The following is a 288,358-nucleotide window of genomic DNA, read 5'->3' as shown; positions in this document are numbered from 1 at the left end:
ATATATGGTGATTGTAGAGGAGGAAAGAGACGCCTACTTCTGCAGCCCTTAAGGGAGCACAGCGCAGAACGCGCGTTTGTTCTCCGCCGTGCGTTCACTCCCCGTGAAAGCGCGCGTCCCTCGGCGCCCTTTCACTCGCACATACAGCGTTCGGCGGCGCGCGGCGACGATTTCATCTCCATTGACGTCATACGGAACCTCACGGCGACGGCGACGGCGAACGGCGACGCCGATGGCCGAAATCTGCTTTTGAGTGTCCATATAATTGCTATCGCAATAAAATCAAAGCATATCCACGGGGTGAATGATGATGAGTGGGCGAAGCTCCGGAGGGAATCATCGGATCTCCCGCTTAAGGGGACGCTAGCACAAACGCGTTAGAAACGTGCAGTACTCTCTAGTAAGGGGGAGCGGCCACAGCGTCTTACGCAGCCATTTACACATGCCGGAACGTGCACCGCGTTTGCCGACGCCATCACATGACTGCTGAGAGAGTATACCCCCCCCCCCCGTATTCATAAACGCTCCTCGACTTGAACTTGACTTGCCACCGCCTTGGGCAGCGCGTTCGAAACGCGTTGAAGGAAAGGCGGAGAGGCCACAGCGTCTTACACCAGCTTCTTACACGGGCCGTAACGCGCTAGCACAAACGCGTTAGAAACGCGCTAGAAACGCGGCCTTTCGTTAATGTTGGGTTATTTATTGCCATCGTGGTGCGTGTGTCTATGTGCGCTTCGTGGCGTAGTGGTTAGCGCCGCGCGTTCGGAAGCAAGGGGTCCCTGCTTCGATTCCGCGCTACGGACACAACTTTCGGAATTTTTTTTTCATAAAACGCCGGAAGCGTTCTCCGGAAGCCGGTAGCTGGCTTCCGGAACCGGAAGTCGGCTTCCGGTTATACTATACGTATACATATATATGTATATATTATAGTGAACTAGAAGTCTTCTAGTTCACTATAGTATATATGGTATACATACATATACGGACACACAACGCCATCTATTGAGCAATTCATAAAACTAGACGTGGCTACCTACTACGACGGGGACGAACGGGTGCCGCTATAAGGAGCTTCGCCCCTAAAACTGCTCTACGCCGGCCGCAACACTACATTTGCTAGTAGGCACCGCGTTTGACCGCTGGCGCCACGCTGCGCCGCTCGCACGTACCGCGTTTCTAGGTGGTTTCTTTCGCCGAGGGCGCTCGAACGCAATCATATGGTTCGCATGAATGCAACCCTTGGAAGCGTTGCTCTATGGCTCAGTGGCTACGGCGCTCGCTTTGGGATCATGCGTACGCTGGTTCGAATCGCGCCCGGGCTAGAATTTTTTTTCTTAATATCACGCTTTTCTTTTCTTTTCCTCTCTGTTTGCCAGCGTGGTCGTTTGAACCCCGGTGCCACGGCGGCAGCCGTGGTACCGGGCGCCGACGCGAAGCGGCGGTCGTTGGGGTGTTGCGGAGCGCAGCGTAGCAACACCCCAAATAAAAAAATACTGCTCCAGTCAGGTAGACTGCTCCCTCCCTGATAGTGAGATTATATTTGGATCATCAAAACAGTGATGCGTTTATAATACCACCGATCCCAACAGCAGGCTAGTCACCACCAGCCCAGCGTTTTCTCCGTCAACGCCTCCTCCGTTCCAACGGCGGCGGCTACAAACATGGTACGCGCGAGCGGCGCAGCGTGGCGCCAGCGGTCAAACGCTGTACCTACTAGCAATTGTAAATACGCTACCCGGCCCGGCCCACGGACCGGGCCAGGCCCGGGCTTTCGAGTAAGCCCGAGCCCGTGGAGTGCTCTAGGCGGCATACGGAAACATCGCGAAACATCGCCTAACTTTGGCTTACAAGCAGGCCTCGCAAGGCCTTCCAAAAATTTGGTTTTGGTGTATAACTCTTTTGCACCCTGTAACCTGGACTAAAAAGATGGATTGATCTGGTTCCCGTTGCCCATATTAAGTGCGCTGATTTGTTTTATGTGAGATAGCAATACACAAGCTTTCAAGAAAAACAAACTCAAAATAAAATTACAATTTCGTCAAAGCAATTGTCCATAACATATAACTGTTATTTAGAATTCTTGCTATATTATTTTGCTTGTCAACAAAGTGTTAATTGAGTTATTGAGATATCAGCTCCCGCCACCATCGCGCAGCCGACACATTTGACGGGGAAGGGGGCCAGCGGGGGAGGAGGAGCCTGCCGCCGCTTTCCTCCTCTCACTCGACTTGGCGACTGCGAGAGGTAGCGACAACTACCGCGGCCGCGACATAAAAAAAGGTGCGGCCTGCTGCGTGGCGCCGAAACGGCGTCTCCGGTTTAGTTGAAGTAGTTCTCCTCGCGCCCGCTTTGGCGCCACTGCTCTGGTAGAGCCGTTTACGGAGAAGCGCTTCCACAGCCGCGTTGGTACGCGCGACAGTGACTTTAATCAGGCCGTAAATAACGCGTTTTATAGTTGAACATTACAGGTTGAATATTGAAGTCGTTATTAGTAGTTCCGATTAGAGCACTGCACGGGCTCGGGCTTACCCGAAAGCCCGGGCCCGGCCCGGCCCGTGGGCCGGGCCGGGCCGGGTAGAGGAGTTTTTTCACGGGCTCGGGCCGGGCTCGGGCACGGCGTGTGCTTTTTGACGCGGGCCCGGGCCGGGCTCGGGTTTTTTGACGCGGGCCCGGGCCGGGCTCGGGCTTTCTGCGAGTTATTCTCGGGCTTCTCAACTCTGAAAAACATGTATTTTTCGGTCTCGGGCCGGGTTCGGGCCGGCTTCGAGTCGGGCTCGGGCCGTGCTCGGGCTTAAGGTAAAGGGGTGGCGGGCCGAGCCGGGCGGGTAACGTAGATTATTTCCGGGCCCGGGCCGGGCCCGGGTCTTGCCATAAATGTTTTGATCGGGCTCGGGCGGGCCGCCCAATGTAAAAACGGGCCCGGGGCGGGCCCGGGCCGCAAAAATCGGCCCGTGCAGTGCCATTGCCGCCTCGCTTCGCTTGGGGCCGCTGTGTGCGCGCGCATTCACGGTGTAGGTATCTGCTAGCGTGCTGGATCACGGCTGGATTAACGACTTATCATCGACGCTAACGAACTCACCGTGAATGCGTGCGCACACTGGAACAAAAAAGTTGTCGCAGTTTCACCTAAAAGGCGAAGCATCAATTGCGATAGCAAATTTGTAGAGAGCTATACGGAGTAATGATAGTAGCTTTATCAGCTGTATAAACTTGGACATGCAGCAGCACCGGCAACACGCAGAACTGTTGTTTACGCCGTCGGCGTTTTTCCCGCGTTCGCACAAAATGCGTGCGGCGTTGGTGACTGTTGCCGGAGCCTCTGATATAAATAGGCACTTGGTGCCGCAGCTAAACGTCGCCTCCCTTCCCTCCCCCTCCCCCCACTGCTTTTCGCGCGTCGGAAGAAGGCGCGTTTGCTCTACATATATGGTGATTCTAAAGGAGGAAAGAGACGCCTACTTCTGCAGCCCGGGAGCACGGCGCAGAACGCGCGTTTGTTCTCCGCCGTGGGTTCACTCCCCGTGAAAGCGCGCGTCCCTCGCCCCCTTTCACTCGCACATACAGCGTTCGGCGGCGCGCGGCGACGATTTCATCTCCATTGACGTCATACGGAACCTCACGGCGACGGCGACGCCGACGGCAGAAATCTGCTTTGGAGTGTCCATATAATTGCTATCGCAATAAAACGTAACCGAAACGTTATATAATTTTGTTTCGGAGTGACACCGAAAAATTTGTAGCGGTTCAAGGGGAAAGTCAGCATTAGCGCATGTAGTGATAGTACGAGCGATAGCTGGTCGAGGGCTACGCTAATCTAAGTCTGCCCCTCAGTGCACTATAGACCTTTTCACAAACCGACGTTTGAGCAGCGCCATTTGCCGACGCGGGCGACGTCTAGCGTCAGAACATGTTATGCCGCCGGTTTGGACTGTGCGCCTTACGAGAGAGCAGGCCGGCTGCACTTCGGTTGTGTGATCTTCGCCGCGCATTATTTCGATTGTTTTCTTCCGTTTCGCTTGTCTTGTGCGGCTTGACTTGTTACATGTTTCACGTGCTCGCGTGAGCGCTCAGTGTGGTGTGCCATGGCAACAGCAACCCAGCCAGTGCCAGTGGATGTGGTGTTTCGTCGTCGGTAGCGGCGGCAGCCGCGTCTGCTTCGTCGAGACCTGGCGTGATAATCAGCGGTATATTTCATTGTTATTGCTGGGCACATGTGACCGTATTGTCGATTGAATCTGATCACCATTAGGTTTCGCGGTTGAGGGTTGCCTCATTTGCGAAAGCAGGCGCGTACGTAGCTGTCGGGCAAGAACCAGGCGCCGGCGGCCCGACGACGCATGTCAGTGGTTGGTAGATATGCGTTGGTTACTCCATACGCTTCCGACGCAACTGAACAGCTCAATCATGCAAAATTTATTGGATCTGGTGCGGTGCAGTGTGCTTATAACCAAATGTCAAAACATAAGCGTGGCGATCGAGCAGCGCGGTACCTGCAGTGAACCGACGCGCGACAGTGATCACAGATGCCAGCGCAACTGATACAGTCATACAGCCCAGGTGCTAGATTCTTATTTTTAGTATTTAGTAGTTATTTATTTATACATACTGTCAATCTCAATATGGATTATAACAGGACTTGTTATAAAGAGATATTTGTTTACCTATTTTTTTACGTTTGTTTACCTGGAATGGCTTTTCTTTCGAATGTCTAAATTTGGAACAGGCTTCGCTCACGGTGAACCTTAACGTAGATCGTGCGCGAAGTTTGTATTGAAGATACGGCGTACGGAAGGAATTGTTCATGTGCGCTATTTCTGAATCGAAATAAGCCAATAATATTGCAGGGTTAGGGCCATCTCTGCTCTTTCTCTAGTTTCTGTGCAATGTTCATAATAAAGTAATGTCGAGTCTCAACAATTGTCGAATAAATACATATGCATATGAGTGTAAACCACTACTGACCGTGAGTGAAAAGCGCTTAGTGGTCAGCGAAGCGGTCACTGCACGCACGTAAGTATTTCACTTGATCGACTGTGCGAATAATTTATTTTTTTCGTTACTGTTATTCTTGCAAGCATGATGCTATTGTCCGCGCGTACCCATGCGAATACCATTTTTTACGTTCTAACTTGCGCGGGCTCATTTAGCGCATTTCTACGCCATGCACAGTTAGCGCATTACGGTTCCCGAACTCTAGCACTGGTGCTAGGCCGCGTTGATGAGGTTGACACGTTCGTTTTTGCATTCTCTTGCTGCCCAAGCACATAGACAACGCTCAAAGATGGGTGAGCTCGATGCAGCACCACACTGTTGAAGTTATTAACTTTATGGGCAGGGCCGCGCAGGGTGCGTGTGAACGCAGAGACAATGTTTTTGTAGACACAGGGTCTGCATACATCTTCCATAGGACACGATTTTTCCAGATAGTTGCGAAGTGTATTTACCGACTAGTTCTCTCGCAGAGTGCTTCAATTTGTCCTATACCGGTGTCACACGGACACTTTTGATAGCGATCGAGAACGATCTGGATCGGAATGTTCGACCGCGATTGGCTCCCTTCCGCAGATTGAGCAAAGAAGCCAATCGCGACCAAGAAATTTGACCCAGATCGGCCTCGATCACGATCAAAAGTGCGCCGTGTGGCCCCCGTATTAAGCACTGGAATGAAGTCGTGTTTGAAAGAATAACAAATGTATCCTCTGCCACTACATACGAGAAAATATCGCATCGAAGGCTACAGGCCAGCACTGTGCAGTTTATGGGTGGACAAACAACCAGCGGAAAATAACGATTTGGGGAACTAAGTGTGTCCACAACACTGCACTCCGCGAGACCACTGCCACGATGTGGTATGTTCACGCTTCGCCGGTTTCCTGCGTCACCTGAGGACTTGGCATTTCAGTCTAATGTGAACCAATGCACACATCAGTAAAATAACGCATTTTGCTAAACTCGTTTCGGCACATTTCCCAACAGGTTGCGAGAATTGTCAGCTCTTCGATGCAATATTTTCTCGTATGTAGTGGTAGAGGCTACATTTGTTATTCTTTCAAACACGACTTCATTCCAGTGCCTAATACGGGGGTCACACGGCGCACTTTTGATCGTGATCGAGCCCGATATGGGTCGCATTTCTTGGTCGCGATTGGCTTCTTTGCTCAATCTGCGGAAGGGAGCCAATCGCGGTCGAACATTCCGATCCAGATCGGTCTCGATCGCTATCAAAAGTGGCCGTGTGACACCGGTATAAGACAAATTGGAGCACTCTGTGAGAGAACTGATCGGTAAATACACTTCGCAACGATCTGGAAAAATCGTGTCCTATGGAAGATGTATGCAGACCCTGTGTCCACCAAAACATTGTCTCTGCATTCACACGCACCCTACGCGGCCCTGCCGAAAAGGTAATTAACTTCAACAGTGTGGTGCTGCATCGAGCTCACCCATCTTTGAGCGTTGTCTATGTGCTTGGGCAGCAAGAGAATGCAAAAACGAACGTCTCAACCTTATCAGTGCGGCCTAGCGCCAGTGTTAGAGTTCGGGAACCGTAATGCGCTAACTGTGCGTGGCGTAGAAACGCGCTAAATGAGCCCGCGCAAGTAAGAAAGTAAAAAAAAAAACGGTATTCGCATGAGTACGCGGACAATAGCATCATGCTTGCAAGAATAACAGTAACGAAAAAAATAAATTCGCACAGTCGATCAAGTGAAATACTTACGTGCGTGCAGAGACTGCTTCGCTGACCACTAAGCGCTTTCCACTCACGGTCAGTAGTGGTTTACTGTCATATGTATATGTATTTATTCGACAATTGTTAAGACTCGACATTACTTTATTATGAACATAGCACAGTGAGACGGTGTAAGGGAAACAAGAGAAAGAGCAGAGATGGCTCTAACGCTGCAATAGTATTGGCTTATTTCGCTTCAGAGATAGCGCACACGAACAATTCTTGCCGTACGCGATATCTTCAATACAAACTTCGCGCACGATCTACGTTAAGGTTCACCGTGAGCGAAGCTTGTTCCAAATTGAGACATTCGAAAGAAAAGCCATTCCAGGTAAACAAACGTAAAAAATAGGTAAACAAATATATCTTTATAACAAGTCCTGTTATAATCCCTATTGGGATTGACAGTATGTATAAATAAATAAATACTAAAAATAAAAATCTAGCACCTGGGCTGTATCAGTCGTGCTGGCATCTGTGATCACTGCCGCGCGTCGGTTCGCTGCAGGTAGCGCGCTGCTCGATCGCCACGCTTTATGCTTTGACATTTGGTTATAAGCACCCTGCACCGCACCAGATCCAATAAATTTTGCATGATTGAGCTGTTCAGTTGCGTCGGAAGCGTATGAAGTAACCACCGCATATCTATATACCATGCAACCACTGACACGCGTCGTCGGGCCGCCGGCGCCTGGTTCTAAAAGCATTGCCCGACAGCTACGTACGCGCCTGCTTTCGCTAAATGAGGCAACCCTCCATCGCGAAACGTAATGGTGATCAGACTCAGTCAACGATACGGTCACGTGTGCCCAGCAATAACAATGAAATATACCGCTGATTAGCACGCCAGGTCTCGACGAAGCAGACGCGGCTGCCGCAGCTACCGACGAAGAAACACCACACCCACTGGCTGGGCTTGCTGTTGCCATGGCACACTACACTGAGCGCTCACTCGAGCACGTGAAACATGTAACAAGTCAAGCGGCACAAGACAAGCGAAGCGGAAGAAAACAATCGAAATAATGCGCGGCGAAGATCACACAACCGAAGTGCGGCCGGCCTGCTCTCGCTAGGCGCACAGTCCAAAATGGCGGCGACGCTAGACGTCGCTCGTGTCGGCCAATGGCGCTGCTCAAACGTCGGTTTGTGAAAAGGTCTATAGACGGTTTCATCCAGCGCCACCGTGCTCTGGCAACGCTGTGCGCCGGCATCCGGCGCCCCTAGGAAACTTCCGGTAGCCGTTCCTTTTGCTCGTCTTTGCTGGTATTGGTTCGCTCGCGCGCTCGTCCTGCGCATATTCTGTTATTTTTCGGGTATATCAATATAAGTGCGACTTGTGGCATTCAGTGTGTTGTGTGACGGCGAGTAGCTCTTGGAGCATCGACTGTTTTCATTACGTTTACTCGTCAACGGTGTTTTTCAAATCTGGGAGCCTACCAAGAGCTCCCAGATATGCTCTGCTCACTTCATCCAAGGTACGTTACTACGTGGAGTAGCCGGTCTGCTATAATGCTGAATAATAAAAGTGCTACTGCACGATTGTTCTGACCGTATGTCGTGTAACTCATGCGAGAGCAACTCGACTCTCGCCCCGAGTTTGCCCGCTCGTCAAGTTTCTTGCCTCGGCGTGGATCGCCATGCCACGAACATGAGTTAAAGTTATTGTTTAGCGGATGCCATGCTGCCGCCGTTTTCTTTTAATGTTTTTCGTATCTGGGGCACAAGTGCACTTCTGCAGCTTTACTAACTAGGTACATGTGCGCATTGGTTTATCATATTGAACGTCCTAAAGCGACTCCGGCTATGACGGACGCCGCAGTGGATAATTTCGACCACCTGTGGTTCTTTAACGTGCACTGACATGGCACAGTACGCGGACCTCTAGCATTTCGCCTCGATCGAAATGCAACAGCCGGGGCCCAAACGGAGTCTTTCAGGTCATCAACCGGGCACGGTAACCGCTCAGCCACCGCGGCGGCATGTGAGCATTCGTATTGATATCGCAGAGCAGAATCGCATAAAAGTTAGCGATTTCCAAGCATGCATGTAGGAAGTTTCGGCCACATTCTAAAAGCATTCACGAATTAGCGGAGGCCAATTATGGATTGCAATCGCGCCCAACACTACAGGTTTCATTTTGTTAGAAGTGTGGTAAATTCGTGAGCATTTAAGTTAGTCCCGTTTCAGTCGACCTAGGCTTCTTGCCCTAAATGACTTTTGAGAATGTACAGTTATGTGTAAATGCATATTGAAAAGCAGAAACAAGGCATATGACGCAGAAAACATGTGCATGTACACATGCACAGCTTACCACTTCATCCTCCATCTTGCAGCAATAAAAGTGCCATTGCGAAATGCAAAAACGCCCGTGTGCTTGTGTTGTAGGGCACGTTAAAGAACACCAGGTGGTCAAAATTAATCCGGAACCCTCCACTACGGCGAGCCTCATAATCAGAACTGGTTTTGGCACGTAAAACCCCAGAAAGAAGAAAAAAGTGCCATTAAATGTTTTTCTAGTTTTCGGCAGTCCCATTACCTGCCTTGAAGACAACAGTCTGCGTTCATTGCATGTCCTCACTAATAAGATGCTCTGCTTGTTGCTCCGGGGTTGTAACTGAGGGAAGGTGTTTGGAGACCGGCGAAAACGAAAATCGCATGACATCATCGTCCAGCGGATCGGGCAGCTCTCTGCCTCTAAACATCAGCTTTTGGCGATACCGATTTCTTGCTTCGGTGCTAAGCGCCTTAAAGTAGTCGCTCGTCATCTCGACAATATTCACGATGTAGAATCAGCTCATCACAGATTCCACCAAGCAGTGCAACATCGACACGCCGGCCTCACGTCGCGCATGCCTTCAAACAACATAGCCGGGAGTGCTTCTAGCTCTCCTACCGGAAGTTCCTATGGGGCAACCAATCAGCGGCAAGCGAGGTTTGTTTGTAAACACTGAAACCGTCTATAGCAGATCGGCATCGTAGCAAAACGCGCAGCTTGGTGTGCGCGCTGAAGAACTGATCGCTTCGTGTCCTACGGGTACAATGCTTTGTTACCGAAGCTTTAAGGCCCAACCACAAGGAACCGATTTTCGACGGATTTTCGGCGCTGGCCGGCGGCACGCGGCGTGGACGCTCAACGAGGTTTATTGACGGCTCTCAACCACAAGAGACTCTCGGCTTCGATGTATTTCAAGCGTGGCGCAATGTGGCCAGATCCTTGGCCCCAATTTAGCCGGTCAGTTTTGCAATATGTTGCGCTAACAGAACAATTGTTTTTACTTTTTAAGGACTTCTTGTAGTTTTAAAACTTGATAAAACATGTCCGTAGCTCTAGTGCAGACGTATACAGTGTTTTGCTGGTTGTCTGTACTGAAAAATGCAGCACCATTGACATAGCATGGATAGCATCACCAGCAGCTTCTGTTCCTAGCAAAATACCGTCCGCTAGATAACGTGACGCGTAAATTGTATATTGTGTGAAAAAATGTCACAGTTTCGCCCTAAGGGCGAAGCAATGAATGCGATAGCAACACAGCAATGTCATACGAAGTAAGGTGAGCGGCTTTGGTAGCAATATGAATTGTAATAAACATGAGCTGATTAAGTAAGCAGGTGTGCTGCGGCGTAAGTAGACCGACATGAAGAGAGACTCGATGACCACGAGAAGGCGCCTATGAGTGAAACGGTGGTGTTCATGAGAAGCGCTTCCCGTGGGCAGCGCGTGCGAAGGGACACACCTGTAGCGCTGCACTGCCGATCCGGGCAGCATTGCATGTGTAGCGTGCGTTGGAAAATGTGGCCCGACTATTACTAACTGTGGTGTGAGCGCGCACAAACAAACATGAATAAATCACACTGAATGACTGCAGACAACGACTGTCAAAACGCTGGCAGCAAGCGCATATACGCCGCAGCGGGCGAAGGTACGTGCGGTCTATCGCTTCAACGGAAACTGAGCGGCGAATGCCCAGCGCATAAAGGTCAGAGCCGTGTGGAGATAAGAGACGGTGCGAGCGAGCGACGAGCGCGGTTGTTGGCAGAGTAGAAATGCGCCCCCCCCCCCCCCGCTCCCTCCGGCGCTCGCTTCCCGCTTCCTTGCTTGCGCGTGGAAGATTGAGTGCGTTCGCTCTCCGTGACAGCGTGCGTCCCCGCACGCTTCCGCTCGAGCATACGGCGCGCGGCGAAGAAAGATTTTTCTATACGGAACTTCACGGCGACGGCGACGGCAGAAATCCGGTGGAAGTGTCCATATAATTGCTATCGCAATAAAATGTGGCCCGACTATTACTAACTGTGGTGTAATTCAGATCACACTGAATGACTGCAGACAACGACTGTCAAAACGCTGGCAGCAAGCGCATATACACCGCAGCGGGCGAAGGTACGTGCGGTCTATCGCTTCAACGGAAACTGAGCGGCGAATGCACAGCGCATAAAGGTCAGAGCCGTGTGGAGATAAGAGACGGCGTGAGCGAGCGACGAGCGCGGTTGTTGGCAGAGTAGAAGTGCGCCCCCCCCCCCCCCCGCTCCCTCCGGCGCTCGCTTCCCGCTTCCTTGCTTGCGCGTGGAAGATTGAGTGCGTTCGCTCTCCGTGACAGCGTGCGTCCCCGCACGCTTCCACTCGGGCATACGGCGCGCGGCGAAGATTTTATCTATACGGAACCTCACGGCAACGGCGACGACGACGGCGACGCCGACGGCAGAAATCCGGTGGAAGTATCCATATAATTGCTATCGCAATAAAACGATATCCACTGTCGAACGTTAAACACGAACGAGAGCTGCGATACTTGTCAAGATGCAGTGCACGGCTACTGTCGGCAGACGATGGTTGTGCCCGCATCGCAGCCGACGGCGCCGCTAATATCAGCGCATTTTCTTCTTTGTGTATAATGATTGCGAAGAGCGACAACAACGCTGAGAAAATATTGCGGCTTGTGAGCGTCCGTCATTCATTCCGAAGCGCCGTCAGCTTTAGCTTTCGAGAGAGCCGGAGAAGGCCTATATCGACGATATCGGCACCGCCGAACGATCGGCGGCGGTGAGGCTGCCGTCGGTGCCAGAGTGACCACTCCTCGGTCACTGATTGGCCACTTCGCTGTACGGCTGCCACATAAATGGGTCCCGGTCCCATCCTGACTACGGCAAGTTAATCTCGCCACTCGCGAACGAAACCGCCGTCGTACAGCGGCCCGCGAACGGCAAACGGCATGCGGCAAGTTGCCGTGCCGGCAACGTGGAAGGGCCTTAAGTGTGCACTTCGGCGTTCCTTGCATGTCCCTGTCGGGAAAGAGTACATCACTATCAATGATGCCGTACAAAGCTGCACCATTTTTATTTGCAATGGCCGGAGCACGCGCGAGCGATCGGCTGCTTAGGACGCGGACGAGACACTCGTGGACAGCAACGCCGGAAGCTCGCTTTGTAAATCGCCTCCGAGCTCGCTCACATTGCGCGTCGTGCCGTCTCGTAGGCCATTGTTTGTTTGCCTCTTGCGTCTACCGCCACTTCCGCTGTCGGCGCTGAAGTCTGGACTGCTCTAAAATCCCTTGATGTAGGAAAGTACCACCACTCTTTGTACTCTGCCGCCGGCGCGCGACCTCCTCGCCTCCTCCTCGCCCCTCACGAGTCCCCTCCGCGGCAGACGGCTTGCGCCCGTTTTCCTGCACGATGATTGGTCCCCCTGCCGTTGCCCTTGGAAACGAGCGGAGCTTGCGTTTTGCTTGTGTTTTGCTTTTTCGTTCGCGCCATTTTGCGCCTCAGCTCGGCTGGCTCGGCGTATAGAGAACGTCGCACGCTAACATTGCACGCTGTTTCGTGCACTCTGCTGACGCTATGCCGTGCTGCTGCGCATATAACTGCAGCAAGAAGCATGATGATGGCTATGCAGTTTTTACGATACCGCAAGGAAAGCGTGATGGCTTGCGCAAGAAGCAGTGGCTGCACAACATTGGCCGGAAGAACTTTGTTCCGACAAGGAACAGTGTTGTTTGCGAGGTAAGGCGCCTTTCTTATTGCTCGTATCAAAGCATCCCCTAATGCTGCATTTTTTTTAATTCTTCCGGCCTGCTCATTAGCGTTTTTGCGGCGGCAATTTGTACGTTGCATAAAAATGGGGTTCTCCTCATAATGCTGAATATTCCGCTGGGACTCCATCACCTCGCACGTCGTCAACTCTTATTCAATCGGAAATGGCATATTTGTACACTAGCATTGTTTCTCATTTTGAATATTATTGATACTCTCCTACGTTATCTGTATCTTGTCAAATAACGTTTTTTGCGCGTGCACGAAAATAAAGCATCTTACTGACCATTCTTTTTGTGTGATAAATAATTTGTGATAAATGATTTTTGTGTGATAAATGTTTTTCTGATGTCTAATCAAAATCATAATTTTAACTATCCGCCTACTGTACAATTTAACGGTATTTTGGTGTGAACTATCAAAATACCTTTTCCAGAGGCGTTTCTTTTGCCGAAAAATATAGAATGCCTTCTCCCATAGGCATACCGAGTCTTTGTTAGGCTTCATTGACACCGACGCCTAAATAATAATCTGTAAATACCTTTCGTCAGCTTCTGTTATTGTGGGCGAGGAGTGGTGGCCGGCACCGCTTCATCGCACTGAAATTGCGCAACCGTCCTATTCAATGCAGAAACCACAGCGCAAAAGCTACTTTGACATTGAGACAAACACATGGACGGACGATGCACTCGCCAGTAATTCATTATAAGAAAGCACCTGCGGTGCACATGTGCGCACATGCAAGAAAAAACTGCCAACACAGAGCGATTTGCCACAAGCAATACTAGATCAGATGCACAAAGTAAAGCAGCGTATCATGTGGCAGAAAAAATAACCGGAGTATAGAACTCGCCTCAAAGCTCCTTTTACATCAGTGTGTGTCATTCATACGGCTTTAAGACGAAACCAACCTCCTCATAAATGTTGCCTTCAGCATTCTCCATGCTGTTATCACCATTTTTCAAAATTTTCTACGCCACTGGGGCGCGCAACTGGGGCAAAATCATGCGCCTCCGTCGAATTCTGCGGCCCGTCCGCGGGAGCCCAGGCGCAATAGCGTGCCGTGCGCAGCGCGCGCAGCCGGCGGACGAGGATAATCGAGGAGGAAAGCGCGGCGGGGAGGAGAGTGTCGCGACTTTCAAATTATCAAGGGCTTTTAGACTGATCTAGAGTTACTGTATATATTGACCTTTTTCCCGGCGCTCCCGTGGGCGCTGCCATGTTTGATCACGTGGTGACGCGTCCATTGCTTGCCTCAGCTGCCGCCGTTGCCTCCGTGTTTACAATGCAAGCGCGTGACGCCGGTGCGGCGCAGAAAACCTCCGTTTCGACGCATATCGTAGACGGTGACTGTGTGGACGACACGAAGCTTTGGCCACAGCTTTAGAGGACATGAAGTGCTTTCATAGCTCATTACGCCTTGTCCAAACGGCGCGAGCAGCGTATACGGCGCTTGTACTAAAAGCGAGGCTAGAAATGTATTCCAAGCTGTCCAAACTTCCCGCTTATGAATTAAATCAGGATAACTGTTCTCGTTCTTTATTTGGCAAACATTTTGAAGCAGTGGCTTGTCATGTTTCTGACTCAGTAATACTAAGTTCATCGGTGAGGCTACTATCTGATTGTTTATTTTCAGCCTAATCGCGCTCGCGGGTGTGCTCTGCTGCGATAGATTTGTTCTTGCGGCGCACAAAGCTTGGAATGTAAATGTTCTGTACTTTGTGGTATGGCTTGTAGCAAAGACGTATTATCGCTAGTCCGTCGCTTACTCTGTGGGCCGTCACGAAACGTTCAGTTTCCAACATTCGTGTCTTGCAATGGTGTAGTCGCCGTCACTCACGCTTCGGCACATTGATTCAAGTGTGCGCACATTCACTTATTATTGATACGTTGGCGATAGGGTGCGTGTAAGTTTGCGTGCGAGTAGGGATGAATGTGTGTAGATAACGTGCGAGAAACTTACTATGCCAGTAAGTGGCATTACTTCCTTTTGTAACGAGCGGTACTCATTCTTAAGTGCCGACGTTGCGGAGTTGAAGTCCTTTCTTTGGAGGTTAGCTATACAGCGCTGGCGGATGAATTATCCTTTTTTATCCTCAAGGAAAACCGTGCATCGCGAAGGGCCGACAACACAGGCAATCCTTATGTAGCAGTGGCGACACAGGTTGATTCCATTCCTTAATATGCGAATCTATTTTTGCAGCTAACTACCGCACACGTCTTCTCTTTATCGTTACACATTTTGCAGCATGAATTGGACACAGTGCATTAGCTAACACCCACTTGCATTTCCGACAGCTGATCGCATAGTAGCAGGGCAGAAACAGTAGGGGTTTCGTATTCGTGCGCATTCGCTGAGGCAACGTATGGCGCGCCACGGAAAGCGCCATCTCGTTCCTCTAGAGCAAAGTGCTCCGCGAAAAGGGTCAACTCTAGACTGCTCGGTCTTGCGGCGCCGAGCGAGCGTGAACCGGCGGCGCATTGTTCTCAATGTCGCTGGCCGCCGCCGAGTGACGCCGGTTGGCGCCGACGCCGAAAATCCGTCGAAGTTTTCTCCCATGTGGTTGCGCCTTTATCCTTCGTTTGTGTTCGTTTTATCGGAACAGCAATCTCGAATTTCGCTGAGTAAGCTCGATGACGGGCTGCTTCTCATGCTCAGATCATGCTCAGTGCCTTGGATGCTCAATGCCTTGAGTCAAGACAGTACTCTTTTGCGCGATGTCGTGTCTAAAGTCGTGTCCATGTGGTTGCTCCACGCCGCGAGACGCGACAACGCGACATGGTGTGCCCATGTGGTTGCCGCTTTGGAAACATGGTTAGAAGGTATTCAGAGCCGCGAGAGACGCGCAGCGCGTTTTGCTGCAAAAGCGACGAAGTGAAATGGACGCACCGTCGGGCTTCGCTCAATCGGCTCGGCAGCAGAGCCAGGACAGCGTTCGAGATTCATCCTTCAATATACTTTGGTTCTGCCTTCCGCTGCTTCTTGCATTATCGTTGTGAACACGCACACCACACCGGGGTGCTTGCACTGGTTTGAGCGGAGCCGACTGTAAACGTCCAGTTAAAAAAATTACACCATCTTCCCGTAGGGGAACCCTGAGTAGTATGCGAAGCAGCCATGGGGTCGACTCAAGGTAGTTTTATCAGCTGTACAAACTTGGACTTGCAGCAGCACCAGCAACGCGCAGAACTGTTGTCAACGCCGTCGGCGTTTTGCCCGCGTTCGCACCGGACGCGCGCGGCGTTGGTGACGTACTGTTGCCGGTGCCTCTGGGGCGCCTGCCGTCGGGCCTCTAACCTAAGCTTCGCGTTATCGCGCGCGGAGCCGCAGGCTAGCCACCATACCGTAGGTGTTGCCGATTCGTTGCGCAATCCGGAGAGGAGGAATTCCGTGAGGAGAGGAGGGGAGGAGGATGCGCATGCGCAGTACGGGTGTGGACAACGCACGGTGGAGGGAGGGAGAGAGTGACATAGCCCCTGTCAATCCGTGAAGATGGTCGAACAGCAAAACTGCATGTGTTAGTTAAGCCGAGTGTTACACCACTTAAATGAAACTTCGCAAGCAGTCCATGTTGTAAATCTTTTGTTTCACCATTCTTTCACCTCATTTTCGCTTTTGCGTGCCTCGCGTGGTGACCATGCTTTAGCAGTGCTTTTTTTGCGGTTCTCTCAGTGTTTTCTTTTTTTCGCGTGCAAGTTGCGCCGCCCTTTAGTGCGCACATAATGAGAGCAAGCGACCAGCCCGTTTACGAGCCAACTCTCGCTGATGCTCGCGGCAGGCAGCTTCTTCCTCAGGAATACGTACTACTCGTGGTCTTCCCATAGTTGTAGCTGGGATGGAATGTGCGGAACCACTAGTCCAAAGCCACAACACAACCAATATACAACCAACACTAGCGCGAACTTCTCTCACACGCCACTCTTCCGTTGACCTACTTTTTATTGCGATAGCAATTATATGGACACTCAAAAGCAGATTTCTGCCGTCGGCGTCGCCGTCGCCGTCGCCGTCGCCGTGAGGTTCCGTATGACGTCATTTGGAGATGAAATCGTCGCCGCGCGCCGAACGCTGTATGTGCGAGTGAAAGGGCGCGAGGGGCGCGTCTTTCACGGGGAGTGAACGCACGGCGGAGAACAAACGCGCGTTCTGCGCCGTGCTCGCTTAAGGGCTGCAGAAGTAGGCGTCTCTTTTCTCCTTTACAATCACCATATATGTAGAGCAAACGCGCCTTCTTCGGACGCGCGAGAGGCCGTGGGGGAGGGGGAGGGAAGGGAGGCGACGTTTAGCTGCGGCACCAAGTGCCTATTTATATCAGAGGCTCCAGCAACAGTCACCAACGCCGCACGCATTTTGAGCTAACGCGGGCAAAACGCCGATGGCGTCGACAACAGTTCTGCGTGTTGTTGCTACCAAAGCCGCTCACCTTACTTCGTATGACATTGCTGTGTTGCTATCGCATTCATTGCTTCGCCCTTAGGGCGAAACTGTGACATTTTGTAGCGTTAGCTACACTGGCCTAGCCAAGCCCGTTTCGCGCGGCACATCAAGAGCCGTGCTGCGCATGCGCAAGGATCAGTGATGTCACACGGCTTGCGCACCGGAGCCACCGGAGCCGGCACCTCTCGCGCACTCCGCCGCCGCCGGTCTGCGCATTCCAGAGGAGTGACGTCGTAGCCGTGGTAGACGCACTGGCGCCAGCGCGCGCTCGCTGTGCAGTCGCCGTCTGACACTGCGCTGGAACCGCTGCGCTTCTGACTGGCGTTTGCCAGTGTGGTATAGCCATGGAGAAGGAGAGCGCAAATGCTGCTCAACAGCGCAGAAGAACGGAGAAGCTTGACTCATCGGATCCCGAAGTAGTTGCCTGGCAATTAGCGGTTGAGCGTAGGAGACAACCAGGAAAGCTAAGAATAATCAGCTGAATCTTTGCTAACGCTACGTATATCCTGGCATAGCCGAGCTAAGCCACTGCAACTTTTTCGTACACCGCCATTGGTTGGCGCGTCTCATGCTCTCCGCGAATATTAGACGGCGTGACTTACGTCAACCCCCTCCCCATTCTCCTCTTCATCTATACACTCTCTAGCCGCGTTTACATGTGCATCGCATTCGTGTAAACAGTGACAATGCGCTAGGAAGGCGCATCGCATTAATGCGCGAAGTGATGGTATAGATTTACGGGCGAGGGTCAACTCACACTCACGCATGTTGCGCTATGTTCTCGGAGAGTTAATGCGCTACATGTAAACGGCGTCGCATCGCCTTTCCCAAGTACGCTTGGAAATGTGATGCGCTACTGTCGCATTGATGTAAACGCGGCTTCTGACAGCATTCTGTGTGGAGGAAAGGGGTCACTCAATCCCCTTTCCCCTGTTGAGCTCTTCTTTTCCTCTTCTCACCCACTGGGTCAAGTGGCCTCCTTTTAGCGAAGTCCGACAACGACGGCACAGAGTCCGCATAAACAGCTTCGCTGTGAAACTGCACGATATAGCTTTCTGTTCCTCAATACGTGCTACATAAAAGTGTTTTTCCGATCGTGAAAAAAGCCCACCAATACACTCAAAGTGCCTCGAGTGGCAAGTCGCGCGGTATTTAAGAACGCGTTCTTAAATGCGTTATTTTCGTTATTAAATACTCGTGCAAGCCACCCCGGTTAGCTCACACGGTAGAGCGACCGCCCCGGATAGGCGCTGGTACCGGGTGAGATCGCCGGTCCAGGACGAAATTTGATTCCGCTGTGAAGCTTCACTTCGAAGAAATCTGTTATGGATCTCTTTGTATATAGCTTCGAGCCACAGTCGGGTGGATGACAATTTTACCCTTTCAAGAACTTCCTCCCCCTCGCGGGCTTCCGAAGAACTGATTGGCCACATCATGTTATCTATTGATGTACTAATGTATTTCATAATATTGATAGTCTACGAATGAAACCGTCTTCCTACTCGCATTGCTAATGCCGCGATCTTGCTTTCTACACATTTATTGCGATAGCAATTATATGGGCACTCCAAGCGTAGTTCTGCCGTCGTCATTGCCGTCGCCGTGAGGTTCCGTATAAAGCCCAAGAGCGATAAAATCGTCGCCGCGCGCCGTATGCTGTATTTGCTAGCGAAAGCGCGCGAGGGACACGTCAACGAGAGCGAACGCGACGTCTTGTCGTGCGAAAGGCCGTGGTGGGGGGGGGGGGGGGGGCGGCGTTTTGCTGCGGCACCAACTGGGTATCTTGCGACCAGGCGTAAGGCGAACTGGCGACTCACTCGCACAGGCGAAAGAAGGAGAGCGGGAAGGCAGGGTGGTAGGGTGTGCGGTTTATACTGATATAATCTCGACCGGGTGAGGTGGGTCGTCACCGCAGGAATCAGGATACGACGATGAAGGCGGGCATCGTGATGATGAAAAATAGAAAAGATTGTATTCACTTCATTGGTACATGGTTTTGACTCTATCCGAGTCTCGAGCGGTTCTGATTAACACGGGGGCCAGGACGGCCTTAAATCCCCTCGTGGTGGCCGATGTTTCCTTCGGGGAAGTCCTCTCTCCGGTGGTCAAGTTGACGACCTCCTCTCCCTCGGGTCCTCCTTCTTGGTAGCTCACCGTTTTCGTCTGCTCCGTAGAGGTGAGACGCTCTCTCGGGGATGAAGGGGATTATCTCGTCACGGGAAAAGCGCTGGGGCTTGCTTCCCACATCGGAGAGATACAGATTCCAGGAAGATCATAACCTGCCGATGACTCCTTCGGGGAACTTGTGGAAGTGTCAGACCGCTGTCGGGCGGTCAAGTTGACGATCTCCTCTCCCTCGGGTCCTCCTTCTTGGTAGCTCGCCGTTTTCGTCTGCTCCGTAGAGGTCAGACGCTCTCTCGGGGATGAAAGAGGATTATCTCGTCACGGGAAAGGCGCTCGAGCTTGATTCCCACATTTGACAGGTGCAGTTCCAAGCCGATCATAACTGCCCGTCCACCGCCACAGGAGGTCTCGAAGGGGTTGCAGCATCCAAGCACCTCGAAGAGACCATAGACCCCGTGCCTCTGCTTTGTTTCGCCGTTCGTTCCAAGGCAGGCCAGGTGACACCCTCTGGAAATAGACCACGCCAAGCCCAAGGCACAACAAACAGAGAGCACCCAACTAACCATGAGAACTGCCAGGTTCACACATTCTTCACACAAAACCTTATCAGAATTAAACCTGCAGCCCTCGTTCGAGCTTCCCCGAAAATTAACAAAAGGAAAAAAACTAGACTTAAGTGCATATTTCAAATAACCTAATACCTAACGTTTTTGTTTCTCCTGCCCGGGAAAGCCACATTTATTGAGAGACTGAGAGTGCATTGAAAATGATCAGACGGATAAATGCTGCGCAATGAGTTAGTTACTCGTTGGGTCAATAGTATCTGCCAGTACCAGCGCTTCTAAGGCAAAATGTACTGCGCTCTGATGACCGCTTGAACTCCTAATTAAGCTGATTCATAAAGTGGAATTTAAAGCCAGAAAACCAAAAGCCATACTCTATCTGCAATGGTAGCCGATAAACGCACCTACCCTGTAAGCATTGAATTACCAAAAATGGTTTGTTTCTACAAACCTCCAATGTCAATGCCTATCTACAAAAACAGCGCGTTCACGAGCCACCACCGTCGCAAAACCTGCTTCGCAGTTTTATTCGCGTAACTGGCGCGCATAACAATCATCACAACGAATCACCGAGATTAACGCGGAACCTTTGAAATTAAAAGAAAATAAGGTCTTAATAACTAACAAATGAAAAAAAAATGCAACGTGCTCTATTTACAAATTTACAAACGGGAACCTTATGGAGGCGCCCAATTCGACAATTACTACCTCCTAATGCGCACTCGATTAGGTCGCAATCTGAAAGTCATTGGGCCTTGCCATGAGCAATAAAGGGTGCCAGACATACACTGCCCCCTCCCGTCACCTGTCAATTCGTGTGGCCGCAGCTTTCTTTCGCGTCTCAGAGAGGGAGGCCGTAAACGCGAGGAGAATCGCCATTCTTCCTTTGTCCTCGCTCTCGCGTTGCATTCCCCCTCATTGACTGTTTGACTGGCCCTGTGCGTGCGCGCGTACCTCAGCCAGGCTGCCCCTTTCAGCCGCAGTCCTACTCGCGGAGACGCGCCCTTTTCTGATGTCATCCGCCTTAGACGTCTCCGTTTTCTCAACCAACATAACGAGCCCTTTGACGTTCTGACATATGATGGCCTGTTCCCTTTGCTTACGGGCTGCAATGTGGCGTCTTTCTAGAATTTGCGCTGCGCTAAATACTTCGCTCGTTTGCGCCGTCTGAAAATTTTTTTCCTCGCCAGGCGGTCACTGAATGTGCCTCTGCTATCCCCGAGTGTCATGTTCCTGCTCTGCTTGGCCGCCATGTCAGTCTCCTCTCCTTTGGACGATTCCGGACCGTCGTTCAAATGCGGAGGTACAAGGGAGTTTTTCAGCGCCTCCTTGAACTTTTTAGGGCTGCTGAAACAAGCCTTGTCTCCGCAAGGAACGGCCTCCGGAAGAGCCACTGTTTCCACTTTCGTGGCGCAATCGTTCTCTTCTACCGCGATTTCCTGAGCCGTGTTACGCGGGAGAGCTTGGACCGTAGGGTCGCCAAAACTCAAGCCCTTTTTCTTTAGCAGCATCTCCGAGCGATTTGAAAATAAGTAGGGGTATTGCTTGGACAGATTTTGTGATACTGCGGCTTCAGTCAGCAATATTCCATATGGCCCCTCGATCTTTACGCTAGCTATGGGCAAACAAACACTATTCTCCTCAACTACCTGCCGGATCCACGCATGTTCCCCGGTGAAATCCTCAGGTTGCGCATACGCAGGGTGGACGATGTCCATTGTCACAGCCGAGTCCCTAAGTACCCTACATGGCGTTCCGTTCACTCTGAGGTCGCGAAGGTAGGGTTCTAGGAGCGCTAAGTTGTCGTCATTCACGCAAGAAAAAACAATTCTAGGCCTCCGACAGCCGATTCGCAAGGTGTCCAGGCTCCTGGCAACGGAAACAGACGACCGGTTTTCTAGCCTCGAATGCCTTTTCTGTTTTTCTTTCGTCTTTCGCTGCGCTGTTACTCTGGCCTAAATTATCTGTCGGCATGTCTTTGGTCTCACTTCCAGCTTTCTCTTTGTGAAAGGGGCTCCTGTTTTCCTCTTTGCCGAATTTAGTCAACGGCCTGACGCGCTTTTTCTCGGATTCGCGACGTGCGGCGAATTCATCTGCTAGCACTGCAGCACGTTCTAAGCCCTTCTCGCCCGACCTATCTTGAATCCACATGTGCATCTCTTCGCTCAAGGACCCATAGAACTGCTCCATGCAGATTAGCTCAACAACCTTGTCGTGACAACCGAACGCATCTTCTTCTTTTAGCCACTCAATTAAATTGGCTTTCAGTTTGTAACTGAAATCCTGAAAAGACTCGCCCGGTGTCCTAGCTGCCTCCCGAAAACGGCGGCGGAAAGCCTCCGCTGAGAGCCGATATTTCCTTAGCAACGCAGCTTTTACTTTCTGATAATCCTCTGACTCGTCCTTCGTTAGCCTTGCAATTATTTCGGTTGCTTCGCCAGGAAGAACGGTCAGAATCTGTTGCGGCCAACTCTCTAGTGCCAGCCCGTTTCTCTCGCAGGTTCGTTCAAAAATAACGAGAAACAATCCCATGTCATCGTTAACCTTGTACGACGGCATGAGATCCCTTATTTTCACTCTTGCTTCACCTGAATGCCTTTCATCTATTGAGAGGTTATTTGCTGATTGCCTGGCCAGATCCCGCTGCACGTCTAGTTCTTTTAGCTTTAGTTCGTGAGCTCTCTGTTCCTCGCGTTCCTTTCTTTCTGCAGCTTCCTTTTGATCAGCTCTCTGCCTTTCCCTCTCTTCTGCAGCGTTTTGCTCAGCTTTCTGAGCTCTTTGCCTTTCTTTCTCTTCTGCAGCGTTTTCCTCAGCTTTCTCAGCTCGTTTCTCTATATCTTCCCATGCTTCTGAAATTTAGTCCTCAAGAGCCCCGCACTTCTCAATCGCCTCAATAAGCTGTGGCTTTCTCTGATTTTTCCCGACCTCAATTCCCAGCTCTTCACAAAGTAATAACAACTCTGGCTTTTTCCGTTTGCCCAAATCCATGGTCAATCCCGAACGAGGACTTTCTTACTCTGCTGTGACGTGAGGAAGCTTTCAACAGGAGCCTGCACGTACAGAAACTAATTCGCCGTTTTAGAAAACACACAAGCTAAAACCTGGCAAATTCTCAAAGAAAGTCAAGCGCTCACCATTCTGCTGAAGCCAGGACGAAGGGTGGAGTATCCCACCGCTGCCAACCAGCTGATATAATCTCGACCGGGTGAGGTGGGTCGTCACCGCAGGAATCAGGAGACGACGATGAAGGCGGGCATCGTGATGATGAAAAATAGAAAAGATTGTATTCACTTCATTGGTACATGGTTTTGACTCTATCCGAGTCTCGAGCGGTTCTGATTAACACGGGGGCCAGGACGGCCTTAAATCCCCTCGTGGTGGCCGATGTTTCCTTCGGGGAAGTCCTCTCTCCGGTGGTCAAGTTGACGACCTCCTCTCCCTCGGGTCCTCCTTCTTAGTAGCTCGCCGTTTTCGTCTGCTCCGTGGAGGTGAGACGCTCTCTCGGGGATGAAGGGGATTATCTCGTCACGGGAAAAGCGCTGGGGCTTGCTTCCCACATTGGAGAGATACAGATTCCAGGAAGATCATAACCTGCCGATGATTCCTTCGGGGAACTTGTGGAAGTGTTAGACCTCTGTCGGGCGGTCAAGTTGACGACCTCCTCTCCCTCGGGTCCTCCTTCTTGGTAGCTCGCCGTTTTCGTCTGCTCCGTAGAGGTGTGACGCTTTCTCAGGGATTAAAGAGGATTATCTCGTCACGGGAACGTGCGCGGGTTTGGTTTCCCACAACTGAGATGCGGAGTTCCAAGCCGATCATAACAATACTTTGCCAGCAACTGCGTACTTGTACTTTGCGCGGCTGAGGGCGGTCGCGCGCACCGTATCTTGAAAGCGATCTGCGCACGGCTCCTACCTTTGTATGCGCTGTGCTTTCGCCGCTCAGTTTCCGTTAAAGCGATAGACAACACGATCCTTCGCTCACTGCTGCTGCCGCGTTTGCTAACGCCAGCGTTTTGACACCGGTTGTCTGCGGTCATCGAGTGTGATCTATTCATATTTGCTTGCGTGCGCTGGCACCATGCTTGTTAATTCAGTTAGTAAGCAAATATGTCCAAGTTTATACAAGCGATAAAACTACTAGTCTTACTCCGTATAGCGTTCTACTAATTTGCTATTTTAATTGATGCTTCGCCTTTGGAGCGAAACTGCGACTTAACTAGAAACTAGACAACTAGAAACTAGACAAAAACTAGAACCCGAGCGGCCAAGATTTGTGAAGACGTGAGTCTCTCTGCCCTGGCCAAGTCTGTCAAAGCAGCAGGAAATTTGTGCATTTCGGTGTTCTTTTCCGTGAAAACCCACAAAGAAGATAATCCTTTCCGAGCCATAGTCTCGGAGCGTGGTACTTGACAAGCACAACTTTTCTATAGTGTTACTTAATTGAATTGATGCCTTATGTTTACTGTATCGATCTACCAGCCTGTTATACTTCGGTGGCACAGGCGAGGCTTTTCTTTTATTTTTTAATGCCTCACCATAATCTTTGTATCGATCTACCAAAGTGTTATCGTATAGAAGTAATATAATATATTCATTTGTTACTGTATTCAATACTCCTATCCAGGTTCAATACTGGACGGACAGTGTCTTCAAATAAATAATTAAATGTTTCCTCCCTAAGCTATACGCATTTTAAAGCGATTGCAAGGTATAATGTTGCGATCTTGCTCCTCGCACGGTGTCCTAACAATACGAGAAGGCAGCATGGCGCGACAACTGCTGCTGCGCAATGGAAACCGCGCCCTAACCAAGGAGGATTAAAAAAAATGAAATTTTTTAATCCTCCTTGGCCCTAACCGCTACCAGGCGTCTCACAACGCTGGAGCAACGAGGGACGCCGACAGCAGCGTTACCGGCGTCCCACATCGATGGCGGACGAGACGAGACCGACGGTATGAGCCGCCGGCGTTCCTGGGGCGAGTCATGTTCATGACTATGACTTCTACCATCATACTTAGTGTTTCCTTCACTTAGTGCCCACGTCCGAATCCATTCCAGCGGTAATGGATTGTTAATCTTTTATTGCTTAGTCGTCATTTTTTGCAGAGGAATGGTCATTGTTGAGTCATTATTGTATTCCAGTATCATTATCGTTACTATCATAATCACACTTGCACCCATTACCATCATTAATTCTCAACTCTCTTTCCGAAAAAGGTCGCCCAGCGTGTAAACGTCAAAGTTGTGTTCTTTGCCCCGGAAAAATTAGGCAGCGTATGCAATCGCAGCATATAGGCAATATTACATCGCACAGACGGTCCGATGCGTAAATGAAAGGCTGAAGGGACACACGTACAACGTCGACCGCGCAAAACAGGCATGGCTTTGTACCTATTGCTGCACATGTCGATGCGGACCAAGATTCAAAAAGTGCTGTATCATCGCAAAACACCGATGTCATCTCACGCGTAAGATCACGCGTAAGCCGGAGAAACTCTACGTTTAAAGGATGATTGCGTCAGTACCACCTCTGTCAATCTCAGTGACAAGGAGATCAGATACCTCGGGCTATCACTACGTTGAATAATGTGTGGATTTGTCGTGGCGTTGCGCGCGTATCGGCTGGTGTGCTATTGTGTCACTATATAACTAGCGATGCTTTCTGAAAATAAATAATAACTGTGGGAGTCAGCGCTCTCTTCTGTCCCCTCTGGCGTCCTTGCTCTGTTAACCGAACTTTAATGGGGAAAGAATGGCGCACACGCGTCCCCGTCCAATGCTCGTAAAACTAAGCTCATTAACACGTTGTTCAGTAGCAAAATGATAAATCTATAATTCGAAATAACAATGTTACGTTACGTAAGCTTAATTCAAAGAAATTGCAATATCACGTCGAGTTTGTTTTTTATTCAACGCGTGTGTATTGCTATCTCACATAAAAGAAACCAGTACACTTTGTATGGGCAGCGGGAGCCAGATCAATCCATCCCATTACGTGAGGTTGCATTGTGCATAATCAAAACATACATCCTATCACTTATGCACATGTGCATAAATTTTTCGAAGGCCTTGCCGTTGGCGAGGCCTGCTTATAAACCAAAATGAGAGGAAGTCTCGCCAACTTGCTGTATGCGCGCATTCACTTGAATATGTGAGCGCGCTGGAACTAACTACGCGTCCTAGGCATTGGAGAGAGAGAGAGAAAATGACTTTATTGACATTAATCCGGCATGTAGGGGTGGATCAGGCCACGTAGGGCTCCATCAACCCCCTATCTCACTAGACCTCAGCGCGGACCGGTCCGGCGCTAGCTACTAGGAGTTGCCTCCGTTCGCTTTTGCCGGGCCAGGGCCGCGTCGAGCCGCTGGATGGCTTGGAGTTGCGCCTGATGGTCAGGCGAACTGATGTAGTGTTCCATGTCCGGTGGCAGAGAGTCCCGCACGGTTCCCCCCGCACACGCGTCACACCCCCACAGCACGTGGGCTAAGGTTGCCAGTTCTCGCGCACACACACTGCACGTAGCACTTTCAAACAGTCCGGGACACACGTGCCGGGCTAGGGCCGGCGTGAGTACTGTTCCAGTCTGTAGCTGTCGTAAGAGGACCCCCTCACGTCGCCCTAGTCTCGGGTGAGGCCCAGGCAACGCTCGGCGGCCCTCTCGGTACCAAACGAGGATTCCTCCGTAGTCCAGTAGCGGGTCCGGGTCCAGGAAGTCAGCCTCGTCCGCTTCCGAGGGGCGGGGGGGCGCCGCACGGTACGCGAGCTCACGCGCGACGACGTCCGCCTCCTCGTTTCGGTTGGCCGCTCCTCCTGGGATGACTCCGACGTGAGCCGGGAACCATCGTAGATGGGTTGTGGTTGACTTGGTCCTCGGCAACAGGCTCGCCGCCGGCGTCCCGACGCTCCCGCGGCCAAAGTTGGCGATGGCCGTGCGGGAGTCGCTCAGGATCGTGGTCGCCTCCGGTATGCCGCTCAGCGCCAGGGCGATGGCGGCTTCCTCCGCTTGCTCCGCAGACGTCGCTCGGACGCTGCAGGCGTTGAGTACTTTCCCGTCCGTGGCCCGGACAACCGCTGCCACGTACGTTTTCGGCTTGCGTTGGTGTTTGGCTGCGTCCACGTACACCGCCTTTGCGTCGTCGGCGTATGTTTCTGCCAGCGCTCTCGCCCTGGCCACCCTTCGCTCCTTGTTGCGGTCCGGGTGCACGTTGCGCGGGAGCGGCAGGACCACCAGGCGCCTTGCTACTTGCTTGCTCACCTCCTCCCGCTTCGGGGCTTCCTCACAATAGGATTCGGCCCTTGGCGGGCGCAGGCCGACCCTCTGTAGGATCGCTCTTCCGGCTTTGGTTGTTGCGAGGCGAGTCAGCTGCGTCGTGCGCTGGGCCTCGCTCACCTCCTCCAGGGTATTATGCACTCCTAGTCGAGCCAGGGCATCGTTGCTCGTACTGGCGAGGAGGCCCAGCGCCGTCTTGTGGGCCTTCCTTATTGCAGCGTTGATTTTCTCCCGCTCGTGCCGCAGCCATCCGTGGAACGCGCCGACGTACGAGACGTGGCTCGTCACGAACGACTGCAGCAGTCGCAGGAGATTCGTCTCTCGCATCCCATGTCGTTTGGTGGAGATCTGCTTGACCAGGCGGGTCGCCACTCCCACCTTCGTTAGCAGCCGGCTCAGAGCGGTGTGGTTGCCGTTTCCCGCGTCGAAGTGCATGCCGAGTACTCTGATTCCTCGGACGTGCGGGATGGTGGTGCCGTCTTCGGTCCAAAGCGTGATGTTAGCCGCCTCCTTCTCCGTTGACTTGCGCCAGTGACCAGGAGGTGGCAATACCAGTAGCTCCGACTTCTGCGGAGAGCATCGGAGGCCTGTCCCCCGCAGGCAGTCTTCTATCTGCCAGATTGCCTCTTGCAGTGACTCCTCTATGTGGCCGGTCGTGCCTCCCGTCATCCACAATGTGATGTCATCTGCATATATTGTGTGCTGGACCTGCGGCAATCGGGCAAGGCGCTCGGCCACTGGTATCATGACAATATTAAAAAGAAAGGGGGAGATGACGGCCCCTTGCGGTGTGCCGACGCTGCCCAACCTTCGCTCCTCCAGCTGCAGGTGACCGACGTGGAGGCACGCCGTCCGATTCGAGAGAAAGGCCCGGATGTAATCGTACGTTCGCCGTCCCAGCCCGAGCCTCTCGACCTGTGCCAGGATTGCGGAGTGTAGCACGTTGTCAAAGGCACTTTTGAGGTCGAGGCCTAGGATCGCCCTGCAGTCGGTCTTGCTGGGGGACTCGAGCAGGTCGTGCTGGATCAGTAGCATTGCGTCCTGAGTGCTCAGCCGGGCCCGAAAGCCCAGCATCGCCGCAGGGTACGCGTCGTGCTCTTCCATGTAACTCTGCCAACGGTTCTTTAGCACGTGCTCCAGCACCTTGCCCGCGCATGACGTCAGGGAGATCGGGCGGAGATTCTCAATGCTGGGCGGCTTGTTGGGTTTAGGGATCAATATCGTTCGGGCGGTCCGCCACTGCTTGGGCAGCGTGCCGGAGCGCCAACTAGGCATTGGACTAGGCTCCCTACATTGGACGGTTGCCGTGAAAGTGCTTGTAAACAGCTGGAAAGAAATTGCGGAGCTCCTCCACGGGAAGGAGATTTGAATAGACAGTCTACCTAATTTACGCAGAACACACGCCGCTTTGCAATGTTTGCGTGAATATATGTTTAGCTTGGTGATCGCAGTTCTGATTTGATTTTGCGAGCGTTAAAGCCGTCGCCCTGCTGTCACATATCCACGGCGCATGTGTGCGGTTTTCGAACGACGGCAACGAGCGACAGGTTTTGCCGTCACGGAGGGCGTCCGTCACTGTCGCGTCGCCGGTTTTTGGACAGCCAGAAAATTTTGCTTGTCGCCCGGAAGTCCACGCGGCGACTTCCGCCGGGGACACCGTGGTTGCGCAACAACATGGAAGCGACAACTCTGCCCAATTTGATCTGAACTTGCTGTTGCAAATTGCTCTCTGCCGTGACAGCAAAAATCGCCTCCCCTTCCACTCCGTGAAGATGGTTGAACAGCGAAGCTGTGAACGGCGCTACTAGCGGGGCATGGGACGCGTCGGCGTCCACGGGTGACGGCGTTGCTAGCGTGTTCTATACGCTTTTCTACGAAGTTCCCAGACAAGAGTCCTTGACTAAAACTCCGCAACGTTACCCAGCAACAACCAAGCCACAGCTGCGCACCACCTGGACCGACATCGCCTAGCCGCGCATGCGCCGGAGCACTAGCGATGACGTCACCTCGCCTTGCCTAGTAACCGCCGGCGCAGGTGCGCGCTCGCTTCGCCCGACACGCAAGATGAGTGCCTCCATGCAGAGACGCGGCAACGCACGCAAGGCAACAGATGCTGCGTAGCAGAAACAGTCCCCTGACAGGCGTCTCAGAATGCTGACGCGAGGAAGAGCGCCACCACTGGCGTTGCGGGTGCCGCACTTCGACAGCGCACGAGACGAAACGGAATAAAAAAAGTAGTGTTTTTGTAGCTCGAGGCCTTGAATTGTAATGTGAGTTCCGCTCAGACGACTGTACAAACCACGGTGTGTTATACGCCCACGGCTGCACAATACGCTAAACTGTTGTGCTCACAACGCGCATGCCGGCATCGAAAGGCAGCACGCCATGCATTTCCATGGCTCCTGTGCAGAGCCGATCGATTGAGCGTATGGGCGTCTTGCGCTGGAGTTTGAGGTATAGTAGCGGCGGCTGGTGGCGGCGAGAAAAGGTATCTTGGTAGTACCAGCTTAGGTATTGACCCTTTTCGCGGCGATCCCGTGGGCGCTGCCATGTTTGATCACGTGGTGACGCGTTCATTGCTTGCGTCAACTGCCTCCGTTGCCTCCTTGTTTACAATGGAAGTGTATGACGCCGGCGCGGCTTAGAAAACCTCTGTTTTCGGAGATATCGTAGACGGTGACTAGGTGGACGACACGAAGCTTTGATCACAGCTTCAGAGAACATGCAAAAGCGCTTTCGGAGCTGATTAAGCTATGTCCAAACGGCGTAAGCAGCGTATATAGCGTATATGGTGCGTGTTCTAAAAGCGGGGCTAAATATGTATTCCAAGCTATCCCAGCTTTCCGACTATGAATTCAGTCAGGATTAGTGTGTTTTGCTCTTTGTTCTTTATTCGGCAAATATTTTGAAGTGGCTTGTTGACAGTGGCTTGTCAGTTTCTGACTCAGTGAAGTTCCTCGGTGTGGCCACTATCTGATTATTTTCTGCCTAATCGCTCGCGGGTGTGCTCAGTTCCGATAGATGTGTTCTTGCTGCGCACAATGCTTGAAACGTAGCTGTTTTGTACATTGTAATACCTTGTAGCAAATACATATTACAGCTAGTAACTCGCTTACTCTTGTGGACCGTCAGGAAACATTCAGCTTCGACCATTCGTGCGCCATAGGTGTAGTCTGTCATTTATTGTGCTTATACAGTACGTATATATTCAAGTGTGCACCCATTCACTTATTCTTGATACGTCGGCGATAGAGTGGGCGTAAGTTTTCCTGCCATTTGGGACAGATGTGTATAGATAACGTGCGCGAAACTTACTATGACAGGAAGCGGCGCTACTCCCTTTGTCATTGTTTAACGAGTGGTACTCACTCTTGCCGACGTTCTGGGGATGAAGCCCTTTCTTTGAAGGTTAGCAATACAAGGCTGGCGGATGAGCAAATTTCTGTATCCTCGAGGAAAGCCGTACATCACGAAGTGCCGGTAACACATTCGGACAGTTGCAGCAGTGGTCCGCGAACTTGGCCACACAGATTCATTCTATTCCTTAACCTGCCAGTCGCTATTTTTGCAGCCAACTACTGCACACGTCTTCCATCGGCGACATTCTTTAGGTTGGCTAGATAGATAGAGTGGCTCACAATCTAAAGAATGTCGCCACAAGACACAATATCCCAGTAGTGTTTTCTGCTCCTCAGAAATTGTCAATGTTGTGCAGCCGTATTTCAAAAACAAGTAAGAAACCAGATTGTGAAAAGAACCACGCGAAGATTGTAGATTGTAGCGTTGGTGTAGTATATAAGATTCCGTTGTCATGTGGCAAAGTGTACGTAGGGCAGTCAGGCCGCTGTGTTAACGAGTGCATTAGAGAACACGAGCGATCTATACCGACAGGCACAGGATCCCATTTAGCTCAACATTGCAAAATATGCAAGTGCAAAGCTATTGTTTCATGACACTACGATTTTGAAAAAGAGCCGTGACACCACCGCCCGAGAATTGTCAGAAGCTTTTTTCATACAGTCACTGGGTTCGCAGTGCATTAGTGCGCCTTCCTTAAGCTTGTACAGCGCTGAATATGGTTTTTTGGATTATGTGTCATGAGTGCACTCTGGCGATCAGATGTTGTGGTGGTTGCCGCGCATGGTGCTCAATGCGCATGTTCTTCTTGTTTGTGCTCTATATAAAGGAGGGATGCAATAAAATGATGTCAGTTGAGAGTAGCGCCTTGTCCTGTCGTCTTTCACGTGCCCGTTGTTTTTGCGCTAATCAAGTAATTATGAAAATGTAAAATGAATTACGAACCTTTACAATTTCCAACTGCATTCTTTTCGTATTAAGACATTGATCCATGTCCTAACTTAAGTCCAAGGCATGCCCATTTATGTACAGCCAGGGGACGTTCAAAACAGGATATCCCCCGGACATCCCGATGGAATATTCTCAGGACATCCGAACGGGATATGAACATTTCTTGTACGTCCTATGGACGTCCGTGATGGATATTTAGAAAGATGGACGTTCGGACTTGTGGCGGACGTCCCACGGATATCCGCGGTTGCTTGGGCTGCCGTCGCGGCGCGTACCGTCGTGCGCTCTAATAGTTCCGTACACATCATGTCTGCTTATCGCTGCTGTGAATTCATTTATAGCAAGCATTTCCTCGCGTTTATCCGCCTGAATCTAGCAGCGTGCAAACCTTACCTGAAGTTCAACTTCGTACGCGATTCGCATCACTTGCGATTGACTCCGCGCTTAAACTTAGCCGCTTATTTCTTGAACGGCGTACACGTATTCGGCGTTGCATGATCTCTTATCTTTACGCAGCGTGCCACCCCTGAAAAAATCTTCGGCGCCCGATATTCGCTGCCGGCCGTGGTACAACACAACCGAAAGTGGCGGGTCCATATCTTGTAAACGTGCTGTCCGAAGCAGACGGCCGAGCTTGGTACTACCGAACCTCCTTGGGTACTACCCAGTTCAGGATAGAGGGAGCTATTTAGCATCATTTTCGCAGCGCCCCCTGGGCAAAACAAGAGCCCCATAGACTGCATACACTGATCTTGATATATTTCCTCGTCTTGTATGTGCACTCTGTTAATCCGGTTAGGTAAGAGATCGCGCTAATTAAAGAGTATTCACACGGCAGCTACTGGTCAAAGGAATCAGTTTAGGGATACCGTAGCTGAGAATATGCACCACTGAAGTCTTCTCGGCCGCTAATTGTTACTCGGTTGTATGAATAGCATTGCGGTGCTCAGACAAGAGAGTCCCTATTTAACACGGGGAGCTCTACATTACTGCACCGCCTATACACCTGGTGTAACATTGCTGCCGTCACGTGCAGGCGTCCTCCGCGTGGATCGCCCTCCCCGCATGGCTTTTGAACTAGCGCCTCTGTTTGTTTTCGATTCAGTCTAATCTCGGAGCTCCAAGAATATGCATGAATGTTACGACGTCACCCAGCTGTTTTGTTAATGAGTATCTTTTGGCTGAATGGAAGCCCGTTACTACCACAAATGCATCCTTGGAGCATACTTAGTCACTAAGGATGAACGTTACCCTAAGCAACACATTTAGAGTGTCTTTGGAACTGGAACTGATGCACTGATGAACTGGAACTAAAGCATATAATGTTAGGCGTCAAAGAAGTTTGATAAGAAGCTAATAAGGATCCCGCGACCCACCGGTGTAACGCAAGATATAAACGTTAATAGACAGCAATACGGGGTATTTATTAGACGGATAGTGTAGTGGATATTCTACTCGAGATTAAGAGAAATAAAAGTTAGGCAGGCCATGTAATGCAGATAACCAGGCGGTCTAGGATAGTAATAGACTAGGTGGCCAAGGCAAAGTAAAGGGTACTCGAGGAACTTATGTATATACAAAGTGTGGTGAGAATAGGATATTTGGAGGAATATATGTCTGCAACAGAGTCGGCTAGCACAAGACGCGTAATTGAAGATCTCTAGGAGAGTCCTTCGTCCTATAACTAGCATAAAATGAGATGATAATGAGGCTATGTGGCTAAGGCAAAGGAAAATACACTCGAGGAATGTAAGACCTTTAGGTATATATATATATATATATATATATATATATATATATATATATATATATATATAGTGGGGTGAGAATAGGAAATTTGGAGGCATATATTTGTCTCCAGATATGCAAGAGAACGGAAGTGTAGTCGAGGACGGCTGAAAACTATAGGTGGGGGGATGAAGTTAAGGAATTTGCAGGCGCAAGTTGGAATCAGCTAGCGCAAGACAAGGGTTCTTTGGAGATCACAGGGAGAGGCCTTCGTCCTGCAGTGGACATAAAGTAGGCTGCTGCTGCTGATGATGATTATATGTCTGCAACAGAGTCGGTTATCACAAGACGCGTAATTGAAGATCGCTGAGAGAGGCCTTCGTCTTATAGCTAGCATAACATGAGATGATGATAATAATTATGATGATTCTGACACCCGGCCTTGATGCTCGCGCAGAAATCCTTGCTGAAGAGCGGCAGCGGCGGCGACGACTTCGGCTGCGAAGGCCTCGCCGACCGGGGCGAGGCCGGCGAGTACTCGTTCGAGATGAGCCTCCGTGAACGCGTCGTCGAGGTGTTCGAGCACCCGCGCTACGACCTCGTCCAGTGTTCGGTCACCATTAGCGCAGCCGCTTGCCTCGCAGGCATTCTGCTTCTGCCCATGTACGACCACCCGCTCGGACTACTGGCGATCGGCCTGCAGACCGCCTACCTGGCCGCGTTCGCCACGGAGATGTCTATCATGGTGAGAAGGTTCGTCTATACATCATCAGCACGGCGCGACCGCGCCAACAGACCGCGCCGTGTACCATATAGTTATTGTCCACGAAATCGTTCGTTCTTTCGTGCTGGACGTGTAGATATTTCACGACAACAGAAATGCCTGCTTTTTGAACTGCGGCTGCTGCATTTAGAAGCCTCGCGACCCTTCTTTCTGAAGGTTGTTTCACAAGAATCAGCAGGTATGTGCAACTGGGCATGGCTGTGACCGTCGAGCTTTTTTTTTTTTTTTTTTTTTTTTGAAAAGGTCCGCAGATCAAACATACACGGGGAGTTCGGTAGACAACGCGTTGAGTCCCATTTATTTGCGGTCATAATGCACCGCGGTGGGATTCATCACACCCGTAAGCAGATGGTGTGGCGTGGATTAGATTGGACGCCCTATCTTGTTTACTATAGGCGCCGCGCAGTCATCCTCCCGCCGGTATAGTGTCGAGGCGTGACGAATCCTGGCTGCTCGCAGCACACGCACAAACAAGCTGTCCCGAGCGCGCTTACATTCTCGCTTTGCCAAACGTGTGTTTGGCCAAGTTAGCACGAAAATAACACTTCTTTCGACGACACGGCGTTCCCATTTGTCAACGTAGACGCACCAGACCGGGCACATTGCGTCGGTGTGCGCGACCCTTTGTCGAGAATAGCTCATATCTATATACTAGCACATACTATATACTAGCTCGAGAGATCAGATAGAATTCGCTGAACTGTCAAAACTGATTAAAAAGAAGAAAGTAAGAGATATTCGAAATTATAACGTGGAAAATATTGAGGAAGCAGTAAAATATGGACGCAGCATGAAATCAGTGAGAAGGAAACTTGGCATAGGACAAGGCAAGATGTAATAACTGAAAGATAAGCAAGAGGATGTCATCAGCAATTTCGATGACATAGTAAAAGCAGCGGAAGAATTCTATACTGACCTGTAGAGATCCCAGAGCAGCCAAGCTAGTTTATTCGAAGTAGTGATGAACAGGATACAGAGTCTCCTTCTATAACTAGCGATGAAGTTAGAAGGGCCTTGCAAGGCATGACCAGGGGAAAAGCTGCTGGAGAAGATGGAATAACAGTCGATTTAAGCAAAGTTGGAGGCGATATCATGCTTGAAAAGCTTGCGGCCCATCATACGCAATGCCTCACGACTTTAAATGTACAAGAGAGCTGGAAGAACGCCAACATTATAGTAATCCATAAGAAGGGAGACGTTAAAGAATTGAAGAATTATAGACCCATTAGCTTGCTTTCAGTATTGTATAAATATTCACCAAGATGATTTCCAATAGAACCAGGGCAACACTCGACTTCAGTCAACCAAGAGAAAAGGCTGGCTTCAGGAGGGGATATTCTACGATAGATCATATGCATGTTATCAATCAGATAATCGAGAAATCTGCAGAGTATAATCAACCTCGCTATATGGCTTTTATATATTATGAAAAGGCATTTGATTCAGTAGAGATACCAGCAGTCATAGAGGCATTGCGTAATCAATGAGTACAGGAGGCATACGTGAATATCTTAGCAAACATCTACAAGGATTCCACAGCTACCTTGGTTCTCCACGAGAAAAGTAGAAAGTTACCTATCAAGAAAGGGGACAGGCAAGGAGACACAATCTCTCCAATGCTATTCACTGCATGCTTAGAAGTATTCAAGCTCTTAGACTGGGAAGGCTTAGGAGTGAGGATCGACGGCGAATATCTCAGCAACCTTCGGTTTGCAGATGACATTGTCCTATAAAGCAACAATGGGGATGAATTACAGCAAATGATTGAGGACCTTAACCGAGAAAGTGTAAGAGTGGGCAAGGCTTCAGAACGGCGCAACAAGGAAGACAAAAGACGAAAGAACACACGAACACAAGCGCTTGTGTTCGTGTGTTCTTTCGTCTTTTGTCTTCCTTGTTGCGCCGTTCTGAAGCTATGCATCCGTACCAACTCGCCCAATTGTCAGTGCTACTCAATGTAAGAGTGGGGTTGAAGATTAATATGCAGAAGACAAAGATAATGTTCAATAACCTGGCAAGGGAAAAAGAATTCAGGATCGCCAGTCAGCCTCTAGAGTCTGTAAAAGAGTACGTTTATCTATGTCAATTACTCATAGGAAACCCTGATCATTAGAAATAAATTTATAGAAAAATAAAATTGGGCTGGAGTGCATACGGCAGGCATTACCAAATCCTGACTGGGAAATTACCAGTGTCGTTGAAAAGAAAAGTGTACAATCATTGCATTCTACCGGTGCTAACATATGGGGCAGAAACTTGGACGTTAATAAACAATCTCGAGAACAAGTTAAGGACCGCACAAAGAGCGACGGAACGAAAAATCTTAGGACTAACGTTAAGAGACAGGAAGAGAGCGGTGTGGATTAGAGAACAAACGGGGATGGCCGATATTCTAGTTGACATTAAGCGGAAGAAATGGAGCTGGGCAGGCCATGTAATGCGTAGGATGGATAACCAGTGGACCATTAGGGTTACAGAATGTATACCGAGAGCAGGGAAGCGCAGTCGAGGACTGCAGAAAACTAGGTCGGGTGATGAAGTTAGGAAATTTGCAGGCGCAAATTGGAATCAGCTAGCGCAAGACGGGTAATTGGAGATCGCAAGGAGAGGCCTTCGTCCTCCACTAGACATAAATATAGGCTGCTGCTGCTGCTGATGATGATGACGATGATGATATGCTAGCACGTTCGCCTTAGTTCAGTTTCAGGTCGGTACTCGTACAGAACGGCCCGCGCTAAGGCAAACTTTGCATCGTACCTCCCCTGCTTGTGAACCAATTGATCCTGTGAACTCGTTATGCACGAAGCTCGCGCCGCGTGAACTGACGTGCACAAGCCACAATATGCTGCACCGTCGAACGAATAGCGGAGAGCGCAGCACCTCCTGAACTGCTCAAAAAAAAAACGTTTACACTCTTTGGGGTGTATCTTGCCGCAAAACGATAATTGCGTTTCCTTTCTCTGAAAACTCTGCATCCGAGCTGCTTTCCTATCAATAATGATATGTCACCAATATCACGCTGATAATGCGCATGCCGTTCGTGACCTGGAAGTATACCGGGCTCACAGCGTTGAAGAAGACCAAAAGCACTCAAGATGATTATTGTTTCGGGACAAGATACGCCCCAAAAGGTGTGAACTTTTCTTGGAGTGTAAAGTACGTGTGAATCGAACGAGATACAACCTAGCTCTAATATATTCAAGTTAGACTGGATAGATCGAATTATTCTCTATATCGTACACGCGAAACTTACTGATAGATACTCATGGAAAGTAACTCACTCATGGAAAAGAAGTCGAGGCGTCCGCCGCCAGCACCATAAAGCCGCTCGCAGAGTCCGGGTGAGTTATTTTTAGTGTTTTTGGTCATGCTATTTTTGGTGCACTTTGTGCGATATGTGTTGCACCGGTTCTGTGCCAGCGTAAATGAAAGTGGGCTGCAGTATAGTCCCACTCACTCTCGCATCCAGAACGCCATTCTTCAAGGCACGAATAAATATCACCTGTACTACGCGTAGTTATGTTTCCAATAAATGAATTGCTCTCTTGCTTCTTTTCTCCGCGGGAGATAGCAAATTCGTATATGCCGAACACATCGCAAAAGTTGGTTTTAAGTTCTCTACATACAGACGACTATGGGTGTATCGAATTATCTGATATATCGAACTAATTTTAGCGCCTGTTCGTTATAACCGGGTTCGACTTCATTTCGTGTATTGTGTATACTCCTTGTCGCAGGTGTTCGTGTACGGCCAGCGTTTCGTGCGCATTGAGCAGTACAACCTGCTGGACTTGTTGCTGGTCGTGGTGTGCGCCGGGCTGTACGGCCTCCAGGTGATGCTGAAGGTGGTCAACGGGCGCCTCAGCGAGGGCACCGTGGGCATGGCGCTGGCGACGCTCTTCCTGTGCGCCATGCTCATGCGCCTCGTGCACTTGACGCCGTACGCTGAGGTGAGACGACGCGTGGTATATGCGGCCTCGCGTTTATCGCGATGGCGGTAATTTAGGGCAGCGCCGTATTGGTCGCGTGAAGTATTTGCCATACCCTGGCATTAAAATTGCACTTGTGCAACATACATGGGCATGTGGGCTATATCAAACGTTTGTACTGCAGCTTCCGGTTTATACGATAGCCCCTACGGGTTTATAAGATAACCCCTTCGGCGGTGGCTTCTTCGCTTGACGCGAAGTCATGTTGGCGGAATATGAGCCATGAAACTGTTTGGCTATGAGAGCACGACTGGTAAAAAAAAATCACAGACGATACGATACTCCCTCATACGAAATTTGAGTGCGCTCGATACGTGTTTTCACTGCGTGATATATTGGCTGCCGCGGACAATCTGTCTCGCCCGGCACGTTGCAAGTGGGGCGAAGTGTGGCGCGACTGCCTCGCTAATCGGGAGATCGCGAGAGGCAGCGCGTGGGTAACGCGTGGGCGCGATTCACAGCAGCCGCCGCAGACAGATCTGCGCTCATGCAGCTCTTTCTTTCCATACAGACGACGCGCGCTACTCTGGCCGGCGCCATCTTGTCGCCGCAGAGCCCGTCTTGCGCGGCACTGCGCTTTTCTTCTCACGCTTTCGTCGTACCCTCCTCCTCTACTTTCCTCCTTGCCCTCTCTTTGCTATTGCAGTCTTTCATCTCCCGCTGCGCTCCGCGTTTGCTCTTTCATCATTCGCTGTGCTTGTTCGCTCGGTTACGCCGAGGGCGCCAGCGTTCGCCGCAGGAATTAACGGGCGCCTATAAGAGCTGCGCTCTACCACAATCGACGCACGTCCAGCGCGCTCGCACGTGTGTGCGGAAGTGCAGCATACATCCTCATTCTTCTAGGCCGTCCACCAATCGCAACTGCCTTGTTGAACTAAGTTAAAAATAAATTGCGTCAGAAAATGGGCAAAGTACAACTTACACACAATCTGCAGACATGATAGCCTCGGACTGTAATACGAATATACGACAAAACATCATTCTATTGCGCGGAAACTGAAAGACCAAGTCCTTTTGCAGCTGGCATTTGAGGTCCGTTCTCAGTTCTTGTAGGCTCTCCGCCTGGTGCAAGTGTGTTAATGAACTAATTGAATTTCTCAAAGTAAAATGTTTTAGAAAATTCGTCAAGTATGACTTACGCACAACCTACAGGCATGATAGCATCGGAATGTTTTCCAGTTGCCACGAAAAATTCCCACCAACTAGAGACCAACAGCTTCGCTGTAAAACTTTTGACTTTTGAAGCACAGCCGCGTGAGAAGAGCCCAGGAGCCAGCCGCTCTCGCGGTCGCACAGTCCAGTGACAGTTCGCCGAGAGAGCAACAACGGCTCGGGCCCCTGTTCCGCAAGACATAACGACGCATAGCACCATCTTCGTTGTTGGGGGTTTCACTGCTCCGTATCCTACATGGTGTTGCCGCAAAGATACCTTCAAGGGGCGAAGCCTGTGGGCGGATGCGCAGCAGATGGGTCTCGCTTTAATGACCGACCCCCAACAACCCAAGCGCACGGGTAAGATCGTGTGCGTGGATACAACGCCCGATCTCACACTCACAAAAAATGCACAGGAACCACAGAGGGTTGACACACAAGAAAGTTTGGGCAGTGACAGTTTTATTATATCCACTACACTACACACAGGACCAACTAAAAAGCAGGGGCGAAAGCTTGCAATGGAAGAGTGGGACACTTAGAGGCAGACACAACATGACGAGGATGACACTCACACAGACTCCACCATCATCGACATCGATGAGTGGACCTCAAAATACATAGAGCCGTCAAGGAAGCCACTAAGGAGATCCCCGAGGAAGCGCGTCTAGAGGCAGACGACAGCAAACTCCTCGATCTGCATGTGCGAAGCGCGTAGCAGCCTGCAGGAACGGTGGAGGAAGCAACGGCATAACCGCAATTTGAGACGTCAAATTGCGAGGCTCGATAGGGACATCGAGGACCACGCCAATGGCTTATCCCGGCAACAGTTGGAATCCACTTGCAGTAGCATGGAGGTCCAAATGGGGCTAAGACGTGGAATCTCTTTCGATGTCTCTTTGACTGGGCAGTGCAGAGACAAAACCTTGCCAAAATCGTACATGGATACCCAAGAACCACCGGGCAAATGTTAAACGAAATTAAAAATCGATATATTGGCAACATACAGAAAGAGACACAGAAAGATTACATAGATAAAGCGAACCCCTGTTGAGATGAGGACACAGAGGCTGAACTGAGGGCGGAGGTTATGCAGTTACGCACGAAATTGGCGCCAGAGCCAAATGGCATCACTAACAAAATTCTACGAAATTTTAACGATGAATCGATCACGGTCATCACTAAATATATGAATAAGTGCTGGGCAGAGGAATCAATGCCGCAGCAGTGAAAAACTGAACACGTGGTGATGATCCTGAAACCTGGCAAGAAATTCCAAATTGAAAATCTCCGGCCTATTTTTTTTTTTTTTTTTTTTTTTTTACATCGTGTGTCGGGAAGCTAATTGAGCACGTCGTCCTTACGCGTCTCCAAAATTACATCGAAGACCGCTGGCGGTACCCTCTCTCTATGATTGGGTTCATGCCGTACCTCTCAACGCAGGACGCCCTGCTCCAAATTAAACATCAGATCTTCAGCGCTAGGGGCCGGGGTACAGGACTTAAATCAATTTTGGGCTTGGACGTCACGAAAGCATTTGATAACATAAAACACTGTGAGGTTCTGGAGAATCTCTGGGATTTGTAGGCCCACAAGGCCTACACCTACATTCGGGACTTTATCGCGAACCGCACTGCCAAAATCACCCTCGGGGATCTTCGATCAGAAAATATAGAGTTAGGAAGTAGGGGTGCACCGCAGAGCTCGGTCTTGTCCCCTTTTCTGTTTAACGTCGCAATGACCGGCTTGTCAAAAATTCTAAGTAAGATCAGGGGCCTCAGTCACGGTTTCTGTGCCGACGACGTCACTTTTTGGGTGACGGGCGGCAGCGAGGTGGAGTTTGAGGACACATTACTACTCGCAGTGAAGGCAGTCGAGAGCTATGCTACAGAAAGGGGATTTAACTGCTCGCCGCAGAAGTCTGAGCTACTGCTGGTGTACCCCACCACACAAAAAGCAAAAACAGTATGGAGGACAACCCAACCCAACATAACACTCATCGAGAACGGGGGCCCCATACGCATAGTAGAGCAACACAAGGTACTTGGACTCTGGGTGCATGCGGAGAGAAGGAATAGGGAGACCCTCAAAACTCTAGAGAACAGCACACACAAAACAACAAGAATAATTAAGAGAATAGCCAACGGATGGTATGGCATGAGGGAGGCCAACCTGGTTCGCCTGGGGCAGACCTTCGTCAGGCAGACCTTACCTAACATTTGGAGCCGCAGAAAATAAAAAGCTTGAAGCCCTCATTAAGAGGGCATATAAGCAAGCGATCGGCGTGCCTCTCACTACCCCCAATGACAAACTGTTATAGTTAGGTATACACAACACTTTAGACGAATTAATAGAGGCGCACACAATGTCTCAATATAACAGGCTGACCCCAAGCCCTACGGGACCACACATACTTAGCAAACTACACATACACTACGAATGGCATCATGATGTCATTCTTAGCACGGAGCTAAGAATGATATCCCTAATCAAATAAGGAGGGCTCTCCGTGTCCCCCCAATACCAAAAACATGCACCCGGAGCATCATAAAGAGCGCCGGGAGGCTAGGGCTCGTTATATCGAGCACAAGTATCAGGCCGTGGAGGGCGCGTGGTCTATGTGGACGCCGCAGAATATAGGAATCAGGTGGATATGTCTATGGTGGTGGTAAACACGGAAGGAGAGCAACTCGTCAGCGGGAACCTCACCACAGACAGCCCTGAAACAGCAGAGGAGGCAGCGATCGCATTGAAAATTGCATCGAAAACATCAAAATTCATTACCAGTGACTCAAAGATCGCTGTCTTCAACTTCGCCAGAGGTTGCATCTCCACGGAAGCGCTCAAATCTTTAAAATCATGTAGTGACCAGCGACGACGCTGGACGATCCATGTCATTTGGGCACCCGCGCACTCCTCGCTTCCGGGTAACGATCGAGGCGGCTCACACCGTAGCTCGAGGACTTACTCGCCGAGCAAATGAACCAGCCCAGCCAGGATCCAGAGAAGATCGCATAGTCACACATAAAGAAATTACTCATCACTATTGGCTTGGACGGGCCCGGTATGCCCCGGCTCACCCTGAATTAACTAAGAAACAGGCAGTGGTGTGGAGGCTCCTCCAGACCAACATGCATCCGGGCCCAATCTCCCGCAGCCGGCTTTATCCCGGAAATTATACAGAATTGTGTAACATACAATAGAACAGACCTGCCGCCCATCTTGTGGGCGTGACCCCAGGCAGAACCCTTCGAGGGCCGCCAAATAAAAGACCAACGGAAATGGGCAGCAGTCAGCTCAGACCACCACGAGCAAGATTGGGCTACCCGATTGGCCGAGAGAGTCGCCGAGATACAAAGTATCTCGGCCGTCTGCTAGGTGACGGAGGTAGGAGCGGCTTCGACGCTATCCCGATGTTTTCATACGACGCCACAAGGTGGCGCGACGCGTCTGAAATTGTTAGGGAGCCTACATGCAAACGCTGTTTTAAAACAGCGCTTGCATGTAGGCTCCCTAGAAATTGTTGATCTACGACCTTGCCGAAGCGGCGGCTGCCACCTATGGGGCCCGGACTAAGGGCTCCACCTTCGAGGCACAACTGGTCTCCACGACATTTTAATAAAGTTTATTCTCTCTACTTCCGGTCTGTTGCCAGACGCGATCTCCTCGAACCTAGCCTATAGCAGCTTCGCTGTAATAAAGTTATTTTCGCTCTCTCTCTCTCTCTCTCTCCAGTGAGAGGTGCGAAGCGGCAGTGGGTTCCAGCTTCCCCGCTGGACCCGTTGCCCGTCAAATGTGTCGGCTGCGCGACGTACGGTGGCGGAAGCTGTTACCAATGGGGGGGGGGGGGGGGGGGGAATGTTGCGCAGGCGTCTCTCTCCGTCCGGTGCTCGAAAGACGAAGCTCATTAAACACTTTGTTCACCCGCAAAATAATACAGCTAAAATTCTAAATAACAGTTATGTGTTATGGAAGCTCACTTTGGCGACATTGTCATTTTTTACCTCGACTTTTTTTATTCAACGCTTGTGTATTGCTATCTCACGTAAACTAAACCAGTACACTTGGCATGGGAAGCGGGAGCCGGATGAATTCCATCCCGTTGGTAATCGTTGTATTGTGCATAAATATTTAACAATGTTAACAAGCGGGGGAGAACCTGTTTTATTGAGTTAACGCGCCCGAGTTCGATACCACAGACAGTGGTATCTGTTTACACGTTCTCTGCTTGGTCTGCCAGCTCTTCTCCGTGGTCCGAAAAGGCCAGGGTGCATTCTGATGTTTCTTATGTATTAACAGCGGAGCTGTTTAAGCCGGGCGTAATGTGTCTGCTAGAGAGCCTACTGCAACGCTCCATAGTGTCTGCTGAATCAAAAAAAAAAAAAAGCCCTCGGCGAGCGATGAGTCACCTTGGTTGCCTACCAACCCCCTCGCAGAGCGGCGTGTGCTTCACCTCTTCTCCGTGAAGTGCACATGTTGCCTTGACAAGGCACGTTAAGGCGAGGGAAAGAGAGAGAAAAAAGTTGGCCGCATATCTGCTTGCTTCGCTGCAAATGACATCGAAAGACGATAGTCTTCTGCCACCCCTGATAAGTAACACCCTCTCTTGTCCACCCTCCCACCCCTCACGCTCTTCCCCTCCCCTCTCACTCCTCCCATGATGGATGCAATGGAGATTTTGCTGAATTCAATTCAAATTTACCGCGTTCGCCCTGCTCTCGCGCCATCTGTTGGGACCTTTTATTACCGTTGACTTAAAGCCGGCTGCAGAGCCGCGGCTTCAGTCGGCTTCTTTTAACGCGTAGCGTTTCCTACACCATTTCTAACGCATTGATTTTTCATTTACTAACGCAAAAACCAGTACAATATGTATTCCTAATTAAATGAACGCTACGGATTACGGTTATGTGCCTCCAAACTCTGTACTGCTAAATTAGCCATCCTATACTCCGTTTCATACATCAGCCAGGTGCAACGCTGTAAAAGCTGCGCAAGAAGTACGGCCATTAAAATGTATTACTCCGTGCGTTGGTGGCGGCACACGCACATTGAACGCAAAGTAGCGCTTGCAGACGCTTCCGGCGTCACGCCACGAAGCAGCTCGGCGAGCGCCCAGCAGATCCACAGCAAATTGTATTTCCTATAATTCCTAATGCGCTGTAATCGCGTTTACATGCATTGCGAAAGTCGACTTACGCGTCTCAATCCACCCCTGCCTGACGCATTAATGCGACGCGCTTTCCTAGCGCATTATCCCCGTTTACATGGATGCGATGCACTAGAAAATTAATGTGATGCGATGTGATGCACCAGTTGTCGCGTTCATGTAAACGCGGCTTATGCTTCGCTGCGCGCCAGCGGCGTTTGCTCGCGCGAGCTTGCACGTGAGGCTGCAGCGACGGGCTGCAAATAAAACGCGCATAGCATGGCGTTTTCAGCGCAGCTTAAGAAACTAGGGTCTTTAGAGTTACGTATCTATGTATTTTCTATTAAAGGAACACACCTCCTAATACTTACCTAGTGATGTTGCGCCTCAGATATGCGTAATATTTACTTTGTGATCGATAACGTTCACAAGTATGAACAGCCGTACCAGTTTAAGTAGTGTGGGCGGTAAGCAAGTGGTCCAATTTTGGCCGGGTGGCTGAATCGGGTGACAGACAGACAAACAGACAGACAGACAGACCAAATTTGCAGCGTTTAAGTTCCCCAAGAAAGACTATCGTCTTTAAAATAGAAAATGAGAGAGAGAAATTGTAGCAGCACCAACGAGGCAACGCGCAGAGCTGCTGTCGATGCCGTTCACGTTTCCCCGCGTTCGCGCCGAACGCGCGCGGTGTCCGTGACTGTAGCAGGCGCCTCTGGCGTCGGCTCGGCAGGTTTCGACCAGCCATGCCCCGGCAAGTGCGGAGGCGCAGCTTGGTCGTGACGTCACCGGGGAGATAAAACTCGGAGCCACCGCGACGGCGGCAGAACTCTAGTTGACTCTGTGGCGAGTACATATACCCTTGACATAGGACGACCAAAGAAGTTCCGGACACCCGAAGAAGAAGCCGCTCATCTTGAAGCACGTCGCGCGGCCAAGCGAGGTTCTGCGCGTCGGCGGCGAGCCGATTCGCAGCACTTAGCATTTCCTAGCAAAACTTAGCCAAGCCTAGTAACACCTGGAAGAAAAGCTAGGTCGATCACCAGCTGCGCTGTTTACTCCAGCCTTGCACCGCCACTAGAGCAAGCTGCCCACGTTTTTTTTTTTTTTTTTTTTTTTTTTTTTTTTTTAGCGAAACTGTAACATACACACGAAACATTGAAATGCACCCTGGCCTTTCCCGACCACGCAGAAGAGCTGGCGTAAAATATACAAGATATGTCGGCATGCTGCAATAATTATTAAGTCTGCAATGACGAAGCGCGATAATGAGCATGAGAGGGTTTAGAGCAAGCACCTCCGTAAGACCGCGTCTATAGTGCTACACGCGGTGACTGCAGCTGCCTCTGCATGCTCCCAGACTGGCGCGATTAGTGTCGGTGACCTCTGCGCACAATGCCTCGTCAAGCACACTGTTGCAATGCAATTAATGTGTTGTTCACAAAATTCAGCTTGCGAGTTCTTTCTGATGCCTTCTCTCCCTCCACGGGTACTTCGGATTAGGTACTTCACAGAAATATCAGGGAAGGGGGACTATCGCAGTATCTCTTCTCCATTGTCTCCGTGACAAGCAAGATGCGGGCTGCGGCCGCTACATACACTATAAATATCGTATTGGCTCGGCAGCTCTCTCCTCCTCCAACTGTTCCGCTCCGGTAGGAGAGGAGCGAGATAAGGTTTACCTTTATCGGCTTTCAATCTCTTTATCCACCTCCCAACGTCACGCCTTCGCAGACTCAGCCCGGCGAAGGCGTTGTCGTCACGAGGTGCGCTCTCCATGTCTCGCAGGATCACGTAGCATCGTTTATTTTCTGCACTTGCGGGCGCTTGGGAAAAGGGTATCGCCTCGACACCAGTGGAGACAGCAACATGCCATGTATTATACCAAGCCCGGTGCGCTTTTTCTGGCGTGTCAACGTGCAGGACCTGGTGGAGTGGGTGATCAGCTTGATCCACCAGTACATGGACTCGATCATCTACGCGGCCTACGAGACCGGCCTGGCGCTCATCAAGGGCGAGGAGGACGTGCGCGAGAACATCTGGAAGACGGTCGACGAGTTCATGGCAGACCAGATACGGTGCCACGCGGGCGAGAACCGCCTCGAAGTACGAACACACTGGTGGCCGGGAGCAACACGTTGCGGCAGGAAGCACCTGTTGGCTGAAAGCTATAGCAGCCGATTGTGGATCGATATCGTCGTCATCGTTATCATCATAGCTTTATTGCGCTTCACTTAGTTTTGCCAGCTCGTTCAGGCGCCATGCTGCTCGAGTGGGCTGGTAAAATTAACTTTCAGGGACATCGCTTTCAGCGGACGTTGATTGGCTAAGCCGGCGGGTGGAACACCGGACCCCAGTAGACTGACGGGCACCCTACCATTGCAGACGATATTAATATTGTGACGTCAAAATTATTTTCGTGTTTGGCGCGCCATTCGCCATACTGCTACTTATACGTTGCATTCATATCCACTGGCTTAGCACGTCAACGTGAGCTGAAAGTGGTATAATCCTCGTGAGTGATAGATCGATAATACGAACTGACGTTAGGTGCAGCCTAACTTGTATATCGTATAGTGTGTTGTGTCACGAGAGGGATAATTGTCCCCCACGCGAAAGTTGTGTATATGCCAATATATACGAAGAAACTTGTTCGTATTCCTCAGAAAAAAATGGGAGGACGCGTAAGCTTCGCTTTTAAGAGTGGAACGCGATAGCGTTCAAAGATCCCTGGCTGGTACTCATGGTTCCCGACGACTGCATCTTATGCAGCTGTAATGGTTATTGGCAAACACTGGCGGCGAACGCTATGCACGTAGGCGAGCTTTCTGGTGGAAACGCGGCCTCTTGCGTATGCCGATCCCGGAGATAGTGCACAACCGCGCCAAAGAAATTATATCATTTTCAGGTTTCCGTATTTGTTTCGCACTTTTAATATTTCAGTCTGATAAGATTTAACATAAAAGGCATGCGCTGTGGGTGTTTTGTTTCATGGCATTTGTTTCTGGATTGTCATTCTCAAAATTCCGAGGAATAGCTTTGCCAAGAATGCAAGACAAGGTATGAGCAACATTAATGATAGAATGGTGTGGCATACCTAAACGTGGTTGTGGATGATTTTCTCGGCTGCGGGCACCAATGCCGACGCCGGATTTTCTGCGACACGCGGCCCTGAATGCTATATCGCGTTAAAACTCCTCGGATGGGTTTCGACCAAGGGTCTTGGCACGAGGCATTGATTTATCCGCTCTTGCGTTACGGATAAAAACCAGTGAACGCGCTGGTGCAAGTGTAACGTCAGGTGTTTCACGGTGCCTTTACCATATTAGGACTGTACATTTATTCGTAGTTACTGCTGCTGTCTCTTACTCAGACAAAGCTTCTAAACAGGTGTTCAGACTAAATCATTTCTCTCTTTCATAGCTTGCATGAAGCTGCCGTGGAGCTGGATATCTTAGTACATGCAGTCTTCGAAGCTATCGCGTGTACTGCACATCACACGTGGGAAAAATATATTGTCTTCGCGGTGTGGCCACTTAGCGTGTAGTTCACGAGTGGAGCTTTCACGTTTGAACATTGATTTCAAACACGGCAGTAATTCACGGAGTGAATGCAGGGCGAATCTATAGCACGTCGAAATGAAATACTGTCTTGAAAAAAATGTCGCAGTTTCACCCGAAAGGCGAATCATCAATTGCGATAGCAAATTAGTAGAGAGCTATACGGAGTAAGGATAGTAGTTTTATCATCTGTATAAACTAGGACATGCAGCAGCACCAGCAACGCAAAGAACTGTTCACGTCGTCGCCGTTTTGCCCGCGTTCGCACCGAACGCGCGTGGCGTTGGTGACTGTTGCCAGGGCCTCTGGGGGCGGCTCGGAGGTTTTCGACGAGATCAGAACTGGAACTCGTCAAGCAGCGTCGGAAGTCTTTACCAGCTCCTCGCCTCGCAACGTTTTAAATGCGAATGCATTTCTTAGTCGGGGCATGTCAGGCGTCTGTCGGTGTCCGCGCGCCGGCAGGTGCTATCTCTCCGCTCTCACTCCCTCTCCCATAGCAACAGCTGCGGGCGCGTGCGCTTATCCTCGCCCATAGCAACCTGGAGCATGTGGTGCGGGCGGAGTAGCGGAGAGTGAGTGGAGAGGAGGAGCGCGCTCTGGCGTGTGAGGGCGCTCGCATCGCAGGAACTCTTAAGGAACTCGGCGGAGCTCCCGCGTGTTTTAAAGAACAGGAACTGTCTCGAGTGTGCGAAGGCGGCTCCAGAGAGTTTACGCTCGCGCTCCTCAACGTTCGCTCTCTCTCCGCCCACGCGCTGGACGTTGCGAGAGACCGTGTGCTCGGCAAAGTTGACCTCCTGTGTCTCACCGAGACTTGGAATAACGGCACTGCTGCCGGTAGTGGTTGTGAGGACGTTGTGGTTCGCGGGTACGACGCTGCTGCGTGCGCGCGCGCCGTTGCCACTCGCCGAGCGGGCGGTGTGGACGTGTTCCTCAAGCGATACCTGCCCTTCAGCGAAGAACTGCGACAGCAACGGCAGTCCTCGCTTCTCGTCCTCGATCGCCGCGTCTGCCCTAGTGTCAGTGGTGGTCTATGTGACGATGGTGCCGACGACGCCGTCAACGAGTACTACTTTGCTCAAAGCGGCAAGGACGGCGAATACTGCGGCGTTAATCTCGTTGCTAACGTGTATGGGAACCTCATATCGCATGCCGTTGCCACATCGCCCGTTCGAGACACGTCTCCGTACAAAGACTTCTACACCCTTGCCTACACCGGAGACGGAGTCTTTGTGGTGACCGTGTACCTCGCGCCCAACCTCGCTCGTGACGCCGTTGCCGCGCAACTGGACGCGGCTATGGAAAGTGTGTGTGTGCGCTCCAAAGTATCTGACCCCGTCGTCTTGATTGGTGACTTTAACGTGGACGTGAGAAAGAAGAGCGGCGAGTGGTTGGTGGAGTACATGCGGACAAAGTACTCTATGCAGTGTGCCTCCGCCGAGTCCGACAAGTGTCCGACTACCATTCACGGAAGTTGCATTGATCTCGCCTTTACCCGAAACTGTGACGTGCGCATGCTTCTCAAAGACCCTTTGACTGTACACTTTAGCGACCACAAGGCTGTGATTATGGCCGTCAGGTACAATGACAACACAAACAGGTGCTGATGAATGTGTAAATAAATAGTTACGGTACAAATCCTCGTCTCGTCATTAATTTACGCCATTAAAATTACTACGCCGTGTACTCTCGGCGCAAGAAATGCATTCGCATTTCCTCACGATTCCCTTCGGGGAGGTGGGGAAAATTTTTTTATATAAATACGCATTTGGTGCCGAAGCTAAACGTCGCCTCCCCTCCCTCCCTCCCGTCCCCCATGGCCTTTCGCGCGACGGAAGAAGTCGCGTTTGATCTATGTATATATATATATATATGGTGATTGTAAAGAAGGTAAGAGACGCTTAATTCTGCAGCCCTTCAGGGAGCACGGCGCAGGACGCGCGTTTGTTCTCCGCCGTGCGTTCGCTCCCCGTGAAAGCGCGCGTCCCTCGCGCCCTTTCACTCGTACATACAGCGTCCGGCGCGTGGCGAAGATTTCATCGCCATTGACGTCATACGGAACCTCACGGCGACGGCGACGCCGACAGCAGAAATCCTCTTTGAGTGTCCATATAATTGCTATCGCAATAAAACGAATGGCCATATGACTCCTTGCTATAGACCAGTTGGTGCAGTCTTCCGTACATTCTTTTCGCATGGTGCGAAGCAGGTAGCACACAGAGAACAGGACGCGCACAAAGCGCTCGTGGGTGTTTCGTTATCTGTGTGTTTTGTTTACTTCGCGCCCTTGAAAACAGAATAGAAAATGTAGTTTTTACGTTCGCCATTGTTTGAGACGCAGGAGTGACTTCATTCGCAAACGCTTTACTCGCGTTTCCTGGAGCGCATTTAGCGCCAGCTTAACCGCAATCACGTCTCAATTTCGAGTAGAATTCAGCGTAAACATGTGTCGCACGGTTTATCCGTTCTCGCCCCATTCCGGCCGTGATAGCGTACACCTTTACAAGCCATCCAGCAGTCGCAAGAACGCGTCAGTTTGCGGCGCAGGTCCTTCGACAGGTGGTGGAAGTGCACAGCAAGTACCCGGGCGTGGCGGTGGCCTTCAAGAGCCGCCAGGCCTGTCAGAGCATCCTGAACGACGTGCGACGCCACATCGACGATCTCCTCCACAACGGCGCCATGGACACCGCCGAGCACCGCAAGATGATCACGGCACGGGCTTTTGCTATAATATGCGCGAGCACACGTTATTGAGCTACACTGTTAAAATAAAAGTTTGCACCCTTGGGGGCTTATCTTATCCCACAACAATAATCGTCATCTGCTTTGTTTGTGTTTTCTTTCTTGAAAACTCGTCGCTCGCTACTTTCCTGTATCAAATGCTATGTCACGCTGATGACGCGCATGCCGTTTCTGACCTGGAAGTGCCGGGCGCGCAGCGTGAAATAATGGGAATGCGCGCATGAGAGATGTCGGTTATTGTTGTGGGACAAGATAAGCCCCAAAGGCTGCAATCGCTAAAAAAATTATGGGGTTTTACGTGCCAAAACCACCATCTGATTATTATGAGGCACGCCGTATAGTGCCTCATAATCCGGAATAATTTGGACCACCTGGAATAATCCGGAATAATTTGGACCACCTGGGGTTCTTTAACGTGCACCTAAATCTAAGTACACGGGTGTTTTCGCATTTCGCCCCTATCGAAATGCGACCGGCGAGGCAGGGATTTGATACCACGACCTCGTGCTTAGCAGCCCAACACCATATATAGCCACCAAGCAACCGCGGTGGGTGGTACAACCTTTTTTTTTTTTTTTTAAGAGTGTACAGTAGAATGGGGTTACGATGCACAGGCTTGTGCGCTAGAAGTAGTTTAATATGACATATATAATTCGATATATCCACACTTCGCCCAGGTAACCAATTTTAACGAAGTTTTTTTTTATTGCGTTCGTTATATATACATGAATTTCTTATCTCCCCGCGAGATAAGAAGGAAGAATGGAATCTATTTATTGAAAAAATACGCGTAGTAAGCAGTAATTTTTTGCCTGCGCTTTGAATATTTCTCGGCGTCACTAAGAATGGCTTTCTCGATGCGCGAGATTGTTCGGGCCTATACTCCAATCCATTAATGCCGGCACAGAGCATGCGCATCACGTCCCCCTCAGAAAGTGCGTCCTGGGCCGCTATTTTGTAGCGATGCCATTAAAGTAATAATGCCTTTTCGCGCTTATCGCGCTTTGTCAGTGGTCAGAGCGACAGTCCGCTCGCGTTATCAACGGGATCTGCCGGCCGTAAGCGGTGGGTGATAAGACTAGTATAGAATAAGTCATAAGGCATCGCTACAAAATCGCGGCCCAGATCGCCAGTGCTTAGCACTAAAGCCTATATATATATATATATATATATATATATATATATATAGGGGCGTTACTTAGCACGAGTGTGAGCCGTTCGGGCAAACCAGCTGTTCCTGCTCTGCGTCACCTGACTTCTCGGTCAGGAACAGACGCTGCCGCTGTATACTGCCGCGGTATACTGCAGCAGCCGTATACAAACTCCTAGCTGACTTCGATAACGCGACGAGGGAAACAAAGATTACGCATTACTGGTTAAAAGAAAACCGCGCGAATAGTCTATTGTCCATTCGAATGACGTATACGCAAGATAACTTTATAATGATTGATCATTACGTTTCAAAAAGGAAATCGGGGCTCCGATCCACGTTGCGTTGTACTTACATTTGATTTGGACCACGCCGTCGCACGCCGGCCTTCGCCGCACGAGAACCGTCGCGGACTGCATGACGCGGGCGGGAGTGTATACTATAGAGGAACAGCTCTTAACATCTTCTTCGTAAAATTGAGAATCGCCGATGCAGCGCGTCCAGCTGCCAGGCGCACATTGCCGCTGGTGTACGTGAGGCAGAGGTGGGCAGCGGCGGGGGTGGCAGACGAAGTTTCTTTCGTCGTACTATGGCAAGGACGAAGCCAGAGGTGACTCGAGGACGATGGCGTAACGGCAAAGGACGAAAGCTCTGCGGGCGCTGTACTATATAAAGACACGCCACTGGCTGCGCGAGCGTTGTGAAGACTCCAAATATCAGACATAAACAGAGCCTGTATAGCGCTGGAAAAACACGTCGAAGTATATGCGCTGTATACACTGAAGACACGCCACTGGCTATACGAGCGTTTAAAGGATCCAAGTATCCGACATAAACGGAGTCTGTATAGCGCCGAAACACACGTTGAAGTAAGATGGCTTGTCAGCATGCAGCAGTGACGTCGGTTAGCACTACCTCAAGGCAAGGTTACCTATATATTATATGAACATGTTCTTTTTTTACTGTCAAACGTTTCGGCTGGCCCACCAGCCGAAACGTTTGAACGTAAAAAAAAAAACGTGTTTCACCGTACGTCGTGTTTATTATTTTATGATATATATATATATATATATATATATATATATATATATATAGTTTCGGTCGGTCCACCGAGCGAAACTGTTGGGAAAATAATAAACCTAAGATAACCGCGAAGTTGTGCTTCTGATTTTCCTATATATATATATATATATATATATATATATATATATATATATATACTGTATATATATTATATATATATATGCATTTGTTGAAAATTTATGCGTGCAACGCAGCGTATTTTTTTTTGCAGATAATATATTAAGTACAGTATTTTACTTCCTTCAGGAAGTGCAATATAGTGCGACCGCTTTCTATATTTTATTTGTTTGGTTCTTTTAACAGTTCTCGATAGCATGCTCTCAAGAATAACGCCAATTGTTTGCAAGCCAACCCCTTACTCTGTCCTGTGTTCTAGCAACGTGCAAGTTCTTCAATAAATGGCGTGCCAAACTAGCCCAAATTGCAACTGTACTCAATACATAAGTCACCTGTAGAAATATTCCTCGTGCTCACTAAATTTTCAACGCATGCTTCGCTACTAGCACATTCTGGCCACCTCGGGATAGCAACGTTTGGCGCCCGGCAGTCTATCGACCGAGCGACATACTGCTGAACGCAGCTTGGCCACCGTGTATACTCCATAATGCTCTGACGCGAGAGGAAGCCGTAATATGGCGAAAACTCCAAACAAACACTTATCCACATTTGAGTCTTTACCACGCCATACACCCTGCGCTATTTTCCTATAGATGTCCACACTGTGATCAATGTGCAACACTTTACCACATGGTATGGGCTTGCACAAACACACCACAGCTCAAACCCATAACACACCCCACCACACGGCAATGGGAGGCAGCGCTGTCCAGCTCCGACTCGACGGACCAGCTCAACCTGGTTAATCGAGCGAGAAGGGCAGCTAAGGCCGCTGGACTCCTGGACTGAGGGGACCACCCACTGCAGAGCGGAGGAGCTACCTACGCTCGCGTGCTCTTTGGATTAAAGTTTATTCTCTCTCTCTCTCTCTCCTTGAAAAATTGGAGGACGCTTAAGCTTCGTCTTTAAGAGTGGAACATGATAGCTTTATCGGGCCCCGTTCACATCGCATTTTTCTTTATGAGTAGGCTTCACTGCAACACTTAACGTGGGAAAGCCAGCTTGCAAAGACCAAGCTTACACTGATCCCCTTAAAGTCGGTTTCACTTTTAAACAGAAATGCATTGCTGGGAAAACGTTTTTCCAGGGGCAATATAAGTCGTCTTATATTGAAATGTGAAGACCCTAGGACCTTTTTTTTATTATTTTATTAATTGTTTGCTATTGCCCTGACGCGCGCGCGTCCAGTACGCCTTAGGCTGACTAAGTCCCAATTTGACCTGCCGAGGATGCGAGCTACATCTGGATAGGATTTTCGCAAGTAACCTACCCGAGCGCGCCGCTGTTTGTACGGTATAAATTCAGGAAAAATGGTTTGTGTTTGAGTTTCCTCGTAACAGATTACGTTTTCTCGTACATTCAAATTACAATCCGACGCCACCATGGCTGTAGGTTGTGGTTAAGTCGTATTTTACCATTTTTCTTGCGGATTTTACTGTGAGCAATTCAATTTTTGTTCACTAACACCTTGCGCCACGCGGAGGGTTCGGGATGATTTTCTTCGCCACGGACGCCGGCGTTTACGCCGACACCGACGCCGGATTTTCTGCGACACGGGGCCCTTAACGCTATCGCGTTAATATGGCCAAAAAGTACCTGCACGAGCAAATTATTTATTCGTTTATTTATTTACTTTATGACACAGCCGTGCAACGTGCAGAATTTTTGTGAGGGTAGTGCATTGTTCGAACACGCTTTTCTGTCAGCGTTTTCTGTCTAACTGTGGTCCACAAACTTGATTATCCCCGTCTGTTCATCTAGTGTACCGGCATTGTGGCCTTTCGGAATTAGTAAAGAAGTGCTTTGCGCATATACGTTCTAGTGACACAGAAGGTGATATGACTGCATACCGCCAGTTTCCTTTTTTTTTTTTTTCGTTTGAGCAGATTAAAATATGTACATGGCAGACAGCGCTGTGCAGTCTTTTCAGGCGTAAATATGGAAGAGACGGACTTTAAATGTGCGCGAAATCCCAATGTCCACGGAGCTAATTAAAAAATAGTCGCTACTTAACTTTTTAATTTCTATTCGCTTTAGGGCACATGTGTTCCAATAGGGAAATTGAAGTCCAGCAGTGGTGAAATCACGTTTTCTTAACTTCATTAAATTTTAAAGCTATTACCACTTTCGAGATATCCCGCCTCGATTGTGTGCTATGAAATTCATCGGCATTCCGGCTGACATTTTCCCAAAATCATGCGTCAAGACAGGAGAGGACCTTAACTGTGACACCGATGCACTTTTTAGAGGATTTTGGAGACATGTATCTTGAGTATCTGCTAAGCTGGCATAACTTCACTACTACTCGGCTTGAATTTCTGAACTGGAGCGTGTGTCCGCGAGTGAATAATTAAAAATTAATTAGGCGTGCTTTTTAAACTTTTATGTATTCATCTGGACATTACGATTTGTCCCGCTATATTAACGGCCGCCTCTTCCGGTAATCCACCTCATCAGGCAGAGTTGCGCGATGGGCTCCAGGCGATTATTTTTAACAAATGGTTAGAAATAAACAACAAAAAAAGCGTTTGCACAGTGACGAAGCATAATGACGCATTGAAGCGCGACGCATGCAGGCCGCCGAGGAATCGATGCAGCAGGTGATGTCCGCGCCGTACAGCTTTCCCAGCAGCTACAAGCCCATCTCGGTGCTACGCGCCGTGCCATGGATGGGCACCGACAAGCTCAGACAGTTCCTCGCGGTATACGTCTCGTCTACTTTCTCTGAGGCCGCGTGTATAGTAGCGTCACGAACGATCGAAGTTCGCGCAAACGCCGGTAAACGGCTTTGTCTTTCTTTATTGGCGTGTCTTTCTTTATTGTCTCTTTAATGGCTGAGCCGTGCCTCATCTCACGGTATACCTTCTTTTTGTACGCGTGTGCATATTTTTGTATTGTAGAAGCGTAATTTACTAATACCAGTCAAATTATTTTAGAATTACTTTTTTAGCGACGTGTCGACTGTTATTTTTGGGGTGCAATGCCGAAAAACCAGCTGCGCAGTTTTTCAAACAGGTCGCTACCGCTGATTCTGGTCGCTGCGATACACTTTAGCCCTATTGCGCTTCTTTCCCAGATGACCATCCGACCGGTGTCCTACGAGCCCGGTGTGGAGATCATACACGAGAACGAGGACACTTCCATCGTCGTAGCGACCTCGGGTATTGTAAAGGTCCGTACGCATTCACGCATGTTATATGCGCCAATTCCTTGCACTGACTGCTGCTTATCATGGTGCTACCGTTCCGGTCAGCGGGTATTTTAGCGTGAACGGAAATCTGCACTTTCGAATCTGCCTTGGAAGGCTGCACCGTTGTTGTTCATCATCATCGTCGTCATTTACTAAAATATAAAAACAGAAAATAGGCGTGTCGCTGCAGTGCAGTAGTAGCCAGAAGAATGCAACACTGAACTCATTTAAACTGGAAGAATACAATTTAACGCAACCACAAAAGAGCTCCACAAGCCACAAATTGCCAACTGAGTGAACTGCAACCAATTCAAGCAACACAAAGAGGAGATGGTAGAGACGTATCCTACACAGTAACGTAAAGTTGTGTATAGTAGTGCTTTCGAAGAGGGCGTAGCTGCGTGGTGACACAAGTTCCGCGCTGACAGACCGCAAGGCGGCGCTGATGTTCTTGACAGAGTACAGAGCTTTTCTTCAGGGTGTTCGGCGACGCAGGTGTCCGGCGAGGTGACGGAGAACGTGGACGGCGCGCTGCCCAACACGGCCTCGTTCCTGTACTTCTACAGTGACGGATACTTCGAAGATTACATCCTGGCAGCCCGACATCATCGGCACGCTGAGCATCGTCTCGGACGAGCCCTGCGTCACCACGGTCACCGCCGAGACCGCGGTCAACGTAAGGGGCCTCGGGCACATATATATATTTATATATAGACGGCGCCGCGGTAGCTCACTTGGTAAGAGCATCGATGCGTAATGCGAACACCTGGGCTCGTATCACACCTGCGGCTAGTTGTTTTTTCATCCACTTTCATTTACATTTATTTATCAATTATTTAATTCAATTAAGAGCTACGAATAATTTCCCATATATGCTGTACTGGTGTCATTGCTCGTTAGCTTCCTATGACATGACTATGTAATATATATATATATATATATATATATATATATATATATATATATATCTGGGTGCATCGGTTAGCCTGGTGCATCGCGGTCATCTGGTTAGCCTGGGTGCATCGCGGTCCGCGATGCACCCAGGCTAACTTGATCGTTAACAAAACACAAGAACCAATGAGTTCTATGGCCAAACCAATTCTATGGCCATAAGTCCAGGTTCAGTTTTTCAGATTTTCTTTAATTTGTTCATTAAAGAACTCTGATTCAGCTTATGACACAAACTAGCTTTCAAGCCCGAAAAAGCGCACGTGGTTACCAATTCCTCTGTAACGCTATTTCCGTCATCATTTAAGCCTGATACGTCCACTCGTTTATATAGCTTTCTCGGTAAGTAATATATATTCCCACTCGATCGTTTCTTCGTCTTTTTGAATACACGGCTAGCTGCCTAGCGTATCTTGAAGCACAGCCATTCTAAAATTATCATGCCTCTTCCTGCTACAATGCTTTATGCTACAATGCTGCAACCCTTGGTTTACCTATGCCTGCAAAGCACCTGAATATAGCTCACCTTGAGAACCACTGGTGCTCACGCGTACGCGCTTGCAGGCATACCTGATCCCCAAGGAACGGCTGCTGGAGGCGCTGGAAGTGTTCACCGCGTGGCCCAGCTTCCGCTACCAGCTGTGGTACTTCATCTGCTCCACGCTGAGCACGCCTCTGCTGCAGTCGCAGCCGCAGTACCAGGTGCAGCATTCTTTCCGCATACGTGTACATACAACCAATCACGCAGTAATATGCTGTACGCACCGTTGGTGACGGCGCCGCAAGTGCCTGAAAACCAGAGCCCTGAGAGAATTTACAGCTGAGATTCAGAAGAGGTGACGTCGGTTGAACGAAACGCAATGCCTTGCTTCGTCGTTCAGCAGAACACACACATGAGTTCATTATGCGTATCTACCCTGTTTCACAATAATGTCGCAGTGGAAGGAAATGTACAGCTACGGTGTCAGCCAATCAAGGGCTCTGTCATGCAAATGCACGTGTCCCTACGTCGCGCTCTCCTGCGCGTCACTGTGTCGTGTTGCCAATCTCAAGCTCAGTCTCCAGCGCCGTATGTAGCACAGCCCGTTGCATTCGCTGCCCTACATTATTTCGAAAAGGTGGTCTAGGCACTACCCGTGCTTGCTACGCCAGCGGCGAATATGGACCTCATCTCTTAGCTTCTTTTTATTGTTAGAGCTGAACGTTTAAAGGCCGCACCTGGGGCACAGATTTTTTTTATACATATATACAATGGATGTCACATAAGCTGTGGGATACCTATATGGACCATCTTAAGAAACTACATTTCGAGTTCAACGTGTATCAGATATTATAGAGGGCTGGAGCTTCTCTGCATTTCACCCTTATTCGAATATTGTGGTCATGCCCTAGAATAGAACTCACGCCCTCATGATAAGCCCTAGAATTCTTTACCAGCCGGGACACCAAAGCAGGTGCCTTGGCTCTGGCTACCTATAAGGAAGTGCGTAACAAAAGTCAGGAACGAAATACAGACGATGCCGTATAAATAACTGCGTCAGGAGGGCAACTTCTATGCTTCAATCCCATTAGGTGCGTAATGTGACCTCTTTCAGCGTGATTTTGAAGTTTTGCAGCCACGATCCGTATTACAAATGATTGATGTGTGAATCACAACATGATCTGATTGACACTGAACATTGATCTAGCGGGAAAAGACAAAGACTATACACGCTAGACAGTATCGCGCTAAACTTGAAAGATGGTTGAAAGTCTAGCGTTTGTCCAGTCGTCGTCTTCCACTCGTCCGTGCATTTTTACTAGAATTATATTTAGCCTCTAACACTATAGCCCACCATTAAACTCTTACAGTCTCCTGTCGTGGCAAGTTAACCAATTAGAACAGGATTCTTGGCCGACGTGTGACTTCAATACTTCTCAATGGAGCAGGGACTAGCCACTTAAGAACCACCCTTCGGGCTTGAAGAAAAAACACAGTCCGCGGACAGCATACACTGCTGGGAACATCTCAGCCAAATTTTGCAGTCGTGTGCGGCGCGTGGAGCTCGCAAGCGGAGCGCGAAGTCACCTTTCTCTCAAACGCTCTCTTTTCAACAGAAACCTGCTCCTCACTCTGTTCTGGATGCTTTATTTCGTCACAGAGCATCCAGAAAACGCAGCTGCTATTAGCCAATAGCTGACGTCAACCAAGAAGGGTGTTTGGTTCAGTGCGCTCCTTCCTACTGTTACAGCGTATATTTATTGACAAAGTTTAATGAACAGGTTGAAGTAAGCGAAAATGTGCTTTCCGAATTTCGATAATTACGTACTTCAGGAAGAAGGCAACTATCGTCTGCTCACGCCCAGCCGCGGCCGCCCGCGTAGGAATTAAATTTTGGCCACCCTGCTTATCGGTGTCGTAGCCACCGGGTCTCGCTAATTTCGACTACATTTGAACCCTCAAGTAGCCGCGAACCACGCGAATCTTAAGGTCAGACCACACGTACGCTTGTCATCGCGCGCTCCCTCCTGGCCGCTCCTGGATAGACGCCTTGGCAGACTTCGCTTCGTATTGATAGCGCTTCAAAATCCGCAAGTTAAATGTAGTGTTAAATACCGACTCTTTTCCTGGCATCACTCAAGTTCCCCGACCACATCCAATCGCCGACGCACTCCAATTATGGTGCTCAGGGGGCGCGTCAACCACGTTACCGGACCAGTCAGACAGGTTGGTGACCCCCACCCTCGTGTGCCGCGCATATGAAACTTGTCAACCCCCCCCCCCCCCCCCCCCCGCCCTGCGTGATGCTTTCCGTAAGTGCAGCGGGATACCGGCACGGTTCGAAGAAGTTGACCCTAGTCCCGAGCGAAGCTGTTTTATAGCTCTGGAAAGACAACCCGTCTCCTCCAGCCGAGCGCTGCCTGGCGAGGAGGCTACGCCGGAGGCAAGTCGACCATCGGAGAATAGAGCCCTTGGAGAGTCCCCAATGGCCAAAAATGACGCCACTAGCACGGGCCCTACGATAAGAAGGAAAATGACGACACCTGGACGGACACGACGATTGGCTGAAAATGACGTCACCCCAAGAGACCGAAGGGGTTAAAAGCGAGAGACAGATCGAGAAGAGAGACGTTCTTGCCGCGGGCCGCAGTGTCCGATCTGCTGTAGGCCGTAACAATGGCTCTTTTACTGTATATTTGCTTTGTTCTAATCCTGTAAATAATTTAAATAAACCTTCAGTTCTCTAAATCATCCTCAACGTCCCCCAACTCCCGCACTCAATGGCACATGTCTAATAACTGGATAGCAGCGATGAGATGGATCCTGGCACCCAACAGAAAACCCAATAGGAGCCACCCGTCATTCAAGCTGCTGCAGAACAAAGCCGGCCCGCACCACGTAGCACGACCAGACTGGAGCATTTGACCACAACCACGCACTCAAGCCCTGTCGTGCACAAAGCAAACGCTGCGGACAACCGCGTTTGGCTTACGTTTGGCGAGTCGTAGGCTCCGAAATCGGAAGTAGTGGCGTCTACGTTAACATCCAATATCAATTTTACGCTGCACGCCACGGTAACCGGCCATCAGTAGGCGGAGTGTTGTGGGCACGCCCCACTCCGCCGTAGCATTCGCAGTGTAAGGCATTGAAGAAGGAGCAGAGGCACCGCGAAGGTGGTGTTTCATTATATACCAATAACTCGGCTTTTGCTGAACGCATTGAAGTTCATTTGCAACGACATTTCGCTCTGGCTAAACTGGTTGTATAGGTGAGTAGTATACTATAAAAACATAATTGAAGCAGTCTTAGCAAAGCTGCAGAGCTGGTGATCGCCTAATTTTTTTTTTTAATCAGCTCATAAACAGCACCTAAAACGGACTACGCGTGCCCCTGGTGGCTAGCAGTGTGTCGAAACGTCAGTGATAAAACGTAATAGTCTACCAATCAATAACTGTCTCATTCTCTCTTGACATAGTAATTTTCTTAGCGACGTCATAAGTTGCCCCTTGGAATCGGTATGGGTTTGGTGGTTATGTTAAACCACTCGCCGTATACCATAGTGATCACGAGGCAATGGTTACCATGGTTAGAAAATAAATTATGAACACCGGCATCTTTGAGTGTATGTCTCTTTATTCGCTCAATATAGTCAATAATGATTATATAAAGTCACTATGGCAGTATTCACTATAGCAGACCCACCATGCACAGTACAGCTTCGCTGGCTTCCATCTTCACAGAAGTGGAAGGGCTCTGATTTTTTTTCTTCAGTTTCGATGTCAAAATTGTCTATTTTCGCGAGCTTTTCGTGGCGCATTCACTCGTATTTTAAGCGGACAATTTTGCATGGAGCCTGCTCTACTATATCGACGCTATCGGAAACTAGTCTTTATACGCGCTCCAAGACCTCGTTGCAGTTGGCCTCTAAAGCCACCGAATAACATGGGTGCTGTGCGTCTCTACTGCGTAGACCTGGCCCACGGAGAAGGTCAACAACCGTCTGGAGCGGATGCAGATGCCGGACCTGATGAGCGCCAAGCAGTTCCAGGTGAGCCCGGACATCGAGGATCTGCTGCTCATCCAGGGTCGCATCATGGACGCCACCACGGAGGAGGAGTACCTGGCGCCCATGTACATCCCGCGCACCGTCACCAAGGTTATCTTCCCGGTACGCACACCATATATACACCCAACCTGGTTGCTCTCTTGTCTTGCTTGGTGAACGTTGCTACAGTCTCTTAAGTACCCAGTAACAGGGGGCACCACTTTCGATCGTGATCGAGCGTGATCTCCATGGGCAGAAAGTGTCCCTTGTGACTGGATTACATTCGTGTGGAGCGTCATGCCGAGAAACGCCTTGCCTGAACCCAGAGATGCGTAATTTTCGAACACTTTGAATGGCCTATGTATTTGGCCTATGGAATATGTATGTTTTGTTGTTGTTGCTGCTGCTGCTGTTGTTTTAATTCAATAGGCATTACTTGTCTACATTAAGCACTTTGAGACTGTCTATATATATATATATATATATATATATATATATATATATATATATATATATATATATATATATATATCCATCCTCTTACGCAGCGACAGAAGTCTGCTGGTCATCTTGTCGTCATCACGCCGCCGTAATCATGTCATTCAACTATGATCATGCTGCCGTAGTCATGTCATTGTCGTCGTGATGTCGTCGTGGTCGTTCCATGCATAGTCGTTATTCGAGTTTCGTCGTCCGATTCTCGTCTTACCGCCGCTGCCGCGCTGTCGTCGTCACCCCGTCGTCGTCACACAGTCATCGTCACAGAGTCGTCGTCACCCCGTCGTCGTTCCAGAATCGTCACATGCCGTCATCGTCATGGGCGACCGATAGAGGGGGCTCGCGTAAAAACGCTCGCGTGCGGTGCCTTGGGTGCACGTTAGATATAACTCCAGCTAGGTGGTCCGATTTAATCCGGAGCCCTCCATTATATATACATACGGCGTCCCTCGTAACCCACTGTTCAGTTCTGGAACATTAAACCCCGTGATTGAAATTTATACACGGCGTCGCGTTCTCTTCTTCAGGGCGAGGTGTACAGCCGGCCGTGTCCCGTGATGGTGATCATCGCCAACGAGCACTACACGCTGCCCGAGGAAGTGGACTGGGTGCTGCGCGAGCAGCGACGCGGCGACGACAACGAGCAGCGCGCCGCCGCCGCTTCCTCCGCCGGCTTCCCGAACTTCGAAGAGATGACCTACATGTCCAGGGTGAGCAGCACTATAGCGGCTGAAGCGGAGGTTATAGCGCGACTTCGCCAAAGTGAGCACAGTCAAACCTCGATATAACGAGCGCCCATACGCAATGAAATATCGGGTACGATAAAGAAAATAGAAAACGTGGCTGCATGGTCATGTTTTTCACACCTACAGCGTTAGTTTTTAACACGATAGCCTTAATAGCCCCGTGTCGCAGAAAATCCGGCGTCGGCGGAAGCGCCGGTGTCGTTGGCGGAAATAATCATGCCGAACGGTTCGAACCACATCATCCCGAACCACCCCAACCGGGCAAGCCCTTCGCGTGGCGCAAGGCGTTAGTGAACAAAAATGCAATTTCTCAAAGCAAAATCCGTCAGACAAATCGTAAAGTACGACTTAACCACAATTTACAGACGTGATAGCGTCGGATTGTAATTTGAATATATACGAGAAAAATGCCTGATAAGCAGCCAGGGATCTTTGAATGCTTTCGCGTTCCACTCTTAAAGGCGAAGCGTAAGCGTCCTCCAATTTTTTTTTTAATCTGAATACAGCCGCACCTCAATATAATGAAATATCAATAAAAGTGAACAAAATATAAAACCTTATTGACCATGCTTTACTTCAGCGAGAGTTTTGCCGGTGTAACGAAACGGAAAGTGTCAGCTATAAGATTTGAAGATAGTGAAGCGGAATCTCAAACTGTGCGAGTTGGCTATCGATTCGGTTGTTACCTTGTAGGACGTATAAGAGTGCTTTATATTTTTCTTTTTCAAATAATGTAGTTCCGAGTGCGCATTCATTTGTCCTATTATTGGTAGTCCCAGGTGTTCAGCCGTGATTTTATCATATAAATATATCTATGCCATAGATGCCCAACTCATAACCAGCGTGGATCAAAACCAATTTTTCCGGGAGTCGAACGGGCCGCACATTTGTGGGAAACTTCACTTTTTTTTTTTTTTTTGCTTGCCGAAAGGCAGTCTGTGTTTGGTGTCATCACAATAGAGACTGCCCTCAGTATGTGTTGGCCTTCAATGTAGATTTGTTGCTTTCATTTCTAAGTGCTTAACGTTGGCGACGAAATAGTTTTTTCTCAACAAAAGACAATTTGCTTTTTGGGACTATGCACATGCATAACTTTGCGACATGCGCAAAAAAAAAAAAAGAGGGGGGGGAGGGGGGGATAGCTCAGCCACCAGGGGGCCTCGATGTCGTCCTCGCCCACCACTACGGGTGAGGGGGACATCGGGGCGCCCCCTATAAGCTAACATGGGAAAGATGGATAGTTCGCGGTATTGTCTAATCTTCGGGCTTGTAGCTTTGTTTACTACGCTTTATCTCTGTAAACTTATGGAGTTTTTTTACGTCCGAATGAAGTCAAAATGTATCCGCGCACGTGCACAATCACTGCGAATTGTTGCATTTAAAACGCAATATCGAAACGTAATATAACGCAACGTTAAAAAATGCCAAATTTTTTGCAAAGTCACAAACAAAGTCGTTTGAAGATGGCAGGACGAAGTTTAGACAAATCTGGCTGAACTGTCATGCTTGCAGCCATACTCCTAAAGTCCCAAGGGCACCATAGCGCCACAGCCCCCTCTTGTAATTTTTTGCACGAATCAATATGGCCCCAAGGACCCTGACATGAAGGGTGGCATTGCGCTGCTCATTTTCCTCATCCTCGGGTCGTCTGGCATATCCTTAAGATAGGGCTCGACGACGAAGCGGCGCGGTGGCTTCGAAACTTTTGGCAATTACTGTAGAAGAAAGAGAAGAAAAAAATATGCAAACGTGAATGTCTCGTAAATGTGCATTTCTTCTGTTTTCTTTTCTAGGCCTCCGGCATGAAGAAAACTGTCGAGTCGGAGTGAAACATTCGCGGAGACCGAGGACGTACGCCTGGCGAAGTGCGCGTGTCGTTGTTTTATATGCGGTGTGCTAAAGTTGTCTCCGTATTTAGTTCTTTCCTACCCACTAGCACACACAGCTGTAAAATAAATCTTACGTAACAATGACCTGCAATGGCGTACGAAGACTCCTAGCTGCAATGTTGTCACTTTTTAATAAAGACACCCCTTTCTTCGAGCACCTACATGTTTCGTGTTTCTGCGACCGCTGTCAGAAATTATAAATCATAAGGAATTCGAGGCATTACGGTAATTTCTGATATCCAAACTTTATATATATGGCAACTGCGGGCGTCAGAATTTGCGCGATAACAGAAAATGCAATCGTTAATCAACGAGGTTCGAGTACACAAAGTTAACCAACAATAGTTAATTGTTGGGCTAGTTGGTTTTACATAACTGAACAAGTAACTTGGTGCAATAAAAAACACAGACACAAGAAAGTGTCTGTGTCATTTATTGCGCCAAGTTACTTGTTCAGTAATCAACAATGTTAATAAGAACATCCGGATTCCGCGAGCTGTGCGAATCGGTTTAGGCCAAGGTTTTATTGGCGTTTGCGAATAACGTGGTCCTTGTTTAGCGATCTTTCGCAACTACAGAACACACGACCAGCCGGACACGTTTTCAGTGCGAAACGGCTCGAAACACACGAATCCCACGCATGACGACGATGTGATGACGAAGGCATCACGATAACGGTATGACACTGGAATAATGACGATGACGACGACGGAAAGACAAAGAAAGAACGACGGTGACGGGGTAACAACGACGACGGAGTCACAATAGGATGTCGACGCTGGAACGACCGTGACTGCAGGACAACGACAGAATGACGATGACTGTATGACGACAATGATATGACGATAGTATGACAATGACCCCATGACGACGACAAAATGACCACAATCGGCATCACGACGACATGCAATGGAATGACAATGCTGGAATGATGACTCGTGTGACGACGGCGGCGCTTACCGACAATGGGATGACGAAGCAATGATGACGACGACATGAGGACGATGGTATGACGAGGCTGAAATTACAACCAAGACAGAGCACATATAATCTTTGTATATCATCATCATCATCTTCTTCAGCCTATATGTCCACTGCAGGACGAAGGCCTCTCCCTGTGATCTCCAATTACCCCTGTCTTGCGCTAGCTGATTCCAACCTTGCACCTGCAAATTTCCTAACTTCATCACCCCACCTATAGTTTTCCGCCGTCCACGACTGCGCTTCCCTTCTCTTGGTATCCACTCTGTAACTCTAATGGTCCACCGATTATCCATCCTACGCATTAAAAAAAAAAATTATGGGGTTTTACGTGCCAAAACCAGTTCTGATTATGAGGCACGCCGTAGTGGGGGACTCCGGAAATTTGGACCACCTGGGGTTCTTTAACGTGCACCTAAATCTAAGCACACGGGTGTTTTCGCATTTCGCCCCCATCGAAATGCGGCCGCCGTGGCCGGGATTCGATCCCGCGACCTCGTGCTCAGCAGCCCAACACCATAGCTACTGAGCAACCACGGCGGGTGCATCCTACGCATTACATGACCTGCCCATCTCCATTTTTTTCCGCTTAGTGTCAACTATAAAATATCGCGGCTATCCCCGTTTGCTCCCTGATCCACACCGCTCTCTTCCTGTCTCTTAACGGTAGGCCTAACATTTTTCGTTCCATCGCTCTTTGTGCGGTCCTTAACTTGTTCTCGAGCTTCTTTGTTAACCTCAAAGTTTCTGCCCCATATGTTAGCACCGGTAGAATGCAATGATTGTACACTTTTCTCTTCAACGACAGTGGTATAAGCTCCCACTCGGGATTTGGCAATGCCTGCCGTATATACATATTCATAAATATATCCAGCAAGGATGCCACAGCGAGCACCCAACCCTGCGGAAGAGGCAACGAAAGCTTCGCTTTAGAATAGTGTGACTCGCTCCCTACGATAGTCAACAACATGTCGCGTCCTCCTAAAGTGCTTCCGCGTGTTAAGAAAAAAAAAACCAAAAAAACTTTGGCTAAAGTTAGCGGAAATAAAACCAACCAATTACCATACCGACCACTGTGGGGGATCACTCATGAACTGACAGGCATTATGACGTGATAGCATATGACGAGCATCTCGAGGTGGATTAAAAGGCACGGCAGTAGAATGATTGGGAACGAGGTTTAAATCTATGGCACTTATCGAGGTCACAATGTTTCCGATGGATCATGTCGCACTCTCATGGAGCTGCATGGTCGATATCCAACACGTCAGTTCAGAGTCGTCATGAAGCTCGTTAACAAGACAATGCTGCGTGCAGCGGGTTCTCCGAGAACACCGTCGCGGAATGGCCTGCCTATACACGCCAGTGGGGCAGTCGAGAAGCGTATATAAACGCTCTGGAACTAAAGACACTTCAATACACGTATACGAGTAGTTAACGTCGTGCACGATTACGTCAGAGAAGACCACTCTGAAATAGAAAATCTGAAAAAGCAATGAAGTCCAAAAACTTGAAAGGCATAGCTATCCTAGGGATGTAGGAATACATCCTGCAGACGTCCCTCACATGATCGTTTGGCCGCACTTTCCATGGTCTGCGGACATCCCTTGCATGCCCGCGAGGGGCATGTGCTTCAATGCATAAAACAGCGTTTTCTCAAAAAGTTAACTGGAACGCCCATGCATCTCGTCGGACACTTTGAAAATTAATACCACGAAACTGGTTCAGTCCTCTGAATTCGTTCCAAGTGAATACACCTTGCGAACTCAGCGGCTATAATTCGTAGATTGAAAGATTTGCCTAAAATAATTAATTAAAAAGTTAATTAGCGGAATTATGTTAATTACTCAATTAGACGTTTTCCTTTCTCGTGGAAGTAATGGCCACCTCATCGAGTAGTTTAGATCAAAAATTAAATTAAATTATGGGGTTTTACGTGCCAAAACCAGTTCTGATTATGAGGCACGCCGTAGTGGGGGACTCCGGAAATTTGGACCACCTGGGGTTCTTTAACGTACACGGGTGTTTTCGCATTTCGCCCCCATCGAAATGCGGCCGCCGTGGCCGGGATTCGATCCCGCGACCTCGTGCTCAGCAGCCCAACACCATAGCCACTGAGCAACCACGGCGGGTAGATCAAAAATTAGAATCGTGCTATCTGCCACAGGCAATTTTTAAAAATGGTACAGCTAAAATGAAACACTCTGTATATTCGTTACACTGATATCGGCAGAAGAAAAAGCAATGACAGTATATATTTACTTTGTTATATTCAATAATTTGTTATATCCATATTTGTTATTTTGAGGCTTTACTGTACTATCACATTTTCGCGCATAAGCCCACAGCCCTGCCTTTGGGAGAGAAGGGGGGGGGGGGTAAAAAGTATTTGAAAACAGTTTCACCAAAGGCTATTCACATCACTAGCCCCGTTGACATAAATGCGACAGTGTCGCATCGCATCGCATTCATGTAAACAGCGGTAATGAGCTAGGAAGGCGCATCGCATTAGAGAGTTTTAGATTAGGGGGACGCAAGTGTAGGGGCCCGCTAGCGCTTGGGGCCGCGGTACTGCGCACGCGCAGACCGGTCTGCGCGTGCGCAGTACCGCGGCCCCAAGCGCAAGCGGGCCCCTACGCTTGCGTCCCCCTAATCTAAAACTCTCTATTAATGCGCCAGGCGAGGGTAGATTTACAGGCGCTAGTCGACTCTCGCGGAGCATGTAAACGCAAGATCGTCGACTGAGAGGGGAGAACGGAGGCGGTGGCGTCTAACAATACCTTCGATGACAACCGCGATGACTACTACTACTAAGTGGTTCATTTGGAAAGGAAAGGGGTTGGCGCTATCTTCTACCGAGAAGCAAGCGAGAGCCGAGGGGCTCCCTCTTTCCACTTTCCTTTCCCCACTCTAGTCATTCATGCGGCGCTACTAATGTGCTTCATGTAAACGGCGTCGCATCGCCTTTCCCAAATGCGCTTGGAAATGCGATGCGCCACTGTCGCATTCATGTAAACGGGGCTACTTAACCAGACCTAGTCAAGTTTGATATTAGTGAAAGTGAATGAGCACTGAATAAAAGTTTTTCTAGTAGGCCAACTGTGGCTGCATATTCTGTGAACTTGTGTTGCGGTGCGGGCATGCAGCAATAAAAGCTTGACTCGTGCAAGACCTTGCCACGGCCGCTCGATGAAACGCACGAGGAAACACCTCCTGCGTTTCATCGCGCGGCCGTGACCTTGCAATCTCTCAAAATTTCAACAACAAAAAAAAAGAAATTGTGGTTCTTGTGCAAGAGAATGTTTTCGTTTCCAATGTACAGATGTTACATTGACGCAACAGAGTTTATATCAAGTGGCTGCTCCCTTGTGCGGGCTTTTGTGCATCCCTCAAGTGCTAACATTAGTACTCCAAGTATGTATTGTTACAACCGCCTCCAGAACAGTTGCGGCGTAGACGGAGCTAAGCACGCTGTCTCGACATCCTGCGTTGTGCCTTTCTGCATGCTGTCTTGATTAATCCAAGTGCTTATACGCACAAACCCATGCGACCTTTCCTCAAGCTCCATGCATACTTCTACTTTAGTACAGGATTGACAGCAGTACTTCTTGTACCCTTGACTCCATACGCAGATGGTACACTTGAGCATATTAATTGGCGTAAAATCCTGCGTTATTTGGATTGCGCCCTCAGAAATGCCAAAAGAGTGGTTAGAATGCAAGCAGAACAACTCGCAAAAAGAAAAGCACCAAAGAAGTGCCATAGCAGACAGCGTGGCCGAGAAACAGCCCTCCATTGAATAACACAGCTAGCGCTCCTATCGCGCAAAATGAGAATGTTCTGCGCGTTTCGTGCAAGAATGTAGAAGTGGAGGGCAACATGCTGCCAGTTCATTGCAGCCAACGCGTTTTATTAGCACACAATACGCGTATACGCAATGAAACCTGCAGTTCTTCATTTTTGCGCGAAACGAACAAAGCATTCAAAAAGCGCGAACTGTGTCTTTCAACGGAGGGCTGACTCTCGGCCACAATCTCCTCCGGCACTTCTTTGGGGCTTGTCGTTTTGTGAGTTGTTCTGAAAAGCATAGATTTTTTTTAACCCCGATAACGTGTCATGTGCACTTCACTTCTTCGCTTGTACGTATTTTCTTTCTTTTATTTTTTTGAGTGAAACTGTGAAATGGGGGTTTTACGCGCCAAAACCACGATCTCATTACGAGGCACGCCTTAATGAGATCGTGACCGTAATGAGATCGTGGACTCCGGAATAATTTGGACCATCTGGGGTTCTTTGACGTGCACCTAAATCTAAGTACACTGGTGTTCTCGCATTTCGGCCCCATCGAAATGCGGCCGCCGTGGCCAGGATTTGATCCGGTGACGTCGTGCTTAGCAGCGAAGCTGTATGTGGCTAGTTTCCAGCGGATCGATGTCCGTAGACTAAAAGCGTGGGCCGATCCCGAAGATAGTGCAACACCGGGCCGACCCGCGGCGGAGGTGAAGCAGGCTTCAAGCACTCCACCAACTCGCAAAAATATAAGTTTAATGTATTGGGTCCAAATACAAGCCCTATCAAATATTTATGCTGCTCTTTACCGTAAAACACATCAGCATAAATTAATAAAGCACGCGTCACGCCAGTTTCGACGTGTATTTGCTGCCCTCGTACCGGCAACACCGGGGAGACGTCGCTCAAAGCCGTCGCTCGCATGCGGTACGGCTTGTAGGCGACGAGCGAACGCGACAGCCATCTCCATCGCGTCGCTGTCGCGCGCAAGATCGTGTGCATGCGCTACACTTTGACTCGCGTCGGCCATGTCTACGTTCGCACCATACACGTGTACGCCATCCCGCGTATTCAAACTAGTGCCTGCCAATCTGAGTGTCTTCTGTCTCCTGACGTCATGCTCTACGTAGGCTCCTTTCCTCAGTTCTGCTCTGACTGTGAAATTAGTAGGCCGCGTGTTGTACGGTCTGAAAATTACAGCGTGCCTACCAAGAACGACGGCGTGAACCGAAAATGGAATGGGCGCGGCGGCGGCGGAAGGAGACTACTGACGTTGAGCGGGCCGCGGACGCCAAGACGTGCTGCCCGCCAGGACCGCGAGGCGGGAAAAAATGCGAACCGTCCATGTGGCCCCGATCCCGCAAACTTGGAACGTTTCACCGGAGCAACGGTCAATCACCACATACACAGCTTCGCTGGTTATCCACATTCACAGAGTGGAATGACACTGAATTGGTTTTTTTTTTTTTTTTTTCCCTTGTGAAGTCCTAAACAGCTACGTAAACAAGCCATGCCACTGTGTGTGGTCTATAGCCCCGTTAGCACGATCGCCGCATTGCTTCACACGCCGCTATTTTTTATCGCAGGAACAGTAAGAACATCGCAAAAAAAAAAAAAAAAAACTGTCTTGCCATGGTCACGTGCACCGCAGTGGCACGAGAAAGTTCGAACTATTTTAAGGGTCAAGATATTACATTTGTTTATTTAAGTAAGTGATCGCTTCTACCTTAATAGTAATAGCCTCCGGCAAATCAGCGTTTCTTTCCATCGAGAAGCCATGCTTATGGCATCCTGCGTCCAGCAGTGGGCATTCCACGCATGATCCTATGTAATACTCTAATTTCACTTTCTTTCTGTCGCAGAAAATCAAAATAGCAAACTGCCACAATTCACTTACAAGGCAAAATTAATTCTTCGTAATGTGCTCAGAACCAGATATTAAAAAGGGGGGCTCAGGCGCAGATAATGTTGTTGCATGGTGTAACCACTAAGCGCGACAGTCACACAGTTATGGCTGCAGTCACGCAGGCTAAGATGACATGCACCCTACGATACAATTTCAGTGCTTAAAATATTACTGCAAGGGTCTTTTTTTTTTTCTATTGCTGGGTGATCATCAAGCCACTTGGTGTTTCGTGGTATCCCAAAGATTGCGGAATCACCAACACAGAACAACAAAAGGTCGCCAAACCGCAGACACTCACGTCTTGCTGCGACCATTTGCCTGTGACGACGTAAAATGCCTTGTGCTGCAAACGCAAAGCGGAGACAAAAGCGAAAGGATTTCGGCAAACGGAGGGTGCGAATATCGCATATCGCGCGCTCGACACGTACGGTGACTAATCTTATCACAGCGCAACAAATATCCGAGGAGAGCTTGGTCCAAAACACACGCACGTCTCTGTCCACAAACAGGGAAAGGTGGAAACACACAATGACACCGTCTCCGACACAGATATGGTAATTTGGGCCCTTTGGTATTCCAGAAGGGTGTCTGCGTCCGGTTCGCTCCTTCCCCCGAAGTGGGAGGGAGAAGGCACAAAGGTCCTCGACGGGAGAGAAAGGACCACGGGGTCGTTTGAAGGAATGTCACTTTGCAAATTGTCCAAACCCGTTCGGCGGTGTCGGACTGGTCGCCTTGAACCACCGCAGTTGGAACTGGCTTTGACGAGGACGTTTGACTAGCTCGTTTATCGCGTTCACAGTGAGCGGTAGTTGCTAGCAAACGACGCGCCGAGTCATCCTCATTATGCATGGTCCAGCCAGTGTCCGCCAGGCGGCGACTCTGCTCGATCTCGCTTAAGGCTCAGCCTTAATCTCGCTGTCATATTCGAGGATCCGACGTCGTAACACGGGCTTGCAGCTGCGAGTTTGTGGCTGGTTGTGCGACACTCGGTGAGTAAAGCATGTTTTGTCAGTTGTGCGTTTGATCTGTCTTGCTTCACGCTGCCGGCAGGAAACAGCTCTTCAACACATTTAACTTAATTAAATGAATGGCTGCTTGTATAGAGGAGAAAATAGTTCCGTGCAGCAGAGCCAAGGCTACGTGACCATCGAGCGCAGATTGTTGACCATCGAGCGCAGATCGGGCTGCGATCTTTTAGGTGATTTTGCTTCGTTTTGGAGCGAAAGCTCTACTACGCCATGTCTCGTAAGGTCATTCATGGCGTCGCAATGTTGCAATGACGTTGAGCCGCCGGAGAGCGACCAATGCCGCCGAGCGCGAGCAACGAGCCGCCGAGCGCACGTGTGCTGAGATTCTGCACGCAAGGCGAGAACACTGCGTCCGTAACTTATAAAACATTAATAAAGGCTAAAATTTCACTTGGACGCGATGAGTCGCCAAATACGACTAACGTAGCGTTGCACCACGTGGCGGTGGTGGTGAATTCTTTATTTCGCCCAAAAAGAGGGGACCAGTCCAGAGACCGGTTTCGCTGGCTTAGAGGAGGTCGGCGGGGATCCCTTGGGATTCCGCGACCTCCACCGCACGCTAGATGAGCCGGCGTTGGTCTGCTGGCTCGGAGGTACGTATGAGGGACTCCCATGACTCTGGGGTGTTTCTGTTGTCGGTGTTGTAATGCGTACAAGTCCACGCCATGTGTATGAGAGTGGCCGGAGCTGAGCAGTGTTTGCACCTAGGCGTAATTTATTGCGGAAAGATTTTACTGTATAAAAGGGCGTGTGGGAAGCTGCCTGTTTGTAGTTTGCGCCATTGGACGGCCTCGCGCCTTGTTAGATCACGGTGTGCGGGAGGATATATGCATCTTCCGAGTCGGTAGTACTGGAGGATGTCCGTGTAAGTGGTGAGTAGAGAATTGTGCGAAATAGTGGTGTCAGGGGAATCGGGGCGCTGGATCCTACACTCGGCTCGGCAGCTAAGATCTCGAACAAGTGTATGCACCTGGACGTTTCCGCTGAGCGACTCGTGGGCTGGAGCCCACAGGAGTAAGCGGGATGTGGAGGAGGGGGGAGTAGAAAGTACTCCCCCCTCCTCGAGATACGGCCGGCATCATTGTTGCGGATCGCCTGTTGAGAATCACTTATGACAACTCTGGTAATAGGATCAGTTAGCGCAAGCGCAATGGCAACCTCCTCTGCTGCGGTCACTGTTTCTGCGTTGCGAATGCTGCAGGCTGTGTACCAGCTACGGTGCGGGGCGAGGGCTGCCTCCACCATCGCTGGTTTCGAGGGGTGGTAAGAGGCGTCCGTACACGTGACATCCGGACGTCCGCTGAAGCGTTTCTCGAATTGACGTGCACGATCGGGCCGTCTCTCGGTGTGGTGTTCCGGATGCATCCGTTTGGGAATGGGAGGTGATGCGGAGATTTTGACGATATTCCGGTGTAAGGTCAATATAATTGGGGGCCGCCCTCGTTGGTGAGATCCCAACTTGCTGCAGTACCGCGCGGCCAGCGTGTGTGAGTGACAACCGCTCGTATTGCGCGGTGAGGGTAGCTTCGATCAGTTCGCTCACGGTGTTAGATATACATGGCTTGCACGTGACGTCACGTCCGCCCGCGCCGCTGCGTCCGCGCCATGCCGGAGCACCGCGCGCGACGCCTTCGCATCTGATCGCGTGCGCTTATGCGGTCTCACTGTGTTTTCTAAGCGGATTTCACCGCTCCTCGCGAGAAATGCCACCCGTTTACAGTAGGCCTGCGTTTAACGAGGCATTTTACGCAGGACTGATCGGTTCAGCGCGTGCACGATATCAAGAAAAAGTGAAACTGTGCGAGCGATGTGGACCCGTACACGTTGCGACTGAGTGCGGATACGACGATGGACGTTAGCGCTTTCCCCGATGTCTGGCACGGATGCATTGTAAACTGCCTAGTTTTCTCTTCAAGCTTCGCGACACTGGAGGAAATGAAGGCTTATAAATCGCTTGAATCCCACAACTACTTCACAAGCGGTTGGGTGAAAACACTGTCGGCGAAGCGGCTGCAAGGAGAAAAGGTGCTCCTACTAGGAGATGTAGGCTGCAGCCCCCGTTTTCCATGCCGCATTTTGTTTATTCCAGAGGCATTCCCTGGTTAGTCAGTGGTGCGTGCAGGAGACACGCAAGATTGGAGCTTGGTGCAGAGAAGAAACGAACTGATACTGTCCATTTAACAATCACGCAAAAGCGGAGTTTATGTGCTCGGGTCTGAAAATTTTCAAACAGGATATGCAGCTTGCGCGAGTGTTTTGTGGCTGGGAGAATGATGTGCGTACTTTCCATGCTTTATTTGGATCGATATTTCTGCATTGTTTACATGTATGTTTTGATTTCAACATTTTTCAACGCTGTGTCTGTGTATGTGCGGTCGTCGTCGTAGCGGTTTTCGGGTGGCGTTGCGCCGACTCCAATAGCTCTTGCCGGTGCAGCGGTCACCGCGTCGACCTCGGGAGTCGTTCGTTTAAACCATCGCCTTGCAGCACGCTCGTAGCGCGCAGTGCCTTCATTATTTGCTTTGTAGCCTAGCAAAAGCGTTGGCGCCCAGTCCGGGTTCGTTTCTTCACAGAGCTTGGACGGTCTTCCTACAAATGCAAACAAATGTGATTCTAGTGCAGCGTTAAGTGCGCATTATGTAATATTGCGCAGGCTTAGCTGTTACGAAGTGGGCGCCGCACACTCGAATGTTTGAGAGATCGCCCTTGAGATCAGCACGCTTGATACGCGCAAGCCACAGGCTGCGCCGCTTCGAGATAAGTGCTTTCGTTCGTTCGTCTTGCTATTCCACAACCTTCGGAAGCCGAAAAAGGTTCGTGTTTGCCGACTCCTTCCTCGAGCTGCTTTTACTGCGGTTGCAACACCCAACAACCGCGCAAATAGCCATTGCAAAACAGTGCCATTCGCATACGACTAACAGCGTGGTCCCATATGGTGGTGCTCCGGGTGCTCCGGTATGGCGGAAACCTAACCCAGCATTGGCGGAAGTGACGTCAGTGCAAGCCATGTATACCGAGAGCCATAAGCTTGCGAGTAGCTGTGGACATGGGAAGACTCAGGGCCGTCTTGTATGCTTTTCGAAGTGACGCCTCTAGCCGTTCGCTTTCGGCACGGATGACACGTAAGTTAGGTGCAGAGTAGGTGATGCGGGAGCAGATAGGTGATGCGGGAGCAGGCTTGGACGAGGCGCAGGAGGTTGGACTCTCGCATACCTCGGTGCTTGTTGGAGACTCGCATGAGAAGAAGTCCGATCTGTACCACCGACTGGTCGATGCGTTGGAGCGATATATTGTTGCTGCCGTTTGCCTGTAGGTGTAGGCCCAGAATCCTGATGTGATCTGTACGAGGGATGGGGTTTCCTTGCACCTGGAGGTTGATCTCAGGAAGTATCTATGGTGGGCGTCGTCCTGGGGACGGAATGATTATTTACCCTGACTTAGTAGCCGAGCAGCTGAGGCCAGCTGTATCCAGATAGTCTCCGACCCGATCGATGGTGGTCTGGATCTCTTCGATCTGGCCGTCACTGCCGTGTGTGATCCAAAGAGTAAGATCGTCAGTATAAAGGCTGTGGTGTAGGTGGGGAATGTCAGCCAGAAGCAAGGGCAGGCCTATCAGTGCAACGTTGAAAAGCAGCGGCGAGAGCACGGAGCCTTGCGGCGACATTTCTTTGCGGCGTGCCGCGGTTGCCAGGAGAGATGGTGGAGCACGTCGAACAGTCTTCGGAGATGCTCCCGCCGCTGCAGCGCTCACCGCTAGCAGACAACAGGGTGCGGAAGGACACATTTAAGATGTGTTCGCGCTCCTGGTTGATCGAAGAGGCTTGTACCTTCCACAGTGCTGCACGGAACTACTGAAGCAGAGTATAGGAGAGCACACGGACTTTCATTCATGCGTTCGAGCGATGGTTTATTTTATGGCGAATTCGACAAATCACACCGAGGCGCCGTGGTACATTACGATTGGATGAAACGACGCGTCAGGGCTCCCCGGTGCGATTTGTCGAGGATGCCACTATACATTCGTCTATACCGTATTTGAAGTTCCCGCTATACAGAAGGGCAGAAGAAAACGAACGCAGCCAAGCGAGGTCGAACCACAGCCGTAGATCTATCCAAAGCCGCTGTCAATGCCACTGTACGTGTGCTGCCATCTGCGTGAAGCGTAAAGGAAGTTTCGCCGGAAAACAGCTACGCTCGGTCAGCTCTCTCACTCTCCGATCCACGACGTTTCCGTTGCAGTGTTCTCAGCTGACGTGTGTTAAAATGAGTGGGTGATACCGCCCGTCTGTCGTCCAGCATGTGTTTATAAACATTGTTCGATTATCCACCCGCCGAAAGCTGTTGCTACCGGTACGTACTCGCTGTTCTGTGTGTTCGCTTTTCTAAACATTTGCCATGTATTCCCCGGCTGTGATGACCCAGTTTTCGGCCCACTGGTTCGCGGACATGTCTTGTTTTCTCGGGACTTGGGAAGACGCGCGAGTCCTACTGATTACGCTCACGCGAACGCATATTCTCAAGGGCGTCAATTAACCGACCAGTTGAGGGCACGGCCCATGTTTGTATGACTATTGGAGCCTTCTTGGTCGCGACGGCTGGCTGTTCCGTGTCGGGACGGCCCGAGACGCCTTGCGAAACCAGAAAGACCGTCACACTTGGGCGAGCGGGTGATTGCAACCAGTTTCGACGGTTTGATATCCCACGACACACTACTCGTACAGAGCGGTCATACGGTTTAGGATCCTGGTTATTCGTTAGTGCAAGGTCTTCTCGTGGAAACTGGTTGTGGTCTCGCGATTTCGCGGTGACAAGACGCAGTGACGCGACACCGCTTCCCGTGTCACTATGTATTCCCCTACGAAGTTCCGTGCTGATGCTGAGACGAGATAATAAACTGAATGCATGAGGACTCAGAATATTTTACCCTCGCTCTGCTTTGTAACCGCTTTTTTTTTTTTTTCGGTTCCTGACGGGACTTGGATTTTGTGTGCGTGCGTCTGGTAAGTTAATTTCTACATCCTGAGGGGCTGTAGTGTTCAATGAAGAAGATACGTAGGCGTAGCACGGACGTAGTAGACCATCCCGGGAACGAATGGCAGTGTGAGCGGTAGCTGTATAAAGGGCAGCAATAAAGAAACAACGAAAAAGTAAAGCAGGAATCACGCGCGGTTGTGGAGAGAAAAGCAAATTGAGGAGGTAAAAAAAAAAAAAAAAAAAAGCGTGCCGTCGCCTCAAAGCAGCTGAGTGCACAAGCCGACAGGTGTTTGAGGCTCTGAGCGCTACGTCAGCTTAGCAGCGGCGTACGCGCACATTCCGAGGTGGGCCTTCTATTCGTCTGAAAGCGGCAGCAAACTCGACCCAAGGCCCGCACGAAACGGCTCCCGGAGTAAGTAGAGATCAGGCTTTCGTCGGTTCGTAAACTGCGATTCGCCGGATTGAAGCGGTGCCTTTAGCACCGAGTACCGCGAACGGCTGTGACAGGTTTTGTTGTTTATATGGCCGGAATGTCGCGACCTTCCGCTTTCTTTGCAAAACACAGCATTCGCGCTCCCGCTAGCATATGCTCGGCGTTTTCAAGTAAAATTCGCTACTGGCTATTGCGCTTGTTACGCGAGCGGCGCTTGTTTTCAGTTTCGGTTGATCGATCACTGTGATATCGCTGCGTTGCGCATTACTGTTCTCCAATTCTTTTTTAACCCTAAAACGAAACTAGGAGGTGATAGGAAATGCGCTATAAGATGTTACGGTCGAAAAAAAATTATAACGTATACTGCGTACGGCGGTAAAACAATTTCCGTGCAGCACACAGTTTTTGCCGATGTGCCCACTGGTAAATAAATAGCACCGCAGATTTGTTTTCAGAAGATGTTGCAGTAACGTTAATACTTTGTTAAAAAACATTGTAGATTTACTTTGTTATATCCAATAATTTGTTATATCCATATTTGTTATGTTGACGTTTTACTGTACTAATCAGTTTTACGCAGCCCTGGCTTGGGGGCTAAAAAGTATTTGAAAACAATTTCACCAAAGTCTATTTAAATCCTTGTGTGGGCTTTTGTGTAGCCCTCAAGTGATAATATTAGTTCTCCAAGTATGTATTGTTGCAACCACCTCCAGAACACTTACGGCATAAATGGAGCTAAGCACGAAGCTAAGATTTCTCCACATCCTGCGCTGTGCCTTGTTGCATGCAGTCTTGATTAATCCAAGTGCTTACGCACAGATCCATATGACCTTTCCTTAAGCTGCAGTGCATACTACTTCTACTTTAACACAGGATTGTCAGCAGTACTTCTTGTACTCTTGACCCCATACACAGACTAAACACTTAAGAATGTGAATGCATTTGATTTGCATAGTGCTGCCTAGATTAAACTGATACAGCAAGCACTCGCGAGCACACTCATCTCTCCTTACCCTTAAGGCTGTTCTGCAGAAAGGCCAGCAACCGAAATTAACACTTCATCAAACAGCTGCGTCATTGAGGTATACGGAGATATTGAATGCCTGCTGTTGCCCCTTCTCTGTAAACAGAATGCGTGGATGCCACGTCTACAGTTCATTTCCTTGTGAACAGTTCATTGCTCATATAGTTTGACGTCAATCAGAAGTGGCCATTATGAATTCATAAGCTTTCGTTAAGCCTGGCTTTGTGCTTAGTAGAGACAGCCATTGTGCCTTGTTAGTGCTTTCAACGACTCTTTCAAACATACGTGAGTTAAAGGAAATTTTGAGAAGCTTAAAGTCGCAGGATTTTTACTAAGCAGAATGCTCCTGCTGTTAGTGCTGCTGGTAGCACGGTGATAGTATTGCTGTGAAGCATAATTGGACTGGACATTTCTGTTGTTTGTTGCATGCTTGATTATATTAGGGGTGCTATCTGTCCGGCTGGGCAATAAGTTTGCACATTACCGTGCTTCCTTGATCTGCTTGCTAAAATATGTTCACATCACAAGTGAACAAACAGCTCTTGTTTTCCATGATAGAAAGAAGTGCATGGCCAAATCGTTCAAATAGCTGGTTTCAAGAGCGCATACTACAGCAGATTCCCAGTATGCTCAACCTGTACATTTCAACCTTTCTGCACAAACTGAAGTGATTCTGTTGAAGCAATAGCATTCTGATGATTCAGGTGCCAGAAACGACTATGCTGAGATGTGAGAACTAGCAAGGAAAGAGTCAGTTCGGAATCACTGCATTTGAGGAACCATTGCAGTTATGGACGTTGCAGTCCGGCAAGTTCAAGACTGAAGACCGGTAGTGCTTTAGCCATGCAGTGAGAAAAGACTAGAGCTGTGTTGGCAAGAAAGCAACACAGATTAGCTCTTGCAAGACAGTGCTGATAGTGACAAGTAGTCACTGTTTAATGTGTTGAACAGGAAGAAAATAAAATGCACTTTTACTATAAATGTGAGAAAGTGAGATAAGAGTGTAATCCTAGAACAAGCAGGTGGTGTTATCTTTATTGTCATGGTTGCAGCCTATGCTTTAGCATTATGTGAATCATATAAAAGCATTTAGCACAAACTATGCAAGTGTAAGTCTGGCTGGCTAAAGTCTAACTTAAGCCTTATTGGCCCTGTCACGCTGGTAAACTGGTTCCATGCTGCTTGTTGATCTTTAATTGCTTAGGGAATTATTGCGATAGTAATTATATGGACACTCCAAAGCGGATTTCTGCCGTCGGCGTCGCCGTGAGGTTTCGTATGACGTCAACGGCAATGAAATCGTTGCCGCGCTCCGGACGCTGTAGGTGCGAGTGAAAGGGCGCGAGGGACGCATGCTTTCACAGGGAGCGAACGCACGTCGAAGAGCAAACGCGCTTTCTGCACCGTGCTCCCTTAAGGGCTGCAGAAGTAGGCGTCTCTTTCCTCCTTTCCATATATAGAGAGCAAACGCGACTTTTTTCCATCGCGCAAAAGGCTGTAGGGTACGAGAGGGAGGGGAGGCGACGTTTAGCTGCGGCACCAAATGCATATTTATATAAAAACGCCGCGTGCGTTCAGTGCGAACGCGGGCAGAACGCTGACGGCGTCGACAACAGTTCTGCGCGTTGCTGGTTTATACAGCTGATAAAACTACTATCCTTACTCCGTATAGCTCTCTACTAATTTGCTATCGCAATTGATGCTTCGCCTTTCGGGTGAAACTGCGCCAATTTTTTTCTTTTTCTTTCTTTAAATTTAAGCAAGGTAACTGAAATAAGACGTACGCAATCAACCTAAGTGAGATTTTAGTTTTAATTGAATCTCATGCCCAGCAGTGCTGAATGCCATAAAGAGTGTCTGGAAGCATGTCTATTATGATTGATCAAGTGTCTGCATTCTTCCTGCAAAACTATATATATATATAAGAGCTAGTACTGAGCATTGTTTATGAGTGCCTTACTTGATAAACATGAGGCAATTTTTCTCTGAATGGCCTGAGCTAGCCTTTTGTTCTGAATGAGTGGATCGTGCATAAAACTAGAGCTTGCTAAGTGAAAAGGTATGAACTCCTATACAATAGCCTAGCCAGTGTGTGTGTGATGGATGTTTTTTTCCTTTTATGCTTTCGGCTTTCTTGAAAAGAGCAGCTTTCAAGCATGAACCATTAACCCCTTAGCCCGAGCTGCACTCATCTTTTCAGTTTGTACCAATATTGCCAAGGGCAAACCCTACTTGTGCATGCTTTGCATTGCTCTGCGGTGACGAGTCATGCACATCAGCTCGTTTCAATGATTACTGCTGGCTTTGGGCACTCTTGCATGTCATTTTCTGGTTTACATTTGTATCGCTATAATGAGTGTAGAGAACATTATTGCTGACTTTTATTTACTTTTGAGAACAGCTATCTGCTGATGTAATAACTACGTTTTCGAAATCAGACACGCCTTCACCAGATTACAATGCTGTTATAAAACTCGTCATTTTGCTGTTTGAACATGTGACTGTACGTTTCCATTGAATACCAGGGAAGTAATATGTATTCATTTAATAACATTGCAAGCAAGAAATTGACAAAGCAAAAAAGAAATAAAAGAAAGAAATGGGGAGATTTCATGTTATTTTCCCGGACAGAACTTGGGTTCAAGGCCATCTGCGACAATTTTGCTGGTAATTGTTCAATTTCCTTATTAGCAGCCTTTAAATGGCACCTATGCAAACGACGCATGCACCTGGCGGTTAGCGGACATGGTGCAAATTGCAGACCATGGCCTCAAAGATTTTTCAGTGTGTCGCGGGGGTAGCCCAATCGCGGATGTCTTGCTGGGGAGCCATGCTGGTTCTTAATGTTCCAACTTGTGCTACATTTCTGATGAGAAGTAATGGCAGTGTTTTTTACAGTATCTGTACGAAAAATGTCCATTTTTTGTAAGCTTTTTGTGATGCAGTCGTCACTTGTATTCCAAACATTAATTTTGCACAGAAATGGCTCTGTTACCTACATTATCTGAAACCAGGCATTCTACGCGGTCCAAAATTTTGTTGCAGTTGGTCTTTTAACAAGCAGAAGTTGCCGCCTTTAGCTACAGGGGTGAGTTAGATTACCTACACTCCAGTTGTATTGTAAAATTTCTTGGCTTTTAATTAGAGGTCACTGCCTCTGCTGCCCTGGCTGTGCAGGTTTTAACGTGCTACGTCAGGTCAGTTGCAGCTGCATTGAGAAGCATGATGGCTGCCCCAGTTGTGATTTGCACTAAATAAGAGCAATGCTGTGCAGTAATTTTAATTTTTCAGGTCTGAGAAGCATGTCTGGCATTGATATTTTTAGCAGGTTTGGTGCACAGTGTGGGAAAAGGCTTCTCATAAATGAATGCTTTTGAATTTTTTATGTGTTTCATTGAAAAAAAAAAAAAAAAAACAAGTTTCGGCCACCTAGAAGCTGACCAAATGTACATGATCTGTTTCCCTTGAAGATCTTGCTTGTTGACAGCTGGACAAACTTTGTTGAAAAGCTGGATGTCAAATACAGACCTGTTCCTGATAATCCTTTTTTTTTTCCCTGAAGAATGGATGGCATGGATTCCTCATCAAGAGTGCAGATAATCTTTAGTCACCCTTGCAATTGAGAGTAGTATACCAGCTAAGAACATATGTTTAACATACCAAGCAGCTCACAACGGATTTAATTTACAGCAACTTCAGCGCAGTGTGAAGTTATGCACAAGCCTGTCTGTGACTAGCCTATCCAGACTATCTGGCTTTTGCTGCCCAGACATGAACATGTCTCTCTATGCACTCTGTAGCACTGTTTTAAAAGCTTATGGTGTGCCACATTCCAGTCAAACTTTTGTTAGTTCGGTGTAGCACAGCTTGAAAGAGTAGTTCATCTTGGGCTGCTTAGGATTGAGTAAGATGAAGTAGACAAGTTTGAAACATGTTATCTAGTTTGGGCAAACAGCTTATGCTGGCTGTAGGCAAAGATAATGTAAGAAATGTAAGAAAGGCAGATAATATAAGATTAAGAGAGAATCTATAGTGCCCCTGGTTGCACATGACTGCGTGCAAAGGCTAGGGTAGCGTGCATCATGATAATGAAATCGCAACTTCGCTCTAACCGCTGGCTCAGATTTCGTGTCGGTGTCCCTTGTCGTCGTACACAACTGCAGCACTAAAACAGCAAAGGTTAGGTTAACTTGACACAGTGCTTTAGCTTTGTTTTTGTTTTTTCGCAGCATTGTGTTGGATAAGGGAACTGCTGACTGCTTTGAGCAGATGTGCTGCAAAACGCTGGTGCTGCTAAGTAGTGTACCGTTATTTAAAATTTTTTTAAGCAGATGTCACATGCTCAGCAAGGATGCAGAGTATGTTAAGTTCATCTGCAAGAGGCTGCTACTGTATTTACAAGTGATGCCCTGTTGAAATGTGGTTTCATTCAGAATGGTGTGTTGTGGCTTGTGGTCATGAGGGCATATATTTTGTAGTGAAGCATTGATTCCATTCTAGACACTATTTCTATTGGACATTATTTGAATAGATCACCGTATCTGCTATTCAGGCAGCAGTGTAGGTATGAGTGACTCATTTGTCTGATTGCATTTGCAATAATAAGTATTGGATGCTGGTTCTGTGAAAAAGGTCCTTATGAGAACTCCTTTGAACGAACACAATGTAAGCACAGTATTTATTACACATCTGTTTATTTACACTTTAAGTGATTGCCAGTATTGTGCTTATTTACTTGTAAATTTCTCATGTTAGCTTTGTATCACACATAAATAAATGTGGATATAACATGTACTGCACTTAGGTGCAACATCTATGATGTTCCGTACATGTCTGTATAGTGTTTGATTCCTTCTGTGTGTTTATGTAAGTGCATAACCTTTAAAATACTGGCTCCAGATTAAGTGGCAAGACAAAGTTCTATTCCTCACAAACAGTTTTTTTTTTCCCTCTTTCAGGTAGCAGGTTGCAGATCGCACCGAACCAAAGTCCCTATTTGACGCCAGTGCCACCAAGGTATCTGCAAGCATGGACGACGGATTCGATCCGTGCGAGTGCATCTTCAGCCACGAGGCTGCCATGCAGCGACTCATCTCGTTGGTGAGTGACGCAACTCGCATGGTGCGAAAGTGTTGATGTAAAGCTGTAGACTTTGTATCCATTTTACTGCAATACCAGTTATCCATATGGACGCACAAGGTGCATTGTCACAGTCGTCGCCATGCTGTCTCACAGCATCAACAATGCATTGGAAGGCCTCCCGAGACAGAAGTGATGCACACAGTGCGTTTGGCTGCAAGAATGACCTAGCCAAGTAGGACACACTGTCACGCTTCGCTCATTCGGCTCTGCAGGAGAGACAGGGCAGTGTTCTGCCTTCAGCTGCTGGCATGAGTTTTGTGCACACACACCATGGTGGATACACTGGTTTGAGTTTCGGAATGGACAGCAAATGTGAACTGAAAGCTATCTACCATCTTCATTAGGCGCTGACAAATATTGATGGGTTACTGTCGGTTTTGTTTCGTGCGCCATCGAGGTGTGATGCCTGCAATGCCACCAATGATGCTTCTTATCACGCCAGCGTTTTGAGATGCCTGGTAGTGGCCAGGGTGCTGTATACGCTGTGCGGCAGCAGTTGACCTCACATGCTGGGTCATGCCAAGATGATGTCCGCGCGTATTGTTAGAACACCGTTCGAAGAGCTTGAGTGCAATTCTAAGCCGAAACCTCGTTATCGCTTTCTGTGCTTCGCCTTCCGAGCAAAACAGCCGCCTTTTTTTTTTTTTTTTTGCAGTCTCATTCTGTGCTGAAACATTCAAAGGTGATAGAGCAATGACAAGCCAACTGTGATAGGGCAGATTTCTTTACACACTACATCGGCTCATTACAGACAGTGAAGCAGCTTTAATGCCCTAATAGTAGCAGCTCTTAAATCTTCAACCTGCCTGTTGGGCCTGATGTAATGCCTGTCAAAGCCACATTCATTCATTAAAATACTGTCAGTTTTTCAAGCTCCCTTATGGCTTAGTACATCAATTGCACCACGCCCTTTTCTAACTGGCATTCATCTGTATGCAGTCATTCTCTGTAGGATTCCTACGCTTTTCTAGCATTGACAAATGTTTATCCTCATTACTTACCATGGTGCAACTTAATGTTATGCTGTCTTGGAGTAAAATGACCTGGTTTTATTTTCCGACTGGCTCTTGGATCAATGAAATATGTGCGGAAGGGGCACATTAGAGGACCTTCTAAGTTGTGCACAACATGAGATTACTGCACTTATCAAAGGACCATGCTATGCAGTTAAAAATTGTTTTGAGCTAACTAGATTTTGTGCAAAGGCAAATGGCAACATTGTTTTGCAGCTTGTTCATTAAAGGGCCCCTCACCAGGCCACATAGAAAATTTAGGTCCTCTGGGAGCGTTCTACCGCAAGAATATTTCTAACTGGTTAATTAATAACCGAGATAACTATTTCAGTGTCTCGAACCCATGATTTCAGGAGGCATGCTTCACTGCCAATATAGACACTCTCTCCACTTGCGCCATCTAGCCTCTGCAAGCAAAATTCCTTCCCTGCGTTCTCCCATACTCGAGCTCGAGGGATCGTGCGAAGCATGCATCACAAGCCCTGCCTTTTTTTGTTTTTCTTCGCTTTTCTGCAGCGCGGTGCACTTTCGCTGACGGCATTGTGCACGAGCTTCTACGACATTTAATGTTAGCTAGCATGGGGCTGTATTGTCTAGGAAGATCTATAAGCGGTATCTGATGAACTGTTTCCTGACACTATACTGAGTAGCACCATGTTAAAGTACTACAATGGCTATAAAGCTTATCATGGTTTATATGTTAGTGTGTTTAATGGCACAGGCCTTCTTTCCACGTCTTTTCTTTTTCTTCCTTCAATGCAATTTTTTTAGTGTACAAATGGAAGCTAGTCTTGCTACCAAATGTGCTGTTTTCATGCCTTTATTGTGCTTATTCTGTGCAGGCTACACTTTTTCTCTTTTAACCACATGTCATTACAAGCCTGAACAGAACTTGGTATACATCTAGTTGTTGCACGGTTGGAGATAATAAACTATCAAGAAAGGAAAACAAATGCTGGAACAAACCGTCTTTTGCCTTATGATAGTGCTTTGCTCTGTAGTAGGCCTACTGCAGTTAAGACCAAATTGTGGGCACCATTAATAGATTTGCTTTTGCCAAACAAAGCTATGCTTTGCAGACAGTATTAAGTGCAAAACAGTACAAAAACAGAGATGCAGACGACACAAAGTGTCTCTGCTTCGATACCTTTTCTCATCTTAATTCTTGCCCTTGGGACATTCTTTTTTGCACAGTTCTACAAGTATGCTTCATTAGGGTGTTCACGACTTGCCCTTCTTTCTGTGCTTTGCAGCTGCGAAGCTCCCAGTCCGCCTGCACGGACTCTGAATGTTTCCAAGAGAGTAAGTGGCCTTGTTCTTTCATTCTTCTCTTTTCACATTTTTTTTTTCTTTGAACGGATGCTTAAGACGTTTCTATATTCAGCTAAGACTCAAAAACAGCTCGGGGACACGGTCGTCTTTAAAGTTTGTTTTTATTACTAACTGGTATGCTGAAAACAGTGTACGTGAACTAAGTAACTACCTCCCCATGTTTGCTATGAAAAAAGTTGGTTTTCTTGCCCTCAACACAAAGATAGTGTAGCATCGCATGTTAGTTTGGAATGTTGATGACGCATCCTGGATTTTCATGTCAACTCGCTGTATTTGAAGTGCTCTTGATGGCTTCTTTTCGTCTGTGACGACACAATGGTCTAAATGGAATTTCTGTAAATTCTCTCGAAAGCAGAGGTCAGTAACATGATTAAACCACTTTCATGCAGTATGTACATAACAGTATGTCTAATATGTGTACATGTGTACATAACACGCATGCATGCAGGAAAGCTATGAACCACGACACACGCACAAACCTTGCCTTTTCAGCAGTGAACACTAACATTTCACATGAAGTACAAGGGTTCTCGGGAGAATATTGCAGGCTACCCATTTGCTCCCTAAAAAGCAAACACAGAGTCCTTGCAATTTTGTTAAGATATTACGTGCATTTAAAAATTTTGTCCGAAAACGAGTGTAATATGAAAAAAAAAAGAAGCTATTTGTAATTGCCACAGATGTCAGTTTACCAGACTAGTGAGTAAATTGCTTCCAGTATTTATAACATCAAATGCCCTGCAGTTGCGCACCATGCTGGCACAGCATGGTACGCATGGGAAAACTTACTTGCCTATGTTTCACCGGCTTAGCTCCCTTGCACCACTCGATATGGAGGCTGACAAGGAGACGTTCATGCATACAGTAGGGCTGCCATTAATAAATTTCTAGGCACTGCCGAATGCGAGGTGCTGTTGCATTACTTGTTACAAGGTGTTTGGGTCTTTGCTAGCGGGCAGCGATGCAGGATTCCATGGGCATCTCTTTGTGCCGTAGCCTGTTATGTGGTTTGAAACAGTGAGACTTGTCGCAGCACTTAACGTTTATGTCGGTGCACCACCAAAGACGGTGCATATGGGAAAGAGCCTTTGCAGGGTTTTGTGTGGAGCTCCTGATCAATATGCTGTGTGAAAGTAAAGTCGGACCTCATTATAGCAAAGATGCATTCGACACGAGAGTGCCTGCGTTATTTCCAATATTCGTTCTTTCATTACATGCTGAAATTGGTAAGAAACGTTTTTAGATTTACTTCATTATGTTCAGGTTAGAACATACTGGTGCTGCATCTTGTCTATTTTCGGTTTTTGAGGCATCACACCCATACCAGTGTCAGTAAAAATTCCATCACATGATGTCACTGAACTTCGCAGCATTCAGCAAAAATAAAGGATATCAGCCATCTCCTTTGTTTCTGCAATCTGTAGATAACAAGGCTATGGACCAGCTAACAGTAATGGCCTATGCAATGTAATGTGGGATGTGCATCATAAATATTAATTCACTTTGCGCATCCCATTAAAGATGTCCTTACATAGATACAGAATATAGCAAGCATGAGAAGTGCAATGGGCATGTTGTGCTGTATCGACAGTTTCAGGGAAGGATTTCATTATAACTAAATTTTAAAGTACTTCTCAAAAACATTGCCGCATTTCGATGGAGGCGAAATGCAAAAACGCCCGTGTGCTTGCGTTGTGTGCACGTTAAAGAACCCCAGGTGGTCCAAATTAATCCGGAGCCCTCCACTACGGTGTGCCTCATAATCAGAACTGGTTTTGGCACGTAAAACCCCAGAAAGAAGATGTACGTAGTAGAGATAAAGTCTTAGACTTGCCTTTTTTTTCTTTTTACTTTGCATCGGCTGGCATCGAATATTGCAGCATAATTATTATTTATTTATTAAAATGCTCAGATCATGCTTATAATTACTTTAAGGAACATGTTGCACTTAGATTTGTGGCTAAACGTTTTGGCAGTAGTGCTGTTAAACGGGCTAGGTGGTTGCCAGATTCTTGATTTGCATTACCAGAGCGATAGAAAAGCGCAATCTTACCAGCGTTTGCGGTGTCTACGTGACTCCTCTTTGTGTCCCATCTCTATCATGCTAGTAACACGAATAAAAAACGGTTTGGCATTCACATTGCACATTAATATGGCTCTGCCATGCCTTACCAGGCATATTTTGGGTTTGCTTTACCCCAGGAAGTATTTTTTTAATAATTTTGATGTGGGCTGCCATAAAAACAGGAGCAAGATGATGTGGGCGCGGTAAAAAAAAAAAAAAAACTTTAAAAAAGGAATGTAATCCCACATCATGCAGGGTCCAAGAATGCATGTGTGTGTGTGTTTATGCCTGCAGTGCCAGCGATGCAGCAGGCTGCCGGTGGCTCTGGCTTCTTTCTGGTCATGGTAGGGTGGATGGTGCTGGCCATGGTGCTCTACTACTTGCGCCCAAACTCACTGCGAAACCGTGATAACGGCAAGCCCGACAGACAGGTGGGTGCAGCTGATAAGGCTCCAGGAAAAAGGCTTTGCGGTGATTGGGCATGCTTTGGTAGGCAGGGGCGGGTGCAGGTACAAAACATTCAAGAGAGCAGAGACAAGCACGTCAGCCGATTGCCCATTTAACCTTTTATGGACAAGTGCTGCCTACAGGCAACACTCAAGAAGAAAAAAAAAAAAGATCTTGCTTGATGAGTTTCGAAGTACGGAGTTTCTGGATAAATGTCTTTGGGCAACACTGAATGACAAGCAGCAATTGTCATTTGTTGGATTGGAACGAGAAAAGAGAACGAGGAAAAAAGGAAGTTTGACATGCAACTATCTTTCTTTTGAAAGCACGATCAGAAGAGAGACATGGATGCAGAATCTTCAACTGTGTTAGTAACACACAGGTAATGTAAAGGAAATGCAATGTACTATCGCGCTCCGTATAAGCTACGACGCACGACCGCTTTGCCACATGCTAGCGCATTGTAGCTCTTGCTAAGCATGTTAGTGCACCCCTGTTTCACACCCAATGGGAACTGTCATTACAAGTACAAAGCCACAAGTGTTTTGAGGTGGAGCTTGCACCCAATGCAATAACGATAGATTACGAGAACATGCAAACTCGCTTAAAGGTACGCATTCTAGCCGCCTGTCTAGTCACATGCACGAGTGTAAATTCCTTCCAAACTTTGACAAATGCATCATCTTGAAAAGCTATGAACAAAGAACGCACAAGATTATTGAAGCGTTCGCTATCCAAGAGTATGGTGAGACGTGTCAGTGAACCACCTGTTTCTCTGCTTGGGAAAAAGTTATATCTCGATTGCGAATTATGTGTCATGGTCCCATGCACTTGGTGATGACCTTTCACTACACGAATAAACAGTATGGTTGCTAATCATTGCTCATCTCTGTCATCTCCTTTGTCTGGTTCTAAGTGCTGTTTCTTTGCTAAAGAAACAAGGAAGTCTGTGTTGCAACAGGTTTCCTGTTCGAACTACACTCGCAGTTCCATTCTTTTATCTCTTTCAGTTGCACATAATATACTACTGGTTGAACACATCTTCATTGTTGCAAAGCTACCAGATTGAGCATGTTTCTCTTGTACTTAGACGAGAATGCTATTAATAACCTTGCTGCTTACTTTAAACTTTAGTCGAGGAGAAACCACAGTCTTTTGCTGGCATAGAGTGAAAATGCATGCCATTCGGTCAGTATCGCACCATTGATATTGTGTTCTTTAAAATACTGTGTGTCATCTGTGCAGGGTCCAAGCAACGACCCCCCCAGTGGCTCAGTCTTCTGAGGGAAGAGCCCAGCCCAGCCCCTAACAGAAAATGACCAAGCCGAAGAGCTTTAGTTGGCGGCACGGGGGAGAGGAACACTGTTGTATTAACTGTTCTGGGCTTCTTTTTCTGGGGGAACCACCACCGCCGATCACCACGCCTGTCTAGTATGTGTACATAATGTGTACATAATACGCATGCACTATGGGACACAAGAGTGAAAAAAAATGTACGCAGGAAAGCTGTGTTGTTACCAAAAGGAAAGCTGTGGACCATGGTACGCACACAATTAGACACTGCATGTGCAAGACTGTTGTTGCAAGGCCACGCGTGTATATATATACTGCACGTCTCTCGCACAGCAGGTGTTGTTTTTGTAGGATTTAACTTGGGATTGTTTTAATGGGTTATTTTTTCATTATTTTAGCTGGGAAAGGTGTGCGGGCATTTTTTTTTTTTTCACCCTTTTCTTTCTTAAATTTGGGAGTTGTTCACTTGTTGTTTTGTTGCACTAGTTTATTTTTTGTAGTGACCGGCTATACAGTGGTATGTGCTCTTTCGCCCTGTGCCCAAGATATATGTGTGAAGACAAAGGCTTGTTTTTGATCATTTGCAAAATAAAAATTGTGGCTGGATGACACCTTGGTCCAATTTTTTTCATTTTCTGCTGTACATGCGACTGCTGGTCTATGGTAAAATGCGACAGCACCATAGCCAAAGATGGCAACGGGTCTTATAATCACTACCTTGGCTTTTGAGCTGTGTATTGGTAACTGTGATCGTCTAGCCATAGAGTTTCATACAATAATCACTAGAGGGAACTGTGGCGGTACTTGCCTCCGGGAGCTACAAGCAGAGCAGTACAGCCAGCACGGGAATGATGGGCAGTGTACATTGACTTGTCTCAACTTTGTCCTTCCAGCTTTAAATGGCTTTGTGACTTTGCATTGCCATCATTTTTAAGAAAGTACAGCGTTATAAATAACTGAACAAACATTAAAATTGTCCGACGGCAGGGTTTGAACGCACGACCTCTAGCACAGAAGCCCGATGTTGCAACCATTATGCCACAGACGCATGGACAAGCGGAACTACTGCAGTTGGCAGCAGTTATGCGTGCTTGCAAAGTCTTATTACCCTCTGCATTAAAGAATGTATCAATTGCTTTGAAATTTTGGCCCAAATAAAACGAAGCCACAAGAACGTCTGCATCCGCAAGCACAAAGTTTGGACAGATCCATGTACTACCCATCATTGGTGGCTAAACGGTTGCAGCGCCGGAATTACCTCTAGTAATTGTAGGAAACCCTATTCTTTGAGCATCCACTCGAAAGAAGCCAGAGGGGCTTCCCACGATGCTATTTATCCCCTGCAGGCTCTCTGCACACAATTGTGCACACCAAGAGAGTGAATCACAAGCAAAGTCGCTGATTAAAATGTCTGGCATGTCACACACATCTTGAGACACTTCTAATTGGGCCTTTGCCACAAATGTTAATGTATGCAAAGTGCTTTAGCAAAAAGTTTGGAGGTGGTTGACATCTGGGTGTTTGCTCTTGGGAGGCAGTACATCACCATGCAGCAGATTCACTTATATTTTTGTTTCTGACAACATTCTACATCGGGCATATTTTACAATTGGCCAGGTGGCTGCTTTCCAAGTATGCTAGGCATGAAATAGTTCATTTTCTCATATCTGACATCCCTGCAGAGAGTTTACGCATGAAGTCCACATTCTGTGAACTCGATAAAACTCTCAAGAATCCTTAATTTGTTCCGCTGCAGGATGTTTTTAACGATTCTTGAGATGCAAAAAAATGTGAAGGTAAATGTTTGCTGAGCAGAATTTGTGCCTGAAAGAGTTATTGCAGGAATCGCCTAGGAACATTACTGAAGTGCAGCAACTACTTCACACGAAGGGCCATGCTACCCTCGATTAGGCAAATTCAAGAGAGTTGACTCTGAGAGCATTTTTGAGTGTGGGGGGTCGGTATATACAGTTGGTTACAAGTTCACAGGATTTGCGAGGAAGTCAAATTCCTGCGAAGCCTCCCATTCAAAGTTTAAGCCTTTGCAGCATACACGGTAATCCATTAAATTAGAGCTGCCATGCCATAATGGAGCAGAATTTCACACTTGTCAAGGGAGCTATGTTCCATAAAGTTTTGTGGTTGACTGTACAAATGTTTTCATTGCTGCAGACACTACGGCCTGACAACAGTTAATGCATCAGTCTGCCAGCACCCATTAGTGTGCTACAAGGTAGGTGGACTTGCGAGAAATGCAATGTGTCTGCAGATGATTGCACAAGTGTTGCCAGAAGTACTGCCATGACAGGCAGGTGGACTGTTTACTGTTACACAGATAATATGGTGGTGGCTCTGCCCACTGGCCCGCTCAGGAGAACACAACTTCACTGCTCGCATTTGACCCTAGAAACCCGCAAAACCTACTACAAAAGTTGCCAAGAAAGTGCAGGCCTGTTTTCCTCTAACGCCCTTCTTGAGGAAAATCAAGGCAGCTTAAGCACCCAGCATGTTCTGCATGCATGTGCAGGACAATATTGTTACGAGCTATCACTACTCTGGGAAATGAGCAGAAATGCGAGTTGCCCCTCGGAGAGATACTTTTCGAAACAGGAGACTGAAAATTCTACGTAGATTTGTGCTGCCCAATAACTGGAGCTTTTCCTGCACAAACCTGTACAGAGGTCAACGCACTTCTCTAGAATGCAAGAGCCACGTACTCTGGAATGCGCTGGCAATATCTGAAGATGGCACGTGGCACAAAATCGAATAGTGCATGTGAGGTTGCGCGACTGCATTTACAGTTTAAAGTGATTTCTCTCGACCTGGTGGTCGGCTCAAGCTTTGGTAGCTCTGTTGGCCACCTGGCCAATGTACCTCTGTACATGCAGCAATGGTGCCACAATTTACACAGTCAGGCAGTGGTGGTGTGTGCTAAAAAAATGTCGCAGTTTCGCCCGAAAGGCGAAGCATCGATTGCGATAGCAAATTAGTAGAGAGCTATTCGGAGTAGGGATAGTAGTTTTATTGGCTGCATAAACTTGGACACATTGGCTTACTAACTGAATTAACAATCATGGTGTCAGCACGCACAAACATGAATAGATCACAATGAATGACCACAGCCAATGACTGTCAAAACGCTGGCAGCAAGCGCAGGTTCGCGCGGTCTATCGCTTCAACGGAAACTGAGCGGCGAATGCACAGCGCATACAAAGGTCAGACAGGTCAGAGGAGAAGCTGCCCCCCCCCCCCTCTTCCCGTTTCTTGCTTTCGCGTGGGAGATTAAGTAGCAAGATATGCCTTTGGTGCCGGAGCACAGCGCCGCTCCGCCTCCCTCCCTCCCACACCCCCACGGCCTTTCGCGCGACGGTCGCATTTGCTTTCCGCCGTGCGTTCGCCCTCCGGGATAGCGTACGTCCCCCGTGCGCTTTCACTCGCGCATACGGCGCGCGGCGACGATTTTATCACCCTTGGAATCTATACGGAACCTCACGGCGACGGCGACGGCAGAAATCCGGTTGAAGTGTCCATATAATTGCTATCGCAATAAAACCTTCTGTGGAAGCATGCTGCTGTATTTTACTTCTCTGCAATTTTGTCCTTACAAGCTGGGTCATCCACTCATTGGGGAACACTGCATGTGGTGCTTTATAGGAAAACAGTGGCCAATACATAAAGAGTTTATGCAGATATCAGTGCAAATTTGGTCTGCAGGTTTTCCTGACAAAATTAAGCAGCTATCAGCACCAAGATAACTGAACATCAGCAATGCATACCACATTGGTACTCGTCTGCGAGCACAGGTGAGCTGTAGTTACTTAGCAGGTACAAATTTAATGAGAAAGAGCAGTAAAATCTCGCTGTAGCGCAGTTGAATGGTCCAAAATTAATACTTTCCAACTAGTAACTAATTATAGCCATTGTCAACTGTTAATGCCAGCTCTGCAACAGCCAACCACACACCACTGAAAGAATACAAAAGAAAAGAAATAAAACCACGTGTGTTAATTTGTTCTTCTGAATTGCATCACTATCCATGGCGTCTGTATGCTGGCGTTCAGCAATGAACATTGTACGTAATCAGAAGCTCACAGTACTCTGCCTTCTTATTCATGAAATGCTGATATATAAGCCGAGTGACTGCCAAGAACCTGAGGGAACGAGTTTATCAAAGCCACAGTTAAGCCTGTTTCAAATGCCGCGATTCTGTTAGGAAAAATGCTTTGAGAAGCAGAGCCATCCCACGGCGGCGACAGATTAGTTTACATGTTTCAACTATGAGCATCCGCCGACGCACTATCCACCACTGCCAGCAACGAGTGCACGCCACGACTGACATATCAACGTGTACGTCGCACATTACCATTGCAATTCCACTGGTCAGATGCAGTGTCACTGAGAAAATATCCATCAAGCTTGAATTCCGTTACGCTGCCACGCAGGACTGGTTTCTGCAGCTGGAATCGCAGACAAACTGCAGTAGGTGAAATGGTCTTTAGAGGACTCAGCATGTAACGCAAGCCACGCACTCAAATATATTTCGCCATGTTTACGGAGGACACCTGGCCAAGTTACAGCACATCAGTTCACAGAGTCTGGGGTGGCAGAGTTAGAATGCAGATTACGATTTGTAGAGTGTGATAGTTTAGAAGTGTCTGCTGACTCAGCAGCACAGCTGCTTTGGTGCTATGCCAGGTGGCCAACAGCTCAGAGAAGTGTTGAAATGCTGCATCAGACAAGTTAAAAATAAAATTGAGATTTTACGTGCCATAACCAGGATCTCATCATGAGGCACGCCATAGTGGGGGATTCCGGATCGATCATGACCACCTGGACTTCTTTAACGAGCACCTGAATTTAAGTACACGAGCGTTTTTGCATTCCGTTCCCATTGAAGTACGGCGCGTAAGGTAAGTTACTTGCAGCATTGCCCGCCGCCATATTTTAACATTATGAATGCAAAACTATCACTAATTCAACTAAATGAAAAGGCTTGTATCTATAAAGAATTCATGCCTTGTTAAAAAGCTTTCAAATGCATGAGTTTGCGTGGGAATTTTCAAGGGTAATAACAATTACTTTTTTCTATATTCATTTCAACAACGTTTCACTGTAGTGTCGACCTTTAGCTAGTACTATACACACCACCACACTTGCAGGAAGGAAATGAAGTATTTATTCAAAAATCTACAACAGCAGGATCTAAAAAAAAATCAATAAATATAGTATTCTGTTCGTTTGCATTTACAATGAATGATATTTCGAAGTTTCGTTCCTTCCTTGCATCCCATAAACTTCGCACAGTAGGCATTTTTTTTCTTCTTCACAGAAAGAAGAAACAACAGGCGAAAGAAAGGAAAGACAGAGGTGGGTGGGAAAATAAAATAACTCGCAAAAAAAAAATTTTCCCTGAAACAATTTGTGTGCAGCTTCATTGATTGCATTCACACAATGTTCTTTGCCTACACAGGGATCACGAGTTGTGTGCTGTACAGAGATGTGCATATGTCCAAAAACCTGCACTCTGAGGTGGCGGAAGAAAAATATCAACAGTTAGACACAAAGAAACACAAACTACCGCGTACACTTATATAATACACAGTGGAACATCTCGGAAGTGCTTCTGTTCGTCAGGCTGCACTACGTCACAACCTTCTCATCTCTCACTGTATTTTCTCAACCCTAGATTATCGGCAACTAAAACCTACATAAAAGGCAACCAGCACACACTGGCTAGCATATCACACACGGAGCCACAAAAGAAAATATACACATACACTCTCAAGAAAAAAAGTTTAAACCCTTTGTGGTGTGTCCAGTCCCCAAACAATACAGAGTTTTAGTGGGTCCGGTATTCCGCTAAACGCAGGCAGACGGCGTTTTACCGGATAGGTGGAGGCACCAACTTGAGCAGCTTGCACGGTGCAGCCACATGCTGGTGCAGTGCTCAACCAGACTAACATGGAGCTAATATTACAGTAAATAAGTGTGTTCTACTTTGCTGCTGTAAATTTTCGGCAGCGGCGTAATCGTGTGCAGTGAATTAAAACACACTCATTTACTGCAATATTAGCTCTGTCATTGTCTGGCTGAGCTCTGCACCACCATGTGGCACCACGGCTCTGTCCACTCTGTCCCACCCGTTTAGCAGAATATCGGACAAGCTAAAACTTTCTATTACTTATCTGTCTTGTTCGTGTTTGCTTTCTCGAAAACTCTGCATTCGCCACTTTCCTGTCAAGAACGCTATGTTACGGCGATAACGCGCGTGCCGTTTGTGGCCTGAAAGTACCGGCAGTGCACAGTGTTAAATGAAACGCATGCGAGATTGACGATTATTGTTTGGGAACAAAATATGCCCCAAAGGGTGCAAACTTTTCTCGAAGTGCACGCTTGACCTGATTTCCAATGCTTTTGCTGGCACTCTATGTCACCTGCTGTCCGGGTCAACTGCTGCGACCACCACTTGCTTCCGAGCTGATGAGCAAAATCGCGCTACCAAGTTTTTATGAAGCGTGTTTGTCATGAGCTGCTTCCAGCGGTTCATCCTTGCTACGCAAAGGCCAGCGGCGCAGTGCTTGTTTGGCCACTGTCGCCACTGAATGCTTATATAGATGAAAAGGCTTGCAACATTGATTGAAAAAAGATTACACAGCTTGTCTGATGTACAGCCGAACCGGTTATAACGAACAAGTATGCGCTAAAAATAGCTTGATATATCACATAATTTAACATACCCAAACTAGCCTACAAAGAACGAAAGTGTTTTCCGAAAGGTTCATTATAATGAATTTCTCATCTCCAGAGGAAAAACGAAGCAAGAAATAATTCATCAATTGCAAACAAGACCGCACAAAGTAGGCAGCTATTCTTGCTTGTGCTTTGAACTGTTTTTCAGAATTACTGAGAATGGCATTCTCAATGCACGAGATTGTTTAGGCCTACTCAAGTCCACTTCCATCAATGTTGGCAGTGCCGGCGCAGCACATCCCTCACAGAAAGTGCACAAGAAAAAAGAGCATAACCAAAAAAAAAAAAACTTTTACATAAAAAAACTATCCTGAACACTGCATTTGTGGCCAGCAAACGGTTTTAGGGCACTTGAAGCAGGCACCCCAAATTCAACATATCAAATGACCAGTTCGTTAGAGGTAGTTATTTTACGCGAGTATCAGTCATTAAGTTTCGTATGTTCAACAGAAATTTACTTTATTGACGTTTGTTACATTCGAGTTCGACTGTACTTCAACAAAGTCAAAACCAAGAAGCCACGCTCCTATAAATATTTTGGGCAGAGGAAGTTGACATGTGTAATGAAGAGAAGAAAGAATACAAACAAACAAAGCTTTTAATTTAGTCAAGCTTGCAAGCCAGATGCAACTGCATGTCTGCATGGCATAAGAAAGGGAGAGAGCCTAGTGTGAATGCACTTCTCGGCCTAGCGGCGTGAGAGTAGATGGTGCTGCTACCGTTTTTGTTCTTGCTTATAGTTTTATACACAGAGCAGCGTATCCTACATGCCCCAATCAGGATCAGGGACCTACGCTACCTGCAAGGCAAGCTGGCGCAATTATATTACATGCTTGTAGCGGGGAAAGACAGTTGCATTCACTTCCCTGCACCCACCTGTGCACTTCTAATCCGGACACCGCTGCTCTGTGGAACAAAGAGGAGACAGTTAAAATTCTGCTAGCAAGGACCTTCTCCGCAGCGCATAACGAAGCTGCTGAAACATGGGGTCTCGACCTCCAAAGGAACACCTGGAAGACACCATCCTCGCTGTGGCATTGCGCTCAGCGGTAAAATGTTGCTCGCAGCATTTTGATCATCCCCAACTATCAATTGGGCACAGCTTGCATTGACAGCATGGAGGAGTTTGACACGTCGAGGAATAATGGAAAAAAAGATGAAGAAATCACATGCGAAGCAACCTAGATCACAACACAGGTGAAAAAATTCGAAAGCCCCGCAGAACTCACGGACAATATCACTGGAACAATGCGAGCCAAAGAGACGCACACATATACGCACGACAGATTTTTTTTTCATAACGGAATACACACCTAAAGCCCCAGCAAAGAGAAAAAGGGGGCGCCATGCACGATAAAGCAGAGCCAAGAAGATAACCACGACGAAGAACAAAGCAGATGCAGAAGTTCGCTCCAACTGTCATCCCTGCCAACATATCGCACAACACCGGAACCGGCTGGGGGGAAAAAGAGCGCCATGAGAAGTGGCGGCAGCCCCAAGGAACACGTTTGAGTGAGCAGCAGCTTTCTCACACCTGGCCAAAAATGAGCCAATGTCAGGTAGGTGGTCATTTGGCCTGCCCCCGGAAGCAAAAGACAGCTACAGTATCTGCGAAAAGGATTCGAACGCAAGAGTCGTAAGAGGAGGCCGAAACAGCAATTAAGAAAAGAGTGGGGCCGTGTCATTGCAAGTGGCAAATCGCAACTGGCTTCGCGCACAAGTGCCTGTCTGTTTTGCTAACATTAACGCTAGCCCTATTTACATGCTACGTCGTTCACAAAATGACTGTATAACACGTCTCTTCGGCGACAAACACGTATCCAGAAGTCGGCAAACCGCGGGCCATCTCCATCGTACCAGCATTTTCATTTTGCTGGAGTATATGTCCAAAGGCGTCGATGGAAAAACCTGGTCGTGTTACGCTCCTTCAACAACCGTACTGTCCGTTCAAAGTGAGCAGGCAGCACTGTTGAGGAGGGTTATAAGCGGTCACGAGAGGCCCTTGACCATTTCTGCACCCGCCTCATCTTCCCAAAAGTATGACACACAGCAGGGAGAGGACAGTGCGAAGTGTGTGTGGGGGGGGAGAGTCACACGAGCGATGGTGGCAAACCAGGAGGTGGGCACAACAGGGACGAGAAAGAGCAGCCTGCACGTGGGAGAGTGTGTGTAAATTAAGCTAAAAACAAAGAAGATGTGCAACAAAGAGAGCTGCAGCGGAACAAGAGCCCAGCCTTGAGGCAGTATTACGTGACACGGGTGCTCTGTAATGTGTGCACATGATCTGAAACAGGTTTCTGCACACTTTCACAATGGCAAGCACCTGAGCCATGTGCCATGTCAGGACAGAATTCACGGTCCGCGTGACTCTCTAACATTGCGGAAGATGGGCAGCAGGTGGGGAGGGGAGGGCACCTTATTAAAGCACAGACATCGCACGGAGCCCATTCTTGGGATCCAGCAACGATGGCAGCGGCCCTTTCTTCGGCAGCTACCCGGTAAGGAGTCCAGAACAGGGGGGGGGATCAAAACGTCTTTGCGCCACTGGGGGCCTTGCAAGTTGCCCGGGGGACATGAAGTCGCCCGTGTGTGGCACTGGAACTCTGCAAGGAGCAAGAGTGTGAGAATGAGTGCTGCGCCAATTCCCTACTACCACAGTTCACATATCCACACACATCTTAATACCTGTAGCTTATGGTTGGAGAAACAGCACAGGTATGGTGAAAAACAGACAAGACGAGCAAACCAGATTAGCACCCGTACGGTTGTCTTATCTGTTTTTTTGCCTTATCTGCGCTGTTACGCCAATCATGCATACAGACAAACTTGCCCAACTTTTCAGTTCTTAGCTTAGTAAAATACAGATCTGAGCTGGCAGGTGGGTCGTCCGTCCTGAATCTACATCGCAAGAAGCATGAAGGCGAGAAGCAAACAATAGAGAGCGACCCCGACAAGAGAAGTAACAAGCAACAACAAGTAAGAAGTACACAAAGGTCCATTGTTAAAGGGACGAGCACACGCTAGCCAAGCATGAGTGAATTTCCCCTCAATGGCAATCTGCTTGAAAATCTGCCACATACAGCAGCTTCTGCAATCCGAAACAAGTCTTGCTCGCAATCTAAGGCACAGGCTCTCCCCAAGAGCTCTCCACAAGAAAAGTCAAAGGCCTGCGTGGCACACCCAGCAGTCACAGCATAAGCTGGAGGAGCGGCTCCATAGGAGCTCCATTTTTGGCAGCATGCACTAAAGGATCTCTTGGCAAAGTCTCTTTGCGTCGTTTTCACTGAGAACGAACTGAACTGTCCGCCCAGCGTCGACAGCGAGCTGCGGCTTGTGCTCCCCTCTGCACAGCAGGTCTGTTGAGGCCGACGCTGCCTGGTTGCAGCTGCGTGCGCAGCTCTATGATTCGTTTCGTCAGAAGCGGTTCGTACCTCACACGGAGGTGCCATAAAGTGTACTGAAGAGTAAACACAGGTATTGAGACTACGCGGCACATATGTCGCACCCCTTGACACGTGGCACGATATGATGCAGGTAACTCTTCGTGAAGAATCCCAAACGGTGCTGGATAGCCAGCTACCTGCAAAATGCTTCATGCAACATTTATTCCCACAGTGCATAGGATCTGCCTAATTTTGCATCTTCGAAGACCAACATGGAACGCAATAGACGGACTCTCTGCACTCACCCGAGACAGACATACACTATGGAAGTGGCAGCAGCACCATCAGCTCAGGAGGAGGCTTGCTGTGGTGGCCTGCTGGCGTTGCGCGCCTGGAACAACTGGGTCTCCTCAAAGACCAGCAACTTGAGTTGCTCCTTGGGCAGGTCATCCAGCTCCGTCTCAAACTTGAATGGCTCATCTGCCACAGGCTGCGCAACACAACAATGCACCATGGTGTAAAAGCATTATCTTGGTTGCAACTCTCTCAATAAAGACAAACAGACCATAGCTGTACTTGAGAACAAATGTACAAATAGAAAAAAAAAAAAAGAACATCAGTTATAAAGGTTTACAAAAACGTGTTTCAGACTTGTTCCCTCATTAAAGCCTCTACCCTTACTTCCATTTCTCTCACGATAAAGAAAATAAATTACAGTAATGAAAGGTAGCTGAGAAAATTGTGCACGAGCCACTATATTAAGCTTTCTATACAACTTGAGAATACCAGTTACATATCTGTTCCTCTTTTCAATAGTGAATGGTACTGAGGCCTTATAGTGATACTGCACCCTAAACTATGATCGTTCGGTCAGTTTCATGTTTGCATGCAGTTTATGTGTGTGCATGCATGTGTGTTATGGAGATTCAGCTGAGAGAACTGTGTTGTGTCCTTCTTGTAAAGCACGCTTGCAGTAATTTATTGTGGATACCTGTGCCTCATCTCTTCCTGATAACTATCAAAGTGAGGGACAACTTTCCATCAGTTGTACAATGTAATGTCACTGCATTTTAGACTAAAACAGACACAGTAACACAGAATGTACTTTGCCATTTTCCCAATATGTTAGTTAAATATTTCCGATTGTGCACACGACTGTTATTTGCCTTGTAACAAGATTCCTAGCATAGACTACTGAACTTGCCCCATAGTGGCATACTGACCACCGGTAAGAATAAGAGATAGCAATTCTCTCTTCCACGATGCCACTGTGCATGAGATGCAGGTGAAGTAAAAAAAACATCCAAGACACGGGGGCTCACCTCATCACCAGGGTCATAATACTGCTCCAGGTAAGGATGTGCAAGCGCCTCTTCAACGTTTATTCTTCGATGAGGGTTGAAGGTCAGCATCTTGTCTAAGAGATCCAGTGCTGCGACAGAAATTAAGCAGAGTTAAAACATTGCTCAGCCTCTGTTACAAAATACAGATTCAACCTCCAACACACTGAATCTGCTTTGCTGTGCTTGTGGATGTACACCCGTGAGCAAAAGTATACGGATCACAAGGTGGCCGAAAAAACAATTTCTTCGTAATTGATGCACTGGAACTGAAATTGATGAGTGCACGGGAAAGTTGGCAAGCCAAGTTTGGGCTTTAACCCTCAATTTATGGTCACACTCCCAGGAAGAGGAGAAAATCAGCTTTATCGCGCAATTACTTGTCCGTACACTTTTGGTGACGGGTGTACCTTACGTAGTCCTAAAAATAAAAATCTGGAGTTTTACGTGCCAAGATCCCTACTCGATTACAAGCCATGCCGTGGTTGGAAGACTCCACACTAATTTTGACTACCTGGGATTCTTTAGCAGGTACCTCAATCTACGTACACGAGTGATTTTGCATTTTGCCTCCATCAAAATGTGGCTTCTGCAGCCAAGATTAAACTAACGATCTCGAGCCCAACAGCACATCACCATAGCCACTAAGCTACCGCTGCGGGTCTTACCCAGTCTTCATCTGAATTAGCGCTGTTTCGTTGAACATGAACATTCACCAACTAACCCAAGTTTCCCTGCTACCACTTTCTGAATAGCCATGCTACATTACACATACAAAAAGGACTAGCGTACCATATTAATACCGGAGCTTTCAAAAGTGTGTCACCCCTCGGAGGAACAGCGTACTGGAAGCAAACTCAACAACAGAAATGCTACAGGAAATCTAAAGGTAGTGATGGGGTTTACCATCTTAAAGCAACACAGTGGGTATAAGAGGCACCTAGTGGAAGGCTATGAATTAAAATAATTTTGACTACCTGAATTTCTTGCACACAAAGCCTAGAACATGGAACGTTTTATTGCAATAGCAATTATATGGACATTTCAGGTAAATTTCCACTGTTGTCGCCGTGATGCTCCATATAAAGTCTAAGTGCGATAAAATCATGGCTGCGCCCGGTATGCTGTATGTGCGAGGGCAGGCATGCGAGAGTGAGCCATTAAGGATGGTGGCTCAGAGGAAGAGGGGCAGGGTAGCGCGCGTCTCCGGTTCTACTCCAGCCGTAGCTGCGGATGGTGTGGCTGAGCACAGCCACACGGGTCCCATCTTGGAGGTAACCTGCAGTGGTATTAAAGGCTAACCAACCTGAGATAGCTGTTGGCTTCTTCTGCACTGTGTTCTCGCGCGCCCAGCTCGCATTGAAACGATAGGCTGCACGAAAGGGAATTCGCTCACCACTGCTGCCGCTCTTTGTCTTGTTAGCGTTCTGACTGCGAGTGTCCACAGTCATTGAGTGAGATGTATTCATATTTTCCTGTAGCATGTGTGACATCGTGCTTGTTAATTCAGTTAGTAAGCGAATGTTTACAGCAGCTTTACAGCTGATAAAACTGCTAACCTTACGGTGTATAGCCATCTAATAATTTGCTATCGCAGTCAATGCTTTGCCTTTCAGACGAAACTGCAACATTCTTTCCTTTTGTCCCAACTGGAATATGACCATTGTGGCTGGGAGTCAAACTCCCCACCTTATGCGCAGCAGCACGATGTCCTAGATGTTCACCATGGCGGATGAAGTCTAAAATGTACGAGAAGTGCCGCAAAAGGGATGCTCAGTTTAATATGCTTTCCAATGCTTTGGGCATTATGCAGAGTGACCTCTACAAGCAAGCATTTTCGTGAAAGCAGAAAGCAGATGGAAAATAAACACTGGCACGATAATTGTCGGGTACACATCTGCATACAACAGCACCACAGAACCCTGAACCTACAACGATTGCCGACAAACAGCACCATACGGCATATACTAGTTATCTAGTACCACCAACAGTTGGTCCCAACAGACGCAGTGTTTGCAAGGGAGGAGCCGCTACCTTTAGGGTCTGCATCCGGATACAGCTTGGACCATGGTATCTTGGCCTTGTGGGGCAATGACTGCAGGTAGGAGCGCGCCTTTTCGTTGATGATGCAGTTGAGGTCGTCAGGGCCAGGTGAGCCGAGGACACCGAGGATGTGGTTCAGCTGGTCCAGGTAGTGCTTTCCAGGGAACAAGGGCCGGTTGGAGACCATCTCAGCCAGGATGCAGCCGACGGACCAGACATCGATGGCTTGACTGTAGCCCTTTGAGTTGAGCATTATCTCGGGCGCCCGGTACCAGCGTGTCGCCACGTACTCAGTCAGGAAGCCCGTGTGGTCATGCTCGGGGTCTGCCACTCGTGCCAACCCAAAATCACAGATCTGCTCACAAGCAAACAGAACAGATGAGCTTGATTAGTGATAATGCTAGGATGGCATAAAGCAGAAGCAACAGCATTGACCATATGGCATAGAACAATTGACAGACTTCATGGCCAACACTAAAGATGGCGTCTCTCGCACTGTGTTCAATGCGGCACGAACCTCTCGATACTCTAACAAAGCTTTACACCAAGGCATACACAGTTCTAGCCTCAGGTTTTGATAATGCAGCTTGTGCACTCAAAACTAAGACCTCTAACATTGCTTTTCGTGGGTTGTGAAGCAGAGAACTAGCATGTATAGATTACAATCTTTTTAAGTTAGGGGAAAATCTTTTACTCTCGCATCAGCATTTAAAGCAAGAGCACTTAATCTTGACCCCCGTCACCCCCGCAGGGGCTGCAGGTTTGTGATGGGCAGCTGAAGCCATGATAAGCGAGTGCTGGCGGCAAGCACGTGATAACGGACTGAGCACTATCCCGGCCGGTCATTTCGCCAGTTCCCGCAGCCCTTGCAAAAGATTCCTGCCCCCTACAAGCGCTGCACATTCTGATCTACTAGAAAAATGAATTGCGCAAAGCCTGCAGGCAGGCACTACATGTGACAGCAAATTAGTCGAAGCAGCAGAAAGCAGCACAACAAACAAACACGACGCTAGCTAAATACTGCGACATTTCAGGGGAAGGTCTGCACCTTGAGGTCGCACGTTGTGTTGAGAAGCAGGTTGCTGGGTTTGAGATCTCGATGCAGCACGTTGGCAGAGTGAATGTACTTGAGGCCACGCAAAATCTGGTAGAGGAAGTAGCAAATGTGGTCGTTGCTCAGCTTCTGCGTCTTCAGCAGCTTGTACAGGTCAGTCTCCATCAGACACTGCACAATGTAGCTGCACAGTGCCATTGGGAGGGCATCTGGTCAAGAAAAGCACCTTCGGTGGGCGTAAACAAGCTGACATTCGCTTAAGATGCACTTGCGGTGATGACGAGAACAAAGCGAGTCAGTCAAAGGATTGCTGCTGAGCCTGAATGCTTCCACCAAAATGTGTATCAGCCCCAACTCTACTTCACCAAGGTGTGTTGTCACAACAGTGATACAGGCTCAAAACCACACAAGCTTGTAGAAAGAAAGCTTTAACTTTCAATCTGCAGCAAGTTTGCAGGGATAAAGGAGGCCATCTGCGCCGCGCCTGCAGCTGCCTATGAGGACACATAGTCATAGGCAAGCATACATCTTTACCAAGAAAAAGAAACAGTAGTAGCAGCCCACATAGAAAAATAGTGCTTTTGCAGTTCCAAAATATCTTTGACTAAATAAAAAAATAAAACTCTTTCTCAGAAGCTAAGAGAGCAACCTTTGCTGACAAGTGGCCTTTGTGGTCAATGACAAATTCGTCTTGCAGTTAAGTAGACATTTAGAAACACATGGCACAAAGGCATACACCGATTGCAACTCGTAAGAAAGTTTTTTAGGTTATGTAAGGAGTTGTTCCGCAAAAGTCCTTCAATGCCCATAGTGCCCTATCAGGATGCGATCTTCCCTACAGAAGGTTTCTTTGAAAACCACTTTGACAAAGACCAACCACTAGGATACATAACTTCACTTCTGTAGATAGCCCAGCTGACATTGTGAAACCATTGACCAATTAAGGGGAGTCATCCGAGAAGCTCTACGATTTACAGGTATACTTTTACTTGACATAAGCCGCACCTACACTTTCAGGCACTGCCCTACAAAATGCATATGCTCACTAAACACAAAGCCCTCATGTCATGTCTACACAAAGCCAGAAAAATGTTAACTCTCTGCTTTAAAGTAAAACCTTCAATTCTAAACCAGCAGGCTGTATCTCCTGTAGACACAATTTGCAGGACTGAAAGTTCTACTTCAACCGACCCAAGTAATGCCAACAGCAATAAGGAATTAAAAAGGATACACATCCTTCATTTGTTCAATTGTGGGTGCCCGAATGATGTCTCTGATGTCAATAATCTGAAAGAAAACGAAATGCAAATTCAGGGTCCTAGAAATTGATGAAATAACCAAAACGCTCACAGTGAAGTCTCATAGTGAACAAAGAACAAGAAGAGGAACTGGGCAGCCCAATTTTTGTTAGCCGTGAGGCTAGATTATATTTTGTAGCAGGCCCCACATTCCTGTTATGTTAAAGAGGACACTATATCCCATGGTCAGGCAATGACAAGCCCAAAAGAAAAGCAAAGAGAAGAAAACTACAAAAACTGCCTCTCAAGGTCACGTGTAATACTTCATTGGCTTATCAAATAAGGAAAAGCACAAACACACAAAGAGTACAAGCAGAGGTACTATGACAAAGTACGCAATAGAGCAATACACTATAAAGCAATACAGCCAGTCTATTTTTATAACTGAAAGATCTCGTAATAATTTGCCTGTGGCAGGCAGTGCAAATGAACCCATTACATGGAGAGGTGGCCATGGGTTGCACAGAATCGCAACAGTCAGTTAGCAAGTTAACAAGAATTCACTAAAGCTCCTCTCAAAAGAGCAAGTTTAACACCATACACGTATATCACAAATTCAAAGACTGTAGCTCTTCAAGGACATTACGTTCTTGCTGCACCCCTAAGCTCTAGCAGACTTTAGCAGAAGTGCGATGCAGGCATGACTAAACGTAACTGAACCTAGGTGACAAATTAAAAAAAAAAAAGATATAGGACCGCCACTTCTGTGGGCACCAATCTGTAACATGAATCAGAATTTTAAGGGCAAATATGTTTAGTTTATGTTTAGAGTGGACATTGTTACAAACATTTATGACAAAAGAATTTTACAACATGAAATGTGCAAGTTGTAAGTAGGCCTGCAGCTTTTATATTTTACCTGCAAATGTTAACAAATATTTATAGACACAAATTCCTCAAACCAGTGAAAAAAAACTGGCATACACTGGTTTCAGAACATTCTTAGCGTCGTATGTTCTTGCCAAATGGGTCTTGTACTAAGGGCACATTTTTTAGTTCCTACCACACTCCAACTCGGTTTTCAGCGATGCAGAGCCATCTCTAGATTGGAGCCAGAAAAGGAGTGTCCCAGCCAAACATGCTAGCTGCTCCCAGACCAATTGGAGTAGCCCCGTGATCGAGTTTTTCGTTGTATCTTGGTCGTGCTCTCAGGTGGACGCACCTCCAACCAGGCGAATGTGTTCCAAGCTCTCGATTTCAACCAGCCGAATGTAAACCGCACCGCAACAGCGCTTAAAAATCTCACACCAAAGCATGTACTATCAACATAAACTGAAACGCAAACACAAAATAACTGACTGGAATGCCAATGCCAATCAGAATGTGTAATCACTCTGCAGCTGGTTTCTAAACAAGAAGTCCCAAGTGCTTTTTTATACTGAATTATGTCACCGATACGAATGCAGGCAAACCTGAGTGTATATGTTTAGCGTGCATATATAAAATCCACAGGAGTCATTTTCAACCTGTTTGCATTTGAATTTATGCTCTTCTTAAAGCATATGAACAAGCACTGCAGATCACATTTTGCAGGTGTCAAATAAATAGTGTACACTTGAAATTCAGCAACAATATCTGCACCAGAAAGAATGTTGCTGAAGTATTGGCTTTCTTTAACGACTTTGTTAAATAAAAAATTTGAAAAAAATTTACAATCATTTTAAGATTGTCTTGGTATGAAAAAAAAGATGCTTTCATCATAGGCTACTAAGTATCTTTTTTTCCAACCAATATTTCTCCGAAATGTCACTTCAAATATATTTATTTTAGGACACTGCTTCATTGGCAACTTTAGATCGATTTCGGGCTCAGTGAGATTTGGTTTTCTGGCCACTTTCATCTCGTAAATTAGACGATTTGAGGCCTTCTAGTGCATGTAGGACAATGAAAAAGGCGTAACAATAAAGCTCGAAATGAAAAAGATGCACCAAATTAACACAGATCATGTACGCAGTAATAACGCATAATCAGTGCCAAAAAGGTCGAATTAAACCCAGATGAGCCGATTCCCAAGATAGTGCAGCCTCTGTCAACCGCTGGTCAGCCTTCTATATGAATTTATGATTGAGATTATAAGCGAGACTCCTGTAGCAGATCAGAAATGTCTTCTTTTTGTCAACTGCCCAACATCAACTATATTTTACAACAGACACTAACCAGATGAGATTTCATCACAAACAAGAGTCATCTGCAAAGAATTTCCAAAAGTGTGCCCAACTATAACCTAGTAGTACTACACAATAAAAGCTTTAGACGCACAATAATGAAAATTAACTTACATTTTCATGTTTAAACCGCGTCAGTATTTTTATTTCCCGCAACGTCCGCTGGCAATAGGTCTGGTGTTCAAAGGGCGAGATCTTCTTGATGGCTACTTTTTCGTTGGTTTCATTGTCAAATGCAGAGCTGTAAAAGAAAGCAAGAAAAAAAAAACTTGAGATATTGCACCAATGTAAATAAATTGCCGAGACAAGTGCGCATGGCAGATGCAGGGGGCTTTCTGCATTAATGTGGTGACTCATATCATTCTCCCTTCTGAAGGAAGTGCCCCAGCCCTCCCCCCATTCCTATCTGTGATTTCACACAAATTTCCCCTCAGACTTGCTAACCTTAGCAGTTGAGAAATACTGCGGTCGAAGCCAGAAAATACCATAAGTGGTGAAAAATACCAAAAAAAAAAGCTGTTTTATCAGTCAAGAAATCAACTGTTTATTTACGAAATTCGGAATGTGTGTTCTGTAGATGTGCTGTCAACCAGCATTACTCTATAGTCGCAGCAAAAATTATCTGAGCCATAGACAAAAAAAAAAAAAAAATGTTCCTGGTGTTTATTGATGAAGCATTCACATAACGGCGGCCAATATTTTTGTTCCGATTATATCAATAAGTGGATATTATAGGGCAGGTCGAATTAATCTACTACGTTGAAAAATTGATGAGCATCTTTATAAACAAACTTTACCTTTAAATGGAAGCAAATGCAAAATCGTAAATTTATAAGGGTCAATGCAACAGTTGCAAGCAACCTCTCCATAGTGAGTATTTTACAATAAAATTGTAAATGTTGGCAGGTATGTCCCCTGCATATTCTTCTGCAATATTTTCTTCCCTATTTTTTGAGAAAAGATTATGTATTGCTGCCTGGAAGAATAAACAGTGCCGCTGTCCGTCACTTTTCATGCCCTGTCTATTGCAATGTTTTCCTGCTGAATCGTGCTGAAGTCGTCGATCAACCAACCTGAACATGCACGCTTCTTCAGAAGCAGTCACAGAAGTGAGCATTCAGTTTTCACATGCAAGGCTCTGTCATATGGCATGGCTTATATTTGGTTTAACTAACATAGTGTAGCATAACAACACACCAGAGAGCAAATATTTCTTCTGTTGACTCACCATGCCATGAAATTTACAGAATGACAAATGTGAAGCCCCATGACAGTAGCATTGCTGTCATTATATCAAGCATGCCACAGTACAAAATGTGAAAGGGAAGCTGGCCTATATTGAGGAAAACTATAACTCAAAGCTTCAAAATGAAATAAAGTTAAATGAAATTATGAGCTTTAACACCCCAAAGCCATGCACAGGCTAACAGACACAATAGCAGGGGGCTCCAGTTTAAACTTCAACAACCTGGGCTCCTCCAACATACACCTAAATCCAAGTACACAAGCATTTTTCTGCATTCTGTCCCTATTGGCAGTTGAAGTAATTTGTCTGGATCAAGCTCCACACCAGTTCATTCCTGGAGCAGTTACTCTACAAGTAGAGGTAACTAGATGATTGCTAGATGTGCAGAGTGATGGCGAATTAAAATGAGAACTCAGAGCGCTCGAAAACCAAATATGTTGTTCGAAAACATACAAGTTGAAGGAAATAAGTTCCACAAATATGAAAGCAATCATCAACTTCCTATCTTGCTGATTCTTGCAGGAAAAATTTGTTTAGGCAGTATTTTCGACTTCCTCTAATTAAGAAAACTTTGGCCAGTAATGCAGAACAACACACAGAAGAAGCCCACCAGTTCGAGCCACCACTATGCTCGTTCAATATTAAGAACATGCTCACGTCCCCTCATGGGAGGCTTAGGCCCGGCCATCATAAAGTGCTGGTTCCACAAGAAAAGTTTATTCCTCCTTCTCAACCTCGACTGCTACAACAGGGGGCTACTACTTATTTACGTGTCACTCATAATATGTGCCAAAACCAGCCAAAAGTTCTAGCAATAAATAAACAAGTTAAACAAAAGATGTTCAATGTATACTTCTTTGCAGATGCAAGGCCTTTCAACCTTCTTACTTCGGGTTCTCGTGCCCTAGAAGGCTTTCATCACTCGCATCAATGCGATGTCTCATGCACTTAATTCTAACATACAAAGCACGCAGGCCCAACAGCAAATGATCTTAATGGAACATTTACAAATCCCAGCTCCTCGCACGTGTCTAAAAATGCAGAAGCATGCTGCACTCATCCAAAAACTGAGCAGCTTGTTGCACACAGGTAAGACATCTCAAGGCCAGACGTAACAGCTGCAAGTTGTAAAGGTACAATTTACCGCGCCAGTTTCAATCACATGCCTTACACCAGTCGCCCAACAACGGCGTAACTAAACGAATAACGAAGTGTCCTCGAAGGTGTGCCTTGCAGGATACACTGGAGTGTTGCAACTTTATCAGTCAGAATAGTGTTCCTGCACCCCCGTTATCACCGCCGGAACTTGAGAAGACGACAAGCCGCGAGCGTATGATGTGAAGGAGTAAAAAGAAAACGGGGGGGGGGGGGGCTGGGCGTGTCAAAGATAACGCGCTGCGGGACACACACACAGGTTGTACTAGCCCGAGTCGCTGTAATGACTACAGTTGTCGGCCAAGTGTACGGCAGGACAGCCGCCCCATACAGATACTGCAGCGCGCGCGAGACTCCTCAAACGATACATAATACGTGAAGAGGGGGGGGGGGGGGGGGGGCGGAGTGGCACGTGAAAACGAGCTGATGCGACGTCAGGCTAGCGGTCACCTTTGGTGCCATCTCGCGCTGAGAGCAGCACGCCCGGAATGCGGCCGTCGTGCATTTGCATGCCGCACGAACTGGCACCTAACCGCGCGCCCAATGTCGCGAGGGAAAAAAATAAATAAAGAATGCCGCTAACGTCGCAGGCGAAGGGCGCGCGCGACCGAGCGAATCCGAGTCGCGCGGAATGGAGCAACATGCGCCAGCAGGACACCTCGAAAGAGGTGCAACACAAAACGAAGCGGCGACAGAGAAGGGAAGACGATACGCGCACATGCGCTTCACTGACAAGCGCGATCGCGCGCGCAGCATACACCCAGGCTGAGCGAAATAACGGTTCCTTGCGCGCAACAGCGGTTTTTTAGAATCGGCGCTTCCGAGCTTTCACGTCCACATTGGGAGATGGACGAGAAAACCCCCTCAAAAAAGATTATCGGCTCTCTCAGAGCGGCAGGCATAATAAATGTTAGATGAATGTCAGGCAGCGCCGACCGGCGTCCGAAAGCCGCCCGAATCCCGGGCACGAGACCTTCGCGGCCCGCTGACAGCATTGGCAGCGCAGAAAAAAAAAAAAAAAAGGAGAGAAAAAAAGAAAGAGAAAGAAAAACGCCAGGCAGGCGAAAATGATATTGCATCCTCAACATTTCCCTGTTCGTAGTCTCAGACAGCAGAGAAACGCGGTTGTTGAAACGACTCCGCGCGTTTTCCAGTCGAACAAAACCACAATAAACGCGGAAACACACTAGGCGCTTCAGCCAAGGCTCTTTGACATTTAGAGGCTTGCCGCAACGCCAGGGAACTGCAGTTCGCTTGATGGGCGTGCATTAATGATTTGCTGGCTGGTCGAAGGTCAGTTCCGCCACGCCGAAGACGACGAGCTGCGTCTGCCGACGACTTCGGGCGCGGCGTATAAAATTACTGCGGAAACCCCACACACACTGCCCCGGCGCTCGGGCGGCAGCTCGCGTTATAACGTGAACCGCAAAAAGCGTCCATGCTCCACAGTTGGTTCGTTGCCTGGTACTTCGGCTGCTCGCTCGGTGTTCTCGCCGATCGCAAAGGCGTGCACAACACAAAACGGTCCAGAAGCCAGCGAAAGGCTTAATCCTGATGAATGACAACTGTTGCATTACCGTGGGGGGGACCATGCACACTCCGCAGCACGCACGACACTCGTGCAAGCACTCCGCTGCCAACGCGCTTCGAACAGCGTCTCAGGTGCGGGACGCAGCACGAAACTTGTACTTACACGACCATGCCATAGGCTCCTTCTCCAATGTAGGCTAAATTCGTGTACCGCGGTGCAACTTCGAACACTTGGCCTCTGACAATTTCCGTTGCCTTCGGTTCGCCCAACTCGTTGGCCGCCATTTTAGTGACCAACGCTCGCTCTCCACCAGTTCCCTTCAGTCCTCCAGCGTGTTCGCAGTTTCCATAGGACGACGTCAGCGACGACGGACGTGACGCGAATCTGGGTCACACGGGGATTGGCTAGCGGCTGCTACGCAGTTGGCCAATGAAATTATCCAACGACACGCGACGTCATTAAGGCGGATGTGACGTTGCGCTGGGAGAAAAAGTAATTGGCTGCTTTTATCGCCGGCTTCGCCACTTTCCACTGCAGATGGTTTGCAGGTGCCGAAGCGCGCGAACATTCGCGCGGAGCGCAATTTGACGTGCGGTTCATGGCCTGCAAGCACTGCGCTGGCATGCGTCGGTCCACCACGCGGAGGCAGAGAAACCTTTCAAAATTTTGCTTTCTCCAGGTTTTCCTGGAGTGTTCTTATAATCTGCCACTGCCACGAGTGCGCTGTAAATCAGGCCGGCTGAACGGTGCCAGATTTGACAGTGCTTTCTCCAGGTCCCCCCGGAGTGTTTATCTGCAACTGCTACCAGTGTTGTAAATCACGCGGGATGCAGTGCCAGATTTCAAAGCACCAGGCGAGACTTAATCCAGCAAGAATTCCATCGGCAGATGAGGTTCAGTTGGAAACATTACTTCTTTGAAGTATGCAAAGAGCTTTGCTATAACCACTGTAATACCCCCCCCCCCCCCCCCCCGGGGGGCCCACTTCGAAGTAAATGATGAAAACTACCTGCTTTTTCTCTGAATTTATTGTACTAAAATTTTTCCCGATTGTACACTTTATGAATGTGCTGCTCTGTCGCAGCCAATAAAATTTCACACACAGCAAACAGGTCCGGCCCAACCATTTATTTGTGTAAATTTTTGTTCCGCACACAATTTCACTCATCACCACAGAAAAAAAAAAAAAAAAACTACACATTCATCACTTCCGAGAACAAGCATGCCATCACTGATTAGTAAAAAAAAAAAAAAAAATGCGCCTTGTCCCCAAGAAACTTCAAGATGGGCCTAGTCACTTAAAACTTCAAGCTAATCTATGTATAAAAAAAAGTAGGGAGCAGGCATCATGAATCGCAGTCACTACACGCACCTTGCAAGCTTTTGGTTGGATTAGAAAAAAAAAAGAAATGCAGGCCTAAAAAATGTGACGGGAGCGCTATATCTCTGATGCCCCACACTTTGAAAAGAGGAGACAGAAGTCGAAAACAGCAGTGCCACATTGCATCCTTAGATATAACTGTACACTCAGGAAAGCTTGGTGGGTGAAGGGTGGCAGCGGCAAATTTCCAGTGCAGGACAACGCGTGGAAGCTTTTGGCGGCCGCTGGTTAAAGGTCGTCGTCGTCCTCGTCAGGCAGCGACGTGTTCTGTGCCTCCTTCATGTCGTTCTCAAGCTTGGCCTGCCATTCAGGGTCCATGGTGACCTCGGGTGGAGCAAGAGCAGGCATGGCCACAAACTCCAGGTTGGGATCTCCGATGAGCTTGCGTGCCAGCCAGAGGAAGGGCTTCTCAAAGTTGTAGTTGCTCTTTGCGCTGATGTCATAGTACTGCAGTGGGAGAAGAGAGAGAACAGTCGGTCAAGTTGCAAAGCAGTTACAGCATAGATACTGGGAGTGTGAAAATAAAAATGAAGTTGCACCCGCCTCTAAACAGGCATGCTAACAAAGTGAGTTTTATTTTAGGCTATTTCTGTGTCATTCTCACAAAAACAATACGAAAGACCTTTTACTCGACGAACTAGTGTTCCTGTCACACATTCCTCCCATGGCTTATTTTCCACTGCACCTGAACCATGACAGACTTCCAAGACTTGCAGAAATCGCACTGCCTCAGCTTCAATAATGGCTGAACAATGGAAATCTCAACCTGGAAACATCTCCACAGGAGGAACTTGTTTTCATGTTTGAGAACATGCCTTCATATGAGCTGGCAGTCCCCTTGTCGGAACACTGATTCGAGGAATGAGGCTTCCCTTTCTTGGCAACAGTGGACCTAAATTTCCATCTTCCAGTGAACCCCTGCTCTAGCCAACCTGAATTGACAAAAACATCAAATTGCCACAACCCACACATATTGCTAGTTTTATTGCTGCCATTCCATAATGCGTTCTACTCATCTGTGTGTTCACTTGTAATTAGAGAAGCAACATGCACTATTGCAGAAATGTTCAACTGTTGACATAACGGAGAAGTGATCACTGCGGCTATAAATTGATTCCACTGATAACATGCAGAAACTACTGAAACAGAGTGTGTGCAGCCCAACTCCATTTTTTTTTTTTTGTCTGCAGCAGATGCAGATGTGCAAGCGGCTTCCTCTAGTACGAAGGTCCTAAATTGCAACCGGAGATCAATCCCTTCAGACCAATTCCCTCTACTTTTCTTTCAAGTCTTTCTTTTCCTGTTCGCCCGCAACCATGCTTTCCTCAGATGTCACCCAACTCGCCCAGCAACAAGTTCTACCCAATCTAAAATTGACCATTTAACTTTCTTACATGAGCTATCTTGAAACAAGTGCACTTAATTTTTCATAGCACAGACAAATTGCAAGAAGGTCCTGATTGCTGATTTTATGTAGCATTAATGGTGGGTATAATGACGATGCTCACAAAAAGATAAAGAGTGCGTGCACGTTTATCCTTGGTGCACTCATGGCTGCTGAAGTCATCGCAGAGTCAGTGTGAACCAGTGTATTGCACCTTTTCCAGCTAAGCTCCAATTTCAGATCTAAACTTGCAACCAGTTGCAGCGGTACTACCTTACACAAATGGTATGAGATAAGATGCATTGCGCAAAAAACAATGTTTCATGCCTGCAGCAGTGCTTCTCGTAAACTTCTGTGTTCACAAGCCATGATTGAGGCTATGCACGTTAATGTCGCAAGCTCTGCACTCGCATTGAGAATCTGCACTGACGCACAATGTGTGCCTCACCAGAAGCGCCAGACTCCGGATGACGACTTAAACTGCTATTTCTAAAGGAGTGAAGAGCTGACATCTTCAACTAGTCATCGTTCGAGTTCACAATTATGTCCAGAAACCTCCAAACTTAAAAAAAAAAAAAAAAAAAGCTGGCAAGCACCAGGGCGCCCCGCAATACTTAATACTTGTCTCCATGGACCAGTCTCAATTTCAATACACGGAGGCGAACGCACTGCGGCGTTGCAACACACTGGCTCACTCTGGGTGTGCGATCGCTGCAGCTACCCCCGAGTGCACCCAGGAGAAACGTGCAACGCACTCCTGTTTATTTTAATTTTTTAGCTTCGTCGTTATAACCCACCATTAATGCTACACAAAATCAGCAAATTTCGCTATTCATGACGTCACAACAATGTCGATGGCATCAAGTCAAGCATTTTGAGATAACTTGGGTGTCAGAATGTATTGTCAAATGTTTCTCAATCTCCATTATTGGTAAACGTGTTTTTCTCTTTGCGTGTGAAAAGCCTGTCGTGAAGTTTCTGCAACCTTAAAAATATGCGTCACTACTTTTTTGAAAGCATGCTCCCTTCCAAGCATACACTGGGTATGAAGGCGGAGAAGTCACCTGGAGATTCTTCTTCCGGTGGAAGACGATGGACTTGGCCTTGACCTTCCGATCCTTGATGTCCACCTTGTTGCCGCACAACACAATGGGGATGTTCTCACACACTCGGACCAGATCCCGGTGCCAGTTGGGGACGTTCTTGTACGTCACACGGGAGGTCACATCAAACATGACGATGGCGCATTGGCCTACGTAAAAAAAGAACAAAAAAAAAGTTGAGGACTGCAACATTTTCCACAGTCAGTTGATAAGATGTCATGCGAGAGCCAGGATGTACCCGCTCACATTATAATGAAAGCAACTTCTTTGATGTCAGGCCAAAAGGGTGCATTTCTTGTGGTGAGCTTCTCGGACGACGAAATGTGAAGCACTTGCACTTTGCTTCACAGCCCTGTTACACAAGGCACCAAACTGGTAAAACCAGTTTAAACACATTCTTGGCAAGCAACTTAGGCTATGATGCGCCAGCTGTAAGGTGGGGTTTTATATTCAGTAGATAAATGTGACTGAAGCAACAAAAATCAGTACAGCTTATTTGAAAACCTGCTACCTCTAAAAACTTAACACCAGCAGGAGATACAAGTGCATTTTCCAATGAGATTAAAAGGGTGAACTGGCATTAGTGTTTAGTAAAGTTTGTTAAAACTTGTCTTGCAATTGTTGGTCACATGCATGTACTTCAGCAGTTGCTATATGCAAGAAAATTGAGGACAATGAATGCCAAAATTTGTGCAGTTGCCATAATTTACTCCCATGCTCCTAGTTCTGCCCACAGCATGTGGAAGTAGAATAAAGGTGTTTATCTGCATGCATTAACTATGCTCGTTTTTGCGAAATTTTTGTTCATATTTTTTTCTAGGCAATGAAAAATGGAACGGTGTAACTTAAAACTATTCCAATCCGTTTTTATTTCAAATCAGCCATTAGCTCTCCTTGATAGGTCAATATGTTTCCGGCTCTGCCTATATGGATGGGCTGGACTCGAACCACTCAGGCCTATCACGGATGGCTAATGGCCGATAAGGAATAAATACAGATTGGAATCGCTTTAAGTTATACCTACCTTGATGTTCAAATTTGTGAACATAACAAATTTTGCACTTATGAGCCAAGTCTGCCTTTGAAAGACATTGCAAGAGCACCTCTCATGTAGTGACTCGAACTTTGCAGCATTATCAAAAACATGTTTCTGTTCAGACAGTGTGACAAATTCTGTGAACATGTCAGATTCAGGCATTTATCCCATGTTGAATCAATGCTACCAAAATGGTAGAAGGCAGAGAAATGAATGCTTTCAGTAAGTCATTGTGTGGCTTCCAACCAGAGCACCAGACTGACTGACAGGCACATCGAAAGCCATGTGACCAGGCCACAATTTTGTAGGGATTCCTTCCACTCAGTTCCATGTTGCTAACAAGGGTGGAGTGTCACTCTGGCCACTGACAAAGCAGTAAAAGGAACAGCACAGGAATGCTGCTTTCGTTCTATGTAATTACACAGTATAAAAATAGAAGCTGCCATGGAAGTTTTTAATAGCAATCCGTAGGGACTAACAAATTTGTTGGGTCTCAAAAGTGTGTACTTTGTAATAGTATAACTTATGTTAAATAAAATTTCAAACCGAAAAATGCATCGCTACAAAACCGTGGCCTTGCTCGGCACTCCCAAAGCCATACAGCAGCAACGCTTTGAACGAGCTGCATGAAATGAATTTTATGCATATTTGAAGAATTCGGGCACCTGGATCTCCTTGGAATAGCAGATTTGCATCCCCCCCCGCACTACTCACCCTGGATGTAATAGCCATCACGCAGTCCACCAAACTTTTCCTGGCCTGCAGTGTCCCAGACGTTAAACCGGATGGGACCCCGGTTTGTGTGAAACACAAGAGGGTGGACCTCCACTCCAAGTGTGGCTAAAAAAAGCACAGAAGCAGTAGGGTCATGCTGTGAACACAAACATCGGATACACCAAGAACTACAATTCATTAAAGTGTCGTACAGCTGTAACCTGGTGAAATGTGTAGCAGCACCACACGTACACCAAATAAGTTGGAGCTGTTCAGATACTTGGCACTTGTCTTCACACCAGGCAACCTGCTTCCACATTAAGTTTGCATTAATTGCATTACAGCGCCCAACTTGATTCCAGAAGCTTCAAAACACTATCTCGTCAGTCTCGCATTTGAAAAGGGCATCTGTTTTTGTTCTTTTCTTTTTAAACAACCAGACAATTCCAGCCCTTCAGGAGCTACTAAACAAAACGAACAGCAGAGCGCATGGCCGAAGCATAAGTGAAGAATCCAAGATATAGTGCGCGCCGTCCCATCATCCCCAATGACAGGCACATCGGGTTTGGCCGCATTGCGCAATATTTGCGAGATATTTTCGCTTCTGTTCTGGTTTTTATAACTGAAAGGGAGAAAGTAAAAATAAAAGAAAACAAGCTAAAATATTGCAGTTTACGGCGAGTATTGTCGCACAGTTTGCCGAAAGCATAAGTACTATCGGCGTCAAATGAAATGCAAACAGCGTTGCGCGTGGTGCAGTTTGCACGGTACCGTCATCATTAAATTCGCTCATGAGGTTTGCCACTTGTGCGCCACATCTATTCTTTCGATTGGCAAGCTTGCACAGCGCGGTATTGCTGGCAGCTGCGACGGTGACCAGTGTGATCGTGCCGAGCGCGTTTCCAGAACAAAAGCGAAAATATCTCAGTATAGCGATATCGCTCAGCGCCGAAACCGGATTTGAGCGCCTGTCATTCATGATGACTGGACGGCGTGCACTATACCTTCACTTATGCTTGGACCACGAGCTCCGCTGATAGTAGAACTGATAGACGCTGTTAGTACAACTTAGCACTAATTAGGTTATTCAAACGCAATTAATCTTTCATTTTCCAAGTATTTCCCTTAGACTCTCAGCTCATTCACACAATGCAAACTCATCGACACTTGCAGCTTCAGATTAGAGGGACAATACTTTCCGCATGGGCTGTGCCATCTGGCCACCAGTCAATCATCACGAGCTGCAGCTTTATACATATTAAAAGTTAGCAGACTAACAGAAATTAACAATACAGAATTACCCCTTGAGATGAACACATTTGACCATACAAGCTCACTTTCCCAATTACACGCTGGGCGGCTGAAGCGCCATACGTACCAACATATTTCTTTTCAAACTCTCCAGTCAAGTGCCGTTTAACAAAGGTGGTCTTTCCTGTCCCACCATCACCAACCAAGACACACTGCAAATGTGAAAATAGCGTTTAGTAACAAAGCAATGACACACATGCTTTTACACCAACAACCATCATGGAACTCCTAAACAGAAAAATAACATATGTGACAAAGTTACGAAGATAGCCTCATGTTTACATAAAAAATGCAACCCCTCATACAACAGCGAATGAAATGAAAAAAGGGGGGGGGGGGGGGGAGGGTGCCTATGAAAATGACAAAAAGCAACACACTCAAATTCTGCGCTAAATAAATGATCCCCTTATGAAACCATTTTTAAAAATAATTTAAATGCAAAAAGACGAACATATAAGTATAAAAATATTCAGTGAAGTTAACGATGCATTTCTTCCCGACAAATTACGCGGGTACTACACGCACGTGCTAAGGTTGTGCACAAATAATGATCTGCGCCAGTAAATTTCTGAACAACACCGTCACATCGTAGCTCCACGAATAAGGCTTATTCGCTATAATAGGCCTCAAGACTCGAAAACGTGCAGCATCAGATTAGAGGGACAGTTCTCCGCATGGCATTCGCCGTTCGGTCACCAATAAATCATCATTAGCTGCAGAGAGAGTGAGTTTCTATTTGCCAACAATACGTCTCAAATCACGCTTTTGCAAGCGAGAAAAATATAAGGCGGGTGTTTCCACTTACTTTGAAGGTTGGGGTGCCGTCCCCGTGGTCTGCCTGCAGCATTGTCTGCAACACAATCAGTTGTCAAAAAATGAACGCTCGAGTCAATGGACAGCGAGATTAGACGCGGTTATTGTCTGTTGCCAGTAGTCGAGAGCAACCCGCACGCCGCAAAAGGCGAGACGTGTGCGCCAAACGCGCTCAGAATGCGACGGTAAAGAATCGACGCAATGAATGGGGGCATACAACCAAACACACAAAGCTGGGGGCTGTGCTACGCGTCCTTCAGGTTACTCCGTCACTAAATACTCTCTAACTGCGATGACCGTTAACGAAACGACACAAGGTTTACAAACGCAACCTCTCGGACAGTTCCTGGAAGCGTACTTAAGGTACCGTGTGAAACGTCGGTGCGGTTATGAGTAATCTACCGGCACTTGCGTGGCCACGGCAACCAACGAAAGTGCGCTAGAGCACGATGCAAGCTCAGTGCCCGCCGTTGGAACAAACACTTCTTTGAACGAAATCGACTGAGAAAGCTCCGTGCGATGCTAATACAGACCGTGTTGCCCCGAGAAACGTTACAGAGGCTATTAGAGAGCTTCGACGTTGGACGCAAAATCCGATGGCGCCAATTTTCACTATCGGCGCACCGCTCACGACATTCAAATTTACGAGCTAAACGCAAGCATTACGGGTGACTAGCTAACACGGCTGCAATTTCGAGGCTTGAACTCCACGGTTAAGGGACGGTGAAGCATATTTTAAAATATTAACTACACTTCGCACCTGACACAAAATACCGCCTCCTAGGCCTCGACCGAACAAAAGCGATACGCAACAAAAGTAAGTTCGTTTCGAACGCTGACAGCCCCAAATCGCGTAATACTCGCGACAAATCGTAACAGAAAAACCGAAATTTACTTACGAAAATGTAGTTGTCTTCAAACCAAGGTTTTCGAGCCGATTTAAACAGATTCTCCCTCGCAACTGCGCATTCACACACACATACACAGCACCGGATTTTTCTAAAAGAAATGCCGCACGCGGCGCCAGTTGCGCCACAACGCACATACAAGGCATTCCGCATTTAGTTTCGTTTTTAATGTGTAAAAGATATCTTCGATTTTGTTGCCTATTAATGACGACGATTTACGCTTAAATAATGAAACATTTAATAGTGCTAACAAAAATTGCCGCTTAGAAAAACCTGCCTGTCCTGCCTGTGAACAATCTGAAACCGAAACCTATCAAGGCCACTGCTGCCACAGCAAGACGCTGCCACCACCACCACCCGTAGTGGCGGTGCGCTAGGTTTCGATCGCCGTCAAGCCCGATCGGGATAGAATTTCTCGACCGCGATTGGCTTCCACAGCTAGCTTGCGCAATGTAGCCAATTGCGATCGAGAAATTCAATCCCGATCGGGCTCTATCGCGATCGAAAGTGCACAGATTACTAGTTCGCATAAACTTCATTACCGGGTGTCAGAACATTGACATGTGGCGCTCCACATTATCTTCCTTCATCATTTTTTTTTTGTCTGTAATCTTTTTGTCTCCATGTGATGCAATTTGGTTCACTTGCTTTTTGTTTTTATTGCGATAGCAATTATATGGACACTCCGAGCGGATTTCTGCCGTCGCCGTGAAGTTCCGTATGAAGTCCAACGGCGATAAAATCGTCGCCGTGCGCCGTATGCTGTATGTGTGAGTGAAAGCGCGCGAGCGCGCGAGGGACGCGCGCTTTCACGGGAAGCGAACGCACAGCGTAGAGCAAACGCGACTTCTTCCGTCGCGCGAAAGGCCGTGGGGGACACGAAAGTCGGCGGGGAGGCGACGTTTAGCTGCGGCACCAAATGCGTATTTATATAAAAACGTTGCGAGACGAGAAGGTGGTAAAGACTTCCGACGCTGCTCGACGAGTGTCCCGTTCTGATCTCGTCGAAAACCTCCAAGCCGCCGCCAGAGGCACCGGCAAGTCACCAACGCCGCGCGCATTCGGTGCGAACGTAAGCAAAATGCCGACGGCATCGACAACGGTTATGCGCGTTGCTGGTGCTGCTGTTCAAGTTTATACAGCTGATAAAACTACTATCCTTACTCCGTATAGCTCTCCACTAATTTGCTATCGCAATTGATGCTTCGCCTTTCGGGTGAAACTCCGACATTTTTTTTCGTATTTTCCCTATTATTTCACCTGCTTCAATGCTCGTCGTGTTTAATTGTTATGCGTAAGTGTATCCGTAACGCATGAACAGTGCATGAATAAATAAATTAATTCTTTATGGCAAAGTACAGTGGCTTCCTTTCGTTATGTTACTCGGTGTACTATAATGACACAAGACCAGGCACACCAAATGCAATGTAGTGGTGCTCATTATGCAAATTTCTTTTATTCCCTTTTCACTACAGCTATACAGTACAAACATTTCTGTACACATACGAACCTGTAACATATATTTATATGTATAATATATACACACTTAGCATAGGTAAGCTCTCTTCAATCCCTCTAGGAGCGACTGATGTGCACAACATTCAAGGGTGTAAGAGAAGACAACAGTGGTACTTGGCAAGTCAACAACACTCCGCCTTTTTCTCTCCATTGGTCCAAGACTTATTCCCGACGAGAGGAACTATGCGAAGACATCAAGGTGCACTTGGTCATGAACCCTTATGCTGATCACATGACAACATAGCTTGCTGTAAGAGTGGAAAAACTTGCAGCTCAACTTTGAGAATGTGCGACATCTACACTTGGCATCTGGAAAAAATTCAGACAGGTTGCGATAAGAAACCGATAGAAAATATTTGTTATAAATATATTTCCCTGAAAAAAATGTGGCATAGCTCGACAGTTTCTCAAGCTGTGACTTACTTAGTTGAACAGCCGTTCTCTTTATAATGAAAATGCTTTGCTAAAATGAAGGTTTACCCAAAGTTTCCAACCAGCTGCCTTGTGTCAGTAAGGCAGTGGAGCAAATGGACGTGGAGCTATCTCCCCGCTCATACCATTCATGCAATGGAAATGGGTGACAACGCTACTCAGCATGTCAGGTTGGCCACGGTGTTCCTCAAGGCAGTCATGTTCATTCCTGTGCTACACTGCCCCAATCAGAAGTTTACATGAACTACCTACATCATAAGAATCAGTCTGTATAGCTGTATTACATCCGCATTTGGGCTTCCAGCATGACACAGTCGCAGTTCAGTGCAAGGCGCCAACGTGCTACATCATACATAGAAAAATGTCTGCAGCTTTCACTCCTGCAAATGGTGACTGTGAAATCCACCACCCTCGCATTTAACTGTAAGGCACATGCCCCCATACTCAGCTACCACCAACAACAAAGCCATATCTTGTGTGTAAGAATGCCAGTCTTTGTTTTGTGTGGTCACCGACGAGGGCTTGCCGTCAAACATGTGGCAATTTGCTTAGGGCATCCCTGCAACACTCTTTGAATGCGATTATATAAACCTGTCCAGTCGTCATCGGCACCTGAGCCAGATGTTATTCCTGTACATGCAACAAGCAATGCTGAAACTTGTGTATGTGCTCTTTGCACACGCTGTTAACCTTGTTCAGCTCGCTCAACGCCATCATGCCGTGTTGGGGGGCTGAAATGAAGGGCCAGCACTTGCATCACATAATTAAAGATTTGGGTAGCTGGATGCCTTCCCACAAGAATTCTTGAAACACAAACGGCAAAGAAGGTCAAATATTTTACAGCCTTATCATGCATTCAACTTGCAATTGGGTAGGGAATTCTGTACCCAAGTGTGAGGCCCACACAATGTGAAATATGACTAGTGGGCATTTGCTTTCGTTGCAATGTATTTGAGCTTATTTGGTGTTTCCTAATTCTGAATACTTTTGTTGGCGAGACCATATTTCTCCCAGAACTCTCTATATGATGCCACAAAAATAATCGTTTATCATCTTCAAGTTTTCTAAAAAAATAGGGCTTGACCATTAATCTAGCATTTATATCCCGCTGGAACAAAACATGAACGCAGGAAACTGAACTAGATGGCAGATTTCCCTTTCCAGAATTTGCCGCTGTGCATAACACTGCCATTAATAATTTACAGAGCTTTAGTCTTGGGGCCCAGAGCACTCATAGCACCTGACCACACCACAATCACACATTCAATTCACTTTCAAGTCATGAGATGAAAGAGGTGTCTTTATTTTGCGTTTCATATTCCAATGTGATAGCACCTGGAAAAATAGTCATGCCACTAACACCTAGAGACATTGTGTTCGACTCTGGAACTGGCACCTCTGTGCAACGACCGCGGCTCTCCAGCAGCAAAATCATTTTGATCAGTCTTAGTTTGCATCAGTGTCTCTCACCCGAGACACCAATAAGTGTCACTCCATATATATGAACAGAAACTAATATTCGCCAATTTCGAATAGTGAGTTCTCTAATCACATCAAATACGAATCAAACAGCAAAGAATATTTCATTTGTAATGTTCGATGATTTCAGATATTTCCACAGCCTTAAAACTTCTCTACAAAGTAATTTTCATTACCGGGGGTTAGTTTTTACCTTTTCCTGCCAAGAAGAATCCCGTAAAATGAGGAATTTTCTAGCGCTTTGTTAGTGAAGCACAGTGTTGCAATGTATCACCACGAGCACCTAGCTACAATCGAGCACAGTCAAACCCGGATATATCGAATCTGAAGGGGAACCCCAAAAAGTTCAATTTGTAGGTAATTCGATATATACAATAAAAGTTTCATACAAAATTTTCACGAGGATTTTACTGCTGTTCTTTCTACACAACAATTCGTTATATCTGTGGGCTTGATATATACGGGTTCGACTGTATTAAGGTAATACAGAAATGGTAATAGATACGCAGTCTACTGCAAAAAGAATTAAAGCCAGGCAGCCATTACCAGCAACAGCGAACTGGCCATTACTTTTTTTTTGCAATTGGCTATACGTCAGGCTAAGGCTATATATAGAAGTTTAACTTGCTTGATGCATGTAGTCTCACAAAAAAAATTTTTTTTTCATTGTTTATATATTACAACTAAATAAAGTCTACTGTGCTCAAACTCAAACCACATTTCACTCGTACCACATTTACAAGCACAACAGTAAATGGCACAACAGGTATACAGCATAACTTTTTTAATTTTTTTTTTATTTCCAATTTTGCCTCCTCTGCATATCTGGTTTAGCTTAAGAACTCGCCTTCTCTCAATATTTGTATTCTTCTGAATTTTAAACGTCCACTGCTCACACATTCCTGATTTAAAGACGTGCACGTGTGTCGACATATCCATCCACTTTGAACCCAAAGTCTCGCTGTGGCATTCAAACGATAACTCACCTGACCCCTATTTAACGCCTTCTTGCATGTACAGAACACGGCTAAGACAAACCAACCCAGCTGCCAATGATGATGACCAGCAGGACAGCAGAGATGGCAGTGCATATGAGGATAAGCACTCGTTTCTGAAAATCAAAAAGGCATGACATTACCAGCACATATATTTTTCTTGCTTAATGCTATGCCCAGTACGATACCACATGAAACGCATGATTACACAAAATAGTTGCTCCAAATGCCTCCCCAGATGTTCTACTTGCTTCTTTTGATAGACAACGCTCATGAATGGCATGCCTCTGTCCCTGTAGACCACTGTAGACCACCCCAAACCCTCTCAAGGATCCCCAAGAGACTTTGGACCACAGCTTGAGGCAGAATGGTCTATATCAAGTCCTTCAAGTAAACCTCAACACTGCTGGGTTGCATTGATTGCGATGCATGTGTGTAGCCGATGTAACGCCCCAGTGTTAATGCTCAGTTGAAGGACTTGCGTGCTGAAGGCCGATAGTTTTCAGCACTTTGGCTCCTTCAATCACAAATTGTGATTGGCTATTGGCAAAAGCTCGACACTAAAATTTTTGCACATGCATGTTAAAGTATTATCTACACTGCGATTAAAATTGTTATTTTAGGCTCTCAGCAATGCTTGGTTATCCATATGTGACATTAGGAATAAGTTCTAGCACAAAGAGGCACTACAGAGAAACTCTAAATTTGTTTAGACCGAAGTTTATTCACTGAACCTCTATCAGAGGAGAAAATTCCTATACTGAACTTGCACCCAAACCACTGCACCAGTGATGTGAATTTAATGTTAAATGTTTCACAGCATTTTCATGTATTCAGGATGTCTTTTTATGTCGAGAAAGTTCCCCAATGTTTCCCATTGAGTCTCTGATCGTTTTTAAATGCAATATATAATCTTTCTCTATCAATAATAAACTATGTTTTTCATTGAATAGCTTCTTAAGTTTCTGCCCAGGAAAGAATTCTACAAAGCAGTGATGGTTCAACACGAAATGCATGCACTTGTGTTGAAGCCCTTTTAGTGCGAAGCCTCTGACATGACAACGCAATACCATATCAAACAGGGTTGTGTATTTTTGCTCGTTTCCCTGCCCTACTGCTGGCTAACAACATAGTGCAAGACCAAGTCCTGACACCAATCATAAGATCTTACTGTGAGAATTGTGCAGTTTGAAAAATGAAAAGAAAAAAAGGAACCAGAAAGTAAGCAAGGTACCATAATGCTGAAACATAGAAAACTTAATTGTAACAAATGAAAAAACAAAAAGAAACACTTACGTTTCATTATGGCAAGAACGTATCAAAAGTTTGACTCGAAGCATCTAATCCAACGAAAAAGAAATGCTCAAACAGAAACTTGTAATTAATGGAACACGAGCATTTATTGCAGGACACACAATATACAGTGCATGAACAAAAACATACAATAGGCCTCAGCAGAAATATTCTTTCGTAGCCACTTATGACATGCATGGTGACAAGAAATTCTTACCCTCTAGTAAATGACATGGCTAGTTATGCGACAATTAGCCCACCTGTGCATGACCCCCACATATGAGTTTCATTACACCTTATCACCATGAACAATTTGGAAAAAACAAGGAACTTGCAACATTCATATCTATCGCACTATGCCAGTAACATACACTATCAAGGGCAATCAAAATGCAAACAGGACAATTAGACTAGAATGCAACCTGAAAAGATGGTTATTATGATAGGTTCAACAAACAGTGTGGTATGTTTTCCAAAGAGCAAGAGAAAACCAACCATGCCATATTATTTAACCAACTGCGACCACAATACTTTTGTACCTGCTTGTGTTGAAACCAGCCTGCTCGAGTTGTTTAGTTTGCTTGCAAAAGTACGCAAGCTGGCAGAGAGCCTAAAATGCCATGCCATTCAAATACTTCTCTTATTAATTAATGCAACATGAATACCCACTTTCAAAGTATTTGCGTGCAAAACAAAGGCACTCTAGAACACACATGCGGAGTGTAGTCAGCCCAGGTTACAAGGGCACTGCCTTCAGCATGCGATACACTGCAGTTCATGTTCATGCAAACAATAATTGCATTGTATAATTTTGGACGTCGCAAAGTTTTACACATCAACACAAAAAAGAAAAAGCATCTGTGTTAACACTACAGAGTCAGCACTGGAACCTGGTTATTGTGCTAGGTACATGAGGTTTCCCATTGTAGCATTTTCTCAACTTCATATCGATTCCAACAGTCATTCACAAACTTGCGCTGTTGTTTTACAATTTACTGACACTGAACATTTGGCTTCTTGGGTTAGATCAATGCATCCAAAAACAGGAACGATGAGTGGACAGTCGAAAGGCCTGAATACAGTCAAACGACTTTATAACGAAGTGCTTTATAACAAAGTGCTCCGAAATCATGCGTTATACAGGTCAACTGGTTGCAAAGGTCGCACACCGCACAGCTCACAATAGAACCGGGACAGAATTATTACTACATTTTACAGGTAATTTAGCTGTAAAGGTGTTCGTTGTAGAGAGCGTAACTGTCAAATTGGGTATTCAGGATGCGTACTTAAAGGGACACTAAAACAAAATACTAAGCCAAGTTAGATCAAAACATTAGTGTTCATCTAGAAGTCTATCACTGTTTTTTGCGTGCCAATATGTGACCTTGTTGCATAGTAAATCGCCATCGAAGATCTTGCTGCTGCTCCTCAATTTGAATCGCCCGCACCAAAATGAACAAGTTGACATAATCCCCATGTGACCTTCCTCTCCGCCTCCCTCTGTGAATCAGCCAGTGCCGATGTCACACGAGAGGTACCAAAGCCTAAAACAGGGTGGCGGAACTATGATTTTCCATTTTTTTAATTTTCTCACTTGCAAAAGCTCTTTTCTGAGCTACAAATGGCAAATTCATTATTACTGAATCCTAATCCTTCAATATAGCTCAGCTTAATATTTTCCTTTAGTGTCCTATTAATGTTGAGTTAATAAAGACGCAAATAGAAAGGGCTCCTCCAGCTGTAGAGTTAGCTCGTTCATCCTTGAATTTCGAACAGCGGTAGAATCTTGTGGTGTACGTACTTTTTTTATTACTATATCTGGGACCGGTTGCTCACCTATTTCATGCAGAATAAATCCCAACCACGCCAGGTCAGTGGCAATTGATCTCACAGATATATATAGAACTAAAGATGTAATCGCTTCTGGATGTGGGGGCCTCAAAATTTGAGTGCGTGCCACGATTGTTCAAGAAACGCACAACATGCACTGCGTCTCGTCAGAACAGTGACAGATGGCACCACCATTCTGCAGTCAAGACAGCAATAAATGCTGTGATTCCTTATTAGCTCAAGCAAGCTAGGTGACCAACTGTTGCCGCCCTGTTACAAAGGGGATGCCAACAGAAATCAATGTCAAGGAATACTTTCCTTGGCTTTGTGTCCAGAAAAGTGCAAGCTAGCACTTTTCAGGCTAGCATCATCAAGACGATGCATGCTTTCGATTTATTCAGAATGAGGTTGACAAGTACTGTTAACAAAGATGAAAGAGGTAATTAAATGAAATACACGATGAAATGCTATTTCTGTGCAGAATTTAAGCACAAATAAACCGGCAGCTTAAATAAGAGAGCCATTTATACCTGTCTTCCTCTCTTATGCAATATTTGAAATGTTAATCAACACCACTACATAATGGCAACGTCAATTTGGCCGTAAAATCATGGCTCTGATAACATAGATGAGGTTGCACAGAACTTTCGTCTTTTCGACCAGGGAGTTTGGCGGTCGCTAATCGCTCACTTTGCTATCTTGCAAAAATATTTTGTGCGTATATGAGCTACTGAGTTACTGTGAATAAGTTATTAGTTTCGTAAACTTCCATTTTGGACAATACTGTATTTAACTTATAATATTCCAAACTTTTAAGAACTCAAACAGCGCTGTACGATCCTCACGAGTTTCAATTAATGCAAGTTGATAAGACTTCAAATCAGATCTCCAACTCAACTTCAGCGTCATACTGATGCTTTTAAAAAAGTTTTGCTGTAACAAGATGCCGTACAACGAGGGATCACCAAAAACGCAAGACAGCAGTTAATTTTTGGCACATAATACTAAAGGAGGGAAAACTAATTACAAGAGTGTCTATATCTTCGTGCCATGTACACACAGAGCAAAATACTATGTGCTTTTTTATGTGCGGAGGTATTGATCTGGCACGACACAGCAGTAAAGAAAATCGGAGAGACACGGCACGCTCATATTAATCGTATCTGTACCGCACTTGAAGTGCCACCGTTATCATGGCTGACAAAATGTGGCAGAGAGCCAGGCATGAAAATTGCATGAAATAAAGCCCTTGTTACTGTAGAGTAAATCTAGAAAATAAAACGCACAAGTATATACCCTGCCAGTAGTACATAAGAGAAGGTTTAAAACATTAAACAATCAGCTTGACACCAGTGGTCGCTGAGGAGCAGGACTAGTTCATGGTGCAGAAAAGATTAAACAAAGAAAAATGGTAAAGCACCTCTGATAACAGCACTTCTACCTATCAATAATATCTAAAAAGTGGACCCTGAGCTCTTGGGCTTTCTTTTCTCTGAGCACAGATGTCAGTACGCAATATGTTGTGTTTGGCTAAACGACACATTTGTAGCCATATCTAAAAGACATGATGAGGAGTTAAAAACACGGTAATTTTTTTGTTATGTGGTCCTCATAGACATTAAATTCTTAACACAAGTACCCACAGGCACTCATCAGCATGTGTTATAGCTAAGCATCAGCTGCCTCAAACACATTTGCTGGTAGTAAATAGGTCAAACTAGCTGAAACTGAGAAGAAGAAAAAAAAGGGGGGGGGGAGGAGGGGCTAGTTACTGGGCCTTTTATGCTGTGCTGAACTCCCTTCCTCTAGGGGTGTGATGCTATTACGTCACTGTGGTCATAGAATATGAGATACCATAAAATAAAAGTACTGATCGTCTGAACCTATTCAGAAAAGCTTAGCAGCGAAAATACGAAGAAATGACATGCATGAAATATAGAGAGACATCTAAATACTTGCAGAATATCTAAAAATTGTTGCATATCCGCAGAAATTTTGCAGACGCAATGATGCTCCTTGCTCTCTGCACTGCTCTGACAGAAATAGCACTTTGAGGACCTGGTATTTAGGACAATGTCTTGCTTTACAATGCTCAAAGAAACCCGTAAATTCAAACGAGTAAAACACAATTATTTAGGAAACTGAAGTTTTCCATTTGCTTAAGTGCACTGCATGGGAATGGGAATCCAAGGAAGGGGCAATATTGTAATATAAGGTCTGTTCAGAGAGAGAGAGACTCACTCCTTGGTACTGGACTTGGTGCAACTGACATTCCCTACCCTTCCTGTCATACACACAAGCACCCTCATCTCATGACAACTATGAGTCAAGAAGTTTGACACCTTTCTGTAGTTATTATGTGGCGATGATGCTCCTATATTTCACTTCAGTGTCACGCATCAGTTTGCTGATGGGATGAATAAGCACTGTTTCCGACATGCACCAGTTTGCCTTAATAGCTGAAACCTGCTGTGTGGTTACGACTTACTGCACCAAAATGTTACAGAATATAAAAGCTTGCACTTTCCAGGCTATCTATGCATAATGCTAGCACATACACAAAAGGAAGCAGGTAGGGCATATCATTTAGGTTTGAATATCTATGTTGTGTGCACTCTTCTCACTTATCAATATAGGCAAGAATTTACCTTCATTTTTAATTGTTATTTCCGTGCCACTGCTGCAACAGTTTTGCCATAATCATTGTGTTTTACCATTTTCATGGTGTAATGCACTAAACATGCCGATCTTTTGAAGAGAGATAGACAGCTAAACATCGGCTTAACCTACAAAAATACACAGTGGCATACTAGGAGCCTAGTTATAGCTATAGTTATGGCCTAGTTATCACCAATTAATCAGCGAAACAAGGAAGCCGTAAGCACAACCATTACTCAATCTTGCAGCAAGTTCATAAAGTTCATCCGGCTTCAGAAACGAAATATGACAGCACTGCCGAAAAATAAAACTGAACGAGAAGCTAAACCATGCAAGCAGACACACAAATACGTGAACAGAACATAGGCATAAGTCAGCCAGTACAGGTACACAAATCAACCCCCTCCCCCCAAAAAAACACACACACACGCCTACAACTAACCCTCATTCTTAGAGAAGTTTGAAAGAAGCAACAAAAAAATAAAGAACTGTCGCAACATAAAAAGCATGACTCAGATTTGTGCCTCTTTCTTTGTAAATCATATTTCTGAAAATTGGAGACAACGTGCCCCAATTATGTATTCGTTGTGGTCATCAGAAAATATTCAATGCAAACACTGCTGTCGAGAATATTCATTCGAACATGTAAAAAACAGGAACATTAATGACTAACACTAGTTCCAACAATAAACGAAAGCAGAGTAATAAACCACCGACTAGAATTCACGACTATACATGCATTCGCAGCTTCAGTAAAAGCCTGCGGTACAAGCTTTATACAACATCAGTAAAAGAAGAAAAAGCAATGCGTAAGGAATGATATGCCATCACTTGTTCCAGCTGTAAATAAACATGACTGTTGTGTCATTATCATAATGACAAAAGAAAAAAAAAATTGCAGAGGTGGTCTAGATATGCCTAAAAAATTCACAGCTGACTATGGTCAGTAAACAACAACAGGCTAAAAAGCACTGCCTGAATAACATATAGTATATAATAATATGTTGTCTTTGGTTCCCATGATAATAACGTTATTGCTGTAAAAACACAGAAAATGAAAGAACTTCCTCATTTGTAAAGCAACATAACCAAACCATCAAATTGGAAGTGTCCATACTAACATAATAAGACAAACGAGTCAAAGGAAGATGGGAGACTCGAACTGATCAACAGTGGGCGACGTGGTTAAATTTTGTCAACATTTTCTTTTTTTCTCTTCACTTCTGACTAGACACATTTGTACTATTCACTGATTTCTTTTCTTACTAGCATTTATTCCTCCTAAATGGGCCCTGCAACACTTTGAACATGGTGAGAATATGTCCGTGATCCATAGACAATGCTGCCATGAACAAGCAAGCCGAATATCATTCCAGTGCACTCAGCAGGGAGCCTGCAATATTGCATAAAAGATCACTCGCTTTCTCTCCTGCAGCATTCCAGGTATCCTCTGTTTTGCTGCCATAAATGAAATAACGGACCGCGCAACAGCCCACAGATGCCAGCCATTGGAGATTCACGAGTTAACTAGTGACTAAAAGCTAATGCACACATGCACACCCCTCCTTTTAGCAAATCAGGAGGAAACAGCGACTGTTGATGCCTCTTAGCTATCCTGTCACCGCTCCTTTAATTGTCGCTCTTGTGCATCTTTGTCAGGCGTCAGCTCTGAAAGGTTACGATAAGTACACCACAGAAAGAAAGAAAGTAAGGAAGGAGCAATGCAAGCAGGGCATAAGCTATCGCCCACAGGCTAGAGGAAATGTTCAGTTGAGGGAGAATGGGCAAAGCAAACAATGCGCTCATTACATACCTCTGTAATTATTAGATATTTTTCGAAAAGTTCTTCGAGAATATATTCACTGAAAAGCATCGCACTCACTCCAGCGAGTTCTCAGTTTTGAAGAAAAAGTGTCGCAGGGTCCCTTTAACTTGACACCTCCTTCTTACGCCTGCAAGGTTTTCTTTTCTTTTCTTTTTTTTTTCCACCCATTCATCAGCCATACAAACCTTATTGCTTAGTTTCTGTTTTCAGGCAAAGCTATATACATGCACTAGATTTACTGCCTCTGCTTGCACGTGACGGGGCTCTTTAGTTTTTCTTCTTTCTCCCTCATTTTATTTCTTGCATCCTCTCCCATGTTGCTGCTCTGCCTTCTCGCTTTGAATAGGCAAAAGGATCAAGAGCTGCCTGCTACCACCGCTAAAGAAGCACCAGCATATCCCCACCCCTCCTGCTTTAAACATTTCGCCAGCCTTCGTTGTTTTCAAACTACTGAACACGCGTGGAAGCTTCAGATCTGAGTGCCACATTTATGGCACCTTTATTAGTGCGAGCCGTCCAACGTCAGCTTGTCAGTTCCAGAGAAAAAGAAAGTTCTAAAACAATTACTGCTTTAAAAAAATGCCTCTTTTGTTGGAACACATTTAACCTTTGTAAGGCCTCTTTCAAAGGCCATGCTGGAGCAAAAAACACATTTATTTAAAGACTGGAAAGCTCACATGACACTGAAATTCACTTCTGTCGATCTACTTTTGTGCTACTCAGCTTCTCTGTACAAGTGGACCTTTCACTCAGTCATGGGACTTCAGTTGTTGAAGTCATGTGAAACAGGTGTTTGAAGTGTGTACATCAACACACACATCCGGCCTTCAAGCACCTCTTTGTCCTTTTCTGCAACCACAGTTTGTGTTTCCTGCAATGATGTCGTGGGCAAGCTCACTAGCCTAAGCCTCTTGATGTTTAGGTTTAAGGCCAGCGCAAAAGACTGCCCATAGGCGGCTCACACCTGAGAGATTACTTAATATGAAGAAGCGCCTGTTAATAACGAACAAAAAAGTTAGATCTGTGCAACTTCCAGCATCTTATGCATCGTTGACCGCAGAAGGCTGCCAGTATTGCCTAATTTTTTTCTGTTTCGTTTCCTACTGGCTGCATCTGATGCACAGCACCGCCCAAACTTACTGAGTATGCTTAACCAGAGTGTTCCAGGTGGCAGCACAAGTAGCAATGGCATTGCGGCGCTTTTACTTTTTCTTGCTTACTTTATTTCGCTGTGCATATCCCAGTTCCCTGTCATGTTCCACCCTCTCCACTCAAGGAACCTGCAATTCTAGCATTAATTAACACACACCTGTCCAACCTGCCCAACCACCCTTTTCAAGCTAAATACAGGGCACGTGCCAACTGCCACCTGCATTTCAAACAACGAGGTGAATTAACGAAACTTAAAGGGAGAAACAAGACAACACTATAGGAAGTCATTTTCCTTCATTTGCATGTTTCATCTGGATTGGCACCGATGCTACCAATACGTATCATCATCATCACCACTATCATCAGCCTATATTTATGTATACTGCAGGATGAAGGCCTCTCCCTGCGATCTCCAATTACACCTGTCTTGCGCTAGTTGATTCCATCTTGCGCCTGCAAATTTTCTAACTTCATCACCCCACCAAGTTTTCTGCCGTCCTCGACTGCGCTTCCCTTCTCTTGGTATCCATTCTGTAACTCTAATGGTCCACCGGTTATCGATCCTATGCATTACATGGCCTGCCCAGCTCCATTTTTTCCTCTTAATGTCAACTAGAATTTCGGCTATCCCCATTTGCTCTCTGATTCACACCGCTCTCTTTCTGTCTCTAAACGTTAGACCTGTATGCACTCCAACCCAATTTTATTCTTCTGTAATATTCCTGCTCATGATCAGGGTCCCCTGTAATTGACCTAGGTAAACATACTCCTTTACAGACTCTAGAGGCTGACTGGAAATCCTGAATTCTTCTTCCCTTGCTAGACTATTGCACATTATCTTTGTATTCTGCATATTCATTTTCAACCCAATTCTTACACTCTCTCGATTAAGGTCCTCAATCATTTTCTGTAATTCGTCCCCATTGTTGCTGAACAGGACAATGTCATGTGCAAATCGAAGGTTGCCGAGATATTTGCCATTGATGTTCACTCCTAAGCCTTCCCAGTCTAAGAGCTTGAATACTTCTTCTAAGCATGCAGTGAATACCATTGGAGAGATGGTGTCTGCTTGCTTGACCCCTTTCTTGATAGGTAACTTTATACTTTTCTTGTGGAGAACCTAGGTAGCCGTGGAATCTTTGTAGATATTTGTCAAGATATTCACGTATGCCCCCTGTACTCCTTGATTACGCAATGCCTCTATGACTGCTGGTATCTCTACTGAATCAAATGCCTTTTCATAATATATGAAAGCCATATAGAGAAGTTGATTGTACTCTGCAGATTTCTCGATTACCTGAGTGATGACATACCAATACATATCGACACCAGCTAATCTGATTGTCTACCCTGCTTCTTTTTGATAACTAGCACCTTGTAGTGCCCATCTTTATCTTTTCTTTGATCTCGTAATGTCCAAACAATGGTATATCTTTCATCTCGGAGGTCTGCAACTAGTCAAAGTTTCGAACCCAAATTGAACACTTTTCTTCTGAATCAAAGTAATTACTGATTCAAGAATTCGACGTTCAACTTTAATTATAATTAAATTCAATTGTATTATACAAGACCACTGCAATTACTGGAGCCTGCCAGTGATGAAAGCAGTCCATGCATACAGTCAACCAGCTGCTTCATATCCTAAATGTAAGCCAGCCATGAGCTTGGTAACGTTTACACGCTTCTTATCACAAGCTGCTCAGTCGAATGGACTTGCAAAGTAGCATTGTGCATACTGAAGGAAGTAAGGGTAAGGTATCTCTTTGTGTGTAAGTGCAACCCATTCTCTCTCCCCGTTTCTTTTTCTATTTTCAGAGGTAGAAAAATATTTAGTACTCGGTTCAGTATTCAAGGCCCTTACTCTTCTGTTATCAACATCCAATTCAATTTGAAATTTTCACTATGAAAACACTAATAATACCACCCTGCCAAATAACTGTGTAAGATGGCCTCAAGGATCATTGTTCCTCTCTATATAGTTTTGTATCTGAAGCTTAATGTGTTCAAGGACTTTCAAAACCATTCAGAGAAGACGAAGTAGTGTTATGTACCAATACTAATACTTTCATGATACCTTAAAAAAATGCAAGGAAGAAAAAAAGAAAAGAAAAGCCGCCATCTGCAGATGGTGCAATGAAACAGGGAAATGCATGTTGCTAAATATATATAAAAAAGAAAAAAAAAACAAAGAAAGACTAAATGAAAGTACTAAGATCTCTAATGCAAGTAAAATTAGCTTTTAGTGGTGCTACGGAAGGGCATCGAAATAATGATAGTAGAAGTATCGCAATCAACGAGCAAGTTCACTTTTACAGGGAGGCACGCTTACTGCGCTAACAACACATGCGTTTTGCTGAACAGAATTATTGCTACAATTGAAAAATTAAACAAAAAATAAGAACCCTACTCATCACAGTGTATGCTTTCTATCTGCTGGGGTCAAATTTACAGAAAGGTTACACAGGTTAAACAGAAATGTCATACAGAAATATACAGCAAGGTGACTGGTGCCTGCCTATAGTGATATGCTGCAGCAATGCCTGTTAATAAATGCTCAACACTACAACACGGCAAGGTGCACGCACGTCCAGGTCGAAACACATCTAGCACTGACTAGCCATGAGACTTTTTCAATCTTTACTGGGGATGTCGGTAGCATGGTTCTGATCCATTCAAAAGGGATGCAAACATCTGACAAATAAGGCTGTGAACTAGCCTACCCTGTCAAAAAAGCAATTGACTCCAATCAGGAAATTTTCAATTGGTACCAATGGGAAAATTTCCAATCATAAATTGGTACATAAATGGAACAATTAGACCAGCTGGAACGTGACCAATTGGTTTTTGTTGGAGTGACCAATTGTACCCAATGGGTACTAATTGGTTTGAAACCAATTAGTTGTAATGACCAATTAAAGGGAAAATGAGACATCCACCCAATCGTAGCAATTGCTACGAAGGAAACCCATACGGGTTCCATGAAAGAAAAGCCTCGCAGTTAAAGAAAAACTCGTCCTGGTCCGGGACTCGAACCCGGGACCACCGCCTTACCGGGGCAGCCGCTCTACCATCTGCTGGAACCCGTATGGGTTTCCTTCGTAGCAAATGCTACAATTGGGTGGATGTCTCATTTTCCCTTCAATTACTTCTCTCCACCTAGCGGGCTTCCGCTGAACTATTACGTCTAATGACCAATTGCACCAATGGGCAATACCAATGCACATATACATATATACCCTACAAAGCAAACCTAAATAGGATTCCAGCTGTCAGAAACAGGTCTGCTATAGCCTTAGTACTGCATGCATATATATATAGCTATAACTCATTCCAGTTACTTTGAATGGGTTCATACACTGGAAATGTGATTTTCCAGTTGGTTACATTCTAGTTTATTCCTATTGGTAGTCCAATTAGACTTAGTAGTTGGGAATGTAAGGTGGGCCTAGCTGGTTAAAACTGACAAGTCCAATTGGACTCAGTTGGTTGCATCCCTGACTCAATCATAACCAAGTGGAGGTAATGATTTCCCACTTGGTTGGAACCAAATCCAATTGGACTCAATTGGTTTCACTTTGACTCAATCGTAACCAGCTGGAACTAGGAATTTTCCAATCGGTCTCAATTGGGCCCAGTTCATTCCACTTGGCAACTCCAATTGGTTTCTCCTCTGACCCAATCGTAACCAGTTGGAAGTAAGGATTTTCCAATTGGTTCCTATTCGTCCCAGTTGATTCCTATTGGAAAAGCCAATTGGAGTCAATTGTTTTTTTTTTTTCTTTGACTGGGTATTCAATGCTCTTGTGCTAATATTTTCATTCTCCAACTTTCCAGCAGCAAACAAGCAAACAAAAAATGATGACATCATACGCAACATCACAATACTATACTATTCTCAGTTATCCATATTGCAAAGTGCACTCTGCATAGCTGATATGCAGGCCCAAGCTGGTACCAGGTAGCAGTGTATAGTCAGTACAGGTGCCAGTAATAGTTAAACAGTCCATGGCACCTGTCCTTGGAACCGAGAGGTTCCAAGCCAGACTGCTTGTGCTTTCACTGGAGCCCATTGCCATAGTTGGCACAACCTATATATGTTCTAAAACACCAAGATGACTAACAATATGTATCAAGGAAGCAACAGAAAAATCAGCAGAAGATTTCTAACAAAATATGCGGCAGGCTCGTCTCGGCATATGGGGCACAGAAGCCGGAGCCTCACTAGCCTACTGCAATGAGAAATGCGCTGCATATTTCGGATTCTGTCAAGGATTGTGGTGCACAAGAGATGTCACTGTCCTTTCCATTTCTTTCATCTCCGCACTGAGACGAATATGATTATGGCCAGGATGACGACGACGACCACAATCAGGACTAGGATTATTATTTTCTTCTGCAAACAACAAAAATAAAGAAAAAATAAAACAAAGGAAAACAAAAAAATCTCTTCCTGCTTGCCTAAAGGACCGCAGGCCTCTAATAAAAATGGAGTCAACAAAATGATAAATGGGCTGCGTACACTAAAACACAGATTATAAACTGTGCAAGGGAATGCTGCACGAACAAAAAGTGAACCGAAAGAAAATTAACTGAAGACTAAGCAAGCAAAAAAATAAGAACAATGAATGATAGGCTGTTACACTAACGAGCTGTAGAAGAGAATAATCGATTAAGAGACTGGATTACACAATGTGAAATCACACCTCTTATCGCTTCAAGCTCACGAAGGATTCCATAGTAAGCACAGGGGATCAACAAGAATTAAGTGAGCTTGCAGTGCTTGTATCTCCACTTTTTTTCTAGCAGGAAAATTTGCTCCATCATAGCGCTGACAATAACACTGACATCATCACCAAACTGCAGCATGACCATCATGAGCTATCTTTGTACATTTGTGTTTCGGCATTCTTCAGACTAAGTTCATGTTGGATGTAGACATAATATGAAAGGTGACAGATGACATTTTTTGATAAAACCCACCTTGCGTGCTTTACTCTGATAACGAACGGCTCGTCGTGTCTCCTGAGTGGCAGTGTCAACATAGGCTGCAGCGCTCTTCACATGGTGCTCAATGCGATCGACCATTTCTCCCTGCGAGCCGCAAAAATCAATGTGATCACACACGGACAGACATACACAGATGAAAAATATCAGCAGATTTTAACAGTTCCTGTGACTATGAACTCATTTATTGCAACAGCAGTGGGTTCTTGCAATTGTCACCGCCATCTTCTCGAGCATTACTTATTTTGTGCAATGTGCACCGCACTGTCTCTGTCCACTACAGTGTTGCCTATTGCGACCTCCGAAATACACAGAAATATGTGTAAGCACCAACAAAACAAAACAAGAAAAATGCCACCATTCCCAAAGTCTGCATGGTGAACAATACTCTGCACATACAGTCTAGCCTTGTCTTAATGAAGCCCAATCTAACACGAAAATACCATTGTTACATCCAACATTCATAAGCATATAGTCGTTCCTGGTACTGGCGATAAAAATAAGATTTACTTCGCTATATTGGTTCATTCGTTATATTTAAGTTTGTTACACTGAGACTCAACTGTGTCAGTTACTAATTGTGAAAGTTGCATGACAGCTCTATAAGTTATGCATCAACTCCCCACTGATCATTGCCACAGAGGCATGAGTTCAATTCCAAGTTGCAGCAGGAAGCAAAATTTGTTTGCTATTTCGGCATAAGAAGCTGAAGATAAGGAGGTGGCCTGATGACAACTGTGACATAATGAAAAGGAAGGAGAGATGGACATAGCAAACTCAGTTTTGCACATTTGGCTGCTGTCAGGGTAAAACACAGTTCTGTTTCAGTACATAGAAAAGTCACATGATAAAACCAGCAATCACACCAGGCAACTGCATATTTTTTTAGTAGCCTTCCATGCTACTGAAAAGGGCAAACAGTTAAGGCTCGCTTCTAATCGAAAGTAGCCTGCGCACCAGCCAGCGCTAGTTGGAATGCGCCATGTCACACATGCTGTTGATATGCACCATTTTTATAGCCGAACGTCACCTGACCACAACTGAAGTCAAGAACGGTGCAATGGATGGATAAATGCTATGCGCAGTCTTTCAAATTAGAGTGTCAGTGCACACTGGCCCATCTAATGTGTTTTAACCTACTATCATGCTTTGCGCGACTGCAGCAACTACTTTGCATGGCTTCGCCACTGCTAATGACCGTAGTGGCATTCACAAACTGATGCGCGCAAGGGTTCCCGATCATTCTCCGTAATGCAAGCATTGTAGCCCGATGCGAGATATAGCACGTTCTATCTATAGTTGTCGGTGCCGCTGGCACGCGTTGACGGACAGCCATTATGACGGCCGTGCCGCACCGGTCTATAATGTGGTCACCTCTCCCCGACGTGATGTGACGCCTTTGAGCGCATAAGTGCATGAATGTTACATTGGGCTATAAACAAGCCTTTAGCATCTGGCCAAAGTGAAGATGGCCATACCTGGCTTTCCACCAGCATGGCCATGTCCATGAACATGTCGTGAAGCTCCCGGATGCTCTTCTCCAGCTTGATGATGTCGTGGTGGCGGGCTTCGATTTCCGCCAGTGTCTGCCTGGCCTTCTGAGTCTCCATCACAATCTGCGGGCAACACCAGTGGTTGGGGCATCACAATTAACACACCACTTTTTTTTATTCACACAGACAACACTTGTTGCAGAATCCACAGGTAGATTTTTGTAGCTCTCTGTCACACCTTGTGGTCCCACGGTAAAATGGAAGAAAATTCTGGTAGCAGATGTAGCTGATCAGCAAAGGTCACGAATAGAAGATTGAAATTCTAGAATTCCCGCGACTGTCTAAGCCATGCTTGAATTATGATTGGTATAAAGATCACTCTTACCAACAGGAAGCTGAGTATTTAAACAAATTTTGTAGAGGAACCATCTCACTTATTTTGGGCAATTTTTTAACTTGCACAACTACAGCTCCAGCCTTATTTTAACACAGCTTTCCGTTTCATTTCTGTGTTCCTTGTCTCCTGCAGTAATAAATTCTTTGTTATTTGAGCTTGACAGATGAATTAAGCCAAGTTACAGGAATCTCACACGCTACTCTGTCAGCCTCTTGGAGTTCTGTGAAAAACCAATTAATATATAAGAGCCAAGCTAATGCCTGCACCACACAGAGATGGTCAACACACTAAGTTTCAAAGCATATGTGTAATTAGCATGATACCTGCACAGAAAGTTGACTTCAATACCACAAGGTTGCCAGCCGAGCCACACTTATTACTTTTTTACAGCTAATGTTAAACAAAAGACAGTAATCAAAACTAAAAACAGAGTTTAAGAAAGGTACAAAAGCTAACGGCACACAATGCCTGGCAAGGACTCCTCGATATGTACAAACATCTTAGACATTATCCAATGAATGGTAAACGAGTATGAGCAGTCTCACACATCTGGAGCCATATAAGGCTATTAACTGCTCGAGCAAGTACTTCAGGTTTTCTTTTGAGGAGAGCAGTGTCTAAAACAAGATGGTACAGTTCTCCGCAATGCACACAAAGTCACACAGCAATGCATTACCATCCGCTTCTTCTCAATTGCTTTTATAACTATGGAACAGCTAGCGCTGCCTTATTTTCTATGTCTTTTGCCAGGAAAGCACCTTGTGTGGCGCACTGATGAAAGCATCAATGATGACAACTACAGGGCTGCGGAAGCCACAACAAACGTACCTGTTATTCGTGGCCAGTAGTGAGCATAACAACAACAGAGTATGCAGAAGCATCAGCCAGAATACTTAGATATTCTATAGGGCCACAGGTGGCAAACAGACATTTTTAACTATGCCCGAGAGGCCCAGCAAGTGTAGAAAGTTGTGCACGTAGCAAATTCAGTAGATATGTACATCAACGCAGCAGAAATGTCAGCTCGTAAGGACTACACTAACCACAAACAGCGCACAGTCACATAATTGAACCACTTCATTCCTCGTCCCATTATTGCCCTCTCTCGTGCACGTACTTGATGAGCCACGCCGTGCACAATCCTAATCTCTCTGAACAGTCTTTCAGAATTAATCAGTTCTGCGACCAGAAGCTTTGCATCTAACCAAACTTAAAAAGGTGTAGATAAAAAAAAAATCTAAGCAGTACTTACTCCCTGAGTGAATATGGCTGGATTCCCACTTTCGAGCATCTCTTCAATTTCTTCGTCTGTAGTCATTTTCCCCGCTGAAAAATGAAGAGAAGATTTTCGATCTGGCTCATTGCACCTAATACCAGGGGTACGACTAGTACAGAAGCTAATAATATATTTTATTATGATAAGAAATTAAAACAGCAGTACTGGATTTGATCAGTGACTATAACCGGAAGCAGGCCTCAACATCAAAACATTTCAACCAACTCAATTCCAAAAGATTCTGTTCTTTCTTCATAGAAAGGGCTTCACCCAGAAAAGGCTGCTCAAGCAGACCTATCTCAGGACGAGTTTCCATTTGCCACTACTGCCACAAAAGTAGCCCCTACCAGCAGTTCTTAGCAGTCTACACAGCACAACATAGCCACTGAGCCGTCTTTGCACATCTAACAAGTGGTATATGAGCTGCACTTATAATCACCCCAAGCAGTGCTTGTAGCAACCTTTGCAAAAAGTTTCAAGGGTCTTCAAGGACTTCAAGGCCCCGAGGAAGCATTTTCAAGAATTACAACATAAAAACAAAGCACTGTCTTACGACAAGGAAATATTTATTTGTTGCATGCACACGGAATAAAAGAATGTAAGCAATAGCATGGTTTAGGGTTGTGCTGAATGCATCTGAGAACACTGGTGTGATGAGCGCACCAACGACGCAGCAGGTGTCACGCCTTGATTGCACACGAGATGAGATCGAAGGAAAACTGTCGCCATTGGTCAGCCCCCGCCCAAAGAAACAATTACATAAATTTAGCTTGATGTTCACCACAGTGTATTATGCACACAGCTGTTCAGTGGGAATGCTAATGTGTGTGTGCACAGTGCTCATGCCAGCAGCGGAAGTCAGAATGCTGCGCCCTGGCTCTGGCAGAGTTGACTGTGCGGAGTGAGACGGCGCGTCCACCTGGCTTCGGCGCTTTTGGAGCCAAACACACTTCGCATCTCTGGAAGCCTTCTCATCCTTCACATGCAGGCCGCGCATGCGTCATCGACAGAAGGACAGCACGACAATAACGCCAACAGCACAAACGTGTCTCAAGCGCCTGTATAATCGCTACTGGAATAAAAATGCTCGCTTAGCCTTGCTTACATAAGCCATCGCCGGCCAGTATAAACAAGAGGTTTGATCCCTACCACGAAGACGGTAAGAGGACCAGATTGGCTTGGTTCTCCGTTAGCATAAACCTTGTGGTCCGATACAAAAATAAAATCCACTAAGCAAAAATTTAAAAATGTTTAATCTGGTAAAATTTGTAAGGCCTTTCAAGGTCAAGGTCTTGGAAATGGAAGTTTCATGTTCAGGGTTTTTCAAGGACCACTATCAACCTTGAGCACAAGTCAAATGAAGGTGACAATCAATGTGTGGGTATAGAACAGTATTCTGAAGCCAACAACACAAGCGCAAAGAATCTGTCACACATAGTTTTTACTCACTGATCTCCAGCTGTCGCCTGATGCGGTCCTTACACCGCTCACGGTAGTCATTTTGGATCTTGTTGTACTCTGTCATGACTTCGACAAACTTGCGAGACAGTGTCGAATGCTGTGTCACGAAAAATGAGCCGGTCAGTGACACATGCACGGCATCCACTGAAGCGTCATGTCATCCATGTCAGCGTGACTATGACAAACATGTTTATACAAAAACGAAAACAATAGAAAGAAAGGTGCTAAGCTCATTTCAAATGATCACTTAAATATATGCTATTAAATCTCCTTCATGAAATAAACTTAAAACTTGTCATAAGACTGAGCACATAGATAAATATGTGTCTCGGAGGAATTTTGCTTGCTTAGTATTCAAATAGCAAACTGCTTGCTGCTTCAGCACAGCAGTGGTAATTAGGTGTGCCATCACAAGAAACAATAATAACTGCTTTTAGGTCGCAAAACACCCATAGATAAGCAGCAGCAAATTAGCATTGCCAACAGGGAGCATATAGCTACCTTACCTTATCTCAGAAAAGCAATGCCATTGTGTTTTGCGCATTAATTATAGATTTTTTGCATAAGATGTCTGAATAGACATGAGAAATTCAGTTACACTGAAGCAATGAGCATGTCCTTTCACCATCAGGCACCAGTGCTTGCAATAAAAAATCACAAGCTCTGCAGCTGCCCGTCATTTCTGGATCCATGGCATTCTCTATAACACGGTGTGAAGGACCAGAAACGGCCGTGGTAAACACGGCAACAGAGAAACAGTCTTAAAAGGACACAAAAGGCAAACATCAATTCAAGCTATATTGAGTGCTCCGAGCGTGTCTGAAGTGTAACTGTTATAGAAAAGAGAATTTATGCTAGCAGCAAGGAAGTTGCATCAACATGGAATGTGACTGGTGCCACCACAGTGAAGATACGGAATGAACACCCACAACATCTTATATCCTACATATAACCCCTAAATGCTAGCCAAGCGCTGACGATAAGATAACTATGCTGCATTTGAACATCAAAGAAAACTAAGCCTGTCCAATTTTATGGCACCTTCCCATGGAAAAACTCTCGGCTGCTAGCTCTTCAAACAATTCTATGTTGGTGATGTATAACACCCTCTTTGCACAGTACACTGTTTCACCAATGACAACAGTGCCTGGCAAAGGAAAATATCTCACTAGTGCAACACAGAAATTGATGACTTAGATCTACCTGTCTCTTAGTGATCTCTTAGTCTGCGAGAAACACGACCTCTTTAATTCCAATTTCCTCGGCAACGTACTAAGTCATCTCTTTGAACATAACAATTGCCGAGAGGTTATGAAGACACGTAGCTCGAGCTAGACTTAACATTTGCCTTTAGTGTCCTCGAGAGAGCTTCCGTCTACACTACGGCGTCACCATGCTCGCGGAATATTGCTTGCACTAAAATGCACCACGCCAAGCAACTACTCTCGCAGCATGAGCAAATGCACATGAGTCAAGTCAAGCAGGAAAAGCATTGCAGGCAAGTCAAACGTTTCTCTGTTTCGTAAGCCCCCGCTTGTCAGGTCAGAGAAAAAAACATCTGCCCCCACTGTGCTTCCCTTGGGCAGAGAGGTGAGGATTCTCTCGTGTCTTTTCCACGAAACCAAAGTTATCCGCAGACGAGCAGTTGCACCAACTTCAAATTTCTGCGACTTCAATGTGTGGCAGGACAACCATCCCCTTGTGTCTAAGACAGGTGTGCTGTTTCGGTTTTGCAAAAGGAAGGTGGCTGTCATCATGCACCTGGTTAGTGAACAGCCCTTACCTCTTCCACTAACTTACATCTGTCAACAGAACTTTTTCCTATACTGAATTAATAAACACAACTATAATAGGGCTTTATGTCCCAAAGATACACACTAACCTAATGGAAACACCATAGTGGAAAACTCCGCCATAACTTTGGCTCCCTGAAGGTATTTATTTACTTTGCATCAAACTACAAGTGTGCAAGCTCTTTTCAAATCTGGTTCCTTCCAAATGCGCCCCCTTTAGAATGTAAAAGTAGGGCGATCGAGCACAAGAGCACATATTTAAAGGCAGAAGGCCAGTTTCAGAGAGAGAAAGAGAGTGGCAGGTGTCCAATGATTTCGTTTTCCTTGAGGCCCATGCACACGTGGCCTGGACAACTCCCTTTCCACTCTCACAATGTTTCATTCAATATGTGCGTGTTGGCTGTCGGGCTGTGTTCAACATCCAACACGCAATCTCGAGTGAGTGAAATGTTCACTGAGTGGCAAATGTCGTGTGACCCTACGGTATAGCAGCTGGAGTCCATGACAAGCACTCACAGCCTCATTATGATGGTGACAGCCTGGCAGTACGTGTACAGTAGATAAGGTGATAACACGGGTAACAGCCAACTGAATTATTTTATGGCACTCATTGTCATGAGGTAAGCATAAAATTAAAATTATAGTCTGGCTTTATTTTACTTTTCTTTACATTATGAGATGGTTTATACCTAAAAGATTTTTTTCACAAACAACAATGAATTCCTCTAGGTATTCAGTGGAGTTGCTGGACTGTACTATGATATTATTACTCATGGCAGCTGAACCCAACATTACATCTGAGAGAAGTGAACTGTGTAAGTGCCCCTTGATGGGTGAGTGAGAAAGCTGGCTTTTTTTGTGAGGTTCTCTTCAAGTGGTACTTGAGAATTAACTAAAAATGAAAAAAAAAAAGAAGACTGCAACACAAACCAAGAAAGAAGCAGTACTTGGCAGTAGAAGAATAAGCACAAGAAAGAACCCCAAGGCACACCATGCAGAGATAGAAATGCGCAAATTTCTCACATTGCAAAAAAAGAATAAACTGCAAACCTAGTCGAATGCTGCAGGCTGAGAGAAAAGGTCGCAACATGCAAGCGAAAGGCAGAAAGAGAGATATAGATAGATTTACGAGGCCAAGCAAGACCAGCCCAGACGTATTGCAAGAAGTCAAGAGCGAAAAAAGTGAGGTAGAGAGAAAAACAAGAGGCAGAGAGAGAGAGAGGATGAGAAAAAGACCTGTCTCCTGAAGGGTGCGCTTTTCCCCCACAGTGCCCACGCACACACTCCTGAAAGCCACGAACGGTCAAGCATTGAGAGCAGCAGAAAGAATGATGACGAACAGCATGAAAACTAAAACAAAAGCTACGCCACTCTGTTAACTCCCCGAGAACATTGTGTCCTGCAGGGGGCGCTGCATGTATACACCTCTTGAGCAGAGTTACTGTATATGGTTCCCTTTTATATGGAGCCATAAATAGTGACTTTACTGTTAGGTAACATGCAAGTAGCTCGCCACGCTAGGTGACTATATGTCGCCACCTAATTCAAAGCGGATGCCATTATTAGTGATAATAATCATCATAATCAGTTAAACATCTCACTGATGGCTCCCTCACATGGCTAAAGGTCGTACATCACGAACACTACGGAGCAAAGTGTATGGACCACAGGTTCAGCAAAAAAAGTATTTTTACATTACATCTGCAGTGTAAGATTCACGACTGCAGAGCTGAGTTCACATGGTCCAGTTCAGTGCGCGATAAACAATTTCAGAATACATCTAGCTGGGCAGAAAAAAGTAATAAATCTGTTTGTTTTTTTTTTGCAGAACCATCGGCCCCTGTACTCTTGATCACGCAAGCTACGACACCTGTGATTGCCCTGAGCCTGACCATTGTGGCCATTTCCAGTTTAACTGTAATTTGTCTATTTTGCATGCTTCCAATTTCTCTTTTGAAGGAGACAATGGCTGAAACTAGATACAATTTAGTGCGTCTTCCAGAAAAAGACATCACTGTGTGGTATATTGCCTAGATGCATCATTACCAAAGCAATTCTGCCATTTCATCATAAAACCAGAGGTCGCCAGTACCAGTTCCCATGGTAAGCGTAACCACAACTCATGAGACAATTACATATGAGAGAACCACAAATTTTACACATTCCAAAAGCATCTACAGTGGCTAGACAAATGTTTCATTCAAACCTCCTGTGAAGCATTGATACACAGCAGTCACCAAAATGCCACTGCATGCAAACATACTAAGACATTTACGCACATTCTTGTAAAGTGTCACAGAGGCTGTGGGATAAAAAATTTAGCTCAACTTTCAGCCACACCTAAAGACTTGCAATAAAAAATATATTTATTCTATCAATTACAATAAAGTAAACAAATAGACATTAGTTAAGCTCTCAACCAAATTCTCAAACTCTGGCATATATGAAAAGTACAAGAAAGCCTGAACGTGACTTTCACATAACAGTTAAATTATGCCAGCAAGTAAAATAAACTTTAAACTTCACTTATGCAAAGCTCACACATATTTACCAAATTTTCGCTGCCTAGGGTACACGGCAAAAGTATTGCCTCAAAGGTCACAATGATTACCGTCAATTTCACACTCTACATCTAACTGCATACTAAAGCACCTAAGTGAATGTTTCCTCATTGAATTAAACTGCATAACTACGATAGATACAGCCCTCAGTAAGCCTTGTGATATCATAGGTTCAAATAATGTCAAAGTGCTTCTATTTAAACACAGCTTTAAAGGATGACTCAGAAGCTCACCTGTGTTTTTCGTATCCTGAGTTCTGCTGACCTGTTCCCGATTAATTGGTCCTCTTGGTCAATATTTTGTTGCATCACTGTTTTTTAAAAGAAGAGTTCAACTGAAAAACGCACTGTCCCAAATCCATCGCAAAATAAAACAAGACCATTCTGCATTTTCAAGTTTCACAAACGATGCATTTCATGTCAGCACTACGCCAAATCGCTGCCACACGGCTTATCGCCAACAGCTAAGATAAAAAAAAAAAACATACCTGCTAACCTGCCAGCTTTAATATTTGTAAAATTCCACTCACTGAGGGACAGGGGGAAGGGGGAGTGTAGAGCGCATTTTTTTTATAGCTTGCTGCAAACGTACACCTTATCAGAAATACATACACATTTTAATTAGGGTGATTTATTAAACTTTACTAAACTTGCTCGAAGGAAGTATACCTTCTTGCCTACTTTCACTGTGCATAGGAAGACTACCAAAAAACGGTCCGGGGACCTATAAAGGATACATTTTCGCTAAAATAATTTTTCTTTTAAAACTTGATGCAACATTAGTAAAATAATAAAATGAGCACAAAATTGAAATTCAAGTTTATGAAATATCTGAGGTATGAACAATGTAAATTTTTGCCTGTTGCTGTGTGATGCCTGACAAACTATGACGAAAATCTAAAGATGTTGAACACTAACTATCACTGAAAGCAAATAAGTAGAGACATTTTCGACGCAGGGTTACATCTCGGAGTTGGCTGTTTGAGTAGTTGGTACACGGTGTTTAGAAAATAACTGGAGCAAGAATATTTGATGAGAAAGACCAACAAAAATTTCTGCTCTAAATAATTTACATCAAAGGCATCAGGCACACAGACGATTACAAACTAAAGGAACCTTTACTAAGAGCCACTACAAGTGCAAAAAGAAGAGGAAAAAAAAAAAACTAGAAATAAAAATGTGAAAAAAAAATGAAAAGTGAACATACTTTTCAGCTTCATTCTCACTTTATTCGCAATTCTCTTAACATCCGCCATCAGTTCCTCCAAGTCCTGTTTCATTTCTACATGAAAGAGAAAGATGATTAGTGAAATGTATTACTGTTTGTATAACGCAAGAAAACTGTTTCAATTTCCAAAAACTGTTCAAATTAACATTTCTGGTGTCATTTGGTATGTGGTCTTTCTGTCTTTTTTTGTCTTTTTTTTCTTTCCTCTATACCTCCATTTTTTTAGTGTAGAAGTCGCGTAACATTACAAAGTCATATTAAAAACTTTAGTTAGCAGTGTGTGCATGCATTCTGTTCTCATTTTGCAAATAGTAGTCCCGGTTAAATGAAAAAATAATAATAAAAATAAAAAGTATGCCAGCTGAAATTGCAGAGAGTGTTTATTTACTGAGGTTTTGCTTATCTGTAGTTCATTGGAGTTGCCCATTGTGTTTGTACTTGAGTGACAGCTGCATCTTTTCAGGCATGTTCTTGTTTGATTCAATTAATTTTTATCACGCTTCCTTCCTGCTCCAAGACATTGTTGTACTTGGAGCGGAGCCAATGAATGAGACTTGCAAATGACCAACGCCATGCAAGTACGTCAACTTACTTTCGTCCTGAAGCGGCGACGACAGTATTGCACTGTGCTTCCTCTTCATTTCAATGACTATCTTTTCAATCTTTTCGATGTTCTGCCCAACCTCTTCCACCTGAAAGAGGAAATGCAGACATTGCTCGTCGTGCTTAACAGCATGCAAGCACTGTAAGTAGGACAATGAGATTCTTAGCTAATACGGGCACACTGTAAAGGTTGCGAATCAACAGCTGACGTCGAACCTTGTCATGGCATCGTCACAAGTTTGTCACACACAAAAAATTTTAAAAAAGAATAAAAAAAGAAAATACAGTGTCCTCTCTGTCTGCCAATGTGGTCTATATTGCACCATAAACCTGTGAAGTTGTGAATCAATTTCAACATGAACACGAAAAATTCTTTGCACCATGATATCTCACTCTAGAGGTTTAAATGTAAGTTCAGAATGCTATTTTGGAAATATTTAGAAGTACTGAAACCTTCTTTTACCTTCATGGCAATAGCCAGCACAAAAAATGTTAACACTACTAATTTAACATAAAATGTTCACAGGTAACATAACTTGGGCGTGACCAGACAACTAAAAATTCTCATTAAAAAGAAATATATGTTATCTATTTGCAGCCCTCAAGTTGAATGTCAACTTGGTTTTAATAAATACTTGTAGAGAAATAAAGTGAATGTTGCCATCACATACTGTTCTCAGTTGATTGCGTGATGTCTGTAATTTGAGCATTTATTACCGGTTGCTTTCTGAGCACAATATTAGACAGTTTTAGCAGAACGCCGCTTATGCTCCGCTCTGCTCAGATTTCACGCTCTGAGATACTGCAGGGAACTGCGTAGATTTCGCGTTTGATAAGCACGTCTTGCCGAGAGGCCCGCGACGCGCTATCAACTCAGCTGCAAATCGACGAAGAGCCCAAGTAGACACGCTGTCATGCTCCGCTCAGTCGGCTTTGTAGCGGAGCGAGGGATGCGGTCTTCGTTCCGCTGCTGGTATGACCGTTGTGCGCAAGCGCAATAGCGTTCCCGCTAAGCGGTTGTGTGGCATTTGCTAGCATATGCCGGTCTGTGCGGGGCGGACAGCAAGTGTTCAGCTAAAACACTCTATTTATTCTGAAGAAAGCAAATATAAAATATGTCCTAATTCTTATCACCCTTTTTCATGGAATGAATTCTGAATAAAAAAAAATTAAAATAAATAACTCACAAGCATGGCACATTACGCATATTTACATTAGTTTGTGCCTCGATTTTCCAGGAGTTTATTACCTGTCAATGATGGACTGTCTTAAACTAAGCCCCAATTCTGTGCTAGTGATGTGCTGGGCGGGTATTTTGTAGCGATGCCTTTCCCGTGCTAATGCTTTTTCGCGCTTATCGCGCTTTGTCAGTGGTCGGAGCGATGGTCCGCTCGCGTTATCAACGGGATCAGCCGGCCGTGAGCGGTGGATGATAAGACTAGTATAGAATAAGTCCATAAAGCAGCGCTACAAAATACCGGCCCTGACTGTCTCGTGGCACATAACCTTTTGTTACAATTTGACACAAACATAAGCTGGTCATTGCAAATCGTGAACTGCAAGTTCATCATTGACTTCATAAATGTAGTGCAAAAAAAAACAAGGGCAAAAAAGAGAGATAGAACCAAACGTGCTGCTACGTGTGTCTGCACCTCTTTTTTGATCCTTTTTTTTTCCCCCGCGTGCTAAGGTGTACCAACTTGCACAAACCGCCACACTTTGTGAACTATATTTCATCACTGAAGCTGCACTGTAAAAAAAAAAAAAAAAAATACTGATGGCAAAAATGGAGTCACAGGAAAGTTGCATAGCAACAAAGGAGCATCTTAGGACAGTTGAGACAAAATATTTTATGGGAGAAATATCATCACAAGTGGTTTTGACAGCTTTTCAAAGTCACATCTGCTTCAGATAGGCCATGTTGTGCATATGCTATCAGGCAGATAAAATCATTTTTTCATCTATTTCTACAAATAATGCAAACTGCTGTACACAGTTCCGATACGGAGTCAAACTAGCTTATAAAAATGCAATATTCTTTTGACTGTTGTTCGCTAATTGGTCCAACATGCAGTTGGACAACAGAAGCCACCACTGGGGACAGCTGTTGAATGTAGGGCTATCTATGAGCGAACAAACTTAAGCTGGAGTTTCATCATGACCCTGGTGACAGTTTCATGCAGTCAATCTAAGTTTAGCATTTCCAATATAGACATGATACCTAACAACTGTGACTAATATAATCACTCATCTGTCACTAAGTGAAATAATTAGATGCTCAGAGCAAAAAGACTACATGAGAAGGCCGAGAAACCTGCCATCATTTAATTGCGCCACAGCAGACTACACTAAATAAACTACTGTGACAAATCGGCGACATCAATTTGCTACCAATGCAACTGGGAAGTTCAGAAACATTGCGAACTTTGAAAGGAACCCCTCTAGTTTGAGTTGAATGGCAGTGCGCTCCAGCCTGCCAACTGCCTGACAGACAAGCCAGACTAGACTGAAACAAGTCAATCGGCCTCGTGTCAAATTCCGCAACAAAAACTGCGATCATGCGAGCTTCACTTCGTTCATCACAGTAATATATGTGGCTTATGTCAATCATGTGGTCATTTCAACATTACACAACCCATTTCAGGACTGTCCCTGTTGAAAGCGTAACGGAATCATGTCATATGAGATCCGTGACTGAGTCCGTGACTGCCTCACTTGTTCCTAGCAAACCCCGCTATGCTTTGCATGTGGGAAGACTGTGACATTACTGTGTGATACGTCAATGTGACACGTCAATGTGACACGTCAGCTGTGTGCTGCCGGGCCTTTCAGGGCCCCATAGAAAGGAGCAGGAAAGAACGTCACCTCCGCAAAGAACTCCTCCATAAATGTGGGAGGAGTCTCCAGCGTGACAGCCACATCTCCGTCCAAGTCATCTTCATCTGCCTGGGCCTGCGACACATTTAGGAGCCTTGATAAGTCCAAGGTTTGGCAAAGGCCTATGTCGTCAGTATATAAAAGCATATGACACAAATAATAAGTGACAACTACTCAAACAAATGTCCTTGCAGTTCCCATGTGGGAGCTTTTCTCACAATAATTCTCTCTATACTTGGACAAATGTGACTGCACCAGTGTGCCATGATCTATATCTTAGCCTCGCCTCTCGATCATCATGCTGGTTAGATAACCACTTCACCTTTGCACACCCTCTCCCCAAGCGTAGGGTAGCCAACCGGGCACGTCCTTGGTTAACCTCCCTACCTTTTGCACACATTTATGGAGATACTAATGCTTTCAGCTGCATGCAATAGACTCCCATTAAGACAAACTCCAATGTATCCAGAAAGCCTGTTCATCTAATTAAAAATCCGTGTTAACAGAAGTCAAAGAAATATTCCAAGTTCTCCCAAGTATTACAAAAAGGCACATGCAAGAAAAAGAAAAATTTTTTGCACTTGCATGATTCAAAGCATTGATTTACGTACTTGTATTTGGGCCACTCAGTAAATTTTGCTTGCTGGTGCTTTGCAAATCTGTGTATTATCTCGAAAGCGACACTTCAGCTAGCTTGCCCAAAATATCCTTCTGCGACCTCATGTTGAAACAATGTGCCAAAGTATTCTGGGCATCATCAGCTACATCATCTGTGAGCGCCACTTGTTCTTGTGGCACATCAGCAGTGTCAACACCATTGTTATCAGCCTGCAAAGGCATTTCAAGGACCTCCTCATTAATGTTTCATGGCGTCAGCCCTGCATGTTTCCACATCATAGTCAACACTGGCCTAGATTATGTCCTCAGAAATGCCATCTGCTTTTGCAGAGCAAGGAGGTTACTCTGGGCCTGTCGCTCAGCCAAGTAGCAAGAAGCAGCGACGTCGATGGAAGTTCTATCTAACTGATTGATTTCATGTAAAGTAATCTTTTCTGTAAAAAAAAAAAAAAAAAAAAAAAAAAAAAAATCTGGGTTCTTTTAGTGATTATGTTCAAACAAAATTACCGTCTTATTTTCCCAATACTATTTTTACCCTATTAAGCATGCATGCTTTTATGAGGGGGAAAATGTCACCTGTCACTAAAGGTGTACGCCTCCTAACTGAACTTGCCCTATTACACTAGAGCAAGAAGCTTAGCTCAGAAGAAAATTTATGCATAGGAAACAGAGAATTAGATGGGACAAACCAGCGATGGTTTGTCCTGTTCACTTTTGCGTCTTCTGTGTATGTATGTACAATCTTGTGTGTTGTCTCCGTTTGGCAACAAAGGGTTGTGCTCAGGCAGTGCATTACGAGGCATACCAAGGCATTACGAGGCTTAAAGGACACGTTACATGGTTTGGGCAATGCAAACAAACAAGCACATGTGCACAGATAATGCAGTGCCGATCGTGCCTGCTAATTTTATGCCAACATACTTCGTGAAAACGGCTGAAGACTGAAATCTGTGCACCTTTTTCTCTGAGCAGCCATTCTTCTCACGCAGAGACATAGTTAACACCCCACATCACACTTCCTGCCTGCAGCGCATACATAGCTAGCAACAATGCAAACTCAGGTCTTCCTGTGAAGTGCAGAGCATGTAAAACCGCCAGTGAAAATGCCACGCACATTCAGGAAAGAAGCAGAAAAAAGGAAGCAGAGCTAGGTTGTGTCTAGTGCTTTGGCATTTTCAAGTTCCCTTATTTTTCCAGGTGTTCCCCAACTGCTTCTATGAAAATTCCCCTGGCAGTCTATGACAGTAGCAATTCGAGCACAAGAAAAAAATTGTGGTTATTTGTAGCTAGTAAAGTTACTATTCTAGCCCATACTATTCAAAAAGTACTATCAGAATTGACTGGATCATGTGTCATGATATTCAACCAAACCGGTCAGGTTCAACGCTCACAAAACCAGCAGAAAAAGTACCATCATTATGCAGATTCCGTAGGACTCAGTTGAAAACTCTGTTTCCTTTTGGCACACAGATCGCTTCACCATAACCACTCTAGGTAACAATTTTCTTGATTCAAAGTAACCTGGGCATAATTGCCTGCTTTCTTGCTGAATTTCTAGAGAACTGACAAATTTCCCAGAAACTACAGGTTTTTCAGACTTTCCCTGATGGTAGACACCCTGGTTGTGCCAAACTTGAAATGGGTTGTGAACTCCAATATAGGAGAATGCAGGAAAAGGCTGTCGCGTGCCAGTGCCGACAGATGAATTTTGATTTGATTGATTCACTGAGTTCAACGTTCCAAAAGTGACGCTGGGGCTATGAGAGACACTGTAGTGAATTTGACCACCCGATTTTTTTTTTTTTTTTATGTGTGCCTAAATCTAAGAACTTGAGCATTTTTTGCACCTCGCCTCCATCGAAATGTGTCCGCTGTGGCCGGAAATCAAACTACATGACCTCGTGCTCAACGATACACCGCCAATAATTACCGCGCTGATATGTTGTGTGCCGAGAGGGGAAACAAGAGAGGGCCTCCGCTGCGAGTAGGGTGGCCCGCCTCACCCCATGGCCTCGCAACGTTTCACTTGCTTCTCTCTCCGCTACTGCTAATCTCCTTCAGGCCTTATGGAGTACAGCACTCCCTGGATACTGCTTTATAATAAGACTGATACTTGCACTAGCTGGTTATAAACATTTATAGCGCTAGCGGACGAGGACGGAAGGAAGACGTTGGCAACGCAATGCGCTATCAATGTCTTCCTTCCGTCCTCATCCGCTGGCGTTTAAATTTTTTTCCAAGTTAAGAGTACCAACATGCCCAACATACAGCAGTGGTTAGAAAACATGATTTGAATGGCAACACAACACATGGACACGACGCAGTAAATGGGGACCATGAGAAGTGGCCCCTCTCCTCTGTGTTACATCCATGTTTTGCACTGCCGTGCAAACAGTGCTTTATACCTCCGAGTGTAGAAACACAATTTTCAACAGGATTAGGTGAGGAATTAGGTGAGCATTTCCTCTAAAGGAAAGTGCCACATTCAATATTTTTGCAATCATAGCAGCTTAAATTTGGAACCGACGACTGCAGCCTAACTTTCATTACTAGGTATCTGGCTGAAGCGCTATATCCAAGGATTGACTTCTGGCCTTGTTGGTGCGACATCTTTGATATAGTGTTTTATCGTGGAAACTTTTTCACACGGTCACAGGAAGGGACACACAAAAGTGCTAACTTTCAACAGAATATTTATATGGAACCCGGATCACTATTTATATGCCATGCAACAACTCAGGCATGCGCAAACAGAGATGCATCATGATACGACAATTCTTTCTTGTTATAGATAGTGAAGACGAGCTAACACAATCTTGGCCTAGCTTCTCAATAGTTTCAGCTTCAGTTATCGGACACGTTATTTTTTCTTTGTCCTTGCACACAACGAAACATTCTTGGAAAAGAGGCAGGCAATCACATGGGCTGCAGTGGGCTGCTAAGCAGCCATTACCACATTTCTTTACGTTGTTGCAGTGCTCTCCAAGCCGGTCGTTTAGAGATCGCCTGGTTTGCCCGTGTAGTGTCTACCCCACGATAGTGGTATCTGGCGTACAACGCCTTCTTTTCAGGATACAAACCGTGTTCTATGGTTCTTGTCACAGCCTACCCTTAATTCAACAACTGGGTTGCTGCTCTTGCATAGTTTTCTCAGCTTGTTCGGGGCAGTGAAAACCATGCTTACATTTGCCCGAGCACCCACATTTTTTGTGTTGTGGGATATTTTGTGCAAGTATGGCACAGTGGCAAACTTTCTTTGGCCGTCGAAGACACCTGTTTTGTAGGCCTGCCAAGCTGGAAGGTCGTTTCCCCGACGACCATTCTGGTATCAGCTCAGGAAATGACCTTCCAGCTGTTACACAAGTTAAACCTCAATATAATAGGCAGTTTACTTATTATATTGAAATTTCGTTATATGTAAATTCGACGTTTTATGGAAGCAAGTACAGTCGCCAACGAATTCTTCTTAGCCGGAAGGGGCTGCAAAATTTTTCGACTTATTGGATAGTCGGAAAAAACTAATTTCAATGAGAAATTAAAAAAAATCATTCTAATTATTCAATTTGAGAGTAGGCAACCAAAACACGATTTCATGCCGTGCACGTCGACGATATCTTCACAACGGCGGTACAAAGCGAAGCCTGTGACGCTTTCGCGTCCACTCCGTCTCCGTGGCTGATAGTGCTATCATGAAAATTAAGCGCAGGCAGAGGGGAGCGAATGGCTCGTTTGCCTCTCGCTCCAACGCATCTCCGAAACTCGAGATTATGCAACCTCCAGCACTAAAAGCAAGGGAAGGCAGCGCACATAAGATCGTGGTCATCTCGGCTAGCCGCGGTTGCCTCCAAGATGGAGCGCGGCCCGCCATGCGCAGCCGTGTCTGCAGGCTAGAGGAGGACACGCGCTCACCGCCGCCTCGCTACCGCTGCTCGCGCAAGAGACGGCGAGCATCAAGCCTGAAGCCACTGTCCTTCTCGGCTCACCCTCGCACCCACGGCATACGGCGCGCGGACGATAGGATCTTATCGCATTTAGACTTTATACGGAATATGACGGCGAGGAGTTCTGCTGCTACGCTATCGGCGGCCACTCTCTTGCACGGCTCGCGATTCGAGATGTGTATTCGCAAGCAGCAGCACTTAAATTAACCATATGCGTCCGCGGCAGTTCCCATTTATTCCGTCGGTTTTCCTTCGCGGTGGCAGTGAAAACTCGTTATATTGAAATCGTGCACAAACACTTCGTTATATTGAGGTTTAAAATACATGTTCTATGAAAAAGAAGGTATAAAAAGTTAAATACCTAATTATATGGAGAATTCCGTTATAGTAAGTTCGTTACTCCGAAGTTTAACTATATTTATTCATACGACTATAACGATCGCTTGAAGGGCACTACTGTAGGGGAAGTGTACTGCAATATGTAAATGATTATGCACAAGTATACATCGCACCGCACAGAAAAGCTAAGGACTTTGAGAAGCATTAGGAAACATGGCAATATAGCTGCAACACACACACACACACACACACACACACACACACACACACACACACACACACACACACACACACACACACACACACACACAAAAAATAGAGGGGAATTGGGAATGTTAAAAAATACGCATGGTAACAAAGGAAGCAAGTATGTAACTATACGAGTAAAAGAATGAGAGCTAAATTATGTATTTACAGATGCAAATATTACAACAATGATTCTAGAAATGAATGGGCATCAGCGGTAACAACCGCATTACCTAGGTAACGATCGAGTTCCATGACCGAATGGTGGAAGCAAAGATGATGACTGGAAAACTTTTTGCGGTATCGAAACTACTGCATTTTCCGCTCATTGTCCTTCGTCTTCAATATGCAGAATGGTGGATTAATATACATGCTGTGTAACTGCGGTCAATTTGGTCCAGAGGAGTTTGGAAAATTTTTTGACGAAGCTGAAGAGAGTCATCCCAATTGAGCGATTCTTTTCATGACGAAATGGTCAGATATCTGTTCTGAATGACTTCTATTTTTATTATTAATGTTATAGCATTGAGGTCCCAAACTTCAAAACCAAATTCCAAGATTGGGCGAAATTCTAACATGTGCAAATTTTTAGCTTCTTTCAAGTCTCGTGGCGTTTTTTTCGAAGTTTCTTTTAATATAAATTTAACATGTGTTCTAAGTTAAAAAAAAAAGAAGCTACTACTACTAGGTATTTTACGTTGTCATCGGAAATAGATATTGGGGCCAAGGAAGTATACTGATCAGAGAGAGAGAGAGAGAGAGAGAAAAACGTTTCCAGCTGAAGCGCGAATGAGGTTACATTTTGCAGCATTTACCATTTATTACGCGAGAAAGATCAGACTGCAGAGCATTTGTTGCATACAGATGTAAAGATTGAAAGAAACTTCGCTTTAATAACGTAGCAAGTTGATTCGTACGGAAGCAAAACCTTATTACTTTACACACGCAGCTAGTGCAACCGGGTTAAAATGAATACGAATAAAGGTACGTTTCAAAGCTCGTTGCACTATCGATTATAGCTCAAAGGAAGGGGCAGAAGCAAGCAGGTCAGTGCGAACAGCACTTCCAACAAGGAACAGAGAAAGGACGGTGCGGAGTAGCGGACGGAAAACACTCCCAAAGCTCATGCACACACAAAGAAACAAAGTAGACAGCGACTTTGGGTGGGGAGTCTCGGAAGAAATGCACCAGCACACACACATCAACGGACAGGGACGTTCGATCTGGCTTTTCTCGGAAACCGTACGCGTACGCGGTTCAGCGCAAAAGCACGCTCAAATGCGCGCAATCGAGCGGGCCACCAAAAGCATGCGCGAAGCCACACCGACTGCGCTGTGGCGTGGGGCGGAGCAGCAAAAGCGCAGCACAAAGACCATACGGCGGGATCCAGGCCAGCTGCAATGCGTTCGAGCGGTCGCGATGAAAAAAGAAAGTAAACAGAAACTACGCGTGGGCAAATCCAATGAAAAAAGGCCACTGGCGAAGACGGGCAAGCCCCTGCGCTCGGTGAACGCTGGTCCTACGTGCGTCGGCACCGTCGCAACTTTGGCCCTCAATGGCTAATTAAAATGTAAAAATAAGCGAACGCTCGACCAATGCGAAAGGGCAGGAAAGCATAAAAAAGATCTCTCTAGACCGTTGAGCCCGATATGATGGATGGAGGTTGCGAGTTCCATCCCCCCCCCGATCGGGTGACCCTGCCACTGAAAACGGCATCTTCTCCACTCATACGCTTGCTTAGGATAGCGTTCTCTCGCGGCACTAATCGCGCATTGAAATCTTTCGCGAGAGAGCGTCCGCGTATCATCACACTTGCGCGGAAGGGAGAGAAAAACAGCGCGCGCAACGGGGCGAAACGAGCAACAAGTGCCCTCGAGCAATGGGGGAGGGCGGCCCCACTATCCGAAAGCAATCCGAGAGAGTCGTACCGCTTTCAGCGCCGATATCCTGTCTTTGATCATGACTGATAGTTGCTGTCCGCGCTGTCTTCCACTTCGGGTAATCCACACCACTTCGAACCTAAACTGCGAAAATATCACATTTTCAGAGGAGTTCCGCCGTTCCGCTTCAGCGCTCGCTAGACGGCAACCATTACCTACGTACAGGAAGTCGGCCGTCAGCCTCTCTTTAGGATGTGACGTCACCATCGGAGCATTTCGTCACATCACCACCTGCCTTCAGCGCGCGCTTGACGCGCTCGTCTGTGCCTTTCTGGCCAGATTTTGCTTTTTCGATCGATCTTTATTCTATTAATTGAATGCCAACTCGTCCTTTATTGAGTTCCCTCCGTAACTCAGTACTTTGCGGATCCAAGCACTTTGCGGCGTGCGTAGAAATAATATCGGCTCGCAGTGCAGCTGTTGCTTGAATGCCGAAACTTGGGAATCGCCAAATGGCCGGTGTTGACGTTGGCGCGTTCCGGACAGGTCAGTTGCATGTTGCACTCATCGCAGAGCGAGCAAAGGCTAACGTGTACTCGGACGTTCTCAGGGAATTCTTCACCATTTCGTAGGTTGAGGCAGTCACGAGCGCTGGAAAAGCGTCTGGTTAATATCGTTAACGTTGCATTACGGCCGCGTCGTAAATGAATCTTTATATTCCATGCAAGCGCCTCGCTACTTACCTTATGCTTGGCTTGACACTTGGCGTTGCTTCGAGATTACATGGTCTGTTGTAGAGTTACTCTATATGCTTCCTACGGGAGCCCTGCGGGAGCATAGTAAATCTGTTGGAACTTAGTGCGCCGGAGGTCCCAGTTTCGAAACGCCTCGCACTTTCCGCGCACTCGGAGCTAAGGTCTATTCGTCACAGAATGATATGAAGTTCGATACTCTTTAAAACTTCCCTTAATTTTAACACGCGCGCAGCCACCTTCATGTGGAAGGACAATAAATGCCCGTAGTGTGCTATGCGCAGCGAGCCCTACAGTCGACTCTCCCAGTACTCAACATACTAAAATAGATACCGCGAACGCTTTACTGGCGAGTACCTCCTCGCTGTGGTCCACAATTCACAGCGCTTCAGCCATTACACTACAACCTTGCCATATACATTCAGTGCATGGTTGCTCAGCCCCATATTTTCACTTCGATCTTGCAAGCCCACAAGACAAACCTGCCAGCAGACGTTACTGACACGGGAATGAAACGCAGGCAGTACCTACCATGTAGTAGTTTCTTGATGGCAGGCGGAGTTCGATCACAATAGTCTTACAATAGAGGTGGTAAGCTGCCATGCTGAGTATGACCAACAGAGCAGTTAAAAAGCCTTCAATTACCACTACACAGACCACTTTTAACTAACGTGCTACAAACCTTTGTTGAGCATCTTCAGTCGCACGTGCCTGGAAGAGTCATTTTGTACCTGCTGACAATGACTGCAGTTTACATACGAGGTGCTTTGTTTCATTTCAAGGCACTACTGCAATAACGCTGATTATATTAACAAAGCTTTACTGCAGCTCATATTGCATTCGCATGAGTACTTGTTTGGGACGCAATCGTATGTCTATTGAAACTCAAAAGCACACTGCAAGAGGCAGCAAAACAGATTGAATCGTACGTCTGTCGAGCAGCAATTTCCGTGGATGGCAGTTTTAATAGCGTCTTCTGTTTTGTTCCTGCAGGATCACAACTTAAACATTAATTGCAAAGCAGTCCGTCCATACCAGTTTAACGAAAAATATATATCCTAACTAAAAAAAAAATCAGAACAATTTGATTTAAAATGTCCTTAACCGCAATGACAATGGAAACAATGTCCGATGCACAACCACAAAGTGATTCCAGACACACACGATGTCGCATGATAAAGGTACTTTTTTTCTCTCAGAAAAAAAAATAATAAAACAGAGGTAACAAGACAATTACACTTCGCGCGTGCAACATCTGCACACGGCAACTGTTCTGTGAATGACCGCGTTCCTTAAAATAATAGCCTTAGTGCGCGCACAAGGAGGCTTGTATTCTCCGAAACCTATTTACAATTCTCGCCCACGCAAGGAAAAAAAGAAAAACAAAGGCCGTGGGGTTGAGATACACTGAACAGAAGAGAGAATAATGTACAAGAGGGCGCCACACGCACGCGCGAGAAAAAGGACAGAGAAGATGGGTGTGTGTGTGTGTGTGTGCTGGGTAGGTTCGTCCTGCCCCACACACACCACTGACGTCGTTGGTGTCCCACTGGGTGAAACTGTCTTCGCGCGTCTCTAGAAGCCCCCAAAAAGTGACGGCGCGCGTTCGCGTGCAATGTGTGCTCACAACAGTATACAAACTTTTCTTTTTTTCTCCCCCTTTGTACACAAGTTCCCCCCGGGGGCGGCGGCGGGGAATCGTCGTCGTGGCGGAACGAACTTGAGCTGAGAAGAACCGAGAGAAAGATGAGGCAGTGAGCGGTCCGTGTGGAGGCAAGCGGCACAACACTGGCGAGTGTGTGTTCACGACGTGTCAGTCCTCGTCTGACAAAGGTTCGTACTGGGACGAGAGCAGCACCGAGGAAGAAGAGGAGGCCGGCACGGCGGCCGACGAGGAGGAAGAGGAAGAGGTCGGCACGACCGACGAGGCCGGTGCCAGCGACGAGGGCCCACCGCCTCCGCCGCTCCCCACCGGGTTGCTGGGCGCCACGGCCATGGACCGCACCGAGAGCGCCGAGAACGGGTACGCGTACGTCGTCGGGAACGGCTGCGGGGGCGGTGGGTGGGGCGCCGCCGCCGCCGAGTAGAAGCGGCCGTCGCGGGGCGGAGACACGGGCTCCAGCTCGCCGCGTCGCCCATCGTCGTGGTGGTGATGGTGGTGCTGCTGCTGCTGTTGCTGCTGCTGGTGGTGGTGGTGCGGCGAGGGTCGGCCGGGTGGGCCGCCGCCCGAGGGAGACACCGACCGGGGACGGAACTTGCCGCCGCGCCAGTCCGGGTGGCCGGACTCGATAGCCGACGCCGGCCGCGGCGGACCCGTCGATGGACTCGGGTGGCCCGGGTGGCCGCCTTCGCTGAGCGGCCGCTCGGGGGGCTGCTGCTGCTGGTGCTGCTCGTGGCGGCCGCCCTTGCCGTGTGCCGGAGGCTCGTCCGTGGTGCGCATCACCTCGACGATGCGGTTCTTGACGTAGTCGAGCGCCGAAAGGCCCACGTGCTGCTGCTGCTGCTGATGCTGCGGAGAAGGCCGCAGGTAGGAGACGCTGTCGGCCGACGAACGGGGCGGCATGGCGGTCGCCCACTCGGGGGGCCCCGGAGACGGCTGACCGGGCGGAGAGATGGGCTCCACGTAAGGGCCCTGCTGCTGCTGCTGTTGCTGCGGGTTCCGGATGAGACTGCGCTCCTCCTTCTCAGACTGCAGCGCCTTGCGCAGCTTCCAGCTGTGGTACGTCTGCGGCGGCGGGTGGCCGTTGTCCGCCCCTTCTGGAGGCGTCCGCGGGGGCGCCGTCGTTAGCTCGGACGGAGGCGCGTATCCGCCGTGCTGCTGCATGCGCTCTGAGTGCGACATTTCGACGGGCATGCGGCCATACAGCGGGCCGCCGCCGCCACCGTCGCTCGGGTTGCAGATGTTCTTGGAGATGATGGCCGCGATGTGCTGGTTGAGCGTTATGACCTTCTCGGGCTCCATGCGCGGCGGCCCCCGCTCGGGTGGCCCGTCCTCGATGGTGACCACCTCGTCGCGTGTGGGCAGCCCCTTTAACCGCGGCGGCAGCGACGCGTTCTTGGGCTCGCCGTACCGCGAAAGGATGGTGTCCATGGCGCCCGGGTTCTGCTTTGGTTCCGTGCTCTGGTTGATCTGGTGCGTGATGATGGCGTCGATGAGGTTCGCGGCCGTGATGCCCTGCGGCGGCGGCTTCGGGCTGTCCTTCTGGAAGGACTGCGAGAAGATGCGCGACGCCTCGTTGTCCAGCTCGGCCTGTTGCGTTCGGCTCAGGAACGGCTTGGCCTGGTGGTCCTTGGACACCTGCTGGCGCATCTCGCGCTCGAACTGCTCCCGCGTGAAGGCGTCCCGCGGGAGACGCAGCGGCTGCCGGATGTCCGCCGGTTCGGCACCCCGCCGGGAGTCGAGGAAGCGCTGCTCTTCGGCTGCGGCGCGCATGGCCGCCCGCTCGGCCTCTCCGCGGAAGTCCGGCGGCGGCGGCATATCGCCACCGACGAACTGCCGCGGCCGCTGGTGCATCTCGAGCAGCGACTTCTCGAGGCCCTCGACGGCGGGCCGCTCGCGGGGCTTCTGGTCCTCTTTGGGCACGGCCAGGCTGGGCTGCGCGGCGGCGGCATTCACCAGCGTCGTAAACGGGTCGTGGCTCGAGGGCGACACGACGGCGTACGGCTGGCCGCCGCCGCGCGGAGACTGGACCCGGCGGCCACCGGGGCTCTCGAGGTCGGCGCGCGGCGAGCCGGCCTTGGGTGCCTGGATGACGCTCTTGGGCGCCGTGCTCCACGGCACGCTGCGGATCACGTTCTGCCGGGAGGTGGCGGCCGACGCGGGTGGCGTTCCGCCAGACGACCCCTGGTGCAGCGCCAGCGGCTTGCTGGCCCAGCCGCCGGGTGACGTGTCGGCCGGCGGCGGCCGCTCCACAGCACCGGCGGGCGCATGCTGCAGGAACACGGGTGGCGGAGGCGCCCCCTGCGCGCCGTAGTACGCGGGCACCTGGTAGACGGGGTGTAGCGCCGGCGCAGGGCTCGAGTCCCGCGCCTGCGGCGAAGCCCTGGCGTCGCCGGACGAGCCGCGGCGCATCTGCATCTGCTTCGAGGTGTTGAAGTCGATCATGATCTGGTTGCTGCTTAGCTGAGATTCGCTCGAGTACTTGGGCCGGAAACCGGGCGACGACGAGTAACCACCGGACGACGACGACGGCGGCTGGAACGGGCCCTGGAATCCGCCCGGGGCGGCAGCGGCAGCAGCAGCGGCGGCGCGGTAGTACTGCTCGGCCGGGTCGTAGGCGCGTGACTCTGGCCCTTCGGACGGCCTCTGCTTCTTAGGCACACCGCTGTCGTGAGGCACGGGCGTGCCCAGGGTGATGGAACCGGCGGCCGATGAGGGCTCCTTGCCCTGCGGCGGCGTCAGCCGCAGCAGCCCATCATAGCGGGACGGCGGGAAGCTGCCCGCGACGGGCTGGTTCAGCGGTGTCCCCTGGGTGATGGAGCCGGATGGCTTGCTGTCCTTGAACATCAGCTTGGGCGACAGCGGTGGTTTGCTGGCCGCGACCAGCGGGGGCGGCGGGGGAACAGAGCTCTTGCCTGTCTTTGTGAGGCTGCGCGGCGCGAGCGACTGTGCCACAAGGTGCGGTGGCGGCCGCTCGGGCGGGGGCCCATACGACCGCGGCGCAAACATGACCTGGGGCGGAGGATCGGGCGTCCTCCGCAGGTGGTTCGAGTGCGCAGGTGGCGGCTGGGCGGCTGGCGCGTACGACTGTGGCGAGTAGGCCGCGGTAAAGGGTGCCGGCGGCAGCTTCTCCCGTCGGAGCTCCCGGGGCGGACTGGGCTCCCGCGATGACTTCTTGCTCAGGTCTTGCACCTCGTACTCGTCGTCCCGAGACACCGCGACGACGGGGGGTGGAGCGGCCACGTGGGGGACGTGAGGAAACTGCGCCACCAGGCCCTCTGCGTGCGCCAGACTGTTGGGAGCGCCCGCCAGGTGGTAGGGCGAAGACCGAGCCACGGGTTCCGGCGCAACCGTGGAGGAGGGCGGAGGGGCTTCCGCAGGGCCCTCCTTGGTCGGCGGCCCGTTGCGGCCGGGCTTCATCGAGTACTGCAGGGTCATCTCGATGGCCTGGAAGATGAGGTCCCGCATGCAGGTGGCACCCTCGTGGCCAGCCTCCTTGGCGTCGGGAGGACCGCTACCCCGGTGGTGCCGCGACGACGACCCTTCTGCCTCGGGCGCCCCCTGGCCCTCGTCGGCACTGACTGTGGCACTGCTGTCGTAGTCGGCAGACGCCTCGAGGCCGTTGTTCATTTCCGCATGTGCTTTGCCAGTCACGTCTGCGTGCGGCGCCGATGACACAGCTAGCGTCGGCCGCGTGGGTATTGGCCTTTCGTTTTCCCAGCCTGAAACTGAAGAGGTATGGGCAGTCAAGACTATGTTCTCAAGAAAAGGTTGCAACACATAGCATGTGAAGAATTCCTTCCATGAGGTGCAGATGTGCCTACATACAGCCGAACCTAGTCGTAACGAAGTCGCATTGGATACGAAAATACCTTCATTTTATTCGCTATTTATTATAACATACACACAGATATCGGTGGGGAAAAAATATCTGTGGCAATTTAGAGGTAAATATTTAAGAAATGTTCACGCATCTCTTCAAGGTCCGGGAACCATGATTTAAACCGCGTTCACCACATTACAAAGTGTTGTTCAGGAGCTCGCACGACACATGCCCAGCCCCTTCTCTTCAAGAAGCGAAGTGCAACTGGCGATGGTCTAGAGCAGAGCACAATCAGTTGCACTATATATATATAGGGTATTTCAGCGAAGACTTTCAAAAATTCTTAAAGGTTGCCTGTGGCAGAGAGCACAATTCTAGTTCATGAGCTGGTCTACTCGAAGAGGCGGACATTACTAGCACAAGAACTTGAAAAGCATAATCAAATAACAGAAATTCACTAATTAACTTTTGAACTAATTACCTGATGGCCCATATTGCAATTTACAAATTGTATCCGTGGAGTTCGCAAGGATCCACTTGGAACGAATTCTCGGGATGACACCAGTTTCGAGATATTAATTCCCAAACTTTGCGGAGAAATGCATTGGCGTTGCAGTTAGGTTCATAACAAAACATCGCTTTTTGCATTGAAGCACAAAATTAACTGGAACGCCAATGCATTTCTCCGCAAAGTTCGGGAATTAGTATCTCAAAACTGGTGTCATCCCGAGAATTCTAAGTGGATCCGTCTTGCGAACTCCAGGGCTACAATTTGAAAATTACAATATGGGCTATCAGGTAATTAGGTAAAAACTTAATTAGTAAAATTTAGTTAATTAGTCGATTATGCATTTCAATTTCTTGTGCAAGTAATGTCCGCCTCTTCGAGTAGATGAGCTCATTAAATAGAATTGGGCTATCTGCCACAGGCAACCTTAAATAAATTTTGAAAGTGTTCGCTGAAACACCCTGTATATTGTTATGAGGCAATCCGTACATGGATGAACGCGACGCTTAGCAGAGCGATGAAGACAACGATGGAGATGCTTGCGCATTGGGGCGATCAGCCATCTTCTCTTGCCCTACCATTCTTTGTAAATATTCTGTAAATATATCCATCCTTCGCCTACATCTCACCTCCATCACTACACACACCTCTACCACGTGACCGGCTTCCCATACTTGACACACAATCCACCTTTTGCATGTCCCGAGTGCACATGCGCTGTACCCTAGCGGCGACCGCTGAAAACGTTTTGTACGGCGTCGGTGGTTCGTGCAGCTGACGACGCACGCATATGCAGCATAGTCGTCAAGGACGCGAACTCTTTATTGTCGGCGCTGTGCTAGTCGACAATGTGGTATTTGCGCTGTGTTTCGGTAGAAACTTCAGCTGTTCACAGCGATATTCGGTTAACGTCTGGTACATCACAATATATGCCGACACGACACCGATGTAGGTCAGAAGTCGACCTCACGCCGGCGCCAACGCTTGGCCGGCTGTAGTTGCGATACTGTGCCAGTGGGAGACCTATATTGTCATACAAGTATGACGAAGAAGCGACCGACGACGAGTGATCATAGTGTGATAAGCTTTCGTGCCGCCACCACCGACAAAACCAGTGTCCTGATCGCCGTGCAAGTGGCCGCCGAGTGAGAACATCGCACCGACAACGTGAATATCGCCGCAAATGCGCTCGTGTATGTATGTATTGACGCTCAAATTGAGTCGAAACGTGCTTCCGACGCTTATATGCACGATTTCCAGCCCTTTCCAGGCCTCCACATCAAGTTTAAGGCGGTGTCGATCTCGTTCAGGCAGCTAAATTAGGCCTAACACAGCCTACGAGTTCGTCCGCTACCGGCGGACCTAAAATATAGGATAAGCAAATACAACGAAGGAAACTGCTTATATAGTTCCGTACTGACCTTATCGACTTGAAGTGAACCACTCTTAGCATAGTACGATGCACACACAAGAGAGTGGGAAGCGACAACACGGCGCAGTGCTAATACCGCGGTACAGGCACCGTTCTTGAACAAAGGCTGTCGGTCACAGTCGCCGGCACTTCCATGAACGAAGTGCAACTACGGATAGTGTATTTTTATGCTGCCAGATTTAGTAGTTATTGAAAACACAGTTTGCCTCTTATGCTAAACAGGCAACAAGTCATGGCCCTTTCGATACTGCATCGTAAGCAACAACACCGCTCGTTGCCACACGAGTACGGCGGGCATCGGCATTTTCGCGTGCCAGTGCGGGTAGGTGGTCGTTGTCGCCGTTTTCGATGTGCCCGGGACGTTCAAGCCTTCTCGTCTCAGTGTGATCGCTTCTGATATGTGCATGAGAAGTGTTCATATATGCTTTGAACATTTCCTCATTATTTCGTGTGAGCGGTGGCCGTACGCGTGCCGATGTAAACAAATGCGCCGTTCTTGCGTTGCATAAATACTCTGGGCGCAGTTTCACCCCTTCGAAGAGCTATGGCCACTGTAGTGAAGATCCAGCTATAAAAGCAGTTTTTATCATCCTATTAGCGTACGTTCACTGCAGGTCTAACAGTGGCAAATGCATGAACTCGGCTGCTATATACGATACGGCTAACCTCCGCTGAGCGGAATCAACCCCAGCTTAAACTTGTTGTGGGCAGCTGGCGAGTGCTCACGTTCGTGCATTTCAGCTTCTAAGCATGTTTGGACTCATATTCGGTATGAATAAATATGAATAACAGTAATACAAGCGTAGGCGCTGTGTCAATCATGTTACGGTGCGATGTATTCGTTCAGAGGCACATCGCACGGTGACTGGTTTTGTCGGCGTAGCTGCACGAAATCCCGTCGTCATTAGGATGGATAGTTGGGCGTGTTGGTTAAGCATGATCTGAAGTGAAGGCGCGAAAACGACGACGGACGGCGCCCTGTGTGTGTGTGTGCTCTCTCTTCGTCCGTTGTCGTTTTCGCGCCTTCACTTCAGATCACCCGTCGTCATATTTCGACGACTTGCAGTTGTAAGTCGCACCAGAGTCATTGCCGGCCTAGGCATCTGTCCAACAAGCGGCCACTCACACAAAACGAAAATTACAACGACTGACAAATGCACAAACCCATTTCAGCTCGCTTTTTGCAGCGTGCCTCTGCGTACCGCGGGGCCCCGAAGACGTACATATTGTTTCTTGCGGAGCTCGCTAAAGTGGCGCCACAGCGCAATGCAAAAGGCGGATTCCTTACGCTTAGACACTCCTAATGCTAATGCATTAAAAATTGTGATCACTTCTATGCAAAAGAAATGCAAGCAGGGTGCCTCCGACAAGTCTGCAAAGGGTCTCCCTCCTGCAGATCTCCTGCGGATCTGCTGACCTGTGGACATCTTGCCACACCGATTTGAAGCATGAGAACAATTACATACACGCTCTCTGCACTGCCGCAAATACACAACCTTGCGATCGGTGCTATCGCGCGGGATCGGCATGTTGGCTTGCCGAGTACGACCTAACCAAGCCAAGCTGCTGCCCAAAACGTGCACGCTGCCAAAAGACCTTTTGGACATGGATGCAACCGGGTGAGGATTCGCATACTCCGCTACTACACCGTTTCAGTAGTTCCTCTCAGCACTGTGGAAGCTACAGGCGTCCATGGCCAATTAGGAGAGCAAACACAACTTGAAGGTGTCCCTTTGGACATGTTTCTTAGGGGTGGGGCAGCGCTACCCGGACGAAGGACAGAGGAAGAGACGATACGAGCGCTGCCCACCCCCTAAGAAACATGTTCAGTTACCAACTCGCCCAGCTTGCTGTGTTAATTCAGTCCCTTTGGAGCCTTGTCTGCTACCACTGCTGCGCAGGCAGCGTCGCCATCTACGAAGACTGCAACTTCGCAGCGAGATCAGCTGTTGTGACAGCAAAGGTGAATTTTACTACACCGAGGAGGGTTGCGGAGAATGAGGATTCAAAAGAAACGCTTGGTCAGCGTACAATATTGTGTGGGATGGGGTCACCAGATATCTCTCGGTCCCTCTTGTGGCACCTAAAATGCCTGCCCTGTGTCAAAAGGAACTAGGAAAAAACTAACTCACTTACTTACTACATGCACTGTACTATCGCCGTCAAATGAAATGGGAAAGCGCATGGCCGAAGTAAAACTGAAGGTGCACACCGTCCAGTCATCACTACTGACAGGCGCACATCCAGTTTGACCGCACTGCGATGATGCTCGCCCCTACACTGCATGCAATATTTTCGTTTCTGTAGTGGTTCTCTTTTATTTGAAAGCAAGAAAATTAGGGTTGGGCGAATATTTGGCATTAAACTATTTGATTGAATTATTCTCTATTTGTTATTCGTTTCGATTCGAATTATTCGGCGCTCCTGAATAGGCAGCCAGATCGCCGCTGCAAGACAGCAAAAGGATATGCTCATCCATTCCACTAATAAAAGCGTGTTGACGTAGTAAGCATTTGCTTATTGTTTTCTGGATACCTGATAATTCCGTTAATTCGGACATTTTTTTTTCCGCGGTCCCGTGAGATTCGAATTAACTAGGTTTTACTGCAATATGTGGTATAGTATACCATTTGAACTATTTGCTTTGAACCTCAATTTCACCATTTGCCCGTCCCTAAAGCAAATAAAAATAAAACAGAAGCTAAAACATTGTTGTATAGGGAGAGTATTATTGCACAGTGCGGCGGAACCGGATGTGCTATCGGAACCAAATGAAACGCGAACAGCGGTGCGCGTGGTAGAGTTTGCTCTATCTTAACAGTCGTCATTACAGATCGATTCGTTCATCCGGTTTGCCTGCAAGGGAAAATGATGCTCGCCCTACTATATTGTGATATTGCAGAGGATAACAAGACGAGTGCAACGCAGGCACATGAAGGCTTACCTCGCTCAGCCAATTGGCTACGGTCACGTTCGGTTTTCATTACTTATTGACCCTTTTCGCGGCGCTCCCGTGGGCGCTGCCATGTTTGATCACGTGGTGACGCGTCCATTGCTTGCCTCAGCCGCCTCCGTTGCCTCCGCGTTTACAATGCAAGCGCGTGACGTCGGTGTGGCGCAGCAAACCTCTGTTTCGACGCATATCGTAGACGGTGACTGTGTGCACGACACGAAGCTTTGGCCACAGCTTTAGAGGACATGCAAGTGCTTTTAGAGCTCATTACGCCTTGTCCAAACAGCACAAGCAGCGTATACGGAGCTTGTACTAAAAGCGGGGCTAGAAATGTATTCCAAGCTGTCTAAACTTTCCGCTTATGAATTAAATCGGGATCAGTGTGCTCTGCGTTCTTTATTTGGCAAACATTTTGGACCAGCCAGCTTGTCATATTTCTGACTCGGTAAAGTTTCTCGGTGCAGCCACTATCTGATTGTTTATTTTCAGCGTAATCACTCACGTGTGTGCTCTGCTGCGATGAATTTGTTCTTGCTGTGCACAAAGGCTTGGAATTTAAATGTATACTTTGCCGTGGCTCGTAGCAAAGACGTATTATCGCTAGTCTCCCGCTTACTCTGTGGACCGTCACAAAACATTCAGCTTCCAACATTCGCGTCTTGTCGGTGCAGTCGCTGTCACTCATGCTTCGGCACATTGATTCAAGTGTGTGCCTATTCACTCACATGTTGGCGATAGGGTGGGCGTAAGTTTTCGTGCGAGTAAGGGTGGATGTGTGTAGATAACGTGCGGGAAACTTACTATGCCAGTAAGTGGCACTACTTCATTTTGTAACGAGCGGTACTCACTCCCAAGTGCCGACGTTCCGAAGTCCTTTCTTTGGAGGTTAGCTATACAGCGCAGGCGGATGAATTATATGTTTTTATCCTTGAGGAAAGCTGTGCAGCGCCAAGGGTGGCAACAAGACAGTCCTTAGGTAGCAGCGGCGACACAGGTTGATTCCATTCATTATGTGAATCTCTATTTTTGCAGCGAACTAGCGCGCACACGTCTTCCCTTTATTGTTACACATTTTGCACTATGAATTGGGCACAGTGCATTGGCGCACACCCAGTTGCATTTTCCGACAGCTGATCGTACAGTAGCAGGGCAGAAGCAGTAATGCTTTCGTATTCGTGCGCATTCGCTGAGGCAACGTATGGCGCACGGCCAAAAGCGCCATCTTGTTCCTCTAGAGCAAACTGCTCCCGCGAAAAGGGTCAATAGCGCTACCTTCTAACATTCCAACCCATCATTCCGCCTTGTGACGTGGTGTGATACGAGAGGCAGCGAACATTTCTCCGTGCACGTAGCTAGTACAGCCGCAGAAAGAAGCACGATAGAAGGAAGAGACGCCTCCATTGCTAGGTGACACTTGTCTGGGCAGAGCATGATACAGAAACTGAATAACGATTGTTATTCTGAAGTTCGCAGTACTGAAATATATTTACATTGACACTATGAGCAGTCAGCAGAGAATTTCTGAATTTCGTTAATGTGGTGTTCATAGTAACGAGGCTACACTGTATACAGAATTATTCAGCTCCAAGACAAGTGTGATGTAAGCAACAGTGCCATTTCCTTCCCCCTAAAAAGTGAAAGATGGTAAATGAGAGCCAAGAGCAGTCTCACCTTCTTCCATCTGCTTGCCTGATGGACTACAGGCACTTGCCGTGTCGCTACTACAGTGGTCTGCACCGTTGTCCTCCTCACAGCTCGTAGTTGTCTCGCCAGTGTCTTCATCGTCTGTCACTTGCCGCTTGCCGTCCTCCTTACCGCCTCGAGCCTACAAACAAAAGAACTTGGGAGTAAGTGCACAAGCTCGAACCAATTGTCCATTGTGTCAGCTCTACATGCACAATCAATGCACATGCAAATAGCAAGAGCTTGGAGAGAGCTTTCAGTGCAGTGGCCTTACGTCCCAATGCCAGGGGAAAGATTGCCATTTATGTAGAGTAATTTTGCAACCTTTATAGCAATGCATCTCGGCACGTAGCTCATTTTTGAGCACAGCCGTTGCTGGGGTCAAAAGAAGAGACTGCCCAGCACTACTGCCCACCATCAAGTGAAGAAATGTCCATATTACACAAACCTGCCCCATAGTAGTCGCTCAAGAGGCAGCAGAGCAGACAAACTGTTAGACCACCGGTATTTGCCACAGACAATCCGCAGTTAATGCTACTGTTATGCAACAAAGCACAGAGCAGATAACCAGTAGGCTGGGTGCCAAGCGAAGAGAAACTTAGTCGTGTAATGATGAGAGCAAAGCATTACGCTATTAGTAGACTTCTGCTCAATGGTTAATTCGTCTCAGCAAAACAAGAACTTGTTTTATTATCTTGTGATGGCAATGACACTGGTTAAGATGGATCCGACAGTCACCATCATCAGCCTATATATATATATATATCGACTACAGGACGAAGGCGAGAGCCCTGTGATCTCAAATTACCCCTGTCTTGCGCTAGCCGATTCCAGCTTGCGCCTGCAAATTTCGTAACTTCATCACCCCACCTAGTTTTCTGCCGTCCTCGACTGCGCTTCCCTTCTCTTCGTATCCATTCTGTAGCTCTAATGGTCCACCGGTTATCCATTCTACACGCATTACATGGCCTGCCCAGCTCCATTTTTCCCGTTCAACTAGAATATCGGTTATCCCCGTTTGTTCTCTGATCCACACTGCTCTCTTCCAGTCTCTTAACGTTAGGCCTAACATTTTTCGTTCCATCGCTCTTTCTGGGGCCCTTAACTTGTTCTCGAGCTCCTTTGTTAACCTCCAAGTTTCTGCCCCATATGTTAGTACGGGTAGAATGCAATGATTGTACACTTTTCTTTTCAACGACAGTGGTAAGCTCCCAGTCAGGATTTGGCAATGCCTGCCGTGTGCACTCTATCCCATTTTTTTTTATTCTGTAAATTTCTTTCTCGTGATCAGGGTGTCCCCTGTGAATAATTGACCTAGATAAACATACTCCTTTACAGACTCCAGAGGCTGACTGGCAATCCTGAATTCTTGTTCTCTTGCCAGGCTATTTAACATTATTTTTGTCTTCTGCATGTTAATCTTCAACCCCACTCTTACACTTTCTCGATTAAGGTCCTCAATCATTTGCTGTAATTCGTGCCCATTGTTGCTGAATAGGATAATGTCATCTGCAATACGCAGGTTGCTGAGATATTCGCCGTTGATCCTCACTCCTAAGCCTTCCCAGTCTAAGAGCTTGAATAATTCTAAGCATGCAGTGAATAGCATTGGAGATATTGTGTCTCCTTGCCTGACCCCTTTCGTGATAGGTATCTTTCTACTTTTCTCAACAGTAGGCTGTTGTAAATGTAGTGAACACTGTAGTGAACACTGTTTTTGTTTTTGTATCCGACTGCTATGCGCAGACAATACTCTTGGCAAAAAAAAAAGACGCATTATAACTGTGCAAGCACTGCAATCATTAATTATGAGCTGCCGTTTTCACTTGAATATGCTTTTAGAACAGGCTGAAAATGTTTTCTTGGCAGGAGATGGAGTATGTTCAACGCATTCACTGTCCCCTAAGCTCCACCACAAATGCTATAGTAGTGACTACTGAGGTCAGGAGTGAGTGTGCTGATCAGTCAAGTTCGAGTTATTCAACAAAGGCCATTTATCCCATTTGAGACAACAGACGTGCGCGCCCAAAGAAATGTATGGGTGCCGGCTGCAACCTTCGGTTGGGATCGAATTGACAAAAAAAAAAAAAATTAAAAAATCAATAATCTGGAGCCAAATTATAGAAGTCTGCTTAACAGTTATTTACAGTTGGCTAGCACAATAAAGGGGTGATTCGAGATCACAGCGATACGCTTTTGTCTTGCTAGGGACAAAGTTACAAGTTAGCACACCTATGTCGTCCCGTCTTTTCTGTCTATTTCTGCACTCTGCAATTCACCAAGATGATGAGGACTTGCCACACTGTTCATTGTTAGCCCACAAGTACAACGTAATTCAACTTTTACGTAGAGCTATACATGCCCAATTGTGTCAGAGAAGCTACGCAGATAAAGGACAGTGCACTTGTCAACTACGTGGGAGGAAAGAACATGTGTATAGATTGGGAAAAAAATTGTGGCTACAGAAGAATAACTGCCTGCATACTCGAGTGTTCTGCACACAGACAAGGTGTGTTCACATCATACTTCACGAGGTAGAGGAAGGAGCATTCAAACACTATATTTAAACACAGCAGCAGCCAAGAGTGAAAACTAAAAACTAACTGGCTGGAGGTTTATAACTTGGAGTAAATATGACTGAGCTCCCCCCCCCCCCCCCCCCCCCCCCCAAACACTACAGCACATAACTTCAACTCAAACAGAGAGACATTTACTTTCCTAGGTGGTGTTAAAACTTTCTGAAAGATTGCTAGGCTGGAATAATGTAACAAGGCATCTTTTGCTTTATTGTAGTATCATCCACCTATCACAGCCAATTGATCTTTGAGATAATATTGCTGTTGTGCAACTTGGACTTTTCAATAAATGTAAAAAGGAAGAGATTCCGATTTTAAAAATTGGCCCTAATCTGAAGAATGAAATGATGGCAATACAACGTACAGGCACGCTAAAACAGACTGCCTAGAAATGTATTAGTACAGGAAATCATTTCAAGCACAGCTCATTATATAAATGCCACAAAGTTTTAGCAACTTTGGAGCAATTTTGTGTACGCATAAAATATGCTGTCCTGCAGCCAAACCACTGGATTGCGTCCACGTCTTCCCAGCACCCATTCCACACACACACACACCAAACAACGTAATCCGACACACTTGCAAAGGGACATTTGCCTTAGGTTCACAGATGCGGAAGGTTTAGGCTCGAACAAGTCGCACCCAATCTTCCAATGACAGAGGCCAACATCAAAAGACCAAAACTGCCATACAGGCCTGCCACACACACACACACACAGACACACACGCAGTGTAGGAGCTGTGATCGGCACACGCCAGCAGCTCTGAGCCACGCACACACACGCACGCACCTCGCGGAACGTCCGCACAATCTCGTCGAGCCCCAGCTTTCGTTTGTAGTTGAAGTAGAAGTTCCGGCACTGCTCCTTGGACTTGCTCTGGACGACCGACGCCACGGCGGGCCAGTCCGTGCCGTACTCCCGAAGTCCGCGCTTGGCCATCTCCATCTCTTCCTCGGTCCACCGGGAGCTGTCCCCGCCGTCTGCACATTGAACACAACAACATGTGCACGCTCAGTCACCAAGCTCGGAGATGAGAGCAAATCTTCGTGCCATGCAGATCACAGTCAGCATTGCAATATCAGGTACGCCTAGGCACTGGGTGTCATAACCGTGAGCAGCACAATCAGCATACGAAATGTAGGTTATGTACTCGCAAGGTCAGTATTATAGAAATGCAGCAAGACCTGCTTTGACCACTGCAGTGGGATGCTTCGATCGTATTGAAAGCCAATTTTCTCACATGTGCATCCATAAAGGAAGCGCTGCAAGCAATCTGTGACACGAAGCTTGACATAAATATCATTTCGCTGCAAAACAACAGTGCACGCCTCGTCTGAGACACTACTCTACAGTTGCACACTGTCTTTAGGGACATCAGCGCGTCACAAGCTGCTTGTGATTCTTGCCCCTTGCACGCACGTACGTACAAGAGGCCTGCATATGAAATGATGGCCGAGGCACACAACGCATGCTTGGATGCCGCTTGCAATGCTCGTTATGCTCAGTCCCACTGAAAGCATGTCCACTCAGTGTTGTCATCCAGAGGGCACACATAGGGGACGGAGAGAGAGAGAGAGGCCTGCCACACCAGCTGTATCGCCTGTTTTCCGTGAAATCAACTGTACACAAAAACGACTCTGCAGTATTTGCTCTGCAGTGTTTACTAAGAGAGTTACTTATCAGCTGGACACCCGCGCTGATTATTGTCGTTCATCAGTTTTAGTCTAGATTACCACCGCGCTCTTGAACAGATGCACCATAATTTCTTGCAGCATCACTGTGCTCCCTTGACAGATATGGCATTGGAAGGCAGTGAAATGTGCTTTGCATCATCATAGAAGGCTCAGTTACATTAAAAACGAGTTTCTTTTGGTAATCATTTGCTCTTTTACTGCATTAATTGAAAACCTTCCAATATATCAATTCTTCAGGGGGAAAGGTCATTTTGACTTCACAATGTGAGCGACTGCTGTGCATATTTGGAGCTTGAAAACAGCTGCAGTTTCAAAGAAAGCAATTTGCAATGGCAATTTGAATTGGAAAGGCAAAACTGTAGCATGAGTGCGAAGCCGAGAAAGTTGTGTGAAACGTACTTCGGGAAAAAAACCACACAACAAACAGATGGCCAAGCTTGTAGACAACGTGCTTCGATTGCTATGATTGTACGTCCCGTCTGTAAAAGCAAAGATAAAGGAAGCGTGCTAGCAGTAGGACTATATATATATTTTTTTTCATTGCTTGGCAAAATCTACATTTATAAATTGCATCAAATACTACTGCGGCAGCTGAACACTCATTTTACACGGGACAATGTAACAGCGTCACATACTGCAGCATTCACATGTCACCCTCAACTACCAATGACAACACTAAATGCCTCAGGAGATAGCTTGAACCAAGTTTTGAATTTTCATTTGCATCGAGAACTTTACGTCTAAGCAATCTCAAGTTACTAGGATGCTTTGCTTGTGCAATGTAAGCTTGGGCAGTAGTAAGTAGTTTGTACACTGAAGTCATCCAGCAGTTTTGTGTGTGAGTGAAATGAAACCAAACCAAGAAATTTAACATTTATAATGTTGCACTGGTGTTGCACAAGTGGATAAATCTCATCTGGTGAGACTGTATTGAGATAATTAAGATGGGAAAAGAGGCAAAAACAAAACATGCACTGATCCAAGAAATTCGGGAGCCTCGATTGCAAGCTGTCTGCACATTCGTCTAGTTACTACATGTAATCTGCGCCTACACTTGCCGAGAGAAGCAAAAAATTTAGCGCTGGCAAAGAAAATACTTCACCCCCAGTTTTCTTGAAGCACACAGCGTTCACCCTGGAGATAGATCTGGTGGCAGCCACACTTGCTGGAGAGCTTTTAGAGCTATCTAGACATAACGACAATTGACGACCAGAAGATTCCAGTTCATTATCTATAAGGCAGCAGAATAGCTAGCATTCCAAATAAATTAGAAAATGCTGTGCTGCAATGTACAACGCTTCCGTCACTTATTTGATATCCGCCACCCTTATTTTGCTTGCCAAGCTCTCACGACATTACATCATCCACTATTCGTTTTTTTCCTTGTTTATAGTCATTTCTTCTTTTCCAATCAATTTTTAGCATTCATAGCACCTTGGTCCATACACAAGTGAAATGGAGTAGCAGAAAGCACTTATACTCGAACCACTCCCCAGCTAAATCTATCTATCAATGCATTACTGAGTATGTGGCAAAGACCACCCCACTGCTAGGGCAGCATGTCAGCAAATAGCACGACGATCAATTACAGCCGATAGAAATCGAGTGTGCTCTCAGCCCTGTGCCTTTTCATATAGTTGCCAGACGAGGCCCCACAGAAGGCACGAAAATGAGCAAAATAAGTGCGAGAACAATCCCCTTACCCTCCGACGGAGGATGAGGGTCCAGCTTTCTCGCTATCCTGTTGAAGCACGCCGAGCAGCATTTCTGGATTCCGGCTGGGATTTCTGAAAAGTCAAAAGCAAATGCGAGCTTGGAGAAACGCATGCACCGAGGCAGCCTGCTTGTTACTCGGACTATGCTTACCCGGAACGTGCTGAAAGGAGCAAGCACAAGACTCAGCAACAGCTTTTTTTATTTTGCTTAATGATCAATACTGATGCGAACTACTTAGGCTGGAAACAAAGTACAAAATTTGATCTCATTACTAAGAAAATGTGAAAACTAATAAGACTTCAAATATTGAGCATATAAAGCTGCATGACAGTGTTAATTTACTCATCTCCATCTTGGCATACAGTCATTTTTGCAGTATTCACGAAGTGCGCAACATGTCAATAGCAAAACTCTTCAATATAACGGGAACATAACCAGCATTTCTGGTCAGAAAGTCGCCAGAAATTTGCGTTCATAAACCTGACAAGTACCTGCTTCCACTTAACAGGTGCAGATGTGCTTCAGCTCACTGAAACTGCAGGAAAAGGTAACGCATTTACATAACCCCAGTGTGTGCAGACAGCTATCCCTTGCACAGTGGAGCTGCTAGTGCACTACATACTGCAATGACATAGCTGGAAAAGTCTCCTACGGCATGTCTCGTAGCAAAGCATATGACCTTTCTCAACTGATCATGCCTCTGAGTACCCTACACGATTTCGATGAACTGGCAAAACTTTCAGGAAAGCCCTGTAGGCTTTGCTTGCAGCTTTGTATAGAACTGTCAGTGCACTTACCACATTTACTCGAATCTAACGCGCACTTTTTTTCCCGATAAAACAGGTCCGAAAATTGCGCGCGCATTAGAATCTAGTACGACCCTTAATCTGCGTTACCATATAGCCGTCGGCATTTCAAAATGGCCACCTCGCATGCGCGTTGAGCCTAGCTACTCTCGAGCCTAGCTACCGTAGCAACCTCCATGTGCTGCAGTACACGTGCTTAGCAATAGTTTACCGTCTGTCTTCACGTTCTCTGTGTCTACTAGATCAGCATGAAGTACTGAGTTCATCATGATGCCGCATTTAAAAGGAAAGTGATGATGTATGCGGAGACGGACGGAAATCGGGCCTTATCACGGACGTTCAGGACTGGCGCAAACAGAAGGAGAGGATTTTCGCCAGCAAAGCAATGTGGAGCGGTTTCAGAGGACCGAAACAGGACGTAATCTGCGACGATCCACTTCCGCAGTTTCAGTGGACCGAAGCAGGACGTAATCTGCGACGATCCACTTCCGCGATACAATCGCCTTGGCCCTATCTTGAAAGCAATCTGCAACTGGGAAAGACAGTAGCACGCCGTGTTTTCGCCGCTTATAGGTCGCGTTGAAGCAAGAGGCATGACAGTACGAAGGTCAATTCACTTGCCGCGCTTCGTCACTCGAGCGTTTTGACAGTTCATTTCCGTGGTCAACGAGCGAGATGTGTTCCATGTTTGCTTGTGCGCGCATGACACCGTGCTTGTTAATTTATTTAGTAAGCGAATACACGACCTAGAGCACGGTGACAGTGACGGCAGAAATGCGCCAGAGTGTCCATTATAGCAATAAAATAGTAAAATCTGTTTTTGCAAATGAGAGAAAGCTGTATTTCTGTTTGAAAGCATGAGGTGCGCGGTACTGTAAAAGACTTTTTTTTTTGTCGCCACGGAAAACAAGTGCGCGTTACAATCGAGGGCGCGTTAGAAACGAGTAAATACGGTAACACCATCAGATGGCATAAAGCGAAAATTCTAACAGTGCAGAGACACAAGAGGGGGTGGGCAAAGGAATACAAGTTTACCACAATGTGGGACATTATCCATGCAGCAAAGAAAACTATGTTCAGTTGCTATAACCTTGGGTTAACATGCCAAATACACACCGGCACTGCAACAACAAGCAATGTCACTGGCTTCTTTCATGCCAAACAAGAAGCAAAGACAGCAGATCTTGGTAGCAAGAAATTACGGAGAATGATGCTGATACCAAGAAGCTAAATAGAAAGTGTACAACTCATACAGCTGTATTCACATAGGTGCCTGCACTAAAAAGTTTTCCTTTGGCTAGCACAGGCAGCATTCTCCCTCGTTTGAAGTAAACACTACCCTTCAACCAGAGTTCCTCAGCAAGTCACCAGCTTGCTGATGAGCTTATATTCACTAAAAGGCTCTAAAGTGAAGAGCCAATGCAATGAAGAGCAGATTCCTAAGCCTGGGAGCGAAGGATGACGATGCCCTTCAGTTAAACGATGGTGTTGAAGTGGAAGTAATACAGAGTGCTGGGCAAAAGAAATGAAACCAATAATTTGGGGCATGTGCCAGACAAAGAAAAAAGTGGTGCCAACAGGTGAGCAAGTGCCCCTAACCATCAACTGTCTGTCACTCGTCCTGCCACCAGGGTTTGTACTGAACATTTGATTCAAAATTCCAAGGACAATTCAAAATTTCAAGGATGCCGAAGGCCAAAATTCAAGGAGGGGGAAAACACTGAAAAATAGTGAGCTAAGCAGCCGCTGAGTTGACACACGCTTCAAGCTCTTCAGATCACTTTTCCAAGTTGACTTTCCCATTGTAATGATGTTGACTGCCTTCTGGTATGGCAATTAGTAGTGTCAGACTTCGGCCAAAGATGCTCATCGTGTTAAACCCAAATGACTGAAACTTAGTTTCCACCAGGCATTTCTAGACACTATGGCTCGAAAATCTAGCCACAATGGCTGCGGTATGAACCGGCTAGTCAACCTACAAAATGGTGGCAGTTTGGTCGCCTGATCTGGCTTTGTGTAGCGCCATGATGGCAACGGTGATTTAAATATGCCTGTCGTTGGTGGCAGTGGACGTGCAACATTGCAATCGTTTATCGACACTTTCAGGGTTGTTTCGCAGTAGACAGCGTCCATGGCACAGCGTTATGTGGAAATTGTTATTTGGAATGCTGAAAAGCTGCCCCCAACACCAGTTTTCAAGGAGTGCATTTATTTTTAAGGACATTCAGGACCCTTGAATCTATTTTTCCAAATTGGAGGGTGGTCAAGGATTTCGAGGTGTATGAACCCTGCCCGGTACCTTTTACTTTTACTGGCCCTGCTATAAACAGGCTGTTGTAAAACCGCTATTATCAATCTCCCCAACAACCTTGAGGGTCCACAACAACCTTGAGGGTGCTGACGACAGCCTTCAATCACGCTGACGACAGCCTTCATTCACACTTGAATATGACTGACTGGAGCGACTGATGTTTAGGCAGGTTGGTTCCTCAAAGATTAAGTACTACTGGTAAAATCTAGAGAGTTGACTAGGGCACGAATGACAAAGTGCATGAAAACAGAGGCGTTACACTTGGCAGTCCTGAACTACAGATCTAAACGACAGCAATATGTGGAAGGAAACATACGTAGTTCCTTGCTGATAGACTCCTTGAGGTCCTTGTCCAACTCCGCCCACTTCGCAGGAAGTGGCCGTAGCCTCTTCATCTTGCGCTTGGGACTTTTGCATGTCGCTATTGGGCACCTGCACAGTTCACAAGGCAGAGCTTGCACTCAGGGAAGACTTAAACCTAGCCACCATGATTAACACGAAAGAAAAGCCAATCCATTGTTCTCCAGCCATGCAAAGCCGCACAAAGCATCGTGTACATGTGATTGTGCACCTGCTCATGTCAGATTCGGCACATGCCTGTCATACCAGTAAAGTCCACAAAGATTCACACCTTGATATAGTGAACACGGACATATCAAATTATCAGATATACAGTTACCGGCACTGCAAAGCTGTCCAAATAATCAAGCATATTCAAATTATCAATGGGCGACTGTAATGAGATGTGTTTTAGCAGAGTACTATGATGGGCGAGTTGGTGCATAGTTAATTCAAGATACTGTGGCGGAAAGTATACAACCCATGGAAAAAAAAGAACCACCAACTTGAACATGTGCAAGCACAGATTCTTACACAATGGTTTCTCTAGTTAAGGTTTAAAACATGATAACAAAGCCTTTGGAGCCATTTACACAAGATCTCCTGCAACCTGCACAGGCCTCCTGCTACACAGGCTAGAAAAAGAGTGCATAATGGTTTAAGTCCCCCCCACCCTTAACAATGAAAAGCCCAGCAAACCCAGACTGCATCGCATGGAAAGAGAACAGCAGCTGTGCCAAGGTATTGAGGTGGCCAGAAACCAAGAATGGGGAGAGCGGACGTACTGGGCAATGCGCTGGCGCACGGTCTTGAACCGACAGCTGACGCACACACGCGCATCCGGCACCAGGTCCGTGTCCTTGAGACCGTACATGTGGCAGTTTGCCTTGGTTAGGGGTCGCCACTGGCCACTTTTCTCCAAGCGACACTGGCACACCATGCACGGAAGTCCAGTCTCTCCTCCACCTCCTCCTGCACAACATCCAGGTTCGTGTGTCAACTCACACGCATAGCCTTTCACAGATCATTCTCAAGTGGTAGTACACAGACTCAGCAAAAATTCAGCATGCATCCCTTTCCCTTTGGTATAAAGTCCAGGCTGTTCTCGTGTTAACATGAACCAAATAACCCAGCGACACAATATTCAGATGACACTCTTGTCTGAAGAAAGCATATTGCAATTATAATTCTCACCTCCCCACTTTCTTTTTCGTATGCTATTAATGCTTACTAGTGTCACAAGGTCAAAGCATTCTTGCATCCTTGCGCCAATTTAAGTCATCGCGGCTTCAAAGTGATGAGGTGAATATATGCACGAACCTTTACCCTCCGTTGAAGTAGCTGTACTGCTTTCAGAAACTTTCTCCAACATTGGCGTCTTCAAACTGGAAAGTGAACAAAACGAAATTACAATCGGGGTCATTTGCACTACTTTAACAGTGGCTACCATAAGTTCACTAAATGCCACAGCGAATAATCTCACATCAATTTAAGCCCAACAAACACCCCTCCAAAAGTGAGCGAGGTAGCATTACAGGAAATTTACACTTTCAACTCTATAAAGTGGAACTGCGACTATTTTAACTTATGCATAAAACAGCATGATGAATTCAGGGATTCTGTATTTAATTTCTTCTTGCTCAGCTAGTCTTCTGCATAGCCAGACATTTTCTCTTTGTGGCATTTACAAGCAAACATTCAGGTTACCTTCAGAATGAAATAGGGAAACTCACCCATTAATGGTGTCCACAATGCATGGTGGCTTGCTGGCTTCCTCACCAATAGGGCCGTTGGCCTGAGGTTGTGTTGGAGGTGGTGTGGCCGTAGATGCCTGGCATGGAGACCCGCTCCTCGACGGTGCTGCCGCCGAGGGCGCAGCCTTGTCTTCGCTTCGGCCACCGCCATTGCTCTCCGTGGTGGGTGCAGTGGTGGTGGTAGTGGTTGCGGCAGCGGAGGCGCTGGTGGTGGTTGCTGCGGTGGCAGTAGTGGTGGTCGACGTTGCCGTAACGGTGGCGGTCGTCACGCCAGTGCTGGTCGTTGCAGCCGTAGAACTTGTGGCGGCGGCGGTGGTGGTAATGGTGGCTGTGGTGTTGGCAGTGGTGGTGCTTGTGCTGCCACCACTGCTCGAAGGCAGGGGGTTGCGCACGGGCAATGAGCTTGTCACCGGCTGGGGCTGAGAGGCAGGTGGAACGGGAGCCTTCACCATGGCTCTTGTGCGTTTCTTAACGTTGTGCTTGCGCAGCAGCTGCTTGTAGTTCTCACTCTTCTTGGTCAGGTAGTAATACTGGACACAGTCTGCTACACTCTGCGCACACAGGGACGGGAGAGCGCCACACCTCAGAAGGCAGCCAATTGATTCCCCCCATTAACGCAAGTTCACTGCAAGCAACCCAGAATAGTATTACCCAGTTGGTATGTCTCCATCTCGTACAATTTCTCACATATTCATGGAGATAACAAAAAACTCAAGTTTATTTTCTGAAGTATTTCCACGAGTTTCTACAGTACAAAAGGCAAACACTTGCACACAGTAAAGCAGCAACCAAATTTTTTGGTCACAAATACTAAACGAAATACCTGTGCTGGGAATTCAGAAAAGATGGACATACCATACTGACACGAGTACATTATCTTTTTCCAGTGATCGGTTTTTGCCAGCGAACGAATTTTAGCAAGAATGAAACAAACGATCAGGCAAAGCAAAACGAGCTTGTAAATTGAAACGGTGACTTCTCGTAAAGCTGGCAGCAGTAGTGCCACAGTCTCACCTTCCTCTCCAGGTAGGAGGCGATGACGCCGAAGTTCTTGGGGTGCTGGAGGTACTTCTCACGGAAGATCTCTTTTTCCTGGTCGGTCCAGACGTTTTGCATCTGGCGATCCTTGTACTCGGCCGACAGGTCCTCCACCAGGCTATTGCGGTTCAGGTAGCGTGGACGCCGCGACCGCACGTCCACCAGGATCGGTGGCACCACTGCGTAGCTCCGCATCTTGCGATCCTCGTTCTGCACATACCCCACATTGCCCATGTCAGACCGTTTCCCTAATACACACTGGCAGATCTCACCACAATAGGCTCACATCACCTTCATAAGAAACATAGCAATAAGCCTAAGCACCACTGGTGACGCATGAACAGAAAGTGACTCAGAAGGCAGGGTTCGTTAACTGAACAGCTTTATGACCGCAGAAGCATGCAGCAACATGTTCTACATATTGTAGGTAGGCTTTCCCGTGAGCTCAGAAAAATAACCACATAACAGGCAACTACACGGAAATTACTGCATCAGATGTTAATGAATATGCTCTAACATTTCAAACAGATGTGTCCCAAGAAAATACTTGGGATTTGCGTGACTGATACTAACGAAGCAAACTTGAGATCAGCACGGAAAATGACAACATTAAGACACAGACACAGGACTCTGCGTTGGTGTAGTTCTTCGCGACGATTTCAACTATGCGTCTAATCCGACTAGCTCAACTTTCTACCTGAACAAAGCACACTACAAAAGCGCACTGTGCTGCTTCTAAATGCAAGAAATATGCCACTAGTGTCTCACCAATCTATGAAAAACCACTCTTTCTTTCTCTCAAGTTCTGCTAAAGTCACAAAGGTGCCCACCCACCTCCTGCTCCTGGAGCCCGTCCATGATCTCCTCCAGTTCGGCTTCACTGCGCACCCGCTGGCCCGCCCGCGAGAAACGCTCCCGGTCCTCCCGCTGCTTCTTCAGCTCGGGGAACTGCTTCTCAAAGAATTCTCGCTGCTTCTGGTCCTTGGCTCTGCGCACAATACAGCCATTAGGATACTATTTCAAGGCACAACTGCCAGCAAGGGGCCTAACTTGTGAAAGTTACTGAGGATGGCATTTGGTGTTGTAGTTCATCACTTAAAGGCAGCAGACCGAAGAACAAAGGTCCAGAGACCTTAACCGATGTACGGGAGTATGCACGAATCCATTAAGGCACTACTTCACTTCCTCTGAAGGCCTGCAACTATGCTAGAGAATGTTCGCGCCTTCATGGGCAGCTGTGTGAAACCCCTCTATGCAACCGTGGTTGACTTTTTCACGCTCTCATCCACAGTAATTTTTGCTGATTAAACTTGACACTGCTCCTCTATGTGCACATCCACAAACCAAGACAGTTCTTACAAATGGGAAAAAGACAGGCAAGGTGGCAAAGGGATACTCACTTTCGTGCAGCGTTGTTTTCCCTCTTTTCCATTTTTCTCAGCCATGCCTGCATAAGCTGATTGTAAGTATCCGTTAAGTATTTTTCCTGCAAAAAAACGGGAATGAGGGTCCTCTATTAGTATGCCGACAGTCTCCAAATGTGCTTGTGCGACATTGGCACCAAAATGCTAATGCTGAACAATACGCAATAGATTAGCAGCAGCTTTCTTACCCTTGCTTCTCGTTCTTGTGCTCTTCTTTTAAAATATATTGTCAGACTTTTCCTAAACTCGTGGAATCTGGAAAGAAGCACCAAACGTAACCACTTTATAAAGGAAATGCTGCTTTTGGCTATTCTGCAGTATAGTTTAGTTGCAAGCAACAGTTATCAAGTGCAAACACCACCCCGATAGGCAAGAACAAGCAAAATGCAAGTTTAGCTCATGAGGAATTCTTTCAATATTATTCCTTGTCAGTGCTGCTTGCCTTAATAAAGATCATTAAGCAGCAAGCTAAGAGCTTGCTTGATATCTCTAACAAGGAAAACATCACTATAGCACAACGACCTGTGAAATCAAACTGGAATGAATGACAACTATGACCGCACACTTGCAGTATAACAATTCCACACCAGTCAAATAAACCTAATGCAAGCTAATCGCAAATTCACTACCAAAAAATTGCAATACAAGCATTAAAAAAGGTAGCTTACTTTTTCTTGTTTTCGTGGTATATGGCAGTGTCGGAAGGTTGATTGTACATTGGCTAAAAAGGAAAAGAAAATCCCACGTTAATGTACATTGCAAAACTAAAGGACAAAGAACTTGCTACTGGAGGCAAGAACCAGGAGTCACTCACCAAATCCACTTTCGGGCCTAGATTATCAAGAGCGGCATGGGCAAGTTGTGCTTTTTTCTGCGATTTGGAGAGGGGAGAGGGGGAAAAGGAACACTAATCAGCCTGGAGTGCTGAACACACACAAAGATACAGAGAGAGACAGAGCGTGAAATGTCTACCTGGTAAATTTAGTTGCCCCACTCCAATATACAAATCTCCTTCCACACGGCTTTCTACAAACGAGTCTCCCATCAAATATCCCACCTCCTGTTTTCACTAAAGCCACTTGACGAATGCTGCTGCGGTCATTTTGCCAAGTAACCAGTGTTTACTAACCCCTGGCAAGCAATTCGTAGCTCAAAACCAGTTCCACTTGCACATGAGATGCATGTACGCACGCGCACACACACACACACTTCCCCTTGCCTTTCATGAAGAAATGTGAGCAGGAAGCACACAGCAGCACTTGAATGCTACACCGCAATAGGAGAAAGAAAAATAGCACCGTGGGAAGAGGGCAGATTAACTGCTATTAACTTGGTCAGTTGGAAACACTACTCTACAGAGGCTTTAGTTACAAAAGGTGCCCATTAGTCTAGTGGCCACACCATTTAACTAATGCAAAAAATATTGCAATGCCTGGAGCTGTTGAGGTGTGCTATTTTCCTATAACGTGTTTTGAGACCCCGCAATATGATGCTATCAGAGCAAAACATGACCCACACAATGGCGGCGGTTTGGGTTATCGCCTATTTAAAGCATGTAGAGCACTTCCAACGGCACTACGCCACGCGCTGTGAAACATAAAGATGCTTATTGCATCGCTATGAATGCGACATGCGATGACCTGCAAGATTTTCTGGTACCAGGAAAGGAAACCGAGTTCTTTCTGGCATTTTCATGTGACACGAGCTGGCAGTACTGCAGGGAAACTGCCGTGGCAGGTACTTGCCTCTCTCGATCACACCTTTTCTTGCTTACATAAGATCTAGCGGCCGGAAAACGTATCATACGATCACAGTTGGGTGATGTACAGTGCAAAAAGACGTGTTTCCCGGAAAAGTACTAACCGATAAAACAAGCATAACTGTAGTGGGTCATATTTTTGTGTTACAGACCGCAAACAGTGTCAGGAAGTCATACGCAAGGGGATCGTGTCAACAATAATCTACTGTATTTACTGCATTGGACTTCAGTTAACCATGCTAGGGCTAGGCAGAGTTGAGCAAGATTTTGCTTTGATCGGTTACTGCGTTATGATGCAGACATGAGACTTCTCTAACTTAGACGAAGCTGAATCATGAAACCACCTTTATGTCAAAATGCAACGCCAGGGCCATCTATTTAATAAAGGACATGCAATAACACGCACCCTATTTTCCGAGTAGACGACCTGAGCAACACTCAGCTGCTTGGGTTCAATGGGTGCAGTGTCCTGCGCGTCCTTTTTACTGTCTGCAGGGTTGTTGGCTTCTAGCTCTTGCTGCAAGAGATGGAAGAGTGAAAAAGAAGGATTTAGAGCAAGAACAATTAGGCACGTAGCGTTCACAACAGCAGTTGGTAAACATCGGCTCATCTTCACCAAATGAATTACCGCACAGCACGGGGAAGACGCATCAAACCTCCCTTTCCCACTGTTATTTCTCTCCTGCCCCTGCTACTACATTTATACTTAAAGGCCAGGCATCGACCAATTGCACACTGTTACGCACTGCATTCCTTCCCACTTTCCTGGTGTTCCGAGTACAAGTAAATAAGCAGGCCCCAAGCTGCGAGAGCGAATGTGTGGCACCACCCACCTGCTTTTTCCTGAGCTTGTTGGTCTGTGACTCGACCTGTGCTATCTCCCGGTCTAGCCTGTTGATGGCATTGAGCAGATCATCCTTGGAGGACCTGCCCTGGGGTGACAGCGGGGGCCGGCCGTCCTCCCCGGGCAGCGTGGGAGAGATGGCCTCGGTCTGGGGCACATACGCAGCGGGCTCTTTCTTGACCTCCACACCCGCAGGCAGCAGGTGGTGCTGCGACGAGAGGTGGGACGACGAGGGGTGGTGGTGGTGCGGCGAGGAGGTGTCGATGAGCAAGGGCTGCTGGGCCTTGGGGTCACCCAGCAGCAGGCCAAGCCGTGGCCGCTTGTTCAGGTGCACCACCTCAAGCGGCTCGACGAGGCCGCTCGCTGCACCGGCCGCCGCCGAGCCCCCGGGGGGACCTCCCACCAGGCCCACCAGGCCCCCACCCAGGTCGCGCTGTTCGTACTGTGGGAACCGGTACGCCTCCAAGTACCTGCATATCATATCACCACCCACCGTCACACGAGGCTAGTTGCTCCTGAGCCATCACTGACACAACGGACATCGCAAAAGGGTTGGTCATCCCAGGTGCATTTGCCAGTCATCACCCACAGTCAATAAGATGCACTGCTTGCTACCAGTGGTAAGTTAGAAATGAGAACAGTACAAGCAAGCAAGATAACTATGCGGAAGAATAGCTGCCCGTTCAAGCTCCACTATCTCTTACGGGTAAAGCAACAAGTAGACACTATTGAGCCCAGCACTTCAACATGCAACAGTAATGCCACTAATCACTCTCGCTGTCACCCTATCTGATCACACATGCCATAAAAGAAGTGCACTATCCTTGAGCAGAAAGGATCTGATGACAAACTAAATGCATTTTGTAAAATACCAGATTAGCCTCACGGGGCAGCTGGGCCAAGGTTGAGGAGTAGAAAAGGTCGCAGCCGTCATAGTGGCTTTAAAGATACACACACAAGTGATATCACACATAGACAGTGTCAATACAAAGTACTTTCGGGGACTTTGCTTTTACTGTCTGCCGGATATGTAACCCAATGGGAGCAAACAAGAAGAAAACTGTGGGTGGGCACACCTTCAGTAAGCATTTTTGACCCCACTGACAGCATGTGGTTGGACAGACACATTGCAAGCAAACGGCAATCACTTAGGTGAAAAGTGAACCGAGACTGCAGCCCCGCTTAATCCCTTCTCCAACCGAGGTTTGCTATAGTGTACATCCAACAAGCAAAACCCACCGTTCCCGTTCGGCGCGCTCCTGGTTGGCAGCATACTCTGCAGGCGTCGGGAGCAGAGAGGGTCTCCGTCGCACATGCTGTGGCTCGGATTCTCGGAAGCGTTCCAGAAGGAACTCCTGTTGTTGCTGTTGCTGCTGCTGGTGTTGATGGTGCTGCTGTTGCCGCTCTGCCTGCTGCTGCTGTTGTTGCCGCTCTGCCTGCTGCTGCTGGTGTTGCCGCTCTGCCTGCTGCTGCTGGTGTTGCCGCTCTGCTTGCTGCTGCTGGTGTTGCCGCTCTGCCTGCAGCTGCTGGTGTTGCCGCTCTGCCTGCAGCTGTTGGTGTTGCCGTTCTGCCTGCAGCTACAAGCCAAAATAACTTAGTAGCACCTTCAGTGACATAAGACACATTAGAAGCAAGACTGCTCTTAAAGCACTAAACAAATGATATCAGCAAGCACTAGCTTCAGGAAAACAAAAGGCAGAACTCGAGCAAAGATTACTCCCGCCAGCCCTTATATGCTAACACAAAAGCTGATTACGCAAGGCTGCACTAAGCACATTGATAATGCTAAAACGGGCTAAGTAGTACGTGAGCTAACAGTTGTGCACAAGCTTCCAAGTGGCTTTCGGTTGGGCCAAATGTTACAGAATTCATTCAGCATTATTTCCTCCCGAACTATGTGCACACCTTTCTATACAAGTAAAAGATAGTCATTTCTACCTGCTGTCTTTAAACATTGCAAAAGTTCATAGCCCCTTTTGCATACAGCATTTGAGCACCTGCACTTGTTTTAATAGAAACATTGTAAAGTAAGAAAGCATCCTGAGCAGCCAATGAGCCAATGCTCCAGGGCTTGCTAGCCATTCTACCACAGTGCTAGCTTACTCTCTTGAAGCTATTCCAAATGGTGCACCTTGTAATGGTGCACCACAGCAGCTACTTAATAAGCTGAATTTGAATTCACGAAAAGACAGCAACAAATTGATATCAAGCACATTACCCCATTAAAAGTCTGGTCTAGATGACGTGCATTGCAGCATACAAAACCAGTGAGCTTATGCTCATGTTCAGCACAGCATGAATGGTCAGTACACATTTCAGAGAACTTTGAATACAACCTTAAACACAACTTTATCACATCAAGTTTAGACTAGTGCACATCCAATGTGGGAAACAACGCTGCCATCGATATTTGGTACCCGTTTTCTGTGATAAAGTTTAGACTAGTGCACATCCAATGTGGGAAACAACGCTGCCATCGATATTTGGTACCCGTTTTCTGTGCGAGAGTGCATAACAGCCACTTTTCTGGACATGAAACTGCAGTTCTATTTCAATTCAAGGTCAGCCTCGACAGGCCAGTCGCTTAAAATCCGTCGAGAAGGAAAACAATAGGCACTTTGGCCTTCACAAAAATAAAGAGGTTTCAATCAGCATAATCTTTACTGACAACCTTTACCAATGTTCTAGAGTCAGATTCCTCCTTGCCATTGCCCAGATTCAGAGCGCTCGCCAAATAAAGTGCCAGGACAATACCAGCCCATGTCAATCTGCAATGTTGCTGCCCCCAGCAAAACTACTGACACAAAAGAGAGAAAAAAAAAGAAGGGTTGGGAAAAGAGGTGCCCCAAGAGGCACACAGATGGAATGTGACAAGATGGCGAGAGGTGCCAACAGATCAAAAGCAGGCTAGCGATAACGCAACCGCCCTTTCTATGTGTCACCCTCCCTACTGCTCAGATAAGCCAAGTGGCATGTTTATCCGTGCTACAGCAACACCTTGAAGCACAATGATATGCGATAGTAGGGGAGCCTTGCCCTGCTTATCAGGCGCGAGGAAGCGCTCACCACAGTGCAACATGCAATCTCTCTGGAGGGAACGAAATAGTGCTCCCCAAGCAAGAGGGTGGCGCAGCAATGGTGGCAACTTTCGCTCTGTCACTGATATACACGCAGGCCCAAGCTTATCGTTCCACAGCCTCGCCCACTTCCCATCTCCTCCGTGCGTGTGCTCTTGTTACCCAGCGCTGATAAAAAACGTTGGCGGATGCTAACAACGTCCAGGGACGAACATGCCACACCAAGGGCTGATAAGAGAGGACGTGAGCGAGCGAGAACAAAAAAAAAAAAAAAAAGTAAATAAACATAATAAATGCACGCTTGGCTGGCCTCCAAGGTGGGCTGAGGCTTGTCAGTTTGCGCTGGGCTGCGCGGAAATGATAACGAATTCCTGTTGACAGGCGCATTCCCGACTAGGATTTGTCGAGCGTCGTCGCTCAGTCCAGGAACCTGTGCACTTCATCAGTGCCCTTTCGAACGCAAAGAGAAAAAGAAAAGGTACAGCACGTGTCATTTACTTGCAAGTTTTCAGCGTGTCACACATACGTCCCATTTATGCTCAATCCACCTACGGCTATTGTATGATGCAGACGCTTAAGGTTTCACTAATTTGAAGCAGCTACGTGCCACCGAGCCCGGCGACAAAGATGCACTGCACTACAACTATGTAAATGGACACAGACTTTCCCAAAGGCCAGCCTCGAATGCTATTCACCTTCAAGGCAGTGCACATGAAACAGAGAGTCATATTCGTAGAAGTAGTTTCCACTTGGGTGAATAACATGCCACTATGTAGGATGGATTACAATTCTTCCTTCTCTTGCATCCCTCTAAAAGCCGCACTTCTCTCTCCAAAGGGAACACGATATGGATTACAGTGGAATCTCGTTGATACGATCTTCACGGGAACCGGAAAATAAAGAGTATCATCCGAAAATCGTATAATCTAACGTACTAACCAACTAAATCATACTATTGGGAAAAGAAAGAAAAACGTATTACGCAGAATCGTATCAACGAAGTTCCACTGTACTCGGAGAGAGAGCTTTGTAGTCGAAAGAAAAATTTCTGATGGTCTGTCCACTTCTGTCGGTAGAACAATGGCAGTGGTGTTGGGTTCAACCTCCAGACGGCATTAAATTTTTTTTTCAAGTGCAAAGCTTTGCTAAACCAGTATGGGTTTTTGAACCCTTTGCACCTCCGCGCTACTTCCAAGGCCAGGTGCCTAGTTTCTCGCTTCATGAATCTGCAGCCGGCACAAGACATACCTGGAAGGCATCGCGATAGCTCTGCTGGGTCGAGTTGAGCAGGGGCGAGAAGTGTGTCCGGGTCGGGTCCTGTGGGTAAGGGTAGCCCCGTGTGCCAGCCAGGGGGGGACTCAGGGGCCCAGCCCGCTTGTAAGGAGAGCCCGCATCATGGCCCCTGCACCACCAGCAGACGAGAACAACATGCATGAAACACTTGCACATATTGTGCTCACCGGATGCGAGCACAAAATATTTGGGGGGAGGGGGGGGGGGGGGGCAGAACAATTCTAAAAGTGGGTATCTTTTGTATTGAACTAAAGCAAGCTATATCAGCAGATCGCTTTCAGCGTCTTCCAAGTTTTACTAAAAACATGCAAGCTGTCGCAGAAAGTATTCTTTAGAGCGTCTCTAATCGCAAAGTTACAAGACCTCTGAAAATGTTTATAGAGTTTGCAATAAATGTAAAATATCTGTCTCCAAACCATCAAGCCAAAGAGAATACTGCAACAACACGCTCCCACCTGAACATACATTGGATGCAACCACATTGTCTGCTTGCTTTCTTTCGGAAACACACCCATTCTATCAGTTTTGTTAGTCGTCTGCCAGTCGTCACATGGACAATAGTACTCCACATCTTTTTATAATAACAAACGTTACAGCGTAGCTGATAAAATGAGTGCCTACATTAACAGAATACCTCCCTGCCTCTACGGCCCACACCTCTACCACTTATGAGACAGCTCTTTTATTATGGAATCTTCCAGAGATGAAGACGACACACTTAACGGTGATGATATGTACAGATGAAGATGAGTGAAGTTATGAGTGGTGGTCAAATTGGTAATGTCATTGGCACTGACTGGTAAGAGCAGTTTACCACAGCCACTGCACACGAGCACATACTGCATGCATAGTGGCCTATCACTCGTTCACAATAAGGGATAAGGCAAAGGAATGCCAAAGAACAAACACAGCTGCTCCTGTAAAGCCGGCTGGGAAACAAGTACTGCAGCAGGTTATCAGTTCGCAAACGCAGGTGCAGACACTCAAGGTGCAGAGCCACACACGAGCACCCCGATAAGTTATCATGGTGCTTGAGACTGTTCCATTCTTGCATTTTGTAACCAGTTCCCCAAACTCCGAAAAACATCTCTCCCAGTCTGACTTCCCGAATGAAAGGTTAGCAAACAGGGTTCGAGTAATGCTACTGAACTAGAAAGAAGGGCTGGCAATGGAAGTATGGAGCAACACTTCTGAATGGCAAACACTGCTTCAAGTTAAGAATACCCGCTTTAAAAAATACACCTAATACACCTAATACCTGCTTTAAAAAAGCCTTTATCTTCACTGCTTCGCACCAGGCACAGCCCTTATGCCAGAAAAACAATGTGCACACAGAAAATTTTAGTTGAAAGATGATTCACAATACATTTGCCACAAGAGCACCAATACCAACCTGTCTCGCCATTTTCTGGCACAATAAAAAAAATTAACACAGTAAACCTCCAATACACCAGGAAGCACGTAAGGCTTAGCTGAAGTGGAAATTCCTAGCACAAGTGGTGTGCTAGCATGTGTGCCACAGGTGTATGTCCTCAAACAAGAAACAACGGAGCAGCACAAATGCACAAGCAGACAGTTCCCACTAAACGTGCTGCCAGAGGCAACAGGAAATAGCTGATGCATGTGCTGCGTTTCACTGACATCCCAACCAAATGCCCAGCTGCTGATGTGGACGGCTTGCTGGTTGCAAACGTGCGTCATGTGTGCAGCCCAGTTTAGTTGCTAGGTAAAGTGAGCAAGCTGACGTGTCGCTTCCATGAAGTACAGTTAGTGAATGGGACCTTCCAAGGTTTTATCCAATCATGTTGACAAGATTCGTTGTGGGAACAAGAGGGGCGAAAAAAAAAAAAAAAAAAAGAAAACCAAAGCTGCAATCTGAAAGCCTGCTCATGTCGTTGCTGCTCGAGTTTTGTCTTGGTTCCTGCAGTACAAGCGAGACGAGCGTCCCTCAATATAACGACACCATGCTCAACTGCAACCTTATTTTCTTGCATTCCTCAAGCCACACCCCCACTTCCTAGACTAACCGCATTTTAATCAGTCGTTGCACAACAGTTGCATACTGGAGTGTTGCAGGCAGCTGTAGAAGACAGGAACTTCCACTTTTCTTGTGTTTTTGAGTTGCTTCCCATGACAGCTTGGGTGGAATTAACTCTCGCTGGAAAGGTCTATTTTGCATTGCTTTGCTGTCGCCCAAGAGAAGCGCACCGCACAACAAAACAAGCCACCTGTGCCATCGCTACACGCCAGCTAGTAAGTCACGTGGTGTCAAGTTCCGCATCCATAGCTGTGAAGCGCACTGGCAGTCCTCTCTCCTCTAACTCTAATTGCACCCAGCAACACAGCAGCCAATGCACAACATGCCACAGTTACAGGACCTCCAACAGCACTTTTTTTTTTTTTTGCCATGCACAAGATAACAGGCTCCATTCCTGGCGGTAGCATTCCAATGAGAGCAGAATAAATCGATCATGCATTGCAACTTATACGCACATTGACCCGAAGTACTTCTGCATGACATTTCCGATAACACAGGCGACACTCTTGGATGAGAAAAAGAAAAAAAAGCAGGCAACACACACAGACAGAAAATGAAGAAAGCAAGAAGGAAGCCTTCATGATAAAAGTTGACAACCTTCGCTCATTGCTTATCATAACATTAAAGAACAGCCTCCCAGCGAAAAAGGAAATCAACTGAAAGCGCAAGTAATGCTGCTGAACTTCCTTCGGAGTGAATGTGCAGACACGCCTCTAATTTGAAAACAGCTGCAGTGAGCTGTCAGGCCAATGGCTGAAGGAAGAAAGCAGGTGCCACACGTGCTGAATCCTCCCCAGGAGAAAAAGAATTCAAGAAAAACTAATCGAAAACCAACACACTTTGTGAGTCAGACGTTGACCTCTCCCCCCCCCCCCTTTCCCTTAGCCATCACAGCTGCGCAGCAAGAAGTACGAAGGAGGCTTACTCAAAAAGCAGCTGCCGCCGCTGCAGCCGTTGTTGTTGTCTAGAAAAATGATGGGCCGCAGCCGTTGTTGTTGTCTAGAAAAATGATGGGCCACTTGTCGAGGAACAAGAAACCAATGGCAGTAGCCAGTTGGTGTGCCGCCTCAAGCACAGCTGTTGAGAGTGCAGCGGCATTAACACGACTTTGTGTACATGCGCGCCTGTTACAATAATAATAAAAAAAAATACTAAGAATTCTTAGAAAGATGGGCTTGTGGCAGCGCTGGATAGGTAAGCTATCACTCCTGTGCCCTCCACATAAGCTCAGATCAAGAGCTTCGACACGTGCAGAGGTGACTTCCTCTGCCTCGAGGATGACAATGCCACAATAAATTGAACTACAAGTTCCAGAAGAACGAAAAACTCCCTCATGCCATGCAGAAACACTTCGGCAAAGAGCGTCATGAAGCGAGAAACACCGAGAGAGCCACTTCGAATAGAGAAGACAGACAATATCGTTTCAGGAAAGCACTCCTCTTTCAACAGCGTAATTTGCACTAATGCAACACACTTTCATCACAATGCCCAGCAAAGATCAGAGATTAGCAGCAAGATCCCAACGATGCCTCATCGATGAAAGTGCTGAACATGCTGCCCTGCTGATGCACAGCTACGAGTAATAACAAAAGTGGCCAGCGGCCTTTCATAAATGTCACTTCAACAGCGCAAAAGACCTCAAATGCTGCACTAATGTCGACAGTAGTTGTGTCAAGTGCGCTTCAGAGTGCCGACGTGCTTTTGAAGTAACCAAGAAAATGGCCACAGTGGCTCACCGCCCAAGGCTTTCTGTGGCCAAGCACGAGGTAGCAAGGTTCAGTTCTTGGTCACTGTGGCTACATTCTAATAGAGGCAGAATGCAAACACGACTGTGCAGCGAGCTTCAGGTGCACAAGTGGAAGAACCACAGGTGGTCAAATTTATTAAATACAGAGCACGAGCCAGCAAAATAGGCACAGTGCTGTTTGCACCGGGCACCTCAAGACAGTGGCTTTTAAAGACAACGCATTTTATTTATTTGACCAATTTGACCAGAATCAAAATTTTGAATCAAAATATACGTGCACCTCCTATGCAGTGGGAACCGTGCGTCGTCAATACAGGACCGCAAAAAAGGCCATTTCGAGCAGCCAAGCGCCTAATCATCGGCAAGAACTACCATCGTTCCTAAGCAGGAGCCAAGGAGCAATGCCGCCAGCACTGCACAAACAAGTCGCCGGCGGCTACACTGGCGACGACGAGGCCGCGCCACGTAGCATAAGCGGCAGCAGCGCCAGGCAGCCCAGCTCGTTATAAATTCGAAGGCAGCAGTAGCAACAACAAACTCCGATCAGAACGCAAACGAGATCGCAGCACCCACTTTCTACGAAACAAACAAAACACAGATCGAGTAATAAAGAGTGTGTGTGGGGGGGTGAAGAGAAAAGCTGTTGTGAAACACTGTGGCCGTGACGGTGTGCTGCAGGGTGCGCGCAGCCAGCTGCCCGGTTCGCTGCGTCGCTCATTTTCTCCCCTGCGTCCTCGAGATGTAATCGGCGGCGTAACGGTTTCACCCCCGCCGCCTCGATTGCAGACAATGATCTCCCCCGCCGCAGGACAGCCAAGGCGGTAAGGTGAAGCCGCCCGCCAAGGCGAGCCATATCCACGAGCGCCCTTTCACGGACGAATAAAAGTGAAGCGAGAATAACATCCCTGCCATTGAATACGGCGACGCGGGAGCTTCCTCGGCGAGTGAGGGCAAGTAGAAATGCCGCCAGGAAGGACGTTCGTATAAATTGCGTCGACGGAAAGCCGAGGAGAGAGAGAGAGGTGCGGAGGGAAAAGGAATTCGCGGAACGGCGACCGACTGAGGAGGACTCACGTGGGAGGACACTTGTAGATGATGGCGCGTGCACATGGGTATGCAATTCTAGGAAGATGTTCTGCTAGAATATCGCTCGGCGCTTTGGTGGGATACCGCGGAGTCCCCGTTTGCGTGAGCATGATAACAAGAGCCAGTTCAACCCCTTCAGCGTGTTACGGAGAATGTCGCAAAAGCATCCATACGTACATGTGTACGTAAATAACGGGCTCAGACTAAAGAGGAATAATATCAAGCCTATTAGTGAATTGCGCTTATGAAACAGCAGAACGAACATTATTACCGTGAGAGCGGAAGGAGCGCAAGCGGGCGACATCGCCGTGTCGACGTGGATTTCGACAGCGTCTACTCCTTGAACAAGGGCTGCACTGCCTTGCAAAAAAAAAAAAAAAAAAGACAAAGTATCTACGATAGCAACGGCCAAAAATACGGAACGATACCCAAATGCGTGACGTCACGCAGACGTACCGGCGCGAAAGAAAAGTTCAAGCTCCATTTCCTCCAATAGTAACGGGCATGTGTGTGCCAAATGGATGAACATGGACAGTTGTGTCGTTATCCTGTATGTCTGTCTGTTGGGACGACGGGATTTTTATTTTCGGACACCAGGGGAAATGTGCAGCTAACTTTCTATTTTGAAAGACATCGGAAAGATTTAAAAATAACGAGCCGCCACCCAGTTACAGGCTCATATCATAATGGCTGCGCACATCGTACGTCCCGAAACGTCTCGCAAGGTTTCTCAACGGTGCGCGCAGTTGTAACAACGTTGGAGAGACGTAATTGAGCGTAATCGCCGCTCCAAAGGGTGCCGCCCAGTGTGGTACGTAGCACGGCTTCCAAGCGAGCCCGATAAAAAAAAGAGGCGAGCTGATAAGGTCGCCGATCGGTGCACAGCCGCGTATCGCCGCAATCGCTCGCCTGAGATCACTGGCAAGCAGCGGAAAGGGAGGAAATTGCGTACAGCCAGATACCGACTTCAACCAACCCTTTTGTTTTTATTCTTCCTCGGAAGCTTCGACTTCCTCTTCGAATTGCGAGAGGAAGCGATGGTTACCGCCTGAGCCTCCACTTAACGAAGACAGGCCACTGCCGCTCCGCCAGCATACCAACAAGCAACGCTCGAACAGAGAAAGGCGAAAGAGAAAAAAACATTGAGGCATTTCTATACCGCCAAACTAGGACGCGCTATTTCGCACCTGTCTCTCTCTCTCCGTTCTCCCAGATACACAAGCGGAAATCAAGCGCGAACCACCTAACCTAGCAAGAGATAACGTCGACCGAACAGACCGACGGCAGTTCCAAACCACGAAAAAATAAACAGAACGCGGATGACAGTCACTGGAACGTGCCGGAACAGGTTCCACGGCGAGACGCAGAAAAAAGCCAGGGCTGGCATGCACGCACGCAAACACACGCTCATCACACACACACGCGCACATCACGCTGGCAAACGACGACGATTATAAGAGTGCGGGAAGTTGTGGCATGGACACCGTCGAAACACGAGAAAGAGTGCGGCTCCATCTCCTTCCAAAGAAAAAAAAAAAAAGGGGGGGGGGGGGGGGGTCTAGCTTCTGGGAGGAGTTCACAGGAAACGCGGCCTGCGCAGATAATGCGCTGGGTTCACGCGCTCGACTCGGGGGTTTTATAAACCCTGCCGGATTTCATTCATGAAGGGGAACCACGGTTGAACGCACCTCGAGAGATAACTACCCATCGGGGGATCGAGGTCTGAGAAGGGAGAGAGGCGAATATACCTTCAAGTACAAGGCACACACATTCGAAACAAGCTTTCTACTTGTCGCAAATTCCCGGTCGAATGTGCGTGTTTCGTAAACCTTTCAGAGAACCGGGTCGTTAATACGGGCCGCCTCTCATCTTCAGCCCCCAAAACTGCGAGAATTTCCACGATTCTAAAACCGGGCAGGTTTACGTCATTCCGGCACACCGCGAACACATCGCGATCGCTTCAAATCCCGCCGAAGGACGTGGAAGAATCGAGAAATACAACGTAGAGCTACAATCCAGTTGGTTATGCATACATTGTCTTGCATAAACGCGCTTCGTCCAGTTTTGTCTCTGTGACAAATAGCGCGTGTATCCAAGACGAGAAATACTTGGTCTGTGTTCCAAAATTGGGCCACTTCGCGCTTCGTCACAGGACAGCTGCCACCGCGAATTGCTCGACAAAACGCGCCGCAAACAACGTACGCTGGGCCGTGCTGACCGTGATTTGGCCGAGGCAGGACTGGCACAGCTGCTCTAAAACCCGATGAGACAACAAGAAGCGATGGCATTCCTCGTTCTCACATGAAAAAGAATCGACGCAGCAGTGAAATCACGCGAGCTTAAAGCAAGAGGTCAACAAGAACAAAAAGTAACTACGAGACAGGAACCCTAACAATGTGGTTGAGTGACGAAACGCACTAAAAGGCGCCGTTCAGAACCGGACGTTCCACGCGAGCCGTCGCCGCCTAGCACCGCCCCCAAAGGCTCCGCGGCGAAAGGTCGAGGCGGTCACGTCGCTTCCCTCGCACAACTCCCGTGAGTCAAGCAAGAGTAGAGGGGAAAAAAAAAGTAAAAACAACGTACGGTCAAAACAGTGAACCGCGTACGCGGCACGGCCTTTCGCTAGGAAGGGCGATCGCACATGCGTGGCTGACCGGTCTGAGGCGAGCCGAAAAGTAGGCAGTCAGTAAAACAACCTGCATTCTTCTCCACCCCCAGCAACCAAGGACGCATTCTCATATACACGAAGTACAGCACAAACCAGAAGTTACGGCAATGCGACAACCCCCCCCCCCCTCTCCTCCCCCATTTAACGGGGGCGATATTATTTCGGAAACGCCCTTCTACCACGCACCTGCAGCCTATCACAGTTTTTTACTAGATAAAACGCCAAGTGTGTGAACAAAACACTTGAGTCTCAACAAGGCAGCCCCCTTTGCGACCGCAGAAAGCTGCCAAGCGTGATCGCCGCGAGGAACGCGAGACAAAACAGAGCGATGGCTACAGCACCGAGCACTACGAGCCTGCTCCTACTCTCGGACACCCCTTTTCTATCTCTTTCCCACACACGCGCGCGCGCGCAACCTTTGACCGAGAACCACGCTAGAGGGGCATGCCCGAAAGACCGCCCAAAGATTGCCGAAGGCGCGAGCACCATCAGGACGCACACAGCCAGCCCCGGTTTGAAATGAAAAAGGGGCAGCAGCGCGCACACACAGGCCGCTCGAACGAGCAACGCCAGCTGCCGCTGCGAAGGAGCGGGCTCGCAACGAAGCACGTGCCGAGCGCGCACACCGGGGCAACAACACACAGGCAGAAAGAAGGTCAGCTACGGCGAACAACAACAAGCAATAAATTCCGCGCAAAGCCGGCAGTACGAAGCGCAGCGATTCTTCCCCGCGAATAATAATAAAAAAAGAAGTAAAACACGGCAGCACAAAGGGAAGGAGCTCCCAAACAAGCCTGCCGCCTCCCCAACAACGAAGCAACAAGCCCCGTTCCGCGACTCGCTCTTCGGTTTTGAAAGATACGCAAATAATAAACTTCTCGAGCAGCAAGCACCACGAGCGAGAAAAACCGCGTATACTACTAGTCTCGAGTAGAAACAAAACAAAGACAACGAAAAACGGGCAGCCGAGGCGGGGTTCAACTAGGCAAACGGCCAACAAGCCAGCCGCCAGCCAGCCACGACCAGACGGACGGCCCAAGCGCCACCGCAGAGAGCACATCGCCAACCAGTTTCGGCACTTATAGAAACGGACGCACAACGTCGGCGACACACAACCGGTACGCACGCACACAGCGACGAGAGCAAAAACGCCAAAAAAAAAATAGTAAAACCAAGACGGAGACAACCCTAAAAGCGGCCAGCGCCGACCCGAGAGAAGTAAATCTACGCACAGAAACAAAACACGCAGCAGCGCGCCCCGTCAGGCAGGCGAAGAGAAACAACACAGAAACACAAGAGAGAAACAGGAACGGCACGTCGCCTCCTTTCTCGTACACCTTGCACTTGCAGGCAGCTGTCTCCGCGATCTTTATTTTTGTTTCCCATCATACGCGCGCGCGCGCGCACACACACACACACACACACCCCTCGCCCGCCAGAGAGAGAGAGAGAGACCCACCGCCCCCAAGGCAACAGCGCGCGCTAGTACGATGAATTGTGAGCGCGAGCGTGTTGCTTAGTTGGTTACGCGCCGGCCGCCATTCCAGGCAGACGCACACAGTGAGAGGGCGCAACGACGGCTGCGAGAAACCGGCAGGCACTCCGGCGCAACAACAACAAAGCAACAAACTAAAACACAAAGATACAAACGCACGCCGAGGAAATGACGCGACGGGGGAGAAAACCAGGAGGATGAAAACGTGCACGAGCGGGAGAGAGAGAGAGTGGGCCCAGAGAGGAGGCGAATTGCAGAGAGAGAGCGCGGAGCGGGAATCGAAATGGAGTAAGCGGATGAAGTAAGAGAGATACGTTGCAGCAACCCAGAAAGAAGAAGTCAAGCGTAAAAAGATTAAAAAGAAGCCAGCGCGAGCGTAAAAGGACACCGGAGAGAAGGAAAGACGCGGAAAGGAAATGGAAGAGAACACTACGAAAGAGGAAGGAGAGAGAGAGAGAGAGCGCAATTTAAATGCGCCGACGTCCGTCCTCGGCCGCCGCCGCGTCGACGAAGCGAGCGCGCTGCAAAGCCGATGACCTTGAGAGGCGAGCACCGCCGCCGACGTCGCTCCTCCTTTCAAGCGCCACCACCCTCGCATCGCTTCCCGCCGCCGGCCCGGCAAGCAGCCGCGCGCGCACGCCCAAAAATATCGGCGCCCTTCTCTCTGTCTCTCAACGTCCTCCTCGCGCAGTAAGCGCACACAGCCGCTACTAGAGCCACAACACACGAACAGCTTCTCTTCCTTCTCGAATCGACCCTTTCGGAGAAAGGAAAACCAGGTAACGAACAAGAGGCAAAAAAAAAAAAAAAGGCTAGATCAAAATGAGAGAGAGAAAAGCGAGGCAGGCTCTTTAACGGCGAGAAGCGACATAAACCAGCTCTCGCGCGCCCTCCTCTCTCGGAATACGCGCAGCGAAAACGAAGCCAGAGAAATACGGCGGCAAAACACGAAAAGAAATAGGCGCGATAGAAACAAAAGCAAAAGCGGCCATAGCGCAAACGAGAGGAAAAAAGAAGGATACACTGGACGGATGACGACGGGCTGGTTGTAGCAAGCGAGAAAAAGAAGACGGGGAAAAAGAAGCAGGCCAACAATAAAAATAAAGAAAAACCTCAGCAAAGCGAAGCGAGAGGGAAGGAGAGAGAGCAAAGAGGCACTGGCCGGATGACTGGATCACGGCGGGCAATTGAATAAATAAAAGAAACGAAGAAGAGGCACGCTCGAACGACGATGAGCTCCCAGATAAAAATGTACAAAGAAAGGAAAAGACCGTACCAGGAAAGCAGGGCGCGCACGTTCGCTTCCTCGGAGGAGGCAGCAGCGACGGTACAGATAGTAATAAAGAAAAGCGAGCAATGGCTCGACGAAGGCAGCCAACATAAAAAGGAAAAAGGAAACACGGATGGAGACATAGCGGCGAGGAAATTGCAGGGCCGGCCGGACGAGAAATAACGCAGTGCAAGAAGAAGAAAGACAAGCTAGCTATGGGCGCTCCTGGAGGGAGAAAAAGAAAAACAAAGAAGGGGGGGGGGGTGCTAAGGGTGAGGTCAGATAAGTGCGTGGCAAGGAAAGAGCGAAGGAATTAAAGATCCCAACAGAGCGAGGGACCGGCTATCAAGGTGGATAGTACACAAACGGGCAGGCGTCGAATACACACACGCAAAAGAAAGAAAACAGGCTAGAGAATCGGCAATAAACTGACCGAGAAAGGAGACAGAGAGAGGGGGGGAAGGGGGTTAAAATGCTTGCAGGAATAAACATACTAAAAAACAAAAGCCGGCCGCAATAAAGGGCCAGGCTTGTTGGCGAAGGAGGCAAGGTGAAACAAAGATATTGGTGGGCGAAAACAAAAAGAACGAAAACAAAAAGCAAGGAAAGCCGATAAGCACAGAGCAGCTCCTCCGAGAGATAAACAGCTAGCCAGACAGGATAGCAGAAGGCGCAAGCCACGCAATAAAAGCGCGAACGAAAATACCAAGCAGGCTCCAGCAACGTAACAGAACAAAAAAAAAAATGCGCGATGGAAACTACTACGCGAGAAGCGGCGGCAGGGCCCGCTAGCGAAGGGAGCACGCAACCAAGTACAAACAAGAAAAACCAGAAAGGCGAGCACCGGCTACACGACACGGGAGAAAGAGCTAAACCGAACAAACAAACGAGCAAAGAAAAAAAATACGATAAAGCCGGCACACACACACGGACGCACGCAAGCGCCGCAGATAACGACAACACAAAGAGATTGAAACGAAACGACCGCTCCACGAAAAGCAGCTCAGCGGGGCGCTGCGCTCGCGTAGGGAGGGAGGCAGCTAAGAATACAAAAACCTACAAAAGGAGACGGAATAGAGAGATAAATAAGAGAGAAACGTAAGCGAAGGGTCGCGGGGAGCAAAGGAATGAAGAAAACGAAAAAGAAAGGAGCAGCTAATACACCTCCGTACGCAGAGAGCGCAACCGAAGAGTTGTGTGTGCGTGGCCTCTCCTCCCTTCGCTCTCTCCCAACCTCCTCCTCCGGCTTCTCGTCGTGTTGCAAGCGCCGCGCATAAAAGGAAGAGGAAAGCGCTCACAAAGAAAAAAACGAGGACGCGCGTGAGAAGGGAACGGCGGCTGCAGATGCAAGAAAAAGAAAGAACCGCGTCAGACGAAGCAGCAGAAGCGCAGATAAAAAAAGAAAAAGGCGGCTCTCGCCAGAAGGCAAATGGCGCAGTAGGAGGAATTGCTGCCGCTTCTCGGCGCGTAGCAGCAGCAAGGAGGAGAGTCGGGATGAATAAAGCAAGATGAATCACGAAGCGGATAAAGGCGGCAGCGGACGAAAGGAAACAAGTCTGTGCGGCGGCGGCGGCTGGAGACTTGCCTGCACCGCTGAACTGCCAGGCAGTCAGCCAGCCATCAACGGAGGAGTCCCTCTTCCCTCCCACGGAAGTAACAATAACATTCAGCACGCTGCAACGACCGACCCTCTTTTTCGTTTTTTTTTTTTCTTTCTATCCGCGAACGCTTTTTCTTTCGCTCGCCGCACACGCTTCTTCTGCCGTCCATTGTTCGGCGGCGGCGGTTGTCATTTCTCCCTCCGACGTTCGGTTCCTCCTCGTCATCGACGAAGGTGGACGGACGTCGTTGGCCGCTCACTCTCCGAGACAGCGGAGGAGTTGGCGCGCACGTCGATCAAGACGGGCTTGCCCCCCCCCCTCCCCCCTACGCCTGTTGCCGTCGAGCGTGAATTTAGGACGAGGAGAAAGGGGGGGACTCGCGCAAGACAAAGCGGTTGGCGGCTCAACACGGCGACGACGGGCAAACAAATCGAGGCAGGCCTGCGCCTCGTCTGTGCTTGACAGAGCAGAGACCATTCATTCCGCTTATCGCAACGGGAACAGGGGCGGACAACCGGGACACCGTTTTCGACGGCCATCGGACATTACAAAATAACCCTTGCGGACGAATTTGAAATGGAGAACTATGCGGGCGAGCAGAACGATAAAGACTTTTTCTCAGCATTTCTCAGCGGTACACCAGCAACCTTTCGAGGAAAGCAGCCGAGCCGACGATGACGGGCGGCCGACGTCAACTACCCCGCGTTCGTCGACCCCCGTTGCTAATCGCCACCGCGATTAAAACGGGCGACCGGTCGTCGCAACGCAGCATTTCTGTCCGGATCGACAAAGCGCGTTCAAAGAGACACGCGGTGCAGAATGCATCGTCCGGAGAGATGTCACAGCGCTCAATTTCGTAACCTTGGAATGACCTCGCATGGGCGACGCGCAGAATACGCAACTGACAGGTCAGCAAAAGCAAGTCACGAACGGTTGGGGAAACGCGCAAGCAGCAAAACACGCGTCAATCTAAAAAAAGAAGAAAAAAGAAATAGACGGTCAGCTTCAATCGGAGCTTCCGCCGGCAGGTTGACGGAGGAATGTCACGTCTATAGCGACACGACTCGAAACACTTCCGGAAGTTGCAGCGCAGGCAACGCGAGTAGGGGGAGGGGGGGGGGTGCCAAAAAGCACGACCAACGCTAGGCACAACTGTCTATAAGGCTCGGAGAACTGGAATGCGTATACACGTATCACTGACTGTCACGCGACCTGCCGCGTACACCGGCCAGAAGGGAGGAAACAAAGAAGTTGACGCGCTGTAATTGAAACCCCCCCGTCAGGTTACTCGATGCTTGGCGGCAGGGACGGACGACCGAATACACACACACACACACACGAGTCTGACGCATTGCCGCAATAGTGGCGTGACGAGCAAGCGGTAACAAAACAGACAACTCCACGCACCAACTCTATCACTTTTGTTTGAACGTACGGATGCCGACTTAAATATGTACGCTGCGCGCAGATGACGAAATTCTTTTCTGCGACTGCGTCGTAATGCTGAGATGTCACTGAACCAAAGCGACGTAAAAGCGGAACGAACGGGAATAGCATTTTACAGGATGCCATTAGGACTGCCCTAAAAACAACGCAAGGCCAAGCAGCGGCGCATTATACAGCCAAGCACTGCACGGTATTAACGACACTGTTCGCCGCAATATCGCAAGACGCAGAATGAGACTTCGTAAGTCGGCTTCCGGCAACAATACTTTTTCAAGTGGAACCTTCCCCTTTTAACGGATTACAAACCCGACTCCGCATCTAGGTCATCGCAGAACGCGACATTTCGGAACAGTTCAACGACCCGAAAAGGTTGACATGCGCGCTTGAAATATATCGTGGCACACGACACGCGAAAGTAAGCGACTCCCTTTAAATGTCAGCAATGCCCGATCCTGAATCATTTTTAATGTCGCTAGACGCCGTGATTGCAAGGCTCGAGAATAAAAAAATTGTAATTGAAACAATGCTCAAAATTGTAGTGATGAATACAAGCAACGCTAACACGTCAAAAGCTGCGCTACCATATGCGAGAGAGCCGAATTCTTTGTTACACTAGCTGGCTCTGGTATTTGCGCCCATCAAACGTTGCACACACACACACAAAAAAAAAATGAATTGCCGCCAACCCCAGACCTAGCGTTGCATGTTCGACTCTCAATGGAACGCCATCATTGCGAGGCCACGCGGTCCAGAATAAGGCGGTCTATTCCACATATTCCGTCAAACTCGTACAACCAGGAACAAAAGTTTCGTCAGTCGTGGGTGTCGCGCTATAGGTTTTCAATTTCTCCTCGAACGCACACATCGAACTTCAAAGGCCACGCATATAAACACCCAAGTGTAATGTGCCGATAACAATAAGTTATCGATAATGACACACGCTGCCGCAAGAAGTTCACGTGTTCCTGGCGGCACATACGGAGCTACAGAAACGACCTCGACAAAGCACGGCCGCCTGGATCGACGCGCGCGGCAGGGTTGCTCCGGCCGTCCCATTCGGACGGAGAGGGTGTAATTGCGGAAAGGGGCGTGGCCGCTGCTTTCGCCGCACCGCGGCGCGCGCCTCCCACCCCTCAACTCCCTTGCTACGGCTGCGCGCGAGACGATTTGCGCTATAATTCGCGCTATAATAAAATATCACTTCATAAGAAACAGCGAGAAGTTGTGCCGAACAAAAAGGCACACAAAAGCACCGATGTCCCTTGACGCTATTTTTTTTTCTTTGCACTCCAGCCTCTGTCAGGATGATGCTGCCCGAAACGCGTACACTCGTAAGCCAAAGTTTTGGGGGGAAATTATTTCCGCGCGATCAAGCGCAGCATGCCAATGGAAAGCCTACAAGCGAGAGAAGGCATTCGAGCTCTATCTGCTAGGAGGAATGCCAGCTGACTGTCGAGGCAACCAAGATTTTTTTTTTCGCGAATCCGCAGCCCGCAAACATTTGTTTATGACTTGCATTTTCCCCAGCTTGACCAATTGACTGTCAAAATACGCCTTGGAAAGCGAGAGATATGACTCGGTGCTTTTAAATGGAGAGCTGAAGTCGCGGCAGTCTTGCATCTGTACATGCGAATGTGCTGTTTATTGTGTTAAATAAGCGTGTTAAGTAAGCGAACTCATCGCGCGTCTTCCTGCACGAAGTATCAAGCTGCTTACCTGAGTCGACAGCCACGGACAGACATTTTTCAGCAACTTTCTGAGCCATCAGTAAATAATTCAATGCCATGTTTGTATTCATGGCGAAACTACCAGCATAACACATTCACAATACCTACAATTTATTTACGATAGCAAACACACAGCGCTTGTGCACTCGCAGTACTCCTTCAAACGCGGAGAACTTTTCGGCTCAGTGGCTTACTCATTAGTTTTTTGCGGTAAGCCGCTTTGTCCGTAACGACTGCGCCAATATTTGAGAGTAGGGCTTTATAAATTTGCTTGCAATTCATGAAGAAATCGCTGATGCATGCTTTTCGTTTGCCTGGCAAGCAAACAGAGGGCAGCTCTCTAAGTGAGGACAAATTAAAGCTCCACTGCTCCAGTTTCCTCCACTGGAAATGCGTGAAAACTTAGACCAAGCTTTTTCTTGGTGCTCGACTTGCAGCACGGCACGCAGCAGTACGGCATGTTTTTGAAAAATACAGTAAATTACACGCAGAATTTCAGGCGAGATTATAAAAACAAATCACTTGCCTCAATTCAATGTGGTACAACAATGTGAAATGCATATGAAAGCATATATGCTAGTTACACAGGGCCTTCAGCAGCAACACTTGCCAGTAACATATAGCAGTTCGAGGCTTGAAGGAAAAGCCGCTTCAGCACCAATGATGTATCGTGGGACCTTCATAATGTAAATGCGACGCGCATGCAAGGGTTCCGAATAATTAATTCGGCCGGTACATCAGGCTGGAGAAAATGTACTGCAAAATTATTATTACCACCGTGATTTCTGTATATGAATACTTCTGTTAACACAGCGCTCGACCCGAGAACGTAGCCATACAGTGACCACGATGATGAAATACGTTTCTTTTTGAAGGGAACAGCGAGCACAAGAAAAGAATGACGAGCGTAGTCAGGGGAAGCGCTTCGGCACAGCGGCAACTCACTCGCCAGAATACGTCTCAAGGCGCGTACAATGCGCCACACAAAGTCGCGTAAACACCCAGCCTATGCGTTAGCTGCATCTCTATCGTATTATGCTACAAAGAAACACCCTCGCTGTGTAAAGCCGGCTTAAGAATCTATCACCACGTGCCTTGATTCTCGTGCCGTTTCTTGCAACTGTCAGGCCACTTTAGGCCAACAATCAACCTATCTTCACCACTTGGACGATGTCAAATGCGCATCTCTCCAAGCATCTCCACGGCCGCGACGCCGTCAGCAGAGGGGTGGGAGCACAGCGCCGCCTCACGGCGCGCGGGCCAACTTCCTCAATTACATGTTTTCAATGGGGCGCGCGTCGAATGGGACGGCCGTAGCAACCGCGCCGCGCGCGCCGATCCAGGCGGCCGTGGACAAAGCAAGTCAGTTCTGCGGAAATCCGCAAGGTGGAGCTTGTTTCGCGAGTTAGAAAAAAAATAATAATTATCGTCCCCTTGAGTGTAGCACAACAGTATACAAATCAATTCCATACAACAGCCTTTCAGAAAGGAAACTTCGCAGTCTGAAGGCTTTTTCGAGGCCGAAAGGCGGCCTCAAATGACGTCAAGCGGTAAGAACCGAAAAATACGCAATACTATCCGCACACCGCTGAAGTGTTATACACGGCCATACACGGTGCCGCTCGCCCGTGTCCGCGAACAAGCAACCCAACTGGGCCCGTCCACTTTCGCCGCCTTTATCATCGCCGTCCATAAGAAACCATTCAAGGAACGGAGAATCGATTCCCGGAGATTACGCAGCGGCGGCGGCGGCGGGCGCCAGGGCCAAACGCGAAGGATCCCAACTCTGACGCCACCGCTGAGGAAAGGACGAGGCCGTTCATTCCGCGCGTCCTTCTGCCTCGACGACGAGAAGGATCGGCCGGAAAAGCGCGCGCGGTACATAATCATTCCGCGGCGACACGTCACGGTCACGAGCAGGGATGGCGGCGCGGTATTTGGAAAAGCCAAGGATCGCGTGGAAGCGAGGACACAACACAAACGAAAACGGCACGCTTGGGGAAGGAGGGGGTCCGACGCCGTCCTTCGCGAAGAACGCCTGGCCGCCGACGAGAAAGGTCGAGTTTGAGAAAATGGCGAAAAGAGGTTTCAGTTGTATACCGTTAGAGTTAAGGGTTACTTTAGAGGAACAGCGAAGACAAACGTTTTATCGTGTTGGACCGACAATGCATTCTTTGGGCGTTCTATTTGCGTTCATTTCGCTTCAACGTGATCAGTGGATGAGAAAAAAAAATACTACAGAAATTCTGAGAATTTGCTTCTTTGGCTCAGCTGCTACTTTGATTTTACTTACGTATTCAACTAGCTTATGCGCGTCTACACATCACACCAGCCTGTCTGGAAGTTGGGATGTCTTTGTCGGTTGCATGGTGAAGCCTTGAAGACCTCTTCTAGATACTCAGAGAACCAGCTGTTTATAGGCCAAGAAATGTCTATGTTGAAATCTCCTGCCATTATCATTGGCATAATTTGTTCTTTAACGATGTCACAATGCGGAATGGATACTATCGGACTGTAGGAGATATCTCCAACGCGAAAACCAGCAGCTGTATCCTCTTCAATGTTGAGCCGCACTGGGCTCATGGTAAGGTGGATGGCAGAGTCATTCTTGTAAATTGCAACTCCGCTGCTTCTTTTTGACAAGGTTTGTTGTGGGTAATGCATTGAAAACCTTGGATTGGGACTGGTTCATCAACCCACGTTTCCGAAAGAGCCATGACATCACCTTGGTTGAGAACTGCATCGTGTTCAACATCCAGAGTGAGCATTAAGGAATTGGATGTTGAAAGAAAACAGTGACCCACCCCACCTTTTGCTTTGGCCTCAGCTGCACACTGCTTGGCCTCACGAGAATTCTGTCGTTACTACCCTTTGTGTGACAGAATGCGAAGGCATCCTTGGCATTTGCAAGATGCAGTCCTTCCAAGCTGTTTGCTCTTGAAAGAGCAATGTAGACAGGTTTCAGAGGGCAAGTCTTCTCATTGTCATATACGACTTCCTAGTAGTTGCTCCTTGCGACTTGTGAATGGTAATGGCATTAGCCTGAAACACAGGGAAGTGAACCTGTCTCAAAGACAAGCTATGTTTGCAGTAGACTAACGGTGATTGCCCTACATGCAACTGGAACTCGGGAAGCGCCCATATGAGGCAGGAGGAGATGATTCTTCGCTTTAGCTATAGAACCGGTTTAAGTTCCTGGGAAACTGAACCACAACCGCTGAATCTCATCAAGGTCCTTATCAATGGCAATGTATTGTAGGGTTCCAACACAACCGCTGACCAGACCATCTGTCAGTCAATGTTAGCCGTGAGCATAAAGGAGCTCCAACCTTGGGAGCAATCTTAGTTGGATGGCCTGCCAAATCACAAATCCACATGTTATTAACTTTATCATTCACATCCTACGAGTCTTGATGTGTCTTTGCTACCATCACTCGTTTTGTGGCATCTGTAATCCCAATCGAATCTTTGCAGTCTTCAAAGACTGAAGCGCTGAATGCTTCCACTGCAGCACTGCTATAGAAGATCTTGGTGCCGCTGGATTCGTCCGTGACCTGCAACGTGGAATCCTGGTGCCGCTGGGGAACTTTTGAGCAGCTTCATGGCGTGTCGCCAAATGTGATGCAATCATCATCTTCTGTAGCCAGAGCCTCGCCATCTCCAAGTTTGGTAAGGAGGTTGAGAATTTCTTGTTCCTTTGTCTTACAACTTCGACCCAAGGATGGTAAGCTAGTGTCTTCCAGGGATGCATGGTTCGAAGACCACTAGCCAATTGTCTTCTGCCGAGTCTGTACACTTATGTAGCCTGGACTGGTTCCACCACACAGATACACACCAACTCCTCCGAAGGGCATGTGCACGTCTCTTCAAATTTGCCGGAGGTGACTGTCAACCATCGATAGTAGTTCCGATCCCATCATACTTATCCACGAAGAAGCACTTGACATTTGCAAAAGAATTTCGCGCTGGAACGCCAGAGCCAATACGTAATGCTTGTGGTTTTGAAAGGATCCTCTTGTATTTGAGTGATTGTGCCACGGTACAAGCACTGCTGAGTTCAGTCTCTGGTGCCTTTAGAACATAAAGCAGTTTAATTTTACCGACTACCAAGTTAACTAGGCCCTAGCGGACGCAGTAAAAATCCATGAGGTCATGGCGTTCGTTCTTGCGTTTTCTCTGACTTGCCAACCCTCTTCTCGCGCTAAATAGGTAATTTACTCACACTGCTAAAAGTTTCAATTTAGTGCCCTTGTGATACTTTTTAAAAAGAGGTGTGATGAAGAAAGGCGCGGGGAAGCTCGGCGAAAAAAAACTTCACTTCCTCTCTTAAAACGGAGACGAAGTTGCCAAAACTAAGACCCACCGAGCGGGGGCAAAACAAAAAGCACGACGCCAGCGTAACTGCCAAGAACGCGCCCACCTCGAGAAGTGCTTATATTAATAAGACCAGCGAAACGCGTAAGCTGTCCGCGCGACGACCACCTCACGACACGCTTATCACAACGAGGTCGCGCCGAAAGCGGATGCAAGAAGTCCCATGAATAAACATGGAAGGCCTGCGCAGCCGGCGGCGAAAGCGAGGCACGCACAGGTCGCTGCCAACGCAGAGGCGGAAATTCCCAGTTGCGACGTCTTATAAACCCCTGACATTGCTACGAGAAATGTGACAGTTCATAAAGCCTTTGTTCGTATACCATCAAAGTCTGCAGCTGTTTGCGGGTAACTATACCACAACATCGACATCGTGAAAAGCTAGACAAGGAATTCTGTTGGCAACGCGGCGAGCTTGCTTGCGTGCGTCTCACCAGCAAGTCGCGCTGCATTATCGCATTTCGTATTCACATCCACGCCATCGAAACTCTTTCCCCAAGAACTTGTTTCTCCATATGAGCTCGACAGGTCGCCACGTGAATTAACGGTAGGTGTAATGTTCAGCGAACCGGCAAAAAACGCCGGCATCAAAGTGCGCCACGAAAAAAAAAAAAAAAAAAAAAAAAAACCGTCGAGCAACAAGCACCCTCCATACATCGGCCGCTCCGATCGGCTTCCCCGGGCCCCAACAATGTTACACGCCTCACCACTGATTATATATAATACTGCTTGCTGCTCGTGCCAACAACGGTCGAAGCGAAGTGGTTAAGTAGTTACTAGCGCGCGTGTCAAGGTTCCTGCGCTCGCTTTTAACCCCCCCCCCCCCCCCGGCTTCAGCGCATGCGCAGAACGGTACTAGCGATGATTGGCTGCTATCAGCACAATTCGGTGACGGCCGTATTTCAATGAACTACCGTTTTCACACGTGGCCCTAACGTGGTCAGATCACTGAATCGCGACTCGCTTCTCCCGACCGGTCTTCGAAATAATCCCCGGCTCAACTATTAGTAATAACATTATCGCGCCAATGCATTCACAGTGTGGGTTACCAATTAAGACCCGACTGCTCGGGCCAAGTTGACGGACTCAAGTCTACATGCGGAGGCGAAGTAATTACACCATATAGTAACGCCGTCTGAACAGCGCATGTATTTAAACAAAAAAAAAAAAATCCGAAAGCCATCGCGAGGACGACTAGAACAATGCGCGCTTTGTTGGCAACAGATACGCGTAATTCTCCATCGCTGAACTGACAAACGGATATGGCTGAAGCGTCACGCGAGTTTTTCCAGATACCATTATTTTGTGCAGACGCAATGGCACATCGTTATCGCGGCAGAAAAGCCGATATAACCACAATGTCCAGATAACAGGGTGAAAAATGCATCCAACGGGCAGAAAGTTATTAGCAGAGCGCCACCAGACTTTTGAGCGCTACAAAAGAGCGAGTTCAATTCACGGTAGTGTTCATAAAATGCGCTAAAGACGAACACAAACGACAGGACGGGCTCCAATTTATCTGGCAGCCTCTAAGCTGCATCCCGACTACGGGGAGGCACCGCAAAGGGGCTGTACCTTCCTACGTATCTTCTACAACCAAAGAAAGTCAACAGCAACTACTAAGAAGGATAACAGTAGCTGTAACTTGGAAAAGCATTACGCGTGTTTGACCCGTCTCACTCGTGAGAAAGGGTATAAAGCGGCCGAAACACGTAAACATGCGGATGGCGGGCGCGTCGGTACATGCATATCCCTGTTGCACCAACACGGAGGAGGTTGGTGTAAGAAAAAGAGCCCCATTCCTAAAGTCGCGAAGGTGATACATAACACTTCGTAAGTAAAACAGAGCTTTTGTAAGCGAGAAAATGACGTAAATAGCAAAATCGAACTGGCGCCGTCTGTTGTCGACTAGGGTACCTCTTATGTGCGACGTCCGCGAGCCGAAACTGCGAATGGCATCTCTCTTCTCTGTCTACACAACGGCCGAGGCGGCAACGTTTGACAACTGACCACCCTGCCGGCTCCGGCCGTGGAGGCTCCAGTGACCGTCAACGGGTAACCTGAACCCAAGCGGAGCCGCAGAGTGACTCACGCAAGCTGAACACCTGCACCCGCCAAGCAGTACGCTTCGTATATAGAGCTAGATAAAGGGCCTGCAAAAGACATAACAACGACATGGAGACGACGTCAAGGCCTCCGCTTTGGCGCGGGCGGTTAAAACTGAGGAGCAGCAGCCGGACCTTGGACGGCGATTTCCGATGCAACTTAATATTTTCCTTTAGTGTCCGTTTAAAAGATGCAGCACCGCAAGCGTCTGGTTTAAGAGCATTCGATCAGGCCTAAACTTGAGTACGCTCGCATATGGGACCCGTACACAAATGCTAACATTAACGCTCTTATTTCCAAGGATGTCCGATTTATTTTCTCTATACATGATGCCAATTTTCTGCTTCTTCAGTTACGAAATCTAACCAGGTTGCTTCAGTACAATGTCGCCTCAAAGTTTGGCGTTTAAAGTTTTGTTTAATCTCAAGTTCGGGCTCAACCCTGTAGTTATTATTATTATTATTTTTTTTAGATCTCTACTTACGTCCCCCGCCGCACTGGTCATACGCATCCATCTTTTGGCAGCACAAATGTACTTAAATTTCATTCTTTCCGCATACAATTAGCGAATAAAACAACCTATTTGTGACATGTAATATTTCCCTGCTGCCTTGATTTTTGGCGCCAGCAGCAATATGCCATTTTGACTTTGGTTACCATTATCATTTTCACTATTGTTTATTGCTGTATCGTGCCCCTCCGGCTCAGAAACTAAAACACTGAAAATGCTCCTAGGGAAAATAAACGATTTCACTGAATTGCGCTAGATGTAAGAAATAAAAGTAGTCGAACTGCAGTGACCGACTGTCAAGGTCAAATATTTGGCAGGTTCCCCCCCCCCCCCTCCTCCAGCTCCTGAAACCCTGAAAGCGAAACGAAGTCACAGGCCCGTAACAGCAAAGCCCACACACGTCTTCTACCTAATGCATTTAAAGCGAATTCAACGTGTGAAGCACCGTACACCGCATTAACTATCCCGAAACACGATCAACATAGGTGACAGATGGACGCAGCGTTTATTGCATGGATAACGTTGTGTTTCAAGCTCAAGCAGCGCGTATCTGAGCAGCAATAAATCATTTTGTCGCGCAGCTAAAATGTCGCAAACCTGACATTTCGGACTGAAGTCGCACAAACATCGAGAGCACAAATATGCGACACTACCAATAACTACAATGTCGACTTAGTTTAAACGCGACAAATGTCGCTCGAGCCGGTTGTCAGGTGCCTCCTGCCGGACGAACGAAAGAGCCGATTTGAAAGGTAGAACAGATAAGGCGTTATCCCGCCGAAAATTAACAAGGGAGCGTTTCCACCCAGCGCGTGGCAACAGCCGTTATCGAGTGAAGCTGTGCTCGTCCGCTACTGCGCACGACGTGCGTCCGGACGATAAGATCGGACGCAAGTCTAGACCTATTATAACAAGCCCTTATCGACGAGGACCCTCGGACCGAGCGCAATCGGCCACACACACACAACACGCACACCTGACTACAACCGAGAGAAAAAAAGCAGGCGACCACCGTGATTGCCCTAAGCGAACAACAAAGTACACACACACGAGGTCCAAAACAGACGCGACACGAACGAGTCCAGCTGCGTCGGCTCCACGCAAGACAAAGGGAACAGAGAGAACAAAAGGCTATCAGTCCAACCTCGCTCTATCGCGCACCGCAGCGCTAACTGTATGGTGTGGACGAGCGATAGCCAAAATAAAATCGGCGTTATTTGCCCTTCCGAAGCGGCTGACCTACACACACGGGAGAATGACACGTAAGCCCCACTACGTTCATTGTCCCGCATCGAACGACCAACCTAGAAGGGATAAAGAAAAATGACAACGCGAGGGAAAACAGCAGATGCCTTCATCTCTCGCGCGTGAGGTCACGTTCTGCGAGAGCAGCAATTCCCGGACCCCGATAAAACCGAACAACAGAAATGGGTAGCCTGCCGCACATCGTGCGCACAATACACCGTGCTAGCTAGCGTTTATCACGCACCTAAGCTCACGCCAATTCGCTATCTCGTTGCCTGTCGCGCTTTCCCGCTGGGTAAGCGCGAAACAGATAACACCCGTGAGGACGTCAACGATAAAGGCCACGGCCCCGTTTAATCTGGGGGATAAGCAAAGAAAACCGCACTGCGCGAGCCGCGCCAAAAGAGCCGCGTCGCCAAAGATAGCGGACAGGAAAGATAGCGGGGCTCTTGTATCACTAGAACTTGCACGTTTTCTTTTTTTCCTCAACAGGTGAACACAGTCACAAGCCGGTCAAGCTCAGAAGACGTGGCCTACATATTTTAAATCTTACTATACGGAATATTCCAGAATGAAACGACTGTGCGACAGCCCGTAATGAACTCCTCACATAAGGCTCATTCACACTAAGCCGACACGACACTTGTTTTGGTCTGCCGACTGTTGGCGACAGCGTTTTCCTTCCTGCAAACTGCTGGCGCCAAGAGTCGGCAGACCAAAATCGGTGTCGCGTCGAGGTACCACTGACGTCCATTACAGCGCGCGATGGCAACAGCGGGCCGTTCCGTAGGGGGAGACCTTAGCCTTGCACGGGTCACAACCACGTATACCGTGTAACTCCAGGCACACACACAGATGAAAAAAAAAAAAAAAAAAAGGCCAGCGACAAAAAAAAAAAAAGGAAGAGCGACGCGCGTGCCGGCACCAAGAGCGCTCAATCATTGCACAGCGTGCACCGGGCGCAACACGAACCGAGGGGTCATTTTTCACGCGCCCTCACTCGCACACGGCTCAGCAGGAAGAGCTCCGGCATGGTAATCGGCAATGGGGATAAATGTAGGAAGAAATCGCCCGGCACCCCGACAAAGAAAAACACTCACAGCGGCGCCTAACTCGATTTGTGTAAGTACACACTACGACGCAAAGAAGAGCCGCAACAACCAGGAATTAAAAAAAAAAAAAAAAAACTCATTCCGCTATGCCAAGTGACCTCCCGTTACGACCAACGAAGAGATAGCACCGTCGAGGCCTCCGCTACAAAGATAGTCGGAGTCATCCTGGTAACCGACACTAAGGAGCTTGAACGAACAAGCGAGGAATTCGACGAGACTAACTAGCACGGTCGGTGCCAACGCGGTAAACTATCCCCTAAAGCCACAACACCGAGATAACTGGCACAGTATCGTACGCGACGAGGAAACGCTACGATAACCGTCACCCTTCCAGAACGCTCGGACACCGGTCGCAGCTTAATGTTTGAAAGCACCGCGCCAAAGAAGACTAAGTGAAAACAGCGTCAAGCGAAATTCCTAGCTCAGCCAGCTTTTCGTGACAGCCAAGCCAATGCGGAATCCTGCGTCACTCGGCCGCGCCGCCGTCAAGGTTACTACACCTTCCTCGGATTGGAATGACGCGACGGGTGCAGAGAGAGCCCCTATGAGCAACGCTGGGCGTGCAGCAGCACCCGGTTTCCCTTCACCAAAAAAGAGGCGCGCACGCATCAAGCGTTATGACTATTAACAGTACTTCCCACACGGGGCAAGTTGCGTGGCAGGTAAGACAACCCACCGCGGCCAGCGGAGGAGCGCCCCTCCGAGAGAACAAAAATAAAAAGCTAAACCGGACGAACGGCGCGCAGACACGACCGAGGGAAAAAAAAAAAAAAATACACGAGTGGCGCGGCACAGCGAAAAGATAAACAGAAGAAAAAAAAAAAGGAAGAACCGGTGAAAGGAGGAGGCACGTACGACGACGACAGCAGCGCGCGAGGCCAGGCGGGCTTGCGAAAGCGTCGAACACGAACGAAAAAAAAAAGAAAAAAAAATTAACAGAAAAACACACTCACGCCAGGCCCACGAGCCCCCGCAGAGCACCTGCTCGGGAAGAAAAATCGATAGTCCGGAATTCCCCCTTCTCCCCCACACCCATAGAGAGAGAGAGAGATGGAGGGGGCTCTTTTTTTTTTTTTTTTTTGTACGCTCGCATTATACTGCCCTCGAGCGGCGCACAGACTGACACAGCGTTTTCTTTCTTTATCTCTCCTTCCTGCGGCAGTGTAAGCGCAGCTTTTTTTTTTTTTTTTTTTCTTTTCACGTCTCGGTCCGGGCCGTAGTAACTAGCCTTCTTTCGAGCGCGGCGTGTGTTGGTTCCGTGCGGCTGCTTCCTAAACCCCTCGCTTAACCCGGACCTTATACAACGAACGAGACCGGCAATCGCGATAATGAGACGCTCGTAGTATACACACACACCGAGCCAGAGCTCGTATAGACATGCACTGCACTTCGGCGGAGCCGTCCCGCTTCCAATACGTCAGTCTCGAGACGTGACGGCCAGACTAGCGAGGCAGCTAACAGAAAGCAAAGCGATAGAGTCCCGCCGCAACACGAGAAGAGTGGCAGGCCACGCCGCCAAGACACGAGCCGCGCCGGCCCTGACGTCGAAGGTCTTTTCCGGACAGGGAACAGCGGCAGGCAGCCAAGGCGGCGGTCCACGAGGAGGAAGCGAGCAAAGGAACGACATCGCTAGTGGATGCTGCGGCGAAGGAGCGAGCAATGCCTTCTTGGACCCCAGCCTGCTACCCCTCTCACCCGTGAGAAGCGGCTACGGCGAGACGACGACGTTTAGAGGTTCACCCCTCGGGCGAAGGAGTTAGGAGAGCAGGTCCGCTCGCTCGCTTGGCAAGGCACGGCGGCGGCAGCCACCCCCCCAACCACCACGGCCAGTGTTCGCGCGACCCAATTTCGGCCCGTGGAAGCAGCAGCAGCGTACGCTCTAGCGGCGCGGCCCGTAACGGTGAAAGATGGCGGCCGGCCCCGCGAGCAGCGCTGGCAACAAGAAAGAAGCAGCAGCGACGGGCCGGGAAGTAGGTGAATCGGCAACGGAAAAAGAGAAAAGATGAGGCAGCACACGCCGCCGCTCGGACAGCGCTGCCGGCGTAGGACGATGAGCAGTACCAGACGCTGCTAACGCTGCTTCGTGTAGTAAGCACGTCATTCTTACTCTTTCGGAGCGGGGTTCCAGCAACGGGACGGAGAGAGAGCGCTGACAGAGATAAAGAGAAGGGGGTTCGGATAAGATGGCCTACCTTGTGACGGGCGCTGTGTGCTGTGCCAACAGGCCGTACTTACGGACCCGCGAGAATTTCCGAGACGAGTAGCTGACGTCGCCGTGCTCGCAGACTCGAGCACGTTATCCTTCGAAAAGTAAGGGGGCTTTCACCCCTTCGGAGCGAGACCAGCGATATAAAAACGCTCTAAAGGAACAACGATCCCGCCGAACGAAGCTTCGTCGGCCCAGGCACAAGCAGCAGCAGCCAGCCAGCCGAGGCACAGACATTAGGGCACATTCTCTCCACAGGAGCGACGGCGGTGTATCCAACCATGGGACGCCGCTCGCGCGACAGACACTGCGTCGGCGATGGCTAGGATGCTTACAGGGCAAGGTGCTGGTGGTGGTGGGGTGCCGGCTGTGCTGCGTACAAGTGTCCCGCAGGCAGCGTCTTCACTTTGCTCATGATGGCCGGGCGCGGGCACCGTGCGTAGACTCCGGCGACATGGCGCCGCTGCTCTCGACGACGAACCACGACTGTGCCGCACACTAAGCCCGTGCGTCGTGCTTCGAGGGGAGCGAGAAGGCGGCAGTGGGGGGAAGAAAAAAAAAAGTAAAGAAGGCCGCCGAGAGCGAGCCAGCGCAACGCGCGCTCCTCTCTCTCCTCCCTCCGGCGGCGAGTCAACGAACGCGAGCAACGGGGGCCAGGTCCACGCCGAGGCCTCGAGGGGGAGGCCGGCGGTTGAGCGCGAGCGCTCGCTCGGCGCGGCGTGCCGCCGCCGCGGCAGCAGCAGTCCCAAGGATGCCTCCCTCTCCCTCCTCATTGTTCCGCTAAGGTCAGGGACTCGGGCCCGTCGCCGCGCGCTTCCCACTTTGCGCGTTCGCGCGAACTGTCGTCGTTCGGCGCGGCTGGCACCTCCATTCTGCTTCCACCCCCACCCCATCGCCCCCCTGCAGAAACCCCCCTCCAGTGGTACACTAGTACTGGAGGTGTTGGGTAGTGTTAGCGAGGCGCGGGCAACAGGAGACTACAGTGCAGCACTAGTAGTAGTACATAACACTGTTACCTGCGCCCCTCCGCGTCGGCGCGTGCGGGCTCCCCCCTTCTCAAAGGCAAGCGACCGACCGACAATCACTGCGGGGAAACACCCTCTCGCACTTCCATCTCTCACGGCCCCCCGAGGAAGGAAGAGCGGCGAAGAAGGAAGTGAAAAGCGGAGCCCCCACAGAGGTGCGAGCCGGGAAAGGAGGAGGCGAACGCACAAAAAAGCCTTTCACGCATCGCAACCTCACTGTGGGATGCGGTGCTTTCGCCCCACCCATAGTTTGTATTCTTCGCTTTCGCACTTCGCAGAACGGGGAGGAGGGTTCCCACATCATCACTAACCCAGTGGTCCTGCCTTCTTTAGGCATTCCAGTTTTGTATGTTTTAAACTATCCATGAAAGTTCCTTCCGTTTTACTATGCCGCCCCCCCCCCCCCCCCGCTCCTGTAACTTGACCTCCACGGGCGACCTCTGACGTAATTGCGGCAAGACCCCCGACGTCCTTTACAACCTCACCCTGCGAGTTCCTACCAACCAGCAAAAAAAGAAAGGAAAAAAAAGATGTCCCCCCCCCCCCAGGGGGGGGGGGGGGGGCGGAAAGCGATCCGCTGGAAGGAAGAAGGTATTGCACCAAGCGGTGCGCGCGCAGACTCGCAACGGAATCGAAGAGAGCGGAAGCGGCGCCATACGCTCTCGGCAGCAACAACAAACAAACAAGCGGCGCAACCGACGATGTCGTCCCAAAAAAAGTGGGGACGGGGTCACGCAGGGTTCATTCACGTCACCCTCCTCTCTACCCGCGCTACTCCTCGCCCAACAGCAGCAAAAAAATACGCAAGCGGCGAGAGAGAGAGAGAACACTCCATCGTAGCTCGGCCGTGCGAAACAAAAGAACGAGCCGGCGACACGGTGAATCCGCCTGGAGGCCTCGCTCCTCTCGTCCTCTACTCTCCCCCCGCGCCGACGACGCCAGCGACTGGCGTAACGTTACCCAGCGTCCCGTCTGTGTTGTCCCTTTCCTTGAAACGACAACGAAGGCTCCGGGACGATGGGCTCTCGATCGCGCAACGAGAGCAACACGAGGATGCCGTAGGCAAGAGTGTCTAACGGAACCGTTCGTCAGGGTGGCAGGACACACCGGCCCGAACTTGTCGTCGCGAGTGTTGAAGCAAGTCACTTCTGCCCAGAAATCCGAGCGGCCAATTTCGTGGACCAATCACCCTCGCGGCGGTCTGCTGGCTGGCTCAACCAATCGCCGTTAAATCGCGATTGCAAGCGCCCGTGTGACTGCGGTGTAAAACAGACCTCACTGTTCGCCAGGAAGCTGGAACACAAACGATCCATATATAGACTGAACACTTCCAAGGCAGCTGCAACTGCACAGCTATCATTAACTACGCAATCACCGCGGGTCAATAGCATGTCCACAACCGCCGCGTCGCCCTCGAGAAATGACCACTGAGAAACGCCTACGGCCACCGCAAGACACCTACTACAACACTGCCACCGTGGCACGTGTTCAGGAACATGCCAGAACGAACGCAAGGCACGCGAAAATGAACGGTGCACTCGCTAACTAGGCACAAGTAGAACACACAAAGGATTAGCCCCAAAAGAGGAAAACAATAAAGGTAGGAAGCACGGATGGCATCACAACGCCCAGCGGAGCGCGCGTCCTTGCCGCCGCAGCGAGCGAACGCGACCAAGCAAGCAACCAACCAAAGCACCCTGGGGACTTCATGCCGAGCGCGGGCTTTCACTTCTTTTCAATGCGCACGCACCGCTACTACTACTGCCCACACACACACACACACAAAGGCAGCGGGAAGGCCTGCCTACTATACCCGGCCGGCCGGCGGCGCAGCGAGCGAGAAAGGATTACGGGGGTCGCGTCCATTATGTAGGAGGAGAACCGCTCCTATTTTAGAAAAAAAAAAAGAAATACACAACGCCGACAGGCCTTCCTTCGGCCCCGCTCGCTTCAAGAGCGCCGGCATTTCGGTGCACAGTCACTCCTCGTCGACGTGCGTGCGAGCGCACCCTTTCCCGGGCGTCCCATTTCGAGCAAAAACAAGCCTCGCTTCTTTCTCTCTATATACGGCAGAAGAAAAAAAAAAAAAAAAAAGACAGGCCGCGTGTGGTTCCAGAATAGCGTAGCGGGGCATGCGCTGCTCCCTCGGCCGTGTCGAGAGACAGCGCCGAAAAAACTCGACCGGTATTATAGAGGAGGAAAAGGATGGGGAAAAAAAAAGAAAACATGGAAGGCAACCAAGAGAAGGTGGGCGACACTTTCGCCGCCCGGCCAGATGCGAAAGTGAGGTCATCTCACAAGAGCCGAAAGCGAGAGCGCATCGAGGAAAGAGGATGGAATTGGGGAGGACACGCGAACGCGTCGTAACCCCGTTTTGGTGTTCGCGGGGATCCGCGAGGAAATTTTCCGTCGCGAGGAGAAAAAAAAAAAGGACAACAAAAATAACCGAATACACAAGACAGCAGTCGCCGAAAGTGGTCGCCGCCCAGATTAGGCAAGTCGTTTCACGGCTCCCCTTCGGTAACACACTCCCGACTTGCCGCGCGTTGAACTTGCTCCAGTTAGCACGGCTACCTACCACGGCCTCGGGCGCCGCGCTTAGGGGGACACTGGAAAGGTTGGGGGCTCTTTCGTAAAACGGCGTCCAGTGTATACGGAAACTTCGTCGTAGCGGAAGAGCCCGTACCGCAGTGGCGTAAGTAAATTTGGGGCAGCCGTTTTCGGAGCAGATGGCAACATATGCCATACGACTCCTACAGTTAAAGGCGTCACCGAAGCGTCTCATAAACATTCATTATGAAACATATCGCACATACCATAATCGACGCCAATCGCAGAAACAAACAATTAAGATGGGTAGCTATCGAATCCGCAGTAAAACGAGTTACATATGTAAAATACCAGTACTTGCGGCAGATATGACATCAAACGGGTAAAGTTGAGCACTAAATTTATAAAAGTAACCACAACCACATATAGCTGTAGCCAACGCAGCAGTTGATAATCGCTATGAGATCAAAGTAATCTCAATCACTTTCACATTTCACCAAAACAGTCTGCATGTGAAGTTCAAAAATACAGCTAAATGGGCTATATATTTAAAATGCCAGTTCTTGTGGCAGAAATGAGATCACAGCCGATAAAGCTGAGCATCAATAAGAGTAGTCGCGCATCACAGTTTCCACAGCAGAAGTTAGCAATCAGTATGAGTTCGAATTTCCCAGCGCCGTTTCGGAGCAGTTACTAACAGAAATGAGTTTGGAGCAGAATGTAGCAGCGTTTCTCTTTCGGGGCAATGGGAGCAGCACTTCCACCACTGCCGTACTGCGTATGGCTGAACACTGCCGTGGTAAGGGCAATCGCTATCCACGTAATCAAACGAACGAATAGATCATTCATTGACAGGATGGCTCATTAGCCTACGCAGGGAAGGGGATGGCAGCCCGTCTACGTACGTCATCAGGACATCGGGCGTCTGCAAGCGGACCTCGTCTAAACCATCGCAACGCGGAAATGTGACGCAAGGGCCAAAGAAGCGGAGACAATGCATGAAGTGCGACACGTGAAAAATGTATAAAAAGCCCGACGTACTGCCTCTCTACAAACGCGCCGAGGCTGAGAGATAACATCAGATAGACGAGCACCGAGATATGTTTCCAGCGCGAAGAACGTCCGAGATACGTGCTGGTGCCCCGCCACGTTCGTGAAAAATTTTAGCGAAAACGCGCGTTATGTGCAAAACGCAATAGCGTTAAGGACACGATGGGAGCCGACAAGGCCGAGCACGCTGGCGCCCTTGCAACTCCCGGCAAACACGGTCACAATCGCCGAGAACCCGGTGAGACAAAGGACAACAACGATTACCACGAGCGAGAGAGAGAGGCCCGACGCTGTACACAGTGCTATCAGCCGGGGCAGGCCGACGTCGGTGCAGCCACCGAAACGCGAGCACACAGAACGACAAAAGGTCATCGACTTCTCACCTGCGCACAGAGAGATCGATGGGCGCCGCCGTGTCGCAGACTGGACGGTGGTGGCAGGCACCTTGCCACGAAACGAGCTGCGCGCCGCAGCAGGAACACGAGGGTCTCGCAATCGGATGCCACATTTGTCGAAACGCGAGCGTCCTAGTTTTTCACGAAGTTGTGGCCCACCCCTCCTCAAACGGCAGCTCGTCAGTCGCACGCGCGTCGAACGCAAACCACGTGTGCCGCCGCCAGTGGCCGATCTCTGCCCGTCCAAGGCTGCATTTGTAAGGAGCGACCTTCTCGTAGTAATTTCCCACGGGTATATGGAGTCGCCAGGGTCACTAAACGGGGTGGTCGCTAATTTCTTTCGGTTGGCGTGTCCCCCCCCCCGGCTCTCTGTGTCACACCAGCACAGTCCCCTTCGAGACGAGTTTGGAAAAGAGAATGGCAGGGTTGGCGACGCGCTATCCGGGGAGGCTTTCTCGTGGTGTCAACAGGAGAGGTCAATGATGTGCGTCGCGGAGGTAAATGAGCGTGAAGAAGGGGAGGGCACGGGCGCCGCATTGTCCACGTGCAGTCATAGAGACAGCAACAGCTTCCACAAACGAGACCCAACGCACTCTCCTCGACATAGCTATTTTTCTCTCTCCTACCCTCCCCCCCCCCCCTTTTCTTTTTTTTCCCCTCTAAACCAGCGGAAGGCAGACCCCACCTCTATGCCTGGGACACCTCAATGAGTAACCGGACACTGAAAGAGACACCGAATCACTTGAGACTGATAAATTATTTTTGATGAACTCCACACGTTCGTCGATTTCGCAGTGGTAGGTTCATTATTAGAGAAAAATGAAGGTCGAATTTCAATTTTCTTCCTTTCTCCGAATTTTGCGCCAAAGAAAGCCCCAGGCCGGCAGGTCCGTCACGAATTTCGATTTTTTTTTTTACATTTGTTCAGTTGTGGTTCAATAAATGTTCTTAAAACTCTCCAAGGAGTTGTTTGGCTCTTCATGAACACAATGCAGTCCGCTTTTACCGATAAAAAATAAACTAGGCCCGAGCAGACGGCGCCAAAATCCACCACTTCACTGCAAACTGGTGCGGGAACTTCCCGCGACGTCGCCACCGTCTTTCGCGTCTTTTCTGCCTTACCAAACCCCTTCTCGAGGCAAGAGTGGCGTTTCTTGGCGTTGTAGAAGATTTACTAACACAGCTCAAATTATTTTTTTTTTAATTTAGAGTCTTATTACACTGTTCTCTTTTTCATGGCAGCCATGAGCCTTGCACAACGGTGGGCAGTGAAGTTTCATTTTGTTATGAGGAAAGGGGAAAAAAATGCTGCAAGAAGTTGAGACATACTTTGGGGAAGCCTAAACAGAAATCCGGCTGTACCACATCCAAAACAGTGAAACTTCGCATTAACTGCCCTTGGCGTTTGTAACATGGTTAGCAATATAAGCCACTGTGCAACAAAGAAGCATTTATGCCATTCGAATTACTAAAGATGAGGTAAACTTCAAGGCTTAGGCAATTAGCCAGCCCATCATGGCAACCCATCAACACATAATGCACCATATGCAACGCAATGCATTCACTTGTCAGGAGCACAGGGTAACGGATTTTAAGTTAATTCATTTTTAGAGGATAGAATAAAAGGCCTTGTGATAGGAATTGCCAACAGATCCGCTGGAGTCGGACAATCGATAAAACACACTCTTGAATAGAATTGAAATTCAGATTAACAACGGCTCTGTCCCTTCCCTACTCCATATTAAAAAAAAAAAAATGACTACCCAGGGCACCAGAGTATCGGTATTGCTGCATCAGGATGTGAAATGTCGCCACTGTGAGATTAAGAGTACAGTTTCACTGAACATCTGTCCAAAGAGCGATAAAAATGCAGTGAAGAAATCACTTGGTGTGGAACGGATGGAAATTTTTAATCGCAAAGCAGCCCACAACAGACAATGAAATAAGGCAAAGTTGAATTCACGTGCGACACCATGCAGTGCTAGGTGCTAATTCAGCTAAAACCTGCAATGGCAATTCATATCGCACATAGACCTCATCACAAGCTTCAAGCAGAGCAGATAAAAAACAACAATAGAATGGTTTCACTAAGCCAGAAAATAGTATTAACAGCGAGGTCAACAATTTAAAGGTTAGATAAATGTCCCTCTGCCTCAACAGCAAATTCCAGTTTGCAACCATTTTTCTTATCGGTACAACAGCCGCTCAAGTGCTCGCCCAACCTCTCCCCTGTGAGGCACAAAACTAAGACCGAATATTTCAGCCCTGAAGGCAGTACCACATCTCATAGCCATCAAGCGAGTGGTAGCTTTGCGGAAATGAACATCTGAATATCTGGTGCCATCACAGATTCACAAGGCATCCAAGTTCTGCCAAAGCCACAAACACAGGTACGCTGTGCCCCAGGAACAACCTCAACACACACACGAAACAATACGTCAGGTTCGGCAGGCCAAACAAGTGATGCACCAAGCACTTTAGTTGCTGCGACTGCCTTCTCACCTTCAGCAAAACTCGGGCGGCTATCGCAGCCAGTTTTTAGTTCCATGTTAAACTCACTGTCAAAAAAAAAAAAAATCTGATCATACAGAATAATAGAATAACATACACAATGCATGTGCTGGCCAGCACTACAGCATTGCCGCACGACTGGCCGCTTGACACACTTTGCATGTATTCGCGGGCACCCTTCACGCTCGGAAAAACACTTTTACGTAGCACGTATTGAGCAACAGAAAGCTGTATTGTGAGTTTCTCTATGTTGCTCTAAACTTTTCTCATTGACACTCTTCATCAAATTATAACATTGGAGAAGTTGATTAATTAAGACTAATTATCTAATTAGGCAGAAAGCAAAAAAATCACCCGAGTATCTCCAAGCGATGGCAAACAACATTACATTGGTTCTGTACAGCTACGTAGCATTCGCATATTTTTAAAGTTTGGCCCAAGTTAAGTGAAACACCCTGTATGTGCCCATTTTTAACAGCTAGACTGTGCAATGCCCTTTTCTATGGCGGCTTTCACATTCTAGTGCACAAAAAATCGACCCATTCCGTCAGTTTTGCAACACCTGTAGACCGAATAGGCACAAAGACATAAAAGTGATAGGTGCTATTAAAAGCTCTCCCTGCACACAGCAGGTGGAAGTAAGCTATGCACATGTTCGCTTCAATGTTTTTACTACAACAGCACAGGAAGACCATCGCGTCGAACACATTTTTCCAGCCAGTGTCGTTTCATATCACAGTCAGCACCAGCACAGACTTCGTAACTAGAAACAGCCAACTTTTCTTGCAAGGCAAGGTTCAGAAGTGGTACTAGAAAGTACAGAACAAAATAAAAGCCGCACAATATGCAAGCTTTACAAAAATATACCGTGTCCATTCAATATGTTACCATACACAATTTTGGCAATAGCAATAGTAATTTATCATTAATTTAACGCGTCGGAGCCTTGCATAGCCGCTTTTGAATAGGAAGTAGCAAACTAATGCAGCAGCTGTTTTCATGTTAAATTCGCATTTCAATTATGTGCAATAGTTAATTATCAGTTTCCTGACTCCAATCGATCTGCATGTCGTTACATGTTTTTAGTGTAGCTTAATTACCGTCTTTAGAACTGCAGCCTTGTTCACTTCCGCTTGGCCATTCTAATTGTGTGTTGCCCTTCATGTCGCTGGCCTTTTATTCTATCCATGCTACCACGTCATGACGAGTCAATGTATTACACTGGCAGAGGACGCGTTTCTGTGAAATGCAACATTCGACACGCTGCACAGGCCTGCATAGCAGCCCGACTGCTGCAGGCCTTAGCACAAGAAAGTTTCAGACGAGAACAGAGGATGCAGTACCACAAACACAAAGTATACAGCAGTTTTGCAAGAAGGCTCATGAAATGAGATATGTGTGCACACATTTTTTTTTTCCATTTACCAATTGGAATTTCAAACATCTGGATGCCAACAATCAACAATGTTCTCGAGACATTACCGTGCGAGCTAGCCTTGCATGGCACCCATTACACAAGCATGTGGAAGCTCTGTGTGCACTTAGCTTGCACAATTTGCATTAATGCTTACCTTCAATTATTTCTTCTGTAGCAAACCAACAGTAAATGTCCCTCGGGCAAGGCCGGTAAAGAAGAAAGACCTGGGGTTTAATGTGCCAAAACTATAATTTGATTATGAGGCACGCCGTAGTGGGGGGGGGGGACTCTGGGCTCATTCTGACTACCTGGGGTTCTTTAACGTGCGCCTAAATCTAAATACACAAGTGTTCTTGCATTTCGTCTACACTGAAATGCGGTGACCACAGCAGAGATCAAACCCAAAATCTCAGGCTCAGCAGCACAACACCACAGCCATTGAGTCTACCGCGGCAGGTAGGGGCAACCTCTACAAATGCATACAGGTGCACGAAATGTGTTTTTCCACTCACCTTATCCCACGGCTGTCCATGGAAGTCCTCCGTAATGCACAACCTCCTTGCTGCGGAACTAGGATGCACGGCCTCTAACATAGGGGAAGCCTGGGCAAATAGGTTTGCAGAGTCAGGGCATCAGCCTTTTCCAGATTACTTGCCGACGGCATGCAACATGCAATGCGACAAAGCCAACAGGCCTGACATTCGACATCAGCCCATTTGCGTGTCAATAACCACGCAACGCGACTGCAGTGCATAGAAGAAACCCAGAAAAGTGCTTGCTGCGTGCACAAGGGGCACCGGCCATGAAAAGAAACACTTAGTTGACGTCCAAACAATTAACCCAGAAGTACGAGCAGAAACACAGCTCACCAAGCATTAGTAGCACTCGTGCCTTAGGATTATGTCCCGTGGTACTCAACTTTGTTGCGAAAATGGAATATTCAGCAGTCGTAAATGTAAACAGGCACTCCCTTCCACACTTTGCTTACGCATTGCAATTAACAAAGGCTTCCATCTCAGCCTCAGGAAAAAGGAATCTCAAGCGAACAGCAGCGCTGCTCCAACAATGTGGATCCTATTAAGTCCCACAAGCAGTGAAAAAAATAGAGAGTAAGCCGACAAATCCAGTTGACATCTACGTAATACGAAGCTTTGGCAGAGAATGGTTGTTAAGAGTCTTGTGTATTCTGCAGCAAATGGTCACTGCTCTTGCTACGTACACATGTAATATATAGGTACGTATAGGCAGGCACCTAGGGCGGGGAGAGTGCAATGCGCAATCAGCGGAGCAGCCAGAGCTGAGCGGGACCACACTCGAGCGGAAGCTTGCGTATTACAAGTGCGACCTCAAATCTTGGGCAAAGGGTGCCTGGCCTTTGATGCAAAGCTGATTGTCATGAGGCACAGTGACGTCATGGTTAATTATGCCATTCTACACTTAAGCCGTCCTTCGGGGGCACAAAGCGTTTAATTTGGGCAAAACTCATCTACTATGACTACTCAAACCGCAGTTTCCTTCTATTACTGGCTGCTTTGCAAAAGACACCAGACAGCTGATACACAAAAGAAACTGGGTCGACTCTGACTAGGATGCTTCGCATTAGAAAAGTCCAAGACAAAACTAAACACTCATGGGAAATGAGCCAAACAAAGCACCAGTGTTAAATTTCCAAAACAATGCCAGATGGAGAGACAATACCCCAACGTTCCTCCACACAGCCCTTCCAACTCGACTCGAGAAAGTGGACGGCAGCGCCACCTCTCGACAGAAGTAGTCACCGCACTTCATTGGTGCTCCGCATCAATTTTTGAGAAACGGTCTTTTTTTAATTGAGGGGCTGTGCTGTGCTCTACTCACTTGAGTGGCGGAATAGCTTCGAGCAGAGGATCCTTTGAGAATATGGGCGAATGTGTTCAAGTTACCAGAGCCCTAAGCTCGAGATGTTAATTTTGCACCTGAAAATGCCTCTTGAGCAATGCCAAATATTAAAATGGGGGGAAACTATTGTAGAAGAGTCGCAAAAATTTTTCTGCAGGACTGTATTTCTCATGCAGCATTTCGCAAGTTTGCAGAAGGTGCTGTCCCAAGGAGCGTCGAAACAATTAAAATTGTTGCTCAAAGCCCTGTGCACATTGCAAGGACCACACTACCAGAACAAAATTGCCCTTCCAATCTTTTTTTTATAGAAACTATCGATATGGGCACAGCATAGCATCACGAAAGAAAAATAGACCGAACTTCTTGTAGTATGCATGTAATCTCATATTCGTAACATTGAAAACTCGCAAGAACTTGAAAAGAATGCTCAACATCCAACAATTATTGTATGCCAGAAGCTGTGCTTGACCAAGCTGCGAATAGGCGATATGTAAATGTAAAGATCCTCCTCATGTATTATTGTAGCCACACACAAGCATTGTGACATAGTGACCTCTTCTAGGAAGCTAGAATGGAAACTGTTGCATGAATCAGTTGTCAAATGCAGCGACCTAAAAAGGAGTACCATGACATTTTTTATGTCCAGATGCTCTATACCTTAAACAAATACTGGCAAGCAGCAATGCAGCCCAAATAATTTACCAGAACACTTGCTTCTACAGAACAGTTCAAGCATCAGTATCCAGCAGGCGAGTACGTCATGACGTCACAATACAGTGTCTGGCTCTGCTCAGCATGACTGCAGCTGAAATGAATGCGCAGAGCACTTTATTATTTTTTTTTATGAGCAATGCCATAATACATAGCTTCACTGCTGGACAACATGATCATGATATTATGATGTAGCGCTAATGTCAATGCATGAAGTCTAGTACTTTGAGACAACTTTAGTACCAAAATCAACCCATGTTAGGTTTTCCAACCTTCACACTTGATAAGCATGACTCTTCAGCAGTGCGAGAAGTGTGTACTTCAAAAATATCTGCGAGTACTTCTTTAAGGCATGCTTGAAGCACGAACTACAGAAATGACGTGTTAGAATGCAAGCTTCCTCGGAAATGGTTATCACTACAACTACTGCACTTTGAAAAAAAAAAAATCTACCTTTTGTGCCCATGCAGTGCAACTGCACAGATACAGCTACTCCAATTCCTAACATCCTGCTGGTGCATGCAAAAAAAGAAAAATGCATGCTTGCCGTCAAGTGTAGAACAGCGAGAACTGAGCTAGGACATGCGACTATCAACGTCACAGAAGGGTCCGACATTTAATGTGATCGCCAAATAAAGAAAAACAAATGCAACTGAACAACAATACATTGTGCCCAAATTCACGCACACCGTGTTGCTGAACCTTTATGCGGAAGGCACAGCCTGATCTTGGCACATTTTTAATTGACTAAACACACAGAATTCATATGAAAAAGGATGACAGAGGCATGCTGCGTCATTCCTCTTTCACAAGAATTCTGTCGTCTCACATTTGGTAAACTGGAGCATCCCGAACAAGATCGATCGAAAGTGTGCCCTATTATAACAGTTTCAGCAGTTTTTAATGAACATGCAAGCACTGCATCAGTCCATGCGATGCCCCTGTTCGTCATAAAAGCTTCATGTAGTTCTGCATTGGGTATAGATCAGAATCTAGAGCAGCCATAGGTGGCACCATCTTCCACAGGGGCTGTGGGAACTGGCAAATGAGCAAGAACGATGCCTCTCCACCAGGTAACCTTCCCATCATAAACACACAGCCACTGAGAGGGTTGTGCCGAAAGATGGTGACAGGGGTCGAGATTAAGTGCTTGCTCTATACTCAGGTTTGAGAGTAAAAGATTCTGGTCTACACAGCGCTACCAACATGTGTTGTGCGGAATGGAATGCATGACCTGGTAGAGTCGCAAGCAAGTCTAGGGACCAGAGATATCACGAAAACAAAAAGTTTTCCCACATGGATGCGAGGCTGGTAGCAAGTTGTACAGCTCTAATGCAGAGCACTGACAGACGTTATATGGCTTTGTCTATCGAGTACACTCAAGCTGTGTCGTAACATATGTGTAATTTATTGCTGATGCCGTGATCTCTAAGCATTTGCTCCTGTGGGGACCATCAGTCAGTTTTTTAACGATATCATGTGAGCAGGACAAGGGCAGGATGTGTGCACTCCTAAAAGAATGAGCATAGCAAATGATGCCTGGACTGAAGAGTGCCTTGCACACATACTATCGCCAATCTCACCGCTATGAGGCACTGACAGCGAGTGGCTCGACACTCCAGCGATAATGTTAAAAATCTGGCTGATCGTACAACTGTGTTTGTGCACAAGTGTAGCACACATCAAACCAAATCATCATCATCACCACATCAAAGGACACTACTAAGTGGCAGTCGGAGCTATTTCTAAAGGAGTGTTCGAAGGAAAGGAAGAAAGCTTATGCTGCTTCAACTCCAATGAACATGCACTGACTATGCCTTAACAAAAAAAAAACTTACTACGGCAAGGCATGATGCATCTTTCATTCTAAGCTGCAGTGGAGATGAAAGCAGATACAGAAATTGCACAGAGCAAAAGCAACGGAAGTCATAGTGGTGAAACGTGAACATAAAATGAAGGTGCGTGTCAATGTTGCTCACACAAGTGCCTCGAACGATGAACAGCTCTCGTGGTTGCGAGATTACAGGAGTGTGCAGATTGCAAAGAGGGCAAAGAAAAGGAGGATACGAGTTGCGAAATTCTAATCGCACCGGGAGATAAACGGAGTGACAAGATACGCCTCGACGTTCGATGCGTCAAAGGAAAGACGCAATAATGTTACGTAGCGATCGACTTCCGCCACGAGCCACACCGATCAATTTAAAAAAAATCGCAGAAATCGTACACGCACAATCCCATCTTTAACTGTTGTTGGCGTGCTTCTGAACTGAAAGCCAAGGCTCGGCGGCCACCGCACTCGGAAGCGACCAACATCGCCGGGGCCCACACATCGACCCCCTTCTCTCGCCGTCTGCCTCTCTCGGTTTCCGATCAAGAGCTGGCACATCGCACACGGACCACAACGGTTGGCTGGCTCCCTTGGCAAAACACGTATTTTAGGACGGGTCGGCGGCCTCCCCCCTTTCAAAGGCGCGCTCTGGCAATGCCCCCGGTGGAGCGTGCTCGAGATGGAACGGGAAAAGGACGAGGAAGGGTTAAAGGACGTGCCTAGAAAGAACGCTGCTTTTGGAGCGGCTGTCTACACAGCAGCTGCGGCTGTCGCCTTATTTGAAACATGCTGCGACGGCGGTTTAAGGGGGGGCTCCGAAGAACAACGTAGAGACGACGGAGGTCGCGCGATGGACGGGGCAAACAAGCATCGACCCGACTGATAGCGCCCGCCACCCAGACCTAACCTGGCTGATGTTCGGGCGAGAGCAGAGGGGGGGGCATTCGGGGTCCACTATCGGCTCTCTTGGTGTTGGTGGTGCGCCGGTGCACGAGAGAGAGGGAGGGGGAAGAGAGAGAGCGCACGACAAAAACCACGGGAGGTTACGTAAACGGCGACCCGCCATGAAGGACGAACGGAGGAATACGAGCATATCGGCAGCCGTTTCGGAACTCCCGGACGGGGCCGAACGAAGCGCGACACACACACAGACACACGCGCACGTAATACAGCTTCGCTACGCACAGCCACACTCGAACACGGTTAAGCCCCACTAACCTCATCGACTGCCAAAATCGGAGAGATTCGCGAAGAGGTGCTAGAAAAGACAGCTGTGTCAGAAGAGAGGCGTGCTATGATGGCTGGTGCAAGTGCGAACGACAGGGTCGGTTCTGTGTCGAGATACGCGCAACTCTTACGTATCTCGTTTTGTTACTCACGCAAGGCATCAGCCGGCGAGGGACGAGCCGTGGCAGCGCGGCGAGACGTTGCCCAGTCGCTGGCCAAAAATGTCAGCGCGCATGGGGCGCGATACGTGGTGCTTGCGACGAAGAGGAGAGAAGAAACGGCGGCAGGCACACAAACCAGTAATAGGCTTAGACGTCCAGCACGCGACTAGGCGCTGGCGGAAGCGCCGAGTCGCCACGGAAACCACCGCTGGGTGACGGGTAGGTGCGAGCTACGAAATCATTTCCTGCAGCGTAATCTCGAGGGCATGTTCCTCCTCAAACGCGAAGGCATACGCAGGAGGGGTTACCTTTTGTATCTTGAAGTAGTCTACATTTTCCTTTACAAGCCGCCATCATAAAAGCAGCACACAAACGTAAACATTTATTTTTCGCAAAACATGTCTACTAGATATAAATTACTAAAGTTTGTGAAATAAAATACGTTTTAATTAATGATTGAGTATAAAAGCGTAACTTGGCGCTCTAATTTGTTAATAAGACGCAATATTTTTTCTGCGGGATGAATGTTTGCATAGAAACGGAGTGAAAAAAGAAGCAAAACAGCCGGGCAGGTATGTTGTGGTCGCGTGCTAGGTCTAAGCAGCGTTGTGCGAACGGGCGTGAGTTTTATGTTTGTTCCATTAACGAAGAACAGCATCAGAGTGTTTCGTCCGCTGAACGGCCTCCAGATCCTAGCGATCCCGCGGCAGCCTGACGTGGAGAAAGCCCCAGTCGCCGACCTAAATAAAGGCCGGAGGTAGTACGTTACGTCCTATTGCACCGTTCGTTTCTGTTTCCTTGGTTTCTGTGTTATTGCTTCGCTTATTTTTAGGCACTTATAATAAGGCATGAATTGCGAGCACGAGGATTTTTTTTCCCGTACTTGGCATTCCGAGAACGCGTAGTTCGCAGACCTTGCTTAACGCGTAAATAGCGCTGCAACGCCTTAGTCCGATATATAGATCGCTTTGTTGTGCCGATTGTGTCGCATATGACAGAAAAAAAAAAAAAAAAGAATGCGGGCGCGTGCTTTCAAAGCAAAATCAGTCGCCGAAGGCGCCGCCTGTTAAAGAATAAAACAGCTGAGCCTCCGCAGCAGCTGCTTACGTGTTCAAACTTGGCACCGGAGCGCTGCACAGCGGGGAGCCGCGGCTGGTGACACATTTATCATTGCAAATTGCGAGCTGCTTCGCTGTCTTATTGTTGCCATTTGCTGGGCCTTAAACCTTGAGTTATTGTCGGAGCGCATCGCGATCTTGCACGGCTCTGGTGACCACTGCAGCTGGCCTCGCTGCTCGTGAAATGCAGATACGGACGGCGATATTATCTTGATCGCTGCGAGTCTTCGCTTTTAATAATAATAATAATAAAAAAGACGATTACACCTGAGCTCCGCTTGTGAGCGCTTTTGTTCAGTACGAAAAATAAAAGAAGTAAATGTTAGGGGGAGAGGGGAAGATTTGTTTTGGTGCGCTAATAGACATAATGGCGTGCGTTGCCGTACTGGACGTGAGTAGGAGCTGTCATTTCATATTTTAGAGATTAAGTTTATCGCGCACTGAGTCACTGACACAGCAAGTTCGAGGGTGTGCTTAACGCGTGGCTTGTTATGCTCAACTGAACGAAACGATAACATTGGAAGTATTTGACGCAATGCCAGGAACCGATTAGTTGCCAGTGATGACAAGTGACTGCCAATAGCTAGAATGATAAGGCTTATGTGCCTCAAAATATTTACACATATAAAATCGTGTCTTAATTCATCGCCAACAGTCACGTGCGACGCGCCCAGACCCATTTTTTAGGTTGGTCTGCTTTATTTCCGTCTCCAAGGTGAAGCAAAAGCCCAAACGGGGTTCGGTGGAGCCATCTATCGTCACTTCCACGCGCTTCGCAACGACGCAGAGGATAGGAGGAGGAAGCGGGAAGCCAGCGCAGACAGGATCAGACATCCTCGACCTTGTTCCCTTATTGGTCCACGTTGGTCACGTGGCGCTTTGACGTCATGTCATTGCCAGCAGAGATTTTGTCTGTCGCGAGCCTGCCCGAGTCCGCTGCGTTTTTTGACAGGTTCTTCCTTTTGTAGGCTGAGGGGAAAGGCTCGCTTCCTTTTCCTTTTTTTTTTCTTTTTTTTCTTCCCTTTTTTGTTAAAGTCGTATTTCGTTTTTCCGATCTTCTTCCTCCCTCTTCACCCTCCCTTTCCTCTTCCCGGTGAAATGGTTTTTGCTTTGTGATGCTCCGATCGGACGTTTTTCTATTCTTTGACCCATCGTTTGCGTTGCCGCCCGTTGCCTAGCGGTAATGGTAGCGCCGGAGCGGGGATCTATATTAGTCCGCTTGGAGGAGAAGTCGAGCCATTTAAAGTGAAGCCGGAGTCGACAGATGGCATAGAAGAACGGACTCCCTGTATACTTTTATTTTTATTATTATTATTTTTTTTTTTTTGTACAGAAGCGGGGAGGCTGCAATTTTCAGCGTGCGCGCGCATAGAGGATGCGTCACACCAGATGCAGAGGTGCACCCGCACGGTCTTTCTAGAATGCAAATGATAATGGACCGTCTTGCACCGGTCGCCGTCAGAGAGGGAAAGCGTTGGGACAAGGTCAACCAAGGTGACACGTTTCGCCAAGCTATACGGCCGGCAGCAGCCGGCTCATTTTAAAAGAAGGCGTCCCCTGCGAACGTCTTCCGCAATTCGCTGTCGTGTTAGTTGCAGTGCAACTGTTAGAACCTCGCAATAAGCGCTCGATTAACTCTCCACGTAGCGTGGATTGAGGCATTATTTCGTAACAAGAACTACGCAGTGCGGCATCAAGCTCGCTCGACTCGTATGTCTAGAAGGAAGTAAGGTGCTGCGTATATATATAAACTATATTTGCATTTTCCAACTTCGCAGCGGTGACCTTGTGCCAGCAATTATATTAGCGAGTCGGGGCTGCAAGAGCGTTTCTCTGTCGTTACTTGAATTCACTAAGCTGTTTAATGATAGGCTCCCTTGATGGATGTTGCCGGGCATTCAAGGCGTCGCGAGAGGCTGTCTGTTCCTAGACACTGCTGCGTGGGTGATAGGCGTGAATGAGAACAAAATGCACAGACACAACTTGTCCTTTGTGTCCTATAAGTCATTCATTCTCTCTATCTCTCTGTATGTGTGTGGGGGAGGGGTGAAGGGGAGTGTCCGCGTCTACATCTACCATGCGCGCAGCGATGTTTCGCTTAGCTTAGCATAGCTTAGCGAGAAATGATCCCGTTCACTCTTAAGCTATCAGCGCGTTATTACTGAACGTTATAATTAGAGAACGCAAGCGGCTTGAGTACATACCTAAGAGTCTCGACCTTCCGGAGGAATAGCCTATAAAGTCACCGGAACTTGGTTCCAGTGAGTTTAACTGATTATTAATAGCGTCGACATCAATGCGACGCATGACATTCCGCGTACGCAAAGCCCGATAGGCGGCCCCTGTATCTTTGGATGTTCCAGTGGCAGATGTGCAGAAGGCACTAGAGGGAATGAATCAGTTTTTCGCTTTGCCATTCACGGTCGCAATGCAGAAGGCGTGCATCAAAAATAGTAAAAGCGCACCCACTTCGCCTGACGCGGAATAAAAAATGAGCAGTTTTTTTTTTTTTTTTTTCATGGCCACGCGTACCAGTACGGGATCTAAAGAGCGTGCAGGGAATTTCCACCGCGGAAACGCAACGTCATCCTCGTTCGCTTAGCGCTGTCAGCCAGGTCGTATCGTGCGTTACGAAACAATGCATGCTGTATAGTCCGGCATATCCGTATATATAAACGGCAGTTGTCTGAAATAAACCATTGCTATAACTACGAGATCGCGACTACGTAAAGAGAGGCTTGAAACGTCAACATGTACGTTGTAAAAAATTGAATAATAACCGTCAACCAAAAGGAATCGCTAGCGCCGCCACACGATCCGCTTAAGCGAGCAAGCGACGCTATCATGCACGTGACATAGTCGCTCTTGAGATGAATGAGGCTGAAGTCGTGTCAGGTCAATAAGCGTACAGAGGAACGGCTGCGCTGGCAGATGTCACACGCATAGGTACCTGCTTCTTATTCTCTCATTTTGTTCGCCATTGTTTCCATGTTAGCAACGTACTCTCATGGGCACCACCCATCAAACTTAATTGTCTGTATCATGAAATTACCTAAAGTTTTCGACTTAAGAGTAAATAGAGCAGGATTCGAAGAGGCCCGATTTCACAGACCGAAGGCGATTATTCGCCTCTTGGCTCGTATAAAGCGCGATAAACTTGTGAGAAGCAGGCGAAAAAAAAAAAAAAGAAAGAAAGAAAGCAATACGTACGAAAAGAAATGTGCTACTGCTTTCGGTCGCACGGCAACTCCGCTTTGCCGCAGCGCTCCGCTGTCGTGCGGTGCACCCCGCTCGCAGCGCGCAAAATAAAAAGAAGGAACACATAGCGACGCAGCAGGGCTCAGGCCTAGCCAGCCCGGATCGATATAGCCGCTGTGCTTGTGTGTTTAGAAGCTCGCTTTTGGGGCTCTGTCTGTCTCCGAAACGTAGTGAGGGGGAGAAGGAAATCGGCGCATAGCTTCTTTGTATCCCCTGCACCTTGTATCTCTTTTGCTTCGATTTTCGTTTCCTCCGCTACATTGTACGTGCGTGAGCATAATATGCCGGAACAGGCCTGCCCGCTCGCTGCCTTCGAAGCGAAGCCGGCGAAATGGATATACAGAAGATGAAAAAAGAAAAAAAAAAAGGTGGGGGGGTCTTTCGGGAAACGACGATCACTCGCTGGTGCGCGTGCGTGCGTGTACGAGGATATATACACACACACGCCCGTTGCCACCCCCTCGTCGTCGCCCCCTGGCAGCAGCGCAAGCGTGTTACACTGCGTTACCCAGTTGCCGAGCGGGGAAGCCCGACTACCCGAGTCTGCATAGGCGGCGCTCGGCCGCGAGGAATTTTGTAGTCCGAGGTTGCCGTTGTTACGTCGAATGGCGGGTGACAAGGGGATCGAAGCGCGCGAGAGGCGGCGGCTGCGTTTGGAGGAGGAGGAGGGAAGGATCAAATAGCGCGGCGCTCCTCTCTTTTCTCTCTCTCTTTTTTCTGTTTGTATATTTGCGGCGGTGCAGCGTCTACTCGCTAAATCGGTGCAGCATTGCGCAGGCTACAAAGCTTGTATAATCTTCTATATAGGGCTGCGTTCGCAAACGCTCCCTTCCATTTTTTTCTTTTCTTATTGGAAGGTAGGAAAGAAGCAGTTCGCACGATTCGTCGGTGCGCGACGGCCAATCGCGATGAGCCAAGAAACCATCGACGATATGATCGCCGATGTAAGCGAATAGCCAAGCTCTTCTATTCATCCGCTTCGTACATCAAGTGCAACGCTGTGGAGGCTACAAGGGCTTTTTGCAGCGGCTGCGTTCGCGCTTGAGAATAGTTCGTTGCTTTCTGACAGAGCTTTGTGAAAATGTTCTTGATACCGGCGCAGTTCTTAATGAACCAAAGATTTAACCCTTAGAAACAATCAAACCGCGTAGTTATACTGCTGCTAAAAGTTGTCATATATCAATTTGGTTTTCGTTGTCCTTATTTTTTATTTTTTTATTCGCGACCCGTCGCAGGCGCCTCACGTGCATTCTCGCGCTAGTAACAACCGCTATGGCGAGCAGCGAAGCAAAGAAGGAACGCGCGGAGTGATACATTTCGGCGATCGAACTTTTTGCGTAGCTTTAACGGCGTTGCACCTGATGTATACGAAAGCTACTCGTCTTATTCCAGGAAGAATGCGCTCGTATTTGTTTCAGTGAGAATATTTAGGTATAGCGCTTGCTGTTTCACTGCGTACATAGACCGTTAACCAGCACATTTGTAGCGGTACTTAGTACAGGTGCCTGTACATATAACTCTGATTCATCATGTGTGCTCTCTCTCTCCAGCGGCGCAAGCGCCGGCGTGAAAAGTGACATGTAAACCTTCAGACACCCAAATTCGGTTGTTATCGGCGCTGAAAGTCCGACCCCCACCGAGCAGAAAAAAAAAAAAGAAAAAAAAAAAACGCCCGAAAGAAGCATACATCTGGATAGCCAACCGCGAAAACGATGTATCTAGTGACCGCTGAGATCAACTGATGCTTCGTTTTAGCCTTGCACCGCACTGCACCTAATATTTAGTCGGAAGCGGTAGCAAGGCGAGCGCGCGTTACGAAATTACGAGATGAGAGAGAGAGAGAGATAGAGGCGCGAGAGGAAAGAGCGATCGCGCGCGACACTGTGCGCGAACAGAGCGAATGCAGTCGCTCGCTTGACATTTAGAAAAAATAAAAACAAAAGAGAGAGAGAGAGAGCGACGGATATTTGATGAATTCGGTGCGCTGTTTGTTTCGCGGCGTCAAGGGCCGCGTGAGAGAATAAAGATGTTTATTTAACACCTATAGTGCACTGCCTTTATGGCTTTCTTATATAAGACGGCCCCTGACATATGGCCGAGGCCACATGATTCTTTTCGACGGCCGAGGGCTGGGCTTTTAAAATTGGATAAGTGGGAGAAAGAAGATGAAGACGGAAACTTGCATGAAAAACCATGCCTTGGAGCACCGAAAAAGGCACCGAAAAAAAAAAAAAACGATGCCTTGGGCACCGAAAAAGATGTCGCCGGGCGTTTTATAGGTATATCGAAATATGTGCTGTATATACGTATATATAGCATAAAACCCGTCGAATAGTGCCGCTGGATGCAAGCGCCGCTTGCATACAGCGACCGTGATAGTGGTAGCAGCCTATCCTACCGGTTGCTATACAGCACGAATGTGTTGCATCTATGTAGGATGCATGGGCGTCCATTCATTCGTGCTTTTTTTTTTTTTTTACCCCTCCCCCTTTTTCACATTAGTGGACCTTCTTATAAAATAAGCTAACACTGCGTTTCTTTATTTTCTATTTATTTTTTGATGCGACATCAAGCATTTTACAAACCGCAGCATCATGCAGAACGCTCACCGATACTTCGCTGTCTATGAGAACGCGAAATAAAGCGGGCCGATCTCGGAATCAATGCGATGAAAGGCGTGGGCGGGCGAGTCCCCGAGGCAAAGCAAACACTTGAGTGGCCCGAGACTGGCAATGCTATGACAGTCGCTCAGGTGCGCGCCTGAGAATCTGCGAGTTTTACCGCAGACTTCCGTGTAACGGAAACAATACGTCATCGCCCGACATGCATGGCTCAACGTAGGACAGCAGTCATATATCGAGTCAGCGTATACGCATGTCCATATCTACTATCCCTCGCAGATGTGGCACTTGTGGGCTCTACTCTCTGCGGAATTACGCAACTAATCAATAAACGTGATGCCTAATTAACCTCACTGCAACAAGTGTACACGCCGTCAAGTGCATCGTTCCTTTTAATAAACCGAATTTCCTTATTTATATCTGGCGCTTTCGAACGAATGGCTTTATTTGGTTGGTTTCGCCCGTTATCGTATACTCGAACGGGCGCCTTCATCGCCGAACCGCTATTGGATGCAGAACCGGGTGCTTTCGCGCGATTGACTGATTGATTGTTTGATTGATTGACTTTTTGTTAGAAAGGGTGGCCTGTGGCCTAAGATCGAGAACTTTGTGGCGTCTGAAGCTGTGCACGGTCGGTGGTGACTCTGTGTGACGTTTCATCATCATCATCATCATCATCATCATCATCAGTCTATATTTATGTCCACTGCAGGACGAAGGCCTCTCCCTGCGATCTGCAATTACCTCTGTCTTGCGATAGCTGATTCCAACTTGCGCCTGCAAAATTTCCTGACTTCATCACCCCACCTAATTTTCTGCCGTCCTCGACTGCGCTGGCCTTCTCTTGGTATCCATTCTGTGACCCTAATGGTAGACCGGTTATCCATCCTACGCATTACATGGCCTGCCCAGCTCCATTTTTTTTTCTCATCTTAATGTCAACTAGAATATTGGCTATTCCCGTTTGCTCTCTGATCCACGCCGCTCTCTTCCTGTCTCTTAACATTAAACCTAACATTTTTCGTTCCATCGCTCTTTGTGCGGTCCTTAACTTGTTCTCGAGCTTCTTTGTTAACCTCCAAGTTTCTGACCCATATGTTAGCACCGGTAGAATGCAATGATTGTACACTTTTCTTTTCAACGACAGTGGTAAGCTCCCACTCAGGGTTTGGTAATGCCTGCCGTATGCACTCCAACCCAATTTTATTCTTCTGTAAATTTCTTTCTCGTGATCAGGGTCCCCTGTGAGTAATTGACCCAGATAAAGGTACTCCTTTACAGACTCTATAGAGGCTGACTGCCGATCCTGAATTCTAGTTCGCTTGCCAGGCTATTGAACATTATTTTTGTCTTCTGCATATTAATCTTCAACCCCACTCTTGGCACCAAGGCAACCAGTAGGTAAGCTCTCCCAAGTAACAAAGGACCTAATAAAGAAACGACAAAGCATGTAAGTGATCAAGAGATCAGATAGAGTTCGCTGGACTGTCAAAACTGATCAACAAGAATAACGGTAAGTGATATTCGAAATTATAACGTGGAAAAGATTAAGGAAGCAGTAAGATATGATCGCAGCATGAAATCAGTGAGAAGAAAACTTGGCATAGGACAAGGCAAGATGTATGCACTGAAGGATAAGCAGGGTAACATCATGAGCAATTTCGATGACATAGTAAAAGCAGCGGAAGAATTCTATACTGACATGTACAGAGCCCAGAGCAGCCAAGCTACTTTCATTCGAAGTAGTGATGGACAGGATACAGAGGCTCCTTCTATAACTAGCGATGAAGTTAGAAGGGCCTTGCAAAAGCTGCTGGAGAAGATGGAATAACAGTCGATTTAATAAAAGATAGAGGAGATATCATGCTTGAAAAGCTTGCGGCCCTTTATGCGCAATGCCTCACGACTTCAAGTGTATACCAAAGAAGTGGAAGAACGTCAACATTATACTAATCCCTAAAGAGAGGGACATTAAAGAATTGAAGAATTATAGGCCCATTAGCTTGCTTTCAGTACTGTATAAAATATTCACCAAGATAATTTCCAATAAATCAGGGCAACACTTGACTTCAGTCAACCAAGAGAACAGGCTGGCTTCAGGAAGGGATATTCTACGATGGATCATATCCATGTCATCAATCAGGTAATCGAGAAATCTGCGGAGTACAATCAACCTCTCTATATGGCTTTCATAGATTATGAAGAGGCATTTGATTCAGTAGAGATACCAGCAGTCATAGAGGCATTGCGTAATCAAGGAGTACAGGAGGCATACGTGAATATCTTAGCAAACATCTACAAGGATTCCACTGCTACCTTGATTCTCCATAAGAAGAGTAGAAAGTTACCTATCAAGAAAGGGGTCAGGCAAGGAGACACAATCTCTCCAATGCTATTCACTGCATGCTTAGAAGATGTATTCAAGCTCTTAGACTGGGAAGGCTTAGGAGTGAGGATCAACGGCGAATATTCCAGCAACCGGAATATCTCAGCAACCTTCGGTGTGACGTTTATCCGCCGCTAAATATTTTGTTCACTTTTCTGGTCCGTGCTCTCAAAACGTATATATATATATATATATATATATATATATATATATATATATATATATATATATATATATATATATATATATACTCTTCTTGCATCGATACACATTTCAATGTCCATATACGTATACTTGCACACCTCTTTGTGTACTTTCGCGGCTCCTAAATGGAAATAATCCTCATTTTTGTTTTCTCTCCTCTCTTTCTATCTCAGTTTCAGTTTTCACCACTTCTCTATCGCTTTCGCCATGCTTGAAGACTCCCGCTAAACATTACTCCCGACATTAAAAGAGCACGCGCGCTTTCATTGATTCCTGCGCAACGAAATCTTTTTAAAAGCCCCGAAGTTGCTACATCTAGCTATTTGAACTCACGCATAAAATAAAGTTGAATGCAGCGTCGTCGGCGGCGTTATTATATAGTATGTATACTGTATACGCAGCTTTGTGGCGAAATCATTACTCTAGAAAAAAAAAAAAGTAAGAAAAGAAGGAAAGAAAGGATACACGACCGCTGCGTTTGAATGCTCCGTGGGTTTCAATGCCGCAGATGTTAATAAAAACGACGCCTAGCCTTTATGCGCGCACTGGTGAGCTTATTTTCCGGCAGACTGGTTTGAACACGTGTGTATTGTAGTATATCGCATCAGTGAACGCAACTATTTTGGGATCGAGATGACGTTTTTCGGCGGCGTGTTATTTCTCCTTCCTTTCTGGTTAAAATTAATTAAATTATGGGGTTTTACGTGCCAAAACCAGGATCTGATTATCAGGCATGCAGTAGTTGAGTATTCCCCATTCATTTGGACCACCTGGGGTTCTTTGCCAAAGTCATTATTCGCCACCACGGCGGGTGAAAAATATTTATAAGAAGACTGGGACCTTGATTCAATTACACAAATATTTTCTGTTTGAGTACGGGGGAAGAACAACAAAAACAAATAATACGTGTAAGCGCTCGTTCGTGCAGTCTACTGTGACGAGTGGTTATTTGGTCAGTAACTGCGATACATATGGAGATGGGCTTAGGTATAAATTGTTAGTAGGGAGTAGATTAAGGAATTCAGTCGCCTCTGTTTCTTCCTTCTAAGCTATAGAGCGTTTGGATTTAATTAATCTCCATTAGTTGGGCGGGAGAATCATGTTTTGAAATTTTGTTGAATATAAACCTAAATTTCTTTCCTCTGGATTCTTTCAAGACTATTGATGTTAGTTTTACTGAAGGGATTCCAAACTAAGCAACATCTTATTAGTGTCGTCTTAAGATAAGTAAGATCAACACGATTGGTTCTCGCGTACACGATTGCAGCCTTCTTTTTTTCCACTGTTAGTCGGTTGCGAGCTAAATATAGGCAAACTAAAAAAAAAAAAAAAAAAAAAAAAAAACCTTCATAACTGTTTAATTTGACCCAGTTACTCTGCTGTTTCTTTCCTTTGGAATGTGCATCGCCGCCTCGCCATTTTAACGTTTTCCGCGGGCTCGATCGCGCGGTGCGCCTATCTTGATCGTGAATTTAATGGCCTTTCTATTTATTGTGACGGCGGGGACGTCTCAGCAAGTTGGAATTTAAAGAGAGAGAGAGAGAGAAAAAAAAAGAGCAAACATAAAAAAGAACAAAGAAAGAAGGAACGTCATACATGAAAGTGACATTGTGGAAAAAGTTTAGCCATTCAAAATGCCGTGTGCGTTCTTCTTTCTGTCAGTTTTTTTTTTTTCCTATCTCTCCTTTGCTGCTCCATATGCTATTCCGTCTGTCATCCCAGTGGGAGGAGGTGGACGAATGTTATTTGTAGAAAGGCAAAATCATATCAGTTTCGCTTTAGAGTCTATATATTGTACATATGTGCTCCCGCGATATGCACCTTTCTTTTTCCCCCCTTTTTTTTCTTCTTGCGCGTCTCTACGAGCGTGATTCAATTAACCCCTAAGGCGTGTGATAACTTCGCGAACATGTAAAACGAAAGAGAAAAAGAAAATCTGCGATAAGAAGAAAAGAAAGAGAAATAGAGAACGCGCCGTCACATGTGCGCCGTCCCGCATTGTCTTTCTTGACGTCGTGTCGTCGTTCTCTGGCGACCGCGTGTGCCGCCGTGACTGTCATCCACGTGCGTGGCTAATTGCGATTCGGCCCATTGTGTAATTAAGCTGCATACCCAGCGCGTATACACACACATGCTCGCTCGTCCCACAAGGAAGAGTATGTATGGGCATCAGAGACGGCGTCATATATCGACCCGGTGGTCTCGTAATGGGCCGTGGCACGCAACGTTTGCTGCTGTAACAGTCCTCTTTCTTTTTTTTTAAGCGAAGCTTTATAGGCTCACAAGTGTCGGCGGCGGTGGTGGTGTCTCGCTGATAAGTGGGCCGATCCTGGTGATAGTGCAGAAAGGGTCCAAGCTCAATGGCACATGCCAGGGACAAGAAAGGAAGAGAGAAAGAAAGAGAGAGAGAGAGAGAGAGAAAGAGAGAGAGAGGAATAAAATCACCACGAAGGTGAGATACACACACGACAAGCTTCGCTTACCCCAATTTTCTCGACATGATGTTTTTATTTATTCCCACGGTATTTTCTTCATCATCTATAGAGGAAATTACTGCGTTTAATACTTGTTGCAGGCGGTCGTGGAAGCCCGACTCCGCGCGTTTCGAAGTGCAGTTGTCTTTTGTGTGTGTGTGTGTGTGTGTGTGTGTGTGTGTGTGTGTGTGTGTGTGTGTGTGTGTGTTTAATGCGACACTTTATACGGAATAACTACATCATATATTACAACTACAGCTTGGGGACGTAAGGTTACGTCAAAACGCGTATTACTTGTGCGCCTTTGTGCTTCCAGTACGCCACGCACTATGTTCTGGTCGCGGGTGTAGGCGGTGTGCTGCGGCCGCTTGCCGCAGAAACGTGCCACTCCGCGCTCGTTTGGATCAGATATGAATAGTGGAAGGGGCGGGGAGGGGGGGGGGGTACTAATAGTACAAATACGTAATATTTTGAGACGTAGCAATACGAGACTTAATGTTACGTGGAATTACGTGACGCATGCCGCTTGCATTTACGCGTGCATTTACGTGCATGCATGCACGCTTGTCTGTCCGTCTGTCGCGGACGCTAGCAATGAGAGAAGTGTCTAAAATCGGCACAACTTGAAAGGGGGCGTCGTCCTAGCTGTACGAAAATGCGGGGGCTGTAGGGAGGCTTGTCGGGGAGAAAGAGGAATGGTTTTTCTGTATATCTGCAGGCTTACCTGTAGCCGTACAAAAGCTGCGGGCAATAGCGCCACTTGCCATGTGTGGCATAAAGACCGATGCCCGTCACAACACACACGGAGAGATCTAACGGCGAAGACGGGGTTTCAACCGGTACGCGACATGCCGCGCGCCGTCCATCCCACTTCGTCCTCATATATACGCCGCCCACATGCCGTATCATTCACACTCCAGTTCTCTATGCTTCGCGGAGGAATTTGAAAGGGAGCAGGAACATCACCTTGCCCATATATAGATAAGCCAATGTCGCCGCGGGAACGAAATGTCACTTGCGCTCGTGTGCGGAGACGTTCTTCGCTCGAGTCGCTTTTCACCGCGCTCCCGTGGGCGCCGCCATGTTTGGTCACGTGGCGACGATGCCATTGCTTGCCTCGGCCTGCCTGCGCTGCCTCTGGTTACGATGTCAGCCGCGGTTCCAGTAGCTGATGTCGACAACGAGCGGTTGAACGACACGAAACTTTGGCCAATTCTCCAGAGGATATGTACGTGCATTGTACGCCTTGTTCAAATGGTAAACGATCACTGCCGTATGGCGCGAGTACAAGAGGCACGACTGTAGAACTCGTTTTCCTAGCTAGACGTGGTGGCGCATACTTTTCTGCCCCCGAATTTAATCAGGATCACTGGCATTTGCTCTTCGTTCTTTTCATTTATTTATTTGCCAATGTCTGAAGCCGCAGGCTGTCATGCCTTTGGTTCAGTAACCTTTTTTCGGTGCTGGTAATTAGATCACTTATTTTTGACCTGATCACTCTCGAGTATGCCCAGTTTCAGTAGATTTGTTTTCGCCGCGATCCTGGACTTAGGACATAGATGTCGTGGAGTTCTGTAGTAGTTTGTAGAAAAGACGATCAGCCGTTTACGCTGCGGCTCGTTCAGCCTCGAACATTCGTACGCAGCCGATGGCCCAGCATACTCACTAATGCTGTAATGAGTGACTGGCGATGAACGTTAATATATATATATATATATATATATATATATATATATATATATATATATATATATATATATATGCTGAAACTGTGCTTTAGATAAAACAGAACAGCAATATTGTTCCGCTACATCAAACCTTGCTTTGATTTAGATGGCAGTTCGGCATTTTATTCCGGGTTTGTGGCGCCTATATAACCAAGGGCGAAGAACAGAAAAAATGACAGAAGCTATTTAGTCAAACACTGTTAGCAAAACGGTATTATAAATGGTAAATCTTTTTTCGATGCCTTTCCCTTGTCACAAGAAAACGCTGTGCGAGCAGACTGGTCTTTAGTTCAAATATCCGTATGAGAATGTCTCACAGCTGTCAGTCCACTATAACCAGGAAGCCGTGTTGATAATCAAGTATGCATACGCCCAAAGCATTAGCAGATTACGTTTAGAGGGCTGCTCCCTGATAGAAGTGTTCGACACGCGAAAGTTTCTTGCGCTGCCATAACGCCATTATCCTGCACCTGCGTTTCACGTGCTCACCCATCGTTATACGATAGAGTGCAATTCTGTTGGCGTATATACCGGCTCTCAATTGTCAATGATGTTGCCGAATGCACAACTATCTTTTGAACAATGGTCTTGCGGCTGTGGCACTGGGTCAGTGCACGGATGAATGCACACCGCACTTTTGGGGCACGAAATAGCGTCGATCAGATTCTAGTATTGAATGTTCCAAAGGAACACGAGCTATACGAAATGCGTCGTTAATGTGGGGGTTCCGGATTCGTTTCGAACATCCGGTGTTCTCTAATGTGCATCTAAATTTAAGTACAGGAGCGTTTCTTTCTTTTTTTTTTTTTTTTTTTTTGCACTCTAACCCTGTCGTACAACGCTGCCGTCTGGACCGGGATTCCAACCCGCGACCTCGCGCGCTGCAGCAGAGCCACCGCGGCGGGTAACTATTACAAGCACTAATGGTTACTCCAGTAACGCGTTACGTATACAAGTTTGGCCACAGTATATGCGAGACAGTGTACAGTGTCATGCGGTCTACAGACACACGCTTTCACGTTCCGCATCGTTCCACAGAATGCTACGCGACCTTTCAATGCCTTGCACTGAAGTTCACCGCCAGCTGACAACGTGACTTGACTTTCTTTGTCTTTTGTCTTTGTCCGCAGTTTGTTCTTTCTTTCTGCAGCTTGCGAGGCGTGAATAACCGACGCCTGTCGGTTTCTTTTCTCCTTCTTCTTCTTCTCTCTATTTTTTTTTTGTCGACACGTGTTTCTTGTTTTTTTTTTTCTTTCTTTCTTTTGTTTAATTCACGTTTCAAAAGCTCCGCCAGCAAGGACGCGACCGAGAAAGATTAAAAAGCGAAAAACTTTGCGACAGCAGGCCCCCGACAACGCGGAAGCGTTGCACGGTCGAAACGTTAATCGAGATCATTGACTCCTCCGCCGAGTCGTCGATAAATATTCAGCGACAATGGAATGTCAGAACGGGAGCAAAATGTCAGCCCTTGTTATGGTTCTGCGCGGTGGTCGCGTCGATTTGTTAAGACCGATAGAGGAGTGACAAGGCCTTGGGAAGCTTTCCTTTTTACTGCTGGGCCGAAAGCTGCGAATAAACAGCTTGACGGGGCCGTGTGACACGTAGATTAATTTTAAAAAAGCAGTAACTAGTTAACCGTGAGTACAATAGTAGCCATATGATATATATATATATATATATATATATATATATATATATATATATATGCATTAGTTGAGCATGCATACTATACCGGGTGTTTCACTTAACTTGGGCCAAACTGTAAAAATATGCAAATGCTACGTAGCTGAACAGAACCAAGGCTACTGTTGTTTGCAGTCGCTTGGAGATACTCGGATTATTTCTTTTTGCATTCAGCCTAATTAGATAATTAGCCTTAATTAATAATTAATGAACTTCTCAATTATTTTAATTAGATGAAAAGTGTTAATGAGAAAATTGTAGAGCAATCATGAGAAACTCCCCGATACGGCTTTCTGTTGCTCAATACGTGCTACATAGAAGTGTTTTTGCGAGAGTGAAAGAAGCCCGCGAATGCACGCAAAATTGCCGCGCGACTGGCCGCTCGGGGCACAGTCTGCGTGTATTCGCGGATACCTTTCACGCTCGCAAAAACACTTTTATGTAGCCCGTATTGAGCAACGGAAAGCTGTATCGAGAGTTTTTAATGTTGCTCCACATTTGCATATTAACAGCGGAGCTGTTTATGCCGAGCGTAATCTGTCTGTCGTAAACAGACAATGTGGGCCGATCCTGGCGGCAGTGCAGAAAGGGGCCAAGCGCAATGGCACATACTCCTGTGAACTATAGCGACTTAGCCAGGCCTCATTGCCTGGCTAAGTCTAGCTAAGCATTGTGGGGATACTTAATCACTCATCGATAGCCAATCAATAGCTAACCGATGAATTATCAATAAATGCCGGAAAATACTGGGGATGACTGGTAGTGCTTGCCTAGCCCAAAAGCCAGGACTAGCTATAGGTGCCCATCAGCTCCGCTGTCTCTTTAGCATATTGTGCCTCCAGTGCAAGGTACGCCATTTTTTTTAAATCTTGGTGCATGATAGTTGGGACACCCAGTATATGATTAGAATGCACTTGCGGTAACGTGTGTTTTTGTCATGTAACTTTGTCCGGTGAAATTTATTCTTCCAACTCCGCACTTTAGCCACGGAGCAGTTCACATGTCCACCGCACGGTCGGATCGTTACGATACCCGCAAGCTTTTTCTATATCCTTTCAATTATGCCTCTAGTTTTTGAGCGTAGTAAATTTATTCGCCGGTTTCGAACAAATTTGTGCGCACGCGGATTTTTAATCCGACCTATAGGTGATTGTTATCGTCAGATTATTGTCACGCAATTTGATTTCCTCTTTCATTCTCCCGCTAACTAAACGTATCACACCGCAATTGAATGAAGCTTTGTTTACAAAAATGAAAAAAAAAAAAAACGCGACTACCGACATTCGCGCGTTACGAGTTCTGGAATTTCCGCAACAGCTGCATATGTACCCTGCTGTGTCTTACAGACGGGGTTCGCGCGTAATAAAATCGTGTGTTCGAGCACCACACACACACACACGTGCATAAGTGGTTAAGAAAAGTCAACTGCAGGTATAGACGGTTTGCTTTTCTTACGTCACCTCGTAACGCCGCCCGCCATTACCTCGTAGCGCAGCGTGGCTTCGAGCGTGAAAAGGGAGACCGTATCGACGTCAACGAAACCTGATGCGGCGGTCTCGCGGTAATATCGGACGCCACTGTCGCGTATCACGGCCGCGCCGCTGAAAGCTGAATGAATCCATGCATTCAGCAACCTTGCGGGAGAAGAGGGTGAGAACGGGTCCGCGCCGTCGTTTCGATCCAAGGGAAGCGAACAATTGGAAGAGGCCAATTTGACAGCTTTCGGCGACACGGTCGACGTAATACGGCCTTCAACCACCGCACCGGGCCACGCGACCGCCACCTGCGCTTTCGGTGACGTTATAATACTTTTTTTTTTTTTTTTGCAGGTCTGTAACCGCGCTGCAGTTGGCGCGCGTTTTGAACAGGTCGAATAGAAAACGCTGTTCTTAACTTATTTGGGGCGCTCTCGGGGAACTGGGGCTTCGTGTCGTAATCATGGAGTTGACAGCTGCAAAACAATAAATTAATAAATTATTTTAATAAATATTGAGAAACAAGGCCGAAATCTTTCCGAAGCGATTTTCAGTGTCACTTTCTCGAAAACTATCAAAGCATATGCTGACCTGTGACTGACGATTTGTACGGGACGGAGAAGCGCGCAAGAGGCGTGACAGCCGAAATGCCTTTGTGTCGCTTCTTTTTTATTCCTTTACTATTTTTTTTTTAATTTCCGTGGCTGTGTGCAGGCGGCTCTAGTCGTCGTTATCCTTGTCGCGTGATCCTCTACAGACAGAACACATTCTTTTTCTCGATGACCCGCCCACACGTAGAAGTGCCTGATTTCTGATCGCTCGAACAATTATTTCACGAGTGAGACAGAGAGAGAGAGAGAGAGAGAGAAATAAAGAAACATGCATATTCAACGCACATCTTGAAATCCGTGTGAAGTGAAGCGCGAAAAAGTTAATTGAATGCCACCAAACTACTCGTGTTTTACAACGCGTTTTCAGCACAGTACGAGGAGGAGTGAAAGAGAGAAGGCGGGGATGTTAACCAGAAATGCGTCTGGTTGGCTACCCTACTCTGGGGGACGGAAATGAGGCAATAGAAAGATGAGATAGAGATAGGAGGGAGGAAAGTACGCGGTGAGCTAGCGCACGCACGCTGAGGGCAAGTCAAAGGCGTTCACACAGGCCAGTCTCCCTCAAGAAAGACAACAGTGCCTTCACAGCTTTGTGGGCCGGCGAGCGGTGGGGATGGTCTGCAAGTAGCACCAGCATAGTGCCTGTGCGGAAAACCTGCAAGACTGACTAATCTGCACGCTGTAAACGCTGAGCGTGTCCGTTGATTTCCCCGGATATCTGAAGAGGTCGTCACTTCACTGCCGTAGCGAATGTCACCGTACGTAGGGGTCACGTGACAGTGCGGACCGAAAGGCTCAAGAGGTGAACGTTGACGCACTGGGGGCGTCTTTCCTGCATGACAGAACACCTGTGCAGCGAAGCCGACAATTAAAGCGCACAAGATGAAATGGCGTTTCGCGATTTTAATTTCGCACAAGATGGGGGACTTGGAGCTTTTAAAAAGGGTAAAAAAAAGTGAACATGGCCACAGGCAATACTGTGACCCACTTTGTAGGTCCTGCGAGATTCGCACACAGCTTCAAAATTCCTGTTCTTGTTGTTGTTGTTGATCATTTATCCGGCTTTCAAGAAGCCTGCGCGGCCTCTATTACCCAACTGGTGAATGCGATATGAATACCGATAAAGTTTTAGCGGCAACCTGTTCGTGCACCGATTTAAACTCGAACCACGTGGTGCAGTTGGTGCGTGCAGCACACGCCCTCGGGAATTAGTGCAGAACGAGTGCAACTAGCTCGATGAGGCCCTGGTGTCTGAGCGCAGGATCGTGTAGTAAGCGAGTAAAAAAAAAAAAAAAAAAAAATAGCGCTGATCCGGTAGTGCGCAGACTCCGCGATAGCATTTGATTTGTAGGCGACATCGACGCCATCGCCCCAGGAAAGAAGACGAGGCCAGGCGGTACCACGAGCGGCGCGGGGAGCTCAAACTCAACTGATCTTTTATTTCTTCGGTTCCCAGCCAACTGGAGTTTGAGCTCCGGTGCTGGAACAACGTCTCGTTGTCTTTCTCGCTCTCTTTCTCTCTCATGTGCTCCACAGTTGGTGACCCGGATTCTTGCCAGAACGCGCAGTTGTTTGCTAACGTCACCACTCATGACGACACATCCCGCAGCCGACGTCATCTAAGCGGCAACTGTGCAGCAGATCAAGCTACGCGCAGTGTGCGCGGTTCATTGTTCTCTGGTTTCCAAACCGTTCATTTCCATTTCGAACAGCTGCTGCATGCAAACAGGCACGCTGACATCCTCGCCGTCGTAACCTAATGAGCACCTTTTCATTTATTTTTATGAACTGATTTATTGCTTTTCTTAAAACGTCTCAGACCTAACATGCAGTGGACGATCGAATATGCAAATCAACAAAACACTGAAAAGGGGGATGTATGCAAGGGGTAACGAAACAATCTCCCTGAAGACATGCGGGAATGCGGAAGCATTACACCGTTTCTCTCAGTTTTGGGCTGCTGAGCACGAGGTCGCGGGATCGAATCCCGGCCACGGCGGCCGCATTTCGATGGGGCGAAATGCGAAAACAAGCGTGTACTTAGATTTCGGTGCACGTTACAGAAGCCCAGGTGGTCCAAATTTCCGGAGTCCCCCACTACGGTGTGCCTCATAATCATATCGTGGTTTTGGCACGTAAAACCCCATAATTTAATTTTTACGCCGTTTCTAGACCTCGGAACGTCACGAACGCGCTCACTTTTTAGACACTCATGATGTGGCGCCACTTCCTCCCCATTGTCTGCGCTGTCAAGTGCCTAATGACGCACGCACTAAGTCACACCTTTAGTCAGTTGCGACGTGACGTGTGCAATCACGCACGCACTGTGCACGCCTTTCTTTAGTCAGCCAGAACCGTGGAGCCGCCTGCCAGATTTGTAGATATTCAGAAAGCATACAAGAATCTGTACTTGCGTGGCTGTCGAAATCAAAGAATTCTAATATAGTCAGCCCAAGAAGGCCGACATTTGGTGTTGAAAATTTACTATTTCATCTTGTTTTCCCAGCTACTAGTTGTTGTTTGATCTGGTGTTACAAAACAGGCAAAAAAAAAAAAAAAAAAGAAAAGCTGCCGTGGCGTCGGCGAAGCGTGCACTTCTCGCACCCCGGACGGCCGGACCCAGAGCGAAATATTCCAAATTTTCTTTGCAACGCCATTAATTCGCTTTGTTTACAGGAACCTCCCCGAGAAATGTGACGGCAATCCGAGCATTTTTGGACGTGATTTTACTCTTTGCTGCGTCGGCCATTTTTGACACCATTTTTCGGTCACGCCGACAGATTTTCGCGTAATCGCATTACAAAGATAATTACCAGTAGGAAGGCATACTTAGGCCAGGCAGCTTTTGGAGTTAACGACCGAGTAAAATAACCTGTCGCGTCGCCTAGCTGCCTGACCGTCCTGCCCCTTCCTGTGGCAGAAGATGCCACGGGACGCACCTAGAGTGGCGGCTTCGACCAGCAGTCGAGTGGCACTCAAACGAGTTAGAGGGAGCCATATACGGTGACCCTATAGTCTCGGCGTTTCCGACACCAAGGGCCGTATTGTGAAACGATCCACTTTGGCGATACTATCGCCTTGGCCAACGGCGCGCGCTGATTGGCTGTTTTAGCAAAATTTGATGAGCCGATTGGCTGGTTGAGCACGACGTCGTTCAATTTTGCTCAACCAGCCAATCAGAGCGCGCCTGACGGCTATATTGTCGCCGAAGCGATACTATCGCCGAAGTGGATCGTTGCCTGCCGCGATTTTACATGCCTTGCTGTTTATTGAGGTAAAGTATAGGATGCGTTTAGGCAATTTCTTACGCTATCTATCTATCTATCTATCTATCTATCTATCTATCTATCTATCTATCTATCTATCTATCTATCTATCTATCTATCTATCTATCTATCTATCTATCTATCTATCTATCTATCTATCTATCTATCTATCTATCTATCTATATCTATCTATCTATCTATCTATCTATCTATCTATCTATCTATCTATCTATCTATTTTAGTTGCTTCTTTCCGGTAACCTTGCGTGTGCACGTGCACAGCTTCAGCTGTTTACGAGGCAGGGGCAGGGGCTCCAGCGGGTGATGTATTCAACCGACCGCCACACGAAGACGTTTGGGGGTCACACTTTGCATAGTACCGACCAGGGATTTTATACATACCATCAAGTTCTGAAGCGGGTAATTAATTACCAAAGCTTTAACCTCGATACGGGGTCGGGCGGGCGCCTCAAGTGTCGGCAAAGTTCCTTCCCACAATCTTTGCGTAAAGTTCTGCAGACTTTCTGGTGGCTGTTGACTAAGACACCGTGGACTCTGCTGCGAAGAGTCCAGAAGCGTCCTGCATCGACGGCAACCCTTCCTCATGACCATAACAATAAAGAGGCAGCTGATGATGGGGCGGCCGGACCCGGTGGCATGGAGCCAGGGACATTCGTATCTAGGCAGGGCAGGATCGAAAGGGCATGCACTGTAAAGGAAAAGGTAATTTGAGGCTGTATTGGTGGCACTTACCTTTCTGGCTCTTGGTAAGCCAGAAAATACGCAAAAAATATGAAAGGTGGCTTCGCTGCGCCACGTGAAATTTTCGCGCCATTTCGCCGTGACGTCGCAGGTCTTGAGCGCGTTCGCTAGAGCCTGTTTAAGTTTCTATTTCGGTAAAGATGCACTGTACATCGTATTCTAAAAGACCCGGACACTCAACGTTGCGAGTTTCAAGAACTTTCCATGGGCTACAGCGGCTCAATCAAGAGAACATATACTTTGAAAGGTGTGGCGTCACAATGACATGAACACCGGCGCTAAAGTAAAAAAAGAAAAAAAAAGAAAAGGGTATTGAACTTCGACATTCATTTTGTCTTTCGATAGTCGACCTATTGCTGCGATAATTCCGAACAATATAGTTTATTCAAAGCACAGTTATCAGCCTGAACCGGTTTACTATTTCTACGACATAGTGTTCCTTGAAAGGAAAAAAAAAAAAACGGGGGGGGGGGGGGGGGGGGGACGCTCACAACATACACGGAGCATGCTTCGACACCCCTTTGCTGCTTTTGTTTGCGTATAAATAAATACGCGACTGAGTTCGACGTACAAATTTGTGCCTGCCAAGCCAAGCCAACCGGACCCGCTTTTTGTCGTGCCGGGTTCGAAAAGCGCATTCAATCACCGCCGGCTGTGGCTTGTACACAAGACTTCCAAATGCTGGTTACGGGCTGTAAACCTCGGATTCCATAGTTACCGATGGAAGCCGCGCTGTCGACAGATATAAATGAACGTCTGTTCCGTACGCGTTCACTTCCCTGTTCGTTTGTACTGTCAACAGCGCTGTCACCGGAGAATTATGGAGTGTGACCAACTATACTAGACTAACTATAGATACTACGTGTGCATTGTTCGCATTGTGAACCCCGGATTTTTTTTCTTTCTTCCCCTTCAATTTTCGTAGTGCTTCGTGCTTACGTAGAGAGAGCGAGAGAGAAAGAGAGAGAAAACATTGTCTTTCGACGGGCCCTTGGCGTGGGTCTGAGTCCTCAGGTCCAGGACCCCATGAGAGCGCGACCGTCCGGCGCGCTCTCACGACCAGATCGAGCTGGTCCCGGGAGTTACACGGGTGTCACACGGAGCACATTCGATCGCTATCGAGCCCGATCCAGATCAAATTTCTCAGTCGCGATTGGTTATCCTTTTGCGCAAGCCGCGCCAAAAGCCAATCGCGGTCGAGAATTTCGATCCGGATCGTGCTTGATCGCGATCGAAAGTGCGCCGTGTGACACCTGTATTAGACATTGACGCTTCCCACTGTTGTGTGGTGGGGTGTGGGATTGTATAGGGTTGGCGCTCATGAGCTGGCACGCCCAAGTGGCGTGGCCGGAGAATTGCAATCTGGTCATATATATATATATATATATATATATATATATATATATATATATATATATATATATATATATATATAAGGGGAAGAATGGGCACACCGCGACCACTGCAGTATATATCGCTCTTGCAGCTGCCGCACGCGCTTGCCTCCTCGCCGAACAGTGGGCGTTATGCAAGAGCACTGCTTCTTTACTGCGCGGCGGTCGTGACGTTCGCCGCGCTATTTATGCGTCCGCTGCAGCTGCGGCATGCGCTCGTTTATAAACTCGGGAGACTTGTCTCGGCCCGGGGTCATGTAGTATACGTATATGCATGTAGCCGTGCGGCATCAACGTACACGCAGTCCTATATAGCTGCCACCGGTTTTCCGAGAACCAATTGCTCGAGGGACACGAGACGATACTATCGCTGAGTGACGAAGATTTCTCCTCCATTTTTACTTCGTCTTCCTCCTCTCCTACTTATTAGTGCGAAAGCCTTAGATGGCTCGCGGGTCGAAAGATCCGTTGTCCGGCGTTATGGCACCAAATTTTATGGTGCCACCAAAGATCGTGGGTTGGAGTGCAACAATTAAATCTACCTTAATTAAAATAGAGGTAATTAGGGCACTCGAACCCGTGACATTTGGTGGAAGAAAACAAGTAATAGGAAGAAACAACATATTCCAATGATAATGTCAAAGTAATTTAATGGATGTGTCGTGAGCGCGCAGGATTTCGACTTCATCCTCTTTAGCGTATGCTAAAGCGAAGGTTGGGCCGTGCCGAGCGTTGATCAGTGCCAGCCACAGGTGGTTGGAGAGTGTCGAGAGAGGAGGTATAGAGAGAGAACGAAAGAGAGACAGACAGAGAGCGAGAGAAATAAATAAAACAGAAATGAACTTTCTTGGGGAGGCGAGATTCGCACCCGGGTACCTGCGGTCCTAAGGCGAGTGTCATAACTACTGCGCTATACACCCACGCTTACATGAACATGATTTAAGGGAAACCATGTGGTTGCATTGTACCGACGATTGTAACACAACCTGCTATGGGCGAGAGAGAAAGAAAGAAAACAATGTAAACGTTCTTGGCGAGGCGGGATTTGAAGCCGGGTACTTACGGTCCGAAGGCGAGCGTCCTACCCATATGGTATATATGCTATACACCCACGCTTGCAGAGGTCCGCTGTTTCATCAGATTTCACAAGCGTGGAACTGGCTTAATTACTTTATTATTATTATTATTATTATTATTATTATTATTATTATTATTATTATTATTATTATTATTATTATTATTATTATTATTGTAAAACAGCACATACGTAATAAATAGTCATTTTTCATTCACCATACAGTCGGAGTTGAACCGCCGCGGTAGCTTAGTGGCCTAGGCGTTGCGCTGCTGAGCTCGAGGTCGCGAGTTCCATCCCGGCTGAGGCGGCCGCATTTCGTTGGAGGCGGAATGGATATGACGAAACGCTCGTGCACCGTGCAGTGGGTGCGCGCTAAAGAGCCCCAGTTGGTCCAAATTAAACTGGAGTCGCCCACTGCGGCTAAACCTCATAATTAGGTCGTATAGTTTGGGCACGTGAAAACCCGGAAAGGATGGAGTCGGGCAGGCCATGTAATGCGTGACGCAGATAACCGGTTAGCTATCATTACTCCGGCGGCTGCTGCGTATGGTGAAGCCGCGCGAGCCCTATCGTGAAAGCAATCTACGACGCATTGCGCCGCGGTGCTGATATATCTTCGTGTGCGCTGTGTTCTCGCCGCTTAGTTCGCGTTGAAACGAGAGAAAGCACATGGGTCAATTCGCTCGCTGCTGCCACCGCGCTTCCTCACTCCAGCGTTTTGACAGCTAGTTTCCGCGGTCATCGAGTGAGACGTATTCATGTTTGCTTGTGGCGTGTGACACTATATGGTGTAAAGATTCACTAAATTTACGAGCGTATGCTTGTTAATTTAGTTAGTAAGCGAATCTTTACAAGTTTATACGGCCGACAGAACTATACTATCCTTACTTCGTATAGTCGTCTACTAATACATAGTATAGCACAAGTTCCTTTTAGCGCGGGCCCAGACGCCAGCACGCTGCCACACGGTAACAACATATTCCTTCGACTGCCGTATCGCTAGGCACAGACACAATACAACCTTCAGCGGTCGCGACAACAGAGGCAGTCATGCAGCTGCTTTCCCGAAGAAAAAGAGAGAAAAAGAAAGAAAAGGAATTCAAGCGAGGCCTCATGAAAGCCAAATATTCATCGGTCGCATATTCCCGGAAAACAGTGTCAACGAACCGACGACCTTAACGGAGGTGGCGGGCGCAGCAGGGCGCGTGTCTGCCGTGAGCGCACTCGCAACAATGGGCATGTATCTCTCTCCTTCTCTTCTCTCGCCGACCGTTCCATAACGACACAAATATACGGTAGATTATTTTTCTGTCACCCCCACCCCGCCTCCTTATCACATTTTATTGCCAGCTTTGTTGCGCCTCTTCTTTTTATATTTATTTTGTGTCACGGCGACCGTCTTCTTATTCTTGGTGAAGAAATTGCAGAAAAAAGAAAGAAAGAAAAAGAAAACAAGAATACACAAAGCAAGGAAAGACAAGGACGCTGCGCTGAGTGCATTCGTGTTTTAAAATTTTGCTCATGTATTTTTTCTTAAACGAATTAGATCCCGAGGTGCCCTGCATGCAGTTGTTGTTATTGCTTCTGATCGCGCGTGCTTCATTAAATGTCAAGCGGAATTTGCGCGCGCGCGCGCGCGCGCGCGCACGCACGCACGCACGCACGCACGCACGCACGCACGCACGCACGCACGCACGCACGCACGCACGCACGCACGCACGCACGCACGCACGCACGCACGCACGCACGCACACACACACACACACACACACACACACACACACACACACACACACACACACACACACACACCAGATGCGCCTGCAGCGCGCACTTTAGATTTCCTACATGAGGATGGCGGAATCAGCGCGCACGGGGTCGAAGACCTCGAAGACCTCGGCGCGCATTTTACGCGAACGGTGGAATATGCACAGCTGACGAAACGCACCGGGCGCGTGAAACCGCGCTCGAGCAGACGTTGCTGCACTTGTTTCACGTCGGCCCCTGTCTATATAGCAGCCTCCACGGATGTATAGACGGGAACGTACGCGCCCTTTTGTAAGGAAGGACTGCGAGAAACGTTTCTTGGAACCAAGATTAAGCAAAAAAGACACGAAAGCAACGACGAGGAGTCATACATACGGGCACAGACAGGCCGGATCTAAACAAGGGAGAATCGATGATCCATCAAGTGCAGCGGGAGACAGATGAACCGCGTGCACGTATGAGGAGAGAGAGAAAGAGAGAGAGAGAGAAAAAAAAAGAGAAGGTCAAAGCGGAAAGGTCGTTTTACAGGACGCCGAAATAACGCGCTTACACATGAACGCACGCACACGCACGCACAAACACGCACACATCTGTTCGAAGGACGAATACGGGCGTCACATAACACGGATATATATATGTATACGTGATTGTCTGTGACTGCTTTTGCTTTCTTTCTTTCTTTTTCTTTCCCTTCCCATTCCTCTTTTCTTTGTTTCTTTCTTTCTTTCTGTTTGCTATCGTGTGTCGTTTTTTTTTTTTTTTCCCTTTCTTTATATAACTTTCTCGCTGCCCTATCTCTCTGCTCAAAATTCGCTGCGCATCTGTCTTGTTGCTGTGCACACCCAGGTATGCATTCGCATTCTGTTGCTTCCCTTTTTTTTTTTTTTTTTTTTTTTCGTTCGTGACTTTCTCTCTCTTTTTTTTTCTTTGCCGGGTACACGACGCAGCTGTCAGTACTATATGTCCTCATGTGTGTCTATTCTCTCTCTCTCTCTCTCTATATAATATATATATATATATATATATATATACACATGTGTGTGTGTGTGTGTGTGTGTGTGTGTGTGTGTGTGTGTGTGTGTGTGTTCGAGGGAGAGGTGATGCTGCAGGATAATATGCGCAAAAGGAAAAAAAAACGATGATCTAGCTAAAACATACACAAAAAATGCATTCTCTCTAAATCAAGCTAGTCATGTAGTTTGCCACGCAGTATATACTATATGCTATACGCGGATGTCTTTCTTTTTTGAGGCGACCATGCTTATAACGAACGCAACAGCCTGTATACGCAGAAGGACAAATGGTGGAAAATGTTAAAACAATAATAAATAATTATAAAAAAAAGAAAAGAAAGGAACGAACGAGTGTCAGGATGGCGGTATAGGTCGGTTATTCCGGTCACGTTGTTTCCTCTTCACAATACGTCCTGTAGCTGTTTTACGAGGAACGTTGTCTGGACGCGTTCGGTTGGCGATGCTGGAGGGAAAAAAAAAGAAAGAATGTGAAGAAGATTACTCGCACGCGTTATCAAACTTGACATCGTCGCCGCAATCGTCATTGCTGCGAGTCAGTTTGCTCATGACTGCGACAAAAGTGTTTCGAGCCATATTCTTACTTTTTTTTTTTAAGGGTCGCCCAACGCAGGACTCTCCCCAAACTGTAGTCACGCGAGACGTAATTCCGGCATTGAATTCTGGGGTTTTACGTGACAAAAACCACGATTTGGTTATGAGGTAGTGGGAGACTAGCTACAGATTGATTTTGACCACCTGGGGATTCTTAACGTGCTCCCAATGCGCGGGACACGGGCGTTCTTTCATTTCGCCCCCATCGATCGAAATGCGGTCGCCGCAGTCGGGATTCGATCCCGCGACCTCGTGTTTAGCAGCGCAACACCATATCCGCTAAGCCACCACGGCGAGTTTAGTTCAGGCATATGTTCTCGGCGTTGCATCTGTTAATGACATCAGAGTGTCTTCTTTACGCTGCGCTGTATATGTTCCACGTCTGTGCTCCACGATGCGCACGCGAATGTCCTGCTACGTAGTTTCTCACTAAAATTACTAGAGCGAAATCTGGCGCCTCGATCGTTCATCTATCGTGGGAATATTGGATAGCTATAGTATTAGTGCCATTTGTGTATCAGTTAAGGGTAGCACAGTTTATTAATAATCATGCTTGTGGGTTCAGAATTTATTGCGAGTGCATTTATTACGCTCTATATCATAATAGTCTTCTAAATTGGGCCAGTTGGTAGAGATCCATCTTTTTACAGCACCACTTCTGTAGACACGGCCAGACGAAAGACACCGGGCAAGTGTTTTATGTCTTTCTAAATTTCCAGGCAACCACTTTTTTTTTTTTTTTTTTAGGAGCACGTACGTGGATGCAAGATGCCGGAGCAGATCTGCAATCATTGCGAATTGTTGCATTTAAAGCACAACTTATGGCACAATTATGGCTTATTATGACACTTATGGCACAATTATGGCTTATAGCACAATTTATGGCTTCAAACGGCTTTGCCGTTTGAAGCCACAAGGACTAAGCTTTAGGCAAATCCATACACTAACCGTCGTAACTTGCACGTCCCGTAGACACGATGGAAGGATGGATGCTATGAGCGAGGTGGTAGGTTGCGCCACCAAGCTCTTGTTATTATTTTGCCTAATGTCCTACCTTTATTTTTGAGAAAACACACAATAACTACAAAGAATTCCAAGCATCAAACTTTCTGAACCATTACTGGGAACTCTGTTTCTGTGCGTTTCCGTTGTTCGAGGTCTCCCTACTTTTCTGCCACCAAACCTCCAACCGCCTCTTACTAATCTCTACGGCTGACATGTTTACTTTGCCCGTGCTATATCACTGAACCCAAGGACTCCAAGGAGGTCAGAGCAGCCTAGACTGGCAGCTGTATAGATTTCTTCACATTGCAATAAAAATGTTCGATCGTTTCCCTGTCTTTACCGCAGCAAGCACATGCGTCTCTGTCCTTGGTGTAACTCGCTTTATAACTGCGCGTTCTAAGGCATCCTGATCTCGCTTCAAAAAGTAAGGAGCTTCCCTTTGAGTAATCATAAATTGTTTCATATTTTTTTTGCTTGAGGTAGTTACTCATAGCAGGATTATTTTCCATTGCCGCCACCCATGGCATTGTCTCAGCCTTAACGAGGCTTTGCGTTTGACGTTCTTTGTTGCCGTGTTCCTGACCATACACCGGTCGCATACACTTGCTGGTAAACTTCCTAGTTCTTTTCCTCCACTGTGAGTCAATTTTTTGCCTGTACAAATACCTGAATACTCTTGCACACCATCTACTTTCTTCCATATTCCTCAGTCGTTCTTCAAAATCAATTTTACTCTGAGCCTCCCTTACTCCGAAATTTGTCCAGCCCATATCAACCTGCACAGCCTCGTTAGCAGTCTTCCCGTGAGCGCCCACTGCGAGGCGTCCAACTGACCTTTGGTCCAATGAATCAGGTCCAATGAATCAGGTGAATCAGGTCCAGCTGTCCTGATTGTACCCCTGACTTCAAGCAAAGAACCGCATTTCCAAATGTTAGCCCTGGAACCATTACACCTTCCCACATACCCCGGAGCACCTCGTACCTATTGTATCCCCATAGGGCCATGTGTTTCATTATGGCTGCAATTCTCTTCCCTTTTGCTATTATTGTTTTTTTCCTGTGTCTCCAGATATCTATCGCCTTCGTTTATCCATACATAAAGGTATTTCCTGGCCCTGTATCAACACTATCTGTTCACTGTTCTCATTGAATACCGTAAAACCAGATTTTTTAACGCTAAATTTTAATCCTAAATTCTCACATTCTTCTCCACAGGTATCAGCCAGACGTTGCATCTCACTTTGCGTGTTATCAATAAGCAACACATTGTCGTCCGCATAAAATAAACCTGGAAGCTGCTGCTCAACTATTGTGCCGGCTTGTTTGTACGAGAGGTTAAACCCGATATTGATTTCTTCTAGCGCCCTTTCCATCCTTACCACGTACATCATAAACAGCAGCGGGGATAAAGGGCAATCCTGTTACTGTCCCTTGTTGATATGAACTTTATCCTCGCTCCTCATTCATTCCCATTCAACACAAACGGTATTTTCTCTGTAAATCTCCCTCAATAGCTGTATACAGTCGTTGCCAATACCTTTCTCTTCTAGAATAACCCACAAAATATTGCGGTCTACGTTGTCGTACGCTCCGGTAATGTCTAAAAAAGCCACATATAGCGGTCTCCTTTCTTCTCTGGCTATTTCAGTGCACTGAGCAAGGACAAATGAGTTGACATCCAGACGCCTACCGATTCTGAAACCATTCTGAAGTTCTCCCAATATGCCATTATTCTCTGCCCATGCTTGCAGCTTCGATTTAATCGCCTGCATTGCCAACCTGTATATTACCGATGTAATGGTCAGCGGTCGATAAGAGTGAATTTTATCTTTTCCCCCCTTACCTTTATAAATTAATTTCATCCTACTTTGTCTCCAACTGTCTCGTATTCGCATATATGTTGTAAGCATTTTGCTACTGCTTTCAACAGAGCTTCCTTACTTTTTGGTTCTAGCTCATTAATAAATCTAACGTTAACTTCGTCTAAACCTGTGGCTGTGCGCTTAGGAATTTTCTTTTCAGCTTTCTTCCAGTTGAAATTACTCAGCACCAACTCCTTTTCCGCCTGGTTTTCGTTCATTCTCTTGGTTTCCTCATAGACCACCTCGACATTGCCCTGAAATTATTCCGCTGTTATTTTTCGAACATACTTTAATGCCGCGTCCCCTTCCAGTTTATTTCCATCTTCGTCAGGCATATGTTGTTGTACTGTTCCCGATTTAATGTGGTTGCAAAATATTCTAGGTGCGGCCTTCTTTTTCGCATGCATTTCTGACAAGCAACGTTCACTTTCACCTTTAATCGTTGCTTGAACTAATATTTGAACCACGTTTTTTTCCCGCGGTATATTTCCCATTTTCTGTCTATTTTATCCTGCGGCAACTGCGCATTTTTTGCCTGCCTATTTTCTCGTAATGCTTTCTTTCGTTCGTCGATCACCTCCCGTATCTCCCTGTTCCACCAGCTTTTCGACTTCCTTTTTCCTTTCCAACAAGCATGTTGCTTCTCTTTCCTCATTTCCTTCGTCATAACAATTACAAGCTCACCATATTTCCACTCCTTGCTTGGCCATTTGTCAAGTTCTTTCTCGACTCTTGTGACTATATTTGCTATTTGTTCAGCGTTAAAATTTGAACTGGTCATTCTTCGCTCCTTGCTCTCTTTCCCAGTACTACATATCCCATTTTCAAAATGATGCATTTATGGTCACTCCCTATGCTGCTATCCCCTTCCTCGCCAATGACCATTTCTTTCAACTTATCATAAATTCCTTCTGTCATCAGACAGTAATCGATGGCCGATTGTCTATTTCCGCCTTCCCATGTGATCTGGCCATCACATTTTGGCCCCGTGTTCACGATAACGAGGGTACGTTGCTCACATAGATCTAGCATTAACGTCCCGTTGTTGTCGGTATAACCGTCTAGATCCTGTATGCGGGCATTCATGTCACCCAACAGGATAATTTCGCCCTCATTCCCGAAACTCTTAATATCCGCACTTAGGCATTCCACTAACCCTTGATTCTTTTCTTTGCAATTTTTCCCTGTCCATAAATACGTCACTCCCAGCCAAGTTTTCTTTCCACTGACTGTGCCTGATAGCCAAAGATGCTCCTTGACACTTCGAATTTACTCTTTCCCATTTGGCCCCCTGATGTATGAGCATTCCGATTCCCCCTCCCTTTCTTTACAATTTGGTTCGGTTGCACCCTTCCCAAACATAATTATCAATCATTGGTGGCTCTTCTAAGTCTCTAAGGTGCGTTTCTGTAAAGTTCGGGAATTTGTATGTCAAAACTGGTGTCATCCTGAGCATTCGTTCCAAGTGGATCCGCATTACGAACTCCACGGCTAGAATTTGTAAATTGCAATATGGGCCATAAGGTGATTAGTTAAAAACTTAATTAGTGAATTTTTGCTAATTAGCCGGTTATGCATTTGAATTTGTTTCGTGCAAGTAATGTCCGCCGCTTCGAGTAGACCAGCTCATGAATTAGAATTGTGCTATCTGCCACAGTCAACCTTTAAAAAATTTGGAAATGTTCATTGAAACACCCTATATATAATTATATCCAAGCTTTCGAAACACGTATCTTCAAGAGCGTTTATTAGCGAGATGTCGACCATGTTGGTTAGGGCAAATTAGGTGCGTGGAAAAGCTTGGATACAGAACTTTGCAACATGTTTTCCACATTTGCGCTGTGTCATCACTGAAGAGTCTCCGCGAAGGCCATAGTCATGCATACATGTTGGACGTGTCGCAGGTAGTGATGGAAAACGATTCGTCATTTGTCTATCTATAGCATTATTATATTTTTTTAGATGCGAGAGCATCTTATGCTCGGGGCAGTGTCCGTTCTGAGGCGTCCGCATCCATTCTGCGCATGCGCAACACTCCCTCATTCTCATCTCCTACGCAGGTGTGCGCTCTCCTCCTCCCCCTCTCCGCCACATGTGCGGCGCAGCAAATCATTGCATATAACTCTCTCTCTCTCTCACTCTCTGCCTCTAAGGGTACGCCGGTAGGCGGCGCAAGTGTCGCGGCGAAGTATGAAGTGCGCGTTCGCTGTGCTTCTGTCATTCTCTCTCTGTGCAACGATGTGCGAAACGCCATGAACAACGTCAACGTCGGCGCTAGTTGCAGCGGCAGCGCCACCGCCGCGGAGCAGAGGAAGGCTCGGGAAGCCGAACGTAAACGTCGGCAAGCGGACCCCGAACTTCGGGATCGTCTTCAAGATACCGCGCGCACCGACGCTAGGAATCACGTACGATCTCTAAATAAAGACGCAACAACCCCGTACAAACGTCTCCTCTCTTCTCAATACATTCTTTAACTTTCATTGGGTTGTGTTGCCAAGTGAAACGAAACGGAAACTCGATGCGCACCCCCCGCGATGCTTTCGCATCCCACCATGGTTGCCCATAGGGTGAGATGATGTGATTTTTTTTAACTAGCGTACGACTGCGCGGTAGTTATTGATAACGCTGCGGATAGTTTTGCAAATGTTGGTTGGCACTATTACAAAAACTGTCAGCCCTTCCACTGGGGTGGAGATGGAAGACCAGCGAAGCTCTACTATGGTGGGAATTATGTATTTCCAATTATGATTATTCAGATGTGATGGCGTAATTGGTTATTTGAATGATTAAAGAATGCGAAATATACATGATCCGGTGGTTTTCATTTATTTTGGGACCAGAGGGACCATGGCTTTATGGTCGCTACGGTACACCACCGTAGGGTGTACGGCAAACTTTGGCACGTTCTTCATGAACACGTCACCAACGCCGCGCGCGTTTGGTGCGAACGCGGGCAAAACGCCATCGCCGTCGACAACAGTTGTGCGCGTTGTTTTTGTGACCGTACACAACGGCTGTCAAAACGCTGGCTACGTGACGGAACGGCTAAACGCCGTTGTCGACACGAGGCGGGCGAGTGCCCAGAGAGAATCGGCGGCAGAGGCCGGCAGGGCTGCGCGCATGCGCCGCAGTGGGAGAGCGGGCACGCACATGCACAGTCTAGGGTGCATCGATGCCCTCCTCGCCCACCGCTCCTCTTCCACTGGGAAGTCGCGTTTGCTCTCCGCCGTGCGTTCGCTCCCCGTGAAAGCGCGCGTCTTTCGCCCTCGCGCGCTTTCACTCGCACAGCATACGGCCAATGAGAGTTTTTTTTTCTATTGCCGGACGCGACCATCGATGAGTGGGCGCTTAACAGCTTCGCCGTAAAAACAATTTGCGATAACTGACTATCATTATACCACTCAGGTCACACTTTTTCCGCAACAGATTTTGGCTGTAAGAATCCAAAATGTAGCTGTCACTATACTAGTACTCAAAAAAGTAATAAGTATTACACGAGACGAACAAAATCGGTTTGGTGAACTTATTATTTTCAAACCACAAACGCGGTGAAAACTCGTTGCAGCGCAGTTAGGCGTATTTATGACAGCTTTATTTGCGCTCTATAGATGAACAGTTTTGATCGTGTAACTTGATCATGACAGCCAATAATCCTGATGTAGTGCTGACTTCAAATGGTGCAGCAACCGAACGGGAAGGAAGCTTTAAAGAACATAAGAGAAAAATAATAAAAAGCTGCTCCTCGTACTCAGTCAAAACCTACCTAGAACAAAGGCGCTGGCTCGGCAGGAAGCTTTATTTATACAAATAAATACATGGAAACAGAGAAACCGTTTTGCTTGGCATCGATTGTACCTAATTCGACGAAGTTTGCTGAACTTAAAAAGGTAAGATCTACCGACTTTAAGAATCAGATTTCTTATTAACGCACTCAGACTTTTTTTTTATTGCGATAGCAATTATATGGACACTCAAAAGCAGATTTCTGCAGTCGGCGTCGCCGTCGCAGTCGCCGTGAGGTTCCGTATGACGTCAATGGAGATGAAATCGTCGCCGCGCGCCGAACGCTGTATGTGCGAGTGAAAGGGCGCGAGGGACGCGCGCTTTCACGGGGAGTGAACGCACGGCGGAGAACAAACGCGCGTTCTGCTCTGTGCTCCCTTAAGGGCTGCAGAAGTAGGCGTCTCTTTCCTCCTCTACAATCACCATATATGTAGAGCAAACGTGCCTTCTTCCGACGCACGAAAAGCCGTGGAGGGGAGGGGGAGGGAAGGGAGGCGACGTTTAGCTGCGGCACCAAGTGCCTATTTATATGAGAGGCTCCGGCAACAGTCACCAACGCCGCACGCATTTTGAGCGAACGCGGGCAAAACGCCGACGGCCTCGACAACAGTTCTGCGTGTTGCCGGTGCTGCTGCATGTCCAAGTTTATACAGCTGATAAAGCTGCTATCATTACTCCGTATAGCTCTTGTCAAATTTGCTATCGCAATTGATCCTTCACCTTTCAGGTGAAACTGCGACAACTTTTTAATCTTTTCTTTTTTCGTAAATTGTTGAAGATCAGAGAAAAAGAAAATCGGGCAGCTTGTATCGTCTGCTGCGTACCGCTGACGGTGTATATTGGCACTACGGTTACAGTAATGACATAACCAAATACACCAGCGACATTTATTCACGCATTACAAAGCTTACATGCACATAACATATGATACAGCTGGTGGGTGTTCTACGGTGTAATCTTTCAATCGTGCTCGCTCCCTATTTGTAGGAGGCCCGACGTGGTAAGAGACGGTGGGCGCGAAAATTTGTTTCCCATTCAGTGGGGTATAGAAATCAGCTTTCTCTTTCAAATGCGACAAACTTAGTTCGAATCGGTCCATCGGTTGTCTATATAGTGAGACCATTTCTGCGTTTCGCATGTGTTTGAATACGGAAGCCGGAGTTCACCCCCGAGCTATATATATAGTATAGACTGCGAACCTACTACGTATGCACTCCTCCGCTATAGGAGCGACACCGAATTTTTTTCTTAGGAGGCCAGAGCATGATTCTGCAGAGCATGATGCGTTTAAGGCGGAGTTTAATATATGTACGATCGAACCTCAACGAAACCCAATTTTACGACATTTTCGATTTAACGAAGCGCTTTAGATTCCCCGGCATATTCATATATATATATATATATATCATATATATATATATATATATATATAGCCTAGCTAATGCGTTGAAAACTTCGAAGCAACCAAATGAACTATAACGTCTCGCCCGATTTGACTGAAGGTGGAAATATGTCAGTTCAGGTGACGGACACCCGTCTATCTATACCTGTGAAGACAGTGTGCCGCTTCCATGCAGAACGCAAAACTCGCTTAGCAAGCGTGTATATACTCGGGAAAATAAATTAATACTTTCTGTTTTACCCTTGAATAAGAACTTTATCTGTATTACAGCGTTTAAAGCGTTTCCTGACTTAGCGAGGCTCTCGCTTTAACGATTTAAGTCTCGGATTCCATCGACTTCGTTAAATCGACGTTGAAATGTATGTATCCTATTCAGGTATACCCCGTTGGGACCCTGCACTTTCTCTGGTTCGAAATGAGTTGTATCTTATACAGTTTCTCTCCTTTCATTATTGGTTGGCTTGTGGGCCGTGGAATCGATTTTTTCGAAGGCAACGCGTCTCTTATACTTCGTCACTGTGAGCTGGTCTCAGTTTTCGAATCGATATATACACACGCGCTTTAAATACAGGAAATGGCTGAACTTTTTCGCGTGCACGTGGCATTCTGCACAAACAGCAAAAAAAAAAAAAAAAAAAAAATCATTATTCATGCATTCCCATCGCTGGGCATAAAAATGCAAAGAAACACGAAGAAGAGCGGCGCTCGCTCGCGTTGATTAATGAGTGTATATATTATTAAAAAAAAAGCATTTCTTAAGAGATGACGTCAGGACTCCGTGTACATACGGCGCGTGCGTGGCAGGCTTTGTTTCCAATGTGATATGTCGCCCAGAGCAACAACCGCCAGAAGCTCCTAGTTCGCCGCTATATATATATATATATATATATATATATATATATATATATATATATATAATAAAGAAGACGTTGCTCCCAATTGTATAGTTTGCTCTGCACGTGGCGACACCGTCACGGTCATTGACACTACGGCATTACGCTATCACGTTCAGACGTCAAACTTGTACAGCGATGCCACGGTGAGAGGTGGCCATATAGTTTCGTTCTTTTATTTCCTGCCAGCTGCTACAGGGGAGAGAAATATTAGTTCCATGCTCAAAGTGCGGCTCGCGCATTGTATACTTAAAAGGCCAACTACAACAACATTTTGGACCGCATAAAAGGGCTACAGTTTACTCAGATAGTGCGTAGACACAGAGCAGGCCTCCGTACGAAAGCTTACGTTTGAAATATGAGTGGAATGCGCCACAAAAAGCTCGCAAAAGTAGATGCCTTATTGCGAGAGCGATTATATACGGAAGGCTGGAGGCGCAATCGATTCTATCGGATGGAGTCAGGCCAGCGTTCTCTGCCAATTCCCCCTGCTGCCATACAGAATTCGGCTGTAAGATAGAATACGGTGTTCAATCATCGGAGGCCTGTCGACCCAAATCCGTAGGTCTTAAGATTGTATCTTGCACCGTGTTTTTTTTTTTAATCTTATTTTTCGTTGAAAAATGCTTCGTCCTTTGGACAAAATTGACTTTTTTTTTTTTGTTCAATAAAAGTTCTTTTCGCTCTTGTCAGCTGCACGGAAAGTGAGTTGGAAAACATTTTTGTAATGAGCAAGTAATTTGGTACTGAAAGGCCGTTTCTTTTCTTCTTCAAAATTTGCACACGAGCACATAGCTTTCAGACGCTTATTTGCGAGCAAAGATCTTTGCGGTGACGCTACCTTTTTTGTTTTCTACCTTTTCGCTGGTGAGACCTTGAAAGTTAAAATGCGATATAAGCATCGTAAGAAACTGCAGAACAATCGGTGTTAGTTGGGCTAATAAAGAACAGTTCTTTGTCCAGCACGCGATTCTGTAGTGTGAATAGAGATTAAATGACCTTGAAAACGTATATAGTACGATACGCTGCTGTGAGGTGTTGTGAGTGCAGCTGTAGGAAGAGTAATTATACATTCAAAGTCAAAGCTATAACAGACACATGCTTAAACAATTAGCAGGCTTATGTGAAGCGGTATCAATGACATTAATGTTGATAACGCCCAAGCTTATTGCGTTGCTTTTTCCATGGCCCGATAAAAGACACGGCTAACCTCAGTAGCTGATGAAGTTGAGTGATACATACAGCCCACGATTAGGTTGGGGTGTGAATGAATTGAGGAAGGGTGAATGAAATTCTACAAATACTGATTCATATAGTTACGAACAACGGTCGAACAAGGAATGTCTCTGGAGCAACCGTTTCAACAAGTCTCTTTGTAGAAGCGTTGACTTTATAGCTTCATCACTTCAAGCCTCCATCTTCCTGTGAGTTTATGTGTCTTGTTTTGATTAATAGTTCATAATTTTTAACTCCAAGTCATATCGTCGTTTGTATGCAATGTTAGATGAGACATGTATGGGTGTTCCGCCGTGGTTACATAATTGTTTCTCTGTGTGATTACTCAGAAAAGTATGAGTTAAAGCAGAATAGGTATTTGTCATCGCTACTAATCCAGGTTTCAGACACACATATTATTTCAAGGGCGTTGTTTAGTGTTGAAAAAAAGGTTTTGATGGTCATCGAGGATTCGGGCGTTGACGTGAGTAATGGAATGCCAGTTGCGCGCTATAGAAAGTTATTTAGTGTATAGTAGGATCCAACTTAAAAAAACAACAGCAGTTGGCAACAAAGGCACACGGACCGCGCGGGGTTGTGTTACTCCGCCAGCCAATCACAGAAGCAAACATAATCGTCGTCATGCGACCTTTGCAAAATGGCGTCGTACTTGATACGACTGTACTTGTCGTACTTGTACGCTATTAGACATGTGAAAGCGTATAAAATTACGCGCTTATAATTTTATGCATGTTAAGGGTCGGAAAAGTGGCTGTTAGCTGAACACAGAAAGGTCACATTCCTCAGCGTTGCTACTAACGCGACTCTCATGTGTCTTTTATTTCGCAATTATCGGGCCACAAGTGCTTCCAGTTGCTAGCTTTTCCTCGAGGGCAGTGCTTTGGGAAAGAGTACTGTATATGGTGGCGTCGAGTGATAATTCACACATATTGGGCTGCTGTTTGCTGTCAGGCACCCTGATATGCCACTGTGTCACTTAGGCAGAGCCTTGCCTTTCGTGCCTTGTCGATGGCAACGGATGACGTGTGCGGCAGTAGCAATGCTATAGTGACGGCATCGGGGGACGCTTTGTCCAACCTTATAACGCGCTATAAGCGTTTCTATGTTTCGTGAGCATTCCCGGCAATCGAAAATGTGGAATAAAGGGGCACGCTGTTAACGGTTACATCGTAACTATATGCCGACGTTATACAGCAGCACTTAGGTACAATTTGGTTTAATTTGTCGCCGGAATAAGTCTGCATTCTCTCTCGTCATAATCTGCGTTGTAAGGTGGCGCCACCAACTGTTAACGTCTACGTCTGCTAACGTCTGTTAACGTCTACGTCTGCGGCAGGCAGTTAACCATCGTCGATCCTGTTGGGCTAAGCCAGGAAGAAAGTCGGCTTCCCCGCAACTACCCGAAGTTTTCGACTAGCAACCAAATAAAGGAGATAAAAACGAAAGAGGAAACTGCGACAACGAAAATCAAGGAAGACAAACGCAGCACTTCCGACTGCCGGCAGCTTGTGCACTTGACAGACAAGCCCGAGCCAAAGCTCCTGCCGGTGCTCCATGGGGGTAAATCAACCACTGCGGCTGACAGGGGATTTAGGGCGCCCAGATAAGCAGCGGGAGATTAGCGCGTGTACCCCTACGTGGCCTCTGAACTTCACAAATGGAGCGGTGTTCGCGAAGCTTTCGAGTGCACGTGTGCTCAAGGGTGTAAGGATGTAGAGCCCACGCGAGAAAACAGAAACAAAGGAAGAAAGAAAGAAATTTAAGAAAGAAAGAAAGAAAGAAAGAAAGAAAGAAAGAAAGAAAGAAAGAAAGAAAGAAAGAAAGAAAGAAAGAAGGAAAGAAAGAAAGAACGCTTTTGGGATCTTAACTGTCAATCATTTGGGTCATTAACTGATTTCAAAGGACTAACCTGGTTATAAAATAACCGCAAAAAAAAGCACTCAACCTTTACTACGGCAGTTAATCTATCAGGGCACATGATAATGAAGCTGTATGTGTGACTGTACAAATGAAGGGAAGAGATAGATTAGGAGGGAGATGACCGGGAGGTTAACCAAATATAGGGACCCGGCTTTCTCCGTGCCCTGGAGGAAACTAAAAAAAAAAAAAAAAAAAAAAAAAAAACTTCCGCTTTGCAGGAGGCGGTGGCCTGGCGCCTCCTGCAAACAAGCATGTGTCCAAACCCGGTGGCCTGCAGCAGATTCTATCCAGGGCAATACAACGATCAATGCAAATTATGTAAAGGTAGGGCGGATCTGCCACATATTCTATGGGCATGCTCGAAGGCGGCTCCTTTCGAGGGCCGCAAAATTCAAAACCGGCAGCAGTGGGAGACCCTTCTGCTCAGCTCAGACCAGCAAGACCAGGTCTGGGCCGTCCAGCTAGCCGAGGCAGCCGCTGAGACCCAGGGGATTTCGGCCGTCTGCTAGGCGGAGGGAGGCTGCGTCCGCTCTCGTGAATTGCTGGCACCATTAAAGTTGAATCTCTCTCTCTTCTGTCTCCATTGTTCTTCATGCTTCATGTTAAAGGCATGAAAGGACGACCGGAAAACAACGAATTAGGGTTTGTTTTATCATACATGCGTAATGTATACAAATGGCGTAACAGAAGGTCCCCGGACTGATTACGCGGACGACATAGTGCTACTAGCAGCCAATACAAGAGATTTACACACATTTGCGAATATCTGTGGCAACGCAGCGACAAATCTAGACCTTAAGTTTAGCACAGAGAAATCGGGAATTATGATATTTAATGAAGAGACGAATAATTACGTAGTGTCAATTCAACAGCAAGTCATCCCCATATATAGTCAAGCAATATAAATACCTCGGCGTATACATAAACGAAGGAGACTTACTCAAGCACCCACCAAGATAACCTGAAAATAAAGGGGAAGCGGAATGCAGCAATGATGAAACACAGAGCACTGTGGGGCTACATTAAATATGAGGTGGCGCGTGGAATCTGGAAAGGAGTAATGATGCCAGCGCTAACGTTCGCAAATGTCATTCTGTGCTCAAAATCGGATATCTTGTCGGGGTTCGGAGTTACCCAAAGATCGGTAGGCCGGTTGGCTTTGGGAGCCCACGGAAAAACCACAAATGAGGCAGTGCAGGGTGACATAGATTGGGCCTCGTCTGAAGTCAGAAAAGAGCAGAGCAAGGTTTTTTCTTTTTTTGAAGAAAGTCTCAGGAACATTGATGAAAAGAAATGGGCGACTAAAGTGCACAAGTATCTGTACCCGAGAAGCGCGGACACAGAATGGAGGAAGAGGTCAAGAAAGTTGGCAACCAAGTACAGGGTATACTTGAAAATGTAAAAAGACAAGCAGGAGTCATCAAAAAGAAAGTGAGAGAAACAGAGACAGTGAAATGCATGCAAAGAACGAAAAAAAAAAAAAACGAGCATGGAGATTTACAAGAATGAGAAGAAAGAAATTAGAAGGGACTTTCTGTACAATAACACGAAGGGAAGTGCCTTGCTACTTGAGGCTCGAGCTGGTTGCCAAAGAACAAAAACATACCGGAGCAAATATTCGCAACTTGATGAAGCACGTGTATGGTGCAGCAAAAATCCGGAGACCACTCAACACATCCTAATGGAATGCGAAGTGGTTAACCCAGCGAGAACCGCAGGTAACGTACAACTTCCAGAAGCGCTTGGATTTAAAATGGACGGAAGCAATTCCCACCATAGTACAGCTTCGCTGGTCTTCCATCCCCACCCCAGTGGAAGGGCAGACAGTTTTTGGAATGAAGTTTTTTTTAGTCTACGCCCGGCACCATCACTTACTTTCACCAATATTTATTTAATCCTACATTGTCCGGCCCTCACCACCGCCACAGGTCGCCAGCCTGGCCTTCTGGCCAGAAAGTTTGGAGAATCCTGGCTTATACAATAGCCACGGCTGCCACACCTTTAGCATCCCGCGTAAATTTTGGCACGCGTGATAAGGTGTCAATGCTGCGCGCGCTTATAGTGGGCTGCAGTCAGCCGAGAGCTTAGTCAAAACCCGTCGATCTGCGTCATGACTCACGATGTGAATCACACTTCGGACAGCCACGCGCATCTGTACTGAAGTTTTGAATTCAATGACTAAACTGTTTGAGATTTCCCGTCAGCTGCATGGCAGGCACTCGAAAGCCGAAATCCCTATCCGATATGTTCTTTTTTCTCGTTTAATTCCACGAGCTTATTTATGAAACGGATGCATACATCCGGGTGCAAGAATATGACTATAACAGCTCGTATTCAACCTCTCACCCCGCTAATATACTTTAAACTGCGCATTACCTGACTGCGCAGTTGCCGTTCTCCTTTGTGATTTATGATATAGTCACGTGTCTCATCATCAAAATAACATCCTGTTCTAAAGAAAGCCACCACAACTTTACTAGCGTATAGGCAGATATTGCGATTGGGTTCCTGGGCGAAGTGTTTAAGCGACATTTAAGAGAATGAACACTACGATTTTAGACTGTTAAAGCTTTCTTTCGAATCTCTATTTTTGTTAATTTCGCGGTAATAGTTTCATTGATAGAAGAGGCGATGAAGACTAAACTTCAACTTTTTTTTTTTTTCATTTTTCGTCAGAATAACACATCGAAATAACACCTCGACCTAACACGCGTCTGTTCATACGGTACACGAACACAACTTTTCCAAATTGGTAAGAGAACCCACGCGAGGCGAAGACACTCTAGATCTTATATTTACGAATCATTATGAATGCGGAAACACCCTTATTCTTGAAGAAGTAAGTGATCGTAAGGCCGTTCACTGCACATCCGAGAACAACCCTCCCCTCCCCCCCCCCCCCCAAAAAAAAAGAAAGAAAGAATTAAAATTTATACTAAACTATGTAGTACAATTTATAGCTTAACATATTCATAATTAACAATCTTGCTATTTAAATCATTTTGTCGACTAAATACTTAGAGGCTATGTTCAGTTATGATCTGACATGGAATAGCTCACATAGAACTGATCACTAGCGAAACATTTAGAAAGCTTGGTGTTCTGAAAACGTCGCCTACGCCTTGCTAACGCGGACGCTAAACTACAGGCATTTAACTCCCCAATCAAAACATAATTACAGTACGCTTCTAATATACGGCATCCCCACCAAGTCTACTTTATTGACATGCTCGAATAAATACAAAACAAAGTCTCATTATTCATCTTGCCTTCGTATTCTTATTGTCACCAGTGTGCCATCCCTTAAAAGAACACCTAGCGTGTTACCTCTCATCACACGGAGAAAGATTTCTCGCTTGGCCTTTTTTGAACGGCCTTTTATTATGGTGAGAGAACGATTTCGCGTACATTCATTCATCCAGCGCTTCACGTATCCGCTCGCATTGACAAGGTTTACCCCTGTTTGGTCGTAGTAAAAAAAAAATATTTGCACTCGCCTTTATTACATTTGCAATTAACGAGTGGAACGCCCTGCCGCAAGCCATTGCCAGTATAAGAGAATTATCCACTTTTCAATCGGTTATGCTAACCAACCTTTGTGAACAAAGTTTTTGTTGACAGATAAGCATTTTAAAACGATTCGTTAACTTTAAGGCTTCGCAATTTTCTGTTTTCTGTTCTCACATTTTTTTTCCTTCTGTGATATCACTTATGCGATTGTACTGATTTGTATTACTCCCTTGTATTTATTGCGTTATGGTATGTATATAGTCTCATTATCGTGTATTTTTGCATCTTTTATAATCATTACTTTGTGCTACTAGACGTATCGTATTAAATATTTCAATTTCTGGGTTGTTTACTTGCTTTCATGCTTATTATTACTATTATTAATTTTATTATGTTTTTGCGTTCTTACAAGTTGTGTTTAAGAAATACCCTGCACTTATTCCCCCCCCCCCCCCCCCCCACTTTCACCCATAGGAGGTGGGGGGGGGGGGGGGATAGGTGCAGCTAGGGTATTACATATATGTAATGCCCAGGCTCTGGGCCCGTAGGGTAAATAAATGAAATTCATTTTAAATGAAACCCCAGCGCGGACACATCATTGCGACGTGACGGATTTTGAATTAAATTCTCGTATATTTGGGCCGCTGTGGCGCATGCAGTTTAAAATGCTCGAAACTTCCTCATTTCAATATTTCGCTCGTTTAGAAAACAATGCATACTTCGTCCTTGGCGCAAAAAATAAAAAATACCAGGACCGAACAGACGTCATCAAAAATCTGTGACGTCACGGCGCGCTAGTGCAGTAACTTGACAGCGGCGTCGCCATCTGCCTGGCTCATCTAATATACATATCTCAAGTTGACTTTAATTGTCCAACATTGCGAAAGATCAATTTAATGATACAGCTAAACTTATTTTCCTATCGGCTGGCACAATCTGTACCTCTCTCTCTGCACTGCACGAAGCTGGAATACTCTACTTGGGCTCACTGAAACTGCTTTGTGTTGCTCGTAGAGTCTCATTAAAGATTACTTTCAAACAACGGAATAAGTCACATAATTTTGCGTGCACTCCTATAGTTTCTCTTTAAGATGCCTCTCTATTAACGGAATATTCAAATGAGTGCAGTAAAATACATCGAGGCAGGCGACGACAAAGGAATCCTTTGGTTTCCACTCATCTTTACTTTCCTCAGTTTGAACAAAGCAAGTACACAGCGTTCTTTTTTATTTATTTATTTATTCTTTTTTTCCCTCTCGATGATGAGTTCACGCACAGCACGTTGTTCTCTTCCTGCCCCGAGTGAGCGCGTGGTCATCGGCCCCGCGCTAAGCTGCTATACGCAGCCGACCTCTGCCGCGAGTTGCGCAGCTGCGTGTGTTTGTGTGTGTGTGTCACGTCACACACGGTCCTCGACGACCCAAATTGCGGGGGCGAAACGAAATACAGAGCCGCGACAACTCGTAGCTGCAGGATATGTGTGCAGCTCCGTTCAAAAGAGCAACAATATTGTACAGCGAAGCAGTAGTGGTGGTTCACTGCACTCGGGTCCGTTGAGCTCCGAGCCAAAAACAGGCGCAAGCATGGCGGGCAGTTGCTGTATGTCTGGCGTACTGCGTATAGAGAGAGAGATAGATTGTGTTTGTATGTGTGGGGGTGTTTAAGCAGCTGCACATCGCGCCCTCGTGACACTTTGTATAGAGTTCGACGTCCGCGCGATCGACCCTTTTTGTTCAACTTTAAAACGTTAGCTATCTAACTTTTAAATTTGAACGAAAAAGGGAAATAGCTAACGTTTTAAAGTTGAACAAAAAAAAAAGGAAATAAAGAAAGGGCCTGTTGCAGCTGCGTGATTTCTGTCTTTGTGTTTAGCCTATATACACAGGTGGTCGAACGCACGGACGTCGAACTCTCTATATAGCGTAAGTGTGACGAGGACGCGATGTCGTTGACTCTTTTACCTGAAGTGCGGTAAATATTTTCCAACAACCGCACACACGGCGCGAGGCATCTTGCAGAATGAAATGTTATCGCTTTATATATATATTATAAACTCGGATTCGTGTCTGTTATACTGTGCTCACGCCACTGTATATTGCGTCGAAGTGACACGCTTCGTTTAAGATTGTCAACCGAGCATAACAGTAACATTTGTGTTACCGTCACCCCCCCCCCCCCCAACCTGGGGCGTAATTTATCGAGTTCGATAGTTTACTAAGGGTTAACGTTTCAAAATAAAGTTAACAGTGATTGAATTTTGACGTTTTCATGTAGTTATTCCCAAAGGACCGCTTTGCCGTGTTTACGATAATCTATTTCTTTTTAAAGGGACACTAAAGAGAAACCGGAAGTTGAGCTTTAATGGTAGATTATCCTATCACAATCACAGTCATACCATTCTTACGGCGAACACATGTTTAATGAGCGAGAAAATAGCGAAAAACTGAAGGATAGGTGCTGACGCCCCTTCGAATTTCCCGCACTACACGTTCGTGACGTCGGAGATTACAAACGCAGGCCGGTCGCGATTGGTCGAGAGCGATTTATCGCTGTTAATAAAACGCAAAATGAAATACACCTTAAACGTACATAAACAGCATTTGCCAACTTTTTAAACCGTTTCAAGCGAGGAAGTACAAGTTTAGCGCAAAATTAAATAAGAAAAAAATGGCATGGCGATACGTCCGGTCGTGATAGTTTCGTAGTTTCGTTTTTGGTCCATGCATCATCGCGCGCGCCTGTTCCGCTCTACAGTGTTTGGTTACGTGTTGCGTGGCTCGAAAAACGTTGACTTCGTGGGAAACAGCCAGAAAATACCTCGTGTGCGTAGTGTTGAGGGCTGTATAAATGACCCAAGGCGCTTGTTCAGGGGCAGTGGCAGTGTTGACTCGATTGTGTCCTTTCATGTGGTGCCACGCGGTGAGCCCCGGCTCCCCGGCGTTCGCAATGGCTCAGTGCTCTGCCGACGATAAAACGGCAAAAGAGCCAGAGAAACCGATGGTGTGCTCTCTGCATTTCTCGCCCTCGGATTATGTGTATAATCCTGCCCTCGGAAAGTATCTTGGCGTGCCCCAGAGGCCAGTCCTTTCTCGAGCAGCTGTTCCTTCAATGCGGTCTTCATTAAACCTCCTACCGGTGCCCCTGCAGCAGCAAACTGGCGGCTCGGTGAGTGCTGAATGTCATTAAACAAAGTCACGAAATAACCATACCGAGTACGTGCGCAACTTTCTACCCTTGTTCTGTCGGGAACGTCGTCGCCTGGCGGACCGGACACACGCCTTCCGTCGACAAAAACGAAGCTCTGCTTTCCGCCGGCGCGGCCGGCGGCTCACCGCCATCGCACGCGGAAACACCTACCGCTCGAGCACGGAGGACCATTTCGCGCTCCGTTTCACTGAATATCGCTGAAATGCAGTCCTGCTTCCCTGACGAGCTCTTCGTTGCAAGGTGCAGCGGCAGTAACGGTATCCATCGCGGCGAACGCAAACGAAGCGGCCATGCAGCCATGAATTTCTCCGCTAATAACTCATATTTTTGCACCCAACGAAAACTACATGCATTCCTGAAGGTCCCTCTTTTATTCCAGCTGAACTTCCTGTTTCTCTTTGGTGTCCTTTTAAACCATGACTTATTTTAGATGCTCTCATCAGTTACTTCTAAACAATGTGATTATTGCTTAGCTGATACAATCCACAAGACTATGCACAAGACAGGTTACCGTATATGACCCGTACAGTAACTCTACATTGGCCCTACCAGGAGCGCCCTCTTTTTTTTAAGTTATTCTCTTTCTCTTTCTATGTGTGTGCATTTTTCTTTAACTTTATGTCTCCCCTTCCCCAGTGCAAGGTAACAAACTGGATATCTATCTTCCGGTTAACCTCCCGGCCTTTCGAATCCCGTTTATATATATATATATATATATATATATATATATATATATATATATATATATCCCTCTCTCTCCGGGGCCACAGCAACAATGAAGTACTGCGCTTCATCAAGGACCCAGACGCGAGCAAGCATCACGCATTAAGAAACCACAGTATATTGCGCAATGTTTTCGTACTGTCGCACGTTACAACACCGCCCTTCTCTCCAGCGCTCACGTCGAGCGAGTGTCTGTGTTGCTGCTAATGTCCTCGCAATAAAATGAGCGAAGATGGCGGACAAGAAATTTGAAAAGCAATTGTTTGTGAAGATGAAAAACGTATGAACGACTGTATAGAAGACACACTGCATGCAAGAGCCGAATCGGTTAGTTCTGTTTATATTTGTGCAATCTTTATCGACATTGGGAGGAAAGTAACGTAGAGGTAATTGATTGTGTTTTTAGTGATTCCTCAATTACTTGCGTGGGGCAGTAATTGGTCACCGAAATCAATTACATTTTTAATGAAGTAATTGCAATCGGGTTACTTTTCTTTTCAGCAACGTGTACAATTTTGGCACTCATACATGCACAAGGACACACCGTATATGCATATACGCACATACACATGCACACATATAATGCAGCATATGCGCGCTCACTAACACACACAAACACACACAAACACAAACACGCACGCGCGCACGCGCACAAGCATAGCGCTAATCGCCTGCGGAAAAAAAAAGTACGCAATTGTGAGCTAGCGAGCGCAGGGTCGCGAGGTCACCTCACCGCTTATTCTGGTCACGAGTCGGGATTACGCACACTCACCGCCGGCAGCATGGGTCTCCGAAACGTGCACACAGTTCACGTCGTCCGCTCCATGCGTGACTGCAGTCCGCCGTGTCTCAGTAGCCATATAGTGTCGTGCAGCCGAGCACCAGGTCGGAGGTTCGATCCCCGCCCGTAGGGGCCGCATTTCGATGGGGGCGGAGTGCGAAAACGCTCGAGCACTGTGTTTCAGGCACTCAAAACTCAGGTGGGTCAAAATTCATGCGGAGTCCGACGGCGTCGTCCTTCTATAACCCTGCTACACCTCCGAAGCTGGAAGAATGAGACAAACGCATATGACCCGTATGTTATCCGTATACAGTGCACTATACAGTGCAGTTATATATTTGGTGTTTTGTATTTTAAAGACCAAGTCTTTCTTGGCGAACACGCTCGGGAAGATTGTCTTTCATCGACGTCAACTAGAGGTAAAATCGTCTTGCAATTTTTTTTTCTAATATGAATTTTTAGTTTGACTGCGCCCGTGCATGCTTGTTATTTTGGTTTATGTTGATATTTTTGTGATTACCTGAATGCGCTATTTATATATTTCACATTTAAATACGGTGTTTTTTTTTTTCTTTTTTTTACTATATGCGGAATGTGCTGCGAAAAGCGTGTAATCTCAGCTCCGACTCCACGAGCTGTGGCTGTTAACGCAGCAGTTTTGTGGTGTAATTTTGTTAGGATCAAATATGATTAAATGAAAGTGCATAATCTGAAATACGCCGCCCTGCTGCGTCGTTATTGAATGCATACGCAACTGTCAAAAAGCAACAGCAAAAAAGTGTTCGTTAGAGCTGGCTTTCCTGCAGCAAGAAGTAGACTGGGGAGAAGCCGGCTTCAATCGTCTATCGTTATACTATACAGGAGCGATAGCCCGTGCGATCCGGCTGTACGTGCGGGGTATCCTGTATACGAAGAGTACCAAAATCAGCCGAGGACAGACGCGAGCCTCGTGCACCAACTAACTAGCCCATTAACTGATTCCCTACCACACGGGATCGCTTGTGCATTGAAAGTGTTTGTGCGCGTGTGTAGCCGAGACGCTGTCATGCCGGCAGTAACCGTTCGTTAAAAAAGAAGGAAAAAGATAAAAGGTTAAACATGCATCAACCGCGATAGCGCCTGGGCCTTCTCTATTTCCAAACGTATGCTGAAATCAAACGGGACCGCGGGATGTCGGATGACAAGACACGCTACAAATATATAATGTTCTAGCAGCAATGCAAGCGTGTATGCGGCGCGGGCGCCGCATGCTGAACGCTCCCAAAGATTGCGAGATTCAGGCGCCGTATTATCGATCGATCACTTTTTTGGGGGGATATATCGCTTCGAGTACTCGTCGATCGGCTGAGGTGGAGGACGTATATAGATGCGACGAAAATTAATGGCGTATCTATATGGCGAAAGAGCGCTGCAACAGCGCTCTTTCCACGTCGCGTACAGTTCTCGAGCGCAATTGGTATGCGAGGCACTGAATGTTACGTCACAGTAAAAGCGGAAGTGTTGTCGACAGTGATCGATAGACATTGCCTACAGCCCAGATACAGTGGGGCATAGATGGTGCGGGCCACACGCAGTGCTGAAATAGAACCAGCGCGAGAACGTATATATACCTAACAAACAAACTTGAAATTGAGGTACAAGGACAGCGCAACGACCAACGCGTATATAGGAAAGGGCCAGGTTTTCACCTTAAGCGATTGAAAAGCCGACAGTATACGAATCAAGGACCACGTAGTGCGTGCTGGATGATATTTGTGAATAAGAAGAGGAAGTGAATCATGGGACGGAATTAACTCCCAAATCTTTTTTTCTTCTTTCGTATACGCATGCTGTTTGCCATTGGTCTGCCGGCTTCGCTAGTTATTTCCCATATCGTGATCGGCTGGCGCATTTGCCCTTACACGAAGAGTTTTGGTCTTAAGAACTATTTTGTGAATGTATGGGCGCTGGGTAAAATCACGTATTTCGTAGAACCAAAAAAAAAAAAAAACGATGGTTTACAATACTATAAGAGATACTATATAGATACCAATAGAAGAGAAATGCAGTTCATAAAGCGGCACAATATAGGATTTCACAGAGTGACAGGCATCAATGAATTGGTGCGTATTCGGCCACCCCTGTCGACGCAACTATACCGAAGTAACCGAAGGTCTCAGAGATACACAACTCTTTTCTGCAGCGACCTTTATCTAAATATGGATGCTATTGATAGTGGTGACTCCGGGTCTATATATATATATATATATATATATATATATATATATATATATATATATCACTTGCCTATCACGGCAATAAACTCGCGGACATTGTTTCTACTTTTCTTCTCCGTCTATCCGACAGCGCGTTGGCATGCACTCGCAATTAGTAAGTACGGACGACGTGAGCGTCCGCTGCTCCGGGAGACCACATAGAGAGGTGACACGACGTGTCGCTTTGCTCATTCAACGTGCGCTGCATGCGCCGAAAATAATGGGCGTGCCTTTAGAAGGGGTGCAGGGCAGACCACGAAGACGCACACGCATGCAAGCGACGCTGGGGCGCGGGTCTGACGTGACGTACATGAAACCGGGTCGTCGTCGCAGACAAAAAAAAAAAAAAAAAAGTGTGTGGTGAGTGAGGAGGTCCATGGGCATGCGCCTTGTATAGGCGTATTCGGTTCACGGGTCGTAAACACACTGCGAGCACGGATGGGGACGCTTTTACGAGTGCTATACTGTAAGTGGGGGCCAATGGTATAACACTACATACAGGATGCTACAAAAAAGCACGCATGAAAAACCCGAGCAAAGCTTTCCCAGAAAACTGGGCGAATTAAGCTGCATTCGTATATTGTATAGCTAGTATATGGTGACGTATTTTGTCTTCGCCATCCATTACTTTTCCTACCCCCGAGAGAGCTGTCGTGTACCGCCATATAGTTGCAAACGATATGGCGTTGGCGTATGCTTTTCTGGGTTTTTTCTTTAGCTCGCGTCTTCATCGATCGCACGAAGTGACTTTCTTTTTTTTACTCTTTGTTACACGATTTTTATGTGTCGTTTTCGGGTTTTCGTCCTTTTCATCATCAATCAGTTTCAGGCTTGCCCTCAAAATAACTCACTCGCGATGACGGCGCCGCCTCATGCAACCTCTGCTAGTGTTTGCTGTTGCCTTCTTTTTTCAGGACAAAGAGACCACTGTGCGGAAAAAAAATGTCGGGAGCTCTGATGACGTTTGACGACTTTTCTAAGCGACCGACCTAATTAACGGTGGTATGGAGGGACGTGATGTCTATGGCTTCAGAAATGCTGATAGCGACATCAATTGTGAGACCAGTGCACCGTTTTGTGAGCTCTGGCACGTACGTTTGTGAACGACGTTTCCCGTGAAATAAGACTTAACGGTAGCGAGTAAAAGAAAGTTGAGCAGCCGTGCAGTGGTCAAAACGGCTAACAACAACACAACAGGGACAGAGAGAGAGAAAGATGTTTATGAATTGGATATATATATATATATATATATATATATATATATATATATATATATATGGTTTATTTACAAGCAGGGCTACGTAACCACAGCCTTGGCCCAAGAGCGTCGGTCGCTGTCTCGCGCTCTCCGGGCTGCCTGACGTCGTCGTCCTCTCTCAATAGTTCGTGACCATCTTCCCTACTACATTGGCCCCGGCGGCGAAGAGGAGCCATCCTGGCGACTCAAGGCGACGCAAGCACAAGAGGGTCCTAGTAGGGCTTTAAGCGGCTCATGTGGACTGTTTCACGACCGCGGCAGCGTCTGTCGGTGGGAGGTGTCACAGGCTCGACGACGTAGTTCACCGGCGATTGGCATTGAACGATCCGGTAGGGACCGTGGTATTTTGCTGCAAACTTGTGGGAGAGACCGAGGGCCTGGCATAAAATTGAAAGCCACACGAGCGAGCCAACAGAGAAGGTAGGGGCAGGTTTAGCCGGGTCACGGCATTCTTTTTGAAGACCTTGTGTCACGGATGTAAATGAGCGTGCTAGTTGGCAGCACTCTTCGGCACATTGAGCGAGTTCTCTGGCTGGGCGGTATTCGGGCGCATCCGGGCGGTACGGAAGTATAGTATCCAGTGTGGAAGAGGGCTCACGTCCCTGAAAAAAAGGTGAAAATCCAGTGGTGGCTTGTGTGGCTGTGTTGTAGGCATATATCACGAAAGGAAGCACCAAGACCCAATTGTAATGGTCGGAGGCTATGTACACATGGAGAGCATATCACTAAGTGTTCGGTTAAAGCGCTCTGTCAAGCCATTAGTCTGTGGATGATAGCTTGTAGTGGTGCGATTAATAGTATTGCACACACTCAGAAGCTCTTGGACGACTTGCGAAAGAAACACACGCCCTCGGTGGATAAGCAGCTCGCGTGGCACGCCGTGGCGAAGAACGAAGCTGCGCAAGATGAACAAGGCAACATCACGAGCTGAAGCTGTTGGAAGAGCAGCGGTTTAGGCATAACGAGTGAGATGGTCGACGGCCACAATAATCCACCGATTGCCCCGCAGGGGTGCAAGGAAGGGGCCCGTACAGGTCTATGCCGATTCTATCAAACGGGCGAGCTGGACACGGTAAAGGTTGTAATGGGCCAGGCGTGTGACAAGTTGTCTTCCGGCGTTGACACTCAATGCAGGAGTGAATGTGCTTGCGGATGTATGTGTACATTCCACGCCAGTAGAATCGCTGGCGAAGTCTATCATAGGTTTTCAAAAAGCCAGCATGCGCGTTTTGTTGGTCGGCGTGGAAGTGCTTGCACAGATCGGAGCGTAAATGGCGAGGTATAACAAGAAGCCATTTTCGATCATCTGGCTGATAGTTGCGGCGGCACAACATTGCGTCCCGGAGCGCATAATGAGCTACCTGGCGACGAAGGGCACGAGAGAGCCGCGGGGCAGGTGTCGTCGACGGCGCAGATAGAACGTCGATCAGCGAGGCGATCCAGGGATCCTGGCGCTGTTCGGAAGGCATGTCAGTGATATTGATGTTAGCGAAGGAAGTTGCAGAAAGGGAAACAGGCGCAGCGTCAGAAGGCACGGGCGAGCGGGAAAGTGCGTCGGCGTCGGCGTGCTTGCGTCCGGAGCGGTAAAGGACGCGAATATCAAATTCTTGTAAGCGTAGCGCCCAGCGTCCAAGTCGACCCGACGGATTCTTCAATGAAGCCAACCAGCGGAGCGAATGGTGATCGGTGACGACATAAAACGAATGGCCGTACAAGTAAGGGCGAGATTTCTGCAACGCCCAAACAATGGCCAAACATCCCTTTCGGTAACCGAGTACTTGCACTCCGCCTTCGTGAGGGCATGACTAGCATGCGCAACTACGTACTCAGAGAAGCCCGGCTTTCGTTGGGCAAGTACAGCGTCAAGTCCGATCCCACTAGCATCCGTGGAGTGTACCTCGGTTGGAGAGGTAGGGTCGAAGTGGCGTAAAATGGGCGGTGAAGTCAAGAGATGACGTAATGTTGCGAAAGCCTCATCACATGCCGTCGACCAACCAGACAGATAGCTATCGCCGGTGAGCAGCTTCGTTAGTGGTGCCGCGCTGTGCCATCAAAGCGTCTAGGATCGTACGCAGACGGTCGCATGGCGTCTATTTGAACAGGAGGGCGACGGCGACAGAAGCGTGCCACATGTCCTGCATAACAGTAAGAATAGCATATAGGCGATTGTACGCAGTGCGCCATGGATTTGAAAACGTGGGGACTGGTCGGCTGAACGGAACAGGTGGTGGTCTAATGGCTGCCAGCGCGGAAGAATAGGTCGGCTGGCGATGCGACCCGGCAGCGACGACTTGCGCGTACGTCAAGGGCGCGGACTCCGGAGGTGGCGGACGAGCGAAAGGCAAATCGTCAGTGACCTCTTCCTGGATAACTTGTCGTATGACTGGGGCCAGATGTTGTGCCTGTGCTGGCTCAGGCGTGCTCGATAAAATAGAGAGTTGTCGGGCGACCTTCTCACGCACGAACTGCTTGCATGATCTGAATCAACCGTGCATTCTGGTCACCCAGAGTCAAGGCCGCGATCGAGTCGGTCTGTTCCAGAGGGTGTCGAGTTTGGGCGCGTTGCTTGCGCAATTCGTCGAGACTCTGGCACAAGCTGACAACATCT

General features: G+C 47.3%; 5 protein-coding genes and 2 pseudogenes across 14 annotated transcripts; 1 reads left to right on the top strand and 6 right to left on the bottom strand.

Moving 5' to 3' along the window:
- Nucleotides 1–70,127: 70,127 nt before the first annotated feature.
- LOC119446938 (U2 spliceosomal RNA) lies at nt 70,128–70,264 on the bottom strand (annotated as a pseudogene).
- Nucleotides 70,265–72,913: 2,649 nt separating this feature from the next.
- Nucleotides 72,914–76,963, bottom strand: LOC119445012 (uncharacterized; annotated as a pseudogene).
- LOC119446054 (small integral membrane protein 14) lies at nt 76,600–90,737 on the top strand. 3 transcript variants are annotated; one of them, XM_037710376.2, is made up of 5 exons: nt 76,600–76,755; nt 83,795–83,936; nt 86,245–86,293; nt 88,683–88,819; nt 90,081–90,737. In XM_037710376.2, exons 2-5 carry the CDS (start codon nt 83,865–83,867, stop codon nt 90,117–90,119), a joined length of 297 nt encoding a protein of 98 aa, XP_037566304.1. In that variant the 5' UTR covers nt 76,600–76,755; nt 83,795–83,864; the 3' UTR covers nt 90,120–90,737. The 3 variants fall into 3 exon arrangements, with proteins under 3 accessions (XP_037566304.1, XP_037566306.1, XP_049519818.1); XM_037710378.2 differs by lacking the exon at nt 76,600–76,755 and adding an exon at nt 77,636–77,791; XM_049663861.1 differs by lacking the exon at nt 76,600–76,755 and adding an exon at nt 81,876–81,924.
- Nucleotides 90,738–95,281: 4,544 nt separating this feature from the next.
- On the bottom strand, nt 95,282–112,452 carry LOC119446046 (mitogen-activated protein kinase 1). Its single transcript, XM_037710367.2, has 8 exons — nt 112,256–112,452; nt 108,276–108,402; nt 105,930–105,985; nt 104,693–104,882; nt 103,636–103,999; nt 101,584–101,693; nt 100,567–100,751; nt 95,282–99,481 (listed from the first exon to the last, which is right to left on the bottom strand). Exons 1-7 carry the CDS (start codon nt 112,375–112,377, stop codon nt 100,611–100,613), a joined length of 1,110 nt encoding a protein of 369 aa, XP_037566295.1. The 5' UTR covers nt 112,378–112,452; the 3' UTR covers nt 95,282–99,481; nt 100,567–100,610.
- Nucleotides 112,453–113,206: 754 nt separating this feature from the next.
- On the bottom strand, nt 113,207–120,884 carry LOC119446049 (GTP-binding nuclear protein Ran). The gene is made up of 6 exons (XM_037710373.2): nt 120,735–120,884; nt 119,828–119,872; nt 119,090–119,174; nt 117,712–117,837; nt 115,923–116,110; nt 113,207–113,921 (listed from the first exon to the last, which is right to left on the bottom strand). The coding sequence occupies exons 2-6, from the start codon at nt 119,867–119,869 to the stop codon at nt 113,703–113,705; spliced, it is 660 nt and encodes a 219-aa protein (XP_037566301.1). The 5' UTR covers nt 119,870–119,872; nt 120,735–120,884; the 3' UTR covers nt 113,207–113,702.
- Nucleotides 120,885–122,003: 1,119 nt separating this feature from the next.
- Nucleotides 122,004–160,422, bottom strand: LOC119446047 (syntaxin-like). 4 transcript variants are annotated; one of them, XM_049663859.1, is made up of 12 exons: nt 159,690–160,422; nt 152,606–152,692; nt 149,730–149,829; nt 149,117–149,191; nt 148,144–148,220; nt 143,545–143,653; nt 142,072–142,145; nt 140,408–140,545; nt 138,906–139,016; nt 126,464–126,507; nt 125,159–125,283; nt 122,004–122,570 (listed from the first exon to the last, which is right to left on the bottom strand). In XM_049663859.1, the coding sequence occupies exons 1-11, from the start codon at nt 159,906–159,908 to the stop codon at nt 125,166–125,168; spliced, it is 1,152 nt and encodes a 383-aa protein (XP_049519816.1). In that variant the 5' UTR covers nt 159,909–160,422; the 3' UTR covers nt 122,004–122,570; nt 125,159–125,165. The 4 variants fall into 4 exon arrangements, 3 of the variants coding, with proteins under 3 accessions (XP_049519816.1, XP_037566298.1, XP_037566299.1); XM_037710370.2 differs by lacking the exon at nt 126,464–126,507 and having other exon boundaries at nt 122,005–122,570; XR_007466103.1 differs by lacking the exons at nt 122,004–122,570; nt 125,159–125,283; nt 126,464–126,507 and adding exons at nt 126,521–133,534; nt 133,580–138,318 and having other exon boundaries at nt 159,690–160,421.
- A 923-nt stretch (nt 160,423–161,345) lies between these two features.
- LOC119446052 (uncharacterized) lies at nt 161,346–234,836 on the bottom strand. Of its 5 annotated transcripts, XM_049663858.1 has the most exons (20): nt 234,459–234,836; nt 229,175–229,264; nt 193,041–193,194; nt 189,955–190,292; nt 188,705–189,185; nt 188,278–188,388; nt 186,927–186,983; nt 186,781–186,833; nt 186,301–186,367; nt 186,089–186,174; nt 185,523–185,676; nt 184,665–184,898; nt 183,630–184,201; nt 183,217–183,281; nt 182,682–182,868; nt 181,874–181,989; nt 178,428–178,511; nt 175,820–176,010; nt 172,441–172,594; nt 161,346–165,781 (listed from the first exon to the last, which is right to left on the bottom strand). In XM_049663858.1, the coding sequence occupies exons 2-20, from the start codon at nt 229,192–229,194 to the stop codon at nt 162,207–162,209; spliced, it is 6,699 nt and encodes a 2,232-aa protein (XP_049519815.1). In that variant the 5' UTR covers nt 229,195–229,264; nt 234,459–234,836; the 3' UTR covers nt 161,346–162,206. The 5 variants fall into 5 exon arrangements, with proteins under 5 accessions (XP_049519815.1, XP_049519811.1, XP_049519813.1 ...); XM_049663854.1 differs by lacking the exons at nt 229,175–229,264; nt 234,459–234,836 and adding an exon at nt 220,050–220,275 and having other exon boundaries at nt 193,041–193,203; XM_049663856.1 differs by lacking the exons at nt 229,175–229,264; nt 234,459–234,836 and adding an exon at nt 220,050–220,275 and having other exon boundaries at nt 189,955–190,265; nt 193,041–193,203.
- Between the last annotated feature and the right edge of the window lie 53,522 nt (nt 234,837–288,358).

This window comes from Dermacentor silvarum, chromosome 3 (genome assembly GCF_013339745.2).
Source record: "Dermacentor silvarum isolate Dsil-2018 chromosome 3, BIME_Dsil_1.4, whole genome shotgun sequence".
NCBI classification, from domain to species: domain Eukaryota; kingdom Metazoa; phylum Arthropoda; class Arachnida; order Ixodida; family Ixodidae; genus Dermacentor; species Dermacentor silvarum.
The sequence above is the reverse complement of the archived record's forward strand: the minus strand, read 5'-3'. Positions and strand labels throughout refer to the sequence as shown.

Bases quoted from the DNA above. Each gene is read 5' to 3' on its own strand.
- LOC119446052 (XM_049663854.1), bottom strand. From the start codon at position 220,129: ATGAGCAAAGTGAAGACGCTGCCTGCGGGACACTTGTACGCAGCACAG. The intron at 190,293-193,040 runs GTATGTCTTGTG...TTTGGCTTGTAG, and splicing joins GCTATCGCGATGCCTTCCAG to CTGCAGGCAGAACGGCAACA. The intron at 184,202-184,664 runs GTGAGACTGTGG...CTGTGTGCGCAG, and splicing joins CCTCCTACCTGGAGAGGAAG to AGTGTAGCAGACTGTGTCCA.
- LOC119446047 (XM_049663859.1), bottom strand. From the start codon at position 159,908: ATGGTGACGTCACATCCTAAAGAGAGGCTGACGGCCGACTTCCTGTAC. The intron at 149,830-152,605 runs GTGACGTTCTTT...TTCCTCTTTCAG, and splicing joins TGGAGGAGTTCTTTGCGGAG to GTGGAAGAGGTTGGGCAGAA. The intron at 126,508-138,905 runs GTGGGTTTTATC...TCGTTGGATTAG, and splicing joins ATCAGAGTAAAGCACGCAAG to ATGCTTCGAGTCAAACTTTT.
- LOC119446054 (XM_037710376.2), top strand. From the start codon at position 83,865: ATGGACGACGGATTCGATCCGTGCGAGTGCATCTTCAGCCACGAGGCT. The intron at 86,294-88,682 runs GTAAGTGGCCTT...TTATGCCTGCAG, and splicing joins CTCTGAATGTTTCCAAGAGA to TGCCAGCGATGCAGCAGGCT. The intron at 88,820-90,080 runs GTGGGTGCAGCT...TCATCTGTGCAG, and splicing joins ACGGCAAGCCCGACAGACAG to GGTCCAAGCAACGACCCCCC.
- LOC119446049 (XM_037710373.2), bottom strand. From the start codon at position 119,869: ATGCTGCAGGCAGACCACGGGGACGGCACCCCAACCTTCAAA. The intron at 119,175-119,827 runs GTAAGTGGAAAC...TCACATTTGCAG, and splicing joins ACGGCACCCCAACCTTCAAA to TGTGTCTTGGTTGGTGATGG. The intron at 117,838-119,089 runs GTACGTATGGCG...TGCTTTTTTTAG, and splicing joins GTTTGAAAAGAAATATGTTG to CCACACTTGGAGTGGAGGTC.
- LOC119446046 (XM_037710367.2), bottom strand. From the start codon at position 112,377: ATGGCGGCCAACGAGTTGGGCGAACCGAAGGCAACGGAAATTGTCAGA. The intron at 104,000-104,692 runs GTGCAGACCTTC...GCTTGTGAGCAG, and splicing joins ACACAACGTGCGACCTCAAG to ATCTGTGATTTTGGGTTGGC. The intron at 101,694-103,635 runs GTAGCGGCTCCT...TTTCTGTCGCAG, and splicing joins TCCGGATGCAGACCCTAAAG to CACTGGATCTCTTAGACAAG.